The following is a 255,148-nucleotide window of genomic DNA, read 5'->3' as shown; positions in this document are numbered from 1 at the left end:
GTGCAGGATATACTTGATTGAGTATCTGGATGGATGCAGCCCTGTCAGCTGCTGTTTATCAATCGACACCCTCTCTGCCGCCATCATCACTTCTGAGGTCGAACTATCTCACAGACAATAGACATGCCCACAGACGATCCAGACATGCCCACAGACAACACACCTGTCGCACAGAGCCTTTCGGGCAGCCGGAGGCAGGTTGAGACCAAAGTTGATTGTCTTCCTGGATGGTGGTCAAGGGACGAGCGAGGAGAGTCAGGAGGATCACAGAGCCAGGAGGGAGGATCACAGAGCCAGGAGGGAGGATCGCAGAGTCAGGAGGGATCACAAACCAGGACAGAGCATGAACGATGGCACTGGATCGACAGTGCTGGTGGCGGATGTGTGGAGCAAGCAAGCAGCAGACGACTGATGCAGCGGGACTCGCCCTCGATCGCATCCAAGCAGCACTCACTTGCCAAGCATCCACACTGCAAGGGAATAGAACACCCAGTTGACCTCGGACTCGCAGAAGGTGCCGATGACCTCGTGGTCGGCGTCGTCCCAGCCGGCGAGGGCCCTGAGCCCCTGGGCGATCGAGTATGCTCTCCTCCACACCTGGCGATAGGAGTGTCGCTCGGAGGCACCGCTCTCGTATGTGTTGATCAGGAGGGCATCGGGCTCGTCGCGGGCGCCGTTGATGAGACACTCGATGGGATGGAGCCAGGGACCAAGGGAGTCGGCTGGTTTGGAGGATGCCGTGTCTGACGGCTCGGGCTGGGTTTGCTGGACAGGGGCTTTCGAGGTTGTGTCATCCACATCCATATCGACATCCGCATCCATCGACGACTTGGCCGGGAGACTGGAGCTCGAGGCCATTTGGTGGCGGATGCGACGGAGCAGGGGAGATCGGGGGAGGAAGAGGACGAGGAGAGGGAAAGGGGCAGGCAAGACGAGATGCGGCGGGATGGAGTGGGATGGGATGTGGGATGTGGGATGGGATGTGGGATGTGGGATGTGGGATGTGGGATGTGGGATGTGGGATGTGGGATGTGGGATGTGGGATGTGGGATGTGGGATGTGGGATGTGGGATGTGGGATGTGGGATGTGGGATGTGGGATGGCATGCAGATTCACCCCCTCGCCGATCGGAATGGCCATGACTGGTTCGGGGTTCGCGTCTGTGGAACCTGGGGCGAGTGACCCACCTGCCACTCTGGCATTGGCTGTCGCTGCTCGGCTGTCGCTGGTGGCATCTGTGGGTGTCTGTCTCTGCTCCGATAATGCAGGAGCACCACGGGATAATGCAGTGGATGGGAGCAAAGTGGAAAGCGCCACCGCACCCCTCGATTGCCTCTCTGCCTTTGCTCCATCTCTCCCGCCATCGGAGTATCCCCCAAACAGGATGCGATATCTTGTTGGATCAACGAAAGATGCAATGCCTGCAACATTAGCCAGATCAAGTGGGGCGCACGATTGCTTTCGGGGTGGCTGCTCACTTCCCTGTTGGTTGCAATCGCACCCACCTTCACCGGTCTGTCCCACGGCCATCCGTCACATCCAGTGATCGATCGATCAACTCCAGAACGGCAGCGACGGTGCCGGGACCTATGGATGACAAGCTCGAAGGAATCAATGTTTATTCAGGGATTCGCACACATTTGCTGATATTGGAGCGATTTGGCCTCACAGATCGAGCTAGTTGCGGCAGGTGAAGCTGGCCGGATCGCAGGACAGTCCCGAGGCACAGGTGCCGAGCACGATCCAGGTGTCCACACAGATGAGGATGTCGTTGGCCGAGCCGCAGCTGAATTGACCACCAACAGAGCAGGGCTGGCCGGCGGTGGGGAGGCCAGTGGGGATGGCGGAGGGAGTCGTGGTCTGCTTGGTAGAAGTCTGCTTGGTGGTGGTCTGCTTGGTGGTGGTCTTCTTGGTGGTGGTAATGACAACGGGGGTGGTCGTGGAAGCAGCAGTGGTGGAAGCAGCAGCGGTGGTAGAGGCAGAGGTGGTGGTGGAGACAGCGGCACTGGTGGAGACAACGGCACTGGTGGAAGACCCTCCCGACGAACAAGTGCCCAGGACGTTGTTCAGCCACATGGCAAGGCGATATCCGGCCTTGGCCAGCTGGAGGTCGACAATGCTCTTGACGTTCTGTGAATCGACAGCAGCATCAGTACCATCCACACTCCACGGCTTCCTTTGATCAGGTCAGGGCGTGCTTACATTGAAATAGTCGCCGCCAAGATCATCGCCCGAGGTGGCCTCGGCGTTGAAGACAGTCGAGCAGTCAAACGAGTTCGAGTCAGCGGCCCAGGCCGAGGGGCAGGCGTTGCTCGAGAGATCGGTGCAGGCCACCCACGAGGCCGTCTGGGAGGCATAGTCGTTCTGGATCTTGGAGATCAGAGCGTTGGCAAAGGTGGTGTAGCTGTTGCCATAGTCCTCGGCCATGATTTTCTCCTGCCAGCAGATGCACATGTGTCAGTGGGGCTCGAAGCGGCATTGATGGTGCTCCAGGATTGTGGCTGCTGCAAACCGCCCACAAGTGTCAAGCCTCAGCGGATGGACTCACAGGGATTTCGGTGTCCCAGATGTGATGCAGGTTTGTCTTGACGCCGTCAAACACAACGGGGATGTTGTTTCCGCCCAGATCGCGGCCACACTGGGTGAGAGAGTGGTTGCGTCAGCGGTTGCGTCGGTGTCTGGCAGCAACAAGAGCATCAGTCGATGTGCGATGCCAGTACTCACGGCGTGCAGGGGCTGGGTGATGTCACCGAGGAAGTCTGCATGCATCCAACGATGTGAGGAGTGTTAGTTCCCAATGCCAGCGGTCCCGTCTCGGCGCAGTGCTGGTGGAGGCAAGCATCTCACGATCGCTGTCATGAGCATCAGTCCAGTGAGATCCTCGACTCCAGCGCGACAGTATGGTGCTTGCATCTCCCCTGTCCGACCGGTGTCTTGGCGGAACTGGAGTTACTCACGGGTCAAGAACTCTGGAAGAGCAGGAACAACAGAAACAAGAGCAAGAACCCGCGGTGGGCCGGCGAAGCAGTCAGCTGGATACAAGCACCTGGTCGGGCAATCGGATCATGCGTTCATGGAATCGCACGCGGGTCTGCGGTACTTACGGAGGGCTTCGACCTGGGCAGACTGGCCGTAGTTGTTGTTGCAGTTGAGTCTGCTGGTGTAGTTGGCGATGGCGCCAACAACGCAGTTGCCTCCGGGGCAATCCCGCGCGTAGTTGAAGCTGTAGATTCCAACAGGCGGCCAGTCGGTTGTGGCCAGATGGTCAGCGGGACGAGCGAGGCAGTATCCGACAGGGCTCGAGGGCGGGGTGGGAGACAGCGGGACACTTACGAGCACGAAACCGGTGGGTTGTCGACAGTGTCGACAAAGTCTGTGGAGAGTGTCGGAGGTCAGCGGCTGGCTTGGAAAATCGAGGTCACCAACGATCCAGGTGACAGTCGACTGGAACTCACGCAGCGGGGCGGACCAGGTGTAGCCAGCAGTGTACTTGACTTGATCGGCCCAATTGCACACGGACGAAGCGGGGACGCTGGCTTCGAGAGTGTTGCCATAGCTGGCAAGCAGCTGGAGCTGGTTGATGACATTGATGGAGTTCTGGAAACAAGCAGCCAGGATAGGTTGGCGAGCCGAGCCGGAGTAAGTCGACGAGCCGGAGTAAGTCGACGAGCCAAAGTCGGTCTCGTCCAGGCGCCGAGTGGTCTGGACATTGCCGACACAGGCAACGGCACCGCACCTGCGACAGGAAGCTCTGGGCCACATTGCCGACGAGCATATGGCCAGTGGCGCCCCAGGCGGCGACACCGTCAGCGGCCAAGACCAGAGCGACAGCGGCGGTGCAGACAGAGGTGAGCTTGAACATGGCGGCGACTGGTGAGATTATAGAAGAGGGACTACTCCGATGAGGTGTTGGCAAAGGCAAGGCAAGGCAAGGCAAGGCGATGGCGATGGCTGGGAATGCACCGGACCCGAGGGCCCTTTTATCACCAAGCATCCCCGCCTCAGTCCCGGCGACGAGATCGTCCTTCGGCAGGTGCCGGCGACACGCTGGTGGACGAGCTCGTGCGCTTGGTGGTGGTGGAAGCACGCTGCTCCAGCCCGCAAGACAAGCGACGGGAGGGGATCGCGAAAAAGAAAGGCGATCTGCACGTCGATCCTGCTCCGGCTGCAGGCGCAGCGCTCTCTGTGCAGCCGGAACTGCTTCACGAGGTGCCTTGCGCCTTGTGCAGCGGCTCTTGCGGCTTGTTCATTCCCAGAGCCGTCACCCAGGACCACCCGCTCATGTATGCATGATCGTGCTGAGCAGCGATCTCCGGCATCGCACGATCGGGGTGGCGACGAGGCGTCTGGGCTCGTGCGGTCGCTGCTGTCCACCGTGCTGCCGAAGGTGCTGTCATGGGGGAGAGGATTTGGTCCCTCATGGAGTGCTCTCCTGTCCACATTGCTTTGATGCTGATCCGGCCGTTTCCCACAGCCACAGCCACAGCGCTCCACCGCTCTGCGATACCAGCCGGGTCGACAGTGCACAGCATCGCCCACCTCCTCGGCGCTCCGTGGTCATCTCCATCAGTGGAGACTGGTCCAGACCACAGTGGCACTCCGGTGTCCTCTGGGCGGCACCAGGATGGAGGCTCGTGCTTTCGTATGGTCGGCCATGAGGATCGTGGGGGCCGTGGATCGTGTCGCACCAACATTTCAGCCGCCGGAAGAGGCGCGCGTGCTCATCAAATGCTGGTGGGAATGTTGGCTGCAAGGGCACATCAGAGACGAGGTCATGTTCGGGGTGGCGCTGCCAGCGATATGCCGGGATAAGCAAGCGTGGCAACAGAGTGGGGCTGCGGAGACCACACAAATCAAGAACTGCCTCGGCTCTTTGAGCGAGTGATCCGGCGAGACTCGTGTTGAGCCTTGACGACAGCGCTGAGATCCTCTTGGTGCCTGGACGGTCTGCTTCGGCGGGCACCATTTGGCTCGCTGTCCAAATCGCTCTTGAATCTCTTTGTCGGGGTGGTCTTCGACTCAGTCTCGGTCTCTCGGCTGCTGGCTGTCGCCTGCATCTTGGGCAGCTTCCGCGGAGACTCTCGGTCTTCAGGCTGTTCGGCCTCAGAAACGGCGCTCGCTTTGGTTCGTTCTTCGCTGACGGTGAGCGTATCCCCACCACTATCAGCCAGAACCTGTCGCTTCTTTGTCGACACTGTGCTCGTGCCAGCCTGTGTGTGAACGAAAAGTCCTGGTCGGCTCGTATGGGTGCTTGATGGTCATAAGCCACGGGCACCATGACGGCCACGGCCTGCAGATGCCTCGTCGGCTGGTCCAGATTCAGATCCCTGACATACCCTGAGCTTTTGGACGGCCTTGACGATGGCTGAAGTTCGCCCACCCACTGTCTCGAAAGTAATCCAACGACCATCGGGCATTTTGGGCTGCGTCTTCTTGCCTTTGCTCCATCTGCGCGCCATTCAGACCAAGCATCCGGATTAACCTCGTGTCGACGGTCTGTCGTGTCCTTCGGCATGCCGAGTAGATCTCGGGGGTCGTTACGGAGACATACAGACGAAACTGACCTGTAGTGGAACATCCAGTCTGCCGGAAATCGATCCGAATCTGCATTGACCGCAAGGGCAGTGTCGATGACGTACTTGATCTTGCTGTGTAGGATCTGTATCTCGTTGTCTGTGAGGGTCCTGCATCCCTGCGACGGGTGGATATGAGCCTGGAAGAGGACCTGTGAACGAGAGACAGGTTCAAGATCGTCGTGCGGGCATGATGTTTCCGGTGCTGTCCTGTTGTCAAAGCCATGGTGCTTGTCTTCATGCAGGTGGCATGTGCTCACCTCATCCGCAATCCAGTTGCCGATCCCGGCGCAGAAGCTCTGGTCGAGGAGGACTCCCTTGACGGCTCCAGACCTGGCTCGCAGGATATGGGCAAAGTCCTCGAGGTCGGGAAAGCTATGCACGGGATCGAATCCCAGCTCTGAGATCGGCGGCTCCCGCAGCGGATCCATCAGCACCCGCACCCTGGCCAGCCGTCTTGGATCCGTAAAGGCAAGCTCGAGGTGATTGCTTGTCTTGAGAACTAGCTTGACGAACCGCGGGGGCCAGTTGGTCGCATCGGTCTTGAAGTCCATGAACGTCGGGGGAGCCAACCCCCTGATCTGGATCGAGCCCGTCATGCCAAAGTGGAAGACCGGGTGCGGGGGCTGGTCCAGCTCGATGAAAAAGAGCTTCCCACGGCGATGGGTGGCCACGATCCGTTTGTTCTTGAGACTCGAGACAAACCCGCTTGGGGTCGTTGGATGAACAAAAACCAGATCATCGGGATACTGGGAGTGGCGTCCCGCACAGAGGCATCAGTCGGCAGGCGGTGTTGAGAAGCCAGTCGTTTTGATAGCAGATCAATACACAGCTCATGCGATACATGTCAGCCGGCTTACCGCCTCAGCGTCGACGATGGTGGTTCCCAAAAGATTGTCGTCGACCAGCCGACGGGCCCGCTCAACTGAGATCACAGGGCGGCATGCCCAAGAGACGGACAGAGTTAGCCTGCATTCGACTCGGATGGTATGCGCCGATGCCAGAACCTCGAGACAAAGCCCTCGAGTGTACGCCCTCAGCCGTATCTCTGCATCCACATATGATCGCTCGGGTATCTTGATGCATCAGCGGCACAAGGAGCGGCAGCGGATTTGCGATCGGAGAGCGACAGAGACACACCTTCGGGAAGCTCAGGCATACTTGCTTGCTCTGCTTGCTGCAGATCAGGAACAACTCCAGCTAGCAACAGTGGTCGGCGGGGAGCAGAGGCATTTCCAAAATCCAAGGGCTGGATGGCGATGGGGGTGAATCGGGCGTGCGGAGAATTGACTCGCGCGGCCCGTCGCGAATCTCTCGGTTCTGGTCGTTCGTCGCTTGGGGAGCGTCATGTTGGCATCTGACGAAGCAGGCCTCCAAAATACCCGGCCCCAGAGTCGGCGTGCATTGTTGACATCAACAGCCAAGCCTACGACCCTGCGAGCCAGCTTTCGATCCTGCGCGAACCGGGCCTCGCAAATGTTGTCAGCGACTGCGGACTTATAAGCATCTCCGATGCCCGTGACCAGACCAAACACAACAGAAGCCTCAAGTGTTTCAGGTGTGGATGCAGCAATCACGTTGCATCCAAATGCTTAGCCAAATAGCACCTAAACGGCGGTTGTTCTTCTCATATGACTTCAGAGAAGAATTGGTTCAATGTTGGCGACTTTAAAACCGAAACCAACCACCACGTTGAAGGCGTGGGTAATACTCAACTTGATGTGCACGATCGAGGGCCATGTCATATTCTATTTAACCAAAGTGCCCTCCTATCGATCAAAAATCTCCTCCATTATCAAAGCAGATCACCTTCTCCAACGTATCCACATCGACTGGTGGGGCGATTACTCCGTTCCTTCCATCAGAGGAGCCATGGGACTCTTCCACCTCCTTGATGAGCATAGTCGATACGGCGTTGCATTCATAGAGGGTTCAAAAGATCGTCGCAAGCTTCAACCGACGACAAAGGTTTGCATCCTGCTTGGATGTGAGCCCTCGTGTTACTTCATCATCCACTTACTTCTTTCCTAAGTGGATTATCCTCTTTCTTATGCACAAATTGTAGCTACTGCCTGCCAATATAACTTGTAGACAACGACCACCTCTTCTTCTAAATCAAACCAATTACTGATCATACGTGGATCCTACCTCTTCTTACACGCCGAATCACATCGCCAACAGCTGGGAACATGCACCGCACCTGTGGCTTTTGTGATGTATGGCTCTGGATGCAAGCGACTTGCGTCTATATTCAGTGTCCGGCATCGGCAATGTTGAAGTCAATCCAGAAAGAAACGGGGCAGTTACTTTCTGGCATCAGCGACATTGGACTCCTGATCCATCGGCTCCAGTGGACAAGCCATGCGATTGTTCTCGTCCTGGTTGGCAATCTCCTAATGTGGTGCATTCACTCGACCCTCTGGACAGCTCTATGATTTCTCGATATCAAGATACTCGGCCTTCTCGAGTCGCTTGGCTTCTCAGCACTGTGAGCACACCTGGAGATCGAGTCGCTTGAATCACCATTGCCAGGCCAGGCTGAAGTATAGCTGTTTGTCCAGCATGTCTCCATCGAACACATGGCGAATGTATCGCAAGAAGCAACGGTCATGGCCAGCACGATGTTTGGGGCAACAAAGTATTTGTTCAATGACCAAAATCCGGGGTGTCCCATATATTATTGCACTAGCTTGAAATTGCTGCCAATGTGACCACAAGCGTCTCTGACCACGGCGATGTCGAGTTGTCGCTGATACCACGCACCCGGTACTCAATTGCCGAGACATTCTGGCTCGCTTCGATGTTATCCCAGAACAAGACGGAACCGGAGCCTTGGTTGTCGTATATCTTGTCGCCCAGCTCCACAAAGTCTGCGGTGCTATTGCCACCATGGGTGCTGGTATTGTTAGTGCGTCGTGCGAGTCTGTAGAACTGGGCACCAGCAGTTCCTTTCCAGATCAGCCCGACGGAGAGCATTGCCTGAGTGTTGAAGTTGACGCTGCGACTTATCCGTGGCGAGAGAAGCGCGGGCGCAGACAGATTCATCGTGGCCAACTGGTATCCTGGGGTCACCCTGGGAATGTGCGAGCGAACGAGGTTCATGGTGGCTTGTTCATCAAGGGGAAACCCAGCATCGGGGTTTGCTGGAAGCCCAGGATAGTGGTAAGCCCAATACACGTCCTGTTCGTGATGGGTATCTGGGTAATAGCCGGAGGACGCCCGTCGCGGATGCAGATTCAGAGTAGAGCGCATGCCGTCGAACATGTTAGCAACGGGTATCGGTCACGGTTCTGTCCATCCGATGGCAGATCGATCGGGTCAGAGACAATCCAGATATTCGAGAACCACAGACACACTTACAGAATCCTCCGTCCTTGCTGTGGAAACGCAAGCTCCAGAAAAGAAGACCCGAGATCCAATAGGTATCTGATGAAAGAGCATCCAGAGCAGACTGAAACTCCTCTTGTGTTGACAGACCCACCTCGCCGACGATGAACGATTTGTTTGCGGCATAGGCAGCAGTCGCATCGCGAAGAATGCGAGAGCCAAATGTAGACGGAGCTTGGCTGAGAAAAGCCAAATACACCAGACCAGCAAACAGTCCGGCGGCGACAGTGCCGGAGATAGCCAGCGTGGTGATCCGGGCGGTGGTGCTGATGCTTGGGTGAGCAAGGTCGGCCTGAGAGGCAGGGAGTTGGATCCAAGACACCGAGTCTGTCTTGAGCCATGCCATGCATAGGATCAAGAGCGCAATCAGAAACAGCACTCCCAAGATGCATTGGAGTAGGACCGGAGACGACGGCGGCCCCTCGTCGTAGTAGTGATTTGTGACGATGTCGATGCTGTCGCAGCTCAGGATCTTGCGGTCAAAACCGCGAGTGCGGACGTAGCTGCCATCGCAAATGAGATGGTTGCCATCAAGCGACCGGATGTGTTGCGCAATCTGGATGGTCCAGTCCGCGGGAGTTTGTGAACCATCGGAGAGCTCAAGCTCGTTGCCAGACTCCCAGCAGAGGACGGTTGGATCATCCTTGTATGCAATGCCTAGAGGGCGAGCCGAACGACATGGAAGTGAGACGACAGCAGAGTCAGCCATCAGGCTGAACATGGCACAAAGCAGTGCCAAGAGTGGACGAGGTGTCCAGCCATGGGCCAGAAGCAGTGAATCTGGGCGCCTGCACGAATCTGCTCGGCGGTCGGATATGCCGGCGATTTGGCGGCCTCATGTCGACCGACCAATATCCCTCGATTCCGGATCGGGAAAGAACGCACCAGTGAGGGTGTTCACCCGGTTGAGCACGAGCGACAGCAGGGACTTGAAGCCAGAGATGACTTGCGGGTCGGTAAAGAACGAGTCGAAGGGCTTGGCGTAGAAAGCCGTAAACTCCTGGATCCCGCCCCACCAGCTCCAACGGTCGATGAAGGGAATGATAAGCTTGATGCCCTTGCTCTGGGCGAGCTGCAGCGCAGAGTCGAGCGATCTGAACAGAGTTTCGTTGAGGACGATGGCGCCGGTCGCGGGGTCGAACGAGACATGCCGCTGGGTGGCCGTACTGTTGGGTTCGGCGCCGAGCGGCTGGATCGACAGACAGTAGATGCGGGCCACCTGTCCTCCGAGCAGCCGGACGGACTCTAATGCATCGAGCTGCTCCCAGGGATCGGGCAGATGCCAGACGGGGTCCTCGATGACATGCAGGTTCGGGATGTTGAAGCTGGCGAAGCGCAGCCGGCCATGCAGTGGGTCGGATCCGGAGTAGAGGAACGGGCCGGAGCGGCGGACGAAGCCGGCCATGCGAACGGGATGGAGTGCAGTCGGCGTGGACGAGGAGCCAAACAACCAGGCCAAGAGGACCAAGCCAGACCAAGAAGACCAAGTGCAACATCGCCATGACCGTGTCCCCGAGCACGCGCATTGGCCGCACTCCGCCGACACCGCCACGCACGTGGCCCCAGCGCTAATGAAAAGTCCATATGCCCCGATGCGGCCGGGCAGCGAGGGCGTGGCGAGAAGCGAGACCGCAGCGACGGCGCTCTCGGTGGCGCCGCCGCGGTTCGAGCCGGCCAGGGAGCGGCTTTGGTTTTCTCTCGCGGCGACATCTTTGTCGGCCTGTCTTTGTATGCCGCCGCAATCGCCCTCCGGAGGACTGCTGCAGCCAGAGCCCTCTCCCGCCACCCGATCGCCATCGCAACAGGAAATCCGGTGCGTCTCTGTCGCCAATGCTGCCGCGGGCGGTGTTGCTTGATGCTGGTGCAGGCGATGGTTTGCTCGCCGCCTGCCCGTGTGTGGTGGTGTTCCCGGAATGTATCACCTTGGGTGTTGCAACTCCCTGCATCCCGGTGTATGACCTTGGGTATTGCAAAGGCCAGAGAGCCTGCATCCCCACCGCCGGGCCCTGCCGGGGTCTCATGGAGCATGCTGGCGGCCTGCCATGGGGCCACTCACGACGGCTGGGCCATGCCGAGGCTACGCCCGGACCACCGCTACTCTCTCGCTGCTGCTGCTGCTGGCGACTGCTGCTGGCGACTGCTCTGGCGACTGCCCTGGCTGCTGGTGCGTCACCGCGGCGATCCATCCAGAGCAACGCAGTGCAGCGCAGAGCCGCCGCGGACAGGTCCCCCAGCGGGTCGGCCGGACGATGGCTGGGGCAAGCGTCGTCAAGACTGGCCGGAGGGGGGGGGCGGGAAGCAGCGAGAGGCAGCGCAAGTGCGAGCGATCGCTCGGGGCCATCGGCGAGGGTCAAGCTGCGTTTCTCCTGCGTCATCCACATTGCAGTTCTTCTGTACCCCGGACTGGGTTTCTGCTGCGTTGGTGCCGGTCGCTGCACCAGCTGCATTTGCCGATACTTGGGTGCCGAAAACAGGTCCCGTCATTCGCTCACTCGCTAACCTTCCTTCCTCTGCTTGGACCAGACCCCCTCGCACATCCTCGGCCATGTATCCCGCCTCTTTCCCGAACCAGGGCTCGCCCGAGCATCCCCAGGCCACCAACGGCAGTCCCCAGAGTGCGCCTCCCCATGAGCAGGAGCAACCACCTGCACAGGCGCCCCCTCCGGCCTATGCCTATCTGCCCGCCCCGATGTACGATCCGGCTCGGGGCAACGCCGCCTAGTACGTACGCTTCCCCTGTCGCGCATGCCCGTCTCTGCCGTTTGATCATCTGCCCCCAGCCTGTTGCTCTGTGCCTTTCAACGGGAGCGAGCCTCTGGGTCTGTACTGATCCTCGTCCCGATCCTCGTCTGCTCTGCGCTGCCTCGTCGCGGCCACATCTGCCCATCCAGCCACCCATATGCAGCTCCCTTCTACGCGACTCCGGTCATGGGCGGTGTTGGTGTCTACTCGGCCATGCAGCCCAACACAGTGTCTCCTCTTGGCGGCTCCCGTCGAAGCCGCAACATATCCGAGGTCGGCCCCGTGTTCAAGCCCACTAAGCAAGCCTTTGCCCTCTGGGATAGCGATCACCAGCGCCCCTACGTCGCCGTCCTCTACCCAAAGATCGACCGCGGCTTCTTCCTGGCCGAGGGCGACTGGACGTGCTACCGCCGCAATTACTTTCAGGTCAGCTGCTCCTTTGCCGCCTATGACTCGCAGAAGCAACGTCTCGAGTTGCCGTGCCTGATCGACATGGACGATGCCGTCCGCACCGTCACGGGCTTCTACATCGGCCTGTCTTCCAAGACCGCCAACGGCCAGCGCGACATTGAGCTGGTCCAGCACACCGCCAAGCGAGACAAGGGCCCCCAGACGACCCCTGGACTGCGTCAATGCCTGCCATCGGATCCCGCCCTGGCTCGCCCGGAAGATGCGGCCCAGCAGATCACCTTTGAGCGCATCCAGTTCAAATCTGCGACTGCCAACAACGGCAAGCGCCGCGCCGCCCAGCAGTACCATGTGCTGGTGCTTGAGCTTTGGGCCAGGATGGAGGACAACAGCAACGTCCGCATTGCCACGGCCGAGTCGGTCAACCTCGTGGTCCGCGGCCGTGCCCCTGGCCACTATGCCACCATGTCCAACCGCAACGGCGGCAACAGCGAGGCTGATCCTGGATACGGCGAGTTCGGTTCGCCCGCCAGCCCGTCCACTGCTCCTCCATACGCCCAACCTCCCATGATGGGTATGGGGCAACCGCCAATGATGGGCCATCCGCACTATCCGTATGCCACCCACGATGGCGCTGCCTATTACGTCCCCCCTCAGCACCCCGGCGTCCATGCTCCGCAGCACTACTATCCCAGCTACCAAGTCTGGGCGGCTCACGCCCATCTCCAGCCGCCTATCGCACCCATGCCTGGGGAAGCGCCCGGCGCCCCTCGACACGGTGGCGATCCTGAGCACAACCCGAATGGCCCAACACAGGGAAGCGAGGTCAATCCGAACGACGACGACGAAGACGACGACGACGAAGAAGAGGGAGACGAGGAGGGCGACGGCGATGATCGAACAGAAGGCGATGACGATAACACCGACGACCGTCCTGTGAAGACCCAAGACTCGGACGATCCCGCTGGTCGCCATCCTCCCCCTTCCGCTCGTGATTCTCGCCGGAGTAAGCACTAGAGCTGCGTCTGTGCCGCTGGCGGTGCCGCCAGTCCGGCAACCGCTCAGATCTGGCACATGAGCGGCCGTGCCGATTCTTTCCGGTCCCTCTACTTCCATTCCATTCCGGTCGAGTTGCCTTCCCTACTGTTCATCTTGCTTTCTTTAGTGCTTGCGTATCGACCCTTGCCCTCTTGCGTGCTTATCCGCCTTTCGCTCCCACACTTGGTGTGCCTTGTCTGGCAGTGTCCTTGCCCCGAGGTCATGCCGATGCCTATTTGTCCCTCGCCTGCACCCGCGAACTTTGTTTCATCTTGCGTTTTCCATGCCCATGCCTGTCTCCTCGATGGTATCGGCTCATTGGCGCCAATTCGCTTCATGCCTTTCTTTCGCAGGCCGTGCCGACCAGTCGCACTGGTTGCTGGCTCTGGATATTTGCTCTTGTTTCATATTCGTCTCGCACATTCTAGCTTTCTTGCTTGCCCGTGTAGCATGGACTCGGCTGCCTCTAGTCTAGCCTCTCTCGTGGGGTCGCTTTGGTTGACTTTTCATCCTTTGCAGCATGTCAAGTTGCTCCAGCTCTGCTTTCGGTTCTTCCTTTACTCTCCCACCTCGTTTTCTCGCCTCTTCGTTCCCTTGTTCCCTCCTTTCCTCCGTCTCTTGCTCCTTCCTTGTGTACGCTTGCCTCCTGCACCACTTGCTCTGCAGCTTCCCTTCCTCGTGCGTGCCTGAATGTCGTGTTCAAGGCGCTGCTATTGACGCACCCTCAGTTGCTCCAGATCCTATTCTGCTTTCCGAGCGACCAACTAGATTGCTCCCGCTGCCGCCGCTCATGAATCAGCTGCGGCAATGCCCACTGTAACATTCTGCTCCTTTGCTGTCGCCCTGGCGGACTGACACATAGCTCTGCAGCCATGCGGCGCCTCGCCATAGATAGCAGTAACAATCAGCAGCTCCGCAATAAAGTTTTACTTCAAGCACTTGCTCGTTTTTGAGCCTCGATAGGCTGGGCTACAATAGTGGCTGCCGTGCCACCCGATAAAACCGCTCCTGTTGATCGAGCCACGCAGATAGGGTGGGGCCGTGAGAGTAAGTTCGTCAAAGGGCTCCCACCGTCGCTGGCCCACCTACCAGCGCATGTCTTGGCATCCACAACCCAATATTTTCTACCAGATCATCAAAATTCATCGACAAGAGCTGCTGTGGCGTGTACAGGAGGAGGGCCAGCTGGGCGTTGAAGCAGTTGAACATTCCTAGCGAGCACAGGAACCGCTCTTGCTGTCATCGTCGTATCGTGTGGCGCAGCAGGAGCAGCCATCCACGAGTGATCCGCGGCAGTTGGATGTCGGTGAATGTTTCATCCGGAAGAGATGAGAAAATGCACGTATGATTGCTCGTCTCGACCAAAGCATGCACGGAACCGTCAATGTATCAAGATGGACGGATGGTGTCTGATGCAGCGGCCACCGTTGTCGTGGCGATAATCGTGGAGGCTCGCGGATCCGACTCACCGGGGTCTCGTTTCTGCGGATCCACGGGCGGGCGCTCCAAGTCTCAGCGCAGGACCATGCAGACCGTCTGACATCAGCGCCCTGTTCGCAATCGTGAGCGCACTGGTCTCCTATGAGGCTACTCCTCCATTTGTTAGAGCTCGGCATCGATGGGCTCGGCGATGGGCTCGGCGATGGACCAGGCTCTCGGCCAGATAGTGCGGGTGCCGCTCGCTTGAGTGTCCCAGTGAACAACATGAAAATTCACACAAAATAGTCTTTGAAAACGTACCGGACCCACTGTGCTGTCTCTCGATGCGAGTGTGAGTACTTGAACTCGATGCGCACTCCGAGGGGATGCATGAGCGATGCCAGTAGCGATATCCTCGAGATGCCTTGAGCGATAGGAGCAGCCACAAACGGTCCACGTCCTCGCGACCGATCAAAGCCACTGCACCAGAGAATGGGAGTAAGCCGCTGTGTAGGACTCATGGCCTGATTTCATTGCCTGCTGTGCTGAATGGAGCCGCCAACGGCTATCGCCGAACATGACCCAGACTTGCCTGTTTGAAGGACCAGCTCCTATGGCCATCTCGGGCATGCCGCTGTGGCCCTGCGACTCCAGGAGAATGAATATACTCTCAAATCTGAATAAAATCCCAGCCAGATACCGTCCAACATGCCACTTGGACAGAAGCTGCGCCAGGTCAGCGCCCGATATATCCTCGGAGCACTGTGATACCATGGAGAGGGGATAAAGTCTGAAGCCATGCATGTTGGTCATTCATTGGGTTTCACCGCCTCCCGGTGACGCCGACGAAAACTTGAGCAGCTCACAATATGCATGTCCGCTCGTCCAGCACAAAGCCGGTATGTGACATGTTCGTCCACGTGGTGTTTGGACACAGTCCGCTCTGAAAGAAGGAGCGTTAGCTTGTTTTTGGCCTCGAGGGCAGCCACCCTACACAGCGACACCTGGACTGACCTGTGCTGCGTCGGCATAGTCAAAGTCGCGAGCCACAACCTCGATGTTCATCTCCTCATCCAGACATCGGGTAAGCTCCGGGCGCAGTAGAACACTGGAGCTTGCAAAGAAAACGTGCCGGACATCCAGTGGGCGGTGATCGAAGAGGGGCAAAGATGAGCTCGAAACAACTGCGAGCAACTTGGGATCCACAGCATCTGTAGCCAAACGCTCACGGATTAGACTCGGGAGGCAACTGACTCGTCGTTGCGACCACATAAAGTACCAAGCGCACCGAGAGCTTCAGCCGATACTTTGTCGTGAGCATCGCCTGTCTGGATCTCCGTATCTGCAGTACGGGCATTAGCGAGGTCCTTGGCCCTGGTGCAGCATGGACATAGGATGGATGCTGCGCCTCTCTGTTACCTGGATCAATGGGTTCGCCGCGGAGAAAGAAGAAATCAGCCAGTTGCCCTCTTGCAGAGAACTGAATCGGATCTGAAAGTAGGTTTGATGGGTTTCTGCATGATGGTAGTTTGGAAGGCATGTGCTCCTCCGGCCGGGCAGCATGTCCAAGCACCACATCAGCCTTCTCGTCGTCGTATTTCCGCTTCTTTGGACGTGTGGACTTGCTCCTTGGAGAGCTCCGATCTGAATAGTCAAAGATACGTGCCTGTACTTTGACGTCTCCGAGTAGCATTGCATGTAGAACCGGCTTTTGAAGAATCGCTGGCAAGGACCCGATGTCGGTGCCTCGAGCGTCGGCAAGACACTTTCTTGCTTCGTGGCTCGCACTGAACCCAAGATAATACTGGCCAAGGACACCCTCGTCTTGGATGTCTTTGGACCGCGGGGCTTGCCCCGGATTCTTGTCGCTACCATTCAGTCTTTCCAGAATCCACAGCAGACTGGGTCGAGCTTGGACGCAAGCATGGATGTTGAGAGCCGGGGATAGCCGCATTATGGATTGCATAATCTCTAGAAAGTCCCTGGACGAGACTCGGCGTGCTGCTGAATCGCGGAGGCTGAATCCGCCCGGCCTCGGCAGGACGAATGCTGGGCGATATGGTGCACGCACAGAGCCCTTGAGTATCTCATAGACGTGATCTCGGTCGCAGGGCTATGCATCCACAATCACATCACAAAGCAAGGGAGAACCCACTTTTGATCTGTCTCGACAGAATCCAGTCTAATTGGATGGCGTCCATTTTTCGAAGCAATAGCACCAACTGCTGGGACTCCTGAAGCAGCGAGAGCAACTCGGCAATGCTGGCCTCTGGGCACAAAGCACCATCGGCCCCAAGCTTGGCCGGTCGCTTCAGTCTGTCAACATAGCTGGCCAAGAGGTGTGAATGCGTGTGCCAAACATCCTGACATATCGGCCGGCTGCCATATCACGAAGCTTGAGAACATGCATCTACCCACCTTGATACTGAATCTACTTTCTGCCGCCGCGGGACTACCAAATCCCTTCCACCCATGGCTGCCAACGGACGGTTAGCGGAGAAAGGGTAGCGAAATCCTTGGCCGAGGGTCGGGCTCACCATGGGACTCTCGTTGCAATATGGATTGTGGGAACATTTCCTTGGTTCTCTCCACATAGTTGTACCAAACTGTGGCACGCTGCATCAGATCCAAGTCAATTCCATTCCCTGAGCGCAACTACTGCGGTACTTACCATTATCCAAATCACGGCATGGGTTCCAAGCGTCTGTCGGCCAGCACTCGTTCTCAGGTGCGCACAGCGGGCTGATTCGATTCCAACTCATATTTGATCCGAGCGTACTCAGCGCAGCCTGCCGACGATGCACCATTTGCACAGCATCATGGCGAGAGCACAGCCAACCACATTGGGCTCTGCACGACCGGATCGGATCGGCAGGGGCTGCCGTGCAGCTTGCATGAATCACCGCGCGAGTCTCCGCCAAGGACTGGAAGGCTTCATGCTGTCTGTCCGGCCAAGGTTGCGATCTAGCATTCAGTATTGCTTAGTCCTCGGCTAAGAAATGCCGACACACGACTGCTTCCTCTCAAGTCTGCGATCTTGCGTATACAAGACAGATCATACTCTGACTCATTAGAACAAGGCCAGCTCACAAGATTTCTCATTTCAGTCGACTGTTTCGACGTCGGCAACGAGGAGTAGATACGCCCAAGGCTGTAAAGCTTCTGGAGCCGTTGCAAGCGCATACGACTTGATACAGAGGCCATGCGGATCATGCTTGATTTTGATGCCGTCGGCATTGGCCCGGCGCGACGATCTGGGAAGCTCCAGTCATTGGCTGATACATTCAGCAGGTCCTGAAGCTCGGTGACTCCGGTAGGCAGAGCACTGCGTATGTCGGGAGTGCTCTGAGCCCATAAAACATGCGCCAAACGACGCAGATCCCCTTCGATCGTGTTAATGGTCGATGACTTGGGCATGAAATGAGCTGGAGCCATAGAGCAGTGGCCAAGACCATCTGCAGCGAGGGAAGTTGCAGTGAGCCGGCGAAGTCATGGACAGCATTGCGATGGATGCTTTGCCGCATGAGCTTCTAATCGCAGTCATGGAAGCGAGGGAAGCGATGCAAGTGATGCGACTCGAGGGTCGTGTACAGCGGCGTCGACAGAGATTCCGTTCGGATTCCAACGGCTGCGTGTACCTTGAAACCAAGTACGATGCTGGACATGAGCTCGGAGGGAGTCCAGCAGAGCACCAGGCGCCGGGTGGTCAATGACCAAGACCATTTGATTGGACATGGGAAATCGATGTTGACAATGCAGCTTCCTGTGTCAATGTGGGTGATGGAGTCTGCGAGCACCGCGGGCCAGGACTGATTCACATCGAGATCCAGCATCATTTGTCAGCAGCCAACACTGCGGGCTTTTCCAGCGAGGGAATACTCATCCTGGACGTCAGCCGAATTCTTCTGGTCGGCGCTACACCCATCGCGATTGCTGCGTGCGCGGCCGACACGGCGCCGGTCCATCATGCGAGTCCTACAGGTCTTTCTCATCTTCGCCGTATGCAGTCTCGTGCGTGCTTGGAATGTCAGCCGTCCCTCGATCCGTCTTGGGTCGTACTTTGGCTTCTCTGGCGGCAATGCTGCCTCTGATATCGACGCGTATCACGGGCTGGTGCTGTGGGTCAACTACACCAATGCTCGTGGTGGCATCATGGTCGGCAATCGGAGCTATACGGTAGGCCACACTGCATTCGCAACGCATCACAGGCAAGAGTCCCGGGTATCGACACCACCACTTTGAAGCGCATCAGTAACAATCGCATGCCGCGTCAGGTCGAGCTCATCAACTACGATTCCATGAGCAACCTGACCCTGGCTCTCGAGTCTGTTCAGCGACTGATCACCGTCGACCAAGTGGACGTCATTATTGGAGGTTGGTGCGATGGTGCCCAGCACCCAGCTGGGATGCAAGGCCGGATACCTCTTTGATATTATCGGGCATGTTGGGTGGCTGTGCTCGTGCTTGCCATATCCTCGACCCAAATGGCTTCAGTTCCCGCGATGAAAATGACACAGCCAAACACGAGTGAGACAAGCGAGGACCAAATGATTGTGATTCCGCTGCCGCTAGTCGATATGATTCGGATATGCACAAGCCAGCGGTGTTCACAGCAATGCTTCTCGTATTGGATCTCAGGCTCAACGACTTTCACGACCGCAGTCGCTCCATACTGCGAGAGCATGCAGATGATCAACGTGCAATGCTGTACCGGACCACGAGCTATCTATTCGCAAGGGCTGCGGTACATTTGGGGAGTGCACGTTCCCAGCGACTACTATCCTATCCTGTTCATGAAGAGCTTCAGCCTCAAAGGCATCACCCGCATTGGCCTCATCAGTTCGGATGCCTCCGTCTTCACTGTCACAACCACCGCGGCAGTATACTACTATGCCTCACAATTTGGCATGAACATTGTATGGACAGACGCTGTGGCCAGTTGGGGAGGGTGAATCATCGCTGTTCATCTCACGCATTCTCATGCAAAGGCTGACCCATTTTGCGTGTGGACATTCCAGGTGTCGAACGCCACTTGGAGCAATGCACTTTACCAGACAAACAGGACTCATTCGTTGGCGATCATTACCGCGGAGCTGCAGGCCATATACCACGCCAAAGTTGATTTGCTGATGGTCATTGCCGCGGGTAGTGCCGACGGGAATGTAAGTAGCTACTGAAAGCGAGTGTTTGCTGGAACTTGGATGAGACATATCAGCGTGGCAAACTTGTCGATGGGGAGGGGCAAAGCACTCACTGTTTGATGAAACCATGCTTAAACTGCCAGGATATCACCCTTTTGATTGAAAATATGGCCCTCGAGTTTGTCGGCGTTTTCATCACAGTGGCCCCAAGCGCGACCACATACATCCAAAATGTCGGTGCGCTTGCTGCGGACTACATCACGTCACCTGTTCAGGTATATCGGTGGGCGGGGATATCCGGTTTCGGACCGCTTGCTGTTTCAATGGCAGTGATTCTCGTCGATCTCACGTGCAATGTGTTATTTGCGCTCCTCCAGTGGCACAGCTCGCTGAGCTTCCTGGATCCCAAGTTCAATTCGTCTCAGGCCTTTGTCCGTCTCTACAACGCAACTTACAACACACTTCCCTCGTATCTCTCAGCTAGCGGAGCCGCTGCGGGTCTCATTCTCCAGCTCGCCATTGAGTCCGCAGGGGTCTTGCAGAACAGCGAGATCTCGCGGTGAGGGGTCTGGCTGATATGTGATCGCATTCAGCACGCATATGAATGGCATGATGGGACTTTACTTCCACGCAGCATTTGACCAGTCTTGCGGATATTTGCCAAATATGCGCGTACCGATCGTGCAGAGGCTTTCTCACGCTGCACCAAGAAACCTTCTTCGGGAACATCCTGATGGACAACACACAGAGAAACGTTGGCGGCCAGGCCGTGCTGATCCAGGTATTGAGAACCACACGCGTGTTCCTCATTCGAGCGGATCGTAACATGTATTCTGTGGTTTCAGATCATCAACGGAACCAGTGTCAGTGTTGCACCGGAGCTTTATGCATCGAATTCTCTTGAAATTAACCCCTCATGGAATGTCAAGATGGGTTGTCCCTTGGGCGGGCACCCGTATGCGCCAAGTGGCTTGCTTCAGGAATACTGTCAGTTGAACATACATGCATCGTCGGACCTCACCGTCACAAACCGAATCTAACGTCACAACTACCCTCCACCACAGGTCTTGGTAGGCAAGTGGCTCTGGTTGGCGTTGGTCAATCGCAGATCGGCTAACATACGCCTCTGTGCTTGCTTAGTCACTTGCCAAGACCGTGTCGATAGGAGCTATGGCATCTACGAGAATTTCCATCTGGCCGCATCGATAGCTCCATGGGGCGTCTACGTTTCGATTGTCGCTGCCATTGTGGTGTTCTCTGAAATAGCCGCTTTTGGGGCATACTTTTTGTACAAATACTACAAGTATAATTCCAAGACAATAGCCCGGATACAGATGTGAGTATCGAGATCAGTCGCCCGCACCACTGAGAGCAAAGCGGCACCGTACCAGCGTTCCCACCATACATGCCGGAGATTACCCGTTCGAGCTGACTGGCTGGGCTGTACTTTGCTCCAGTCGACCAACCATCAACAATTACATGGTGCTGCTGTCGACAGTGATGCGGATCATACAGTTTTCGGTCCCAGTGATGATCGACGAAACATGGCCATCCTGGTTCACGACATTTCTATCGTACTGCGCATTCCTCACGAACGGATCAACCAACATCTGGTACCTGTCTGCTGTGCTGGTGATATCGACAATGTGGGTCGTGTGCATCGTGATCTTTCGGTCTGCTTTGGTCAAGAACCTGCCGCAGTACATGCAATGGATTCTGGGACCGGCTTCGATTCTGCTGTCGTTTGTTGGTAAGATGCATATCACCCATCTGTAGTTGGACGATATGGTATTCGGATGTCCCTCACCTTCATATCACGTCGTCACCGCAGGCGACCTGGCGCTTGTTCCGTTCATGTCAACGATGATGTCGACGTGGACCTGTCTCTATGACAGCATGCTTCAGCCGTACGCGTTTTTGGAGAGCGACTGCACATTCGAGTGCTGGACACCTTTGCACTGGGGTGTGGCGCTCTATTCGCTGTTCCTCATCGTCCTGATGATACCCTGTGGATTCTCAACGGCGTACATGTGGCAGCACCTGTCCCCGCGTCAGGTGAGAGCTAGACTCGTTGTAGAGCCTCGCATTGCGCCGACGGAGCTCAGCCTTGATTCTCATCATCTACGCATGGATTTTCCAGGATATTCTGTTCTCTAAATGGTTCACTGTGGTCCTTGTGCTGTCGCATTTGCTGGCCGCAGTAAGCTCCAGATTTCAAGATCACAGCCGATGGTCGCACGGGATAATCATGATCCTGAACAACGCGACAATGATGTTTCTGTCTTGGTACTTTATGCCAGTCAACGTCAAGTGGATGCCTGGCTTGCTCACCGGAAGCTTTGCCATGGCGTTGTGGGGCACGCTCGTTTCAGTCGTGGGGGGCGCCTTGAACTGGACAACCCTATACTTCATGCCCTTTGTTATCTTTGGCGGCTGGCTGCTTGTGATTCTCATCCTGCTGTACGTCCAGCAAGTGTAAGTATTCGACGATAACCATGTGCTTTCAGAGGAATCGGTGTTTGGGCGAGAGGGGTGCGGGTATGGAGGGTGCGAGGTAGCGGAGTGCCTGGCTGATCAACCTTGCTCGGTCTGCTCGCCACTCTCAAATGACTTTATCAGAGAATACTTTGATGGGCTCTTCCTGACCAACAAAGGCGAGTTGAAGAAGTTGATGAAGCTCTTTGAAGACCAGGGTCGACTGTCTCAGTAAGCCGCGCACTCCTTGTTCCCTTCGATCCGAAACAAGCATTGTGTCGACAGGCCTCTGTCAATTGCTTCGGAGTCTTGGCTAAGCAAGCTTTCGCTTCGTACTTTGACGATGCTCAGACTCCGGAGCGGATCTGCATCCGTCGGAAACCGACATTTCAGCAACGACGAGATTTCGGCCGAAAAGCCCGAACTGCGCACCTCTCGCGACATAGAGGCTGCAGTACCTCGCAAGGTTTGTCTGGGTGGCTCGTGGGGCTGCTGCATGGCGACTCTCGGCTGATGTCCGTGACTCTCTGCGGTTCGAGCAACTCAACTTGCCCTTCAGCTCCGAGTATAGCTCCGAGTATAGTCGTGGGTCACTTTTATCGCTCAAAATGAATGGTCAGGTGATAGGCAATCACAAACCCGAGTATTCCCCTTTCCTCGACAGAAACACAAAATATCGTTTGCGAGCCGAGCAAACGGTTCATCCATCATTTCATCATCCGAGGACATCTGCGCCGACATCGAGCGATTGTCCGACCACATTTCATTGGATGCCAAGCTTCATAAAATCGAGGAGGTGAGAGCTGTTCGCCATATCGGTCGCGTGAGCAATGCTTCGTTGGCTGCAGACGGTTGTCGGGGCAATGCTGACAAAATCACGGGCTGCTTCAGTATGCTCGCCAATACCGAGAGTCCTTGGGCGACACCACGGGAATCCCATCAGACATCAACCTGGAGCATTGCTTTGAGAACATTGAAGGCTCATTCCGGAGGAAAGATCGCCTCTTGGTTCAAATGTACGAACGGCTCGGTGGGACCTACGCGGCGAACGACCAAGCAGACCCGCCCGCAGCCGATGACCGCGCCAATATGGAAGTCGTCAAGCTGATAATATCGAGTCCGTTTGCGTATGCTTTGCTTGTTGGAAATGTCCAGAATGCGACAGGCACCGCACATTCGTAGCTCGCGAGCAGCAGCCAAAGCATGCGCATTTGGCGCAGGAACAGTACGCCATCGCCGCAAGATGCCCGCCGCTCGGTTCCGGCGGCAATTCCCCAACGAACGATTCTCCTAGAATGTGGGCTATTTTGACGATCATTCTCGAGCTACGCTCCCACTGGAACCATGATGCAGATGCAGCTCGCACTGTGTGAAGCCAAGATGCCAAGGCATTCATTCAGGCGCCGGTGGCTTTCTTTCGCTTTCATTTCTTTCTGGTATTGGCTAATTTCACACTGATCCGGCATCATTGTCAATTTGCTCTCGCACCAAGCTCTACATCGTCTATGTATACATTGATTGCATCCTCTGTCCAAATCCTCCCTCCCCCCTCCAAAAAAGGCTTGATGACGTTCTCGTCGTATGTCGTATTTCGATCGATATTGGCTTTCTTGATCCAGAGATACGGGAGCTTGGTCGGCATTGTGTTTATCTATGGTACAATTGAACTGCAGTTGAGTTACTGGCAGCTCCGTCTAATAGTCTACGTTTTTCGGAATCGGAACAAAGCGCCGAACGATGCTCTGCCAGTCGAAAAAGGTGAAACATGGATCTTCAACAAGTCGCGGGACGGTCTCGCGCTTCAGCCCAATGTCCAGGACGCCATCGTGCGCGCGGGCTGTCTCGGCTTCTTCCTTCAGCTCGGTTGACCACACTCGGATCTCGCCATCGACGATTTTCCAAAAGACCGACCGCTCGTTCGGATTTGTGGGGGTAGTCGGGGCGCTCGAGCTTGAGCTCACTGATGACGTCGACATGTGGCTCTTGGGCCGGAACTTTGTGAGGCTGAAAATGGACGACCGCTTAGCAGGTTCGGGTGAGGGCGACGACTTGGAGCCATCAAGGCTGAACTCGGGGATCGAGGGCGTCTTGCGCAGGATCGATAGTCGGTTAAGCAGAGGGGAGCCGTAGTCGTCACGCTTCTGTCCGGGATCGAGCGATGCCCCCGCAACCGAGTCGACTTCCCACATCTGTTCAACATAGCCTCGTCTTGCGAACGACACCAGCTCCATGAAGGCTGGAAACTGCTGCTTGACCCACTCGACCCGCTCGGGTGGGAGGGGGCCGCGCACGCTGAGCTCCTTCTTCAAGTCTTCATTCACATCGAACCAGCCTCCCTCTCGTAGTCCTCCGATTCCCGGTGCGGACTGCCAATACGAGCGTCCGGTCTGTGGATGCCATCGCGCGAGCATCTTGAAGGTCGAGCTGTTTGTGTCCAGTGACGGGACGCCCTAGAGGCAACGACAACGAGCCAAAGGCGTCAGGGAGATGGCCGGGCACCTCATCGATTCACTGCGGTGGCCTGCACACGCGCCCTGTCGGGCCACAGTCCATTGCTGGTTTAACATGCATTCGAGAGCCACTTACATCCTTGCGGATTCGATAAAGGGACCGCACGTGCCCACCCAACGAGTACGAAAGCTCGCCAAACATGCCCTGGTTGTCGGCATCAGCGACATGCTCGCGGTCCTGGATGCGGAGGATAGACATCATTTCTGAGTCTAGCAGGTAGCCGATCTGCAGCTGCTTCTTGAGGCTTGGTGAGACGCTCTGTTCGATCCACCTTGACTCAAACTCCGAGAGCTGGATCGAGGCACAGATCTTGCGGATAAAGACGTTGGACTCGTCCTCCGAGTCGACAAAGATGCCTCTAAAGCTGCAGTATCGGGCGGCACGAAGCCCCAGCGACAGCTTGAGGTCTTTGCCGTGCCTCATGGCATCGCGCACTTTCTTGGCTTGGTACTCCGAGATACAGTGGTATGCAATGTCACAGACCCTCAGGCTCTGCAGAGCCGGAATATAGATCCGGAAGAGCGCATTGTTGACGGTCGAGCCGATCGTTCGCAGCACTTGCAGAGGCAGCGGATAGACTTGACTCTGCGACTTCAAGAACGGAAGGAATTCAAGTCCACTGACTCGTGTGCAGTACGACAGCGACAGGTACAACAACGTCCGGCAGTGAAGCGTCAGGATCTTGGTCAGCAGCAACTCGGATATCGCCGAGGTGTCGAGTGCTAGATACTCGAGCATCGACTCGCGCTCGAGGTTGCCCTCGGTGTCGACAAGGGCCTCAAAGCCGAGATCGGTGAACTGGCTACAGTACGACAGATCGAGCTTCTTAAGCCGGGGCAAGCCGTGGCCAAGCATGATCAAGCTGGCGTCTGTCAGCGATCCGCACCCGATCAGCGAGACACCGACGAGGCCGCTGCAGCCGTTGACCAGCGCACCGATTCCCGAGTCGGTCATGGATCTCCCGCCATTGAGTTCGATGTTGAGGAGACCAGGACACGACCGAGATATCGCCACGAGAACATCGTCGTTGGTGCAGTAGGAAGTCAGTTTGATCGACTTGAGAGCATGGAGCTGCGAGACTGCCTCGGACAAGCAATGGGGAGTGATCCGCGAGCTCGACCGAGACAGGATCGTCAGATCCTGTAAACGACGGTGGAACGAGGCAATATGCTGGAGACTCTGGTCGGTGCAGATTGCGTGCGGAACGGAGAGCGTCTTGAGGCGAGAGCTTCGATCGGTGAGCTGCGTTGTGAGAGAGGGCAGAAGAAAGTGCCTCGGATTACTTGGTGCTCTGCAGATGTGCATACTGGGCTGTATGCTCCTGGATTTATGGCGATGGATGACAACGCTGTGCCGATGTCGCCGGGCCCAGTGCTCCTGCGAAGGCTCTCCCTATCGCTCGCGCACGTATCTACAGCTGCGCCGAAGCACAAACCTGGGTGAAGACCTTGTCCGATATGACAAAATCGGCCGGGATTTTCAGACCAACCAGGTAGCGGCAGCAGTCGCAGTCCAGATGAAGCTCCGAGTTGACGGCCGAGAGCGGGACGCCGGCCCGTGGCCCCGAGAAGAACGATTGTGAGGTCCCAGCGGACCCGACGTGGAAGAGGGCGAAGCAAGTCACCAGCGAACGGATGAGCGGACATGCATCTGACCACGAAGGATAGACCCCTGGCGGTAGAGTCGGTGCAAGATCCTGGCCTGGGGACGGGACGGCGCCGGTGCCAGTGCCGGCCGACGACAAGAGCGAGGACGAAGGTGGAGCCTCGAAGATGCACTCGAGCCAGCCGCCATCCGAGTCCAGGAGAGCCTCGGGGTCCTTGTAGACGAACTCGAGCCGGCGGATATGGCCAAACTCGGGGATGTTTGGAAGCCGCATGGTGCCGAGCGGGCAATGGACAACAAATCGGAGATAGCTGAGATTGGGCAGCTCCGTGACGATGCTTGAAACGACGTCCGAGTGGTGCTCGGAGTGTCCGCAGTGGACCGTCAGCACGGCACTGGTGACGAAATGCGCACACGATACCGGGGGGAACCGAGGGCCCTTCCGGCACGAGAGCTCCCGCAGATGTACCGAGCTCCAAAGACACGAGCGGGCAGCATCGGCGATGGCACGGTTCTGGCAGTCGACGAGGTTCCAGAGGACATGCCGCTGGAGCAGCCTGCATATGTCGACCAGGATATGGCTTGGGAGATCCGAGAGGCTCGGGGGGCCGGCCATCGTCATGACAGCGGCGGCAGACCAAGCAGCAGCAGCGGCGGCAGTTCGGCGATGGAGGAGACGCAGAGGACGGACGGAGACGGAACACCGAGGCGGCTGGTCTTGTGTCCCCCCGCCAGCCACGTGGCCGGCCATCACACGTGACACCGATGCGCCTCGGTTGCCGGATTTGGCCGGCGCGCGGCACGTGTGGTCGTGCCAGGATCACGGGACCGCCATTGCCAGATTAGCTGTTCCAGATCGGCGTCGCCGTTCCAGACCGGCATCGCCATCGCATTGCTCCGGCTTCATGGATGCGCACGACACCCTCCCCATAGCCCAGTTCCGCCAGGCCCTCCTCGATGCCGTCCAGGAATATCCGTGCCTCATCGTCGTCGGCGACACCGGCAGCGGCAAGACCACCCAGCTTCCGCAGTATATCCTTGGACTATCAGAAGCCGTCGCCGAGCAACCCCCGGTCGGTGTCTCGCACTCACCTGCTCGTCCCAAGCGCCTGCCTCGAGTCGCCGTCACCCAACCCCGGAGAATTGCGGCCGTCTCGGCGGCCAAACGGGTGGCCGAGGAGCAGCATGTGCCGCTGGGAAGCAAGGTTGGATACCACATCCGCTTCGAGAAGCTCGCTGATGACTCGGCACGGCTCATGTTCATGACCGACGGCATTCTCTTGCGCGAGGCATGTGAGGATCCCTCGTTGTCGTCGTGGGACTATGTCCTCCTGGACGAAGCTCACGAGCGTTCGCTCGAAACAGACATTCTCTTTGGTAAGCGACAAACAAGCGGCACTCAGCGCCCATCAGCACGGCTGACGATGCATGGTCTATCCGCTCAACAGGGCTTCTGCGCCGTGCATTGCGGCTCCGGACAGATCTAAAAGTCGTGATCATGAGTGCAACACTGGTGAGCCAATCGTTTTGCCTCGAGCAATGTCTGCCCTGCTCCGCGATGCACGGTCCATGGTCTCTGAAGTGCTCTCATTGTTTGTCTCGTCGGCCTGTCTACCAACCGGGCCCACGACTACCGGCTCCTGGGACTTTCGTTCAGGATATGGACAAGTTCAGCGACTTCTTTGGCGACTGTCCGATCTTCAGCATTCCCGGACGAATGTTTGTCGTGGATATCTTGTGGCAGAAGACAATGAAGCTGGCGACTCTCAAATCCACATTTGTCCAGCGATCTGTCGAGACAGTCCTTCACATCCACAAGGAGGAGGAGCCAGGCGACATGTAAATAGCCGATGGTTTGCCAGCATCAATGCTGCATTGTCTCGGACATGGCCCAACGCCGCAGCACCCACCTGGCGACCGGCGACCGGCTTCTAAATCACCGTCTCTTCCACCCGGCTGCAAAGTCTGGTTTTCCTGACGGGAAGGCAAGACATCGAGTCGGCCATCTCCAGGCTCTATGCAGCCACAGAGGACCTCGCCCGCAGCGACATCCGCCACTCGGATCAAGTCTGGAACGTTGTCGCCTATCCCATCTACTCGTCGCTCGAGTCGGTGGACCAACGAGCCATTTTTGATCCACCCAAACGCGGATATCGAAAAGTCATCTTTGCAACCAACATTGCCCAAACCTCCATCACAATCCCGGGCATCAGGTAGCGGCATATTCGAGGCGCGGCCAGAGCCCTCGGACCATCCCGGATGCACTCCGCCGACGATTTACTGGGTGCCTCTGCGTCCGTCCATCTGGCCATCAGACGCCGACTCTTTCACTGGCTCACTGCCTATTCATTCGACTCTTCTTAGATATGTTGTCGACAGCGGCTTTGTCAAGCAGACAATGTACGACCCAAAAACATCCATGGACGCTTTGGTCGTGGTCCCCATCAGCCAAGCAACTGCAACACAGCGTGCCGGTCGTGCTGGAAGGTAGCGTCTGTCGCACGATCACAGTTTGATCATGGCGGTCCTGTGGATGGGTCGACGGAGAACGTGAGAAAATGCTCGATCAACCAAGGACAGCCAGTGGTCCTTCTCCCAAGTCGGCTACAATGACAGCTGTTTGAGTGATTGAATCTTGCGTCTGCTGTCTGTTATCCCTCCCATCGTTACAGAACCGCCGCTGGGAAAGTATATCGCCTGTATTCGCGGCAAATCTTTGATGCCATGGATATCGACACGGCTCCCGAGATCCAGCGAAGCTCTCTTATTGGCACCGTACTTGCGCTCAAGCGCATGGGCATCGACGATGTTCTCAACTTTGAGTTTATCGATCCGCCAGAGCCCGAGCTTGTGATTTGTGCTCTGAGAGATCTGTTCCTGCTCGGTATGTGTGCTCGAGGTGCTCGACGCCTTGCATACTTTGATTGTTATGAAGCTTCCCCCTGACCACCGCTGATACGGCAATACCCTTTCATCTGAACTCTCTCGATTTGCCCACTTGTCTCTGCCGCTCGGCTCACTCTAGGTGCTCTCGATGAATGCGGCGGTTTGACGCCGCTCGGCCGTCAAATGTCATCATTTTCAATATCTCCACACCTCGCTCGAGCCTTGATTGGATCTTCTTTGGATCATGGCTGTGCCGAAGAAATGCTGACGATTGTTGCTCTACTTTCGGTTGAAGACATCTACATCACCCCGCGCTCCCCAAAACAACAAGATGCTGCCGCACAGGCCCACAAGCAATTTGCGCATCCACTTGGCGACCACATGACCCTTCTTCAAATCTATGAGCAGTGGAAGAGAGCCGGCTTTGATCGCCAGTGGGCCCGCACGTGGTACTTCCACCACCGTGCTCTTCTAACAGCCAAGAGCGTTCGCTCCCAGCTCGAAGAGACCATGAAGCGAAACAAACTCGTCATTCGGTCATGTGCTCTGCCTGATCAACCTCGGCGACCGTTCAAGAAAGCGCGCCATGGTGCCCAGGACGATGACCCCGAGAGTGCCTTGGCCGACATCCGATTCAACCACGTCCCCATTCTCAAGGCTCTTTGCGCGGCCTTCTTCATGAACACGGCGAAGCGCCATCCCACGCGAGCGCTTTTCTACAAGTACCAAGATAGCTCGGCATCGGCCTCTGCCAACACAAACCAGGAGAGCAAGCAGTCTAACCATCTGCTTGGCCTCACGCTTCATCCGCAGTCATCTCTGTCTTCTGCCGCACTGACTTCCAAAATCGAATGGGTCATCTATCACGACATTCAATTCGTGAATCGTGCTGTGATGCGCTGCGCTAGCCAGATCGATTTTTCCATGGTCGAGGCATTACTCCGGCGCTCGGACAATCTGGACATCAGCAAACTCGCTGCTGGCGTCCCAAGCGATACTGCTGCTGATCGACCCGGAACGACCAGCCGTCGTGCAAGCTGGATCGATCAAGTCTCGTCAAATGGCGAGACATATGCAGATGGCAGCGGATGCCACCCTGAAGACGGCTTGGATGCGAGTGACGGTGATGCGAAAGCAAGCTCGATATCGGCAGCGGTGACAGCCAGCGAATTCGAATCCGTATTAGAAATCATTGACGAAGGGCACCACAGCGAGCGACCAGCAACAGGAGCCACACAACTTTCCCAGGCCAGCGGGGCAGCTCTGTCAATACGAATGCACAGCCGCGACCTGCAATCGTGCTCGCATGCTCCTTCCTGTGAGAGCGTAGTTTCGCAGCGCCCTGAGTCGCTGACCACCTCAAGTGAATCGAAGAACCAACGAGACCAAGACATCCAGTCCGCACGAGAACGCTATCTTGCCCGGAAGCGCAAAAAATAGCGTTCTCGACAACACAAAGGTCGACACCGCTCCCGGCAGCGTCGCGGCTCACAGAAGCTGCTGGGTGTTGGGTCCTCAGACACACTGTTTGGCCATGGGAGTATTCAGGACCAGAAAACAAAGTCGCCCCGATCCCATTGCAGCCACCACGACCTCGAGCCCAATGATCTACAGGCCACATGGTCTCGACCACGGATTGATGGCCGACTCGGTTGGCAATCAAAGTGTTGTTGTTGCTTTGTGAATGCGATCTTGAATACATCCGCTCGACCTCCTGCAAACGATCGACTGACACACCGAGATCATGTTCCGCGAGGCATTGGCATCTTGACGAGAGTGTGGAGCATTCGCTCGACTTGTTGGACAGACTCACATGGTGGCGACCGCTCAACATCTACATCGATACCGACATCGACACTGATATGGCCAGGGCAGGCGAGTCAGTTGCGTGGATGGTCGCTGTACTGCTAAGATACCGGAGTGCGATAGAGTATCATTGCCAGTGATACATTTGTACGTATTGGGTGACCGCTCGCAAGCCAGGACAAGAAAACACATCTGGCATGAGACGAAGACGCGGGCGGGAGGTAATGGTCGCTCAACATCATTCAGCGCACAAAGGCTACAAGTTATCGGTGCATGGGAGTGTCCGATTTCAAAGTGAGCCGGATGCAAGCAGCTCGCCCTCCCCCGACGACATCCCCAATCACGCCTGGACAATGCCCGCCACAGCGCCATTTCTCGAATCGACCTTGATAGACGCCATATAATGCTCCGACTTGTGTTGCGCTCTGTGGTGTGCGCCGAAAGCAAACTGAGCAGAGAGGATCGCAGCAGCAACTACAGAGAGCCGCAGCAGCCGAGCATCCTCGAATCTTTGCTGAACGGCCGCGGCCGTCTCTATCGTTTGCCTTTTTACTGACAGAAATCCCCTCCTCGCGTTGCTCTTGCCGAGTTCCTGCCATCAAAGCACAGCCGTTTGTAGCCAGAGTGAACAACCCGGCTTTGAGTCTCGCAAGCTACTTCCGCTAATCACTTGCAGCTGGAGCGACAGACACACGCGATCCCCCGCCCACCATCACAAATCGCCACACAGGTTTGTCGTCTCGCATATCGTGCATCCTTTCTCTCTCCGTCCGGACGAAGAACCGGGTTTCGTCGCCTTGAATTGACCGGTGGGAGGAAGGGAGAGGCAGAGGATTGCCACTGCCGCTGAATGCTGCTCGGCGGACAGCCAGACTGGTGTATCGATCCCAGGCGACTCACTTCTGCTTCAGTCCGCCAGCACAGCCCCGGAGTGCCACTTGCTCCTCGCAACCGACAGCTCACCTTTGTCGAATTCATTTTGTCGCATACCCATCCAACCGCGTTGCCTCCAGACGAATATAACCCATGTCTGAGCCCGAGCTTGACGAAGCCGCAAGCCGAAACGCCGGCGGGAGAAACAAGGTCTCGTCAATAGGATACTATGATCTTGAGAAAAGCGTGGGAGAAGGCAACTTTGCCAAAGTCAAGTTGGCCACACACACCCTCACGGGCGAAAAGGTATAGTTGCCGCGAGGATATCTCCAGCAAATAGACAAATAGACAAATCGAAGCCGTGCCTACGGAGACCCACACCTGAGAGCTGCTCTTGACGCCGTGCGTTTGCTGGTTCCAACGCGCTGCCGTTGTCGCAGGTTGCCGTTAAGATCATCGACAAAGGCAAGCTCGACAAGATTACGGCCAAAAAGCTGTTCCGAGAAGTTCGCATCATGAAGCTTCTGAACCACCCGCACATCGTACGGCTGTATGAGGTCATCGACACCCCAAAAGAACTCTACTTGATCATGGAATACGCGGCCGGCGGCGAAATCTTTGACTATCTCGTTGCCCACGGGAGGATGAAGGAGAAGGAGGCACGGCGTCACTTCCGCCAGATCATTTCTGCAATTGAATACTGCCACAATCTGCATGTCATCCACCGCGACCTCAAGGCCGAGAACCTCCTGTTGGACGAAAACATGAATGTCAAGATCGCCGACTTTGGCTTCTCGAACCAGTTCTCCCCTGGTCAGCGATTGAATACCTGGTGCGGCTCGCCGCCATATGCTGCTCCGGAACTCTTTCAGGGAAAGGAATACTCTGGCCCGGAGGTCGATATCTGGTCGCTTGGAGTTGTCTTGTATGTGCTTGTCTGCGGATCTCTTCCATTCGACGGCTCGACCCTGGCCAAGCTCCGAGCCAGAGTGCTCGCCGGCAAGTACAAAGTGCCGTTCTACATGTCGACAGGTATGAGCAGTCGTCTTGCCGGTCTGCTTGGCGACATCCACTTCCTCCAAGTCCAGCGCATTCTGCAATGTCTGCGATGCAAGATAACTTTCGCTGGCATCCGAGACGCTCGGACGGGGCTGCTTGCATGTGAGCAGAGCACTCCCCTCGCCCGTTAACGTTTGTCTCTGGTGGAACCGCACAGACTGCGAGCGGCTGATCAAGAGAATGCTGGTCTTGGAGCCAGCCAAGCGCATCACCCTCGAGGAAATCATGACCGACAAGTGGTTCACGGAAGGGTACGAGAGCGAACCACTGAACTCGGCTATAACCACATCGCCAATCAATGTCACGGCCGACCAGCACGAGAGAATCCTGAAGGAGATGGAGGACATTGGCCTCAATACCGAGGAAGTCAAAAAGAGTCTCAACGAGGGCATATACGACCATCTGACGGCCACGTACTACTTGCTCTGCGACAAGAACTTCCGCCGAAAGGCCATTGCCGCCCGCGAAGGAGACCGCCTCATCAACGGCGTTTTGTCCGACGGGGCTGCAGCTCAGGGCCGTCCTGGACAAGTACTCTTGAGCTTGCCACAGCAGCAACCCGCCAAACACACCGCCAAGGGAGTCGAGCCCCCGAGTATGAATGCCATCAGCGAGGAGCAGAGCGGCGAGTCCACACGAGTCTCCCGCGTGGCCGGTCCCGGAGAGCGACCCAGGCTGACGCCGATCGAGCGAACTGCCACCGACGACGGCCGTGCCGGTCGATCCCAAAGTGAGACAGAAGGATCCGGGTATGAATCCAAGAAGAAGGACGATCTGCCGTCAACCCCAAAGACACCGGTGACTGCCAGGGTGGCCGTCCCTGTGGGCGCCCCGACCAGCGCCAGTCGACGAAGGGCCGCCACGGTGTCGAACCCGGTGGGGGCAATGAGCCTCAAGAAGGAGATCAATGCCTTGGTGGCGACTACTCCGGCGACTGGTGCAGCCCCAGCAACCGGTACAGCCCCGGCTGCGGCCGTTCCTGGAGTCCCATCGGTTACCGTGCCTGCAGCCACAACGACCTTGATGCCGTCACCCCTGTCGCCTGTGCTCCTGCCTCAGCGCAGCATCTCAGTTACTCCTGAGCCTCCTTCTCCGCATGCGACTCTGTCGACGGTCGCAACTCCTGCAGGCGAGGAGGAATCGAGCGTCCCTGTGCGGCTCCGGCCGCGCCCTGCTCGAACAGAGAGACCACTCTCGTTTGCAGGAGTTCCCACGGCGCAGATTCGGCTGCCCGACCGACCCGAGGAAATGCACAGCTCCATTGCGCCTCCCAGCAACTTGATCACTGTCGCGGCGTCAGCCCAGATCGCCAGCCCTATGCCTCTGCTGATGAGCCCGAGCGTGGACCTCGGCGCCTCATCCAAGACTGCAACCACCATCGCCAGCCACGATGCCCTGCGCGACAGCGTCATGAATAGCCAAGAGCAGTCGCCAGCGGCGTCGAACGACTCCCAGATCTCGCTCACAGAGAGAATCAAGAGCAAGTTCCGCAAGGAGCGCGGCGAGAAAGGAGACCCCCGCGCTCTACGCTTCACCTTCTCGGTTTCAACGACATCCTCCAAGAGCGCCGACGCCATCATGGCCGAGATCGAGCGAGTCCTGACCGAGTGCTCCGTAACCCATGAGGTGGCGGGCTATGCTGCCAGCTGCAAATTCCAGGACATTGAGTTTGAAATCGAAGTTTGCAAGCTGCCGCGCCTGTCGCTGAACGGCCTACGTTTCAAGCGCATGTCGGGCGACTCGTGGGCCTACAAGAACCTGCTCACCGAGCTCATCGGCAAGATGGCTCTGTAAGAGCCACTGCCAGGAAACCCGCGGGCTTCTGCCGCACCTGAGCCGGTCGAAATAGGCACCGGCCAGGCGGGCCCCACTCTCGTTGATGGGGAAGAATATGACTTGCGCTCGGCGGCGTTAGGTATTCGGCTCCGTTTCTTTGTTCTGCCAGCCATCCAAGACTGAGCAGGGCTTGTCGATAAACAGGTGTATTCGCTGCTTTCCACTCATCAAGACACCCCAGTAAACTTTGACTCAACCACTCGCTACCGATGTGCGCGATAGGAAGCAGGTCTTGCCGCTCAATGGAGAATGGGTTCACCGGCCGAGGCAGAGTCGCTCTCGCCCCCATCATCCGTAAATGAGGTACTGAACGATGCCGAGGCCCGACCGGCATTGATGCTTCCCAGCATATTCTTGGGCTGCACGTTGAAGAGCGGCGTCGAGGCTCCAGTCAGAGGGATATAGTCGTCATCGGCCGCGTCGGCCGGTTCACTTATCACAACCGGCACCGACTTTGGTAGTGACTGAGGCGACGAGACATTGGCTCCTCGTCGCATCATGGGCTCGACGAATCGCTCGTAGAGCATCAAGGCCCCACCGCTCGAGAGCCAGTAAAAGATCAACGATCTGTGGATATTGTAGATGAGCGAGCGTTTTTTGTCGCGACCGATCCACTCATCCAGAATCGTGAGGACTCCAAAGATCGGCCCTGGCACGATGCAAGGACGGGTTAGCGCAATTCAGAGGCCTCTCATTCGACAGACCCGCTACAACCACATGTACCTCCGGGCAGAGCATCACTACAGTGTACGGAGCAAATATCAAGCGCTGCTCCAGCCACAAGACTGCAGCGGCATCTGTCTCGGCCGCATCAGCGAAGCGTACACTACGTTGCGAGAAGGTCGAATGACCGCTGGGTAGTGGGCTGACTCACAGTAGCAGAGCCACCTCGTGCTCTCTGGCCGGCCTCCATCTCCGGCCCTCTGGATGGACCAAAAAGTGGCGAGTGATGGATAGGCGACTCCGGCAATATTGGCACCGATGGCACTGTTCCTCTGAATAGTGTCTTTGAACGGCCCGAGGATGGCCGACAGCAAAAGCCCGACCGCGACCAACGGCGGAATCCTGAGGCGATTGTGGAGCCAGCCAAGGACCGGAATGCGATTCATCAGCGCCGACTCCAGCGATGCGATGCCTGGAACCACCGACTGGTCGAGGCGGCTTGAAATCGAGCCAAAGCGAGGCAATATGCGTCCAAGGAGTCGAAGAACCGCCAGGACCCCGTCCGCTGTTGGTGACGATGCGTGGGAAATCGAGTGGGCTGGGGCTGGATCGACCTCTGCGGGTGAAACGACGGCCATGTTGGTTGGATCAAGAGATGGGTGCGATCGTTGGGGCAAGAGCGATTTCTCCCTATTTCCGAACCCGACGATATGTAGACGAACCACAGCTGGGGCTGAGTGTTGACATGTGATTGGCACTCACACCCACAGCGAAAGTGCCAGCCACCGACAACAATTCCAAGAAGCGCGAGACTTGGGCTGCGAGGACGGAGCCTGCATTCGTTGGACAGGGCCAATATACACTTTATTCAGAAAAAAAAAAACGGGACAATATAGCCGTTTCCATGAACATGTAGTATGTGCTGTGCTTGCGTCAAGCAAAGCCACAAGAAATAAAACAGATCACTTTGGCAGCCTCCGAGTGAAGACCGCCGGTCGCTCTCCGATCTCCACAATCGACCTGCATACTGCGATCATGTTGCGCGCCGCATTGACGTCGCGATTCCACACTGTCCGGCGAATGGTCATGGCCAGCGCGCGATAACATTGGGTAACAAAATATTCGATGAATGGTCAAAAACCCGGGTGTCCCGTTTTTTATTGGATTGCCTGTAATAGCCCCCGCTGCTGGCTGAAGATGATTCCAGCCTGTTCGGAACAAAACGGGAGAGAATCCAGCGCATTCTTTCGCAGTTCAGCTGCCGTCTGCTGCTGACTCGGGAACCTTGTCTTGAGACACAATACACTTTGGACCATCTGTGCATCTCTGTGGTTCCTCGAGGTCAGTGTCGTCGGATCGAACTCGTTGACTTTTGTGCATTATGGACCTCGGACATCGCTGGTATGTATTCAGGATCCAGGATCAAGCCGGGCAGGGCTCGGCCGGCTTCTTTGTCAGGACGGATGGTCCGAAGCACTGGCCGAGCATCCGCCCTGGCTTGGATCTGGCCAGTGACGTGCCGTGGCGCAGCCCTCGCGCACTCAATCTGCACCAAAACGGGTGGCCTGGGGCGGCGGGATATTCTTGGGCTCTCTCCGCCTTCCTGACCTCCCGTCGCCAGCGCATATCGATCAGGTGGGTGGGCCATGCTGGGCCATGCTGGGCAGCGCCGGGCGGCATCTGGCGCCTGTATATCGAGCCGTTTTCCGGCTGCTGGATCACTGGCTAGAGAAGGCGTACTGCGCTGCATCCAGATCTGTCGCTCCGCCGGCCATGCCGCATGACAACCTTGCTGATCGCTGATCGCTTCACAATCACCAGACTCACGCGATACCCAGCGTATCTACTTGAGGCTCCGGGATTAGCATTCGCCCAAGACTGGCAGAGCAGCGCCTCTGAACAGCCTATTCACAAACTGGAGCGTCGATTCAAGCAGCCGTTGGTCTGCCTCCCACTATGCCCGTCAATCGCGCGGCCGACGCCCCTCGGCATCGGTTTATTGCCGCTGTGAGCTTCGGCTCTCTTGTCGCAGCCGAGATCGCCCACTTTGCTAGCTACTGCATTGGCAGCGGAAGCCTGCCCGGGCTGGTCCCGCTCGGACTGTGGTTCACGGTGTGGCTAGTGTATGCCACCGTGATCTACCAAGCTCGTATCCCGCTACTGCACTTCAACCTGACCACCATCAGCTTGATGTACATTGGCATGGCGATCCTGACAATGAGCATTGCCGGCGTCACGGTAAGTCCCGCTCTCTACGGCGCTGCGCCGATTCCATCCCCACCCAGGATCTGATTGCGATCCAGTTGTCCCAACGACCGGATCATCCACGATCACGGCAGCCGCAAGCTCGACACATCGCCGGCGTTGCTTGCGTTAATCAGTGTTGATGTTGTGCCACAGAAATCCCGCTTCTGCTGGAGAGGCGAGGTCGAATTCGATGAGATGGTATCTCCGGCATGTAAGCAGCCCGATCGCCCCGTACTCGTGCGCATCTGCACGATTTCGATCGCATGGGATGTCCAACACTGCAATGGGATTCATAACAAGAGCCCTGACAAATCGCTCCCTCTGCTCGTGTGGCATATGTTCAGCTCCGTTCTCGATCCTTGGAACTGAGCACATCAAGGGACACCATCGAGTCAACCTGCTCAAGCCAACGCAGGCCAAGATGAACAAGGATAAGCACACCTTTTGTTTGACCAACGAGACAGGATACAACACCGCACGCATTCCCATCTTTGTCCGCGGCCAGGGCGATCCCTGGAGGGTAGATTACGAGGTCTATGGCCCCGACGGCTCGTTTGCGCTCCGCCAGGACGCCAAGCTCATCACAATCGACGAGCCCGCCATCAGCTCAGATAAAAAGACAAAAAAGGGCACGTATTACATCGAGGTCGATCGAGTCGGTGTCTACCGACTTCTCGAGATCCGTGAGGCCAGCGGGAATAAGGGCAAAGTCTACTTGTCCTTCGCGACTGTCGTCGAGTGTCCGTCGGCGGTGTGGTTCAACGTGGACCGCATCGATCCGCACCAATGCTACGGCAATGTCCTGGATTACAACGTCAAGGTGATCGGTGTCCCGCCGCTCACCGTGAGCTACGCCAGCCTCATCGGCCCCGAACACAAGATCCTGACCGTCGAGGGGCTGGACGTGCCTCCGGAACAGCAGCCCGGGGAGAACCAGACGGTCCCCGAAACCATCGAGGCCAAGATCCAACATGCCGTGGCCCTGTCCAAGCCCAAGGAGATCGTCATACCCATCGACATGAAGCTCAACAAAGAGCTTCCGCACTCCTTCAACATTCTCAACGTCACTGACGGATTTGGAAACACATATGTCTACAGCGACATTGACGGCGAAGTTGATGCCGCCAATGCTGCTGACATGCCCCTCGGGCGCCCGAATCGCACCTGCGTTGCCGGTCGGCGCATCCGGGATGCTTTTGACGTCGATGTGCATGGCGCCCCCAAGGCCCAGTTCATGGACTGTGCTTCCAACCTGCGGATCATCCCCGGAGTCCGCGACCAGGTCAATCTCAAAATCAAGCTCGAGGGCTCGGGCCCATGGACCTTGTCGTATGCTTCGACAGACTCGTACGACGCCATTTCCAAGATCCCCCCGGAGGACGAAATTGTCATAACTTCAACCTCGGATGTCGTCGTTGTCCCAGTGGCGCGCTCGGGTGTCTATGCACTGCGATCTATCCGTGACAAGTACTGTCCGGGCGACTTTGGCCGCGCCTCGGTCTGTATGATCGAGCAGACGGTGCCACCTGCAGCCGAAATCAGATCCGAAGCTATACTACACTCATGTATCGGCGAGGTCGGAGCGCTGGTCAATATCTCGCTGACGGGCCTGCCCCCGTTCTGGATCACCTATGAGCAAGTGTTCAACGGGATGCCCGAAGTCAAGCGCATCAGTATTCCAAACTCCCGCCACCAGATTGAGCTCAAGCCCTCGGTCCCTGGATCATACGAGTACCGGTTCCTTAAGGTAGCCCTGTCTGCTTGGCCGGTGCCAATCGCAATACTGTCGCTCTGGAACCGTCGAGCGTTGTTGACTCGAGGCTATGCAGCACTTACTGGCTGAGACCAGGATTCGCGGGCCGGCCTGGTACTGACAATCGAGTTTCTGAGGGGTGCGCTCGCTTTACCACATCATTGCCATTACATGTTGACCCGGTCTCTGTGCCTTCCAGGTTGGCGACCAAAATTACGAAGCCGGCGTGCCCATTGAGGATGCTGCTCCCATCACCCAGACCATCCATCCCCAATCCACAGTGGAGTTTGCTCCCGCCCAGCCTCAAAAGGTGAAAAAGTGCACTGGCGATATGGTCAAGGAAGAAATCGAGCTCACCCTGGGCGGCGAGGGCCCATGGAATATCGTATACGAAGTCATGTACGAGAACCAAAAGCAGCGCCACGAGCTCAAGGGTGTTCGCGATCGCCAAGCGTTCATCGGCCTCGGCAAGCTCGACAGCGCCGGCACCTACGTGATCGAGTTAGTCGAAATGGTCGACAAGAACAACTGCCCAGGTATCCTCAAGCCAAAGTACACGGTCTCGGTGGAGGTCTTGGGCCAGCGCCCAACGAGCTTCTTCAACTGCATGAAGCCCCTTCCTCTGCTTGAAGGCTCCACTGTCAAGATCCCCATTCAGAGCAACGGCGGCAGGTGCGCTTTTCGGCTGTCCTTCATTTGCTCATTTCGTGGAGCCTTTGTGTGTTGGGTGGTGGTGGTTTCTCACAGTCGACAAGCCACAGAGCTCGCTATTCCAGAGTCGCAGTCCTCGCTCTGCTTTAGGCATGCTGCTAACATTTTGCGTCCCTAATGGCATGTATGGATCCACAGAGGCTCTCCTTACACGGTTCGATATGCCCGACGAGATGCGCAGGACAAGATCTTCGAGGCCAAAGTGAAGCCGAGCTCGTTTATCGAGGTAATGGCTACCGTCGAGTATGCGCCCACTCGAGGGATTAGAGGCTGTAGCGGCAAACTCCCGTACGGAGCGTTTGTGGGCGAGGGCTAGTCCAGTGGTCCGGATGCGTGATGCCAGCGGAAGCGCCCCCCCCCCAGAGCACAGCACTCGACCCTCTATTCGCAGTCGTACTAACCCCATCTGTTTGTTCAGGTCGACACCCCCGGCGTTTGGGAGCTGCTCAGCGTCAAGGATGAGTACTGCAGTGGCGTTGTAATCAATCCTAAGGAGTGCTCCGGTACGTATAAGTTGACCCAGAACTGGTTGTGCTTGCCTTGGGGCACTTGATCTGCATGGTAGCCCGGCACCGGACGCTTTCCTGATTGCATTTGGCCCATCGTTGAATGCAGTTCAAACGGTCGAGAAGCCAAAGCTCCTGATTCCGGCCGACCAGTACAAGGCGGACGGCGCTGCACCCTATGTCCTCGATGCGGTTTGCCAGGGCGACAGCGATGCCATCGAGGTGACTTTATCCGGCAACCCACGCTTTGCTGTCCACTACAGCCATCAAAGTCCAGACCATTCCGACTGGGACCAGCTCTCGGCCGAGTTCATTACGCGCAACGGCCGCATCCGTCTTTCGACGGAAGCGTCGGGTCTTCACACCTACCAATTCACTGGCATCACCGACGACAACTACAAGCAAAAGATCCCAACCCTGCGCACCGATGGCGGCGAGCTTGTGCTCCAGCAACTCGTTCTTGACCGACCGCGGGTGACCTTCCCGGATGGCAAGGAAAAGGTGTTCCCGTTGATTGGAGGCGACAAGAACGCCGAGTTTGTAGAAATCGAGTTCTTTGGCCAGCCGCCGTTCAGCGCCGCATTTGAAATCCAGGAAGGTCGCAAGGTTCCATTTACGGACCGCATCGACGGCATTGAGACGCACAAATACCACTACCGGCCTCGCATCTTCGACAGTGCGGGCAAATACAAGATCCGGGCACTGGAGGTCGGAGACTCGACAAAGTGCGACAGCAAGCAGGAAGACTCGAGCTCGATCGAAGTCATCGTCTACAATATGGCCAAGATCCGACCATTCTCGTTGGAAGGTATCTGCCTGACCGAGTCCATTGTCTATTCGCTCGAAGGAACACCGCCATTCTGGATCCACTACAGCATCAACGATGGACCTGAATCGATCGTGGTCGCTCGCGACGATGTGCTGAAGCTCACCCCGACCGAGGCCGGCCGCCTGAAGATCATCAAGCTTTGCATACACGACGACAAAAGCTGCACCTTCCCGAACGACATTGTCCACGACATTTATCAAATCCCGACCGTTGTTATGACCGAGGGCGACACAGATCTCCGTGAAGGTGGGTTCGAATCCACGGCATTGTGGACATCCGCAGTGAATCTTTTGTGGGTCTCGCAAGAGAGCCTTGCTCAGCCTGTCGCCTCATGCTTGTCGCTTCTGCGCTTGTGGTCTCCCGTCCCCGCCCACTCTCGCTTCTGTTTGGGGCCTTCTACTGACGCTCACTCAAATGAATCCAGGCGACGAGGCGGAAATCCGCGTCAGCCTCACTGGCGTCCCACCGTATTCGTTCACATATACGGTCGACTCTTCCCAGGACTCGGTCACGATCGAGAGCGTCACGAACAGCTATGTAAGTTACGCTGTGGCGCACTTGCGAGCGCTTGCGAGCCCGGGCCGGAGCGGGCAGAGGTGCTGAACGACAAGACTGAGGCTTGCTGCACCAAGTGCCCAATCCGACTTCCGATGCGATTAGCTGGCTAACGCCCATTTCCATCATCCCTGTTGCGGCGCTCTCTAGTACGATATCATCACCACTCAGGGCGGCCTGTTCACTGTTGTCGATGTCAAGGACAAGTACTGCGGCGTTCGCAGGACAGCCCGAGGCGAGGAGACGATCTACTCCAACCGGCGATCGTACAGTGCTGCTGCTGGCAACGACACTTGACACATCAGCAAACGGGACACCTTCCATGTCAGCGTAATATGAGATGGCCCGCGTCTAGCAAAGCCATATGCAATGAAATCCCCAATCGACTTGCATGCAGTGACCATGCTCCAAACCCTCGTCCATTCCCATAACCAAAAACAATCTCACACACCACCCCACGGCCCAGTCCGGTGCGTCAGGGTGTGTCGGGCTGCGGCGGGCTGCGGCCGATGATGAAACTCACGGAGCTGGGTCCATTGGCCCCAAGGCACTTTTGGGCTAACCGAAGATCGCATACATTCAACGCCGCAGCCAGCCCAGGATGCGCCCTCGCCATCCAGACCGCAGGAGTGGGGGAGGGGCTGCTCTGCCTCTGCTCTGCCTCTGCTCTGCCTCTGCTCTGCCGCTGCTCAGCCACTTTGCTGCAGCCACTTATAGAGCCGGGCTCTCTGTCCCAGTCCCCGTTGCCATCATACCGCTGCCCTCATCCGTCATCTCGCCAATCATGTCTTTTGTTGTTCCTGACCTTGCCCAAACGGCCTCGCCCGCGATTGTTCGTCGAAAGGGAACATGGGCGCTTTGTCTACCCGGCGACTTCTTTGACCCCAGCCTCATTGAATCGGTTGTCCCGCCAGCGGCCATCGAGAACCGCATCCGCAGAGATGGATCAAGCGAGCATCACATCACGCTCATCGACCCCTCTGAACCCGAGCCCGCCGAGACTTTGCTTCTGCAATCCGCTCACGTTGCGCCTGGCGAGCTCATCGATCTCGGCATCGGCAAGGTGGTTCGTGGAGGTGAGCCCTGAGCGGACAGACAGACAGACGCCCGAACGGATAAGCTGCTGTGTCTGATGCTCACACATTGCCCTGACGCTGCTCGACGTGCGACTCTTTCGTCTACAGCATCGACGACGTGGTTCAAAATCATTTGCTGGCCACAGGGACAGCTCATCCGGTCGCAGCTTGGCTATACCCAGTGGAAGCACTTCCACGCTACCCTTGGCTTCCTGTCGTCCGATGTCCACGATGGCCCAGCAAAAGATTCCACCGCCCTTGCTCGAACGTCGATCCGGGATGCAGATGCTTATGCCAAAGCCGCCGTGCACGCCGTCCAGATGTCGTGGAAGGCGCTCTCCAAGGTCGGCTCGGTCCGGGCGAGCCTCGTTGACTTCTCGCTGGGGGTTCTGGAGTCTGCCTACGAAATCGGCCTTGCGGAGGAAACGAGCTATGATGTTCTGGCATGCCGGGCTTTCATTCATACACAGTCATCGAACCTCAGCCACGCCATCTCAGATGCACTGTGGCTCGTCGAAACTTGCCCCGCAAAGGCCCTCGGCTGGATTCGGGCAGGCGACTGCTTCTTCAAGCAGAAGCTGCCTCAGATCGCCAATCGGTTCTTCTGGAAGGTAGACCAAGCGAGGGGTGCTCTGGACATCAATGCCTGGCTCGGCATGGTGCACATTTGCCTGTGTAGCGCTCCTAGCTCTGCCGGTACTGCAATCGTCCAAGCTAACCCGCTCGATTCGATGCCTTCCTCCAGGCGGCACTTCTCTCCTCCAAAGACTCGGCTCACCACGAACATGCCGTGACTCGGCTCAAGGATTGCGCCCTTCGGGGCTGGATCTCGCTTGCCATCGTTGACCCACAGGCAATACCATATCTTGGACACACACGACTGTCCCAGATGACCAGTGCCGAGCAGAACAGCTATGCTGCGCTTCTCCCTGCTATCGTTCTGGATCTGCAAGGCCAAGAGTTCGACCTCGATGCTCAAGCGTCGCGCGAGCGCACCCTCGTCGACCTCGCCGGCAGCCGCGAGCCATACCACCTGCCTCGGTTCTTCAGCTGGATCGTGCCCCAGTTTCTCGCCGGGATGTCGACGCCAAAGAGTCGGGACGACATTGTCGCTCTCGAGGCCATTGGCATCCGCTATATCATAACCTTGACTGAAGAGACGCCGCTCCCAGTGTCGTGGTTCGAGGGCACAGCCGTCGTCAACTACTTTTGGCCGACGACAAACTACCACCCGCCGCACCTGGCTCAGGCCGAAGAGTTCATCCACACCGTTATCACCCATATCCACGGACCCCATCGAGGAGGAGTGCTTGTTCACTGTGGTGGCGGTAAGGGGCGGGCGGGCTCGCTGCTGGCCCTCTATCTCGCTCGCTATGGTACTCAGCTTCCTCCATCGCCGTGCTCGCTCTGCTCAGCATCGGGTGCCGTTGTTTGTGAAGATCCGGCATGTTGCTACGGCTCCGCACCAATTATGTCGGCCGAAATGGCGATCGCTCGTCTGCGGTACCTTCGCCCCGGAAGTATCGAAACCGACCGACAGGAGAGCTTTGTCCACGAGTATGTATCGCAGCTCTGGAAGCATGTCGGCCGCGGACTCCGCATCGAGCGGAGGGGTCTCAGCGACGCAGATCTGACTGTCCAGATCCAAGTACATGGATCTTCCGCGATCCCGGAACTAGTGGTGCTCGTCGGGCTCCCTGGGTGCGGCAAATCTTGGTTTGCGAAGAAGCTTCTCGAGTCATCGCCCCACTGGCACCACATCTCTCAAGACGAAAGCGGCAGCCGATCGGCCTGTGAGCGCGAAGTATCGAATCATGCCAAGCGCCTCGGCGCCCAGTGCCGGTTGATCATCGATCGATGCAACTCAACCCCCGAAGACCGCCGGGCGTGGCTTGACCTCACCTTCAACCCAAGACGCAGTGCTGTGGTCTACTTTGACGTCTCCAGTGCGGTCTGTATCGACCGAATTCATCACCGCTGGAACCACGCCACAGTCAAGCCACATCAAGCGCAAACTGTAGTCGGCCATTTCCAGAGCACCCTCGTCGCACCCTCCCTCAGTGAGGGGTTTTCCACAATGGCAGTTGTCAAGTCGTTTGCCGATGTCGAAGATCTGGTGCAACGCTGGTCCCAGTCTGCCTCGCTGCCGGGTAGCGCTGGATTGGCGGGCCAGGACTCGACAGAGGACACTAATACCCCTGTGTCCAGCATCAACGGATCGCATCGGCTGGAGAATTTTGTCAAATTCCCCCGAACCGAGCATCTGGTGAACCTTGGTGCCGGCTCAGTGGCTTGCGACGACATTGTCATGGATCCAAGGAGTATGGCACAGTTTCTCACGCTGTCACATTCCGAGGTTCTCACGATCGAAGAAAAGGTCGACGGCGCAAATCTCGGATTCCGGATCAGCCCGACCACGGGAGAAATCGAGTGCCAGAACCGGTCCCACTACGTCAACTCCAAGTCACATCCACAGTTCAAGGAGCTCCGGAACTGGATGTTCCAGCACGAGCACTCGCTGCGCAAGATCCTGTCCAGCGCCAATCTGATCCTCTTTGGCGAATGGATGTATGCCAAGCATTCGATCCACTATCTCAATCTGCCAGACTACTTCATCGCCTTTGACATTTACGACGTGGATGCCGGCACGTTCTATTCAAGAGACATGTTTCATCGGGCTTTGAGCAACACCACACTGCAGACAGCGCCTGTACTCGACTCGTTCAGCCACTCCACGCTCTCTCCGCAGGAGCTCTCTCGGGATTTGCTGACATACCTTAACCGCCAGTCAGGCTTTGCCCTCAATACCCGCATCGAAGGCATTGTTGTCCGCATCGATTGTGGCGACTGGCTGGTGAAACGAGCAAAGATCGTCCGACCAGACTTTATTTGCGGCAATGCACACTGGTCGTCCAGACAGATTCAAAAGAATGAACTGGGCCCGAGCAACTGAGATCGGTCGCGGAGCAACATGTTAAAGAACGCAGTTGCGATGTCGGTGCTGGAACGGCCGGGGCTGCCTTGGGACGGGACTGCGAGCATTACCCTTGCAGAAGATCGATATGCGTGATCCCATCCGTAACGAAACCGAACACTCTGGCTCCATTTAGAGTATGGAATAAAGCTGTTTCTCGATCTCAAGCGAAGTGCTTAGGGACTCGGTCTGCGTCATGAGAAGGCCCTGATCCCTTCCGATGTCGAACGTGACCGTGATTGGGGTGATACTCGTCACGGAGAATTGCCGGACCTGCTCGGTCGCCTCACCTGCCACAGCAGCACTTGCTACAGCAGCACTTGCCCAAAGGAGATGACGCATGCCACCGATGCTCCCTCAAGAGCAGCCGGCCGGACGAAGCCACTTTATCCCAAACGCTCGAGGCTCCCGAGCCAGGCTCCCACGCCCAGCAATCCGTGGACTTACGCATCACTGCCTACCGCTTGGATACCATGGCCTTCACCAACGACCAGCTCGCTGTGTTCCAAGGCGTCGCCGTTGTGTCCGGAAGCCTCTCGGTCATCGCGTGCTCATGCACGCTGGTATTCATCGCTATGCGGTGGAAGACGATCATGAACCGCTCGCTTCATCGCTTTGGGTTTTTCGTCATCGCATGCGATCTGGTGTGCTGCCTCAATATGGCAGTCGGAAAGTACGTCGGCGCTCGGTCTCGTGCTTGGCCTGAGGGCGGGAGGAGGTATCCCGACGATGACGAGTGACGGCGGGGACAAAGCATTTGGGGCATCGATGCGTCTCGGCACAGCCGATTAAGCTTATCACTATCTTTCCGATTTCATAGCATCCCAATAGGCATGCTCACATCCACAGCGATTCCTTGTCATATTCAAGCATCGCTGATTCAATTTTCCTCTTCGGCGGGGACATATCTGCTGCTGTGCCTGGGAATCCAGTCCTACCGGGTGATATTCTTGAACACGCCCATCGAGGCGCTCCGACGGAGCGAAAATTATTGTACGATTCATCGCACATCCCGACAGTCGGGCTCGGTTTGCTTGCACATTTGCATAACATCGCTTACCAAACATGCATTTCCGCTTAGATCATCTTGCGTCCTGGATGGCGCCTTTGGCGACGTCTCTTGGACTTTTGTTGGCTGGATCACCGCGCGGCACGCCGATATATGGGGCAAGTATCGGCGCAAGCTCCTTGCCAACAGCAGATGGCATGCAACATTTCGGCCCGAACCGCAATATCACACAGCGCCAGGACTGCTAACCCAATACCCCCTCCCGATCCGCCGCTCGCGCTTGCTGCTTTGTCTTCAACTAGTCGGCAACGCTGTGGTGCTGGATTAGCTCCGCATATACGGATTACAGAATCATATTCCTCTACGGCGGCCTGTGGCTGATCATCATCATCAACCTCCATATCTACATTGTCGTCGGACTGATGCTCTATTCAGGGCGACACGATACCTCGTCGGATCCTGTCCCGGCGGCCACACCGTCGTCTATCGGGCATGGCTATAACGATGTCTACGAGGCATATATTGGCAACGATGGCGAACACATGAGCTCTGGGATGAAGCACTACTCTATATGCTCCTCTCTGTACATGGTGGCCTTTCTCATCGCGTGGATCCCTCCAACTATCAATCGATTCCAGAATCTAGCCGATCCGGAGAATCCTGTTTTCCTGCTTGTGGTACTGCAGGCGGTAAGAAGGCGGGGAGTTGTGCCTGTGGGCGAGACGCACAATTTGAATGCCTTGGGTTTGCTCGATAGAAGGCCAGGTGCTAATCGCATCTCGTCCCCTCCGTGCACCCAGGCTTTCAATCCGTCGTGTGGATGGATCAAATGCTGCGTGCTCTTCTTTTATGAGTATTCGTGGAACCGGCGGCGGGCCGCCAAGTTTGAGATTACCAACTCGCAGCTCTATGTCGACCAGACATACCCTATAGACAAGTCCAACATGTGCTAGCATCCAGGCTCGTCCCAAACCTGTCAAGATGGCACGGAATGAACGGTGTCCGAGCCTCAGGCGGCAATTTGGTAGAAGAATGCTCATCTATGGTTAAGCTCATCGATAGCTCATACTCGTCAATCGGCGAATTTATGGGACCGCTGCAGAAACAGAGCGGAACAGAGCCGGTTGCGAGCCAGTCCAAATCCCATCGCAGCCACCACGACCTCGAGCCCAATGATCTACAGGCCGCATGGTCTCGACCACGGATTGATGGCCGACTCGGTTGGTAATCAAAGTGCTGTTGTTGCTTTGAGAATGCGATCTTGAATACATCCGCTCGACCCCCTGCAAACGATCGACTGACGCACCGAGATCACGTTCCGCGAGGCATTGGCATCTTGACGAGAGTGTGGAGCATTCGCTCGACTTGCTGGACAGACTCACATGGTGTGGGGAACCGAGGGTATGTGGCGGTGATGTGGCTGGTCACGCCAGTGACATCCGTCATATTCGTCTCTCCCTGCTCGTCTCTCCCCGCTCGTCCATCCATCCATCCATCCTCCCGTCCATCCTCCCATCCAGCCTCAATGCTTCTTGATATAACCGCAGTTGTTGCCAGCACGACCAGTCTCATCCGGTGCAGCACCGACGGTCCGCTCGGCGAACTGCTGCAAACTGCCCTCGGCCTTTTCGTCGTTGTCGAGTCCATCCCCGAGGGAAGACGAACCTGGACGTTCTTTGCCAACTCGGCCCTGGCGGTCGTCCAAGCCCTTGCTTTGTCGCCGCTGGATTCCCCGGCTGCAGCCGACCATCTCGATCGCATCCGCCTCTTTTTCACCACGGCCTCCGAGTTCGCCACCGAGGTCGACGCCCAGCCCCGGACGCTCGGGATCTTCAAGGGACAGAGGCTCCGGAAGCGCATCGTGCGGCTCTGCGGCGATCTGGATGCTCTCTGGACCAGTGCCTCTGGCGCTCTTTCTGTCGACTGCCCGCACAAGCCAACACAGGATGCCCTTCAGCAGGCCGTTCTTGCCGACGAAACCCGCGAACGGGAGGACCTCGACCGTATTGCCCAGCTCCTCAAACAGCACGACGCCACCGCCCTCGACCATGTCGGCATTCGGCTGGATCTGCCCGAGTGGCATGTCCGTGAGTGCACCGCCTCGCTCTTCCAGCTCGTCGACGATCCCTCGCTGCCCAGGCAGCTGGTCGACGGCACCGTCGCTCCGCTCCTCGAGCTGCTGCAGAGCCAGTCAGCCGTCGCCCGTTCGATGAAGAGAGAGGCATGGCGCATCCCCCGGAGTGCAATCGGCAAGTTCCCGCTGCATCCGTTCGCCAGCGGCGGTTTTGGCCAAGTCTACAAGACATCGTACTATGGCTCTGATGTGGCCGTCAAGCAGATCCTGGTCCACTGTGGCGAGAAGGAAATCGGCGACTTTCGCCGAGAAATCGGGATCTGGCACCGCCTCGGCCACCCGCATGTCCTGCCGCTCAGCGGAGCATGCGATACGGCCGAGAAGCCCTTCATGGTCTCTCCGTTCATGCCGAACGGAACGCTCCGCCACTACGTCTCGGGCCGCACCACCCGCTCGCTGGAAGACAAGCTCAGGCTGGTGTACCAAGTGGCCTCGGGCATGAGTTACCTCCACGGCAGCGGCGTCGTCCACGGCGACCTCAAGCCACTGAACATCCTCATCGACACCAGCTTCAATGCCGTCATCACCGACTTTGGAATGTCTCGCACCAAGCACACATCCGCCTCGAGCCGGGCCGCCTGCACGGACTCTGTCCAGGGTGGCACCCTCGACTACATGGCGCCAGAGATGCTCGACGACGAGCACGCCGTGGGATCATCCTACGCGACGGACATCTATGCCTTTGCCATCGTGCTCTACGAGGTCCTCAATGATGGCAGGAGCGTATGGCTCGCACGGGATGGCCAGGAACTGCGGCCTGCGGCAGTCGAGCGCCAAGTATGCCGCGGATCTCGCCCGCAGCGGCTCGACGGAATCCCAGACAGCCTGTGGTCTCTGATCGAGCGCTGCTGGCACCAGGATCCGGCACAGCGACCCAAGTTCAGCGAGATCCTGGCATCGCTCGAGCCATTCAAATCCACTCGGCCATCCATAGCCGCAATCTCGCAAGCCGGAATCTGTCCAGCGGGACTCGGCTATCGCTCAGAGCTATCTCTGAGCCAACTGGACGATGCCGTAGCTGACATTGTCGCTGGCTCCGCGTTCCAGGATCTCTGCTCCGTCTATCGCATTCCACGGCCGATTGTTGTCAAGGTGATCAAGAACGACGCCGACGCTTGCCTCCGGGCTGCCCAGCGCATCACGGATAGCAAGGCGGTCACGGATCCGTGCTGGGTTTTGGCTGCCCAGCTTTACAGGCAAAGTGCCGACGCCGGCAGCATCGAAGCCAGCTTCCAAATGGGATGGTTGCGCCTGGTCGGCCTCGGACTCGATCAGAGCGACGTTGACGCCTATGTGCATTGGGAAGATGTATACACCCGCAGCAACGACCCTGTGCTGAAGCCGATCGCCACTCTGATGCTTGGGTGGCTCCGGTTCCTGGGACGCGGAGTGGAGAAAGATAGGCACAAGGGTCTCCAGCTCATGCATGAAAGCACGACCAGCGAGTTTTCGATTGGCAAAGAGAGCCTGCAGGGATGGCAGGTTCCGGCCTCGATGACAGCGGCTGCAACAACGTTCTACAAGCTCTGCCTCCTCGGCTCGCCCCTCGATCCTCTATGCAAGTACCTCACCGACGTCTGCTCGTACCGAGGATTCGGAGCTGCCTCGGACGCCACCTGCATCGACGACATCATCCAGGCGGTGGTCGATTTCGAGTCCTCTGACGACAACAGCAGAGCCTCGACCTGGTACGGCTGGGGCATCGAGGAGAACAGCGCCGATGTCTGTGTCCGAGTCGGCAAGCTCCTGACCGAGGGCAAGCCCCTGACGGATCCGAGCTGGATCAAGGCTGCCAAGCTCTTCCAACGAGGGGCCGACGAGGGACACAGCGACGGCGGCTACCAAATGGGCTGGCTGCGCCATCTGGGCATTGCCGTCGACCAACGAGACGAAGAAGCGTTCGAGTACTGGCACGACACCTACCTGCTCTCGGCGGGTGCCGCCATCGGGGCTTTCGCCGGGCTTTTGGTGCAGCTGTGCTATATCACCGGCCGTGGAACGGAGCGAGACTGGTTCAAGGCGCTCCAGATCGAGCAGTCCCTCGACAGTGTCGCCGGCAACTCTGCACAGCACATCGAGTTCCATCGGTGGTGCGAACAGGGCTCTGCGACGGATCCCTTTTGCAAGCTTCTGCTGGGGCTGTGCTTCTACCACGGAATCGGGGTCGCTGAAGACCTGAGACAAGCCGCGGCGCTGTTCGAAGAGCAGGCGGGCCAAGGAGATGCTACGGCGCAAGCCTGGACGGCCGAATGCTACTTTTATGGCGACGGAGTTCGCTGCGACTACCAAAAGGCAGTGTCGTGGTATCTCCGGTCGGCGGAGAACGGGAGTCCGTGGGGCCAGTTCGAACTTGGGCTCTGCTACCACGTCGGCGCCGGCGTCCACCAGGACTCGGCTGAAGCCATCCAGTGGTATCGAAAGTCGGCCAAGCAGGGATATGACTTGGCAGCCTCGATTCTCGAGAACCTCGGTGACGATCCCTCTTCCTCGGCCACGGCATCGGCCTCACTCTCGACGGCACATGTCCAGTCTATCCCAAGACACGATACCATCGTTTCGATTCCAAGGGTCGGCTTGCCGTCGAACCAGCGCATGAAGATGCTTGGCGCAAAAGCAGGAGACGACACCGGCCGGAGCTCTGGCGGTGCTGAGGGCTCGGATCACGGGTGGGTGTACGTTCTCAATCTCGGCGGCAACGCATGATGCGGTCCATGCGCACTTTCCAGCAAATCCAATGGCACGCCGGAAATGTGGCCAGACAGCCACCAAACTGATCACTTCCCACGGAGAGACGAACGAGAGCGTGTGAGCCAGGTTTTGAGGAGCAGCTGGAGGCCGTGGAGTCTTTGCACAGGCGAGTGGCGCTGTGTGCATTGCTGTCGCCCACGATATGGGACACCTCGGTGTGAATATACCTCTGCCAGCACAATGAAACAAAGCGACACTCGCCCCTCCTGCTGAGCACTTGCAACTGAAGACCCTGAGTCGAATGCGCGGCACCCTGGCTGACCAGGAGGAGAAGCATCTCATTCAGGATCAAGGGAGTGTCCGGCTGCCAAACTCTCGCTGGTAGTGCGTATCCCCAGTAGCACGGGCTTCCTTTCTCGGTGTTTGTCCGAGGGACATCAATCCTGGCACGACCTTCCCAGTCACTTCATTCTTGCATCCTGCGATCTGGAACCCCCTGATCTGGAACCCCTGATCTGGTTCTGTGGGTCGTGGTTGGAATGCGGCTCCGTTGCCAGGGGCAGCCAAGCCACACGCCAGCCCACCGCTCAAAACCCGAGTCCGCTTCCCGTTGCAGCGAGATCTCGCTTTCCTGGGCCTCCGCCTGCTTGTGCAAGTGGTAAGTTTGCCTGCCACATTGACTCTCTCTCTAGTTTCAACCGAGCCGCTCGGCAGCCAGCTGATGACCAAATAATCTGCAATACCGAGGTCATTTTGGCTGTGGCAAGCAGGTCGAGACGGTTGGATATTTGGTTCGCCGCCCTCCCTGCAAAACTGCCCAGTCGCTATGAAGACTCACCAATACATTACACTTGATCTGATGGCTGACCAGTGTGCAGCGTCTTTTTACTTCCTGGTGTCCCCTGCTAACAGTCACATCCGTCTCACTCGCTGCTCTAGGTCCTTGGTATGCAACGATGGAGTGCGCAGAGGTTGGATCGAGCTGGACCAAGCTGGATCGAGCTGGATCGGGCTGACGGTGGTGGTCCTCGAGCGATGCATCGGACTGCATGGGTGCCAGAGAGGAGAGAATCGAGAGGAGATGGTGATGGTGATGGTGATGGTGATGGTGATGGTGATGGTGATGGCGATGGCGATGGCGATGGCGATGGCGATGGCGATGTTTCGCTCTCACCAAGCAGCCAAAGCTTGAACTCACGGGGTGGATGGTGTTGCTGTGGATGTCAATACAAACCTATATTCAAGCGAGTGCTGTCGTGGTGGCCATGCCAATTGCAGTTGGGTTTGTGGGCGAGCAGCGCTGTCAAACAGGACAGCCACACCAACACCAGCAACACCATTCCGCCGAATAACAACAACACCTATAACAACAACTGTAACATCACACCGGTCCGGGAGTGTTGTATTGGTGCACTCGCCACTGCACTCGCCACTGCAAGTCCATCCACTGCCGCTCCCATTGGCTGTGCTGATACCCTCTTGGCGCCGCCCGGGGCTCCTTATTTCGCCCTCACTTCTCGCCCTCGCTCGCTCCTCCCGTGTCTGCCCACAATCGCCCGTTTCTCCCTCTCGCTTGCCCTGACCTAACCCTCGTCCGCACTTCCCCGGCCACTTCGGCTTCCTGGCCTTGCCTGATCTTCCCCGCAGAGGAACATGTCTTCGCTTGTGGGAACTCCGGCCCACCGCCCAAACAGCAGGAAAAAAGACCGTTTCAACCTGAAGCTCAAAAAGGTGGGTGTGGCTCCCAGACCAGACCAGACCAGACCAGACCAGACCAGACCAGACCAGACCAGACCAGACCGCCATCGCCATGTCTCGTTCCCAACATGACGGGCGTCCCTCGTCCTGTCTGAGCCCTCGGGCAGCTCTTGACGCTCCGTGTGCTGCTTGCACTCTCCCTCTCACTGTAGCGGCTTCAAGACCGCTTCCAGGATCCCTACGACGAGTTCCTCGAGTGGCTCTTGGACGTCTATGCCGATTCCGTGGGCCACCAGACCCCCAAGCTGGCCCTGGATGCTGTTTTCGCTGCCCCTGCAGTCCCCGCTGCCCTGCTTGCCGCTCCTGTGGAGGACCATGCTGCCGCTGCCGCTGCCAATGTCACCTGCGCCGACCATTTCGGTGATGTCTTCAATGCCGTTCCAGTCGCCGCCCTCGCCGCCCTCGCCGCCGCCGCTCCCTCGCCAGACTCTCCAAAGGGCAAGCCCAAATCCGACGTCTGGACCATCTGGATCTCGGACAAGCTCAAGGACAAGTTCCACGAGCTCAAGGCCCTCGGCTATGACAAAAGGACCCACGCCGATTTCGTTGAAATGCTTCTGGACAAGTTTGCGCATTTGGTGCCTGCCTCTCTCGCCGCAAAGTCCTCGCTCAAGAGCCATACGGAGGACAGCGTCCAGCATCCTGCATGCGTTGCCAAGCTTCCTGTGACCATCGCCCCCAGCCCTGCTTCGAGTGTTGCCTCTCCGTCTAGCTGCCAGCCCATTACCACGACAGGCTATCGACCCATCGCCCCGGCTTCCCAAGAACACCTCCCGACTTGCTTCCAGCCCTCTGTCGAGCCTCCCCACTCGAACGGTCAGGAGGCCACTCCGGGCCCAATGCTGACAACACTGTTTGACTCGAAGGAGATGTACTCCAAGGAATACGCGACCTTTTGCCCTCAGCTCGCCGATTATGGCTTTGCTCCAAATATGCTCGACTTCCAGCCAGCATCGCTCATCCAAACGGCCCCAGACAGCCAAATCGTCCATGACTTCTCGACGGGTGTCCCGGCCGATGCGATCATCGCAGCGTCGCCTGTGTCTGCAGTGATGCCCCCGTTTTCGATCCCGGACATCAACACCATTTGGGCCGAGCCAACCAGACCCCAGTTCCAGCCTCAATTCCAGCCCATGGTGTCTGCCCCCTCCTCCGTCAACGCCAACACGGTGGACAAGGATCAATACGAGCGCATCCACCAGCTGATGCAGAATGCCAATGCCAACCAAACCCCGCCCGAAGAAGAGTCTCTTGCATATGTCCCGCCCAACAACATCGTGTCTGGATGTGGCCTGTTCGACTCGGCCTCGTCCGGATATCTCCCGACTGCCCTTGCGAGCATGCCCATCGCCAACATGAGCTTGAATGCGCCCCTGGTTCAGGCGGTCCAGCCCATCAATGCGCCCGGCTTTGCCAACTCTGCTCTGCCCATCAATAGCCAGTACTCCTTCAACAGTTTTTCCGTCGCCGATCCTGCCATGTTCCGTCAAACCGCAGAAATGTCCAATCCCACGTTGACTACCGTTGCTCAGCTTCCTTCGAGCAGTATCCTTGGCTCGACCGCTAGTCCGTTCCTCCCGGCTTCGACCTTTGTGTCGCCCCTCTCGACCTACGAAGGATTTTATGACGAGATCATACACCATCCTGCCAAGCGCTGCAAAACCTCTCCTTCGTTTTACTGTTCTCCGCCTTCCTCGACTCTTTCTTTGCTGCCTTGCACCGGCATGACCCAGGCCAATGTCCCCAATCCTGCGGCCTCGGCGATTCTAGCCGATTCTTTTGTGTCCTCCACGTCCTCCACGCCCTCTGCCGCCCCCCTGCTCTACGTTGACCCCCAGAACCAGCTGGCCGACCCTGCACTCTTTGATGGCTACTATCCATTTACTTTCACAGAGTCTAGTTATCTAGGCGATGCAACTTTTGCTGTCCAGTCTTTGCCCACAGAGCTTGATGGTTCCTTTGCCAACGGCCATGGCTTCGACCCCAGCTTCCTTCCGTTTCCCTCGCGACTCTGAGACGTACCCACATTCTTTGTTTGTGCTTATTAGTTTATCCACAAGAGCTTTGGAGGGATCGTTGTCCCGGCAGATAGTCAGAATACCCGATGACGGCGCATCATGCTGTCTCGGACTCTTGACCACAGTGTCCGCAAAATGGAAATGGAATGCCCTGTTTTTACAGTTGATACTTGCTTTCTTTGAGTGCATATGTGCACATGTCCATGGTCCAGCATGATCATTTCCTTGGCCATCCAGCTGCAAGAACACCAGCCGACCTGGCCGCATGGCGTGGATCTGCGATAACAGCGCAACATCATCTTCGTGCACACGCTGGCAATGGTGCCCGAGTTGAGGTCTCCCTGATGAGACCGGTGTATTGACCATGGCCAGTTGAACATGGACTCTCCAAGCACTTGATACCAAAGCGGAAACATGAGTGTCGCAAGCGATACACACAGCCACTGCAGAAACAGAACGGAACAGAGCCGGTTGAGAGCCAGTCCCGATCCCATCGCAGCCACTACTACCTCGAGCTCAATGGAGGCAGTGTACAATGTACGCCGTCATCATGCCGAGTAGGAGGGTGGTGCTATCGATGTAGCAATGCCATTTGCGGGCAGATACATGAATGGTTGCTGTCCGACATTGATCTGAAGCCGGCACGGGCCATCGGCACCAACGGCGGCGTGATAGGGATGAGGCTGCCCTCTGACCACTTCGCCTAGCAAAGTGCCGTTGAGGGTATAGAACACTGAACGAGAAACGAGGAGGATGAGAGGTGTGCGAGAGGTATGCGGAGCCGCCGCAAACATATTGGCTATGGCTATGGCTATGGCTATGGCTATGGCTATGGCTATGGCCAGGCCACTGACCGCACTCAAAGCACCACCAGACACAGCGCCGTCCGAGCCAGAGGTGATTAGCGTACCTGCTCCAGTCTTTGGGTTGTATCCGCACCCGACGGTGTGGCCCTTGGTGTAAGGCGAAGCAAAGAGACGGCCGCCAAAAGCGTCATTGTTGAATAGCCGTCCGTCGTCGCTGGTTGTAATCGGATCGATGTTAGCGAAGGCAAGTCTGACGAGGAAGAATGCACATATGGCGGATACAGACAGAGAAAGATCTGTCACTGTCGCCATCGGGCTTGGCCATACCTGTGGTAGCCAACGGACCAGGCGTTCCATCCAATCAGTCGGAAGGAAGGATAAGGCTTGGTGGCGACACCGACCGAGATGACCGTGGTGTGAGGGCTGTACTGCACGTCGGAAACGTAGACCTCAAAATAGCTGTATTCCAAGCCGTTGCTGGGCAGGAGCGGATGGTTGCTCAGGCAGCATTGGTCCGCAACTTGGGTGAATGTGACCGAATAATCCGTGCTCGTGACAATGCCGCTGGCAGATGGATCGGGGATGAACCTCCACGCATCCAAGCCGAGCCTAAGGACGACCTGGATGCGGTCCGCCGGCGGCGTGGTGTTGGACGGAGGAGGATAGCGTTGCTGAAAGGCGATGGCCTTATTGAACTGGTCCTCAGTTGCGTTGTTGAACGAGCTTTCGAACGACCCGGCGGGTTTGAACATGGCTGGAGAAGTGGTGTGGCAGAAGCAAGGGCTGGGCGAGTTTCGATGAGACGAGACGGATGGGATGGATGAGATGGATGGGATGGATGGGGTGGATGGGCCATTTATACCGTAGCCACGGTGGCGGCGTCTGTCCAGGCCGGTATCTTCCACAAGGCTGGCTGGCTGCGTGGGAACGAGATACCGTTCGCACGGATGCCTCGTCGCTGATACCTGACGCCCGATCGCCCTGGCGACGTCGCAGCGTGCGCGGGCGGCTTCTGTGCTGACCCCGACGCAGGCGCTCTTGCAGGACCGAGGAATCAAGATTCAACGGCAGCCCCGGCCTCCGAGGCAGCAAACGCAGCGCGCGCCGAATGTTCCGTGGTCAGATCGATCGGAGCGGACGACATCCCATCGCTCGCCCGTGGCGACAGCCCGATGCTGTCTTATCCGAGTCTCTCCAAGTGCGCTCGATTCCCGCGGCCTGACGGTGTTCCACCTTGTGCAAGCCGCTGCTCCTGCTTCATCCCGACTCAAGCACTACCGAATTGCTGCGAACCCCCTGCCGCCACCAATGCGCCGAGTAACCAGATCCGCGAACCGGAGCAGAGGCAACCGAGGAGCCCAAAGCTCGCCCAGAAATCTGCTCAGCCAACCCGCTACGCTCTGCGGCCTCGCAGGAGTGCTTCTTGTGGCCGTCTGCCTCTGTGCATCCGGGCCCGGTCAGGACAGTGCGGTGGTCCGGACTGTGCGCATGCCTCAAGGTTTGTGGATATGTCATGAGCAAGGCGCTGCTGAAGGGATTTGGGATTTGGGATTTGGGATTTGGGATTTGGGATTTGGGATTTGGGATTTGGGATTTGGGATTTGGGATTTGGGATTTGGGATTTGGGATTTGGGATTTGGGATTTGGGATCCCACCCGGAGATCGCTGCAAGCACCGGCCTGGCACTCCGCAGAGCCGACGGGCGTTCACATTCTTGGTAGTGGCGCTTGCTAGCAAATCCCTATGCGGTACTAACTCGCGGACATGTCTCAAGCCTCGGGCGTTATACCCTCGGCGTCTCCGAGTGCAACGCTGGCCCCTGTTGCCCCCGCCTCGAGTGCCTCTCCCTCGCCCCCAGCCCCTGCACCTCCACCACCGACAACTTCGTCCTCGAGCCAGCAGCTGGTGGTGGTGTCGACCAGCAGTGTGGTCCAACCAAGTGCCGTAGCTCCATCCCAGGCTGGAGGAACGTCAAGTCCAGCAATATCAGCTTCAGCAAGCCCCAAAGCCGCGCCCGCCTCCGCAGCTGCAACGAGCGGCAGCAGCCCCAGCAGCAACAACAACCTGGTATTAGAGTCTCAGAGCTCAGGCCAGGGACTTTCGACGACCTCGTGGGCCATCATTGGCTCGCTGCTGGGTGTCGTTGTGCTGGCCGTGGGTGTCATCGGCTTGATTTCCCGCCACAACATCATGAAGAAAAAGAAGGCCAGGGCCGAGCGGGATGCCGTGCGAATGAGCTACAGGGGTCTCGACACCTGAGGCTCCCTCCCCTCTCTCTTCAGGAGTCTCCAGGAACAGGGCAATCAATTCAAAGGGAAATCAGCCCCGGCTGCACACACCAAAAAACAACTGCCCCTCCCGCTTCGCTTTTGAGCATGTGCATGTGCATGCGTTGCCCAACTCTGCTCTCTTTGTCGCAACCAGTGATAATATAGAACAGGCGTTCGTGAACACAGCGCATTTCTTGGGGCTCGTCTCTGTGGATCAGCGTGAGATCATCGCCGCGCACCACTCAGTAGTGGCAGTCATAGCTAGCCCATCAAATGCGGGCTGGTCAAGCCAACTCGCTCTCGGAAGTGCGGTAGAACATTGAGCGTGCGCCGATCACCTCAGAGCTCCTTGTGCTCGGGTGCCTTGGTCTTGGGCATCTTTTGCTTGATGCTGTAGTGGACATAGTACGGCTCCTCTTCGTCGTCGTCGTCGTCGATGTTGTCGGCCTCGTCGTGGCCATCTTGGAGGGCGGCGAAGCTGGGGTTCACCTCGTCCTGCGCAACTGCCTCGACATTCGTGCCCTTCCACGAGACCAGGGTTCCCTTGCTAGTGGCGGCCGCCAACTGCCATACCACAAACCCATTGCTGTCGATTTGAATGTCGATATATCCCTGGAAAGTCATCCGGATGTTGGTCAGGCAGGCAGCTTCCTATCAGCGTCACTGCTGCCGCCAGAGTGCAGAAAGCAATGGCGACATGCCATCGATCAAAGTACTTACGCTGATGATCGAGCCGTGTTCCTTGGTATTGTGCTCAAACTGGTGCGCCTCGAGAAGGGCACCGGTGTCAAGATCAATGAAGGAGAGCGCAGTCTCGGTGGGCGAAATCTCCTCAACTCTGGCATAGGCATAAAAGTCCTCGAGATACCCCTGTGTCAGGATCACGCTGGCACTCTTGGTCTGAATCCAAAAGAGAAGGAACAGTGTCCGAGGGCATCGAGGCTCGTTGTCAGTACAACCAGAAAGCCCATGTGCATGGACAGATCGAGGACAACGGCACCGTCGTTGCCGTACTCACCTGAGGAGTTGTCAGTACTGTGAAGCCCTCCTGGGAGCTGAGACGGACAACGACTTCCGAATGATCGACAAATTGCACGATAAAGTCCTGCATCAGCGTCGACTCGGTGCCAAGCTGTACCAGCCCGCTGATCAGGCGGCGCGTTGGATTAAAGTCTGACTGCTTAGTCTGGCCGTCGCAACGAATGATGGATGAAAGCGGTCAGATCAGCTTCTCTCTGAGGGACATGTGCTCTAACTGTGGGGGAGGGATCAGACTACTTTGGCACCGCAGTCTTCCCCTTCCCTCTCGGCCTCGAATATTCTCCACGTACCGCCAGATCGGTAAGGGTTTCGGTTCTGAGATCCAGAATCTGAACCCGGTTGTTCTCGGTCAGGATAACCACGTAGCGCTCCATCTTCTCTCCGACGACAATAATCTGTCCCGGGACGGCCGCGGAGCCCAGCTTGAGGAATCCGGTCGTGAAGCGGTCGCCGTCGACGAGGTGGAATCCCAGGACGGCAAGCTCGCTGCCAGTGGTGCCGACAGCGACCAGCTTGTTGCCCGAGGTCGTCAAACGATGCAGTACCAGAGCGCTGGTGGCGATATGGCGAGACGGACGATTGCCCCCAGCTGGTGTCAGAATCTGGCTCCTCGGCCAATGCTTGACCCATGTTTGACCCATGTTTGACCCATGTTTGGCCCATGCTTGGGGTCCCGCACATTGCCCAGCCAGGACTGCTCCGCTTACCCCAGATCATTGTTCCAGCTCCAGAGCACCTTGCCGTTTTCAACATAGGCGACGTGTGAGCCATCAATGAGCGCGGCCACACTGAGTCGCTGTTGTTCTTCGTCCTCAACAAAGATCAGATCGGTGTTGGGCTGCTTGGTGTTGTAGGTCTGTTGGGTCAGGGCGGGCAGTGTCTTGTCGAGGTTGGTGGTCCACAGGGGCAGGCCGTTGTCGGCTCGGAACAAATCGACCTTGATGGGGTTAACGCCCGAGAGAATCGACATGTCTGTCGATGCACATTGGTATCAGGGTATTGTGCTGGGCGGAACAGGAGAGCCAGTATCGTCTCTAATGGTGCTCCAAACCACCAGCCTTCGCCGACGAGCAGGGCAGGGCAAGGAGCAGACACTCACTCTCGTCGCGCAAGATGACCTTCTGGATGATGCTCGATGTACTGATTCCGAGAGTTCGAGCTGGCAGTCAAAGGGCAGGGATAGGCGCCGTCGCAGCTGCTGTTAGGAGGATCGATACAGGCGATGCAGTGTGCGGCGGTGTCCAAACGCTCGACGATCGATTCGCAAGCCCGCTGCCCTGCGCCCTTGCGCAGATCAGGAGCCGCTGCGGCCTGACCGCATTTCCGTTCACTGCATTACCATAGAGCCCGGTCTCGTACGTCAGCCAGAAGATCTCGCGCGGAAAAGATGCCAGCATCGTGGGTGCATATGTGCCCTTATTGACGACGGCGTCTTCGGCGTTGAGCACTCCGTGGATGTCGACCGGGAGGCCCTTGGAGAGCGTGCGGAAGCCCTTCCAGGCGTTTGTCGGGAGGCCAAGGGCGAGCTGGATGGCCAAGCAGAGGAGTGCTGCCAGGAACGGCAGCATCTTGGGCGAGCAGTTCATGGCGGACGGCCGTGCGTTCGGGAGAGTCGAAGACAGAGTCACCAAGACGGGACGAGGGTGCGGGCAGAACAGCACAGGCGAGAGCCCGCCTCGCGCTTGCTCCTGCGCCAATCCCACGAGGATGGGACATAGAAAGGAAGCGTCATGGACGGAGGGAGTGCTCCAGGGCCGGGAGCTGTCTATCGGATGCGGGCCCATGCACATCCAGCACAGATGGCAGTCAGCGGATCGTTCTCAATGTGCGGTATATTCAAGCCATGTCCCCTCCCACGGCCACAGGCGCTTCCTGGATGGACACATGCGAGCTTCTGCCGCTGCTCATCGAGGATATTTAGAGGGTCTTGAATTGCTCGGCCGCCTCGACGAGCTTGGCAGTGATGCTCTTCTCGGTGGCGGAGTGGCCGGCATCGGGAATCTGTTTCGTGAGCCGGTTCAAAGTCACCACGGTCGTTAGGAGCCACATACCCCGAGGCCAAAACCTCCCAGCTGTCGCTTGTCTCCACTTACAATGTGCAACTCGGACTGGGGCCAGTTTTTGTGCAGATCCCAGGCGCTGCGGGCGGGACAGACGACGTCGTAGCGGCCCTGGACAATAATGCCTGGGGAATAGTGATATGTCGGCCTCCTGTTCATAACCATGCCTCGCTCATGTCCGGCAATCCAATCCAATCCAATCCAATGTTTGAATACATTCCATGCCCAACAGCCCAACAGCCCAACGCCCGGCAAGTCAAGGCAGGGTACCCACATGGAATGTGCTTGATCTTGTGCACGTCTTCAATCAGTTGTCCGTCGGATCGGAACCAACCCTTATTGACAAAGAAGCTTTATCCATACCACATGTCAGGTCCGTCCGTCCGTCCTCCATGGCCACCAGCAGCCTCGCCAGATACGACCGCACTCGACCTGTCTGACGGCGAGGTATGTACTCACTGGCACTCGATGCGAGCAAAAGCCACGGCCCATTTGTCGGCCTCGGCCTTGGCAACCATGGCGGGATCTGCGGGAAGAAAGTTTGATGCCGGCGTCAGTGTATCGTCGCCGGCAAGATCTCGGCATCAAAGGGCACTGCCAACGTACCAACAATCAGCTTGGAGGTGGAGCATTCCCACTTGCTCCAAGCTTTGGCGCAGCGCAGCTTCTCTTCCTCATTGTCGCCGGTCAAACGCTTGTAGTAAGCGGCCCTGCATCCAGTGTCGATTGTGCAGTAGCCGAGAGACACAGTCAGCATGGAGGGCGATGTAGTAATGCTGCCTCGGCGGTTCGCAGAGTGAAGGAACGGATGGGCGGATGGACTGGTACTGACATAAGATCACCACGCTCAGCTTCGGGGATGACCTCGAGGTAGGAGTCCCAGACATCAGGGAAGATATTGCTCGCGCCTTCTTGGTAGAACCAGTCGAGTTCACTGATGGCGGTGGTAGGGAGAGCAAGCAAAGCCGATTCAGTGTCGCTGGATATGAGCAGCGCTTGCGAGACTGCGTTGGCAACAGAAGGAAGCTGGAAGCAACGACATCAACGAGATGACAGCAAGAGCCTCGTGGATCCAGCTGCACAGATGAGTGTTGCCACTGCGTCCAGCCGATCATCCGAGTAACTCCTCGACGGCCTTGTCCACGCGATCGATCTCACCTCTTGCGCAAGGTAAAGATGCCGCGAAGAATGAGGGCCTTGACTCGTTCGGGATGGGTCTGGGCATACGACAGAGCAAGGGTGGATCCCCAGGAGCCGCCAAAGACAACCCATTTGTCGACATTGAGGTGCTTTCTGTTGATGGAGCCGTCAAGGGGCGAGTGTCAGCGCGGAGGAATGCACGAATCGGCGTGTGCACCGTGCATTGATCCATGCGATGCGGGGGGAGATGGAGCCAGACGAGTGGCATACCTCAGCGTCTCGATGTCCTCGACGAGATGCCAGGTGGTGTTATCTTCCAGACAGGCGCTCCTGTGGGAGAAAGCCGCCGTGAGTTTCGATGTTCTTGCGAGCCGGCAGCACGGAAGGACAGCGATCGGACTGGACCGGATACTGGCACCGCACAGCGACATGCAAGCGATCCCAGTACCCCCGGGCACACCAACGTACGGAGTGGATTTGCCCGCACCGCGCTGGTCAAAGACAATGATTCGATAGGCCTGAGGATCAAAGTAGCGTCTGCCAGCGGGACGGAATGAGATCCGTTGCACGGAAGTGCCCAAGTCACGGTTGGATTAGCACGAGCAAGATCAGGCCGGGCGATGCAGCAGCACGCAACAGAGGATCGGGACAAGCATCGGTCCGGGGGAGGGTGATGGCTGAGATGGCAAAGCGACTTGCGCTTGCTTGAGTGCTTGCTTGCTTGCTCACCGATCGTTGGGCGAAGTGCCGCCACCAGGGCCGCCGTGGAGATAGACGACTGGTATACGTATCAAGACACAAGAACGTCGTCAGTCCACGAGAGCGAGTGTCGGATTCTCGCTCAGGCGACAGGTTCGGAAGCGAGAGGTTCGGCCGCGACGACGCACCTGGCTTGCCCGCAGGGTTGCCGGATTCTTCATAGTACAGGGTGTGAAGGCTCGAGACCTTGAGGAAGCCCGTCGAGTAGGGCTCGACCGAAGGGTAGAGTTCTGCACGGACAGAGAGTTCGCTGACCTTGGCGGTGACGGCGTCGATGCTCATCTTGGGCAGGTGGCTGGAGAAGGATCTGGACGAAGGACGCAGAGAACGGCTGGGCGGGAGGTGCGGGATGTTGCTCGGGGGACCAGGGCGTTGGGGCTCCGAGCGACCGGAAGGCGGACAAAGGGCCAAGGCCCACCCTGAGCGGCGAGGGACAAAACGACAGATGGCCCGAGCAGCCATTGCTGGATGGGCGACGACGGCGATTAGATCGACAGCCGGCGACGGCGATCAGGTCGACAAGCGAGACGACGGGCAGACCAGACACTGGCCGGTGCCGGTCTCAGTCGCCTCGGTGTTGTCCCAGTCTTGCCCGGCGGCATGGATGATGCTTGTCTGCTGTCTGTCGAGACAATCGCGGCGGGCCACGAAACAGTCTCGACATGTTACTGCAAAGAGACATGCTCATGCCGAGCAGATGTCTGCCTAGCGGGTGCAGAAGAGCTGCATCAACATCATACATGCTTTGGGCATTTTGCCCTCGTGCTCGCCGCAACAACAGCCGCAGCAAAACAAACAATACACCTGATTCGCAGCATTCGCAGACATTGCAGTCATCAACAGGCGCTCCAGCGTCCCACCGACCAGCTCTCTGTTCTGTTTTTGCCATCGGGCTCTGCTGCCGCTCAATCCCAGGCACCCCTACGCTCTGCACTCCCGACCGCTCCCTTCTATGAGCTGCGACCACTTCATGATGTCGTTCAGTTGGATGATGCTCGCAACGGCATTTCTGATGACCATTGCCATGGTGATAGGTCCAATGGCAGGTCGCAAGTTCGACCACCAAACCATCACCGATGTCAAGATACTCAAGCGCTCCGGATACGGACTGGCCCCAGTCACCGCTGGGCCAAACCACCGCCCCGAATTGAATAATGTTTGGTCGGGACATAAGGCGGTCCTCGCCTCGGAGTAGCCCGGCGGCCTCGCTGCATTTTGCATTTTGCACCCTGTACCTTGCCCAGCAAGACACACCGTTCCCACGCATCCCCCCAACCGTATATACCCCCCCCCAATCTGGAACATCTGCATGGCTCTGTTCAGTATTGTGCAGTGTGACCATTTTGATCCGAAGCCAGGAGCACTGCAGCCGCCGCGACTGTCGACAATGTGAGTCACCATTATACCCGATTCCCAGAGCTTGAATACATGTGCTCGACCTGGGTGTCCAGGAAAGTCGCTATCCGCACAATGTCCCTGGACTGTCGTGATGGTCTGAAGAGTGGGAATCGGTGGCTGTTGTATTGTCCCAATAGCGCACCTGCTCGGAGGTGTTGCCACAGTCGGCAAGTATTCTGGGCCACCATCAGTGCCACGGTCCTCCCCGAACGGCCCTCGGCACATTATCGGACTTCGATCGACAGAATACGAACGTCTTCGTAAGGCTTGTCGAACTTGTCCACCTTGAGACCCTCGATCTTTTGGACGACATCCATGCCGCCAGTAGCTCGCCCGAACACGGTGTGCTTGTTGTCGAGCCACGGCTATGATCGTGAGCAACCAAGCGGACTGAGCGTCAGGATTCCGAGTCGCCACATTTGCCAAACGCCAACGTCCCTCTTGTAGGTGCGAGAGCAAGTGCACGATTGCTTACCGTTGGGACAGTCGTGATGAAGAACTGGCTTCCGTTGGTTCCGGGTCCGCTGTTGGCCATACTGAGGGTATAGGGCCGGTCGTGCTTGGCGGCCTTATGAAACTCATCTTCAAACTCGTGTCCCCACAGCGACTCGGAGCCCGTGCCGTCGCCAAAGGGACAGCCGGTCTGGATCATGAAGCCCTTGATCACACGGTGGAAGATAAGGTTGCTGTAGAATCCCTTCTTGGCCAGTCCAACGAAGTTCTCGACCGCCTTTGGAGCATACTGCGGGAAGAGCTGCAGATGAATGTCGCCAAAAGAAGTGTGGATGATGGCGGCAGAGCCAATGGCAGCCTTGAGATTGGTGCTGGACATGGCTGCGACGGTCTGTTCCTCGCGAGACGGCTTTTCGTTGAAGATGTCGCGGCCAGTCGCCGAGCCGGTCTCCTCGCTAAGCAGGGTGATATAGTCATGACGCAATGCAAGAAAGGAGAGAACGAGCAGTCTCAGCAGCAATGCCATGGCAACCTCACATCCATTGGCGGCAAACGGGTGCAGTGGCCGTGTCGCGACGTTGGCACATTGCTCCCCAAACCACATGTTGCCGGGAGTGCGGATACATAGCTACGTACTGCTCACGCCGTGTCAGCAAGTAGAATCGGTTCCGCTTGTAGGCTGTGCAAAAGAGCGTGGGGTCGTTGGCCAGACTGTCTTTCAGGAGCTGGTTGTCGGAGGCAGCCATGGCCTGCGGGTTCAAAGGAGATGTGTTGGGGGTGCCAGGCTGTTAGTGAGGGAATGGCGGACCAGCAGACAAAGGCGCTGCAGTGTCGTTGGGTGCGTCATGTTCACAACCCTCTTGGACTTTGCTAGCTCTGCCATAGGTGCTGCTTGGCGAGATACGTTGCCGGGACACGTTATCGAGCTGGATATCTGCGGCGGCAGCATGCGCAATCCAGCGCTCCAGACACACAATCACGGAGCTGAGTGATACCCACCGAGGTCATCAGGTTTTTCTTCTTCGGAGCACCTTGGTAGAGCGCGATGTTGAGGAAGCGCTGGTTGTCCATTTTGCTGATGAGCCGCACGACCTTGTTGGTGACAATGTTGACGATTTTGATGCCCAGCAGCGTCGGATACAGAATAAAGTTGCCCGACTCGTCAAAGATGACGTTGGCCGTCGACACCTGGCCGGATTTGCCCTGGCCAAACTCGCGCTCGATGGCCAGGCGTCTGCCAAACTCCATATCATCCAGCTGGTCACCGAGAGTGCCGGCCTGCTTCATCTCGGTGATGACGCTGAGGCTCTCATCATATTTCCGAATCAGCTTGCCCGTCTTGAAATTGAAGATGCGGATGGCCCTGTCACCGAACCCAAAGGTCACAAACATGGAGAAATCCGGCGAGAACCTCAGCGAGCTCGGCACCACCTTGGCCTGGACAAAGCAAACGGACAAGGAGACGGGTGAGGAAAGCGATACACGCAGGGAGAGCCTGCGCAAATTGCGAGTTCAGCAGGCCGTTGCGTTGGTCAGGGGCTCACCTTCTTGAACTCGTACAGGTCAGTTTCGGCCTTGTATTCCCAGCTGACATACGGTGCTTCGGGTGGGGGCGGGAGTGGCTCGGTCGTGCTGACGACCCAGTATTCAATCATGCCACCCTCGTCAACGCTGACGATGGTATTGGCGTCCGGATGATACTGCATGATATGCACAGGCTGCTGATGGATCTTGGAAACGGTACAGATGGTTTGATCGCCGCCGCGTCCATCATAGACATGGATGGCGGGCGATTCTTTGTCCGAGCTATTGACGAGAGGACCCGAGAGGACCCGAGAGGCGGTTAGCGGGTTTCGGCAGCGTGGACATGTGCGTTAGTGATGGAAACTAGGCTGATTCTTGGACACGAAGCGCTGCTGAAGCGCTGCTGACCGTGTGATCAGAGCAGATTGAAGCCAGAGAACGAGGGGAACAGCCCTTGGGCGACAGAACTGCTGATTCCTGACAATCGACGGTATTGCGGGACAGCGAGATGGGCGAGTCCTTTGCGGGTTCTTTGGCTGGGCGACAAAGGTTCTGCAGCCAAGCGCGCTGAGGGCTACTGGTAGGTTCGCTCACCATAATAGCAGAGCCTGGATCTGGCCCTTTTGGCATGCCCACGAGAGGCTGTTGGGCAGATAGTCCAACTTGATCAAGTTGATCATGTCTAGTCGGGATAAAGTTTGAGAGCGTCAGAAAAGAACAGGGTGGGGCGGGCCAAGAGGGCATTTGACAAGAGGTCATCTGCCAAGAGGCCATTTGCTAAGAGAGCCATCCGACGAGCCATTCTTACCAAAGTTGACAACATCAAAGATCTTGAGAGCCTTGTCGGCGCCAGCCGTGGCAAACAGCAGACCATCGTGGCTCAGGGCAACAGCGACAATGGCGCTGAGGTGGGCACGATAGTGCTTGACAAACTCGATACCCTTTTCGGTCTTCTTCCAGAACTTGACGTGTCCGTCGATTGAGGTGGTGATGATAAAGTCGGTTCTGAGTGAAGGTTTCAGAGGAGGAAAGGGAAGCGTCAGATCCGTCGTCAAAGATGACTCGCACGCCAGTCTGACAGGGCTGAGGCCAAGGCGTGATCCAACGGCACTGCACAAGGGAGGCATGTACTTACTGAGACGAGACCTCAACAAAATTGACAATGTCGCGATGCATTAGACTCTTTTCGTACATGTCCTTGCAGGGCAGATTCTCGAGGAAGAGCTGCTCGTGCTCCAGGACTGGCGGCACGACGACACAAGAGCGATGCAGGGTGAGTGCCAGTAGAAGAGGCAGTTGTATATCCGAGCGGCTTGCCACATAGGGATGCATTGTGTCTCGAGCGGAGCGAACCTTTGTGCCTCTTCTTTGGCTCTGAGGATGAGACCGGCATCGGCCCGACATCGTCATTGTCATTGTCATCGTCATCGTCCTGTCGGTTCGCGCCATCGTGAAGATCAGCCGATCCGAGATCAGAGTTGGCGGAATCACCGCGGCGGGCTGTGAAATATGGGCAGTGTTGTTGTCACGATCACCGACAGCAAACATCGACGGATTGGAGTTGGATCGTTGGTTGGAATGATGGATTTGGGTTGCATAGTGCCGCAGTTGGAGGGATCCGGCCCAACCAGGGTGTGTGAATTGAGGCGCGATTGCAGATCCGCGCAGGAATCGAGAGCAACACAGTTAGCCGACTGAGCCCGCGTGGCATGAGCAACAGCGACAGAGGAGCCAGCCCAGCAGGAGCAGCAGAGGCCCTTCTGGATCGCAGAGAGCGTGTGCGTACATTTCAGCCGCTTCTGCTGCGGATCGCGGTCGTCGTCGCTGTCGTTGGCGGGTCGTCGCTTGGGGTCGGCCGCTTGGGGGGACATGGTGCAGAGATCAGGTCGAGGCGAGCCAGATCGGAGACGACACCAGAGCCTTGAAGCACCCATGCGCCTTGCCTTTCGCCTTGCCTTTCGCCTTGCCATGCGCCTTGCCTTTCGCCTTCCCCCTCGCCCTCGCCCTCGCCCCGCCGAGACCACGGGCGAGAGAGGCGCGGAGGGGCGTCTGTGCGACAACTGCTGCGCACGAGCGGCCTGTGCGCGGCGAGGGGCGAGAGGCGAGAGCACGGCGAGAGCACGGCGAGAGCGCCTCGCCCCACCCCCGCGTCGCCCCAGGGCTTTGAAATGCCTCGTCCGGCCGCCCCTCTCTCGTCGCCAACTTCCCCCCAGACCTGCGCAGGTCTCTGTCCTGCACCATCACCATCACCATCACCATCACCTCCCCCAGATCCGCTCCATCCTCCAGCGTCCTCTGCTGCCGTCTCGACCTGCTTCTGCTTCTGCTTCATCTTCTGCTCCCTCCCCCCGCCTTGGCCTCTAAGTAATACCATAATACCTCAGCCCCGCGACCCCCAGCTCGGTCCAGCCATCGCTTTTTGCTCCCTGTCGATCGCTTTGAAATAGCCCTCCTTCCCCTTTGTCGCCATGAAGCTCGCTTCCTCGCTCAACCCCAAGGCCGTTCCGTTTCTGCCTGCCTCCTGTCCCCGTCTGTCCTGCGACTCCGAGTCCGAGACCTCCCGGTGCTCCGAGGACACTGTGTGTGGAGCCGCCCCGCACGACCGGCTCTGCGAGAGCCAGCTGCCTGTATCGCCCCTGACCCCAGAGCAAGCCTTTGCTCCCAAGCGAGTCTCTTTTGTCAGCACAGTCGCTGTTGGCGTCACGTTTTCGAAGCTGGACTATGGTAAGCTCGCAGGCTGACTTGCTGGTTGTCTTGCTGGTTGACTTGCTGGTTGTCTTGCTCGTTGATGCCGTCCACGGCCTTGTGTGCGGCGCCCCCGGTGTTTCCTGCCCACATCGATCTGGGCACTATTCCTGCTCGCATCGATCTGGTGGGAACGGTGTGGGTCTGTCTGCCGAGATCATCTCCGAGATGCTGTCTGCTTGCTGACACGCCTGTGGCTCCGCGCTCCGTTCATGGCTGCAGATCGCAAACCGATCGATGTCGATCCAATCACCAAAGAGGACATCCAAGAGATGTTCCGGTACCGTGCCGAGATGGCCTTCAACTACCCGCCCCTGGCCCTCCAGCCCAACTCCCGCGCGGCCCAGTGCGCCTTCCCTGTCGAGTCGCTGCCCTTCCGCCCTGTTCCTCGCCGCGATCTGATGACCGCCAATGCCGCCGCCTCCGTGCAGCCGCCTTCCTTCGGCCCCTATGTATATAAGCCCATCTCGCTCAGTAATGCCTACGACCCTGTTACGCCGCCTCCGTCGCCGATCCCTATGGCCTATACCTCCTTCCACTACACAGCCAAGTCTTCTGTCTCAACGCTGCGACCCTTCCATCCATCGCCGAGCCCGTCTGCTGCGTGTGCCAAGCTCCCCCAGCAGTTCGATCAGGTGCCGACCGGCAACAACTTTGCTGCCATTGGCCCTCCCTCTTGGAGCATGTACCACCTCTGTCAGCCCCAGCCCCAGCCCCAGCTGCAATCTCAGTCGCAGCTCCAGTCGCAGCTCCAGTCTCAGCTCCAGCTCCAATCTCAGCCTCAGCCTCAACTTTCGTCTCGACTCCAGCCCCAGCACCACGCACAGCACACACAGCACCCACTTCACCCATCCCACAACCGCCATCAGCATCACCATCACCATCAATATCGTCAAAATATCCAGCAATATCATCTTCCGCATCACTACTCCAAGCAGCCGCCCTTGACATCAAGTTTTGTTCCTGTCGCCACGATGAAAACCACCATATAGATCTAATTCGGCTGTCGGTGCTCGCCTGGCCCCAAGCATGCGCTCCGCGCTGCATGTGTGTTCTTGTATGCTTATTCTCTGCTCGAGCGAATGTACTCTGCGTTTCTAATCCTTCTGTATGTAAATACCGCCGTCGATCACTGGCCGTCTGTCCTGTGATGTCGGTCCTCGCCGTCTGTTTGCCGCCGCCGCACTATCCGCACACTCTTTTTTGTTTGTTTCGTTTTTGTCGTCGTTGGATCACTTCATTAGATTATTGCTCTCTGGTTTGTTCTCCTTTGGCATATTGCAGCTTCTTCATTACAGTCAATGCAGAACAAAAAAAAGAAAAAAGAAAAAAAAAATGGGATGCCCTATTTTTTTTTTCATCAACGATCAAATATTTTGCTGCCTTCTATCTGGTTTCTGAATACATCCATGCTCATTCATTCATTCATTCATCTGCTGACTTGGTCCTGATCTCATTCGGCGGGCTGGACATTTCTGTGGGACTGTGCCTGCCAATGTGTGGCTGACTGCGTTTCCGGACACTGCTGCTGCTGCCACAGAGCGAGAACAACCCATCTCTCTCTCTCTCTCTCTCTCTCTCTCTCTCTCTCTCTCTCTCTCTCTTCCTTCGTTTTTGCTTCTGCGCCCTTCTGCGCCTTTCCGCCCTCATCTCACCCGCCATCCATCCTCCTGGCATTTTGTCGGCGATCCATCCGCACTGTCTGCACCACCAGCACCGCTTCCGCCCACCCGTCCTCCGTCATCTGTCCGCCATGAGTGATTTCGAAGAACTCCAGTCCTACAAGTACCAGCTCTCCCAGGTCGACGAGGCCCTGGAGAAAGACCCCGAAAACGCCGAGCTCCTGAAGCTCAAGTCTGATCTCGGCGAGCTGATCACTCTGTATACTTCGCTGACCCAGTCTGCCTCTCCGCCGCGCGCTGCTGCCCAGACACCCGCTGCGGCTTCCTCCCGGGACAACCCAAAGCCCTCCTCGGCTTCCAAAAAGTCTCTTGCCAAGGGCCAGCAAGTCCAAGCCAAGTGGAGCGGCGACGGCAAGTTCTACGAGGCCACCATCGTCGATGTTCCCCCGAACGGTGAGGAGGTGGCGGTCGTGTTCAGCGGATACAACACCCGCGAGTCGGTAAAGCTGACGGATATCCGTGACGCCTCGGCCGCCCCTGCTGCCCGAGTCAACATCGTTCCGTCTCCTCCGTCCGATCCGTCCTCCGACGAACGCAAGCGCGAGCTCGAGCGCGAGGCCCGCGAGAAGGAGAAGCGCAAGCAAAAGAAGCTCAAGCTGATGGATTTCATCGAGAAAAAGTCGGCCGAGCAGAGCGAGAAGCAGAACAACTGGCTCAGCTTTGCCACCAAGGGTGGCGACTCTGCCAGCAAGAAGAAGAAGCCTGTGCAGGTGACCTCCGTCATGCGAAAGAAGGGCTCCATGTTTGCGACCTCGGACGATCCCTATGCCAAGGTTGGCGTCATTGGATCCGGCAAGCCCATGACGCACTTCCAGCAGCGCGGAAAGCACATCTTCGACGCCAATGCCTAAGCCCCTGGCTCGTGGTATCCCGTATCCCGTATCTCGTATCCCGTATCCCGTCACCGCTCTGTGAGCCTTGAGCTTCTCCTCGCTTTGTCCACCGCTTAACCCACTCTCTTTCGCCACTCGGCCCCTCTCATTCTTCCCGCCTGCATTCATGATCCCCCGCTGTGAGCCCACCAGCCCGCGGCCCGCCATTCGTCAGCCTTCGCATTTCATTTGCACCTTTTACCGCTTCATCCCACATGCCATGCCATGCCGCGCCATGGCTCCAGCCGCATCGCTTGATCGCACTGGGGCGTCGTTAAAGACGCATGGAGATCACTGCCTGTTATCGTCGCGTGCTCCTAATTCTGCACATCTCCCTCGCCGGCCTCGCGCCACCTCGCCTTGCCGGGTCCTCACTCCCCCGTCGGCTCTGCCCTCGTATCTGATCATGCACAGTCCTCGAGAACCAGCTCCATCAAAAGGCTGAGTACCCATCTGCTCTCTCTCTCTCTGGAAACAGAGAAACCCGCATCCGCATATCCGATTCCGGCGCTTTCGTATCTGCCAGCCCCCTTCCCGGCCTGTGTTCTGCGTCGCTGCTGTGCTTTGTGCGTGCACATGAACGTATCATCGCCTCAACTCCGGCTTCGTCTCCTCCCGTACCTCCACCTTTCAGCCTCGGTCTTTGCCTCGGTCGCCAGGATGCACACAACAACCTGGATCCAATGTGGCCTGTGCGCCGCCCCTCCTGCTTGGTTGCCCACGTCGGTCGCAAAAGTATGCCGCATCACGTCCACGCACCTTGCTCGTTGTGTCTCGACAAGTAATCTGGGCTCAAACTGAACGCATCTGCTCCACTCTCCTCCCTTTTTCTTCTTCTTCTTCCTCCGTTCTGCGGTCGGATGACTGACGGCTGATGGCTGGCAACAAATGGGGCTATTGCTGTTGCTGTCGCCGCCGCTGCTGCTGCCTTGTTCATATATGCACATTTGTGCTGCCCTCGGCTCGCAGAGACTGGCTTTGTCCGACCACCGTTCTGCCCAGCGCCTCTGCTGGAAAGCGAGGCAGACTCGGTCCCTCATCGGCACTGCAGGTTTGACAGCGCTGTCGAGGAATTTTCTTTTTTTTGGCTGCTCGTACACTTTACTCAGGGGGGAATGGAACACCACCCATATATCGGCGTAGTCTGTGATAGCATGCGTCCATCTATGCCATAGGAAATACAAACAGATCACTTTGGCAGCCTCCGAGCGAACACCACTGGTCGCTCTCCGGTCTCCACAATCGACCTGCATACTGGTCTCGGAGTGCCAGCGGTGAATGGTCATGGCCAGCGCGCGATGGTCAAAATCAAGGGTGTCCCGTTTTTTACTGGATCGCCTGTATATCGATTCCGCATGCGTACGGGGATGTTTGTGGTAGACTGCGTTCGTGGAGTCGTGTCAGTCGTGCCAGCGTCCAAATGCTCGCTTGGAATCCTCATCGGACGAGATGCATCGGCATGCCGGAAGCGATATCATGCTCAGAACAAGTTGTATTCCGTCTGGGTCAACAGGGATCGAGCATACACCACAAAGGCCGCGCCTTTCAACAATCACGTCGATGGTCATAATATCTTGTGATGGAGCCCACGCGGATGTTTACTTGGTCTTCTTCGGCTCCTTGGATTCCTTGGGCTCCTTGGATTCCTTGGACTCGGAGCTGTCCTTGGCCTTGGCCTTGACCTTGTCCTTCGAAGAGGCGTCTTCTCCTTCGTTGTCAGAGTCCAAAAAGTCACTGTCGTTTCCGCCATCAGCGTCGCCAACTTGGCCCTGCAGAGAGGTAGAGAGGACGGATCCCAAAGGCTCGGGTCAACGCAGGAATATCTCCCGCACAGCCACAGCACGACTATGATCGAATGATGAAAGCCCGAGAGCCGCTTCAAATGCAGCCAGAACACAACCAAGAGCACCAGCACTCACAAACTCGTTGCGCCGGCGCTTGTCTTCGGGGTAAACCCATCGCTGGTAGAGGTAGATCAAGAAGACAACATCATCACGCAGACAGGCAAGACGGTGGAGCCACGGCATCTTGATGACGAACGCAAAGAGATCATCTGGCGAGGCAAGCAGGAATTGGCGTCAGCATGGACGGACATGATGCGTTCGACGTGTTTCGAGGACTGTTGGTTGAGCAGACTGGTGCAGCGAGGGCACAAGGTCGCGCCGTCTCTTCTCTTGCACAGAACCAGCTCCAAGTACAGCTCGATGCATCGTCCCGTTCATACCAATGAAGGTGTTGAGGGCTGGAAGAAGGGCGAGGAACGAACGCAGGTTGCGCCGGATACGGAGAATATGTTAGCGAGGGTTTGAGCCGGAAAGGCGGCTCTTTAGCAAAGAAACAGATTCAAAAGCGTCTCGGAGCCAGGCGTCTACCTTTGTACATGAAAGTCTTCCAGGGCATGTGGGCAACAGACTTGAGCTTATAGTTGATGAAGAGCTGGGGGGTCATGGTAATGAAACCTTGGTGCCATGAACAAAGAGCCAAGGATTGATTAGCGTACTGACGCCTGAAAGGGACTTGGAACAGTCGGGCTTGGTTTGGTCCATCCAAAAGCACAGCTCCAAAGCCAGAGCCATGGCGTTGCAAATCACGGATGCCGCAAGACTTTCCACATCGGTAACGAGTACGGCTGCTGTGGAGCATTCGCACTGGCGCCCAAGCAGGTTGGCACTCACCAAACATGTAGACAAAGCCGACAAGAGTTCCAATGATGAACGAGTACCAGCTCTTGTGGGACTCGTACATCATGGAATAGATCGTGTATCCGATCAGGAGCGGCACGAGCGCATAGGAGAGGTACTTGAAAGCAATCTGGAGACAAGAATGATTGAAGATCAGGTTCCGGCGATTGCGGGGTGAGGGCCCGGCGAATCAAGATTTGGTCCCGGCAATAGATGACGACGGCGTCTAAACATTGGCTTTGTCGATCGAGAGGGTGCGCTGCACCATCGCAACGAGCGTCGACTTACCGCATCGTATTTCTTGGTCTTGGAGGTGAGGCGCGAAGGCTTGACGCGATCGATGAACTCGATGTACGGGAACTCGGGCTTGGACTGGGTGCCGAGCGTGGCCAGGAGTGGCACAATAGTTAAAACAAGGGATGAAACAGAAGCGGACCCGGTCGGGCACGCTCTGTCTCTCGATGGACAGCCCATGCAGCAATCTCCAGTCCTCATCTGTGCTCTGGTTTGGTCGTGGCAGCTTCAGTGCTGCATATGCAAGGACAGAGGGCAACACACCTTCACGATGACGGTCTTGTGGATCTTCCACGTTTCAATCAGCAGCCCCGCGCCGGAGGAGAGAAGGATCATCCATGAGGTTTCATTGTCGAGCAGGTACAGGAAAATGATGAACTGCTGCACCACATTCAGAACGATGGTGCGGAACGACAGGCCCTCCATGTCCTTGCGGTTGCGCCAGAAATCGATATCTGCAGATCGAAAGCGGAGACAAGTCAGCTCGTCACTGCGGCACATCGCCCCTGCCACTGTTCCCTCAACGAACGAACACAACGAGTGCGACTCCCTGTCAGGACGGACTTACCGTTCTTGAACGCCAAAAAGTCAAAGAGACTGTGGAGCAGGGAGACGACAAAGGTGACTCCGAGGAGGATGGGGTTCGTGTCCGTGAACATGCGCTAAAGCCAGAAAGACGGTATATGCATGAGCTTGCCGCTCCTGCTTGGACTGCAGCGCTGGGGGCAGGCTGAATTACGCTCATGCAAGGGTTAGCGGCGACCGTTCTCACCTTGAGCTCGTCAGTCTCGCTCTGGCTCTGGCCAAAGGTTTGCGTCTGGACGCGGAACGATTCCTCGAACTGCAGATACATCTGCATCTGCCACAGGGAAATCGCCGAGTAGCGGAGAGTCAAGTTTGCTGACCTGACGCCCGACAGAGGAGCATGTAAGCCACAGGCAAGCGCGGACGAAGCTACAGTGCTAACAGAGTCGTATTCGTGCCCACTCGATGCAGTTGGACTAGATTCGACCAGAGGCAGCGCACGAATTGGTGCTCGTGCACTGGACTCACTTGACGGTGTCGTTGATCGGGATGAGCTGGTCCTGAAGCATCCAAAAGTCGTTGATCCACACGACAGGCATGTAGTGCTGGCCGCTGGAGTGGATTTGGACCTCTGGAGACGGAAAGGCGCACGATCCGGGCACCGCGCGGATGTAGATTAGTATCAAGCCAACACGAAACCAACGTGTGCCCGATGGAAGATTGGTGCGGAACCAATCGGAGACTGGTGCGGAACCAATATGGTACGGGAGCGGATCCGTCGGGATATGTACCTTTGAGGAAGGTTGGAGGAAGGTTGGATGCAATCGTGGAGTAGTCACCGAGACCATGGATCGTCAGGTTGCTCCACCAGTACGAGACAATCGGCGTGTTCTTGGCCTCCTCGACAGCCTTGGCCAGCTCTTCTTCGTTGGTCAGCTGATCCTTCTCAAAGAGGTTCTTCTTTGCAACAACCTTCTTCTTCTTCATGTATCGGGTGAGCACTGCAGCGGAGAGGGAGGGTGTGCATGGTCAAGATTCTGAGGTGGGATGGAGACGACGTGGTTGTGGACAAATGAATGTCCTCGAATCCCATATCAACAGCGCCTGGGTTTCGGGCTTGCCCGACGACGCTGAATGGATCGCCCGAGCCTCATGTCCGTCAGAAGCCCAGAACACGGCGGCCAAGCCAGATCGATGCGCCATCGGTATGTATACAAAGGCCTTGGCAGCGCAGTGGAGCGGTGGTGCCTACATTTCCGGCGGTAAATGCCTTTGTCGGGGTGGAAACTCTTGGCCCGGGGGTTGGGAGAGGCATCGTCGAGAGTGAGGTAGATGTGTGCATACAGCGATCCGTTGTTTTGGACATTCTGTCGGGAGGCAACCAAGGGCATCAGCACCGCTCGAATTGAGTCGAATCGCAAGGCCACACACTCCCATCCAACAACGTATCCACAGCCGTCCCGCGTTTCCCTGAGCAACGGGATCGGAGATCTACCTCTGAGAAGGGAACGACAATGTTCTTGATGCGCTGGTCGGTGTAGTCTTTGTAAAACTTGATGTTGGTTTCGGTCCAAACCAGCTTCGACTCGTCGGTAAAGTCGGCAAAGTACTCGTCCTCGGAGATGTAGACCCACAGGTTCTGGCCAACCAGGAGACGAAGAAGCAGTCAGCCAATAGTCAACTCTTCAACAGCCATAGCGACGGATATGACTGTGGACACCGCCATGAGATTCGTCGCAGCATTGGAACGTCGGGATCTCTACCGTTTTGGCCGTTTCAGGCCAGCCAGGATGCCAGTTGACGACTTGATTGGAACCCTGCGGAGGTGCAGCCGGGGTGGCCTGCGCGACGTTCTCTCCATCGAGGCCGACGACGGGCTGGTTGGTGGCGGGCGCCTTCTTGTTGAATCCACCGGTGAAATACTGCACGGCAAAGTAGATGAGCGCCATGCGACCGACCATTCCGATCAGACCCATCAGGCCATTCTCCTCCTTTGGTGCCTGTTGGCTCTGGTTGCCAGCGGCGCCGGTGGTGCTGGTGGTGCCGTCGTCCTTCTTCTGGACGGAGGTCCCGCCGGACTGCTCCGCCTTTGCCGTGTCGGCTGCTTCAGACTTGGTCATGCCGGATAGGATCTGCGAGGAGATGCAGTGTGATCGGGGGGGCAAAGGTCAAGGGGAGCAGGTCGTTTGGGGGGAATGTGAAGTGCTGGCGGGCGGGCTCGATTTGGGCTGGCTGGCCATATTTGGAAGCACCGACAAGGGCAGTGATGTGGAGGCGGCCCTCGCCCGCTCTCGTCGGCCCTCGCCCGCTCTCGTCGGCTCTCGCCCGCTCTCGCGAGATGGCATTTGGACACGTGTTGCTGCTGCGCACCCCTGATCCAGCAGACGCGGTCACGGGCGGTTCAGGGACCAACTTCCGCCGCTGTTGCCAGGAGCCAGGATGAGGCCGACGCTGCCCATCCCATGGCTGGAGTGCTCTCTCTGTTCGCAAGGCGTCGTCTACGCATACGGCTGGAGGATTGACCGGCGATAGTCCTGACTCAAAGCAGAGTGCCGCCTTTACAGTCTATCCAGAAAAAAAAACGGGACAGTTCCTTCCTGGCTTCAGATATCTGAACCCCGCTGATTGACTGTAGGCCCCAGCGGGAAGGCCATGGCATTACACTCCTGTCTTCGTTGGCGATCTCTTTGTTGGTTTGGGAAGCACAGTCTTGAATACACTCGGCCGATCTCCTGTGGTGATGATCGACTGGCATACCGAGATCATGTTCCGTGAGGCATTGATGTCTCGATGCGTGAGTGTGGTGCATTCACTCGACTCTCCGGACAAAGTGTGGTTTCTCGATATCAATATGGTGCTGTGCTTGGCCATGAATGCGATGAGTGGGTGGGTGTATTCAGGTTCCAGAAAAACACACTGTCATGGCTCAAAAACAGGAGTGTCCCATTTCATTTTGGAAGCGCCGTAAAAATAGCCCGGCGATAGTACTTGAGCTCCTCGATGCTCTCGATGATATCGTCGAGGGCGCTACAAAGATTCATGTGGAGATTTGATGCACGGCGTCAGATGTCGCCCACCAAGTGGTGCTCTGGCCCCTCGAGCCGTCCAGAGTCCGCCGCTGTTTCGGGCGCTATGGATCTCATCCGGCAGACGATCCTTACCGATGACCCGCACGCTTGGGAGGGGCAGCAGCAAAGGCCTCCGGGTACCAGCGGCGACAGAGCTCCTTGACGGTCGAGACATCTACGATGCGGTAGTGCAGGTGCTCGGCCAGCTGAGGCATCTCCTTTTGGATGAACTGTTTGTCGGCATGGACCGAGTTGCCAGCGAGCGGCAGCACCCGGGGTTTTGAGCAGTGCGACTTGACAAAGGCGAGGACCTCGCTCTGGGCTTCTTCAATTGTCGTCGTGGACTCGAGCACGGCCTGGGTAAGGCCCGAGGCTCCATGGTGCTGGATGCACCTGGAACAGCGTCGACGGCCCGATGGGTGGAGTTGCAGCCGGGATCGGCGGATATTGACACATATTTGGAGTTGTCCTCAGCAGTCATGCCATGGATCACCCACAGCACAGTCATGCCATGGATCACCCACAACACAGTCATGCCATGGATCACCCACAACACAGGCATACCCAGATCTATTGGTCTGTCAACAGCCTGTCCACTCGCTGCCATTCCGTCGCTGTGAGGCCCACGAAGGTGTGAGGACCGCAATACCCACCATTCGTTCATTGCATCCATGACTTGCTTGGGCTGGTGAATCACCAGATGCGGGCCCTGGGCAACGATGTTCAGCTGAGCATCGGTGATGATGCACGCAACTTCGATAATGTGGTCCTTCTCGAGATCGAGGCCGGTCATCTGGTCGGAAACAGGTCAGCGTCAGTGCTTTGCGAGATCGGAAGCTGCTTGATCTAGCCGGCAACAGCGACTCGGTGGAGTCCATTCGATCGTCTGCGTTCGGCTGATGCCGTTGAAGCGGCTGAGCCCATAGTAGATCGGCAAGAGACCTCCAGATCAACCCAAAACAGATGGTCGCTCATGGTTGCCAAACAAGTGAATGGGGCGGGCAAGGGTCAAGCCAACAGCGGGCGATGCAGAGATGAGACGCGCCGGTTTGAGCAGTGATCAAGCGACCTTTCGCCCCAAATCACTCTGTATTTGAGACCGCAGAGCGCCGCACGGCATATCGTGGGCGCCAAATCATGTCACACACTCGCCTGCCACTTGGGCTACTCCCGCACCCTCACGTTGATCAGCGGGCCCCAGAATCGGTTGTTATCGCCCTGCAGCTCCTCACAGTGGTAGATGATTCTGTATCCGCCAGTGGCGATAAAGATCATCGGCACCCGGATATGCTGACGCTCCCTGGCCTTGAGACTGCCCAGCGAGAGCTGGTTCGTGCCGTGGATGAGCACCTTGCCCGAAATGTCGTCCTCGGTGCCAGCTCCAAGCGAGTCCTGCACCGGCTGGAAGCGGAAGAGCATGTCCATATCCGTATCTACTCCGAGAAGCGTTCGGTGATGACAATGTGGTTCAGTGAGTGGCTACATCCAGAGTCGCAAGCGTCGCGATCGTTGATCTGATATGATCAGCACGAGCGCTAGATCGAGCAAAGGCTCGGGTTTGTGAATCTCCTTGGCTCTCTGATTCCAAAGCGAGTCATTGACATGACCTCAAGGAAGCTGCCCCATTCTAGCACTTGGTAATCACTATGCCCACTTGCCCACTTGCACACTTGCACACTTGCACACTTGCACACTTGCACACTTGCACACTTGCACACTTGCACACCTATCGCATCACGACTTACCGCTGCAGTTCTGGATCGACCACTCAAATTCCAGCACTTCGTTGAGCTGCACCTCAAAGTGAGCCGTGTCCATGCCCGGGGCCATCTCAAGTACCCTGCCGTCACTGGTGAGCGACGTTATCTTGATCGAGAAGGAGAGTCGTTGCTGCTTGATCACTTCAAACATGGTCGGGGTGATTTTGAGGGACCGGAGCGAAAAGAGTCCGCTCCTGTTCTTGGACTGGAATACCAAATCGGGGCCTAAGCATCAGAGCATGCATCGACCTAACAGATGCCTCTAGCTGGCGCTCTATGTCAATACCGAACACACTCCCGTTAATGCGCACAGGCACAGAGCTTCTCGACCATGGTGCCTGCATTCCCACGAGTCGCCCATTGAAAGGGAAGCATCTTGTGTCCCGTTTGGTGTCCCCGACAGCGCTCGGATTTGGCACTCACGCAGGTCCATCTTGCAACCACAATGCCCCGCTTGGCGAGCCCGCCGACGAGGGCCTCCTTGTACCAGAAAATGGCCTTTCGATCTGCATTTTCTCTGTCGGAGACCTTCACGATCTTGCCAAGGACAAATTGCTTCCATTGGGGTGCTGGAATCGCTTGTGCAACATCGCTCTCGGGCAAGGTGAAGCGCCGAATAGGGATGACGATTCTGTAAGACCAGAGATACGCAACACGTATGCGGACCAAGGAGAGAATAATGAGGCTCAGCGTAGATGTAGGAGCAAGCCAAGAGCACGCCACGGATGTTCGGCACAAGACCCGAGCGGCCATAATCTTGCTGTCAGGCACTCTGCTCACCGCTTCGTAACTCCGGCATGGATGGTGGCTGAGCACGAATCGACGCTGATGTCGGACTGGGCATCTGGATACCGCATTCAGGTTAGAGTCGGTTGCGAGGGGCAATGCCAGCAGCGTGCATTCACGCGCACAGCATAATAACGGCGCAGATCCAACACGCTCAGGCTCATCGATCAGTGGTGCACATTGCCGCTGCGCTGTGGGCTATGGAGGAAGGATTAGGGCCGAGCACACACCATCAAAGATCTCAAAGGTTAGGTCAAAGGACCTGTTCATGGAGTTCCTGACATCCATGGTGAGCAAAAAGTAGTCGTTCATTGTGCTGATGTTGCTCGAAGGAAGCGTATTTTCGATAGACCGGAGCACCACCATCATGTCGTCGATCGAGGATAGCCGCGTCAGATCCCCGGGCTTGCTCTGGGGCTGGCTGATGGACGTGAAGTAGTCGATGCTGGACGACGGAATAAAGTCAACGTTGATGGGCTGCAGCGCCTTTTCGACCGTCAGAAGGATAGGGAGGACAAGACGGCGCGTGTAGCCATCGTTCTCGGCGTCATGCGTCAATGACGACTCGTGTTCGGCGATGTATCCGTACTGCAGGCTGATGCTTCCACCGGTGCTGCCAGCGAAGATGGGATTGGAAAGGGGACATGTCAGACGAATGGCAGCTCTGTGATGGAAATGGAGGGTGCCAGTCGCAGATACCAACGGCGGCCCTCTCCCAGTCGCAAATGCGCAACAACTCCATCAAAGATTGCACTCAGACTCACCATCCAGCTTTGCCGTACATCCCGATCCTAATCGTCTTTGATTCGCCCGGATTTAGGAAGAGGTCGATTGCCTTGCTAAGCGAGTCGCGAACCTTGGATCTATTTTGGTGGACAACCATACTCTTCCGCAGCGTTTCTTCCGTATCGGCAATCCAGAAGACGCAGATGCTGCGGTCGTGAACATCGCGCTCATAGATATCTTCGGCGTACTCGGCCGCAGGTTCGTTCGAAAGGGGCTCGTATGTTTCCGAGAACGACACGACTAAGTTGTTGATGGGGGTCGATCCGATGTTCTGCACCTGGATGGAAAAGGTTGACCTGGGTTTGATTGTGGCATGGAGACCGGTCAGCCATCGTCTTGCGCGAGGCATGACCCAGAATGGGATGCCCGTGATGGAGCCAGTAGCAAAGAAACAGCGCCTGGAGAAGGTAGTGATGACCACCGGCAGCTGGATATCAAGCGACTGCCGTCACTTGGGCATGAGGAAGGCAGACGACGGCAGCAAGAGACGATGTCGACAGGGTCCACGCACCTTTCGCCTTCAAACAGCAGGAGAGCCTCAAGTCCGCGCAGGCTAGCTTCGTCCACCTGCAACATGGGCTGCTCCGGAATCACTTTGAATGGAATGGGCCATTTACTGCTGTTCCTGAATCGAGAAGAGGGCAAGGAGCAGGCATCAGCACGGAGGCATGGGAGAGGTCTTGGGCTCGGCGAGCTTGATGTTTCCCCCCCCCTGGCTCTCCTCTGGTTCTCGCAAGGACCAAGTCTTGGCGCAACTGTGGCTTACATCGTTTCGACTGATTTCTGTCTGGTTACAATCAGCGCACCGGCTTTGGAGCCCAGGCGCTCGCGATCGTCTTGCTTCCGGCGAGTGCCGTCCTTGTTTCTCTTGGAGAGATCGTTGAGGACCTTGGACACGGGCGTGATGTCTTCCTCAACGCATCCGCCGAGCATTCTGACAGTGCATCCGTGCACATGCAGCATGCCGTTGGTCGTGGGCACGCCTGAGAGACGAATTGTGTGGAGCCTGGACATGGGCTGGAGGGTCGTCGCAACCGAGTTTGGCACAAAGTTCACGCCCGAGGTCCTGTAGCCGCCATGAATCATGATGAAGGAAATAGTGCGTCAGCAGCGTAGCCGTGTGTCGGAATCGATACGAGCAATGTGCTGTACGTGACCGATATGACCAATGCGCCTTTCAGCGCAATGTCTGGGATGATCGGCACAATGCCTGGGATGTTCGGCACAATGCTGCCGAGATAGCGAGAGAACGACGAGGAGCACGTGCAGCGTACTTGAGCGTGATACTCTGAATGTCCAATTCAAAAGAAAACGGGTTCGCCAGCACGACGTCAAAGTATGCCGCTTCGCCGGCGACGAGCACAACCTAGTTGTGAGCAAATGTCAACGATGAGGGAGGGTGAGCGGGCAGTCAGAACCATGCTGAAATGTCACTGATTCCACCTGTCTCTGGGACAATGCTGGCTGAGTAAACACGACACCACCGCCCGTCAGCACCAGACGGCTCACCACAACAGCGCTCTTCTTCTTTGCGTTATCCTTCTCGGCTCCAGGGTTGTATATGAACGGGTTGGCTCGGTCCTGTTGAGCGTCTTTCTTGGGTTTATGTGGGTAGGGAATCCGTCGTGGCGTTTGTCTGTATGGAAGGGTAAAGATGGCAGCGTCCATTCACATCCACCGGCAACGGTCAGAAGATATCTCAGAGCGATGTGGTGACAGCGCAGGACCCTGCCCCGACACCCGCTCTGCTGCACAGGCCAAACATCGTCCTCGGTTGTATGGCTGACACTTACAACACAGCCGAGAGCTTTCGCAGGACTGGCACCCCAGTGACGCTGCCCATGATACCCTTGACCAAGACCGGAGCTACCGACGGCGCGACTGCCGATGGAACCATGGTGCCCTTGGAAATACTGCGTGCCCGCGTCCTCAGCACGACCGACTGTAGCGTAGCCGAGAGCTTCTTCTGCTCGTCCATGCTCAGATACGAGTGCAGCCGTCTGAGAAGTCGCGTGGTGTAGAGGATGGTGCTGGAGCAGTCTGCGAGATGCCGAGCGGAAAGTAGTGACATGGTGAGAAACAGCCTGGCCACGATTCTGCTTGGGGTGGCAGCAGCACGATACCAGCGACAACGATCCCTATGCTGAGTAGTCAGTCGTGACCGAGGCTGAAGTTTGGCTTGCCAGCTCAGTTGTGTCGATGTCAGAACGGTTGATCGATGCGGGAGTCACCATCGCTTTCCAAGAGGCAAGATGGCATATCAATCACCTCAGGCCCTCGCCATGAAGGTCTGGTGAGCTCACCATCGACAGTCTCCGAGATGCTGATGCATTCCTTCAGCACGTCAATCTGCAAGTGCGGCCATCCGAACCGAAGTCGGGGCACTGATATTTTCTTCTTGAACTCAATGGCGGTGTTGCCCAACGTGCTCTCGACGTCGACGTCCTGATCGTATTCGTCAAACCAGTCGTCCTCATCCTCGTCGGGACAAGCGCCGGGCTCTTTGGCGTGTCGCGACCGGAGCGACTCGATGGTTTTTGCACCGACGCCAAACACATGGCAGACCTTCTTCATGCATTCGATGGCGCTGTTGCTCTGTGCCGGAACGTTGGCAGCGGCAGCAGCAGTGTCGGGCCGTCCTGTCGTAAGGTTGTTGCTGCTGGCGCTGAGGTTGAAGCTGCTGGCCTCGGCCGCCTCCAGATTATCGACGAGCAAGATGTTGGACGAGCTGTAGGGCTCCACGATCTTGCGTGCAGCCGCGAGCGACGTCTGGCTGTCAGACTTGAAGGTGCTCGAGATTAGGAGCGCCGTTTGGCGGAGGAAAAATGCATGTTTGCGCTTGTAGCCGAGGAGCGAGTAGACGGCTGCCATCGTAGCGACCGAGTGGATCTGGTCGGCGACGGTCAGATACTCAAGACCAAGGTCCCAGGCGCGCATGAGCCAAGTCGAAACATCGACCCGAGAGGCACCGACACCGCCGTTGAGGACGATCCGATCCGAGGGATTCGCTGCCCCGGGCATCATCATGGCATTTTGCAGACCCACACGGCTGCCTCCAGCTTCAGCCACGCCCTTGCCTTCGTACGTCAGGGAGACACCCGCGCCGTTTGGAACAGTCCCTTGAAACTGGTTCCGGCACATGGCCGTGAGGAAATACGCGACCTTGAGACAGGCGGAGATCTGGAGCAGCGGGTAGTACCCGGGGGCACCTGGCTGAGAGGCCTTCTCGTACAGATTGACAATCTCGCGGTAGCGGTCCGGGATCTCTGCCAGCAACTGGCGGACATGTTGGTGGTTGGCTGCTGTCTCGAACAATGAGTCGGTTGTCATAGCAGCCTTGAGTGTGAGGGGAGGGCGAAGGGTGCCGTTGGGGCCGAGGTGCGGGGTGGCCAGGGGGCTACCGGCAGCAGAGGATCGGTTGGAGCCCTCCTGGAGACGATGATGGCAAATGTGCGAGAATGGATTAGCGAGGGCCGCCGCTCCGTCACGACAGACAGGCACACAAGGGCATAGGCATACCTCAGAGACGATCTTTCGCATGAACATCACCAGGGTGGCACATAAGTATCCCTCGATGGCTGCGGCCTGCCATGTGTAGTCAGCCGTGTTCTTGGCAATGTCGATGGCGGAGGTGTAGCTGATGAAGTTTGTTCGACAGAGCAGAGTGTTGTCATGATGTCGACAACAGCACAGTGGGATGGCGTCAGCGCGGAATGGTGGTTGCGAAAGCATCAGTCAGTTAGCTCACTGAAAGCCAGTATGCCACTTCGGACTGGATGCAAACCCGTCCGACCGAACCACCGGCTGCAAGCTGTCGAGCGGATGGGTAGCCGAAGCCCACTGGCACTATCCTGGCTCACGCTCGGGTCGGCATTACCTTTGCATCGCTAGCTCATGCCGGCCTGCAAGCAGAAACAAGTCCGACATCAGCTTGGCAACGCGGCCATTGGTCTTCTTCCGACCCCGGTCCATGGACTGAAACAGACCGCCCAGGTTCGAGAAACCAGAGCCACCTGTTTCCGAATCGCTGATAGAGACCGCTGGCGAGCCTGCTGGCTGCAGCGTTGGAGTTTGCGGGGCCAAGAGTGTGCTGCCACCGCTGCCACCACTAATGCCGCCGCCGCCGCCGCTGCTGCCGCCGCCGCCGGTGGGTTGGGGAAGTGGAATTGTAGCCTGTGCCGGCGAGAATGCTGGGCCAGGAATGAGGCTGCGCTTCTCGAGACGGTCGGCCAGGCCGCCCAGGGAAACAAGCAGCTCGCTGGAGAAATCATTGATCATGGTTGTCAAGTAGAACGAGAGTTGTCCGACGTTGGGAATCATGATGAGGCCGCGAGTGTCGTCGTCCTGATTCTCGGCCGGTTCGAAGGCAAAGCATCTGCTGACAAGGTGAGTTGGATACTGAATGTCGGAGAGGGGGTGTCGGTTGGAATGGGAGCCAGTTGTGCGAAAGGGAGGGGAGGGAGCCGTAAGGGATGGGAGTCGGTTGGACGATAACCAGTCGTGAGCCGATGTAGCCTTTTCTCGTTCTCCCACGTTTCTGCCGATAGAGAATCAAGACGGATGGCTCGGAGTAGCCCCTCACAACAGTCCGCCGAAGACGACGATGCAGCAGCACATTCTCGCCATTCAAGGGCGGTCGAGTCGCGAGGCAATCGTACCCGAGCGAGCATGCGCTGGAAGGCCTGGTAGCTCTGTTTGATGTCGACAGTTTCCTGGCAGTGCATGATTCCGATGACCTATCAAACGAAGCGATGCAGGCAACACGGCGAGCAATTAGCATGGCACCGATGGCTCTATCCTGATGGTGCACATGCCCTGAGCGAGAGCAGGACCGGGGGCAGGACCAGGAGCAGGACCAGACAGCGAGCGGACAGGAGCAGTCATGGCACTGGCTCGCTCCGGCTCGTGGAATCCAAGTCCCTCTGAAGAAACAACAGATAACGGCGAGGAGAAGAAAAGTGTGGACAGGGCGGATATGGAACGGCTCCTACCCCCATGATTTGGCGATGAAGTTGGAAATCTTCCAGTGCGGCATGGTCCTTCTCGTAGGAAGTCACAAAGTTGAAGTAGATCTGGGCACGAGGGTCGATGTTGTCAAAGAATCGGTCTGCAAGAGGAGGGAGGACAGCGGCATCGGGAAGCAAGCAGGATCCCGACCGAGTCGACATGGCGTTCCGGGATTCAAAGAGGAGAATAAATCGCGAATGGTCAGTCCCGAGTTTCCACAGCAGAGCAACAGACGATGGCAAGGTCGAATGGATATCGTCCGTGAGCCAGGGGCGGCGCCAGCTGCTCGTGAGCGAGCAAGATTCAAGAGCCGGTGCAGGCTCCCCGAGCGCAACGGCAGCTGCAGCTACAGCCGATACCGACTGGTGTGGTTCGGAGGATGGGCCGGAGGCGACAGGTCGGACACCGAGACGACGGCAAACTTTGAGACCAGATCGACATATTGGAAGAATGTGTCTCGCTTCAGGCGGCCGACAGGCACCAGCAGAATACGGATGCGGGCGAGTTCACAGATCCCAAGAGACTCCATCCGTGAAGAGGGGCGTCGATCGCAGCGGCAAGAGGAGGAAAGGACGGCCTTGGCAGGAGCGATGCGGGGCCGGTTGAGATACGCGGCGGGCGGGAGGAGAAGGAGGATGCGATGGAGGCGAACGGCACGATTGGATCTTGCAAGGAGACGAGCAGGGCCATCGGGGCACGGCGCGCGAGGAGCTGGGGGGGTGGACCTGCAACAGTCGCAGAATGCCCAGACCAGAGAGGACAGATGGAGCCACCGATGCCAGAACAGACGATGTCGATCGCGGAGAGAGGGATGGCTCTGCGTCCGAAAGCTGTATTGGTGATTCAAAGGGCAGTATCGCCAGCATCATCAAGAACATCGGCTCAGACATGTCTCTTGCAGATGCATTCACTTCCAGCGGCCTGTGGCTGCCAAAGATGGATCGTCTGGGCGGCTAACAAAGGGATCGTGCCGAAGCCATCGATGCTAGTGGTCCAGGTACTTTTTCTTTGCGGGCTCGGGTGTGCCTGTCTGGACGGCGGTGCCGGAGGCTTCCATCAGGTTGTTGATGTAATCCAGCAGCAGCTCGTTTTCCTTTGAGATCTTGATATACTCGGATTTTGTTGTGTCGACCCGCTGAATGTACGCTGCAAGGCGAGGAGGGTGCCGATCAGCCAAAGCCTCGGTGACTATCCAGATATGCTGGCGTGGGCAAGAAGTTGCTGTGATGTCGTTGGTTTGGCCATTCTTGCCGCCATCGCCTGGTCGTCGTGCTTACCGAGGAGTGATTCTTGTAGCTCAGTCACCTGGCTGGATGCAAGTGAGTGAAGTTTGCAGATCGAGAAGGTGAATCAGTCCATTGCGGCGGGCAGATATCGCATTTCCGGCAGGCTCCCACGCTCGGCGTCAAGTAATCACAATATCCGCCCAGTCGGGAGAGGTGGAGATCATATCCTGTCGCCAGTAAATCCACTCCGAAATGCTCTTGGTCACCTCTACGGCGACAATACCCGACACCCGACACCCGACTCTTATCCGTCAATTCACCAAACTCACTTGATCGTGTGGCTCTTGCTTTCATCGTCCGGGCTGCTGGCTGGTGCCGCAGGCTGATTTGGAAGCGGAGGCAGGTCGAGATTCTTCAGTCGAGTCGGGGAAGTTGGCACCGCTTGCTCCATGGGAACGGAGTTGAAATCGGGGCGGGGTGGGCGAGGACCGGTGATGCCGAGAGATCGACAAGCAGCTATGCTAGCCAAGATGCATGTTCGGGTCGAGAGCCGGGGTTTGTAGGGCAAGGGCGATATGCACATCAATTGCAGCCCACCCAAACCGAAACGAGACACACTATATGTGGAATGACGTCGATCGATCGCTTGGCTGAACGGTGTCCATCAGCGCTCACACAACTGTGACGGAGTCGGCGGATGACGTATCGTGAGATGAATGCAAACATGCATCAATGCAAACAGGCATCAATGCAAACAGGCATCAATGCAAACAGGCATCAATGCAAACAGGCATCAATGGGAACCACCGACATCGAGAGTTTGCACAGATCCACTGCTGGGAGATTGGCTCAGGACAATGGCTCTCGCAAAGCGGGCAGGCGAATCCAGTGCCGACAAAGGTGATTCAGCGCATGGGGTGCTGTTGTGACAGCTGGCAAGAGTTTGGTGGATGGCCATGGGCATGTGTATTCAACAACCAGAATGGCCGTGACCAGAGCGACGTCAAAATCCAGAGTGTACCGTGTCACTGGGAACAGGCTGTGTGGGACTGGATGTCAAAGCATCCGAAGCAGCAGAAGGCAAAATGTCTATATGAATCTATCATGCTGTCGGGCCTCAGGAGGTCCGAAGAACAGCAAACGTAAAACAACCTCGCATGGAAACACCGCCCGTTGGTCAGTGTTCGAGCAGGAGGCACACCGATACCGAACAAAAAAAGGAAATAGCACAAAGAAGGAAAGAACAGAGGAACGAATAATGAAGCATACAAAAGCACACGATGGAGCATGTCCTAACAGCCGGGTTTGGGTTGGGTTGGGTTTGGGTCGTGAGGTACAACGACAGGCGCAAGAGGCAGGCGGGTCAAATCGAGCGAAAACAGTAAGAGGCGCAGTGAATTGCTTTTGGTCGGCCAGGATCAGCAAACACGAGAGACCATGGGATCTGGCGTGAACGAAGATCGGTGGCCAAGTGCGAGGGCGGCCACCAAAACGGAAGCCGCAGCCAGTCCGCCCGTCAACCTTGTGGCAGGCGTACAGTGGAGAGTCGGGGGCCGAGGCTCGAGGGTTGAGGTTCAGGAACGGCGGCTTACAGCTCACATCTCGCATCCGGTCGAGGGCAGGAGCATGGGGGGAGTCAGGGTCACGCGGATCGTGTCCTGGTTCTTGAGGACAGAGTCAAAGGCCTCTTCCTGCCTCCGCTTCTGCTCCAGCATCTCGAGGTAGGCTTGGTACTCGGGTCCGTCGGGAGAGGGCATGCCGGGCAAGGGGTCAGAGGGCGCAAGCGACTTTCTCCGGAAGATTTTTGTTACGACATTGGCGGCCTCGTGCGGCGCACCAATGGTCTGGGTGCGCTTCATCGAGAAGGACCTCCGCAGACCCAGCTCGGGCGGCGGGGCAGAGGCAGTTCTTCCGAGGCCGGCGGCAGCAGGCATGCTTGGCGAGTGGACGGGATGGTCATGGCCGATCGAGCCGAGGGACATGGCGGGCGAGGGCTGAGTCTTGAGCGATTTTGCACTGGGCGACCGGCGCACCGACTTTTCCGAAGGAGGACGAGGACTAGCGTGGGAAGGGAGCTTGGGGACAGGAGGGACATCGGCATCAGACAGATGATGCTCGTGCAAGCCGCCAGCAGCTGAAGCATCCATGGACTTTGACCGGTGAAAGTGCTGCTTGACCGCAGTGAACTTTGAGCGGAGGGCAGAGTCGATGTTGGCGATGGACTTTTTGCGCAGCAGAGTGCCAACCCAGCCAGGCTTCTGTTGCTGCTGCTGATGTTCTGAGAGCCGCAGATTCTCAGGTTCGTCCGAGAACATGACGGGAGGAGTGCCAGGAGTCATGTTCGGGGTTGGAGAGCACATCGAGGGACGGCCGTGGTCGACAGCCGGCGACATATCCCAATGGCCGATGGCGACCTCGTGCTGGATCCGCAAGCGGCGCGAGAGGGAATGGAAGAGATCAAATCAGCGAGGGGTACTTCAGGGCTGCGGAGATAGCCGACCGACAGCGAGAGAAAAGCAGCGAGGCAACTCGAGTCCGAGCGGGGGGAGGCGCATGCTGCCACCTGAGACCGTACAACCGGCACACAAGAGGGCAGGGCGACAGCGAAGGAGCTGCCAAAACGATCACAGAGCAGCAGCTCTGTTCGATCAGAGCAACCGGGGCGATGGAGGGTATACCAAGACAGGAGTGCCATGGAGACCAGCCCAGAGTGGTGTACGCAGATGGCTGTGGTGCGGATTGCGGGGGCCCAAGTCGGCCACCAAGATCCGAGAGGACAGCAAGTGCATGACAGCCGCACGGCAAACACACCTGATCGAGATTCGAGCGGATTGTAGACGGCTGGGGTGAGGGCTGCAGCACCGAGAACGGCAGATTCGGGGACTGATACGACATTGGGGGAGTGCAGACGGAAGGCTGATTGCGAGAGTTTGAGGCTGAGGCTGAGACTGCGGAGGATTGCAGGGCTGGCGATGGGAGGCAGATGATCGCAGAGACGGGATACGATCGAGAAAGCAGCGGGATGGACCTTGGGCAGGTGGCGACAGAGGCAGCGATGCCTGGATGAGGCGAATAAATATGGCAATGGAGATGAGGAAACAGAGCAGAAGAGCGAGGAGGAGAGCAAGCCAGGATTGTCAATGGGAGCGAGCGGGTGGAGCGAGAGCAGCGGGAGCGAGAGTGGAGCGAGAGCAGCCAAAAGCCACAGCGAGGACGCAGCGAGAACACTGCGAGAGCGCGGCGGGCCCGGCACATGGAAGAAAAACCCAGGGCGGCGACGCGCGATTGGACAAGCGGCGCCCTTGCAGGCCGCAGATCCATGCCGCCTGTGTTTGCATGGGCGCGGTCCCATGCGCGCACGGGGTGCGCGACTCGCGGGGGCACCGGGCGGGCCGACGGTGTTTGTGTGCGGCAGCGGGTCCCACGTGGCTGTTTGTTGGCGACGCTGTCGCTGTGGCGGGGGGACGCGAGCGCAGCCGCCAAGACAGCAACAGTGTGTTCCTGTGCTTGTTCCCAGGCAGTCGCGCGAGGCGGCAGCAGTGTGCATGAGGCCATGGCGTGATCTGGTGAGACCGCAGCGCGAGTTGCATGGCGCACAGTGCAAGCTCATGGAGTGCTGTGCAGTGATGTGCTGTGCTCTGATGTGGTGCAACGGGAGCGGCGCTGTGAGGCAATGCGGCCTGGCACCAGCCTGGCACCGGCTTGGCTGGTTGGCCGTGAAGCAGATCGGCGGCGTGCTGTCGATGGCGAGGCCGTGGGTGGCTGGATGGTGGCGGATGTGAGCGGCCATGACCTGCCAGAGCAACACGGGGTGATGAGCAGTCGCCGACGACCACGGCTCTCGCTGATTGGAATCGGATGCTGCCCGCAGTGACGTCGGCCAACCCGTCGCTGCAATGTCTGCGGCACCATCCCCCCCCCCAGAGCTTCGTCGCTGCCAAAGCAATCCTCCCGGTCGTCCTCTGTCCATCCACAACACCACCCCACACGGATACCGCCGGCATCCCTGCTGTTCTCTTTGACCAACAACCCCTGACCCTCCCTCCCGCCTGACTCGCACATCTGCCCCGCTATGGTTTGGAATCGCGCTAACGGAGTCGGCCAGACTCTAATGGAGAACTGTCGGTGTCGTCGTGCCAGAGTATCCGGGCTGGCTCTTGTCGCGTGCTGGCCGCAAAGGGCCAAGCCTCGGTGGCCGCTAACCCGCCGTCTGGTCCTCTGCCGTCAAAAGGGGTCGAGGAACGTGCTGTCGGCGAAAAGATCGTCGAGGAGCGCGAGAACATGGCACGCGTCAGCAAGATGGGCCACTCGGTATGCCTCTTGGCCGCCACGGTGTCCCTGCATCCCCCGCACCTCCCGGGTCTCCACCCGCCAGTCGTCGTCCGCGCTGCAACCGGCCGACAGGCTCTTGGCCTGCTTCTTCACCCAGTGCTGCTGGCTCATGTGCTTGCATTGCCATCGCTTCTTTGCAGGGCATTCTCACGCACGGCTCGACAGCCTTTCCAAAGGCAACGTCCTACACCGATACCTTCACAGCCTCGCATCGTGATGCCAGCAAGCACTCGGTTGGCAAACGGCGACAGATGCTCGAAGCCGAGTTGATGAAGCAGGCGCTGTATGGATATGGTTTCACACATCCACCCTGTCTGGGCATGCAGATGCAAAAGCACAGAGAGTGTGTGGGCACCACGAGCAATAGGCCGATCCGCCAGTGGTCTTACTCCGCCCCTTCTCTGCCTACCCCAGGGACGAGATGAAGGAGCCACCAATCGATCGTTCGGCCAAAGACTGGCTTTCTACCAACCACTCGGACTACTCCCACATGGACTACTACGAGCCCGTGCGCGATCTCGGTATGCGAGCCCCATGCATGCGCGACATCCAGCAGTGGATTTACATGCAGTCTACTAATGCGCTTGACACCTCATGGACCCTCCAGGATCTGTCCGCCCATCACAGGTGAGTCCCACATCGACCCGAATGAGTCGTGCTGATCCACGGGCTATGTCGACAGTCGCCATGAATCGCTCGCCTGACCCGGCCCACTACTGCAGGAGGAGCTGCAAAAACACGACATGCCGGTCACCTTCTGGTCCGACCATGCGGTGCGAGGCCACGGCACTGTGATCTGCAGCACCACATCCAAGCAACTCACCAACCTGGGCATTCCCGTTGGCGATGAGCATCTGTGCGCCATCAAACGCTTTGGCCGCCATACGGCCTTTACAACTCCGATCGAGGAATTCAAAGGCGGCCCGACCAAAATGCTCTAGCCCGCTGTGCTGTCATGTCATGCCGTGCCTTGCTGTGCTATGTCATGCCATGCTCTGGCTCGCTGACTTTCACCACCCGTGTGCTCACTGGTCGCATATCGGACTCGCTCTGTCAATCCGGCAGAGCAGCAGCGAGCGCCACGCAAATGCAATAGATTGGTTCATCACATTACAGCGTACCTATCTTGAAACGGGACATGCTCCCGCAATCAACCAGAACTGGAAACAATCGCGCAGCTTGCTTACCGGGGCCTACGAAAGTTCAGCAGGCCTCAGACCTCTGACGCCAGAGGACAGGGATACTGTCCCGTTGTTTCTGGATTGACTGTCCCATTGTTTCTGGATCGACTGTCCCGATGGACTGTTTTTCGATGCACCAAACCCGTTCACACCAACACTGCCGACACCGCCTGCTGCGCCCAGTGCTGTGGCGCGGCAGCGATACGCTTACCTAAGCCGTCCCGATTCGGCGTCCGCCTCCGCCCGCCTCGCCCCCCACGCACATCTTGCCATCTCGGGTTCTCTTGGGAAGCCAGCCAGGCCAGCAGCCGAAATCTCTGCCCAAGCCCCGAGATTCCCGTTCTCCTCCGGCGTCTGTCGTCTGCACACATCCGCCCGACCCACCCCTCCTCTCGCCTCTACCCGTACTCCTCTCTCATCAAACATGAAGGCTCTCATTCTCGTTGGAGGTACTCGACTCGACTCGCTGGTCCATTTCGCGACCCACACAGCCACCCGGCGATGGGCTTGATTCGCGGGCACGCCACTATGGCTCTGCTTCTGTTCGCATGGCATCGTCCTGCCCATGCGGTCGTGCACTCTGCATATCCAACCCGCCGCTGAGCTCGCAGCCATCGTATCCGGATACAAGGCTGATCACCTCTCGCTCCGCTCTGCGCTGTCCACAGGCTTTGGAACCCGTCTGCGGCCCTTGACCTTGACCCTGCCCAAGCCCCTGGTTGAGTTTGCCAACCGTCCGATTGTCCTCCACCAGATCGAGGCTCTCGTCAAGGTAGGCGTCGCATTCCCACCCCATATACACTCCTATCGGCCTTGGGGGGCGATCGGGCTCAACTGACGCTGACGACATGAACCGCGATCGCATCGCAGGCCGGCGTCACCGACATTGTTCTGGCGGTCAACTATCGTCCCGAGATCATGGTCAACTTCATGAAGAAATACGAGGAGATCTACAACATCAAGATCACCTTCTCTGTCGAAGATGAGCCTCTGGGAACGGGTGAGTCCGCGACACATCCGGCAGTTTGGGCAGCTTGCGGGGCAGCCCGGTCTCGGCCGCCTGGCCCGATCGCAGCTTCAGTGCCCGCTCGTCGACACAGATCCGATCATCCGTGGACCCACGCACTGTCGACTCAGTAAATGTGGATGTGCTCGGATCGATGCGACCTCTCCCCCGTGCCGACCATCGTATCGCGCGCCGTCGCTGACTCATCCGGCTGTATCTTGCAGCTGGCCCTCTCGCCCTGGCCCGTGAGGTTCTCGCCAAGAACGACGAGCCCTTTTTTGTCTTGAACTCGGACGTCATCTGCGACTTCCCCTTCACCGATCTCGCGGCCTTCCACAAGCAGCATGGTGGCGAGGGAACCATTCTTGTCACCAAGGTCGAGGAGCCCTCAAAGTACGGTGTCGTCGTCAACCACCCCAATTCGTCGGCCATCGAACGTTTTGTCGAGAAGCCGCAGGAGTTTGTCTCCAACAAGATCAATGCCGGCATCTACATCTTTAACCCTGCCATCCTGGACCGCATCGAGGTAGGCGGCGATATCCGCGTGAGCAAGTGTCTACGGGCTGAAGCCAGCGACGCCATCACACGCGACGGATGACGGTTACTGCTTGAGGACCCTGTCGGCACGGTCGCTTTGGCCAACTTTGCTGTCCTCCGCTCTTGATCTGACACTGCTCCGATGGCTCCAGCCCCGCCCCACCTCCATCGAGAAGGAGATTTTCCCCGTCGTTGCCAAGGAGAAGAAGCTGCACTCGATGGAGCTCCCCGGCTTCTGGATGGATGTTGGCCAGCCCAAGGACTACCTTGTCGGCACTGGTCTCTACCTGACCTCTGTCTCCAAGAAGTCGCCCCAGTCCCTCTCGACAGGGCCTTCGTTCATCGGTCACGTCCTCGTTGATCCCTCAGCAAAGATCGGCCAGAACTGCCGCATCGGCCCTAACGTCGTCATCGGCCCCAATGCTGTCATTGGCGATGGCGTGCGCATGTCCCGAACTGTCGTTCTTGATGGCGCTCAGGTCAAGGACCACTCGTGGCTGCAGTCCACCATTGTTGGCTGGCACTCGACCGTTGGACGCTGGAGCCGTCTGGAGGGCGTGTCCGTTCTCGGTGACGACGTCCACATTGCCGACGAGGTGAGATATCTTGCGCCGAGACAAATGAGCATTGGGCACGTCGATGGGCGCTGAATGTCACTTCCAAGACCGTCCACTCACGCTCTCCCCACTCCCCATCCTTGCACAGATCTTCATCAACGGAGGCTGCATCCTCCCTCACAAGAGCGTCAGCACAAGCATCCCCGAGCCCTCGATCATCATGTAAACCAGTCCGTGACCTGCGAACAATGCCTCCGCCAGTGAGCAGGACGGCGATATCCCCTTGCCCATGCGGTCGCATCGCTGCCCTCTATCTCTTCCTCCTTGCTGCGAAACGCCGTATAGATTATCTTTTTTCTTTTTTTGTAATTGCCGCGAATAGTGCTTCCAGAGTGGAAAAAAAAAAATGCGATCCCCATCCCTTCCCCGAGAGCCCATTCACACCCATTTCCTCGGGCCATCTCGTCGCTGTGCACGACAGCTTTATACTGCAAATACGAGCGCATCAGCTGCAAGGGTGCTCTCCGTTGTGGGCATCCACAAATGCTCTATCGTGCAGTTTTTTATTGCTCATGCAGCAAAAGTGAAGTCGGGGCGAGTCGTAAAGTGCCCCCGTGTCAAGCAGCCGCGCGCTCGTTACTTCTTTCTTTTGATGCCGGCTGTCTTTTTGCCGTCCGCTGGGGTCTTGCCGATGGCCTTGAGTGACGCAGACACGCTGGATCCAGCATCGGCATCAGACTTTTCTGCGCCGCTGAGGAAGGGCTTGATCGGCTTCTTGTTGAGGGCCTTGACGTTGATGCCCTTCTTCTTTAGCCGCTTCTCTTCGGCGCCTGTCATAGTGAGCATGGTGGGTGTGCGGTCGTGTGAGTGCTGGCGTAACCAGATGCATCGCTCGACACCACCAGCCGATATCCGAAGCTGACCAGGCTCACGGATGCAACACGAGAACCAAGCACAAAGCATCTGCTTACTCTTCATAAAGGCTGCATCCTCCGCATCGTCAAAGGTGATGGATTCAGCAGCAGCCTTAGTGGCCTTGGTTGTCTTGGCAGTTTTGGTCGCCTTTGTCTTGTCGCTTTGGGCCTCCTCCTCGTTGTCGTCCTGCTCGTCATCGTCGCCATCGACATCATCGCCGTCAACGTCGTCGTCCTCGGCATCATCGCTGTCGCTGTTCTCGCCCTGGTCCTCGTCTCCATCAGCGGTGCTCTGTTTGTCCTTGGGTTTCGGAATGTGGTTCGACACCTTTTTGAACTTGGCGACGTAGAAGCCGTCCATGTTATGGGTGTGGGGGTAGTACCGGCGAGTCAGGTTGAGGGTGGGGAGGAAGGACTTGCCACGGAAGCTGCAGCCATCGCCGAGTAAAACGAGGCCACCGCGGTCACAGGGCGGAGGGAAGGTGAAGGAGTTGGGAGCGGGTAGATGAATGACGGAGCCGCATGCCACGGGAGTGCATCGGTGGTGGAAATCCACAAGTTGCATCGTTAGCGACTATGTTTAGGATCCGTTCTTGCGCTGAAGATGCCATGAGCACACTTTGCCAGCACATTATGGATAGCAAACTGCCTTTGGAACACGATTCGGGGCCCCAAAAAGGAAGGCAGTGCTTCATGGACCCGCTGGGCCATCGCATTTACTGCATGGCCAACATCAGTAGCAGCTGGGACGAACCTTGTGAAGCCCTCCTTGCCGAATTCCAGGCCCGTGTCCACCAGCTTGACTCCGGGGCGCTTGCGCAGAGCATAGTCGACGACCGCCTCGTTCTCCTCCACCGTTACCGAGCAGGTAGAGTACACGATGTAGCCGCCGGTCTTGGAGTTGGCATCGACAGAGTCGATCGCTGCCAGAATGAGTTCCTTTTGAAGGTGCGTGATGATCCGGAAGTCCTCCTCGGACTAGCACCAGCCACGGAAGCCAAAGCGGAATATCATGACAGATCCAATAAGCATCGTGCATGGAAACGGCATGGCTGCTTTGTTGAGCCACCGGAGCGCACACTCAAGAATGGTTCAAGCCCATACCTTGTTGACCTTGACGCTCTGATCCTTGCTGATGACACCTGTGCCCGAGCACGGGGCATCGAGGAGGATGCGGTCAAACCCGCCGATCACACCGGGGAACTCTCGGCCATCATAGTTGCAAACCACGGCGTTTCGCACACCCAGACGGTGGATGTTGGCCACCAGCGACTTGCAGCGAGCCTTGTTGGCATCGTTGGCAAAGATGCATCCTGTGTTCTTTTGCAGAGCGGCTGCACGAGCAAATCGACACAGAATAGGAGTGTGGCGTCAGTGTGAGCAAGCGCTGATGTATCAAGAGTGCACCGCTCTTTCGCCAAAAGTGGCGGCCGAGGGACTCGCAGCTCAGTCTACTCACCGATGTATGTGGTCTTGCCTCCCGGAGCGGCAGCCATGTCCAACACACGTTCGTTCTCCTGAGGCGCGAGCGCCATCACAGGCAAGAACGAGCTGGCAGACTGGAGCATGTAGTGCCCAGCCAGATACTCGGGGGTCGCTCCGATTGGAACGGCCGAGTCAAAGATCTGGATGCCGACCTTGCTCCATTTGCCGATGGGCTCGAGGTTGACGCCGCGGTTGATCAGCGCTTGAGCCAGGTCGCGGCGGCGGGTCTTGAGAGTGTTTGTGCGGATGACTATTGGACGGGCGACTTCGTTGGCCTCGAAGAATTCGATCGCCTGTGCGCCAAGCGGGATCAGTTCAAGCTCGCGCCAGTGGCTGCTGTGTACGGAGGAGCATGCAGGCAATGCCACAAACCTCGGACACTGGGAACAGCTCGAACAGCTTCTGCATCAGATAGTCGTTGTAGCCGTAGTACTGAGCGAGATCCTTCAGAAGCTGACTAACGTACTCGGATCTCGATCTGGAGCATAGCGGATGATCGGCAGATAAGCGGTGTGAGCAGTTACCAAATGAAAAAGGCATCAATCCCACAAATGGCCTTGATAGGACCGAGGGTTTTTGCAGCTCATGCGGTCAACCGGACTTACCTCCCGGGCTCACGCAAATCCTTGAAGTTGTTGAGGACTCGCAGGATCTCCTGGATTCTTGTCTGAATGACTCCCAGATCGTCTGTCGACTCGCCCTCCTTCTCGATCTCCTGGCCCGAGGGCAGCACAAACTTCTCCCGCTGCTCAATGTTGGTTTGCAGCTCAGCCTCGGCAAGCTCGGCATCTTCTTGCGCCTGGCGATCCAGCTCGCGCGCCTCTCGCTCGACAGGCAGCTCGTCGTCCTCGTCTTCTTCGTCGTCCTCGTCGCCAAAGTCCATCTGGATCTTTTTGGAGCCGCTGGCAATGGCTTGATCGTCCTCTTCGTCATCCTCATCCTCATCTCCATCCTCATCTTCATCGTCGTCAAACTCATCGTTCTGGGATGCGCGAATGGAAATCAGTGGCCATTCGCTTGGCAACTTACATGGCCCATCGTACCCGAGCGAGCACTCTTGCTACGATCAGGGCAAACTGACCATGACGCCTTCGTCATCATCGTCGTCCTCTTCGCCCTCGTCGTCGTCCTCTTCGATTTCGTCCTCCTCGGGCTCGTATTTGGCCCGCTTTTTGAGCATCTTCTTGCTCATGCCAAATGCGTTCTCGATATCACGAATAACGGACTCCTTTGTCTCCTTCTTCTTGGCGACTTTGGCCTTCTTGGTCGGGGGCAAGGCCTCGTCATCGGACTCGTCATCGAAGCGAGCCAGTTCGTCCGCATTCTCGTCCTCGTCCTCGTCTTCCCAATCCTCTTCGCCGTTCAGGATGCCGGCGTCGTCGTCGTCTTCGACTTCAGCATCGTCCCACAGAGCGGGTTCCGATTTCTTCTGTTTCTTTGCGTTCACTTGAGGGATCGAGCAGCCACGAGAATCCATAGATTGTAGAAGCAGTATCCGTGATGGAGCAGCGGGTGAGGAGAGAGTGAACGATCAACACACAGCTGAAACAAAGCCAGCTTAAGAGCTCGTGCAGGAACAAGGATGCGACAAAGTCGACAGCAGTCCATCGTATTGCGCTGTGGTTGGTCTGCCGTGGAGGTGGTGTGCGTGGCAGCATCCGATGGACCTCCAGGACGAGCACGGTCGGCGATTCGACTAGTCGAGATCATGTGCAAGCCACAAAATATGGAGGACGGCATCTGCCAGATCCGGAGAGTAAGGCGTGCCCTCCCTCCCCTCTCCCGAAATGCAGGCCGCGAGTCTGCTCACTGCAGCAACGGGGAGGAGCGAGGACCCACCTGGCTTTTGGATCTGCGCCTGCTGCTTCTGCGACGCCTTGGCCGGCAGTGCTGGCTTCGACTTGGCTTCGGTCTTGGCCTTGGCGATGGCCTGAGCCTTCTTCTCCTTCTTGAGCTGGCGGACGGTCTTGGGGGCCTCGGGGAGCTCCTCGGGCGGCAAGCCCTTCTGGACACGCAGCTTTGCAACGGCCGCGTCCGAAATGGGCTTGGGATCTCTCTGCTTCTTTGACGCTTGGTGTCCTCGGGCACCCATGCTGGCTCTGCTGTGCTGTGCTGTGGGGGGTTGGGATGCAGATCGGGTGGGCAAGTGCGTTGGCCGAGCCTGGGGCGTGAATGTGGGATCGCCCAGGACGGCCGAGCGAGACGAGCAGAGGAACCAGCAACAAAAAAAAATCAGGTTCGATCCGGTAATGAATGCGCAGCGCGTCGGGCTCTCACCAAGAACGCCCTCGCCTGCATCATGGCCCTGCTGCTGGACGCCCTGGACAGCCAGCACTGCGGGGCCGGTTAGAGAGGGGACATGTGCACATTCGCATGGCATGGCATGGCATGGCATGGCATCGCATCGCATCGCATCGGCGCTGGTGGTGTGTGTGTGGCCCTCGCCCAGTCCGTGGGGGTGGCCAAAAGCCGATCCCGCCTTCCGCCTCGCCGATGGTCCCATTTCGGCTTTGATCAGATCAGTCGATCGAGGCGCATCCAACGCATATCCAGCGCATCCAACGCATATCCAACGCATCTGATCTATACAAGACACAATCCCGACCCGTTTTTTTCTGCTATTCGAGATGGATCTAGGATCGCATTGCTCGCATCCGGCGTGCGCCCGCCTGGGTGAGCGTCAAGCGGGTCGCGGAAATCATCGCCGCTCGACCAGCTTCCATGTCGAGATCCATTGCTTATGCTGATCCTCTGCCGTCTCGATACCAGACTTTCTGCCATTTGCATGCTCGGCTTGCCATGCGATATACTGGTGAGACTGTTGGTCGAAACACTCCCATCCGAGCAAGATTGCCTCCTGTCCGTGGCCTGTACCTTGACCTCCCCCCTATCGCACAGTCTTGACCACCGACATCCTCAGACCCACGGCTGCGAAAAGTGGGAGGCGACAGATGCAAGTATCCGAGTGCTACCAACGGAGGCACAATATACGATGCCGCATCCAGAGAGGCGAGCTGACCCATCTCGACTGACACTCGATACCGGATCCAAACATGCGCTTTCCTAATCCCCGGCATCGTGATGGGCTCGTTTGCTCAGAGGGCACTGCCAGTGTGCCCGCTTTGCAAAAACATCCTCAAAGTCGATGAAGACCAAGACCCAGCAACCTATGTAATGTCGCCCTTTCCCTAGAGCTTCCCGTTCAGCACCGAGCAAGCATCCAGTTGACTCACCCGGCTGCTATCCCATGTATTCAGGTCGAGCTTCATCAAAAGTCTGGATGCATCGATCACGTTCTTCCGGCCCGACCGTCCGCCAAGATTCCCTGCAGCTTTGCAGGATGCACTGTCGCCGAGCTGTGGGCGTCCAAGTGCCGCCGATGCGGATCGCCGTTTTGTCTCAAGTACGCAATCTGGCATCAGCGCTTCGAAGGTCGTGCATGTATTGACTTCAGACCTTTTTGATACTGCCTGGTGCAGCCATCGACATCCACCAGACCACTCCTGCCCTAATATCGAGCTCGATGCCAAGGCTGCACAGGACAAAAAGACAGCTATTCAACAACTCATATCCGACAAGATCCAGCCTGGAGCCCCGACGGCCAAGCTCTCCCCGCCGGTCAAGAAAGCAAAACGGTCGTCACCCGCGGTGGAGCTCATGCGACTCAAGATGCACGCAAAGGTATGCACATTCGATGTAGAGCTACAGTCAAAGCCAGGGCCAGCGTGCTGCAGAAGGATCGTGGCGCTCAAATACTACAATCGCCCCGATAGGGCGACTCCAGCGTTCCCGCCGACAATAGAGTGTACTTCCGGGCTTTCTTTCCCCTCGAGAGGCCTCAGCCCAGCCTTCCGTTGTACTTTCACCGAGTAAGTGCCACGCATTCCTTTGCATAGGATAAATCCGATCCCATTGACCGCTCGCCGCGCAGGCAAATTGCTGAAGCCAGTGTCCATTTGAGTGGTCTTCGAATGTGCCTGACATTGGTTGCGACTCTCATCTATGCAGGACTGGAACATCGGAAAAGTGCTCGACAAGATCGCGGACGCCGGAAGGGTGTCCAACTTCAATAACTCGCAGCCCGACAAGGTGCGTTTGGTATCCCAGGCAAAGCTCCAGCCCAACCCTGGTTATGCATAGGTAGTCGTCCAACATCACCGCTGACGTCCTCTGCATCCATCCAGAAACTATCGCTGTTCAACGTCGAGGGGCAGGCACTTCCAACGTCATCGAGCTTAAAGGCGCTGATTGCCAGCAAGTCCATACAGAATGGCTCGATCCTGATCCTCGAGAGAACCATCGAGGCCATGATAAGTCCCGATGCATACCAGGACTGAAGCATCCCAGGCTCAGCAGACAGTGCGATTCAGAGCTTCTGCTTCGGTGTGCTGCACTCAGCTGTACTATCTAATCGACCATGCTTCGTATGACACGCCCCTATTTCGTCCAGAGAAGAGTAAGTTGGTCGCTGTGCTTGCTTCAGAAAGCAGCGCACCTATCGATGGGATCAGCTCAATGAGAACCCGTTGCCTCTCGGTTTCCTCTCAGCTCCCTCTCAGTCTCCTCTCTCAGCGACCCTGGACGCCCATCGTTGTAATGGATAATTGTGTGTCACAGTCCCCACAATAGTAACGAGAACCCATCAGTCCTAAGCATTGTGATCGTCCCGGTTGCCTGTGGGAATCGCTGGCTGGACAGTGTGGCGCAGGCCGCGGTTGTCACATGACCACGGGCTCAAGCGCCAGCGACTTTTTCAGTTGTGTTCTTGGCTTCATCGCTTTCATCACCGACATTTGCCAGGCCCACCAAAGCATCGCCATGAGTGCCCCGTCACAGCTGTCCGCCGGGCTTGATCCCGTCCACCAGAAGGAGCTCGAGGAGTTTGTCCAGGTTGTCGAGAAGCGATCCGAGTTCCAGGCCGCTGTCCACAACTACACCGACATCTGCTGGTAAGCCGAGAGGACATTGCGAATCCGCATCCGGCTCGCCTGCAGCCCTCCACGGCCTTGGGCTCGATCAGCCACAGGCGACGCCATGGTGGTTACATGTGGCTTTCTGTATGTTTGTCATGAATTCACTTCGAGAACTTGCTGCTCATCGCGGATAATTTGCACCAAAAGGGACAAGTGCATCACGAAGATCAAGTCCCAGACCGACAAGTCTGACGAAGGTACGCTGCCCGATATGCTGTATCGCCAACGGCATTACAGATGCGGTCAACATAGGGTCTTTCAAAGGCAGACACCACTCGAAACTAACGCGGCCGCCATCTCGTCGGCTTCTTGATCTCCGTTCATCTGCCCCGCCGATCAACCAGTCTGTCTGACCAACTGCGTCGAGCGCTTCCTGGACACCAGCGTGCTCGTTATCCAGCGCTTCAACGAGGGTCTGCAGCAAGCTCAGAAATCGCTGCAGTGATGGACATTTTCCTTGGCTCAATACAACCACAGTCATCCGCAGCCCGCCCACCATGCAGCTCGGCCAGCATCACGGGCAACTGTGCATCGGCCATGGCCTGCTGTACTTATCCCCTCCTCCCTCCACCGTCCCTCCCGATCGATGCAGCAGCGGGAACACTGTTCATACTGCGTTAACCGAAGATTTCCCGTCTTGTCGTTGCTGGGCATCTGCTGTTATCGCTCGGCCGGTTCGGCTCCGCTTGGGACTCACACTGTCTATATTTCACCGCCTCTACCACTCGTCATCCTCGTCGTCGTCTTCCTCCTCCCGCGGCTCGATTACGAGACTCTGCTCATAGAGCTCGTCCTCGTTCATGAGCGAGTGTCCGCTCCGCCCGCTCCATGGCGTCCGATCGTCGTAGTGCGACCCGAGCCCCATGATCAGTTCCATGATCGCTGGCACCTTGGCAAATGTGTACGCCACCTTCTGATACCCCAGGATTTCCTTGACGATCTCGTATACCTTACGGCGCTTCTCAAAGTTGATGTAGTTGGAGTTGGGTAAGAACGAGGGATTGCCCAGGTCCACAAATGTCAGATCCGTAAGATATACGCCTACGGCCCCATTTGGTTTGGCGGGAGCCGTGGCCGATTTGGTGATGGGAGCCGGTTTGATTTGTGGTTGGGGGCGAATCCAATCGTCAGCGAGAGCCAGTCCGAGTTACCATTGGAGTGATGCGATGCGCTTTCATTGACGAGCCAGAGCGACCCCAGGGAAGCGCCACACCAGGTTCCACTCCAAATCCCGGTCTCTGCCAATGATGAGGCTGTGGCCGTACCAAGAAATGGAATCAGCGGCGGCCTCATGGACTTGAGCGCCTTTCGGTAGTTGCTGTATTGGCCCTTGGGGCTCACGAGGTCGGCCAGGTCCTCGTATTGATCATGAACCTTGGGGAACTTTTCTTGGAATCCCTAGAGAAGACGCATGGGATCAGCAAGGTTGCGGATTGGTCTTCTGAGGCGAGCCCAAGGCACCTCAGCGAGAGATTCACCGCCTCCACTTCAACCTGCCTGCCATGTTTTCTTCAGACGCTTGATCGGCGCCATGGATAGCCCCGCGACGATACCGGTGACTCCGTTGAAGTTGTTGAGCTCTTTGCAGTACTGAACGAAGCATATCGGCATGAAAGTAGCTGGAGTGAGTCCGCCGCCCGAGCGGTCCTTGCGACAGCGGCTGCTCTTGGTTGTATACCTACCAGTGCGAATTGGGCAAAGTACCGAAGCACGCCGATCCTCGGCTTGAGGGGCTCGCATGTGATGATGCAGTTTGCCACCCACATTGTAAGCTGGGAAAGGAGGGGTCAGCGCACGGGCAAGGATCGGGGGGCATTTCTGGGACATGGCGGACGGCATGGAGTCTGCTGCAAGCAACGGGCAGGACGGAAGCACCATTCAACAGTGTTCAAGCGCAGTACGTTACATTGTTGGTGTGCTTGATCATCCTGGATATGCCGGCGCTCGATTTGATGCTGGCGAGGTTGCCACGAGATTGCAGCGCCGAGATGGCCGCAAGCTCCTTCTTTCGCTTGTCGCCCCAGATCTGATCGGTGCATTCCCACGCCTGCACATGACGGAAGTGATCAAATTCAATCAGAGTCATCTGGCGTGCCATTTCCATGGGATCGATTTCCAGGAAGGCGCTGTGGTCAGCTTGGAGCAGCGAATGCAGGTCGGGATGACGAGGGAGAATCGGCTTAGGGACGAGTGCGTTTGGATTCGACTGTGGCTCTGACAAAGCATAGGGGACCTCGATCTGGAAGTGACGGTGACAACGAGTGATGCGACTGAGTGAGTGTGATCCGATCGAGCAGCTACCATGGTTACAATGATTATTGCAGCAAGCTAAGAATGGCTAATGTATCACATAACTTGTGAGCAATACAGCAGCCACATTAACCACATTAACCACATTAACCACATTAACCACATCAACCACATTAACCACATCAACCACATTAACCACATCAACCACATCAACCACATCAACCACATCAACCACATCAACCACAGCCGCCGTATACTCACTCATGGCGTCGATTGCAGCACTCTGGCGATCGCCTACCTTTTCTTCGAGCAGCTGAAGCATCGCTGTTGCAACCTTTGGGAAGTCCACCGCAATCTTGGTGTGGATAAAGTCGCGGACCTTGAGAAGTAACAGCTCGTTTTCACCAAAGTCCTCGAGAAAGTGTCGTTCAATCCACAGCTTGATGACGTTGCAGATCCTGAAAGTCGCATTTGATCAAAATGGGTCCATTTGCGATACTAGCGATGCGCATTGCCCCGAGGCATAGCACGAACTTCACACCTGCACGAATTGGCCGTGGACAACCCGGCACGAGTTGACAAATACCGCAAGCGACTCACCTCAGGCGCATTGGAACAAGCTTCTGGCTGATGTACTCGTCAAAAAGCTGCTGGGTCAATCCGTACGGTGGAGTTGTTTCGTAGCGCTTGCCAAGATGATTCAGGACCTCGATCGATGTCGTGAACGAGTGGTGGGTGAGGAAAAACGCAGATGTATACTCGCCTGAGAGGAGAAAGAGAGATAGGTGTGAGTTTGCAACACATGCTTGCCGTACGTGATCACAGCGCAAGTGGCTCAGCAATGCGACACTGAGGTATAACGACAACGACAACGACAACGACAACGACAACGACAACGACAACGACAACGACAACGACAACGACAACGACAACGACAACGACGGCCATGCTGCGTCCCGCATCTCACGCACTTGTTATCTCGAGCTGCGCCAGCTGATCGATCAGCTTGCTCAGCTTGCCTCCGCGGATAATCGGATCGTTCAGAATCGGCGATATTTCAATCTCCAAGCCATCCGTAACATCGTTCTCGGAGATCAGACGGCTGAGACTTGGCGCCTTCTCGAGCATTTCCGTTTCTTCGCCTTCTGCTGTGCCCATCTGTGTTGCCCAGACCTGGAACATCTGCTTGACTCGCTCGTTCTTGAGACACTCGAGACGCCACATTTCCATTTTCTTGCGATCCTCTCCAAGAACGATTTGCACCTTGGAGATCAGCACCCGCGTCAGGAGAATCAGTCGCTTCATCGAGATCAAGCATGGGATTGTGCTCTGCAGCATGTCCCAGCTGGCGTATGGCGGTGGCCAGATACCGGCCGCAAACTTGCCCTTCATGATCAAGGTCTTGGACGAAGCCTGCACTTCGTCGATGGCGTGTTTCCAAACGGGCTGGATCAGACAGGGATAGGCGCTGATCTCGAGTGAAATGCCCTGTGACTCGATGGCCTCGGCTTCCTCGGCACTGATGCTAAGATCAGGAGGGATCTCGGCGAGAATGTCGCTGTTCTTGATTTCTTCGATCAGCAAATCTGCGCGCTGGTTGGCCGAGGCCGTTACGGTCACAAACTCTTCCTTCATGTGCTGGTCATACACCCGCTTGATGTCAGCCACGGCGTTGACAAACTCGAGAAGGAGTTGATCAAGCGTCGACAAAAATGCAGACTCGTAGTCGATCTCGGGGGCCGTGGAGAGCTCGTGCGTCTCGGGCGTCTCGCACGACTTGGACATGTGCTCGATGTATCTCAGATCGTTGATCCTCTTGTAATCGTCATAGTTTTGGATGCTCGACGAGTTGGGCACGCTGGAGTCCTTGCTATCGGACACCGTATCCTCGCCCATTTTGCTTGGCTGTTGTGGAATAGCAGATGCAAGCACAGTGCCGAGGCATCAGCGCGCATGTCGCTTGCAACTTCGTCAGTGCGTGCCTCACCTTGTCATTGCGGATGAGACACTAGCCACAACTAACACCGACTTGGGCCGCAACATGCCAAGTCTATTCGCTCTTCCTAGTTCTGGTGCACTTACATCCAAGATGATCGGCTTGTCGATGATTATAAACCGCCCAGTGAGGTTGGCAAGTTCAGCAAGCTGCTTGCAAGCTTTCCCGAGCGTGGTTGCAGCCTTGATCTAGTGGATGGCATGCCCGATTCAGAATGATATTTGCCAAGTTTACCGCGAGCCACCCACTGCACACCGCAGTCTTGGCCAGCGAGCTACTCTGGCTGATGCACCTAGCTATCGTACCATGTCAAGCGCAGCATGGGTTGGCGGCCAGACGCCAATCGCGATTCGGGTTGCGTACATGAGGTTCTTGGAGTCCTCGACGTTGATTCGTTTGCTTATGGACTTGATGCTGTCGATAAGCGGAGTGGCTGTGAAGAACGAAAGCTCTCCTTCGCCGCGTCCGGGTGTCTGCTTGCTCAGGACGTCAACGTGTCGGATCAACTCACTAGAGTGATGGATCGCCAAGGCCGAAATTGAAATGTACTGGTGCTTGATGTTCTTGTTAACTGCGATTACCAACTGAATGACACACTGAAACACGGCCACCCACAGACTGTCGAGCTCGGTTCCACGTTCTGGGATGTGTGTCGTCAGGTCGTAGAGAATCTCGGGATTGTGTCCGGCGAGTTTCTGGGCAAGCACATCGGTGATTAGCACACAAAGACGCATCGTTGGCTAGCACGCATAAGCGCATTGTTGGCTAGCACCCATAATGCATTGCTGGCTAGCACCCATAAACGCTCGGCCTCCAGTATTTAAGCAAGGCGTCATGTGCTGGCCCGACGCTGGGCCAAGGATTTGCACCAAACCCTCTCAAGATCGATCGCCCAGTCTCAGTCCAGGGTGACATCCACTCGTTGCCCTCCAGACATGAACGATACTCGTTCCCAGCTTTCTACAAAAGCGTACCTCCAAGTTCATGCCCAGGCGGTAGTTGCTCTTGCGTCGGGGATTTCGTCGCCGCACACTCAACTCGGGTTCATCAGGCGCAGGACCAGGCGCTGCCGGACTGGTGACGCTGGTCGCAGTCGAAGACTGTGGCGAGGTCGCATCGCTGACTTGAATCGAGATTTGTGACTCGGGCATCGCCGGCACAGGCTGCTTGAGAATCTCGGTCAGCGACACGACCTCGTCGTTATCTTCGGCCGAAAAGAAGAGCAAGCGGTCCTTCAGACTCTCTCGGCGATTCCCAGATGTGATCAGGCCGCTCTTGAGGTTTCCCGAAGAGTCGTACTTTTTGGCAATGTTTTCGCAGCTATCGAGCCAGGCATCCTCGTTTTTGCGAATCTTGTTCAGAAGGACAATGCCTTTCTTGAGCCAGTCGTCCGGATTGGGATCGACGACTGCGCCTCTCCGCACCAGGAGCTCGACGACATGCTTGTGCTTCATCCAGGCGGCGATCATCAAGGGCGAGCGGCCACGTCTCGGGCCTACTCGCTGGTTGATGTCTGCGCCGGCGTCCAACAATGCTTGCACTATCTCGACGTGGCCACCATAGCATGCGGACATGAGTGGCGTGGACGAGAACAGCCCGGCTTTGCTCTCGGCGCGCTCGCCATTTGGGTTGGATCCCGCGCGGAGTAAAATCCTGACAACCTCAAGTTTGCCCGAAGAGCATGCCCAGGTGAGCGCCGTATTGCCCTCCTTGTCGACTTGGTCGATTTTGGATCCGGTTTTGAGCAGCTCAGAGATTGTTGTCGAGTAGCCCTGATACGCGGCCTTCATGAGAGCAGTGCATCCGTCGTTGTCGGCGGAGTTGATGTTGACCATGCTGCCATATTCAACCAGGATTTGAGTCAGGCCCATGTAGCCCAGATTGCAATAATCCAGGGCACTGGACGGCAGAGTCTTCTCGAGGCGATCATATATTGCCTGATACTGCTGGTGCTTTTTACTCCTGCCGGAGAACGGTTCCGATGCGTCTCGAAGCTGCTGTTGTTGCTGTTGCTGCTGCTGTTGTTGCTGTTGCTGCTGCTGCTGTTGTTGCTCGGCTGTGGCGCTCGCGGAATCTGGCTCCTCATCGTCGAGACTTGCCAGCGGAGCACTCTTGGTTCGCTTGCGCGCCTGCTTGATGGGAGCGGTTTCGTCGCGAACATCCTCCCGCTGCTGGATTGGCCCATGGCTCTTGCTCCTCGAAAGCGCCTTGGATTTCGGGTGGTCGCTGAGGGGGAGGATTCCGCCAAACTTTTCCATCAGCTGGAAGACCTTGCGGAACTCCATGCGTTTGGCCACGAGTGTCGGTGTTGCGCCGGCTCGGTTCTTTGCATTGGGATTGGCGCCTTTGATAAGCAGGAGACAAACGAGCGGATAGTCGTCGTGCTGGGCGGCCAGATGCAGCTTTGTGTTGCCGTATTGGTCAATGGGCGAGTTGATGGTCTGGCAAAGGAAGCGGCGGTGGCGGTTGCAAAACTTTTGCAAGGTCTCGATATCGCTGTCCTGTGGGCAGAGCAAGTCAGTGGACGAGCACACGATGGATAGTATCTAGCGGCAGATACTACACAACACAAGCGCGATCAAGCCCCAAAGGTGATGGAGGAGCGCCCGCGACAAACCTGGCAGAGATCAATGAGGCGCTTTGGCTGCGGCTCGTCTTGGCTGGTGACGATGGACGCTTTTCTCACGATGTTACGGGGAGTCGTGCTCATAGAGACGGCGGCATACTGGACGCCATTTTTGGGCCCCCTGCGACAGAACAAGGCACAGATGCATGAGAAGGTCAGGCGAGAAGCGCGTTGCCAGGGGATACGGATGGCGTTGGGGCAGAGCGGGGGAGCGGCATGGACGGAGGTATGGGCTGTCTGGAAGGCTGAGTGCCGCAGATGAGGGGCAGCAATGTGGATGTGCTTGCGACGGGCGATGATGGCGGCATCCCGCAGTCCAGATGATGAAGTCCATATGCTACGGGGCTGCTCAGTCGCTGGCGTTCGGGCATAGCGAGAGAGTACCTGTCGCCCAGGCGCTCGTTTCGGGACTTGAAGAGTTGCTTGGCGACCGGAAACATTGCTCAATGGTATCTGCCTCGCAGGCGTTGTTGAGTGCCGGGACAAGGGGCAAGGGTGAGCCGACGAACTCCAGCCGCAGGAGATTGGGTGCGGGAACTCTGGCAGTACAAGCGACCGGGCGAGTGGCGGATGCAATCGATCTCAATCAACGCACGCCGATGTGTGGGGTGGACGTTGCTGCTGCCGATGCCGACGGTGTCTTCATGTCAAAGTTGCCGCCGACGTCGATACCACAGTCGATAAGTGCCGCCGACGTCGATACCGCAAATGCCACCACCTGTCGGCGCTGACGCCACCCTGGCCCCGTCTCCGTCTGCATCCCCGGCCCCGTCTGCTTATCGCCAGCCGCTGGGGTCACCCTGGCTTGTTGGCCGATCGCGTTACGTGATAGGGTCGGCGCAAGAGCGCCTTCGGGAAGCCGGCGCACAGATTTGCAATCCTCCCCTCTCCTCCAAGTATAAAACGGACCGCCCGCCTCCGCTCCGTCCTTTGTCGCTCGCCCCAAAGATCTCTGCCGTCTGCGTCTTCGCCTCTTCCCGCCCCCCAAAAAAAGCATCCCCCCCCCGCTCACTGCCATGGTCGCCGCCTCGAACCTCGCCGCCTGGAAGGCCCTCCAGCACCACTACGACTCGGGTGCGAAGGATCTGTCCATCCTGTCGCTCTTCCAGCAAGATCCCGCCCGCTTCGACAAGTTCAGTGCCTCCTTTACCGCTCCCGGCGAGTCGCAGCCCTCGATCCTCCTCGACTACTCCAAGAACGGCATCACCGAGGAGACCTTTGCCCTCCTCACCGATCTCCTGCGTGAGGCCCGTGTCGAGGAGTGGCGTGACAAGACCTTCAACGGTGCCCTGATCAACACCACCGAGAACCGCGCCGTCCTCCACATTGCCCTTCGCAACCGCTCCAACCGCCCCATCCTCGTCGATGGCAAGGACGTCGTCCCCGAGGTCAACCGGGTCCTCGCCCAGATGAAGTCTACCGCCGACCGCATCCGATCGGGTGAGTGGAAGGGCTATACCGGCAAGAGCATCACCGACGTCGTCAACATCGGCATCGGCGGCTCCGATCTGGGACCCGTCATGGTCACCGAGGCCCTGAAGCCCTATGCCCAAGACGATCTTCGCGTCCACTTTGTCTCCAACATCGACGGCACCCACCTGGCCGAGGTCCTGAAGAAGCTCAACCCCGAAACCACACTCTTCATTGTTGCCTCCAAGACCTTCACCACCATCGAGACCATCACCAACGCCACCTCGGCCAAGAACTGGTTCCTGCAGAAGGCCGGCGACGTAAGTGGTGCATTTATCGCGAGATATCGAGCGGCTGGCGTGTTGTGGCTTGTCGCCAACTGGCCGGCGATCTGAGGCTCGGCTGTCAGGGACACTTATCGCTGCGCACAAGATCGGTCAGTCGGACGCCATCATTGCCATCATTGCCACCATTGCCATCATTGCCATTGAGAGACACTATGGCTGTCCCGTAATGCCCTGGCTGCGAGTTTGTCGGTTGCTGCTGCTACGGTTGCTCACGCTGTCTGTGCTCCTTGCTCTCTTGCTGTCGGCTGGTCTGGCGTCGCTGCCAATTCAGATTGCCCATGTCGCCAAGCACTTTGTGGCTCTGTCGACCAACGCCAAGGCGGTTACAGCCTTTGGCATCTCGGTCGAGAACATGTTTGAGTTCTGGGACTGGGTTGGCGGCCGCTACTCGCTCTGGTCCGCGATCGGCCTGTCGATCGCCATCTACATTGGCTTCGACAACTTTGCCGAGCTCCTGCTTGGTGCCCACCTCATGGACAACCACTTCCAGACTGCCCCGCTCGAGAAGAACCTGCCCGCCATCTTGGCCATCGTCGGTATCTGGTACAACAACTTCCACGGAACCGAGACCCAGGCCATCCTGCCGTACGACCAGTATCTCCATCGCTTCCCCGCCTACTTCCAGCAGGTACAGCCAGCTCCCATTGTGCAACAGTCGACGGATGCGGCGACACCAGTGTGGTTGACTCCGTGGGCCGTGCTATGGCAGCAATCCGGACACTATAGCTGCAATTTCCATCGCACTGCTATGAATGTACTGCCAAGCTTGCAGCCGCTTGTTGCGTCGAATCCCGGTCGAGCTCTCTCACTCACGTATCCCTTGATATCTGCAGGGCGACATGGAGTCCAACGGCAAATACGTTACCCGCGACAACGTGCCCATCACCGACTACTCTACCGGCCCTATCATCTGGGGCGAGCCCGGCACCAATGGCCAGCATGCCTTCTACCAGCTCATTCATCAAGGCACCAAGGTCATCCCTGCCGACTTCTTGGCCCCCGTCCAGTCCCAGAACCCCATCGCGGACAACCTCCATCACGAGATCCTGCTCTCCAACTTTTTCGCCCAGACCGAGGCTCTGATGAAGGGCAAGACCGAGGAGCAGGTCCGCGCGGAGCTCGTCAAGGAGGGCATCCACGGCCAGGCTCTCGAGAACCTGGTCCCCCACAAGGTCTTCCGCGGCAACCGCCCCACCAACTCGATCTTCTACCAGAAGCTGACTCCCCGCAACTTGGGTTCGCTCATTGCCCTCTATGAGCACAAGATCTTTGTCCAAGGCATCGTCTGGAACATCAACAGCTTTGACCAGGTGCGAGTCTGCTCTGTATTGCATGGTCGCGCCGCGCCGGGCGATTGCATCCTGCCTGATTGCTGGACGGTGCCCCAGGCGCTTTGTCGATTGCGCCTCCGTTTGTATCCTCGTAGTTGCGGCAGCCAGTGCTAATCCAACTGTCATTCCGCCGGCGTTTCCTTATAGTGGGGTGTTGAGCTCGGCAAGCAGCTTGCCAAGGCCATCCTCCCCGAGCTCTCGGGCGATGCTCCCGTCCACACTCACGACTCGAGCACCAACGGACTCATCAACTTTTACAAGCAGGCCCGCAAGCTTTAATTCGCCCCTGCTGTTGCGTTTCCTTCACTTGATCCACTGTTCTTGTCAGAACGAGGCAACCAATACCGGCGCGGATGGTTCATCGACCTGCCGCTGCTCCTCGATCTACCGCTGCTCTTCGAGCTGCTGGCTTCTCGTACACAATCTCGCCAGCAGTGCATTGCAAATAAAGCTCTGTGGTAAAATCGAGATCCTTGGTCTTGCTCCAAGAAGACCATCCGCATCGGGGTGCCTTTCTACCATCTGGCTGCCTCGGTCGATCTGTCTGCCGAATGTCGTCGGCCGGATAGCTTGGCTGCAAAAGGAGTCCCGGTGGCGGTACCGCGCTGCCTCGAAGATGCCTTCCCTTGTGGTCGAGTCGGTTGCGGGACTATTTTGGATATCGCTGAGCCTTGGGTTCATCGACGCGCTTGTGGAGGCGGGCGTGTCAAACCAAGTTCTCGAAGTAGTTGTCGAGAACTTGGCGTCGGTGGGTGGGCTTTCACGCATGCCCAGAACCAGGCGATTGCTTTGTGGCGACATGAATCAATCAGTGTGCAATGAGTTAGTGACTCGACTCCGAGCAGCTTCGCAGTGCATGTATGTAGTCCGAAACAGCCACCATGTACCGATGGTCAGTCGTGAAAGGGACTGTGATTCGGAAGCTGGTCAAACTGGATGTGTATTTTCAAAAACGTGACGTATTCGCGAGGATCGGTGCGGATGTTGCGATTCGCTTGTTGATTGTGTGTCTTTGGAAGAGTAAATGAATCACGGCCACCTGCCGATAGACTTGAGTCTGTTGATGGCCCGTCGCTGATCATGCTCAGCAGCCTTGCGGTACCAAAATACGGCGACGTCGATATCCTCGGTCACACCCTCGCCATTCTCGAAGCAGATGCCGAGGGCATACTGCCCATCTCGATTGTTCTGTTCGGCAGACTTGCGGAACCACTTGACAGCCTCGGCGAAATCCCTGGGGACCCCACTTTCGTCGTAGTAGCTCCAACCAACCCCGAGTTGGCCGTATGAGTTGCCTTGGTTTGCTGATTTGCTGTACCACTCGAAGGCCTTCGATTCGTCTTCCGGCACCCCGAGACCATTGCCGTAGCAACCACCAAACCAGGCCTGACTTTCGCTGTGCTCATCGTGGGCGAGCTGCTCAAAGATGTCCGCCGCCTTGGTCTTATCCTGAGCGGTTCCGAATCCATGGACCAGACAAACTGCTGTCAGGTGCTTGCACAGCCAGTTGTGGTCCAATCCCAATTGGCACAGCTTGAAGAACTCGCGAGATGCGGGTGAGTTGGACGGTGCCAGTGGCCACCCATAGAGGCACTCAGCCTCTCCAAATTTGAATGCGCTTGACTTACTATCGCGGATCATCTTGATGCCCTTCTGCTGGTCTTGCTGCGTACCCCGGCCGAGATAGTGCATCCAGCCGACCATGTGTGTGGCGATCGACTTGATGACTGGATCGGTGGACTGGGTGCTGACTTGCTGCCAGTGAGCGAGGGCATCTTCGTCGCTCTGCTCGACACCATGACCAGTGAACGAGAACCACCCACGGAGGAACACGATGCGGAGGCGTCCGTTGTCGCAGCCTTGATCGGCAGCCTTGGTATACTGCTCGATGGCTGTGTTGTAATCTTGATCGACACCTTCGCCTGACTCATAGCATCGACCGAGGGCGATTTGTGCCTGTGGCATTCCACAATCTGCAAGACTGCGGTACATCTCGACAGCCCTGATCTGGTCTTGGTCGACTCCAATTCTGTTGAGATAGCACTCGGCCAGGTGGAACTGTGCCATTGGATGGCTTGCGCTGGAGGCCGTCTCCAGATGGTGGAAGATTTCTTGCAACTTGGCGTTCCACTCGATCCACCTCATTCCACCTCGGTCGACATCGATCTGGAGGACGCGGGCCAGGAAATACGAGGCAGGGGCGCTTCCCTGCTCTGCCTGAACGACGAGCCAGGATCGGTCGTTTGGGTCTTTCTCCTTGCAATGCAGTGAGAGGGCGATCTGGTCGCTGGGCGTGAGGCCGATCCGCATCTGTCCGTCTGGATGACACAGTCCTTCCTTCTGGCACCAGCGATGGAAGCGAGCCAGCTTGGAGCTCAGCAGAGACCTTGCCCGTCTGGACACTCGAAGCAGGGTTTTGATGGTGCTGTGGTCGAGGGCGAGCTGGAAGCTGTCATTGAAACAGACGATTGTGAAGATGTCTGGATACAGGAGGGCTGGCTGTGAAGCATCGAGAGACGAGGAGAGGTCGTTGGTGCTGGCGGCCATGGTGAGTGATGTGGGAGGATGAGAGGGGCAGCGAAGGGAGCGAAGGGAGCGATATGGGCAAAGAAAGGCGGTTACAACGAAGCTTTGGGCGAACTAAAGTGAGGAGACGGGTGAGCAGAAGAGAGGCGGCGGATGGGCAAAAGTGAAACGAGCGATTTGTTGATGGAAGGCAAAGTCATCCAAGGAGTCACAAGCCCCATTCGAGACCTGAGCGACGACTGCCCGGCTGCATTCAGTTTCGCCGCCAAGAACCAGCACACCCCGGCACCAGGTGCACCCTGGACAAAATCGCTTGCCGCAGATCAAGACGGATGAGTGCTGGATCGGAGGTCGCCGCCAAAGCCAGCGAATCGACAGCCGCATCGAGGCCGGCTGCAGACTGGCCAGCTACAAAATGGCTGCCGCCTGCGCACCTGATTTGCCTTTGATCCATCAAAGCCAGCAGCATCGCTGCTCCTCTTCCTTCATCAGCGACTCCCCAAACACCCCTTCGGTCGCTTCCCACCTTCCCGCCGGGACAAATCGCCATGGCCAGTCTCAGCCCCGAGTGCATGGAGCTCAAGGAAAAATACGACACCTGCTTCAACAAATGGTACTCGGACAAATTCCTGAAGGGTCTCGAGGCCGAGAGCTGCGACGACGTCTTCAAGCTCTACAAGGCGTGCATCTGGGTGGGTGGATGGCCGAGGAGCCTTTTGCTCTCATTCACGAATCGAATCTGGATCGGAGCCCGGGCTGACATGCGACCGACATTGGAGGAGATGAATGGATCGACTCGGGCGGTCGACGCAGAGGATGCAAGGACGGATCGTCGCTTTGACGACCGTCCCAGGCGGCTGTGCATGTGTGCGGTTTGCTTTGACCCTCATCCGCGGTGCCGTCGCCGGTGCTGATCACCATTCTCTATCGACCAACGAGCAGAGGGCCATCCGGGAAAAGAACATTGACAAGCTCATCTCCGATGCCCGCAAGGATTCCCCGTTCAAGGAAGGCTCACAGTCGTGACGACGGCAGTCGCGGAGGGCACTGTCTGTTGCCAGCTCGACATTCGAGCTTGCTGGGAACCATACGCTAACAGCTTGCCGATGATGGCTGCGTCACTGTGATTCGGAGGACAGATGTGACCATGGCGACCCATTTCGGTGACCACCACGAGCGAATCGAAAGCTGGGATCTCGCTTTCATTCCAATCGGCCCTGTCGTGCCTGTCCTGCCTTCCCTTCGTTTGATGGTGGGATGGCCCGGCTTCGTATTGGACTCATCCGTCGAGCACAATATACTGCCATTTCAGAAGCAAGGTCGAAAGTTGATGAGTGCATCAGGAGGCCACTGTCTCGCTTGGACATGGCAGGAGGCAAAGCGATCGTCGGATCGCTCGATTGTCTGGGCCGCAATATCGTTGCTGCTCAAGCCGATATCACCATGGCATTGCTCTCACAAAGCCGCAGGCACAGCATCGGCATCACTGCAGATAACCCGATATCATTTCATCTCGGTCCGAATCTGAGGCCACTCCAACCCTGGACCGCAGTGCTGGCGTGGGAGTGCGGGCGAGCGTGTTTCGGGCCATGCGGCTCGCGTGGGAATGCATTTCTAAGAGACAAAAGGGGGGGGGTGGTTTATGCAGCAATATGAGCAAGGAACCGAGTAAACTCAAATGTGAGACCTTGGCTGCAGAAAAGATAGAGGAAAGCAATCGCAGAGCAACAACGAACGAGGGGGGGAGGGTCGTGGCTACGGGCAGTCAATCAACAGCAGCCCAAGCACCAAGAGCTCGGAGAAGAAAGCAGCATCAAGGACAGAGACGGGGACGAGGGACGGGAGATCAAACACAGAGCAGGAGCAGGAGCAGGAGACAACCAAGACATGGAGGAGAGGGCTGGGCAGATACCCATGAGCGGTCTTTTGAATGCCTTATCCAGGGATGGTTTACCGCACCAGCTCGGCGCGGCTGCTGCTCCGCGAAGCAGTACGACTCGGTCCTCGGTTGGCTTGAGTGTGGGTGTTGGAGTGCAGAATCGAGTCCTCCCGGGAGGGGATCGGGAAGTTGGACCGGATCCAGCGCTCATCCGAGATGAGGCAGTTCATGGGAATGTATCCAACCTGTCCCGAGGTGATGTTGGTGGCCAGGGCCCAGCGGTCGTTGAAGTGCTTGTGCAGGACAACGACCTGGTCGGGCTGGATGGCAATCTCGTCAAAGCGGGATGCGGGTGGCTCGTACGGTGTAATGACCGAGTAGATCATGTTGGTGGTTGCGGGGAGATACTTGTCGATGAGGTAGACCTTGTCGACGGCCGGAGTTCTCTTGGGGCGGACGCCGGCTTCGAGGCGGGGCAGGGTATGTAGCTTTTGCTGCTGCGAGCGATGGCGGATCAGATAGACGACGCCAAACAAAAACAGCACTGCGGCAACGGAGCCGCCGACAATCAGCCAGGTCGGCACGACGGTCTTGCTCGAGTCGGATCCGGGCAAGACATTGATGGTTGTCACAGGGCGGGGTGCTGCCGATGTCGACGACGGTGCTGAGGGGATGGAAATGTTGACGACGTTGGTGAAGACCTGGTAGCCGCTGAAGCGGGTGAAGATGGTGTTGCCGCACTGGGCCTGGTCATCGCACAGCGTTGAGCATTCCGCATCGTTGACGGCCGAGAACGAGGTCAGGTCAGTGGCGTCGACGCAGAAGCACACCGGCTTGGAGATCAGCAGGACAGCCTTGCCCTGGACGATGCATGTGTTGGAGCAGGTGGACAAGGTGATGGAGGTCGAGTTGCTGGCGGGAGCGGGGAGGTGATAGGATGTGTTGGTCAGGGCCAGGCACGAGCCGGGGCTAGTCAGGGTCTTGATCTCGGCAGCGGCCGGAACAATCGAGAGGGCAAAGACCAGGAGCGAGGAGGCCCGGGAAAGCGAGCGGAAGGAGGACGGATGCGATGGCGACATGGTCGGCAGCCGGTGCGGTTGCGAGAGTGAGGGGCGCAGAGTCGACGGCGGTGGCGAATATCGACGAGACTGGAGGAGGCAGAGCCAGCGGGGGGCCGGGCTGGCGGTCAAAGCCGGTGGTGGTGCTGGAGGAGCAGGACGATGAAGGCCCAAGCGGGAGACAGCGGCGGGCGGGGAGTTTGGGTTGGAGGCGACGGCGAGAGCGGCCAAGACAGGAGCGGCCGGGTCGAAGGCGAGCTGGAGACGGGATTGATCAAGTCCAAGATGATCCAAGGCGGGTTGAAGATGAGCCCAAGGCGGGTTGAAGATGAGTCCAAGGAAGGTTGAAGATGAGTCCAAGGAGGGTTGAAGACAAGTCCGAGACAAGCCCAAGATGACTCCGAGATGACTCTGAGACGAAGCGAAAGGAGACGAAGCCAAACGAAACGAAGCGAAACCAAACGAAACCAACCGGCCAAGAGGAGCGATGCGTCAAAGGAGACGAGCGGCGGCGCTGTGTGCGGCCACAGTCTGTGTCGACTGCCACTGTGGCGCGTCTGCTGTGGCTGCTGCGATGGCGTTGGCCGTGCTGTGCTCTGTACTGCCTGTCCACAAACAAGGCCCCGCACAGTCCGACCCACCGCACAGCTTGCCTCCCGCCCCATGCACACACACACCACTGTCCGGCACGCCAAACAGCTGCGGCGCGTCGGCCCGTGGCCCACAACAAACAGCCAGTCCGCCTTGGCGTCGTGCGCAGCCCCTGTCAGGCGCGTCGTGTGGCGCGCCACTGGCGCAACACAGCCAAGTGCCGACGCGGCGCACATCCCTTCCGTGCCACACACACACTCCACCGCCACAGCCATGTCGCGATCGACCGGCAAATCACAGGGCTCGCAGTCGAAACGAACTCGACCAAAACCGAAGCAGAGAAGCCTTCAACGCATGAAAATACATCGTTTCCAAATGAAATGGGACACACCGTTTTTAACCAGGACAGTGTGTTTTTCTGGAACTTGAATACACCCACCACTCATCGCATTCATGGCCAAGCACAGCACCATCTTGATATCGAGAAACCATGAAGCTGTGCAGAGGGTCGAATGCATCCACCACACTCCCACATCGAGACATCAATGCCTCACGGAACATGATCTCGGTATGCCAGTCGATCATCGCCACAGGAGATCGGCCGAGTGTATTCAAGACTGTGCTCCCGAAACCAACCAAAACCACTCGATTGCCAACCAGGACGGGAAACGATCTCACGGCTTGCCCGCTGGGCCTACAGTCAGTCAGCGGGCTCCAGATATCTGAAGCCCGAAATGGGATCTGTCCCGTTTCTTTCTGGACCGACTGTATGACGCGACATCATGTTCATGGAACGCATCGCCGCGCCCTCAACCAGACGCATGCCGTGGCTTCAGGAATTCTTGACATACGCCGTCGTCAACTCGCACTCCCAGCAGGTTCGGACGCCCCAATCGACCTCCTGGTACGCCAGCCACGCACCGAGGCAGCTGCCTCCCGAAACATCAAAGTTCTTCTCGCTCTTGGGGCAGTGGCAGATGTACTCGAGGTCGCCCTCGTCGATGCATCGGCCAAAGCTCTCGTGCTTGTAGCCAATGTCGTTGAAAAAGTGTACGTTTTCCTTGCGCAGTGTCAGGCCCACATAAATGCTGTGGACGGGTGCATCTCCCCATCTGGATTGAACGCAGTGGTCAAGCACACATGAAACGGGAGGGCATCAGCGAGCTGCACTTTGACACTTGGCACGGCCTCCATCGGTGACCGCGGACACTCGAACATCCAAGCCAATAACCCACCGGCCAAACTCAAATGCATCCCATGGACGACACCAAATCGCCGTCGTGCTCGCCAACTTTCGTCGTCTGGCTCGACCCAGCTTGGCTCGACGCAGCTTGGCTCGACGCAGCTTGGCTCGCTTGTGTGCGACGCAACCTACCTCTCGTAGTAGAAGCCGCCCCACTTGTCGAGAAAGTCAAAGAACTCGAGATAGAGAGGATCGCGCCACAGGTCCATCCGGGCAATCTCAAAGTTGCTCCAAAAGTGGCATCCGTTGTACTCGCCCTTCTCATTGACAAAGAACTTGAGCAGCGGGCTCGTATCGATCCCCTTCTTGAGTGCAAACAGCTGGACCATCGGCCACAGCGACGGGATGGTCTCACGGATCTCGAGCAGATTGATAACAAAGCCATAGTGCTTGTTGTTATCGGCCATGTACACGAACGGGTCGTAGTTGATGTCGCAGTAAAAGTGCACCCCCGGCTCGATTCGCCAATACCAGTCGTACTTGGCCAGAGCGGGGTGCCGGAAGAACCATCCCGAGTACCTGTGAGCATCACGGTGCTCGTTAGGTAGGCTCGGCAATCGTTGTCCGTTATTGTACAAGCTCTGGAGTGCGGGAACGATACATTCACCACCACCAACATTCCCACGCACTCACACTTCGCACGCTCTGCTTACCATCGGCACATGTGACGGTAGTTCAGGTTGCCTCCGTAGATGATGCCGTCTTTCTCCATCTTGGCGCGCGCCATATCTGCGGCCGTCTGGTTGATCCATCCAGGCACTTCCCAGGTGCCCTCGTCAATCAGATAAAACTCGGTCTGCGCCATCGTCGAGCGGGAGACAAAGTCCATGAACTTGGAGGTGAAGGGCTGGTCGTTGATAAAGACGTACGGATAGAGGTACCGGCGGTTGAACCGGTCCTCAAACTCGCGAATCGTCCGGCGAATGTCGTCGAGATCCTTGTTGCGGCAAAGAACCACAATCACAGCCTTTTCCCTCCGCTTGGATGGGGTGCCTGCCGGCAGCCTGTTGTCGCGGCCCAGCAGCGATAGGTCCGTCGCTGGAACCCGCCGCTGGAGCAGCAGCGTCGGCTCGACCAGGGGCGAGTCGATTTCCTTGGCAATCTCATCGGCTTGGTCGAACATCTCGATAAACTTGCTGCTGGTGGCGTCGACGAGGTGCTCGCTGCCGATGTCCGGGAAGATTTCCGAGTACGAGGCTTGGAGAACTGCCAGTCGTTGCCGTTCCAAAGGAAGTACGGAGCCCGGGTCAGATGAATCGGTCCTGCCGTTCCAGCCCGGCACAATGACGGCAAGCAGAGATTCCGACATCCCCATCAAGTCGAATCACACCTCGCCGGCTCAACGCAATTCAAACACATGGTAGATAGCACAGTAGATTGCACAGTAGATCGCCTGCTCACCCTTAGCCTGCTTGTCCTTGGCGATCCCTACAAATCGCTTGAGGTACGAGAGGTCCCCCTTGCCCGCCGATTTGCCATCGTAGATGATATCTCGCTTGGGAATGAACACCTCGGCGTACTTGGTCTCGGGCTCGGCGCTCGGGACTGGCTTGCGATGCGAAGAGGCTCGTTCCGGGGGCGGCTCCTCTTTGCCTCCGAGCGCTTGCTGGCGATGCTCGGCTGCCTGCTCTTGCTGCCCATCGACCTTTTGAGGCCCCATGCCGGGTACCGGTTGGTTCAGGACCTGGCGGCTATCGGCCGCCTTCTCGGCCCCGGCCGGCGGGCTCTTGTCCTTGGTGTCGTGGTGGTCGTGACGGCTGTGGGTCGAGCCGACCGACGATTTGGGGTGTTCATGCGGGGTCCTCGACGAGCCCTTGGATGGATCGAGGCCGTTGCCCTCGAGCGCCTTTTGGCGGGAAGCGCTCAGCTCGGTTTTGGCTGAGCGGCGAGTCTCGCTGGTGGCCGACAGCGTCGTCGACTGCATCACCAACGAAACCGTGTAGACCAACAGGCCCAGCAGCACGGCGTAGACAATATAGCGGGCGCGAAAGCGGGTATACCGCCGAGCCTGCTTCTCGACTTGGCCAAAGGATACCATCCGTGCGGCAGCCGGACACGGCAGTCAACGATGGGATCGGAATCAGGATCAGAGCCGAGTCGGAATCGGAGCAGGAGAGGCGGGCCAGAGACCGGCGTGGGCTGATGTGTGGATGCTCGCCAGAAAGGCAGCAGCGACGCCGGAATTCGAGAAGCCGAGAGTGTGCGGCTGGAATGGGCAGCAGGAGCCTCAAGCACGACAGCCAGTGGAGAGAGGGGAGGGGCGGTCGCTGGAGGGGTTTCTGTGCGGGCAGCAAAGAGATCGGCCTCCTGAACAGAAACCGCCATGCTCAAGCATCTGGAACTCGGCGCCTCGCGCCTATATATCGACTCCATCCCTGCTCGGCCCGACGATGGATGGATTGCTCGCCCTCCGATCAAGCCGCCCCCTGGTCGATGGACGAGCTTCCCGCCTTTTGCCGCTGATTCGATGAGGATTTGGCGCCGGCGACAGGCCCTGTGGTGTAGATCCCCCCTCTGGCGGGACTTGCATCGGCCAGGAGATGTCTTGGAGTGGCCGCTGAATCGGCCGGGCGGGAGCCTCTGCAACCGGGAGAACAGAACCACCAAGGGCCGTCGTGCTCTGCCCAGCCTCCCTGATCGTTCGACCCCGAAGCGGCAGAGGGTCTGAATGGCGCTCACGACAGCACGAATGCGACCGACGAATGTGCATCCTGGATACTTGATCGACCGATCCGGATAATCTCGTAGCGGTATGGGTACGGAGGATACGACCGCACCAAGCCATACGCTGTGTCTGCAATATCACTTCGCTTTCGGCTCGGTCTGTATTTCCCGCCACAGCCAGGGTCGACACCATACCCACAGCAGTATGCAGTATGCGCGGGCCGGGCAGAATCCAAAAAGAAGAACAGAAAGTGGGATGGAGTAAAAGGAAAGCGAGGGAGGGGCTCGGGCTGAACCCCGGTGTCGGGGTTTAGCATCGTTGTGCTCGCCTGCAGCTCAGTCGTCATCTTCATCGGGGATCCGATGGGCATCCTTGGCAGTGGCCGAGTTCCACACGGACTGCGGGCAGTAGTGCGGCGTTGAAGACGATGGGCCGATCAGTCCGAGCTCCTCGGGTCGGTTGTATCTCAGGATCCATGGGTGCCGAATCACATCCTTGAGAGGCAGCCGTTTGTCCGAGTCCTTTTGCAGCAGCTGGATCGCCGATCCGACCAAGATGCGCATGTCGTTAGCAGCTGCAGGCACGGACAGAAATACGTCCGCCAATCGCATCCACTATCGATCCATCATCCATTATCCATCGCCTGCTGTTTCAGAAAAGGGGCTTGCTAGAGCAGGTCGGCGGGATGCAGGCGACCGATTCGCACATACCCTCATGATCAGATCCTTGGCTTCGTCGGAGACGTGCGGCGGGAAAGAAATGTCGACTTTGACAATCTTCCGATAGGTGGCCTTGTAGCTGCCCGTGGGCTCTTCAAAAGGCGCCGACCCAGTGATGAACTCGTAGCAGAGCACACCAAGGGCCCACAGATCCACTCCAGCATCATGGTCGCGAGCCTCGATCATCTCGGGGGGCAAGTAGTCGAGTGTGCCGCACAGCGTGGTACGGCTGTTATTGCAATCGACCAATGCACCAGTCGAGAGAGCGACATTGTCGGGAATGATAGGCCGGGGATGTTCAGTCCGATTGCGTGAAGGAAGGAGAGCGGATGCATGCCAAAGAATTGGGAATGGGTCAGCTTGGAAGCCAAGAAAACCGCGAAAACGATCGGATCATCGATCTGCATCCATAGCGCCTGCCGCATCGCATCACAGCGAACACAAGTACACTCGGGAAGATTCAAATGTACATACCGCGAGTTGGGCGCGTGGATCGACCAGCCAAAGTCGGCAATCTTGATTTCTCCATTCATGCCAAGCAGCATGTTTTCTTTATCGCCGTGAAAGAATTCGAATGTCAGTCGCCATGCAAGTCCGTCGGCGGGCAAACCACCCCTGAGCTGGCTTGTCTCCTTCTGCGACAGTCCGTAGGCCTCTGCCCTATGCGCTGGAATAGCTCCCAGAAGCAGCATCGGCAGCACAGATACACACCCGGCTTGATGTCTCGATGGATGACGCTTTTGGAGTGCAGGTATCCCAGCGCGTTCGTCATTTGGGCAATATACTGATTCAATTGAGAGGATGCGGCAGCAGTGTCAGTTGGAAGAGCCGCTGACACCACAGGCTTGTTGATCGGCTTGGATAGAGCACTCACCTTTGCGGCCTTCTCTTCATTGAACCGGCCCTGTTTCCGCAGCTCGTTGTACAGCTCTCCTCCGGCGGCATATTCTAAGATGAGATAGACACGCTTGGCGTCATAAAAGTAGCCGTATAGACGCAGAATGTTGTAATGTCTGTGGGTGTCGAGAGCAGGTGGGCGATGTTCATGGTCAGCACCGCCGCCGGTTCCGCCGCTTTGCAGGAGCGCTAGAGCTCGGGACGACGTCATGACGAGCTCCAAGACCACGAATGTATGCGGGCACAGTGGCTTCGGCCATACCGTAAATGGGACTGGATCTCGATCTCGCGACGCAGCTGCTTCTCGACCTTGTTTTCCAGAATCTCGGTCTTGAACAGGATCTTGAGGGCAACCACGTATCCGCTCTTCTTCTCGCGAGCCAAATACACCCGCCCAAACTTGCCCTTTCCAAGAGGTCTGCCCACATCAAAGTCGTCGATAGACCAGCACGTCGAGCCGTTCTGCTCAGGCTGGGGTAGTGGCTGAGGGAGGGGCTGGACGGGAGGCTGGAGCTGCGGTTGCGACTGGGGTTGCATAAAGGCCATGGATCCGCTCGAGGAGCTGCTGCCAGAGAGACTGCCGTTTCCTAGGCTTGGCTCAGGGGTAGCAGCGAAGGATCCTGTCGAATATCCTGGAGCCGCCTTTCGTGACTGCTGGAGGAGGGTTTGGTGCTGAGGTGCGAGGCTTGGAGGGGGGAGCATGCGCATCGAGGCCGAGGATTCCGGCTGGGGTTCGTCAAGGATGATGACATCCGGCTGAGTCTGCACCCGCGAAGCTGGCCTCGAGCCACCAGTGCGCTCGGACGCAGACGACGATGGGCCGGGGGCGTGCTTGGAGAGATTTGACTTTTTGGGCACACCCAGCGGGCCTTTGGATGAGGCCGAGCCGTAGGCCTGCGAATTGGCCGTCGCTGTAGATCGCGTAAATGGAGGCCGGGTGGACGACGCCGATGCTGCTGGCTGCTTGACCTGGCGTGTGCGCGTAGATTGCTGCTGCAATCCATGCGTGTGGGACGATTAGCGTTAGCGAAGCAGTCAGCATTGGGTGGAATCGTCGGTGCTGGGTAAGAAGGATGCAGGCGTCGCCGGCTTGAACACCCGATCGGATTCTCTGGAATGCCTCGCTCAGCAACACTGTTGTGTCCTCGGGTTTGTCCAGACACCGATGCTGTGGGAATATACGTCCGGCGCCTTCGAAGCATTGGACAATACTAGCTCGAGACTCCATCCAAAAGAGCTCCCACTACGATAATACCCGAGCAGCACAGGCACTGCCGACTGCCGTGGCTGCAGAATGGCTGCCAGCGGGACTACGATTCGTACGGGAGAATGCGTACCTTGTTTGTTGCCGAGCCCGCTCCATTTTCCTTGAGGTGAACCCCCTGCAGCTGCGACTCGATTGTTCGGAGCGAATGCACGCCGGTCATGGTTGTTGTAAAAATGCCTTCACGGGTGCGGTGATGTTGTTGCCAGCGGTGTCTGTGGTGTCTGTCGCGCGTATTGTGCCGGCGGTGATGTTGGTTGGTGCTGATGCTGGTTGGCGCTGGCAGTGGCGATGGCGACGATAATGCCGATTTTGAGTTCGCTTCGAAGCCAGACGACCGTGCGGGGCGAGGGCGGTGATGACGATGGCGAAATGGCGGTCGGGCGGTCGGGCGGTCTCAGGGCGGAAGAGCCAGCTGTCCACCCGGCGGTTGCTGCTTGCGATAGCCCCCTCTTGCCTTTTTCGGCAGTAATTGGTCATCGACACGTGGACACCGGACACATCACGTGCGATCCGTCCTGGCTGGGGCTCGGCGAGGAGCGAGAGGGCACAGAGAGAGGCGGGATGATGAGCAACTGCGCATTGCAAAGCAGCAGCGCCCGCACCCTGGCTCTGGGTTGCTCCCAGCTCCGGCTCGCAGAATCAATCTCGATCCTGCCCGTGCTTTCTGGACCGATCTCCAAAACGCTGCTGCCACTGGGACGATTTTGATCCCGATTCTGTCCCAGCCCAATCCCATCACTCCCGCCTGTAGCGCCGATCGACAGCGCCATGACCAAACGCAACCTGAAGCGAAAGACGGATCCCAGTGCGTCATCCGACGCGCCGGCCAAGAAGCCCAAAGGCAAGACAGCCAAGAGCGAGCCCGCGGCTGAGAGCCCGTCCGTCGATCCTCCGGCCACAGCCGACGCTCCTGCAGCCACACCAGCGCCCAGCGATGCCAAGTGTGCGCCCAACCCGAACAACACAGCCATGCCCGAGGCCTACGACATTCCCGAGACGCCCGATGGCAAGCGCAAGATCGTGTCGTACAACATGGCGAGCTATGGCTCCTGCGTCAAGAAGGGCTTTGAGGCGTATCTGAAGGCCGAGAACGCCGATGTGTTTTGCGTGCAGGAAACCAAGCTTAACGAAGATCCAGCCAAGTCTGTGTTCGATAGTCTGTATCCGTATCGGTAAGAGTCGACCACGGGCAAAGCGAGGATACGGCATCATAATCCGGCCCGGATGTGATCGGACCATGGCTTCAGACCGAGTCATCGACAGGGATTACTGAGCCGCTGCTCGAGCCTCGATCGTGGCCAAAGTCGCCGAAAGCAGATTGAAACATTTCACGGGATTGGCTCCCGATACCCGGATCTTGTGCAGCAGTCAACCGATAGATTGTCGGCTTCAGGAACTAACTCAATGTGCTTCACAGTTACTGGAGCCACTGCACGACCAAGAAGGGCTATTCTGGTGTCGGGATCTTTTCCAAGGAAGAGCCCATCGAAGTTACGTACGGGATAGGCGTCAAAGAGTTTGACCTGGAGGGGCGTGTCATTACCGCCGAGTTCAAAGGTGAGCCATCCCGTGCAAACAGGCGTTCATGAAACAGCCGCTCTGATCAGACATAGCCAAGTCCAGAGGAGCAAGCTAGTCGGGATAGTATCTGCCGTCACCTCATCAGCTGGCCGGCAGTCCGATTGACGAGTTTCTTGGCCCACCCAGAGTACTTTCTCATCAACTCGTACATCCCAAATGCCGGATCAAAGCTGGAGAGACTGGACTTCAAAACGCGATACAGTGCCGCCATGGAAAAGTACTTGCGTGAGCTGGAGGCCAAGAAGCCAGTGATCTGGACTGGAGGTACGTTTCGGGAGAGTTCGGTGCTCGGCGGCAGCTGGCCGGCAAAGAGCTGATTCCAGGACCTGTTGTTCGCTATCGGCACAATGGCATATCGCTCGGTATCGGTGCAATGACATATCGCTTGCCACCGGTATTTTGCGGACGATCAGATCTCAACGTTGCCCACAAGGAGGTTGACCTGGCTCGTCCCGCCACAAACCACAAGTATGTTGAGATGAGCGCGGAACCTGTTGGTTTGCGTTCAGCGCCGCTGGGCTGCATCGAGCTGTGGCGGATGCTGTGACGAACGCTGTGACGAACGCTGTGACGAACGCTGTGACGAATACCGCCAAACTGCAATGAGCTGTCCGCGAGGTCGCTTGATACTCACGAAATGGTTTGTTCATTCGGCTATCCAGAACGGCTGGGTTCACGCCAACGGAGAGATCGGACTTTACCCGCATTTTGTCGACCAAGCCCGAGCTGATTGACACCTACCGACACTTCCACCCTGACGAGACGGGCCGCTACAGCTACTACTCGTTCCGGTTTGACTGTCGCAAGAAGCTTTTGGGATGGAGGTGGGTTTTGCTTGAGGCGAGTTTTGCTGGACGGAGCTGCTTTTGCTTGACGACATCCCAGCCAAAACACACCACACCACCGACACGAGGACCTATCACTGACCAACACAACTGGCTGCAGATTGGACTATTTTGTCACAAGCGAGAGCCTGCTTCCGTCGATCGTGGACTCGAACATCCGGAGCGAGGCCTATGGCGCCAGCGACCACGTGCCGATCTACATCATTCTCTGATGCAAAGCGCTGATGCAGAGGGCAGGGGCCGGGCAGCGAGTGCTTCTCGGTCCGCGGATGCGTGGGAAACAGCGCGACCTCGCCGACACCATCGCATCTGGCTGCATAGCCCGATCGAACCCACGCCAGGCATCGACGCTGTTGTTCCCGCTGCTCGCGAGAGAATGGATTTGTTCTTTCTTTTGCTTCTCCTTGCCCGGCAGCACACAGCAACCACGACCAGGCAGGACCAGGCAGACATGTGCCCTGGGCAGTCCTGGGCTCTGCCGTTGAGCGGTGGCATCGCTGCCGAAGCTGTGCGTGTTTGTGGGCGCCACCGAAGCGACGCTGCAGCACAGCGGCAGACTGTCCTGTCGACTCAGAGTGTGCTGCCACAGCTTCAGCGCGCCGTGGCCACAGGGCTGTGCGACGGAAGGGCAGGCGCCGGCAGCCACCCGGGTGACGAGCGCAACCCAGGGTGCGGTGTTTTTGCGATTGAGCCCCCAAGGCGCACGCGCGGGCCGGCACAGCCACGGCACCACTCGCACACACGCGCACGGCCCACGCGGTCAGCAGCCGCAGTGGGCCACAGAGGCTGTGGTGTTGACTCATCCAGGGTCGCACATGTCGCGTGCCAGCTGGGCAGGTGTCGCACAGGCCGTGGCTCTGCACCAAACAGGGCGTTGGCCAGCAAGGGCCTGGCGCGCCCTGTGCGCCGGGGCTGTCCCGTGGGCGTTGCCTCGCGCGCACCAGCACAAGCCGCCGCGGCCCCACTGTCTCTGTGGTCCCCCTTCGCCTGCCTCGACGCCGCCTCTTGAAGCCGCCTTGGATCACACCCGGCGCTCAACATCGCTGCGACTCTTCTTCATCGCTCGACGGGACGCTGGCCATCATCTCCTCCAAACCCACCACCGCAACCACAGCAACCGTCACCGATATCGAAATGGTCAAGCTGCTTCTGGCCGGCGCTGCCGTGATTCTGGCGCTCGCCACATCCTCTGTCAGCGCCCAGTGCGTCGTGCGCAAGGAGTGGAACGAGCTCTCGCCCAGCGAGATTTCCAGCTTCTTCGCTGCCGTGAACAAGCTGAAGGCCCGCCCGATGAGCGGCTCCACCAACCCCAGTGTCATGGGCTACGACGATTTCGTCACCGTTCACTACAACGCTGCCATCCCCGCTCACGGCCAGGTACGACCGACGACCCAACCTGCTTGACCGCTTGCTGCTGTGCTCTGTCCGCATACCCCCGCACAGCCCCCGCGCAACGACCGCCAGGTTGCCGGTCTGCCATCGTAGGGCCATTTGGCTCGGGGTCGCTGTGCGCTGGAACGACAACCTGGGCCGTCCGGCTGTCTGCCCTGTGATGCCGGGTGCCTGGTTTCCTCGAGCCGCTTTGCTGAGAGCTCCTGGGGAGTAATTTCATCGCTCTGGGGAGCAGTTTCATCGCTCTGGGGGAGTAATTTCGTCGCTCACTCGTACCCCACACCGCCTGTCTTTCTGGAACAGCCGCAATTCTTCCCATGGCACCGCAAGCTCCTCCTCGACTACGAGGCTGCTCTGCTGTCGGTTGATCCCACAATCGTCCTCCCTTACTGGGACTGGTATGTCTCCCTTGGTGTCTGTTGATTCGGTGGGCTCGTTTGTTTTGGAGCGCATCGACCCGCATCTCTGTTTGAGGCCTCGATCCTGTCATGCCCATTCACCAGCATCGCCGTTCCTCGGGGCAATACCCGGAGCGATTCTCGGGCCAATCCTGCCGGCTAACATCGACGAACCGCTTCCCAGGACCCGCGACTCCCAGAGCCCCATTTCCTCCGTTCTCTTCGCTGCCAACGCCTTTGGCGGTGACGGCTCCGGAGACAGTTACTGCGTCACTACCGGCGCCTTCTCCAGCTGGTCCTCCAACCCCAACGGCATCTGGGTCCCCGACAGACTCTCGCTCCGTGGCAAGATGAGCAAGCCCCTCTGCCTCTCGCGCAACTTTATCCAAGGTGCTGCTTTCTGGAGTGCCGATTCTATCGGTGCGCTGATCAACCAGAAGACGGATTACGACAGCTTCCACCAGGCCATCGAAGGCAGTCCCCACGGATCTGTCCACACCATCATCGGCGGAACCTACGGCGATATGACCCCCATGTCCTCGACCAACGACCCTATCTTCTTCATGGTAGGTCATGCGGCGCCAGGCCAAAGTCAGCCTGCTGCGATCTTCCCGGCTCTACTCTTGTAGTCGCTGTCGGCCTTGACTTTCCTTGCTCAAGTTTTGCTTGCAGCCGCAGTCACTTCGTCCTCGCCTAACGCTGTATGTCACGTCTCGCTTTCAACCGCTGCCAGCATCACGCCATGGTTGACAAGATTTGGTCCAGATGGCAGGAGGCTTGCCCCCAGTACCTGCATCAGTACAACGGCCAGATCACCCTGAACACCCCCGCTGTCGCGGCCACCGTCAACGACGTCATGGGCCCCTGGACCAACGTTGTCAACGATGTCATTGACACCCGAAACATCCTCAACAACGCCGGCAGATGCTACACCTACAGCAACTCGGGCACCTTGGACCAGTGGCTCGCTGCCAACAAGTTCACCTGCCCCGGTGGCAACCCCTCGGCCTCCCCCATTCTCTCTGTTTCGGGCTCGGTCACCATCACCATCAGCCCTACCGCCACCTCCAACACCACCAACCCGAACTCCACCGCCACCAGCTCCACCCTTCCCAGCGCCGTTGCTGCCTCGCAGCAGTGGTTCCAGAATGCCCTCTTGCAGCTCATCCCCCCTCCCAATGGCAGCAAGTTCCTCGTCAAGAGAGCCGATTACTGCGAGCCTGGCAGCTACGGTTGCTTCAACACCACCTCCTCGACCGTCGCTTCGTCGTACTCCAGCGCCTCGGCCACCGCCGCTCCCTCCTACGTGGTGTCGTCGACTGCTGCTCCTTCCTATATGGCTTCGTCGACTGCTGCTCCCTCGACAGCCTCGAGCACCACCGGATACTCCAACGCCACGGCCACCAGCGTTGTCAATGCCACCGTCACTGGCTACTCCAATGCCACGGCCACCAGCGCTATCAATGCTACCGTCACTGGTTACGTTAACGGTACTGCTACCCACTCTGTCAACGCTACCATCACTGGCTATTCCAACGCCACGGCCACCAGCGCTGTCAACGCTACCGTCACGGGCTACTCCAACGCTACTGCCACCATCAGCCACTCGGTCAACGCCACTTCCACCGCCTGTTTGAACGCCACCTCTACCATCAGCTACGCCAGCCCCACCGTCAAGCCCTCTCCTCCCGTCTACTCGCCCCTCCCCAACATCACCGTCTATGCCCCTGCCGGCAACGACACCACCGACTTGGTGCACATCCGCCACCCCTACGACCTCCCCGACAGCTACATCAAGATGATGCATCTCGATCCCTATACTGTGCGTCAGACTGAGGTCAACAACAAGCACTATGTTGACACCATCAACAACAAGCCCGACTACGTCTCGCCTTCTGCCCTTCAGTACCACTCGGCCTACGCCGACAAGAAGAAGAAGTGCAACAAGCAGGGCAAGAACCACACGGTCAAGAAGCACTAAGTGCTTAGAGTGCAAACCCTGCCACCCTCGATTGCTGCCTTTCCCTTGCTTTCAGTTTGACCCGTTCTTTTATTATTCTGCCGTGACCTGCCCACCTTTTTCTCTCCACCGCCTGATGGCTAAACAGAATATATGATAGACTCTGTCCCTACCGCCCCCCCCCTTATACGGTGAACCAGTCAATCGATTGTCTTTGAATTACCTCCTCCCCCCCCTTTCGCCTGTTTGGCTCTGTGGTGTTTCTGTCCGTGTGAATGTTATATATGCTGGCTTTCAGATACGGGCTGTCTGCCCCTGGAATCCCTTCGTTTCGCCCTCGTACTGTGTACCTTATCTCCCCCCCTCCTTTTCTTCTGGCTTCCGGTCCAAGTTTGTCGCAAGTCTCTGTAATTGTCGTCGGCTTGTCCGGTGCCTCAGAAGCCAGAGAATATACTTGGCTCCGGATCCGCTCTGGCCTCAATAGTAAACGCCCCCAGCCTCAAAAGCAATCGCCGTTCCCACAGTCGTCCAGAAACCAACCGTGACAGCGAGCCAAGTTATCTTAGCCATCGAGGGGATCCACAATCGATGTAGCAGGCCAGATCATCGTGAGAAATGGAGCATCGTGTTGTTGATCTGCCAGAGGGCCACTCTGCATCGCCAGTCAACCAGATCGATACACACTCCGTGGTCAATGCGATGCAGCCCATTGTCGCAGAGCGTAGCTGAAAAGTCGGAGGCGGAAGGAGCGGTGCGTTTGCAAGTTGTGTCAGCGAGTCGCCGCAGAGACTAATCGCAATCGATAAAGCATCGACGCCAAAGTGCCTGCTCTGGTTCCACATTGCCATGGAGCGGCAACAGACCCAGCCGAAATCGATGCATCAACGCAGCAGGCTGCTGTGTTTCCGCGCTCTGTGCCCGAGTCGACAGGATGTTCAGGCTTACCGAGCATATAGCAGTCTAGAGCTCGGCCTCCTGCTTGGTCGGCATCAGACGGAAGCCCTTCAGATCTAGTCCATCGACAACCGGATATCGGTTCCGCAAGAGCTTCAGCTTTCTGTGGTCCACGAACATGGGCCACATCAGCACTTGGTCCTGGTCCTGCTCCACGTCCGCATCGCTGACGACGTGCTGGTACTCGTCGCGCTCCCAGTGCAGCTCAAGCGACCGGGGGAACTCTTGTGCGCTCTCGTCCGTCTCGGTCAAGGCATCGCTCAAGTTTTCCTGGGACTGGAATTCCTCCGAGTTCAGCAACTTGCACAGCTCGATGGTTCGCTGGCGGACGGCCTCTGGGATCGTCCAGGGCTGGTACTGTTCCGATCCCCGGAGCGGCAGAGTCGGTTTCGACAACGGATTCTTGAAGAGACTATCGGCGACGATACGATCCGCCAGGAACTCGGCGGACGTGTGCGCTCGCAGGCCTGTCAGTACCGCAAACGGGACCCAGTGATCGGCCCGGATCTTTGCCGATGGGCGGTGCTCGCCGATTTGTCGGAGGAGCGTCGGCTGTTCGTCGCAGTAGTCAAGGTATCAGAGTTCGAATCATGAGTCGCCCGACAGACAGACGGGGTTAGTAACATTTGCGAGTGCCTCGACGTGCCAAACCGGTGCATCCCAACATCGCCGCTCGGCTGCCACTCGTTTTCATCCACAATGACGAGTCGATTTCATATATGCCGAGTGGTAAAATATGTCATCCGGATGGCGGGTCGCTCAGCGTCGAGGGGCTCGGGGTGATGGAGAAGGTCCCATTGCCGGCTGCTGGTGCTGGGCGATTCCCCGATCGGAATCACGCAATTCAAGCCGGAACGAGCTGAATCCACTCTCTCATCGGCATATATACCCTCCTCTCTCCCTTCCTCTCTACGAGCGACTTATGATTCAAATGCGCCAGATCGGCTTGATACCTACTTCCAACTGGAACTTTGGGCTCACCAGCACTTTGGAGGTGATCATGTTGCGGAACATGTACAGGTTCGGGACGGGCTTTCGGCTGGCCATGGCGGTGCGGCGCTGTGCTTGGTGGAGAGTCGAGTTGGCTGCAGGTGATGCAAACGCAGATCCGGATGCAGATGCAGATGTGGCGAGAGAGAGTGCGGTGTCGGCACAGGCTCGGTCGCTGGCGACGGCAGTCGATCGAGGCGAGAAAGGAAGCACGGGCTCGATCCGGATCTGGAAAGGGAGGAAAAAGAAAAAGCGAAACAGGCGCGTCACGTGGGCAGCTCATACCGGCCCATCCGTCCTGGGTTGGCTGGCGGGAGCGGGCTGCGCCGATGCAAGACCGAGACTCTTTGCAGATGCACTCGCATCCGATGCATTCATGCCCGTGAGATCGTTCGCTGCCAGGTCAGGCGCGAGCGAGCTGATAGGACGTGCTGCCGACAACTGGCGGCGAGGCAGCGGGGATGGATTGTCCATTTTTGATGACACACGATATTGACACCCCGCCCAGCAGCAAGCCAGGAGCCTCGAGCACAGCCTTTCTTTGCTCGGGTGAGCTGTGGTGCTCTGTGAATGTCTCGATTTACTGCGTTCAATGTTCCAAATACAAATATCGCCTGTTCTTCCTTCCATAGTTTGTAGACCTCGTATGTGTTTCGTCGCCGCCATGACACCAGATTCCCTGACCGTGCCTCGTTCTTCCGGCTCCTGAGAGGCACCAGCACGACATCTTCCCACCTGTTCATGCAAAGCATCAAGTTCATTTCCATGAGAGAGAGAGAGAGAGGATTTTCACCCAGCGGTACGCGCTGCAAGATCGGCGAGGTTGGGCACTACTCCGTCTTGAGTTTCACACCAGGCATCAACCGCGGTGCGTCGGTTTCTTTAGATTCGTTTGGTGTCGTCAAGGCAAATCCATCGCCGTTGTCAAAGCCGAGCACAATCATCTCATCATCGCCTTGGTCCGAGAGCTCGGTCAGACGGGGGATAATGTCCAGGGGTTCATAGGACGACGGCAGTGCGAGGAAATCGTATCGACAGTCGTCGCGGTGGAGGTACGCCAGCTCGGCAGAGGCATCGAGCCCCATGTCGTAGTCATCCTGATCGACGTCGAGCAGGATCGGATCCAGGATTTCGTAGGTATCGTCGGACGGCAGCTCTGCCTCAGGCAGCTGGACGCTGTCGAGCCACTCAGCCTTGCTCTGGGGCATGCACAGATACTCCAGTGCCGAGCTGTAGCCGCACTCGAACTTTTGCTGAAGTTGGCTTGAGTGGATCACCTGGTAGTTCATGGCCTGGCCGAGGCAGTCGTCGAGCGTATAGCACAGCGACGCCACCGGTGCCGGCAGGAATTCAACCACATAGAACTCGTCCAGTGGCAGCAGTACAATCAAGCAACTGCGGTCCCAGAGCCGCCAAGCTTGGTCGGTTGCCAGAAGCGGATGACGCAGGCCCGAGTAAAAGCCCTCGATGGCCATGATGATCTATCCACGGGCCGCCATGTCAACGCGAAACAGAAGCCAGAAGCCAGAAGTCAGAGGTCAGAATCAGTCAGAGTCGCCACGGAGACGGCGAAAACGGAGGGAGATGAGCAGGACGACGCTGTCGCGGGCACGTCATGGAAGCCAGAAAGCGGATTCAGCTGCGTACCAGGTTCGTGTCGAGGTCGACAGAGTATTGCCAGAACTCCAGCCTGCCTTCGGCAACGACACTCTGGTCGTAGGGGCGCTGCTGGCATGACGAGTACACCGAGTCCTGGATAGGAAGCAGCGGCGAGCCCGTCAGGAAGGGGTCCCGCACCAGCGAGTGGGAAAGCGGCGAGCCATACGAGCAGGTCATGGCCGGGACCGACGCCGCCATGGACATGACGGGGTTCGAGAAGAGCGTGCATCGGACACGCGGCAGCGTGAGGACGGGTGTCTGGTGGGTCTTGGACATGCAAATCTTGGAAAGCGCAGGGAGGTTGAGCATCTTGGGCGAGCTTGAGATTGGCGACCGGACGAACGGGCTGCCCTGGAACGAGCTTTCGCTGCGGGTGTAGAGTGGGGGCGAGCCGTCCATTGCAAGTTTTCCAAGCCTGGGGAGTCTGGTGCCTTGGTGCTCTGGTGCTCTGATGCTGAAACCTGGTGCTTGTCGCAGAAAGCGTGCAGGGATGCGGTGCGCTCGGCGTCGTCCGGTGGAAACGAAACGTGGGCTCTGGATGAGAGGGCTGGTTGGGATGCCCGGCGTCGGAAAAGTGGTCGGGGCTGCCTATGAGGCCGTGGCAAATGGAAGCTGCAAGCCGGACGTCTTCAGGTCAGCGAAAAACAAACCACAATAGCTGTAACTTGCGCGAGGGCGACACCTGCGAGCAGGCAACTGGCAGCGGGAGTTGCAGAGGCTGGCGGTGGGGTTGACGAAGGTTAACCTCCCGAGCGATTGAGGCCAGGATGCTGCCATTCTCCTGAGGGCCATGGCCTTCGGCGCCGGTGCGAGGCGAGCAATGCGGTCAGACGACCCAAGTGCGAGCCAATCTCGGTCAGCATCCGTCCCCCCATGCGGCTCCCGGTTCTTTCCATCACCACAGCGTCCGCTCGACCCGGACGGGCCGAGAACGACCGCGCTGATTGCATCCAGAAAGCAGATGCGATGCATTTTTGGTCACTCGTATCGACCATGATGCAGGCGCCACCGAAGCCGTGCGCTCTATCGCCTTTCTCGTCAGGAAAGCCAACCGCCATCAGATGCCAAGAAGCAGACAATCTCGGTATCCTTTGCCATAAGGCTGCACTCCGAGAGGCTTGGAATATACATGCAGGCACACAGTGTATTTACTCTCCAGTTGTGGCAGCACCAGGGCGCCGAGCCAGACGGGCCTGCAACAATCGCTCTGTGGGGCAACCCAGAAGGTGGGGCACAGAGAGCGGGTGTGCTTTCTACCGACGACATGCTGTGGGAATCTCACTTTCTCAGCGGCTGGGTCGGGCGATTGCTGGGGAGAGCGCCGCCGAGCCGGGAGGGTGCAATAAGTGAGCCTGTGGCCTGCAAGCTTCCTGCCAGATGCTCCTGAGTCGCTTGGTAGGTGAATCCCTGGAACTGCTGCTGGACCGACTGGGACAGTGCCGAGCCCTCGCTGACAGAATCCATGGGAATTTCTGAGGTGAATTCGGTATCAAAGTTGGAGGTGTCGGTGGCCGAGGCCTGAGCGGATGGACGTGAATGTGCAATCAGGAATTGAACTACTCTCTTGAAGCCCGCCTTTGCGCTCGAGAGCAGATCGATAGGCTCGGCCGGGACAATGTGATTGACCCAAGGCGCCGGCCTGGCATCGTCGAGTCCAACAACATCGCCAGACTTCCGAGCCGCCAGAAAAGTCTACCAATTCCTCGGCGGCAGCCGCTTCTGTCATTCTTCCTCCCCACATCTCCCATCCCCCTCGTCCCCTCCTCCAGACAACCACATACCACATTGGGTCGGAACGGCGGAGTGTACTTGCGCAGATATAGCTTCTGCCAGTTGATGTTGGCAAAGAAGGGATGTTGCTTGATTTCTTCAGGTCCGTTGCGGCCCAGACGCTCTGCCGGATCCCGATTCAGAAGCTGAGAGATTCATCAATAGCCAAGAGTCAATGACTGCAACGAACCCTGACGACCGGTCGAGCTGCTTGCTCGCTGTGCGCCAACCCGAGTCTGTTTGATGCGGCCGACTTGCCTGTCGCAGTATGTCCTTGGCCTGCGAGCTCATATCGTCCGGAAACTTGAGCTCGTCTGACAGGATCTTGCGATACATTTCGTTGACATTTTCGTCGTAAAAGGGCGGCAGGCCCACCAGCATCTCGTACAGCAGGATTCCCAGGGTCCACCAGTCGACGACCTTGGTGTAGCCCTTGTTGATGAGCAGCTCGGGGGCCAGATACTCGGGCGTACCGCAGAAGGTGTTGGTCTTGTTGCCGTCTTTCATATTGAGTTTGCACAGACCAAAGTCGCAGAGGGCGATGTGGCCGGTGTAGTCGAGCAGGATGTTCTCGGGCTTGAGGTCACTGGGAGTACCCGCAACAAACACAGGGAATCAACCAGTCAGGCAATCGAGTGGCGAGCCAGCTGGCTGTGTACCCTTCGACGTCCACTCTCAGCACACGGCGCTCTCGGTGTCGTATACCGAGACACATGATGCGATTGTGTCCATCGCTCTGATTGTCACTGCACAGTGCAGCTTCGGCAGCATCTTGTGGCAGGATTTGGTCGCTTTCGGATCACTGCCGGCACGACCTCGACAAAAATGCCTGGCGAATGTCGCCAAAACACCCCCACGCTTCAGCTTCCGGAGGTGCTCACCGATAAATGATATCGTAGTTGTGCAGACACTCGAGAGCGGTCAGGAGCTCGGCCGTGTAGAACTTGGCCCGCTCCTCGGCAAACCGACCCTCGTTCTGGAGATGATGAAAGAGCTCTCCACCGTTCACAAAGGCCAGCACCAGGTACAGTTTCTCTGGGCTCTGGAAGCTGAACTTGAGGGGAACGACAAATGGGTGGTTGATCCGGGCTAGGACCATGCGTTCGGCCAGGGTGTGGGAGACCTCCGATCGCTCCACAATGTGGCTCTTCTTGATGATCTTCATGGCATAGATGCGGTTTGTGTCTTTCTTGCGAACCTGCATGACCTATTCATCGATGTCGCATATATGCATGGCAAGAGTTGCCGCAAGTGCTGTTATCGAACCGAGCGCGAATATGCTAACAGCTGAGACGCCGTTTTCTCATCCGCAGCAAACCGATGGCTGCACCTCCACTGACCTTGCCAAAGCTTCCCTTGCCAATGACTTTGAGAAGATCAAAATCCTCGATCGACATTGGCTTTTTCTGTAATTATCCAGACGAGAGAAACCGTTGCTGGCAGTGAGCTGTACTAGAAGAAGGGACCCGGCATCACACAACCGGCTGGGTGTGCCCCTTTGTGATGAGGGCAGAACAAGCACTTGGTTCCTCTGTTTATGATACATGGGTGCTCGAACAGAAACTGTAGCCACAGTCCGGATCTGTAGCCCCAAAATACTCGGGCCTAAGCCGCGCAATATGCAACCTGCACCCACATCGATATCAGCCAGACAGCCTAACATACCGCCGCGCGTTTGAAAACAAGTTGAAGGTGGAGCTCGCCAGCAGGCTTGCCATCGTCTTGCGAGGTCAGAGCATACCACCCATCGTTCAGGTTCTAGACAAAGTCATTTGAATGTTGGTCGGCGTTCGATTCAATATGCCAGACGACCGGGGATTATGGGTGCGAGCAGAGTCACGACACCAGGGATAATTTAGACAAATGTCACTCAATTGCTCGTGGCGCCGAGAGACCAAGGACTGTCCATTCCTTGGGGGGGGGGAGACTGCCTACCTGGTCTGTGAAGTTGTGGTTCACGACGACGCTGCCAAGCATCTTGTCTCCAGCGGCAGTCTTGTGGTAGACCGAAAGAGTTATATCGCATTGGCGACTGACATCGCTGTAAGGAAATAAGATGAATATCGAATGAGGTAAGATCGACCCGATGGCACTATTTTGATATAATCAAAGCCCGGCCGTGGATGTGCGTCGGCTCGACAAATCGATGCCCAACAGGAGGCTCTAGGTCACAAGCGCTTGCCGAAAGAGATATCAACGCTTCTAGCGGACATCCCCCATGCCCTGGTACTCAAGGTAACAAACAGCAGCAGCAACATACAAGTGTGAGCGGTACTGCCAGGTGACAATGCCGTTGAGGGCTTCCTTGGCGGGCACGACGAGGTCGTTCTTGTCGACTTCGATGACACAATATGGAAGCTTGGCGGGATCTTTATCCGAGAACGAGCAGCCAGGCAGATTCTTTGCTTCGACGATGCGAATGAGGAGCATGCCTTGCCCAGGGCCGTTGGCCTCGGCTGAACCCGGCGTCCCGGGACGATTGGCGATGTTGGATGGGGCAGGGGGCTCAGAGGCCTTGGAGAGGGTGGCTGACTGCTGTTAGTCCCGAGGGCGTAGAGAGCGACGCAGGTTTGTGGACCACGACCGGACCGATGGATGGAAGGGCATGCGGCCAGCGAAAGTGAGGAGCAAAGTTAGCAAGGGACAGCGAATGGGAATCCACGCAGTCCAAGAAACGGGGTGGTGGGCGTGGGCAAAACGCAATGCTTGGGAACGGCGATGGTGGATTGCGACAATGTCGAGTCCAAGGGATGCAGAAATCCGGTTTGCAAGTGGCCTGTGGATGCCTGTGCATCGGGCATCGACAACGAGGGGGGGGGGCCTACCTTGTCCATGACTTTCTTGGTCGGTAGGATCGACAGCGCTGGTTCGCAACGAAGTGCTAAAGGTCGGGCAGACAGGAGCACGAGCCGTGGGAAAGGCAGGGCTGGTGGAAGAGTGGGGGACGATGGCCGATACACAAGGGGAAGGAGCAAGAACTGGGGAGTGCAAGGGTCGAGCGTCGGAGCCGAGGACGGGTTGGAAAGGGATGGGGGGATGGAAGAGCAGGAGCGGTGGTGTATCGGATAGACACAGGCGAGAGGCAGGTGCGTCGATCAAAGGCGGGGTTTGGAGCAGAGATGTGCGAGGAGCGAGTGAGTGGAGCGAGTGAGTGGAGCGAGTGAGTGGCGGAAAGGAAATGCAGCTGGGGAGAGCGAGAGGAAATGTACCTGGTGTGAGGACAGTGGGGATTGAATCCGAAGATCAATGGAATGTACCAGAGAAGCACCCTGCACCTGACAGTGCCCAAATGACAAAAGAGTATCAGAGATACAAGGCAACCGAGCAAAGAAGCAGACAGGCCGTTGTCGTCGTCGCCGTCTGGCCAGCAGCAATCGACAACAGAACGCCTTTCAGGCGGGCTGGCAGGGCCACAATCGCAATTCCTTTTGTTGCACGGCAAGAGACGGTCAGTCCGAGCAACTTGGATTGGCCAACCTCAGGCTGATTCGCGCGGCCGACATCAGCTCGACCAAGCAATCGATCAAAGCTCGTAAGCTAGGAGGCTACCTGAGCACAGAGAATATGGTCTGTTGATGCTACTGGGTGCTGCGGGAGTGCCAGGCACGAACCGCACCGGATTGAGCCGCGGGCGGCAGGAAAAAACACAATGGGTTGTCGTTCAAAATCTGCTTGGGCATGGCAAACAGCAATATGTACAAAACGAGACGGGATCCTCTGTTTTTGAGTACTTTCTCCGGATCGCCGAATACCCATCCCATCCATCGCCCATCATGACCAAACCGTGTCCAGGGAGAGGCTGCATTGGATGTAGATACCACATATATTCGTATATTTTCCAAGGATACAACCGCGAGAATGGGCCTGTGCCGCAGCGTAAGGGATCGTGGGCGCAAAACAAACGACATTGTCGGGGATGGTCATTGCAACGGGTGTGTATTCAAAGACCAGAGGAAAGGAAAAAAAAAAAAAGTAGCCGCCGAAGCCTCAATGGGAGGCTGGGTGATCTCTAGGAATCGAGAGCAAGCGCTGTGCCAGACACAATCTTTGGCCTCTTCTCTTCCCCGCTGATAGGCCAGAGGGCAGATGAAGAGGGAGGGGGAGGGAGGGGGAAGCGGAATGGTGAATGCGGAGAGGAATCGAAGAGGAGAGGAGGCGAAGGCGTGTTGGACAATAGAATAGGATTTGGTATTAGGCAAGGGAGGGGAAATAAATATCCAAGATCAAGGCCCCGTCGTGCAAAACTGAGTTTGTATAAGAAAAGAAACCAAGGGAGGGGGAGGGGCCTAGGAAGGTGGAGTGGGGGGAAGGGAGCGGGAGATCCTTTCTGGTCGATGATACTGCCCAGAAGAAGCACCGAGGTATCCAACAGACCAGGAACTTTGGAAGAAGAAAAAGAACAGCAAGTGAGAGTGTGAATGCGGATGGCAAACGGCAGGGGCGAGCGCAAACAGCGTCCTTGGCCTTGCGGATCCGATTCAATAAAATACAAAGGCGAGAGAGGAGGGGAGCGTGAAACTTGGATGTCCCTGAGTTGTCAATAAATAGTGCAAAGTGTCAAAAGCAAAAGGAAAACAAGACAGAGGTTTGTATGGAGTTGTATGTGGAAACCAAACAAGGAAAGAAGGGAGGGAGACGGACAGCCCAACAGCCGGAGCCACCCACGGAGGCGCTTTCATTTGCGATGGAAGAGGGTCGCGTGGTTCTGCGCATATGCCGCCGGTAGGTTGGGGAGCGGAGGAGGGGGGCCCTGTGCCAGCTGGGCGAATGGTGACGAGGCCCAGTCGTCGGGGTGGTAGCCGCTGAAGGGAGCAGTAGGCGTCAGTGACGTGGGGCTCAGGAACGAATAGGTGGGAGGAGACAGAGGATGGGTCGGATTGGGAAAGGCCTTCATGAGGGGCTGCTTCAGCTGGCCGCCGTCCGAGCGCGTGCGCTCGCGAGAGAATGGAGGAAGGATCGGGGTCGAAGGCGCCGAGCTGGTCGACTGTGGTGGCTGCGGTGGCGGGACTGGCTGGACGGAATGGATGGTGTGGGCTCTCATCAGGGTCTGAGGAGGCTGATGGTTGACGGAGCGAGATCGGCGGAGACCACCTGGGTTAGCCGAGTTCGGGGGCTGCGTATAGTCGGGGACCGAGTACGACGACATATCCAAGTCGGCCGGGAACGCCAGCGAGCCAAAGCCAGAGGAGTCCTTGCCGAACGCGGGGAGATAGCCGTCGGTTTCGGTCAGGCGGAAGCCAGTGAGATGATGGCTGAGTTCGGTCGCCTCATCTTCCAGCACCGGAACGAGAGCCAGGGGTGATGCCTGCTGGGAAGACGGGTAGATAGTGTCGACGCGGGGGCGAGACTGCGTCACCAGGGACGGCACTCCGTAAAAGTCGTCTGTCGTTGACGCAGGCAGAGAAGGAGCCGGATAAAAGCCGGCCTGATCCTGCTGCAGTTGGTGCGCGCGGGCCACCGAGTCCAGAATGCGGCTTTCAGTCGAGGCACTGAGCGAGTATTTGCGGAAGGGCTCACGTCCGGCGCGGAAGGACGAGATGTGGTCGTCTTCGTGGAGGCTCTTTGTGCTTTCGCGGCGAGCGTGCAGGTTGGGTGCGCGTTGGGAGGCGATCTGCTGTGGAGGAACCATTGGGCGACCAACGGGCCTCTGGTCGGGGGAGCGGATGACATAGGAGACGTCGCCATCGGGCAGTTTCTCCGGCAACTCCTGTGTGTGAATGAAGCAGCATCGTCGGCCGTAGGGACAGGTGCCTTTCTCCCAGAAGGTCTTGCACATCTCGGTCTTGTACTTGGGATGACGCTCGACGCGGCGGAGCTCCTTCTCGGTGTGAGCAAACTTGCACTTTGCGCCGTAGCGACAGTGGCCATTTTCTTCCCACGAACGGCAGAGCTCGGTCTTGTAGAGCGTCTTGCGCTTGGCAGACTCGTCGTCAGTGTCGCAGCTGGAGGTGGAGTCGTGCGGATTAGCGGAGGGGCGGGCAGGAAGGAGCTTGGCATGGGCAGCAGCGAGCGTCTGGAGCCGCTGGGCCATGTCGCCGCTGCTGGAGATATCCGGGCTCGACTGGGTTCGTTTGCGGAAGGACTGAGAGCTGCTCTTCCGGGATTGGCCGAGCGGCGCACGGCGAGGCACAGTGGCCGACGCGAAGCCGGCTGCGTTGGGCACACGAGACATGGAGGAGCCGCTGCTGCCGCTGATCGAGGCCTGACGGGCAGACGCCCTGGGGAGAGTGTTGGCGGGGCTGAGAGGAGGGGTGTGGGTCAAAAAGTCCGAGGATGTGTCTGGGGAGCGGTGCGATCGATCGGTATCATAGGACAGAAGGCTTTGTTCCGGGGTGCGCGGTGAGAGGGTGGTTGGTGTCGAGGCGGAGCAGTCGCTGGCGGTGGGAAGGCGAGTCAGGGGTTCCGGGCGACTTGGGATGGTTATCGACTTCAGGTGTTCATAGTTATCGGTAACAGTGGGCGGCGTGGAAGACGTAAGCGTGGAGTTTGATTTCGAATCCAACGCAGGGGGCATGAAACGAATGGCCAAAAAGAGTAAATAGGGGAGAGAATGGGCGGGGGGCAGGCGAAGGTTCAGTCACAGAGGGGAGACAACACGACGACAGGGAATGGCAAATGCCGAAGGGAAAGACAGGCCGAGCGGGAGGATGATCTGGGTGAGATGGTGGAGCGGGACAGCTTCAATCCAGGGAATGGAGCAGCACTGTAAACCAAGAGAGGACGACGATGGGTTAGCGACTGGATAATATCGTTTGCCCAGAGAAGCTATCAAGAGACCACGTCAAGAGACCACGCCAAGAAACCACGTCAAGGTCGGCGAAATGCATCGCCTGTTTGAACCGACGCCGTGTGAACGAATACCGTATGGCCGACATGACCCGGACGCAACACAGTCAAGATCTGACAGTGACAGACTCTGTCGAGAGCGGCCACGGATATGAAACACAGGATATCTCTCGTCACACCACCCTCGTGGAAATCAAATACCTACATTGACAGATCAACGGAAGCCGGCGACCAAGGTCATAAGCAATGAGGTGAGAACCAAGCTTGGCGACGTGGTGGTGCGAGCTTTGCTGTGACGGTGCTTGTAGACAGAGTGGCGGATGGCGCTGGGCTGGCGAACTTGACAGCGACGGAAGCAGCAGATGGAGGGAGAGCGGAGGGGGAAGCAAGCAATGACGACCAGAGGCGAGCAGGACGAATCAAGGCGATGCCACCGGGAGAGCACTCGGTGACAAGGACAGAGGGTGTTGGTGAGGGGAGTGGAGGCGACGCCTAGGAAGAGACAGGGAGAAAGAGACTTGGGCAGCGGCTAACAACGAGCTGGCGAGCTGGGGGGGAGGAGACTGGCAGACGAAGGCAGGACAAGTGAGATCAGCGCAGCGTCTTCCGCGCAGCAGGCACTCGGGAGAGTCTCGGTCTTGGGTTCAAGTGCTTTGTATCTCTCTCTTCCAAGACGGTTCCCAGAAGCAGGGCCGGGGGGAAGGCGAGATGGGCGACGGAGGGATCGTGAAGCGTGTAATTTTTGCTCTGTGATTTCGATGCGAGCGGGCCAAAGTCGCTTTTATGGATGCTGGAGATCCAAGGCCGAGGGCCGGCGAGGCGACACGAGCGAGGGCAGCGCGCCGGCGAGAGCACAGACGCAGTGCGGCAACAAGCTGCGCGAGAACGCCAGTGGTCTCGCCGCGGATCGAGAGCGCAACGCGGCACAGACAGCCGAGACGGGCTGTGTGTGCGACCAGCCGATGCTGCGCGCCGCTGCTACAGTGGGTTGCTGCTGGCGGCCGGGTGCCGCTGTTGTTGGCGCAGCTGCACCACTGTTGCTGTGGGTCCCTGTGCAGTAGCCGCGGCGGAGCGTGAGCTGGCCTGCAGTCACGAACGCGCAGCAGCGGGTGTCGGCGCGCTGCTCTGTGCTGCCGCGCGACGCGTCGTGTCGCCTGTGCACCACCAATGCGTTTCCTTTTCCGGCGGGACACACGGAACCGCCACCATCTTGGCTGTCCGTTTTGGGAGGGCCTGTGCTCCCGCGGTGTCTCGACGGGCCAATCGCCGCGCGACAAAACCAGCTCCATACAATGCAGGCCTGGGTGCTCTCGCCGAGCGAGAATGTTCTCGCTGTGTATGTGTGCTCTCGCTGTGTGTGTGTGTGTGCAGTCGCTGTTTCATGTTCGCCCAAGTCCAGATCACTGTTGTTCCGCATCCAGACGGCTGTCGTTTCATGTTCCGGCTGTTGCTGTTTCGTGCCCAGCCCTTGCCTCACCACGGACATGCTAGCGCCAATCCCAGGCTACCCGCTGGCAGCAGCCGCATCCAAGCACCGGCCCGAGTCCGCCTTGCTCCCGCATCCTGGAAACCAACACATGTCCAGCCATGCCATGTCCAGCTGCCCCAATGCAAACCCAGCACACGGCGGCTGTGACGACATCGCCCGTCCCACGCCCTCCTTCGCTGTCTTCACCTGGCGGCGTCACCTGCGTACTGTGCGAGTTCAATGAAGGGCATTATGACCCCCAGGCCCGATCGACGGCCATGATGCTGCTGGCGGGGCGCTGCGTTGCTCGTTTGGTCAACAACACACGGGCATGCTGTCTGGATATTGCCAAGGGTAGATCCTGGGTCCTGCTGCTTCTGCTTGTGCTGCTTCTGCCTCTGCTGCTTCTGCCTCTGCTGCTCCTCGGCACCCAGAGCGACCAGAGGCCACATCGGCCGCCTGGCTGTCCGTCGCTGGCCCGGCCTCCTCAGTCAGCCGCACGAGTTGTGAGCCCTGGCCACACGTCGGCAACAAAGCCCGTCGCCGGCACCCGGCTGCTCACCACTCCAAAGGGTTGCCGTTATCGTCCGGTTGGGTGGCCGGCGCGGAGTGGTGCCGGCGCCGTGTGGGCTGCCGCCACAGCTGCTGAGCCAGCAACAACCAACAACCATCAACGGGCATGGTGTCGCCATCTGCCCCGGCGTCCTGCCTCGCATCCCCCCGGCAGCTGATCTCTGGGCACTGTCGGGGCTCTCTCAGACCGCCAGCTTTTGGACTTGCGATGCTGTTGCGTGGGCCCGATGTGCGCCCAACAGCGTCAATCATCCAAGCATCAACCACCAACCGCCGACACAGAACGGTCCCCTCCACAGCCGACCCGCCCATTGGTCCAGCCGATCCCCGCCTCCGCTGCTGTCGCCGCCGCCCAACAAGGCCAATGCCCGGCCAGACACGGCTCGGCCTCGTCCGGAAGCGGCCCCCACAGCCACCAGCGCTATCGGGCCGTCGACTCAGATCAAGTCACTGTGCCAATCACTCGTCCCTCGCAGTACCTTCCAGACTCCTCCGGCGGGTGTATATATGGCCGCCTGGGTCCGTCCCAGACGCCTCCATTTCCATCTCGGCAAGCGACAATCCTCGGCAAGCGACAATCCTCGGCAAGCGACAATCCTCGGCATCGTATCCCATCTGCTCCCATCTCGCAGCGGATATCGTCATCACCTCCAGTCGCGTCACAATCCCACACCATCCCTCACAGCCACTCCATCTATCCGCCTCGCACTCGTTGTCACCAATGCTCTCGGAAGGAAAGCAGCAGCAGCATCAGCCGCCTGCCGCCATCTTTGAGATCCCCGCCTCGTTGCCCGTCCAATTCAGGTGGAGCCTCGGTGGCGAGCGGGTTTTCCTCACCGGCACCTTCGACAACTGGCAGCAAACCATCGAGATGAAGCACGACCCCGAGTGCCCCGAAGAATTCATCGTCAGCGTTCCTCTCGACACTACTCAGGATCATCTCTTCAAATTCGTTGTCGACGGCTCGTGGCGCTGCAGTGCCAGGTACGCCTTTTGCACCTTGCGCTTGTTTCAGTAATCGCTGCTCCGAGTGATTCATCCCGAATATGATCGAGCCAGATGCCTCCCATCCTGCATCGCAGCCGTCTCTCGATGTGCCAATGATGATCTCGCAGTGCCAATGAGGACCGATCCATGCCCTCCCTCCAATTTCATCCCTTCTCTGACACTCGTCCCTGGCGGCGCTCTGTCCCTGCAGCTTCCCGACCATCGTCGACAGCAAAGGCAACGTTAACAACATCTTGCGCAAGATCCCCCGTCGCCGTCTCTCCATCCCCGCCTCCATCCGATCTCCGTCCGCCACCGTCCGCTCCGAGTCCTCAACCTCGTCCTCCAACGAGCTGTCCATCACCAACAAGGCTTTTTACGAAGAGCCCGACGACGACACCGATCTGGGCCTGGCCAACAAGTCCCAACGCCGACGCAGCTTGCCTCCTGGAGGCTCCCACCGTCGCATCTCCCTGCATGCCATTCTCGAGCAGCAACCCATCAATGTCGCCCACTGAACCTCTCACCGCCGGCTCCACATGGTAGCCCTTGCATTCATTCTGCTCCGGCTGTGACGCAGTTGTGATCCAAGCAAGACTTTCACATCAGCTCTATGGCCGGAACCTCATTCCCCGTCTGCTTCCCGTCTCGCCGCCGATTCCCACAAGTTGCGATATGCATGGCCGCTAAGATGTGGCCCATGTTCTCCCGCCCGAATCTTCCTCACTGTTTACATTCTGCACACCATGTACGGGTTGCCCTGACTGATCCACTTTTGGATGGCAATACACACACATCATCCATAATGGCCGCCATCCCCAGAGAGAGAGGGTGGTCATGCATGGGTCCACCAGGATGCTCGGACTGCAGTAAGTGGAGCTGGTGGGCGACAATCCAGTTACTTGATGGCACCCATCGTCCGCCACCGCGGCATGGTTACGGCGTCCCATCGTCGTCGGTGATGCCAGTCGTTGTTGTCGGGGTCGTCTTGGTTGAAATGCCCACTCCTCTGGTGGTGGTAGAACGACACAAACGGGGGCTTCAAGCGGCGAGAACATTTTTCTTGCCCTCCCACAAGCGGATGCCATCGATCCTGTGCAGAGGTTCCCATCGTGGCAGACCAGGGCCTCGTTCCCGCCCACAAACCGCCCCGGCACTGGCAGCAGCACAGATGGCTTCTCGGTCGCCTTGGGCATGTCGATTCGCACGCGGCCAGGAAAGGGCCGTCCTTGGGCGGCGTCCTGGTTCTGCTCCTCCCTCATCTGTCCTGCCCATTCAGCTGCACCCTGGTCTGCTCCCCGCCTTCGACACAGTCGCCAAGCACTCTCCAAACACACACCAATCCAGGCCATAGAGACCACGTTTGACCATGGCCGCGGCGACGTCTCTGCCCGAGGGCGAGAGACCAGGATCGCTTCTTGCAAATGAAGGTCGGTCTCGCTTCCTGTTGGAGGCACCTCCCCCTTTCGTCCCTGGCGGCCGGCTGCAGATGCATTTGTGCTCGTTGACGATGGCTGGCTGCATTGCCTCCGTGGGTTGCTCTGCTAAATCCCCGCTGCCCGGCATGCCTCCTACTCCATCTACACAACCCTCATTCCGATCCGTCAATGGAATCCATGGACAGAGTATCTTGACTTTACTCGCGAGCCCTTCGATGCGATGGAATACGCCAACTTCATCGCGGATGCGCCTGAGGGAAGCCTCTACCATGGCATGGACTTGCCGACGGCGTTGACCAAGCTCAGTTTCAATCTCGATCATCTCAACAAACAGATCTTTGAGCAAGTGACGCATCACTACGAGGATCTGATCCACCAAGTCACCGAGCTCGACCAGCTCGATTCAGTGATGGTGCGGGTGCAGGCCGGCATGGCTTCGCTCAACAAGTCGTTCGACAGGTAATGTGTGATCGCTGCGATCGAAGCTGCAGCCAACGGCTGACCGACAAGAACAGGAGGGCTATGATTTGCTCCCCCCCCTCCCACGCAAACCAGCGTCTCTCTCGATGGTCCGGCGAGTCCTGGCGATGTCATCGGCACGCCTTTCTGGAGAGTCCAAGCTTTGCCATAGCACACACCCCCAGTGGCATGGCCCTGTGCCTCTGGAACTTAGACGCTTAGTTTCCCGGCCGTTTCTCCAACGCGGCCCGTCCTTTCGCCATTAGATTGCGAGTCAGCGTCCAGCAGCCCTACGAGCAGATCCGGATCCGAACCCTTCAGGTCGAGCGGCTTCAGGCGACTTCAGAATTGCTCCGATCGACATCGAGGTTCCTGCATCTTGTGCGTCGCATGAACGCTCACATGTTTGGGGGCGATAAAGAATATTCGAGCGCTGCCTCCTCGGTCTGCGAACTGGGTCAGTTATCTCCGCACCGGGTTGTATGTTCGTGGTGGACCAATGGACAGCCGAAGGACCCAGGTTGATGATGCTGCGGTGCTCTGGTTGGGCCAAACCGTCACTGATCCTTCTGGATTTCAAACGCCCGTGCATTGGGTCGACAAATGCAGAGAGCCTCCTGGCAGACTGTGACATTCGGGGAATCGATGCTATCGATGCGGAAATCGCCGGCATTGATGCTGTCAAGAAGCAGCTCCTCTCGGAGGGCAACCGTCTGATTGAAAACGGCATGACCAGCCAGGTAGGCCCTCTCTGCTCAGCGATTGGTGGTGCCTCAGTTTCAGATCGGCAGATCGGCAGAGCTCAGAGATCGATGCCTAGACCACCCAGCGGCCCTGTTGTCACGACGAGGATCGGGCTGGCCTCCTTTCGCGCTCCCACATGTGTATGTGCTTACTACAACGTAACCCAATCCATGCTGTTGGAATGAAGAACCAAAGCGAAATCAGCGCGGGCTTGCAGATTTTCCACAACCTTGGCTCACTGGGATCAAAGCTGGTTGAGGTTGTTGATCATCTCATTAGCGATCTATCGGCTGCTATACAAGAGTGCTTGGACGTCCAGCTCATCAATCAAGGTTGGTACTGCTCTGATCATGCGTTTGTGCTGTTATCGATCTGTGCGTCGGCTTCCCTCGCGAGCCAGGACTTGCGTCGTTCTCGGATTCATTGGTACCTGCTGCCTCGCTGCATGCGTCGCAGTGTCAAGCCGGATCAGTCCCCATTGGCACCGACTCTATTTGTTCATGGAACTCTGTTGATCTCGTTTGCGCCGGCGCTGGCGCTGGCTTTACGATCTAGATTCGACCGTAGCTTCTGCACCATCCACTGGGGTGCGCAGAGTCACCGAACCTGGAACAGTCAATCCTTCTGCGTGGAGCAGTGCGCTGTGGTCACGACTCGAGAGCCTATTTGACAAAATTTACATCAGCTCTGTCAAGGTGGGTGTGTTCCTGTCAATCAAGCAGCCCATCTCATTCAATAGTCACTCGCCACTGGCAAATCGTCTCCGCCCCCTCCCTTCACTCGCCCCGTCATGATCAAGACTCATTTGGCTGCGTTGCTAAATCCGTGGGCTGGCAGATTTATCTCCTTGAGCGTGTTCTGTCTCGTAAACGGGATGCCATCACGCAGATTTCCTTTTTGAAGACTGTGAGCGAGGTAAGCTGGCGAGACAATGGGTGATGGATAGCATACGCTGAGCTGCTGTTGGGGATGGAGTCGTTCTATTCTTGTTGCGGCTTAAACTGGTCGCACCCCAGCAAGTACCAATGTCAAATCGGCAGCCCAAGGCAATGGGCTGTTTGCATGGTATCCGACAAGCAGCTCTTCCAGCTGCCAGTCCGGCCACTGCCTCATTTTCTCCGTCTGCATTGCGCTTCTTCTGCGAACTTTTGCAACTCCCCACCACAGAGATTCGATGGCGACATTTTTCACTATTACTGGCGCAGTCTGGCTGCGTCGATGGAGCGCGAATTCCGACTTTCGACCAAAAGTAAGTACTCTCTGGCGCCCTAGACACGATGGCACAAGCGCCAGGAGAGAGATGTTCATATCTTTGATTGATTAACGACCCTCGCACATCCATCCTCGCCCCCTAACGCCATATCGATGCTCCCCGTCGATTGCTGGGCATCTCAGGCTCACAGAACCTCCAGAATGCGCTGCAAAATGGATATCCGAAGCTGCTCCGTCTTCTCCATGATTTGCTCCTGAGAATCGATGTTGCCAACGGAGGTATCAAGGGCCAGGGCTATATTGACAGGTACCACCGCTGCGCTTGGTCGTGTCGTTGCCGATATCGCGCTCACGGCGTGCATTTGGACCGCATACAGCTCAACACGAGTGCATCATCGTGTCGGTGGATTTCTCTTGCCCATCGCTGACCAACACTCTGCACCGATCGTGGTTCTGGATAAAGCCCCGAGTTTGCGCTGCTGAGCCAGACTCTCCATTCCTTTGAAGCCTCGTATCTGTCTCGCTCTCTCACTCGTCTGCTCGAGCCCATCCAGCAAGCATTCCCAGAGAGACTCGGATCGACACCCCTCGTCGGCGTCGCCGTCACCGGAGGCAGCTCGAAGCAAGTGCCGAGCCGAGACGACATCGAGCGGCTGATGCGCGTCGTATCCAGCGAGCTAGAGGCGACCAAGTTTGACACCAGGCTTCTCAAGCTGGTTGGAAAAAACGTCTCCAAGGCGCTCAATCTGTACATCAAAAAGTCGGAGTTGTGGGTGAGTGTCGAGGCCCCAGGGTCGCCGCGACTACCGCTGCGCATCTATATGCCGCGCACGTCGAAAACAGTGGCTCATCGGGGATGCAGATGCCTCCATGGCTACGTCTCAGCCCCACAGCACAACGGATGTGCACCGCGCTGTTCAATAACGACACACGGAGCTGATGTACCTGTCAATCCCGTATCCTTGTCAGTCGGTCAAGGACTCGAACGCCTTTAGCATCACCGGTCTCATTACCGCCACCCAAGCCCAGATCCTGAACGCGGAAATCGCCAACTGCCTGTATGCCTTGAAGGAGGGGCTTTGGGCCGTGGTGATGAGCGAGTACACAGAGCCAGGTCTGCTCGACATCGTAGGAGAGACGGTCGAGGTAAAGCTCTCGCTCGCATTGTGGAGCGCACGGCCTGCGTATCTCGTGACGCATGGTTCCGATACATCCACATTGACTGACTTGGAATGTACAGGAAACGCATGCACTGTTCCAAGGCATTGTGGGGCCCCTCTTGATCGCCGTCATGAGGGACATTGAAGGAATCATCATGAAGATCCACAAGGAGGACTTTTCCAAGTGAGTTGCAGTGGCGGCTCAGGTCGGCGGCGGCATGGACAAAGATAGGGGATGAGCAGATGCCTGTGATGCGCGAGGAGCACACATCTGTGGATTGCAGCCCGACTCGAGCGAAGCCACTCACTACTCCATCTCAAACTCTTTGTCTCCGAAATGATCGTTCCTACCAGGATCGTCGCCTCCTCGGGTCTGGGTCGCTCCGAGTCTTCGGTCGGGACATACATCATCGAGCTTAGCAACAAGATCCGATGGATTCAGCGCGAGCTGTTCGCGCGCTATCAATGCGGCGAAGAGCGCCAAGACTGGATGAGACTGGTTGGCAAGCGCACCGTCGAGTTTTTCCTGCGACATGCCAGCATCGTTCCCATCGCTAGCGAGCCCGGCAAGCTGCGTCTGGCCGGCGACCTCACTCAGCTCGAGTTTGCCTTGAACCAATGGTTCTCGGGCACGGGCATGCGGCTCGAGACCGACATTGGCGACTGTTATCGTGCCTTGAAGGCGTTCAAGTGAGTCGTGGGAGAAAGTGTGGGGAGAGTTGCTGATGATGTGCGCTGGTTGCATCACGGCGCCTCCAAGTCTGTTTCTTGCGCTGGTGCGCCTTTCTATCGGCACAGAAGCGGAGCTGTATGCGTCAGCGGATGCAATCCACTCAGCAACGCTGATTGTGTAACTAATGCCGGGAGCGGGCTGTTCTGTCGGCCAGGCCGCTGCTGTTCCTGGATCTGGGCCAGATATCGACCTCCAAACCCATCTCGGCCATCCCTCCGATCCTTCTCGTCCATCATCTGTTCACACGAGCCCACCCGCTGATCCCCCTGCCAACGGTCTTCTGCCACTGGTCGGAGCAGCAGTACAGCGAATGGCTCGATGCACAGGAGCCCAAACAAGCCATACTGCTGCTTGAAAAGTGCCTTGGACAGTACGTTGACGAAGCAAACCGCAAGGGCGAGAAGGAGTACTGCGTGGTCTATCCGGCCATCCGTATGGTCATCAACAGCGCGCTTGAAGCGTAGGACCCTGTCGAGGGAGCACAACGCCTTCGATACCAGAATCCATACCAACGGATCGAGCTATGTGTCTCAACCGACGAAGCCTTGGCACCGTTTGGATATCTGGTGCCTTTGTTCGGAGTGCGACCATCGAAATAGTCTTGTGGCTCGTTCGCTGCCTAGGCTCTGAATACAACACACGCTCCCCCAATGTGTGCACATACAGATAGATGCAATCTGGTCCGAAACGACCCGAATGGCTCTCGCTCCCACTCACACACACACACTCTCTCTCTCGAGCCATGAAACCGCTCTGCACACACAGCTTGAGGAGGCGCTGCCCAATATTGAGCTTTCGCGTATGCGCCAAGTATATTTGAGCAGAGCAGGCCAAGAGTCGATCAAACAATTGCAACCATGCGGTGTGCGACTAGAGATGTGAAAGGCGATGCAGGCCCGAGAGCCAATTTAGCAATCAAGGGGTTTCACAGCTTGTGGTGTGGTTTCTGCAGGGTCGTGATCGAGTCGTAGCAGAGAGTCTGTGGGCAGGGCGAAACGAGACAAGAGAGTCGATCAGAGTCGCTTCCAGGATCTGTCGCGCAGCAACGGGAACCAAGCTCAAGAAGCATCGCTACGCGGGGACGAGTGGTGGCCGTGAGGATTCATCGTCGTCAGGTTTGCTTACCGTCAAAAAGTCGACATACTCTTGCCCCTGGATGGTCTTGGCGAGGTAGTCGCGAGCACCTTCGATCGACAGGCGCACTGCCGGATCAGAGGCACTGGACAGCAACGCGCGGACCTCATCCTCCAGTTTCTGGTTCATCCAGTCGCGGGTGATGACTTGGCCGTCGGTAGTTTTGGCTTGGTGTCGGACCCACTGCCATAGCTGCGATCGGCTGATCTCGGCCGTGGCGGCATCCTCCATGAGATTGTGGATGGGCACACATCCAGAGCCACGCAGCCATGCAGCCATGTACTGCAGGGCAACGTTAATATTGCCCCGGACACCCTTCTCGGTGATGCCGCCGCCGATTCCGGCGATGGACAGGAGATCCTTGCCTGTGACTTGGACCTCGTCGCGTCGAACAAACAGCTGGTTGGGCTGAGGCATGTGCTCGTTGAAGATGGCCAAGGCGATCTTGACGAGATCGGGATGGGCCACCCAGGTGCCGTCGTGGCCGGCGCTGACTTCACGCAGCTTGTCGGCGCGGACCTTGTTCAAGGCAGCCTCGTTGGCCTGGGGGTTGTTCTTGATGGGGATCTGGGCAGCCATGCCACCCATGGCGTGAACGCCTCGCTTGTGACATGTCTTGATCAGGAGCTTGACGTACGCATCCATGAACGGGGTGGTCATCTGGACATCGGCACGGTCGGGCAGAACAAACTCTTTGTGGTTGCGGAGCTTCTTGATGAACGAGAAGATATAATCCCAGCGGCCGCAGTTGAGACCGGAGGAGTGCTCGCGCAGCTCAAAGATGATCTCGTCCATCTCGAAGGCGGCCATGATGGTCTCGATCAGGACCGTGGCGCGAATGGTGCCGCGGGGGACGCCAGTCAGGTCCTGGGCCATGTTGAAGACATTGTTCCAGAGACTGGTGGGGCCGAGCGATGCGGCACAACACGGCGTCAGTACGTCGATGGCAAGCACAAATAATCAAAGGAGCCGGGGTGGGGCAAGGACTGGAGGCAGCAGAGCATGGCTCAACAATGGATACGTGCGACAGCGCAGTACAACTCACCGAGCTTCCAGATGACTCTCGAGCTTGGGGAGATAAAAGTAGGGTCCAGCGCCGATCTTCAGCGACGCGTGGACGTTGTGGAAGTAGTAGAGACCAAAGTCGAAGAGCGAGGCCGAGATGGGCTCACCATCGACGCAAAAGTGCTTTTCGACCATGTGCCAGCCACGGGGTCTACAACGTGAGAGCAAGCGAGCAGAGACGATTTAGCAAGCACCGATGATAGTCGGGGCAGCAGCTGCGATGGTTGTGAGGCTCAGGCCATGCGGCAGTGATGTGTCTCTCGGAGAGCTGCATCCTACCTGACGATCAGGGTGGCGATCTTGCCAGAGTTGAGCTTGTAGAACTTGCCGTTGGGGGCCGTGTAGGTGATGTTGCGGGCAATGGCGTCGTGGAGGTTGGCCTGGCCACTCAGGTTATTTTCCCAGGTGGGAGCGTTTGAGTCTGTAGAGTCAAGCGACAGAGGTGAGTTTTGGCTTTGACAGATGGGCAGCGAGGGATAGTGATAGACTGATGCGTGGGATTGTGCGGCAACGGGAGGGATGGCCAGGGCTCGCACCTTCGAAATCGGCCATGAAGGTGCTGGCACCAGAGTTCAGAGCGTTGATGACCATCTTGCGGTCGACCGGGCCCGTGATTTCGACACGGCGATCGATGAGGCCCGGCGCAGGAGGGGCAGCCTGGTGTGCGGCATGAGAGGGGGATGAGGACGCGTTCATCAGCAGCAGCGAGGGCTTGACGGCCGGTGATCTACGAGTGGCCGTGAGAACAGGAGGCTACGCAGACTCTTGTGGCCAAACTATTGCCATACCTTCCAAGTGGGGTCGTCACGGATCCACTTGGTTTCAGGGAGGAAGTCGGGGAAAACACCTGGTGCCCGAAGCGGAGCAATGTGTAAGCCGGATGTGTGGCTGTCGCAGGAGTGGTTGCCCCGACAGCGTAGCAAATGCGGGTAAGGAGACCCAGCCAAGACGAACCTGCATTTATCTTTTCCTGGCGCAGATTTCTCTTGAGGAGAAGGTCCTTGCGAGTGGACTCGAAGCATCTGCAACGCATTAAGAAAGAGGCAAACGTGAGCATCGGAACGCGACATTTATGGGGCGGGGACTGAGGTCGCAAGGCGAGTGCCAGAGGGGCATGTGGCTGGAGACGGCGGTATACCTGTGCAGATGCACGAGGAACTGCTGTGCAGGTGGCGACAGAATGTGGGCGAACTGGGGAGGCACCTGGCCGAGGATGGCGACGCCGGCGACGGTCTTGACGGAGTGCATGGCGTGGGACGGGTGGGATGCGACGGTGAGAGATGCGATGGAGCAGATGGAGGGCGGTCCGCGAGAGAACGGGCTGCGAGATGGGTTGCCGGTAGAGGACAGAGCAGCGTCGGGCGGGGAGAGAGAGCAGCGGCATCATTTATACCTCCGATTGCGGCGCGGCGGAGACCGGAGCGGCCGGCAGCGCGGCATGTGAAGGCAGCATGAACATGAGCGCCGACACATGAAAAGCCCAGGGCGAGGGCGCACAGCCCTAACCCGCGCGGTCACGGGGGGCGCACCGGAAGGCGCCGGCGCTGTCACGTCACTTGACCAGGGGCGGCCGGGTTGGACGAGACGGGGCGGGGCTGTGGCTGCGGGGTCGGTTGCGTGTGGCTCGCCCGATGCGATGCATCCAGCGGCCCAAACACATCGCACAACGATGTGCATATCGGCCCACACACCGATGCACGGCTTATGCATGGCTCGTGCATGGCTTATGCGCATCACACCCGCAGGCGTCCAGCAGCGCATGCACTTCGGATCTGCAGTGGCCCACATGTCGCACACACACACACACCGCACACACACACACATCCTGGTTCGAGTGCATCTCCAGCCGGTGTGAGTGTGCGCAGCCGCGCGCCCATATCTGCCGACTTTTTTTTTTGGCCTTCCGCCGTTCTTCTTCGGTGTCCTTCCCGCATCGCCGTCTGTGCCTGCACTGCCTGGCCCCGCCCGATCTCGCCCTCGCCGAACGCCCTTCGTCCCTGCCTCCAGTCCATCCGTTCTCCAAGATGCTTCTGTTGCCCGGCTCCTCGGCCCTCTCCGACTTCCGCAAGGATCGTCTGCTCAAGTCTCTCAAATCGGCCCTGCCCGCTGCCGCCGATGTTCGCGCCTTCTTTGTCCATCTGGTCCTTCCCTCGGCCCAATTCCCTTCTGAGGGCACCCCCGAGCGTGTCCAGATCCTTGACCATCTCAAGCTGCTGCTCAGATACGGCTCCATCTCCGAAAACACTCTGTCGCCACAGGAGCAGCAGTGGCTCGCTGCCATCGCCTCCACGGGCAAGCTGACCGACGATCACTGGCAGCTCTTCCTTGTCCTTCCTCGCCCCGGAACCATCTCGCCGTGGTCGTCCAAGGCCACCGACATTGCCCGCACCTGCGGTCTCCAGAATGAGGTCAAGCGCATCGAGCGCGGCATCGCCTTCTTTGTTCACGTCGAGGATGGCCAGCACATCTCCGACGCCGACGTCGCCAAGTTCTCTGACTTGATTCACGACCGGATGACTCAGGTACTGGCCTCTGTCAAAGTCGGGCTGCCTTTGGCTGCTCGGTCTTCTTGGGTGAATCCCACACCCACCCTGCTTGCGATCGAGCATCGGACCGGATGCCCTTCGCTGCTCATGCGCCGCCTCTGACGCTTTCCTCTTCTCGTGTCTGCTCTGTCGCGTGGCTTGCTCACCTGTCGGTGGCTCACGCCGGATATCGATCATCAATGCACTTCATATCCGCAATCGATGCACTGCGCATCGCTCGTTGATATGCCCAACCTTGTGTCGATTGCATCGGCGCTCGTTTGTTGGGCTCGTTCTCGCGGATCCCTCTCGGCGGCGGTTTCGATGCCCTTGCCTGGGTGACTACCACAATCGATACATCGTCTCCATCCCCGCTTTCCTCCTCTGCTCTTGGCTCTTGGCTCTTGGCTCTTGGCTCTTGGCTCTTGGCTCTTGGCTCTTGGCTCTTGGCTCTTGGCTCTTGGCTCTTGGCTCTTGGCTCTTGGTTGTTCACACCAGGTTGTTCTGCGACACGTTCCCGACGAAACCCTCATCTTCAGCAGCGGCCAGCCCAAGCTTTTGAACTCGGTCAACCTTCTGGCTGCTGTGGAGCAGAAGCAATCCCCCCGAGACGTCCTGGTCAAGGCCAACAAGGACTGGGGCCTGGCTCTCGCCGAAGACGAAATCGACTATCTCGTTGACGCCTTCATCAACCCCAAGGAGCCCGGCGAGAAGCCCCGCAACCCCACCGACATTGAGCTCATGATGTTTGCCCAGGTCAACTCGGAGCACTGTCGCCACAAGATCTTTGGCGCCTCCTGGACCATCGACGGTACCGACCGCCCCAACTCGCTCTTCGGTATGATCAGAAACACCTACAAGCAGCACCCCGAGCACATTCTCTCGGCTTACAGCGATAACGCCGCTGTGCTCTCGGGCCCCACCGCCTCCCGCTTCGCCGCCGACCCCGAAAACAGCAACGTCTACTTCACCACCACCGAGCACATCCACACCCTTGCCAAGGTCGAGACCCACAACCACCCGACCGCCGTCTCGCCCTTCCCTGGCGCCTCCACCGGCTCCGGTGGCGAGATCCGTGACGAAGGAGCCGTTGGACAGGGCTCCAAACCCAAGGCGGGTCTCACGGGCTTTACCGTCTCCAACCTGAACATCCCCGACTTTACACAGCCTTGGGAAACCAGCGTCAACCCCGGCAAGCCCGCCCATGTGGCCTCGTCCCTCGATATCATGATCCAGGGCCCCCTCGGCGGCGCTGCCTTCAACAACGAGTTCGGCCGCCCCAATCTCACTGGCTACTTCCGAACCTACCTCGAGCGCATTCCGACCCAGGAGGGTTCGGAGCTCCGTGGCTACCACAAGCCCATCATGATTGCCGGCGGCATGGGCACCATTCGTCCCATGCACATCTTCAAGAAGCCCATCCAACCAGGATGCCATGTGATTGTCCTCGGCGGCCCCTCAATGCTTATCGGTCTTGGTGGCGGCGCGGCCTCGTCCATGGCCCAGGGCCAGAGTTCGGCCGAGCTTGATTTTGCCTCGGTCCAGCGCGACAACCCGGAGATGCAGCGCCGCTGCCAGCAAGTCATCGACACCTGCAACTCGCTCGGAGACAAGACCCCGATCATTGCCATCCACGACGTTGGTGCCGGCGGTCTGTCCAACGGCCTGCCCGAGCTGGTCCATGACTCGGACCTTGGTGCCATCTTCCAGCTTCGCGATGTGCCGTGCGACGACCCGCGAATGAGCCCCATGGAGATCTGGTGCAACGAGTCCCAGGAGCGATACGTCCTGGCTGTCTCCCCGGCCGACCTCGAGCGGTTCTCCAGTATTTGCAAGCGCGAGCGCTGCCCATTTGCCGTCGTCGGTGTTGCTACCGCCGAGAAGCGCCTGATTGTTCAGGACTCACTCTTCAAGAACACCCCAATCGATCTGCCCATGTCGACGCTCTTCGGCAAGCCCCCCAAGATGCATCGCGTTGCCACGACCCTGCCCAAGGCTCTCCCGTCCTTTGCTCTGCCTGCCCAAGCCACCATCGAGGAGGCGACGGCGCGTCTGCTCCATCTTCCGACCGTCGCCTCAAAGTCGTTCCTCATCACCATCGGCGACCGCACGGTGACTGGCCTGGTTGCCCGCGATCAAATGGTTGGCCCCTGGCAGGTCCCCGTTGCCGACGTCTCGATCATTGCCTCTGGCTACGAGGGATACACCGGCCAAGCCATGGCCATGGGCGAGCGCACTCCCTCTGCCCTTGTCAACGCTGCCGCCGCCGCCCGCATGTCGATTGCCGAATCTCTGACCAACCTTGTTGCAGCCAATGTCGAGGATCTCGCAACCATCCGCCTCAGTGCCAACTGGATGTCGGCCGCCTCCCACCCGGGCGAAGGTTCGGCCCTTTACGAGGCCGTCGAGGCGGTTGGCCTCGATCTCTGCCCCAAGCTCGGCATCACCGTCCCTGTGGGAAAGGACTCCATGTCCATGAAGACCCAGTGGAGCGACCGCGGCGAGAAAAAATCCGTCACGGCCCCGCTCAGTCTGATCATCACCGCCTACGGCCCCGTCCATGATGCCCGCCGTACGCTCACTCCCGAATTGCGCACCAACGTGGGCCCCACCAGCCTCCTGTTCATCGATCTGGCCAACGGCAAGCAGCGCATGGGCGGCAGCTGCCTCGCCCAGGTTTACAACCAGATCGGTGCCGACACCCCCGATGTCGAGTCGGCCGAGAGCCTCAAGGCTTTCTGGGATGCGCTGCAGAAAGCCCGCTCCACCGGCGACAACAACGGACAGGGCCTGATCCTGGCCTACCACGACCGCTCCGACGGAGGTCTCCTGACCACCCTCCTGGAGATGGCCTTTGCTGCCCATGTCGGCTTCAGCGCCGATATCTCGGCGATCCAGTCCGGTGATGCGGTCTCGGCCCTCTTCAACGAAGAGCTTGGCGCCGTGGTGCAGGTGCGCTCGAGCGATGTGGCCAAGGTCAAGGCCGTCTTCCATGGATGCGGTTTCGACATCAGCCACATCCATGACCTCGGTGAGGTCAACGCCTTTGGCAACGACGCCATCCAGATCCGATCCAAGGGCGAAACCGTCCTGTCGGGCCACCGGGTGACGTATCAGCGCATGTGGAGTGCCACATCCTACAAGATGCAGGCCCTCCGGGATCATCCCGCCTGTGCCAAGGCCGAGTACGACGCCATCCTGGACAATCGCGATCCTGGCATCAACCCCGTTACCACCTTTTCTCCCAGCGACGACATTGCCGCCCACATCATCGAAAAGACCCCTGTGGACAAGAAGCCTCGCGTCTGTGTTCTGCGCGAGCAGGGCGTCAACAGCTTTGGCGAGATGGCCTGGGCCTTCCACAAGGCTGGCTTTGAAGTCGTGGATGTCCACATGACCGAGATCTTGAACGGCTCTGTTGCGCTCGATTCGTTTGTCGGCCTGGCCTGCCCCGGTGGCTTCAGTTATGGCGACGTTCTTGGAGCCGGCGCTGGCTGGGCCAAGAGCATCCTCCTCAACAAGCACGCTCGGGCCGAGTTTGTCAAGTTCTTCAACCGCAAAGATACCTTCACCCTGGGCATCTGCAACGGCTGTCAGATGCTCAGCAATCTCAAGGAGATCATCCCCGGTGCCCAGAACTGGCCATCGTTCCTGCGCAACCGAAGCGAGCAGTTCGAGGCCCGCCAGTGCACCGTCGAGATCGTCAACGGCAAGAGCGTGTTCTTTGCAGGTATGGAGGGCACCCGCATCCCCATCGCCGTTGCCCACGGCGAAGGCCGCGCCGAGTTTGTGTCGGATGAGAGTCTCGAGACTTCGGTCCAGGACGGCAACATTGCCTGCCGATTCGTCGACAACTACGGTGCCCCGGCCGGCGTCGATCGCTACCCCTTCAACCCCAACGGCAGTCCCTTTGGTATCACCGGCCTGACGAATGACGATGGCCGAGTGACCATCATGATGCCTCACCCCGAGCGCGTGGTCCGAAGCATCTCCAACACCTGGGGCGCCCAGCGCTTCGGCTGGGGCGAGGACGGTGCCTGGCTGAGGATGTTCCGGAACGCCCGCGTCTGGGTCGAGCGCACCTCGCAGCAGTAGATCCGGCGTTGTCAAGGTTGCCAAAGTGCGGCCACGCTGCAAATCCTTGTACTGGCCACACCAATTGCTCTCCCCCCACGTTCTCCCGGCGGAGCGTTGCCGTCCGTGGATGCTCTGCGGTGTGCTGCCACCCGAGCGCTGATGCAGAAGCGAGTCTCCTAGGAAGGAGGGCTGTTCCTTCACCTTTCGAATTGCGCTGTTGACAACAGTACACTTTATTCAGAAAAAAAAACGGGACAATATAGCCGTTTCCATGAACATGTAGTATGTGCTGTGCTTGCGTCAAGCAAAGCCACAAGAAATAAAACAGATCACTTTGGCAGCCTCCGAGTGAAGACCTCACGTCGCTCTCCGGTCTCCACAATCGACCTGCACACTGTGATCATGTTGCGCGCCGCATTGACGTCGCGATTCCACACTGTCCGGCAGCTGGGATTCTTGCAGCTCCTGACAAAGTGGGAATTCGCAACACTGGGCGCATCGAGTCCTTCCAACCGAACTGGCTCCAGGCACTTGGAGCACACTTGCGAGGTGTTGAACTCGTTCGTCGAGGCCACCTTGACGCTTCCGTGAGGGTGAGTGGGACGGCGTCGGTGGTGCTCGAATTGCTCAAAGTACTGAGCAAACCGCTGCCTCCGAGGGCTGGATGCATAGCCCTTGCCCTGTCGCCATGACGCATTGCCAAAGGCGATCACCACATCGGTCCGTATCGGGGCGTGCTTCAGGACGGCCTTGCACATCCTGTCGATGGCCTTGCACATCCTGTCGACGGCCACTTGGCGCCTCTTGTGGCCCGTGAAGCGATGGTGGCGGGCCTTCTTGCCAAGGTGGAAGTCGAGCTGCACTCGCAGCTCCGGTCGCAGGACATGGGTGAGATGGACCTTGAAAGCCTCCGAGGACGACACCTTGGGCGAGGGGGTGGTCGACATCCAGGTCTCGATGCTGAGTCGATACTTCATGATATTGTGCCACTTGGTGTTGGACGTATGGCCACACATGTGCTGATAGTGACCATTGGAGAACGAGACCACCTCGTCTTGGTGGCCCGGTGCTTGGATGACCGCCGTGAAGATGGAGCCGACTCCAGGATCGATGCCAATCCAAGTGGTGCGGTTGGGGTCTGGGTCGCCGATGTGCTCCTGGATGCGCTGCTCGGCGGTCGGAGGAGGCTCGGAGGTCTCGGTGCGATCGGTTCGACGCAAAAACTTGACGAGGCCGATGGTGCATCCAATGCCATCGGTGCTGATCTCGTAGTTGAACAGCTTCTTGTCCCTGACTCGCTCTTGGAAGAGGGAACTACGCAGCTTGAAGCAGCTGCGCCAGAGACGATCCTGGTTGTTGACACCGTCCTCACCTTCTTCCTTGAGCATGTCCCAGGTGAGGTCAAGACGATGATCGGTGTCAAGGAGTTGCCAGAGAGTGACCGTGTCAATCTTGACATACTTGGCCCTTGCAGTGCATAGAGGAACTATCGTGCACACGGCCGGAGGAGTGTCGACGGCGAGCTGCTTGAGTGCCCAGTTGATCCTGGATGCCAGCTTGTTGATCTTGGCCTTGGTGGTGCCGAGCTCAGACTTGGCCGTGGTGAACCTCTTGTCGTCGGAGGGAATGCCTTGGGTAGTGAGCTCGTCCAGCTTGGCCTGGCGCTGCAGCTCGGTGACTTGGAGGGCGGGTATGTCACAGTCGATCCACTTGTGGACATTGTCGACCATCTTGTCTCGGGCGAGGAGACCCACATGGTGTGAGAGGCGGTGGAGGGCCCGGAAGCGGTCCTGGTCGCTGCTGTACCGAAACTCGTCCAGGACGTGGCCAAAGTCTGGATAGAGGAACTCGAGATCGGCCTTGGGTGGAGTCTGCCCTGGTTTCTCGAAGAGCTCGAGACAGGCCTCGATGGCTTCGTGCTTGTGCTTGTTGGCAGGGAAGACGGCAGCGCAGAAGCGGCGAAGGAGTCGCCAGTATGCCAGGTTGAGGTGGGTGGTGCAGTTGGTGGCATAGGCGTTGACAGCCAGGGTGAGAAGCTGACTGTGAGCACCATCAGGCAGACGAGGGGCCGGAGGCAGGTCTGCGTGCCGAGTGGTCTGGTAGTCGCGAAAGGAAGCGACCAGATGCTCGTTGTATTTCTCATTGTCCCCGGTCGGCGAGAGGGCATCGGCCTCGACAATCTTGAAGCATTGGCGGATGAAAGCAGGGGTGGACTTGGAGATGACGGGGACGGGAAGATCCTGCTCGATGCACCGGAGGATGTGCAGGTTGAGCAGCCTGGATGCCTCGAACTGGATCTGGGTCATGGCCTCGACGGTGGCCTGGATCTTGTCGCGGAGAGCGGGATTGAGACAACAGCCATCCATCGTCTGCTTGAAGCAGCTGAACTGAGGGGCGGATGACCTTCCATCCACGAGTGGGACGACAGAACTCTTGAGGGGGTGATATTCGGGACACCTGTTGGTGTTGCTTCGCTCGTGATCGGTGCCATCGCACTGGCGACATCGCTTGCCGGTACTCGAGGAAGTAGATGGACCAGGCTCGGTGGGATCGACATCCATTGGATCTGCAGAAGCAGTGGTGGTGAGCGACGGAGCAACAGACGAACAAGCATGCGTGGGGTCAGAATACGAACCAGAGACAGGCTCCGACTGTGACTTGGCTTTCTTGGGCCTGGGTGGCCGAGGCTGGCCATCACCGGTACCCTTGCGCTTCGGAGGCATGGGGACAGAGGATGCTGGATGCCTGCCAGTGGTACTGGTCAGAGCAGAGACTTTTTTTTATCGTACAATAGCGCGATGATCAGATCAAGGCGAGATGAGGGAAGAAAGCAGCAGGACGAAGGTGTGGCATTTATACCCGAGAGCAGGAACCCGTCTGCGCGGGCTGGTTGGGGAAGTGACCCTGTTCAAAAATCGCCGAGAGGTTCAAGCCAGGGATGTGAACGTGAGAACGGCGGCTTGATTGGAGGGAACTCAACCCCAGAAGCGCATCGCACGTTCAATCAGCCGTGGGAAGACGTCCGGAAGCACTCTCCGCACGGCAGACTCAAACAGGGTCACCATCCCGACTCTGAACCCCTCAGACGCATTCAGCGCTGCTGCCTTCCTGTACTGATGCTTCACAATCCCAAAGAAGTTCTCGATGGGATTGAAGTCGGGCGAGGCAGGTGGGGTGAAGATCACTGACCATCCTCGGCGCTCGATGCAGTCCAGGACAGCCCTTGTCTTGTGCATGCTGACATTGTCCATCACAATCACAGAGTCGTCTGGGAAGCTCGCTCGCTCAAAGAACTCGACCATCGAGTGTGTCTTGAATGATGTGGGGATGTACATGCGATGCAGCACACCAGAGTGGTTGATGGCAAATGCAGCCGAGACAGACTTGTGTTTCATGTGATTGCGCTGGCGAAGCGGAGCACCCTTCGGCGAGTATCCGTAGAGAGGGAAAATGGATTTCCTGATCCCCGTCTCATCGACAAAAACGAATCGTCGTGGGTCGATGGAGCGGACCTGGTCCCTGAACTGTGCCACTCGCTCATCCAGTCGCTTGGACTTGTAGAGGTGTGTTGCCCTCTTGTGTGAGAGACCTGCTCGGTGGATGGCAGTGTGGCAGAGTGAGAGTGAAACTTTCCTCTGGAGGATGGACTCGAGCTTGCATCGCAACACAGGACCAGTCTGGAACGGGTCCTGTTCAATCAGGGTGCGAATGACTGGACATGCCTGCTCGAAGAAAGTGGATCTGCGAGCTGGGACCCGGGATGGGTCATCCAGCTTGCATCCTGTGCCATCGATGGATGGTGCTCTTGGATACACTGAATATGGAGGCGACCTTACGCAGGCTATGGATGAGGGCGTAGCATCGCAATGCGGCGGTGCGAAAGTCGGATGTGTGGCGAATGGTCATGGCCAGCGCGCGATAACATTGGGTAACAAAATATTCGATGAATGGTCAAAAACCCGGGTGTCCCGTTTTTTTATTGGATTGCCAGTAATACAGCTTGTTCTAGAAAAACGACAATGTGCCGTTTCCCTGGTATCAGCGACTCAAGCCTGCTGATCACATCTGTTGATGCCGATGGGCAGGCGCATCGTCTTGAATACATCTGGCCGATCTCCTGTAGCGGCGGTCGATTGACGCTGATGTCGCGATGTGGTGCATGCCTTCGTGCTTGACAACTATCTCGTTTCGTTTTGGCTATGCTTCCAGTTACCCCCCCCCTCGCTTCCGCTTGCGGGCGGCCTCATGGGCGGCAGATCCGATCTCGACCTGCGCGGGCTTTGGCACCCTGCCCCCCTCCTTATCCCAGCAAGTGAGCCATCATCCCAGCGGCGATCCCAGCACTCGACGCTGCCGCTCAGGACCGATCGCGCCGATCCGCCCCCACACTCACTGCGGCATCAGTTCGATTGTGCACTGATGAGCGACGCTGCAAACGAGTCTCCCGACCAGGTCAATCCCGAGGGGGAGTTCGACTGGGACAAGACTGAAGAATACGAATCCATCCAACGGCAGGAAAAGGCCGCCAGAACCATCTTTGGCCGCTGCTGTGCATGTTGCCACCGCATTCCAGCTGCCGTCCGTGATGTCGCCTACATCGTCATCGGCGACGCCGTGATCATGATCCCTGGGATCATATCGTATTTGTTTTTTGTAGGCAAGTGTGTGTGAGCTGGGGCGTGGGAAGATGTGACGACGAGGAGACGGGAACAATCGCCTGTCGGAGACTCCATGCCCATGCTTGAAATGCGTCCTCTGCATCTGAACCAGGATCTGCTTGCGAGCAGCATGGCTTGGATCCACACGACCCGCGCCATCGTTATCACCATCTCCATCATCGTCGTGCGATTGTCGATGCCGTGTGAATCGCCCGTGCCATGATCGCCAGGATGCCACTGACTCGTCGCTGGCCGTTCATTCCCTTGCCATCCTCCTTTCTGCCCACCCTGCACTCGCCCAACTCCACGGGTCCCCAGCGGACACCAGCGTGACCTGGAACAAACAGGTCGCCACCAACGGGTTCTCCATCGGCCAATACCCGGTCTTTGTATTCAGCGTCTACGGTGTCATTATGTGGACAGGTTAGTGTCATGCATGTTAGGAGCACGACCCTCGCATCTGCTTGCTGACTCCCTGTGCCATTTCATTCAAAAGCGTGGTTTGGCTTGAGATGGCTGCTCCGGATCGTGCCCGAGATCATCATCTATGTTGCCGATGTGCTGCTGGATGCATCGGAGCTGAACGTCTACGCCAATAAAGTCGAGGAGATCATCAACTACGTGACTCATCTGCGGCCCTATCTGATGTGGCTGATGGTGAGTTCGCATGGACTTGGCAGGATCGCCCTGAATACAACCACACAGCGCCGTACTGACACCACAGATCTATCCTGACATCTAGTGGAGCATCATAGGCTCGATCACCTGGGGAACGATCTTTACGGAGCACATCGACCCAAACAACGACTGGCAAAAGATCATACAGCTGATCTGGGCCTCGATCCTGGCTGCCTCGATCGTATGGTGCATCGAAAAGTTCCTGCTGCAAGTTTTTGCAATTTCGTTCCACAAGGTAAAGGGCAAGTGGTGCGATTGCAAAGGCAGGGGCGATGGAAATGCACGGCACTCTATCGCAGATGCGAGCACACAATGGAGACGACGATACCCGGACCGGCGCAAGACTAATCAACCTCTGCATTTCATGATCTCCCTCGCTCCCCGCCGACACTGACACCGACCACCAGCGAGCTTACCGAGACCGAATCCGGACCAACAAAGATGCCTTCCTTGTCCTTGCACACCTCAACAAGTCGCGCAAGGTCCGAAGAGATGTCACCATCCCAGCCAGCGTCGAAAAGTCTCACGAGAGCATCGACATCCATGCTTCCCCTCAGACATCCAAGGCCAACCTCTTCAAAAACGTGATGACGGGTCTCTCGCACGCCATTGGTGCTATGGTCGGACTGCAGCTCGGCATGCCGGCGGGCATCGTTCTGCGCAACGTCCACGATGCCAAGGTCCTTGCCAAGACGCTGTTCCTCTCGCTCCGCCACGACGGCGCCTCGCTTCTGGTGCCTTCGGACTTTGAGCCGTACTTTGACTCTCCGGAGGAGGCCCAGGCGGCCTTTCGGTTCTTCGACAAGGATGGTAACGGCGACATAAGCAAGTCCGAGATGAAGGAGATTATTGTGCATGTGTTCAAGGAGCGGGCTTCGATCCAAAAGTCGCTCAGGGACTCGTCGCAGGCCATTTCGACCCTGGACAACATCATGAAGCTCTTTGTCTGGATCATCACCGTCTTTCTGTGGCTGGGCATCTGGAGCATCGATACCTCGCAGTTCCTGACCGTGGCCATCTCGGTGTGGGCCGGCGTCCTGTTTGCGAGTGAGTATCCCCGCGCACTCCTCTATCTCGCTTCGAGCATTTGTCGGCTTTCAGTCGGATCGAGCCCGCTGGTGCTGTTTACTCATGCGCTCGTCTGGTTCGCCATCAATCCCACCCAGTCGGCGCAACGATTAAGCGCCTGGTCGAGAACATCATCTTTCTGTTTGTCTCGCATCCATACGACATTGGCGATCGCATCGAGCTTGACGGAGACGCCTATTTCGTCAAAGAGTTTGGCCTCAACACCACCGTGCTCCGCAAGGTCGATGGCAAGGAAACATACGTCCCAAATTCCACCCTTATCGACAAGTACATCTTCAACATCCGGCGGTCTGGCCATCAGCTCGAAGAGATCAAGCTCGCCGTGGTTGCAACGACCCCGAAGGAGAAGCTGCTCGCGCTGCAAGAGCGCATCCTGCAGTTCCTGGGCCAAGAAAGCCGCGATTTTCGCGAAGCCTGTGAAATCACCATCTCCGAGCTTGTGGATCGCAAGTCGCTGTGGGTGACGATGGTGCTGGAGCACAAGAGTAACTGGCAGGACGGCGGAAAGAAGGCTGCTCGCCGGACGAGGTTCATGTGGGCCCTCAAGGAGGCAGTCGAGGATCTGGGTATTGAAGTGACCCATGGAGACACGACTGTGACGATCAAGCTGGCCGAGCCGTCTGCCGACCAGCCAGCCTGGATGCATGTCTGAGCGAGCGAGCGGGGCTGATGCAAGGACAGAGAGCACAAGCATCCCTGGCTGTCGCCTTGGTTGATGCAGGATCGTTGGCTCGAATGCGGCTCTGGAACACGCTGCTCGGATTTGCAACCGTCCGTCGCCGTCGCTCTTCACATCCATCGCATCCATCGCTCTCTCGCATCCATCGCATCCATCGCCCCCTCGCATCCAGCATAGTCAAAGATAATTGCTCCGTCACACCCACTAAAGCCCATCCAGCCTCATCTGCCGCTGCCGCACTGGCCGCTATCCCGGGACAGCCCTCTTCTTTTCATCACAATGTCGGATATTGGCCACCGAGATTTGGCCTCGGCATCAACCGAATCACCTCGGAACGGGCGCTCCTTACAGACGCAGAGTGCCGCACGAACAGCCACGGCCGTTGTGTCGGGTTCGCAAACGCTGGTCGAGCCTGCGTTGACATCTGCTCCCGTCCAGGACGAAATCGTCGGCACAATTATGCTGACCGGAGGCGTGCTGGAAAACCGACGGGTCCAGTGGGATGCCTCCGTGCAGGACAACGAGGGAATGGGGAAAAAGAGCAGCAAAAGTAGGTCTTGTTTCGGTCTCGCCAATGCGGGGAGAGCCTACAGGCGAAAAGAGTCCTTGCCCCCTCCGCCTGCCAAGTGATCGCAAGCAAGTGTCCCTCCCGGTGCTAACCAAAGACACCCTCGCTCGCTCGCTCGCTCGTTCTCACTCTCTCTTCCCTTTGACGAAACGGGTCAGTCTGCTGTATCTTCAGAAAGAACCGCGCCTTTGATGAGTCTTCTTCAGAAGAGTCTGACTCGGACTCGGACGACGATCCCCGCAGGCCCAACGCATACGAGCGAAATCCAAACCGGAAAAAGAATGTCCGCAGACCGAATCCGCACTCGCACTCGCACGGCGATGGCCCATGCTCGAGCCATGATCATCAACACTAGGCAGGCTCTGGCTCGCCCCCCTCCACCGTCGACTGGCATGGGCTGGCTCTGCATACGTGGGACACAGCGCCGGCAAGTTCATCATGGAACCTTTGATGACCTCTCGCCATTTCAAGGGGGGGGGTTGCCGTGCACACTGTTCTGTCAACGAGCCCACTGTCCTGCCAACGAGCACTTCCTTGTGCTGCTGTTCGACCATCCCCGATTTTGTCGCCCACTTGGCGAAAGCTTTCGACTTTCGGCGCAGGGATAGAGCGGCTTGATGTTGTCCCGTCGATATTGACCGACAGACCGGGATTGTCACAATAAACTAGATATCCAGATCTGCGTCGGGATCCTGTGGAGGCGAGAGGTGCCCGGTGGAGGCGAGGAATGAGTGTCCCAGCCATCCCACCAACCAGGAATCATCGGCATGGAATCAGGGCTCGCATCGTTGGGCCGTGGTCGACAACGTTGCGGAGTGCTGAGTTGACAGAAGCACCATGGCCGGCTCGACCAATGCGCTCATGGCAGCCCTGGCCTTTGTCGTCGCGGTAGTGGCTTACCTCTTCGTCAAAGTCATCGTCTTCGTCCGGGTCGTAGTGGATCGTGCCTCCAGTCGACTCGCTTTCATGCTGGGCCTCCAGATATGGCAATACGACCTGGTCTTTGGCCTGGCGCTGCTCATCCGTCAGCGTCAGATTGAAGGACAGGTTGGCCGTCGGGTCACTCTGTGGTTGGTTGGTTGGTTAGTAGGATGGATCAATTCAGTCTCGAGGCGACTGTCATGGAGTAGGGGCCGCTGTTGACCATGAACGGCCCTCCTGCCCTCGCGGCCGCATTTGCTCTTCTTTGGGTTGGCTGGACTGTCGCCGGCCCTTACCTTTGTCGACTGGTTGGGCTGGACCGCATCTGGTGTCGGAGCAGGCTTCAGGTGGTCCGCAGATGAGATTGTGATGCTGCTGGCCTCGCCGCACCTGACAAGCGACAACTGAATGCCGCGAGAATCGATGAATATCGGTCAGCCTTCGTTCAGATCGGCGAGCAGGATTCGCCCGTGCGGAGATCCGATGGCAGGGACGGGCATGTGCATCCAGGGACGTCTCTTACCTCGTTGATGGCCTTGCCCGATCGTTTGCGCCACTCAAGGTCGACAATGAACTCCAGGGCATTGGCATCGACCGATTGGAACTCCAGCTGGCTTCGCTTGATGCTCTTGTCGAACGGATCGCTGATGGCTTTCAGGTGGGTTTTGAGATGGAGAATCTTGATGTGGGTGCTCATGTGCTGATGGAGGATCGACTCGATGGAGAGCAGCGTTTTGGTCTCCGGAAGCGAGTCGGTGTGTATCGGCAGGACAACCCGACATGAATCTGACATGGCCAACGAAGCGCACATGTATTAGCGATGCGTTGGAGATGCAGATTGGCAGTCTGGCTTGGTTGGGTGTTGGAGTGAGCTGGGTCAAGCGGCGGGCTTCCATCGAGTTGGTGTCGGCCGTGACTACGATGAGGGTGATCAGCACCCTGGGATAACAGGTGTCGGCCCGTCGATGCCCTTACCGTTCGTACAGAACGCCAGATTCTTCACCGTGGCGGCGATGAGAGAAAGCGGCATCCAGTCGAGCAGAGGATTGAAACTGTCGAACAGGACAGTGGTTTTGGGCGACTCTGGGAGAGATGGCAGGATCCGAGAAGCGGCAGCATCAGAGCCACCGTCGATCTGGCGGATTGCAAGACTGGAATCTGGACGGATATTTGCGTTTGGAGCATTGACATTACCGAGTTGCTTCAGCTCCAATGCGAGCACGTCCCCTAGTTCCGATGGCAGTGCAGGCCGAATCTTGACGCTGCCGAACTGTGGGCCAGGCTTGGTGGAAGCCGCATAAGACGGGAGCTGAGAACATAGGTCGATGCATACTGCATTTGCATAGCTGCCCAGCAGCGGCAGCAGCCGAGCAGGCGGGTCCTGCAAGCAGACCAGGACGAGACCGTGCTTCCGGGAGATTGAGCTCGACAGGAAGGCGTGCAAGATCGGCAGATGGGACTGCTTGGTGGTATCTTGGAGCACGACGAGGTGGGCGGCTTCCTGGCCGGAGATGAGCTTCTCGAGGATCTGCTTGGATGCCATGGCGCCGTTGGTGTAGCCGGTTAGTTGGCAGGCAAGCTGAGAAGCCGGGGGAGGGAGGGAGCAGCTCAAAAGCCAAGCGGCCAGACCCGATCAAAGCGCGGGATGCACAAAATGGCAGGCACAAGCCCGCAACCCCCGAGATTTCGCTTTTTCCCCTCCCCTTCCAACGCAGCGACATCCAGCGATAGCGCAGACACACGCCATGTCGACGGTGCTGGCTCCTGTAAACCTGGTGAGCCTCTACCGATGCCTCTGATGAGTCGAGAACCTATCGCCGCGGGATCTGGCCTGTTGCGGCAGCTGCATGGCGTTGATCGAACGAGCTGCTCCGAGTCAACCCTGAAGCTGCTGTGCTGGACGAAAGCTGGTCACCCGTGCTCGCCACTCGGACGATCGAGATGGCCCCAACGACGTGGCTCCAAAGACTCCAGTGCATGTGGATGGGCCAGCGCTCCATGACTCCCGTTGAACGATAGTAGGCGGCAAGCGACTCGCTGGACTTGACTCCCCAGGACGGCAGCAACGAGATGCCGTTGTCTCTGCCAATGGGGCTGGTCCAACACCCGATGCCGTGGGGCCACCCAGACCATAGCCACCTCGAAACGGCGGCCGACGACCCGCCGAATCTACTCACATCGGCTCCTGGATCGTTTGTTGCATCGATGGTTTCTAGATTTCCTGGTCCAATGCCGACCTGAAGGCATTCGCTCCCCCGGTGCCTGCGTCGCTCTTTGTTCCGCTCTCGGGTTCTCTGCTTTTGCTGGGATTCATCCTCGCCTCGTCGTTCTTTATGTAAGTGCCTCTGTATTCGCGAAAGGACAGGGAGTCAGTGGTGCCGTCCTCTTGACTGGGACAGCCAGCGTGGGTGTTCTGCACTCAGGATCGCCCATGTCGGGCAGACAAACGGAAACGGCTACGGTCTTGCTCGTCTGGCACTGGCCAGCCGCACTGGGATCGTGGAAGGCAGTGGACTCGTAGAAGGCGGTGGACATGGCTGTGACTGCGATGCTCATGCACCGTGCTTCTCTCCTATCCCAGCTCCCAGATCGGCGCCAAGTCGTCCAAAAACCTTGTCAAGGAGTTGTCGCTGGCCCTTCCCTCGTCGCTTTTGCTCGGTAAGCTGGATGAGCGAGTGCAGCCGCAGACTAGTCCTGTCTGCCCCAGACATGTTATCCTGGCCGCTAATCCAACTCCTGCATCTCAGGCTTTGGGACCCTGTTCTTGTTCTTGTCCTGTGACATCTTTGTTTAGCGGCCGCATCCGATCTACCTGCCATGCCGGGAACAAGAGCAGATCGATCAATACAGCATATGCGATGAGCTCCCCTCTGGCACTTTACAATCACGCAATGTTGTGCGCACGGCTCGGTCCGGGGTGATGGGCGAATGCTGCCGCCCGGCCGGTCCATGGCACGGCTCGGCAAGCAGCGTTATATTGGCCGCCAGAATCACCCCCGATCAGCGCTGATGCCCGGCGAAGAGGCCTCTCGACCGCGAACATGGATCGAGCTTGGATCGAGCTTGGATTGGACATGGGTCCGACAGCCGGCTCTGCTCTGTTGCTCGCGCAATCAACACAGCGGACGCCTCGAGCCTTTCCTTTTGCGATGGCGTGTGCGACATGCCCGCGATATGCAGCGAGAGCATCCACGGAGCCTCCTCGGCTTCGTCCTGGCCAGCGCCCGCTGTGATCGTGGCCATGGTGCGGGCTGCATTTGCGCTGCGGCTCTGCGGGCCAGCGATGCATCTCTGGCGCCGAGTGTGGTGCTGCTTTTGCGACTGCAGCGGCCGCAGGCAGACCGCCTGGCCTTTGCTTCGTGACTCTGACGGCCCCCTTCTCGGTGCCTGGCACAGGCCGCCCAATCGCCTCGGTGCACAGAGCGTGCACAGAACGAGATGTTCTCGGCCGTCTCTGATAGTCAGTCCGTGCTAACGACGTTACTTTCAGACAGAGCGATCCCAAGCATGAGCCGATCGCATCGGCTGATCGCATCGGCCGATCGCAGCACCGCTCGCAGCCCCGCTCGCCCATGGGCCTGTCCGTCTGTCTGCCTGCCTGTGTCCTCTCTGCTTGTCGGCTGTCCCGGTTGCGTTCTGCGGGCCGTCGCAGTGCCTGGATTGGCGGCAACAAAGAGTGTCCCTCTCGCCTCTGGCTGTCGCCGACCGGTCTTCCTGTCTCGGGCCTCGCCTCCTTTGGCTCCAGCCTTTTTTTTCCCCCTCGTCCTTCGTCCGTGGACATCTTGCCGCTCGCCTCCCTGGTCTCGACAATCAATCAGCTGCCTTCCCGCTCGCTCCCCACCCGAGTCAACCCAGGATTTCCAGGCTGGCCGCCGAGTTGAGCCTTGCCAGCGCTGCCTTCTGATCCCTCCCTCCTCCCTCCCTTCCCTCCTGTCAATCCCCCTCCGTCGCCTTCGCCGTTGCCATTGCCTTCTTCCTTCAATAAATGACTCCATAACTTGCTTGGATCGTCTCCCCCCATTTTCTTTTTAATCTGTACATAACTGTATACATACCTATATATATATTTATATCATATATTCTCTTTCGACAGAACGGGTCCCGGCTGCTGCTCCCGCTCTCTTTCGTGCCCTTTTGCGTCTGTACTTGTCGTCCATCGCTGCCTTCCGTCCCTCTCCTGCTGTCGACCCCGTCCTGTGTGCTTCCCTGGGCCCGTCCATTCCCCGTTGCCTGCCTGTTCATACTTTCCGAACAAGATCCTCTCCCCCCCCCTCTTCCTCGTTTTTGTGATCTCTTTCCTTCTTTGACATCTGGATCTTGGAATCGGACGACCTGCTGCTGTCGAGCTGTGCTGCCTTAAAAAGTAAGGTGCAACTTCACGCTGTTCGCCCTGCCTGAACACCCTTCCCTTGCCTGCTTCCTCTGGCCTCGCACACCGGGCTGCCCGCATCGCAGAGCTGCCGACCCTGTTTCTGCGACCGGCGCCGTCTCCTCTCTCTCGCTCTCACTCCCAGCTGCATCTCCCCTCCTTGCTGCATCTCCCCTCCCCTCCCCGACCCTGACCTCCTTACCGGTGTCGACATCTCTATCGCCTCCACTCCTGCACCGTCTCTGTCCCTCTGCTTGCTTCCGTGCTTGCTTCCGTACTTGCTCTTCTATTGCCGAGTTGTCCCTATTGCCCGCTCGATGTCCTAACGATCATCCGCCTAATCTCGATCTACCACTGTCTGGTAAATACAAGGACCCCAGTTCCCCCCTCCTCCTCTCCCTCCACTACGTCCTCCATCGTTGGTCGTCGCTCTCTTCTGCTCGAGCCCTGTGAATTCCTTTCTCTCATTGAGCCCTTATCCCTCTTCAAGTATATACTGCCCTGATACCGCCCAAAATGGATGAGAATGTCTTTCAACCCAAAGCCAAGAACCATCCCCATGGCCAGGTGAGAGATGCGTCTGCGCTCTTTCTTGTCGCAGTTGCTACCCGCTTTCAGATGCCGTTCTCCATGCTTGTGGATGCTGCTCTCCATGCTGCTCTCCATGCCTGCGATGGCCTTGGTGGGTCCTTGCGGCTGGTGTTGGTTCGCACCTTCTGGCTGCTGTCCAGCCAAAGCCCTTCTCGATCCGGTGTCGACCGCCAATCATTGTCCGCTCGCTCGCTCGCTCGCCATCGTCTGACCAGTCCGTCTGATCATCTCCCGGTCCATCTTCTTCCTCGGCCTCTGTGCTGTACCGTCCGTTGCCCTTTGGCTCGCTGGTTGTTCCCACCCGTCTCCTCGGCCTTGTCACCTTCATCTCCCCGACCCACGGCGCCCTCACTCCCCCTCCACATACCACCCGCTCCGGCCACCACCGCCTCCACCTCGCCCTGCTGCCTCTCGCTCTTTGCATGCTGGCTGCACTCTTGCGAACTGACTCCTTTTTGTCGTCGCGACGGACCCGGCAACTCGGTTCGGCTCGGCTGCCTCGCCCCACCTTACTCCCCACCGAACCCCGGTCCCTCATTTATTTCGTCGTCATCGTCGGTGGTCTGTTTCTCTCCAACCCTTGGCTTGGATACACTCGTCTTTGCCCGCTTCGTGGCTGTCTCCAGCTCGCTGTGCTGATGAGAGGCCGTCTGGACTGGGACTCTGATTTTTCCCGCACGATGGACCCTGGTCGCTCGAGCAGTGCGCCACCCTCACAGCTCGACGGCTTCAAGTTCGCCGAGCCAGACTCCTCGAGCCTGGATCCTCGCCTCAACCTTGACTACGGATACTATGCTCCGCAGCCCAGGCTGGATCCCTCGATGGCCCTTCCCTCGGCCCCGCTCACTCCCTCGGCTCCTGGGCCCAGCTATTCGCCCAGCCCCTTCAACTCGTGGCAGATTTGGCCGCAAGAGTCTGTTCCGAGCGCCGGTCTGCCCAAAAAGTACCCTGAGCTCCCTGGCTCACAGTTTGACCGGAAGTTGATGGATCCGCCGCCATCCGCATTCTACGGCTCCCCCGGTGACGACTTGTCCGACCAGCGCCACTACCCCACCGACGAGGTAATATCGATAGCGCAGTCGCTTGCATTTTCAGCCGTCCGGCTGGCTGGCCCGCATCTCCTGCTCCGCTCATCCTTCTCGGCGGCGCTATGCGTGATTCCAGAGTGGCTTTCCCCCCGGGACTGACTCTGTTTGCTTTTCCTTGCTCCTGTCGCTGCAGCCCCTGGCTTCCGATTTCCACTCAGGCATCAAAGACATGGATGCCTATGGCGCCCCTGCTCCTCGCCCCCGATACGCACCGGCGCCCTCCATTCCCTGGGGCACCGTCGAGTACATCCCACGATCCCAGACCCAGTCCCCGTCCAAGCGCCGCCCCCTGGCCGACCTTCCTGACGAGTACATCCGCCCTGCCTCGGCCCTTCAATATCGCATGCCCGATCCCGAGTTCGATGACGAACCTCTCCCCCGCGACACAATCTACCACGACTACGACGACCGACACCATGAAGAGGAGATCCGTATGGCCTCTTTGCTCGGCGCCCTCGACCATCGGGATGATCCTGCCTCGCTGATTTCTCCGCCTATGCGCTCGGCATCGACACCTCCTTCCAGCTTCCACAGCATCCGAAGCCACCCTGGGCCAGGATCGGGCTTTGGCGACTTCATGTCACCCTTGGACATGTCGGCACAGTTCCGCGATCTGAGCCTGAGCGATGTACGTGTACGTTGTATCCATGAGATCAGTCGACTCTGCGCGAGTGGCGCCGATCCGAGTGGCTGGAAATGTGACTGTTTGGCTCGATGACACTGTGGTGCTGTCGTACACACGCCCCCTCCAGCTCCAGCTTCAGCTCCAACCCAGCTCCAGCGCGGCCACAATGAACACAGCGTCGCCGTACGATGTTTGTGGATCTGTGTCCTGTAGATAACACTTGTTCCCTTTCCTCTTCCCAGGCTGACAACATGGAGATGCGGTCCTCCCACAAGCCCATGAAAATCAACACAGCCTTTGATCGCATGTACCCCGACCGCAACATCCGCAGTGCCGGCCCCAACCGCGATGCCTTCCTTACCGCCAAAGGTAGATATCACGGCTCTTGCGACTGCTCGTCCAGCGTCTCTCCCCTATAGATGACCAGAAGTGTTTGCTATGGTGCTGAATGTAACCCCCATGCTTTGCTCCCCCCCCCTCGCCCTCCAGAGCGCCATCTATACCAGCTCCGTCAGGCCGGCCAAACCAAGACACGCGGATTCTATCCAGAGGAAGGCTCAGGTGAGACATACTGCTTATCTTGGTGGCACAATGGTGTGCCTAAGGCGCAGCTCGGACCCCATGGGGCTATGACTTACTCGTATGTCGCCCATGTCCCGCCTGTCTTGTGTGCAGATCTTGGCGTACCAAAGCAAAACTCTGGCGCTTACTACATGGGCGGATACACGGCCCCGAGCATCCCGACGGTGACCAGAACCAACAGCCTGATGGAGAAGCGGATACGATTCCTGGCTACCCAGCAGATGTACCGCGAGACCCCAGATCAGCTGATGCGAAAGGAGTTCATGGGCCTCAATGGTTCCCTGGCCTCGCCGAGCTCGCCGTACGTCGGAGTCAACCCGTTGAGTCCAAGCAGACGAACACCGATCCCTCCTCAGGAGCCCAGCATTCCCTCGGATCCAGGACATGGAATCCGAAGCGCGCTGCTGGAGGAGTTCCGAAACAACAAGAACAAGAAATACGAGCTCCGGGTATGTGCCGCACCGCACCATGTATCCTGCATTCCTGTCTGTGGCTGTGTGGCCTCCAGCCCCCGACTCGTTATGCGGCCAGGCAGCTGCCTAACTCTCCTGCCGTTGCAACAACTACAGGACATTGTCGGCAATATCGTCGAGTTCAGCGGCGACCAGCATGGCTCGCGCTTCATCCAGCAGAAGCTCGAAACGGCCAGTAGCGAGGAGAAGCAGCTTGTTTTTGAGGAAATCCTGTCAAACGCACTGCAGCTGATGACGGACGTCTTTGGCAACTATGTCATCCAAAAGTTCTTTGAGCATGGTACGTACTCGCAAACTTGCGGTGGAGTCGGCCACAGCTGCCGGCTGCCGGCTGCCCGGCTGCTTCTCGGCCGTACGAGGTGGGAGAATATTCGCCCGGTCGTTGATCTGACAGCCAATGCGCCATCGTGGCGACAGGCAACCAAATCCAGAAGCAGATCCTTGCAAAGCAAATGGAGGGTCATGTGCTTTCGCTCTCGCTGCAGATGTACGGCTGTCGAGTTGTACAGAAGGCGCTCGAGCACGTCCTCGTTGACCAGCAGGCCGTGCTCGTCAGAGAACTCGACGGTAACGTCCTCAAGTGCGTCAAGGACCAGAACGGCAACCATGTCATCCAGAAGGCAATCGAGCGCGTCCCCGCCGAGCACATCCAGTTCATTGTCGATGCGTTCCACGGACAGGTCTATTCGCTGGCCACGCATCCGTATGGCTGCCGCGTCATCCAGCGCATCTTTGAGCACTCGACTGACGAGCGCAACCAGATCATTGGCGGAGACAATCCGGCCATCCCCAATGTATGTATATTGGCCCTCGACGCCTGCGTCTTGCCGGGCCCTTTGACGGCGATTCTTTCGTATGTCTGTGCACCCCTCCAATTGCCATGTCGAGGCAGTTGCTTTCATCCCTCGGTGTCGCGCAGTCGCTCACACATGCCTTGGCCGTCGCCTTCGTTTCACAGCCGCTCCTTGAGGAATTGCACCGCTATACTATAAATCTGATCCAGGATCAGTATGGCAACTATGTGATCCAGCACGTCCTCGAGCGCGGCAAGCCGTCGGACAAGGCCATCATCGTCAACAAAGTGCGGGGCCAGGTCCTGATGATGAGCAAGCACAAGTTTGCCAGCAACGTGGTCGAAAAGTGCGTTGCACACGGCAGCAAGAAAGACCGCCAGCTGCTCATCGAAGAAGTTGTCCAGACCAAGCCGGATGGGTATGTTGGCTCTGGTCGTCTGCGCTACCGTTCCTGACCTTCCCCCCCCCGTCGCCTGCACCCCCAACTGTCTCGCGCTCTTTCATCGACGCTGACCCGCTCTCGCCTGATGTCGTCTGATGTCGCCTGATGTCGCCTGATGTCGCCTGATGTCGTCTGTAGCTCGTCTCCGCTTGTTGCCATGATGAAGGATCAGTACGCCAACTATGTGGTGCAGAAGATGCTGGATGTTGTGGACGGCGACCAGAAGGAGCTCCTGATCCAAAAGATCAAGCCTCACCTGGCCTCGCTCAAGAAGTACACCTATGGCAAGCACCTGATTGCGAGTGAGTGATTTTCCCACCGCCTCGGTCCCCCCCTGCATGCTTTCCCTCTATCTTGTCGACATGGCGACGGGCACCGCTCTGTGTGAATATCGGGCTGCGTGAATACCTGCAAACCGCTCCTTTGAGACAATCCCACGGGTTGCTTGAGTCCGATGGCCTCTGACTAACAGTACCTGCTATCGAAACGCTTTGCAGAGGTTGAGAAGATGCTCCAACAGCAGCAGCAAGCACAGCCTCAGCAACAGGGTGTCTCGCCCACTATTACCAACCTGACGGAAGGTCCCATGTAAAAAAAATCAAATCAAACCAAATCAAACCAAACCAACAAAGCAGAGTTATCTAGCGCTTTGGAGACATGAGTGCACTTGCTCTCGCGTGCTCTGCACACCGCCTTTATATATATGAGTTTCCTCTTTCCCATCCGTTCCCCTTTCCTCTGTGCTGTCGTTTTCTTTTCATCACTCGTTCTCTCTCTCTCACGGTCTCTCTCTCGATCTTGCTCTCGCAATCTTCCTTTGCAGCCACCGACAAACCTGATGTTCCGAGTACACGCCCTCGTTGGTGCACGCTGATACTCCTGTCTTGATGTTCTCTTTATTGTCCTTTCTTTTCTTCTTTCCTTCTTTCCTTCCTTCCTTCCTTCCTTCCTTCTTCCCCACCGTTTCGCTCTCTGTTTGGTTGTTTTGTATTTTGCTGTCGATGTTTATTCTTTCATTACAGCCGATCCAATAAAAAAGGACACCCCGGATTTTGGCCGTTGAACAAGTATTTTGTTGCCTCAAACCATCGCGCGCTGGCCATGACCATTCGCCACACATCCGATTTTCGCACCGCCGCATTGCGATGCTACGACCTCATCCATAGCCTGCGTAAGGTCGCCTCCATATTCAGTGTATCCAAGAGCACCATCCATCGATGGCACCGAGGATGCAAGCTGGATGACCCATCCCGGGTCCCAGCTCGCAGATCCACTTTCTTTGAGCAGGCATGTCCAGTCATTCGCACCCTGATTGAACAGGACCCGTTCCAGACTGGTCCTGTGTTGCGATGCAAGCCCGAGTCCATCCTCCAGAGGAAAGTTTCACTCTCACTCTGCCACACTGCCATCCACCGAGCAGGTCTCTCACACAAGAGGGCAACACACCTCTACAAGTCCAAGCGACTGGATGAGCGAGTGGCACAGTTCAGGGACCAGGTCCGCTCCATCGACCCACGACGGCTCGTTTTTGTCGATGAGACGGGGATCAGGAAATCCATTTTCCCTCTTTACGGATACTCACCGAAGGGTGCTTCGCTTCGCTAGCGCAATCACATGAAACACAAGTCTGTCTCGGCTGCATTTGCAATCAACCACTCTGGTGTGCTGCATCGCATGTACTAAGGGCTATGCATCCAGCCCGAGGAGGCAGCGGTTTGCTCGGTACTTTGAGCAATTCGAGCACCACCGACGCCGTCCCAATCACCATCATGGAAGCGTCAAGGTAGTCTCGACGAACGAGTTCAACACCTCGCAAGTGTGCTCCAAGTGCCTGGAGCCAGTTCGGTTGGAAGGACTCGATGCGCCCAGTGTTGCGAATTCCCACTTTGTCAGGAGCTGCAAGAATCCCAGCTGCCGGACAGTGTGGAATCGCGACGTCAATGCGGCGCGCAACATGATCACAGTATGCAGGTCGATTGTGGAGACCGGAGAGCGACGTGAGGTCTTCACTCGGAGGCTGCCAAAGTGATCTGTTTTATTTCTTGTGGCTTTGCTTGACGCAAGCACAGCACATACTACATGTTCATGGAAACGGCTATATTGTCCCGTTTTTTTCTGAATAAAGTGTATGGATCTGTGAATCAAGGACGCTTTCTCGCCGGATGGCTCCCAAGAGAAAGACACCCCCCGACCCCACCCAGGATCACCCAGTGACTCTCCTGTGGCCAAGAAGCCCGCCATCAAATCATGCCCCTCCTGTGGATTGACCAACCATGTTAGACCCTTCACCAAGAAGTGCACAGCCAGAGTCGACAGCAGCCCTGCCTCTGGCTCTGCCTCGGTCGCTGAAATGGTCAGCCAAGCACCCCCTCCAGACGATCCCGATGACGACGCTGCCTTCCCAGCCCTCGTGGTCGAGATTCCTGCATTGTGCAAGCTGCCATACGCTGTGGGATTGAGACATCAATGCAGCCAGGAATATGATCTCGGTATGCCAGTCGATCATCGTCCATGGAGATCGATCGGGTGTATTCAAGACCATGCTTCCCAAACCAACCAAAACCACTCGATTGCCAACGAAGACAGGAGTGCAATGCCATGGCCTACCCGCTGGGCCTACAGTCAGTCAGCGGGTTTCAGACATCTGAAGCCAGGAAGGAACTGTCCCGTTTCTTTCTGGACCTACTGTAGTGTCCACAACATGCAATAGCTCCAAATTAAAGCCAGATGCCCCGATTTGCTTTGAGTGGGCTGTATCTCGGACCCTGTTCAGATCGCCAGCGAGCCCATCACGGCCGCACCTGGTTGCCGACGGGGCTTGCAATCAGATGGAGCCCGTGGTACCACATGCCAACCGCAAAACCCGGAAAATAGACCAGGAGATCACCAAGGGCAAAGACCCAGCTGGACCCATGGAGAATGGCCGCACCCGAACGCCCGCCCATCAGGGAGATGGATACCTGTGCTGCGGTGGGGCCGGTGATCTCCTGGAACACGGCGATGGTGATCCAGGCGGCGACCCCGAGGGTCAGCAGCACCCCGACGGCTAGACACAGGATCGAAACGGCCCGGATCGACTGCTCCGACTTGGAGGCGAGCGCTCGCAGCACCCGCCAGCGAGCCCGCAGAAGCTCGAGCTTGGTGTTGAGGGTCTTGATCTCCTTGTGCAGCAGCGTCAGCTCCTCATAGTCCGGACTGGCTTTGGACACCTCAGCAGATCGGTCCGACCGGAGAGCCGGCGTCGGAGCGAGGATGCTCTGCTGCGCCAGTGCTTTCCATGAGGCCTCGGTCTTGGCGATGGCTTCGGCGGTTTCGAAAATGTCGCTCTCGATCGTGGTCAGGCCGTCGTTCAAGATGCACACCAGCCGCGAGGCCATGATGTAGAACAGGCTTCCGAGGGTGCCGACATAGATCGTCGTCACAATGAAGCACAGGGCCATGACCATCAGTTGGTAGACCATCATGGATTCATAGTGGAGATAGGCGGCCAGAGAGTGCAGGCCAAGGAAAAGCACGCTCGAGCCAAGCCAGAACCAGAACATGATCCGTCCGATGGTGTGGGCGAGCACGGTCCACTGATAGAGCGACGTGGCTCGCAGCGACGACGAGAATGACTGGATAACGTCGCCGATGTGGAGACTGCAGTCGATCGTGGAGCCATGTGAGCGAGTAATCAGCCGATGCGGTTGTTGCAGTCGATGTGGTTGATGTGGTTGATGAGAAGGATGGTTGGCCCAGGTCACGGTTGGTCCGGTGATGGTGGAAGCAGTTGGTCGAGGTGGTAGTTGAAGCAGTTGGTACGTTTGTTGAAATGGTTGAGTTTTGTTAAGCCAATGCGACCACACCATGTCGACACTTGTATCCTGCTCTCTCGCCTCGAGACCCTGGGAAGCTCACCTGGAGTAAATGTTGAGACACAGAAATGCATTGACTCCTTCCAGTGTGATTCCGCGCAAGAGCGGGGTTATCCATGAGGCTTTGCCGGACATGATGACTATCCACGATATCGCCAGCCCTGGGATGCACGAGCCAGCAGCCGTGGACAGAGGATGAGAGCGTGGACGGGTAAATGGTTGGCATGGTTAGCAAAGGACAGACATCAAAGTCAATATGGCAGTGGCAGCGGATGAGGCGGTGGTCGTACATAGACATGTTACTGCCGAGATCAGCAGGATGCGGAACGGCGTGGTTTTTGAAAAGCCGTCTTGGAACCACATGCGATAGGCGGCCGTGGCGAAGCCCACGGTCGAGAGGAGCGCAAAGAGCATGCAGTTGATCAAGTAGAGAACAAAGCGACCTGTGGAATTGAGGCGTCGCATAGATTAATGTCGCATGTGGATGGCCAGCAGCGTGTCCAAGAGATCGATTGCCATCCCAACCTTCCGAGTCGATGCAGTTGTTGGTGAGGATAAAGTCGTTCTCTAGGCTCTGGGTGTCGAGACGCTGGGGATTAAACTCGTCGCAAGCTGCCATGTCGCTTTGGGCACACTCGAGGAGTGGTTCAGAGCGGTGAGCCGAGTGAACCTGCTGATGGAGACTTGCGGTGGCGAGGGTCGAGCTGGGGGCTGATAAAGAGTGTTGCGGCAGAGGAAACGCCCCCTGAGTGAAAAGAGATGATGCTCGGGGCTCAAGAGCAGGTAGAGGCTGGCCGAAGCGCCAAGTTGAGGTGGTGGAGAGTGCTATGCAATGGCCTGCTCTTTCCAGTAGAGTCAGCGCGGTATGAATGGGGGCGCACGTCGGATGGCGCAGATCCATAGAATCCAGAACAGAAGTGCAGAGTGCGTCGAAGAACCGGAGAGGATGGGCGACCCACTTTGATGAGGCGGAGGCAAGGATGACCAAGCAAGACATGCATACTGTCGCAGAACAGACTTGGACGAGGACCCATGGCAAGGTTTGAGCGGTGACAGAAGTTTCCAGAGATCGATTGACGAGCTCCGCGCAACTCTGGAGCCTGGGAAGTGCGTGTGTGACTCGAGGAAGACAGCGGGGCTGCTGGTGATTGGGGGTGGCTCTGGACAGAAGGCGGGCCGGACTCACAGAAGGCCAGGCACGGGCAAGGCGGCTCGCTCTGGCTCGGGGCTGAGGGCCTTCTAGATACGGAGACCTTCTGGGAAGTCGATGTGGTTCCTGGGGATCCAGGGCAAGTGGGGCGTGGGAACGACGCGGACGACGGCGGATGCATCCGGCTCGAGTGCAGCGCCAGGCCAGCCGCACACTGGCTGCATGTCCGATCACGCTGTGCCTGGGGTAGCACAGACGGAGTGCGGTGGGCGCGATTGTGCAATCCGGGCGAGGGCGAGGAGCGGTGTGACCGGCGCACCCGCGTTGTTGCAGTGCAGCACTGTGTGCGTGTGGCGCTGACGGCGTTCTCGCCGGGCATCTCGCTGCAAGTCTCGCCGGGCTCTCGCTGGGTTTCGGACGCTCTCTCCCGCCATGCGACAGGGCGTTCTCGGGGTGTTCTCTCCTGTGTCTCCCCCCTCCTCGCCCCTTCTCGCCCCTTCTCGCCTCCGACTCTCCCCTTCGGCCTTTGCCCTTCCCCCCGTCCGTCGGTCATCGACTCGGCCATCGACTCGGCCATCGGCTCGACCTTCGTCCCGTTCTCCTGTCCTTCTGCTCCTGCAATCGTTCGTTCCCGCCCAGTACTGTATCCTCTCTCGCAAGTCTTTCTTGGCGCCTTCCTCGTCCTGGCTGTCGTCGTCGTCGTCGCCGCCATCACCGCTGCTGCTGCTGCTGTCCATCCCTGCGGCGCTCGCTGTCTGCTGTACTCCGCGCTCCCGTCCGCCCTGGGCCAAGGCCTCCGTGCTTTCCTTGCCTCAGCGCCAGCTTCCGTATCAACGCTCCGGCCCTGGCTCGCTTGCATCAGGCCCGCCTTCTCCCGTCGATCCACCTGCTCGAGCCGCCACCGCCTCGCGACCGTCCAGCCAGATTCATTACTTCCTGGCACCTTATCCTCCATCCCGGCTCCGCTTCTCGCCATCCCGTTGCTCTTCTTCTGCCTCGGTCGCTCGCTGCGTCTGTCGCTCCTGGAATTCGCTCCGAGCTGTGATCCCGCTGCCCTTACGATTCGATCCACTTTGCTCTCAAACACCCGCACGTTCCGATGGATCGCAAACACGGTAATGATGGATGCACCAGGCAACCCGGCCTGCTGCCTTCCCGTGTTGTCGTCTCTGCTCTCCCGAGACCTGCCATGCGATTCCGTTCCCTTTTCCCCTTTGGTGGCTTCGCTTGAGGCCCCTCGGTCGTGGCTCTGTTGGCGCTGCTGTATCCTGCAGACCATGGGCCGGTTGATCAGCCCCGCGTGTCACGCATGGTCCTGATGGATCAGGACTCATGCCATGATACTCATTTCCACCGTGCCGGTTGGTCATGTCTCTTGTTCCCATGCTCGATTCCCGCAATGCTGCTGCCTCAACCCTTGTTACTGCTGCATGCTGCACTTGGACCTCTATGGACACGCTCCAGACTTTTTTCTGCCTTCGTCGCGGGTGCTGCACCATCGATCAAGCAACGGATACGGCCTCTCGCTCGACGAAGCGTCCGGCTTGAAGGGCATGAATCTCCTGGCCTTTGAAGACAGCCTGGCATCTCCCCTTCGAAAGCGAGATACGACGGTATGTGGTGTACCATGTCTCTGTCGCCGCTGTCTGTCGCCGCTGCCTGCTTGGCTCTCGCTGCTGGCAACTGCCGGCTGACCTCCGTCCCTGTGGCCTTGGGGATCTGCTCTTCCGTGTTATGGGATGCTTGAGGGCCCGATGCCACCTCCGCGCTCTCGCCGCTTCGCCTCTGCTCCGCCTCCTTTTGCATCCCCATACCCCCCCGACGGCGGCCTTTTGCGATCCCGCTTTTCGCTGGATGGACGTGGCGCCATTGTTGTGTGGACTTTTGTCTGCCCTGGCGCCAACCAGCTTCGTGTTTAGACAGCCGCCCGGACACGCATTCTGCTGGCTATTGCTGGAGGGCTGGTCCCCGAATGCTGGTCCCACAGCGCTGGTCCCCGAATGCCGATCCCACAGCGCCGACCTCTCATCCTGTGATTCCTAACTCGTTCCGCTGGTTTTTCCGCCCAGGATTACCCCGAATATTCCAGGGCAGCCGTCTCCTCCCTTCCGAATCCCGACACAAATCTGCACGCCTATCTCCCAAGCTTCCTGGCGGGCCCGCTCACCCAGTCGAATTCCATCATATCGGCTCAAGACGAGGACGATCCCCTTCAGCTCCTCCCGACTCGCACCCCGAGGTCGCTTTTTCTGAGTCCTCAGGCCACAACGGCCCATCCGAGTCTGCGTGCAAGGCCCTCCGCCGAAGAACCTGCCTTTCAGCTGTTTCCAGAGCCCAGTTCCTATCCACACACGATCGTACCCCGAGAGTCGTTCCCGTACTATCGCACAAACCTCCCTCATGGCATGGTCCGCCTCGAGCATGCCCCCACAAGGCCCCATCTCTCCGACGGCCCCATCCTTCGCTATTCTATGGAGTTTATGATGTCGTTTTCTGTGTGCTCCAAACGACCGGCCGACATGGCCTTCATCCCTGGTATCACCGGCACCGTCAAGACCGTCCGCATCAAGGAACCAAAAACCCTGGCCACCCACCGACACTCTGCGCCGCACTCGCTGCACCAAACCCGCTCTGTCGACGGCATGACGGCCTCACTCAACCTCATGGGTGGCGGCCCTGCGTCGCTCCACAGTGGCCTGCTCTCGTTTTCTAGGTCGCCTCTATCGCCGCTGGGGGCGCCCTTCTTCCTCAACCCCGCGTCGCCGACAACGTCGGTTGCCCTGTCGTCTATGTACGCCGATGCCGATCATATGCATGCGTCCGTCCCTCTGCGCCGATCGCTCGTCATCCAAAAGCCCGCAACCACAATCCCTGAATCGCTGATGGCCGACGATTCCGACCTGCAGTTTGACCTCGACATCGACGACGACCCCGCCGGGTACCTGGAGGGCTCCGTCCCCAGACTTTCGCTGAGTCGCATGACCTCCCTTGAGCGCACATCCAACATCAGTCGCTCTGCGCCCATCGCCATCTCCTCGCCGTCCCAGTCCGCTCTGGGTCTTTCAGCTCCGCGAGTCGAACTCAATCGCCGCAGCCTGCAGCTGCCGACCGAGTCTTGGAATTCGGCTGCCTCGTCGTTTGGTCTCCGTCCTGCGATCCACAACTCCCTTCCCGCTGCCGACCCGTCCTCTCTCTCCTCAGACGATGATCTGCCCAGCGAAGGATTCGACGCCTGCGGATACGAGCGGAGCAGCGGCGGCACCATCCTTGCCCACCTCGCCAAGGACGAAGCCGAAGACGGATGTCCAGTGCGGTGGATGCGAAAGAGCGTGTACTGGCCCCAGCGCGAGGGTGAGTACTGTTCTGCTGCAAGTGGATGGGCACTGACTTTGCCCCCCTGGTTCGAGCAAGACATCGGTCCCAGCTCCAGCTCCTGCTCCTACTCCCGCAGTACAGCCCCTAACGCCATGAATCCGTTGGTATCAGGCTATCTGGTGGTGCCTCATCGCAAGTGGAAGAATGGAGGGTTCGAGACGGTCGACAGCCGTGAGTACTAGATGCACCCGATGGCCATGTGATGACTCTTTTGTATCTCTAGCAGTTCCAGCCGTAGCTCCTGTGTGGCTCCAGTCGTAACTCCTGTGTGGCTCGCAAAAGCACCATCGGTTGCGTCTGGCTGTGACGCATCGCCTCTTGGCTCGCATATTGATATCGCTTCGTCCTTTGTGCCTCTTGACGGTCTTTGTCCATAATACCCCGCCTTCCCTCAAATGCAGGTCACTTCATGGTCATGTCGTACAATGTCCTGGCCCCGATGTACTGCAATGAGACCAAGCTCCACCAGACGGACCCCAAATGGCTACAGTGGGAGCACCGTCGTCAGAAGCTGCTGGAAGAGATGGCGTTCTATTCGCCAGACTTTATCTGCTTGCAAGAGCTTCCCCCGCGCGATTTTAAGGACTTTTTCCTTCCCGAGCTTCAGGCTCTTGGCTACGAGGGTCATTTCCAGCACAAGAAGCGCGAACACTCTGCCGAGGGCTGCGCGATATTTTACAACGAGTCTAGGTAACTGTGCCTGCTGTGTGCCGTGGCCTCATGACCGACAATCTGTCTTGGGGTTGGATGTTTGCCAGCGAATGATCGATGCGTCTGGCCCGGCTGGTGGCTCTGCGCGAATCTCGCCCGATCCGATATCGCCATTTGAGTCACTGCTGACCACTATTTGAGCCACTGCCGACCACTATTTGAGCCACTGCTGACCACTGTTTGCTATCTGCCCGCCGTTCCTAGGTTCCAGCTACTGGCTGTTCAAGCGTTCGCCTACAACGACCAGATTCCGCTCGACGCCAGCCCCGCCCTCAAGTCACGGCTGGCCCCGTTCCCCAACATTGCCATCATCTGTGTCTTCCAGAACCGCCATGCGCGGGCACTTCGACTCCGGGTTGTCAACACCCATTTGCATTGGGACCCAAAGTTTACGGATACCAAGTTGCTCCAAGCCGCGTTGCTCATGGAGTGGCTCGAGCGGGTCAACCCCGAGATTCCAACCGTCATCGCCGGTGACCTCAACTCCCGCTTTGGCGAGCCCGTCGTCGATTTCCTGGTCAGGGGCAAGGTCGTGCCATCGGCTGTGTTTGGAGAGCAAGACTTTGGCCGATTTTCGGTTGGTACTCCAGCCGGCGGTCCTCTCATCGCCGGCGGCATTGCGACCGTGACAGGCGTGGGTGCGTCCTCTGGGCCTCCATCCCACCCGGGCGGCCTGTCGTCCTCGCTTCCGAACAACATCAGCGCCGCGGCCGCAGGCTCCTCGAACGGCCAGGGCTACCACGCGACTGGCCAGAACCCGCATCCGCCGCAGCTCCTCCGACACGGCACGAAGCTTGCCTCGGCGTACGACCGCAAGGATCTACCCTACACCAACAAAACCCCCGATTTCGAAGGCGTGATCGACCACATCCTATACACCTCCGGCACACTCTCGATCCGAGATGTGCTGACAGAGCTCGAAGGCACCCCGCCCCCGCCGCCAAAGGATCCGTCGCTCAAGCACCAGAGAAGCCAGCTGCAGAGTACTCAAGCAGATAGACTGGAACGCAATCCGGACGGCACCGAGGTCCGAGACAGAGACGAAAGTCAGTCTGTTGGTGGCGATGTCTCAGTCAGCGAGGCCAGTGCGCAACCCATCGAGCAACAGCAGCAACAGCAGCAACAGCAGCAGTCTGAGGCCGGAAAGCCCTCGGACATCATTTTTGCACCAGTCGATTCCGCCGCCACCGATGCTGCGAAGGGCTTCGCAGATGCTGCGGACAGTGCTGCGACCGCAGTTCCGGCCGAGGAGCCCCCGAAGGACACCGCTCCGGTCGCCGATACCCGCCCACCCCCTCCAATCCAGCCTTCGTACCTCCGCAGCCTGCCCTCGCTTCCGGCCGAGCACTTCCCTTCAGACCATCTTTGCCTCTGCGCCTGGCTCAAGTGGAAAACGGTCCCTGTTGGCGTGTCCCCCTCCGGTGGCTCACGAATGGGCTCGTCGCTGAATGGGGGTGGCAGTCGCCGAGGCCACCATGCCAACAGCCTCAAGCGCAGCAGCATGGGTTTGAACAGCGGGTATGCGTTGTCGGGGTCGTCGATCATGAACGGCTCGCCCGAGAATAGCAGCCTTCAGGTGCGCTCGATGGCATCAATGTCCGCCATATCGCAGCCGCTCTCTCCGTCAAACCATCATCAATACTACCTGCATCAGCAACAACAACAACAACAGCATCAGCATCAGCACCACCAGCAGCAGCAGCACCAGACGCCTCAGTCGCAGCTGGCGCCTCAACTTCAAGGACAGCAACAGCAGCATCAACAGCATCCACAGCACCCGCAACATCCACAACAGTCACTCCATGCCAATCTGTATCAGTCAAGCTCGCTCACAAACTACGGACCATCGGATCCCCGCCTGGCCGTCTCCATGCCCACCTACCATCCCCACGGTAGTTCAATCAATTTTGGCGCCATGAGCATGGGAGTGAATGTGGCCAATTCGATGGGTCATCAGTCCCTCTACGCGTCTCCGCACCAACATTCGGGCTCACAGGGTGCCATGGCTTTGTCGCCTGGGCCTGTTGGTCGAGACTCTCAGCAGCAACTGCTGATGGCCGAGATGTTTCCGCCGTTGTCGGCCTCAGCAAGCCCCGGAAGGAGTGCCAATCTTGCTGGATCTCTGAGCCACAAGTCCAAGAGCTCACTGTCACTCGGGCCCAAGAAGCCAACGATGGGCAAGTGATAACACGCACACAACCGAATATTGTACATATGCTCGATCCTCGCTCGTTTCTTTGGCTGTCTCCCCCCCCTCTTTTCTTTATCTCTTTCTTCATTTGTCTTCCTTCGACAGTCTCCTTCTGTCTTTTGTTTCCCCTCCTTCGACATGGGGCAGAGCTCTCGCAAGAATACCAGGACAGCCCTGTATCTCCTTTGCGAGCATTGGATGCTCTCTTTTTCTGGTTTGTGAATACACAATCAATTTTTTCCGGTCCCTCACGGCTGGTGACTGTCGGCTCGATGTGGGCCAGATGAATATCGGCGGGGGAGGGGTGCAGACGCTCGCCATCCACAACACTTGATTCGGCCCCAGTCGCTCAAGCATCGCAGGCAGAGGATTGATCAGCACGGGCCATCAAACATATCCACGATCGAACTGCGAACGGGCGGGCGGGGGATCAGGAGCAAAATGGCTCGCCCGCCAAAAGCTGGAATCGCCCGGGCTCATGGGTGATGGATTGCTCCAGACGTTGCAGCGTATCGAAGAAAAAATGGGACACATCGTCTCGTTCTGACAAACACGGCGCAGTCGGATCATATCACACCCGGCCAACAACGACCAAGTGGGTCAAATTATTTCCTTGGGTCTGCGCTAGAGAGTCTTGATAACGCAAAGTGGCGGGGCGCTGCCATGAGGATCTTGATCGGGCTCATCACAGATCACCCGCATTCTCACCCCCCCCCGCTTCGTCTGCACGATCTACATCCTCCACTCCATCTACATCCTCTATCACTCCACGTCAAGCCAGCCACCAACTCGTTGAAATGGACGCATCCTTCTGCAGGGCCACCCACAGCCTCTTTGAGCAAGATCTCTATAGTTCGGTCTGGGAACACAGCCTTCAGGGCGATGGCAATGGCGATGGCGACGAGGGTCCGTCGCTTGCAATCGAGGACCTTGACTATGAGCCTCCACTTGCCGATTCCCCTCTCGCTCTCGCTCCTGCTGCCGTCCTCGGCTTTCATGGATCTGGCGCAGAACACCTCGTGGACTCGCCTCAACAACCCCAGCACCCAGGCCCGCCTGCTCGTATCGCGGACGTTCCCTTCAATGCCGATCCACCAGGACCCCGCAATCCCTGCAGCTCCCTCCCTCCGTCTCGATCGCAAACGGCTCTCGAGTCGCCCCTGTCTACCAGCCCGCTTGCACCATCCCACGGTCATGCGCCCGCATCCACGCAGCCACCGAACTTGACCCGAGGCCCCAAGCCAGTCAACCGCAGCTGCAGCAAGGAGTGGCTGGTATCGATGGCATCGCCCAGGTCGACCGTCCATGCCTTTGGCGACTTCGGTCCAGCGGCAGCAAGTCACCGCGAGGAGCGCGCTCCGGCGGTTCCCACGGACGACATGGCCGATCCGAAACCACACCCTCCAAAGGACAGGGCTGGCTTTACCTCGGAAGACATGGACCGTTTATGCAAGTACATTGCAGACGCATCGATCGAGGATGCTCGAAGGCCTCAGCGAGCGTTTGAAGCTTGGCGCCGATCCAAGCGGGTCCAGGCCGGCGCAGCGACATCGCTCGGATGCTCTGTGGCTCAGTGCCAAACCGATCCCTTGGCAGCATCGGTCCAGCGCTTAGCTTGCCGGTCGTCAGCAAGATCCCACACCAGCTCGACTGGGCTTCGCGAGCAACCCAACCAAGGTGAGCGGCCCGTGGATAAGATCATGAGTCCTTCCTCTGCATCTTGCAGCGCTCCACGGCCCAGGCTGCCATCGAGTCAGGACCCGATTCCCGCCGCGGTCAGCGGGATGGCACCCGAATACTGTGCTCGAGACCCGGCTGGTTTGCTGAAGCAGCTTGAAAACCTCCCGTCCTCGGCTGTTGCCGGGATCCTGGAAAAGAAACAAAAGTCTTTGCACGCCTATGATGCTTGGAAGCAGCGGAAGCGGGAGGAATCGGTCCGTACACAGCACCGGCTCGAACAGCAGCGCAGATATCAGCAAAAGGTTGCGCTCGAAAGCTCAAAAAAGGCCGAGCAGAGCCGTGAAAGAGCTAAAGAGCAGTTCAAGCTGTGGATCAGACACAAGAACGGACTGCGGGACAGCCAGGAACAGCAGCGCCTGTTGCAGCTACAGAAGGAGCATGAGTGTCGCACGCGGAAACAGCAGGCGGCCACAGAATCGTATCGTCAGTGGAAGACCGGACTCAAACAGCGGCCACCGGCGGTGTCCTCGGATTATTATCCTCATCCAAAGCCCTGGGTTGACATTGCTCCCGAATCGGATCCTCATGGCGAATGCGGGGACACTGAGGTCCGTGAGATGGCCGGACCGAGCAGTGCTCACTTCAGCGATCCTTGCCGAAGCCGTCCGCCCGTCCATAATGTGTCTCACACAAGGTCAAGGGCTTTTCTCTAGCATCCGGGGGCCTATGCTTACCACTGGAGGTTGTCCTTGGACAGCTGTTCGTACCAGTAATCAATGAGCGCTCAGACTCACGAGGTCGATGTTTCCTGCACTCCAGTCGGCAATGATAGTTGCTGTTTGAATCTTCAACAGACAGGTTCATGTTTCGGGACACGATGTCATATTCCTTCCCCTGCACCGACTCTGCTTGTTTCATGTGTACTTTGTGTGGCAGGTGATGCGTTTGCCGACCTCCACTGTCCCGATGCTGGGTATACACGTCATTGGTTATGCAAAAGCCCAGGCGATCGTATATTGCGTGAGATTACAAAACAGCGCAAGCGAATGGGTTACACACGTATCGAGCATTGTGGTCGAGGGCTGCTCCGTGCCAGAGGCTTCGTTGCGGTGATCGTAGGGCAATACGCTGCATCATCCACTGCATCATCCGCTGCATCATCCGCTGCATCATCCGCTGCACCAAACCAAGCGCGGCAGTGGCGACCCCAGCAGACAATGTTTTGGAGAGTGCGCAGGGTTGTGTCGTAGAGAGGAGGGAGCAATGATTGATTACAGGTTCCGCTTCTTTGGTGGACGACTTCCACCGTGACGGACCGGGGTCACATCCGTGATTTGGGAGATTCTCCAGCCAACACTCTGCAAAGCGCGGAAGGCCTGTTCTCGGCCCGGGCCAAACATCTTCAGCTTGAGGTGGTACGAGGCCCGCTTCAGCTCGTCCTCGCCAAGCTTCTTGGCCGCCAACTCGGTCATTTTCAAAACCGCCAGATAGCCGGCGTCCGATGTTCCTCGGGCAGCTTTTCGCAGCCCGCAAAGTCCCGCCGTACCGATGCAGATGACTTTTCCGTCGTCGCGCTTGGCCAAGGTGGCGATGGTGTTGTTGCGGTTGGCAAGAATGTGGACGACGTAGCGGCTGTTCCAGGCATCGGCCGAGGTCGGGTCTTGCGCAAGGGCGGATCCAGGGGTGTCTGGGATGGTGGGGGCTGGGCTCTCCGGCCGACGGATGGATTGCTCCGAGGCGGCTGTGGAGTAGCTTGCCCATCGAGATGCCGATTCGCGGATCTGAGGAGCCAGCCGGTTCTGGAGCAGCGACAGGCTGTTCTGGAGTAGGGCGAAGCGCATGGCCGAGAGCGGGCTTGTCGGGGTGTTCGAGGCCGGTCGATGCTGGCCGACGCTGGTCGAGATCGATCTGGGTCGCTGATCTGACAGAACGCAGAGCCCAGAAAATTTTTTCGCAGAGGCATGCGTGTGTGTGTGTGGGCTCCAGACGGCTCGAGCCAAGAAGCAGCCAGCGCGGCCCCTGGCTCGAGCCGCCGATGCTGACATCAGCCCGTGGGAAAGTTCGCTGTCTGGCACTGCCTCGCACCCCGCACCCCGCACCCCGCAGCGAGAGCAAAATCCGGCGCTTTCCTCATCAATCTGCTCCGTCTATTGTTCAGCTACGCCGAGCAGTGCCCTGGCAAGGTCGCACACTCCCCGAGGCTCCAGGACCGGGTATGATGCGCTTCCACTCTGGCGACCCTGCTGGACATGGCTCGATTGCAGCCGCCGTGGGCGTCCTCCCGGCACTTGCTCGATCGCAGCCTCAGCAAGCCCTGGGGCAACTCACCCTGTCATTCACTGTGGCCGTATAGAATCGCATTGCATTACGATTGAAGTCCTTGATCTCCTCCCACCGTCCCGGCCTGCATCGTCGCTGTATGGCCGCCTAGATGGATACGACTCAAGCATACTCGTCACAAACCGATATCGACGCACCCGATTCATCCCCGAAGGCTTCCGTCGAGTATATACCAAACGAGTTGGGGTCCGGCGATTTTGCGCCCTCAGATCCTCCGCTAGAAGAATCTGCACCAACCGAGGTCGGCACCATCGACGGCCCTGGGAACGCCGAGGCCTCCGCGCTCCTGGGGGAGCCCCACACAGCGCCTCACTGGAAGTCTGCAGATGAGGTTCGCTCCACTGCATCCCAGCCTGACATCGCTCCATTGCAGGCGCTATCGACCACCGCATTAGCCCAGTCAGCTCAGCCAGCACAGAAGGGATATTTAGGAGAGTCTTCAGTCGAGGGCTCAGAAGAAATATCATTCGTGAGCATTAGCCAAGTCGTTGACGACCAAGTCGAGCCTGTCGCAGAGGACCTGGAGGTAGTCGATCCCGAGCACTCGGGGGAAGTTGTCGATGGTGAGCTCGAAGGAGCTGCCAAGGTTACTTTGACCGCAGTTGATAGCCCGATAAGTGGAAACCCTCATCTGAGCTCAGAACTAAAACCAGTAGAGGTTCTCGCTGCCGAGCCTCTGGGTTCCGGCAACCAAGTCGCCTCGGTCAATGAAGGCAGCGGTATCCCAGCTACAGATGCGCCGCAGCGATATGGATGGAATGATATTCAAGTTGCAGATAGCGGAAATGACGATCCACCCACCGCAGCGTTGGCCGACACTTCAGCAGACACAACTGGACAACCTGCCGAGCTCGATACCCCTGTACCGTCGATGAACGCTGATCTCCCCAGCGACTCGCAGCCCGGGGATTATGATAGGCGGAGCTCATCCCTGTTTCAGACTCCTCAGCCGGAGGAGGACATTTCACTGCGGCCATCATTCCGGGATCCAAGCGTATGCTCGATTCCGATCCCCATTTCGTCCATGGTACCGCTTCGGAAGCTAAACAATGGCGGCTCTCAGGCCGGGCAGTCTGCACCAACGAGCAGGCCGAGTTGGCTGCCGATACCGGTCACTCGCCTCAAGAGGGATCCATCAACTCCGGGGGACAAAAGTGCCACCGGGATCCTTGATGGAGGCGGGGACCAGACATCCCACTCTCATCTACTTCCGTCTGCGTCTCCTACGGGCGGAGGCAAGGCCGCATCGGCGTCATCAGTGTCCTTTACCAAGCCCGCGGTGTGCCCTTCCAACGCCCTCCATCTCATGGAATATGATGCCCGAAAATCGCGGGCAGGCCATCGACTCACAGTCCTTCGACAAACAGGCTTTGCTTTGGAAGGTGGGTTGCGATCTGGTCTTGACCACGCTCGGCTGATTCCGGGTTAGCTTGAGCTACCCCCCCCCTCCACCATCGTCGGGCTTGTTGCTGATGCGATAGTGCGATTCTCTGTCGATACCGACCTTAATTCCGGTTGTAACGGCATTCTTGTCGTCTGACGCTCTCCAGTCGGCACACCAACGCTTGAGTCTGGGGATGAAATGGACGCTGTCCTGTGCACCAAGACCAATATTGCCCAGCATCCGCTAGCCAAGCTGCCTCTGCATCCCGGCCCACTGTTGCCTGGCCTGGAATCAAGACCCTTGACCATCTGGCTTCGTAACAAGTACTCGATGGCAGCGTTCGCCCATCGCGCGCCTGACGACAACTTTTCTCCGTACTCCCACCCGCTTCCGATCACTCGAGAGTCCATTCCTATCCAAAAAACGCCTGCACGCCGGCACCACCTCGTTCGAGAGCTTCGAAATCAGCGAGAGCTTGCTCTGGAGGCCATCTACCTTGGCCCCACCGCCATTCCAGCAAAGTCGTTTTTCAAACAGCACACGACTCACACACAGACCGCCAAACTCTCCTCCAACGCTGAGTCGCAGCCGCTGGCTCCTTCGTTCAGCGGCACCCGTCCTAGCCACGAGACTTATCGGTATCTTGGAAGCGTCCACTGGCAAGAATACAGCCGCCGTCAGCCCAGCGCTCAGCCTAAAAGCAGCTCGGGCTACCCACCAGTCCCCTCCAGCAATAATACCCGCCCATCCAGTACCAATCGCTCCGTCGCCTCCGCGGGCCATGCCACGGGTGAGCTCGCTATCGTCACCAAGAGGTCTTCGACACTGACCCCATCGAAGCCCCGCCACTCGCTCCTGCCGGTTTCGCACCAGCTGCCCCTGAACCTTCACGAATACCCCCCGAATCGTGCCCATGCCGCGCTGCCAGATCGCCCATTCGTGGTCCCCGGAGTGAAGGGCGGCGACGTTTCGTATCGGATTCCCGGGCTTCCTTTCGCTAAGCGCAACTACAGTACCCTCCCTCACCAGCAGCGCCGTGTACAGCGGTCTGTCAAGTCCATACCTAAGAAGCCCACGGAGCTGCACGTTTTGGACTACCAATCCGCACCGATGGAAAAGTCTTCAGAAAGTCAGAAGATCAGTGTATAGCATCTCAAGGGGCGCTAACGAATGTGCGCACCACATCGGCCTCTGGGGGGGGGGAGGAGAATACTGTGTGTAGGTCGCATGGTACCGGTAAATGTGTGATACGCTGAGCCTCAACCAACTCTCAAAGCACGGGCACTCCTCTATCCCAGAATTATCGCCCCGATTTGCATTTACTGCTCCGCGGTTCTTGAATACATGTCCGTCTCAACAGTAAACGCAGGCCACCCGTAGACGCGCCGTCTCATTGCCGCTGTCGATGTGGGCATCGCCCTGACACCCTCCGTTGTTGATTGCCCATGAAGACCAAAATCGATATCGATACCGATACCGATACTCCCACAGTTTGCTCACTCCAGTAGAAGCGTGTTGTGATGTGTGCTGGGGCTGTAACAAATCCCATGGCCAGTTTGCAAGCAAAGTTTGGCAACGTTTGTTTCATTCGCAGAGACTGTTCGTAAGATTGGCAGCTTGAACTTGCTGCGCCGGGCGTGTATACTCGACGATCGGCCCGAAGCGACCAATCTGTTCAAGCCTACTTTCTCTTTCCTTTGGCTTGCTTTTTGTTGTCCGCTGCACCCGTCGACATCACCTTGACTTTGCCCAGTATCTGTGCCATCAACTCCGTCTCAGGGATGGCCTTGATCCATTCCTTTTCACGGCTGAGGGCAGCAGTGACGGCATCGTCGCGCCCCTTTGCCTCCTCATTTGCTGCGGCGATAAAGCAGGTGATGGCTGCCTTGGCTGCCTTGCCTTTCTTGAGCGATCCCGGTAGGAGCTTGACCTTGTACTTGAACTTTTGCAGTGCGGCCCATGGAGCGCACATCGGGATGGCGTAGAGAAGATTGTCGTCCGGATGGGGCTGGCCGGTGAGCGAGTCAAGGAACGTCATATTGGAAGCCTGGTCGTCATCCAACAGCGCCACGTTCTCTTCTTCCAAAAGGCGGCGGACTTCGTCGATATCGTCGCGGTCAGCGGTGGTGCCATCTGCGTTGGTGCCATCGGCGCTGTTGCGCTCTTCGTCGGTTTCGTTATCCTTTTCATTTTCGATTTCGATTTCGATTTCATTTCCGTTTTCGTCTTCAGCGTCGGCATCGCCATCTGGGGAAGCGGTCGAAGCTTTGTTTAGGGAGGATGCTGCAGATTGCTCGGTTTGATCGTGTTCCTGCTTGCGCGCGCCTTCCTTGGACGCTGTCTGGGCTTTGGCGATTTGGCTGCCCTTGGCTTCTACCGTTCCCGCCTTGCCCTTGGATCCAAGCAGCTTCATCATCAGTTCGCGCTCGTCGTCGCTCTGGTCCCTGTATTTGTCCTTGATCTTTTTCGCCTTCCCCTTCTTGCCGCGAACCGGGGTCTTGGACGCCGGTGATGTTCCTTTGGATTCGAACGGAGTCGCACGAGCTTCCTGGCGAGCCTTACTCTGGACTCTCGCACTGGTTGCATCCGCTACGTCTTCTGGATCGGTGGCGTCGATCCCTTGGGCTTGCTTCTTTTTGGCGTTGCGACGCTCTTTGGCCGACAGGTATCGCTTGGACTGCGTTGCGCTCTGCTGTGTAGATGCGTCATCTGAGGCACTCTCGCCGAGAGCTGCAAGATTATACTTGTCCAAGCCGACCGGGAATGTCCCGGTGGCTGAGCTCGCTTCATCATCCGCATCAGGTGCGGTATGCTGGCCTTGCCCGAGGGTATCGTTCGCTTGAGCGGCCTCGAGCTCGGTTGTTTCGTCTTGGGGATCCTCTGTTTCGTCGGCAAGGTCTCCGGCGTCGTCATTGGGGGCATCTTGGTCTACGGCGTGCCCTCCACCAATCATCACCGATTGCTCGTCAACATCCTCATCTCGATCCTCCTCTTGGCCAAGCGAGACATCGGTCGCTGACGGCAGCTCTCCGCCATCCAAGGACTTGGCAGATGGGGCGTTCCCGGGGTCTTGGCCACGTCCCCATGGCCGCCGTTCCCAGTAGTGTCGACCAACACTGCTCTCATCGACCTTGAAGAGAATGCCAAAGCCATAGACGAGCTGGATTGGCGGGAGCCAGTTTTTCTTTCCACGGATCATGAAGCTGCCCGTGGTTAGGTATTCGCCTGTGGGCGCGGTTTTCGAGACTTGGTGGTCATATACCCACCAGGCGCTGGTGACGATCTTGGCGTCCCATGCCTTGGATTGGCAGACGGACATGGTGCCGGCCTGCAAAAGCGTCGTGGGCGGGATCGGACAGTCATCATTTCCGGCAGCGTTGGTGGCATCTGGCCCAGCGCCAGTGTTCTTCACAATCACAGAGGCGGCTCCATGAAGATCGGCGTGGATGTAGACATCTCCTTTCCGGAGATATCGCTTCACAAGCATCTCGTTCTGGGTTGCGTCGCGGCCGCCGACAACCAAGTAGTTTTCACTGCTGACGAACCACAGGAACTTTTCGAACCAAAGGGGCTTGCGAATTTTACTGATCGAGGGTACAATCTGCTGGGTGCTCTTGAGGTCCATGGCAATTTTGCGCTCGGCCGACTTGAACGCCTTCTCAGCGACCTGGAGCGTCTTGGTGTGCTTGACGATGGCGAGCTTTTTGGCTTCGTAGTAGCGCGAGGCGTTGGCATAGGCCGAGGCGTAAATGTCCACGTCCAACTTGATCAGCGATTCGTCACGCCGCTTCTTAACCAGGGCTAGCTTCTGCTCGTAAGCTTTTTTCTTGGCGGCGAGTTGGAGCTCGTAGTCGTCATCGTCCGAATCCAGATCGTCGCTAGAGCTTCCACTTTCGTCCGACGACGTATCGGCCAGATCTGGGTTTGGAAGGCCGATGGTGACCATGCCAACATCCAACTTGAGCTGCAGTACCATCAGCGCCAGCTCATTTTGTCGCTTCTGCTCCTCCTTGATGAGCTCGGCAAGATCGACCCAATCCATTCCACTGGCCAGGAAGCCGCGAAGGGTGTTGACGAGCGCATCGACCTTTTCCAGGTTGAGCTCGACTGCCAGCGCCGTCTTTTCGTTGTTTTGCCGCGCAGCTTCGAACCCGCGCACCTGGTTCTCGTGGCTCGCCTTCACGGAAGCCAGTTTTTTGGCCGCCGCCTGCTCGGCCTGTCGGGCGCGCAGCTCGAGTTTCTGTGCTTCGAGTTTTGAGAAGAACTCGTCCACCGCGTGATCGAAGCCCTGGAACTCTTTGTGCGGCGAATTTTTGAACTGAGAGAAGAGCACCGGATGGAACTGCATGCCGTTGATGAGGAGGGACAGACATTCCATCGTCAATACCGCTGGGGGTCAAGAGCTTGTCCGTATACACAGCCATGCTGCTGCGGATGGAGCGAGAAAAGTACTCAGCACATACCTCCTCATAGGTCACGAACTCCCCGGCATCATCTCTGCTCTCGTCTTTTGCATGGGATTTGGAAATGATCCATCCTTTCTGCGGACTGTTCTTGCATGAGCGCACAACATCGTCTGCCTTGACAAGGGCAGCGAGCAAGGAGTCGAGCTGGACGGACCCGCTCGCGGTGTCCAGGTCTTTCAAGACCGCGAGATTGGGATCCAGGCCCGACTCTGCCAGGGCGTGCTCCACAAGCGCTGGGCCATAGATTTGCAAGAAATGCTCGCGAAGGAACCGCTTGAGGGTGAGTATCTGAGGTCTTTTCTTTGTCTGATGCTTGGCACTGGTTTGCTGCGGCGGCTGCTTGCCTCCCTTCTTTTTGCCCTTCTCCTGCTTATCCTGCTTCTCGACGGACTGCGACGGGGCGTCCTCGGGCTGGTCGAGCTGGGCGGCCGCGTTTTCGTTGGCCTCGGCCGTTTCGAGCGCCAAACGCAGTTTAAGTTCAGTCATGGGCTCGAATGGACGGGAGACGTTCGGGTAGACTTCGCCGACGGCAAAGCGGGCGTCGTCGGCCCTGTTTCCGGGTATAGCTGTGCCATCGAGCTCGACGACACGCAGCAGGGTCATGATGCGATACTCATGGTCCGTCAGAAGAATGTTACCAGATGCATACAGTTCGACTATAAGGTGGTAGGCTGTTGGCCGGAGACAGCCGGTTTGGAGAGAGACGGGAGTGTGGGATTCGATTCGGCATCAGTATCGGTTGTGTTGATGACGTCCGCAGCACCACTGCCACCATCGGTGCCATCGGCGTCCGTGATACCACCGCTTAAACGATGCCATTATCCAGCCTCAGCGTCACAGGACATCATCTCCTGAACCATGGATGCGGGAGCCTACCGAATTCACCATCGCCAAACTGCATGTCTACGATTCGGTCAAATCCGAGCTGCGACACGTCGGACAGGCGACGGGTGCGCAGATGCTTCCTGAGCTTCATGACAAAGCTCGACGGAGCAGACGACTTTTCCCTCGAGAACTGGGTCGTGTGGATGCGGATGCCCGATTCGATCAGCAGCAGTTCTTTGTGATCGGGCTTGGCAAATTTGAAAAGATAGAGCTTCTGGTTGACATCATAGACTGCCATGCCAAGAATAGGGGTCAGCGCCATGGGTATCTGGGGGCCAAATGGCGAGCTAATGGTGTCGGCAGCAGCAAATGCGTGTTTGAGGCATTCGCCCGAGGGACCATACCGTTCTGGAGCCGGAAGCCAATCAGCTTGAGCTTGAGATCAGCCACGGAGGCGGCGACGTCCAGGGCGGAGAAGACTTGCTTCATGAGAGACAGAGGCGCAGACAGAGACGGATGTGGAGGATGTGGATAGAAGGTGGACGGTGTTGGGGCAGCGGCAACGGGCTTGGAAGACTTGCTGAGCGGGCGGCGCTGGAGGAGATCGGCGGCAGCCTGGCGAGCAGATGCGGATCAGAGAGCCGAGGGCCGAGATGTGTCCGCGGCGGCAAAAAAAGTCTGTCTTGCTGTCCCACTGGGCGCTTCCCCGCCTGGCCCCCCGGTTGCATTCGGTGCTTGTCTGCTGGCAAACAGGCCAGCCTCTTCTTGGCCCATCCATCGTCTCCCCCCCCCGTCTCGACCTGAATCGTCTCGGCAGGCACCGGCACCTGCTTCTGCATCCTACCTTGCTGTGCCATGGAGGCAGTCCAACCACCAAGCGGGCCTCTCGCCCAGACGCTGTCCAAGAGCCTTGTCGACGTTCTGGTCCCATCGCTCCTCGAGCTGGATATGCGTGTCTTTCAGCTGCGAAGGTCGCAGAGCGAGCTTGTTCAGGATATTGAGCGACTGACGGCAGGTAGGCATGGCCTGTTCAGTGTGGCACTACATCTCGGATGGTCGATATGTTTGCAAGGTGTCGTGCATGCCATATTCACATCGGCTCGTTTCGCTTCTCGCAGAACTCCAGCTTTTTCTCTCTGATGCAAATCCGCCTGCGCTAGAACCGGCCGTGGCTCGGCTGAGTCTCGCCCGTAAGCGCCTGTTCGTCGTCAACGGGACCCTGAAACTCGTCCAGACTCGTCTTGAGCGCATCCAGGCGCTGGCAATGGGTCTCTCGCCATCTGACACCCCGGCTTGAGCCCCATCGTCGACTGCCACCTGCGATGGACGACAACGTCAGCGGCCATGGCCATCCACCGCGCACTAGGCTTTTGCATCGCTGCCTTGCGATTGTGGAGACCAGAGAGCGGCCCACGGTCGTCACTCGGAAGGTATCAAGGCGATCGGCTCAGGGCCGTCACCATTTCGGATCCTGAATACACCTTCGGTCACCGGAGACGACCACGCCCGGAACACATGGCGAGCAACTCGCTTGACCACACCATCTCGACATGGCGCTGCCCTGAGGGTCGAATGCATGCACTACACTGCGAAGTGCAACATCAATGTCTCGCGAAACATGATGTCGGTTTGCCGGTCGATCGTCGCCACAGGAGATCGGCCGGGGTGTATTCAATATTATGCTTCCCAATGTGATCGCGCGCTGGCCATGACCATTCGCCACACATCCGACTTTCGCACCGCCGCATTGCGATGCTACGCCCTCATCCATAGCCTGCGTAAGGTCGCCTCCATATTCAGTGTATCCAAGAGCACCATCCATCGATGGCACCGAGGATGCAAGCTGGATGACCCATCCCGGGTCCCAGCTCGCAGATCCACTTTCTTCGAGCAGGCATGTCCAGTCATCCGCACCCTGATTGAACAGGACCCGTTCCAGACTGGTCCTGTGTTGCGATGCAAGCTCGAGTCCATCCTCCAGAGGAAAGTATCACTCTCACTCTGCCACACTGCCATCCACCGAGCAGGTCTCTCACACAAGAGGGCAACACACCTCTACAAGTCCAAGCGACTGGATGAGCGAGTGGCACAGTTCAGGGACCAGGTCCGCTCCATCGACCCACGACGGCTCGTTTTTGTCGACGAGACAGGGATCAGGAGATCCATTTTCCCTCTCTACGGATACTCACCGAAGGGTGCTCCGCTTCGCCAGCGCAATCACATGAAGCACAAGTCTGTCTCGGTGGCATTTGCCATCAACCACTCTGGTGTGCTGCATCGCATGTACTAAGGGCTATGCATCCAGCCCTCGGAGGCAGCGGTTTGCTCAGTACTTTGAGCAATTCGAGCACCACCGACGCCGTCCCAATCACCATCATGGAAGCGTCAAGGTAGTCTCGACGAACGAGTTCAACACCTCGCAAGTGTGCTCCAAGTGCCTGGAGCCAGTTCGGTTGGAAGGACTCGATGCGCCCAGTGTTGCGAATTCCCACTTTGTCAGGAGCTGCAAGAATCCCAGCTGCCGGACAGTGTGGAATCGCGACGTCAATGCGGCGCGCAACATGATCACAGTATGCAGGTCGATTGTGGAGACCGGAGAGCGACCGGCGGTCTTCACTCGGAGGCTGCCAAAGTGATCTGTTTTATTTCTTGTGGCTTTGCTTGACGCAAGCACAGCACATACTACATGTTCATGGAAACGGCTATATTGTCCCGTTTTTTTCTGAATAAAGTGTATGCTTCCCAAACCATCAGCAACGCGATTAACAACCAGGACGGGAAACAATCTCACGGCTTGCTCACTGGGGCCTACACATCACCGAGCTCATGGCAGTGGCTGATGTGAGGGAGCACGGATGGGCGCTATGCCGTTTCGTCCTGAATATGCTATAGCATGACGATCCTCCTCGTCCAACAGACGCGATGACATCCGCGATGAGATTTGGCTCAGGACGCTCAGCTCGCCCAGGGAACTGTACGAGCCCGGCTCGGTCACCGAGTTTTGGAGGAGCGCGGCATAGTCCTCGGGAGGGAGTGTGCAGATGAGAGGGAAGACGCCTTGCTTGCCGGTGTTGGGGATGAGGCCCATGGCCCAGCCATCATCGTAGGAGCGGATCACGATTACATCCTGATCGACACTCAGAGCCAGCTCGTCGCTGATGCTGGGGACATATGGGTGAACCACCTTCACCACAGTCGGCTCGGGATGCTGTGGCGAATTCGCGACCTGGCCGATCCGGACCGGAGGTGGAGCTGTGTAAGGTTTAGCAGCAGGCGGGGGAAGCTCTCGTGCGACCGCTGCTGGACGGGCCCGGGCAGCTTGATGATGGGGCGGCGGCTCGGTCGATACCGCTGTTGGGGCAGCTGAGTTGGAGACCGGGGTCCCTTGGGGCGGCGGGCTGGTGATCCGGAATCCGTAGCTTGCGGGGCTGGGGACCTCATCTTTGGGGGGAGCGGCGGGGGGTGGAGGAGTAGGCGTGTACTCTCGGGTGGGTCGAACATACGGGGACTGCTTTCCAGAAGCAGGAGAGGAATTATGCATAGAGGCAGTTGGAAGGGGAGATCGAAGCGAGTCATTGAGGCCATTGGTGGCCATTTCGATTTCGGAATAGTCGACTCTTGGAGAGGAATACGTGCCGCTGGCTTCCATGTCTTGCTTGTGTCGTTGATCTTGCAAGTACTGGCTGTATGTTAGGCTCTCGGTGGGATGTTGCACATACATCGGGTCTCGGGAGGCTCGGCGACGTTTCTGGACCAAGAACCCGACAATGACTCCGAGCAATACGAGGGCGCCGACAATGACCCCGCAGATTAAACCAATGTTGCTTGGGGTTCCGTTGGGGACTGAGGGCGATGGTGTGGTTGGTGCCGATGTGGTGACGCCGGTGCCGTTTGTCGGATGGCCTGAAACTCGGGAAGCACAGCAGGGGTCATTCGGTAGCGAGCTACATCCGTTGGCCATGTCCGTGGCATCGAGGAAGCCTGGAGAAACAACCGAGGTGGTCAGTTTGGCAAACTGGTCAAGACCACTGCCATCGTGCCTGGCCGTGCTCGGCCGTGCTCGCGCCGGAGGTGGTGGGATCACCAAGCGAGCGCACTCCAGCTCAATATGCAGATATGCATCGACGCACATGGACATGTGCATGGACACACAGCGGACATGTCCGCTGGCATTGCCCGCACACACCTGCATCCTTGACGATCGAGCTGCTTGTGCAGCCAACTCACCACAGAACTGGACGTCTTGGTCCACGCCTGCATAGCACGGCCCGCCATTCGGCGTCGCCAGGTCCGCCGGGGCCGTCGTCGAGCAGTACGTCTGGAAGGTGCCCAGGGTCGTGGTCCGGCCCTGCGACTGCGTCGTGTTGGAGGTGGCAGGACAAGTGGTCGGGTCGTTGAGGAGCGACTGGACGCTCGCAGTGGCAATCTGGCACTGGGCCGTGCACAGGGCCGGGCCGTGGACGGGGCTGCCGGCCGGAGGCGGGCACGAGCAGCTGCTCTGCATGATGTTGTCGCGGATGATGACGCTGCACCAGAACGAGAGCTGGTAGCGGAAGTTTTGGGAGATGAAGGACGAGGCCGAGGCCGAGCAGCCCTTGTTGGAGATGAAGTTGTCGGCGACGACGCTGATGGTTTCGTAGCGCTGGATCATGACCTGGTTGAAGGTGTCGGTGTTGACGCCCGTGGCCGGGAACTCGTCAAAGTAGAGACTGTTGATGCCATAGCCGACAAAGCTAGAGCCGCAGATGTTGTTGGCGGCGAGCGGGAAGCAGGCGCCCGGGGTCTGGCAGAAGGCATCGGCGGCAACGGCGAAGAGCGCGGCTGCAATTGCATATCTAAGGAAGTAGTGAGCGACAGCCATTGAGCCGATTGGTGCTGGGAAGGGAAGGGAGGAACAAAAATGGGAAAGGATGGATGGAATCTCGGAGTCGAGCCCGGAGCGCAGATGTTCGGAGCAGACCAGCTCTGGGTCTTTTGGCGCGGAACAGTGGTGAGGGGCCCGAGTGAGAGCGCCGAGCCAGTGGGCACCGACGCAGACGAAGCAGGGGCGACAGAGGCAGCGATGGAGAGGGCCAAGGCTCGTCAAGCCCGAGGAAGCAGCGCCGACCAAGAGCAAGAGAGTTGGGTTCGTGCAAGAAAGGGGCAAGGCCGGCTGGGTTGCAGGCGCGTCCTGGGGTCAGCCGGCCTCGGCGACACAGTCAAAAGCACTGTGCGACAAGGACCCGTGCATGGCCACAAGCCGGGAGAGGGCGGCACGCGCCTTCACGCGCTCGGGGATGCACAGCCACAGCGGGCTGGGAGAGAATGTTGCAGCGGGTCGGGCGGGGCACTGGGGAGAACTGCAGTCCAGGGCATGCAATGCGATGATGCGATGCGATGCGATGTGGTGCGATGCGATATGATTCGAGAGGATGAGAAACAGCGCAGACCAGCCCGCACGACAGTGACGGTGCTGGCAGGGGCTCGGGCTGCTTGGCGAGGCTTCGGCAGCCTTTCCGCTTTTCCTTGCTCTGTCGAGCGGTGTAACCACACGTCCAAGTCGGGACAGAAGCACCGAGCATCCCTGGTGATACGATCTGGCTGCGGGGAGGGGCGTGCAGGGCCGCGACTGCATCGGCTGGTTCATCTCGGGACACACTGTTCCAGGAGCGTGGATCGCATCCTGGGGTTGGCCAAATGGTTGTGGTAAGGATGCACCGGCTCTGGGCAACGAAACAAAATCGGTCAATGCTCAAAAAACCGGGGTGCCCCCGTTGTTTATTGGAGCCGCACTAAAACGGTGACAAGCCAAAGACAGACATACAAGCATACAGGGATAGAGGACACGACCAGAGTAGTTGGGGGGGGGAATGAGTGAATATTGACAACAGATGTCAGACCACAGATAGGGACACGTTACGGGACGAGGATGGAAGAAGAAAGAAGGTCGGCGACTCAGTTACGGCCATCCAAGTTTTGCGCGCGGGGCCGACGACAAAAGGCCGGGTTAGACTCAGAGTCCCGTATGTCGTGGGTGTCAGCCTTCCGACACCACCGAACAGGCAGACGGGTGTTTGCTGCACCCCATCGCTGCACAGGCCGAGTGGCACAAGTTAAAGCCTGAGGGTCTACTCATCAAACGGCGTTGCGAATGGGCTCTGGGCTTTACCTTCGCCGTTGGCATTGATCATCGTCGAGCGCTGCTGGACAACCATCTTGGCGACTGCCTCAATGTCCTCGGCCGAGATGATCTGAGACGACATACGCTTGTTGAACTGGATGTCGCTCGAGGTGGCGGTCGAGAACCGCTGGCCACCGTTGGCGAGCTCAAAGGCGACCACATCTTCAGGCCGGGCCACGCAGACGAGGGGGAAAGCGCCCTGCTTGCCAGTGGTGGGCACCAGTCCGAGAGCCCAGCCATCATCAAAGGATCGAATCACAATCACATCATGGCCGACTTCGAGCTCGAGCTCGTCGGCGAGAGTGGGAGCATAGGGGTGCACGACTCGCATGACATTCTGGGCAGCAGTGGCCCCAGGAATCGCTTGAGAGAGCTCGATGGAGGCAGCGGCAGCCCCGGGTGCAGCTTTAGAGGCCGGAGGAGCCTGGGCAACAGCAGCAGCGCCCACGGATGTGAGTACAGAGAGGCTGTCTGGTTGCTGGGAACGAGAAGAGAGAGCCGACTTGAGGGGTGCACTCTGGGAATGCTGCTGGGTGGCAGGCGGAGCTTGCTGGCTGGGGGTCTTGGCAGCCATGGCGCTGGGCACTGGGTATGCCTTCTGGCGCTCAGGAGGGGTGGAGACGAATTGGTTTTCATTGGGGGCATAGCTCAGATGGTTGACGGCCTTGTTGGCTTGGGCGGGAGGTTGCTGCTCCATATGAGGCTGTGCTTGGGGAGGCGGGACATCTCGGCGCTGGGCGTACATTGGAATGTTGTTGTTCGAGTTGCCAGTGGAGGCATAGGTCTGATGCTGAGTGTAGTCGGTCTGGTAGTTGTAGGCCTTTTGCAGACGCCGGCGGCGGACGATCCAGACGGCCACCACGATGCCGACAAGGGCAAGGACGCCGAGGATGGAGCCGACGATGATGCCGATGGGGCTGCCTCCGGAAGTGTTGCCGTTGTTTGTGTTGTTGTTGCCGTTGAGGGCCATACAGCAGGGATCGTTGGGGATGAGCTGGCAGCCAGCAATTCGGCTGGATTGATCTCTGAAGCCACAATCGCTGTTGCTGACCTCGAGAGGGGCGCCGGCATAGCACTGCACGGAAGGGTTGGATGTCTGGAGGGTGAGGGCGTTGTTGCAGTACTCGATGACGTTGTTGATGCTCTGGTTGCGGGACTGCATCGCCGAGCTGCTGGTGGTGGCTGGGCAGACACTGACATCGTTGTAGACGGTGGTCAGAGTGGTGTAGGCAAACTTGCACTGGTCCGGACAGAGGAATGGCGGGGGGGATTTCGTCTGGGGACAGGCGTTCGAGCCGTTGTAAGAAAGATAGGCAACTCGGCCACAGAAGGACGAGAGCTGGTATCTCAGCTGGTTCGAGATGGACTGGGAGACGGCAGGCAGACACGCTCTCGTGCCGACGAAGCTGGTGGTGACGTTCTGGACGCTGACAACGAGGGCCGAGACGTAGGTGTTGAAGTCGGCGCTGTTGGCGTACTGATCGGTGCTGTAGAACTGGTACCCGTTGAAGTCGGGGCCACAGATGGAGTTGGAGTCCAAGACGAAGCACATCTTGGGCAGGACGCAGCGACTTGGGAGACGGGAGTAAAGACCGCGAGGGGGCGAGAATACACCAGGCCCGTCGGAATGGGGAGGCAAGTGAGCCCGGAAGGATGGGAGCCGCGGGAGAGAAAGCAGGAGAGTGGCCGTTGGCTGCCGGTGCGGGGTAATGAGGCAGCAGGAGGCTGGGGACTGAAAGGGCAAGGGGAGGAGGCTTGTGTGTGGGAAGAAGGGCTGGGTGGGTTGGGGGCCAAGGCAACAAGGCGCTGTTTGGGGCCACGCAGCGAGGCGCGTGCTGTGTTGTATTGTCGAGTGCTGTGTGGTGTGGAGTATTGTGCTGTGCGCGCTGCATGTTGTATTGCGCTCCGCTGTGTGGTGTGTTGTCAAGCGCTGCTTCGGGCTGCCCGCGCTGTTTGAGGTCCAGCGCGTCCTCGCGTTTTCTGCAGCCTTGTCCCACAGGGCACGCGCGCTTGGCGCACAGGGACAGCCGCGCCGCGCGTCGATCAAATGAACGGAGATGCAGCAGACCCTGTGGGCCGCGCGATGCCCTGTGCGACCTCCGTACCGGATATGGAAAGTGATGCTGCGACCGGCTGTTTGCAATGCCTGGCTGCATCCAGCATCCAGCATCCAGCACGCAGGATTCAGCATCCAGGATTCAGCATCCAGGATTCAGCAGCACCCAGGCATGCCGCACGGTCGAACATGGTCTTTTCCTCCAGCCCCACACAGCATCGCCCTCTCGTTTCCTGGCCACTCTCCTGAAGCTTTCCTTTCGCTGCCCTTGTGGCGTTGCCTTCGTGGTCTTTCCATGCTTGTGCGGGCCACGGCTGGCGGTCACGATGGCACCGTGCTTCCAGCCGCCCGCTCTCCGACATGATCGCGCTTGGGCGGCTGGCATTCCATCCTGGGCAATGTGCGAGCAGACCGATCGACAGCAGATCCGGCGCTGCGGTTTCCGTTGGGCCCATCGACCACCAACGGGCGCGCGGGTCGTGGGTGTTGGAGAAAGGACCCGAGCAGCGAGTCGGCTTGCAGCTCGGATGGAGGATTGCATTTTGAGTGTCCGATTGGAGATCACGAATCGGGAGACCCCCGACACACCATCCACATCCACATCCACATCCACATCCACATCCACATCCCATCCACATCCACATCCACATCCACATCCACATCCACATCCACATCCACATCCACATCCACATCCACATCCACATCCACATCCACATCCACATCCACATCCACATCCACACCCTCACTGCAGCAGTCGGGATACGTTGTCCGTCCCCCCCCCTCATGGTGTGCGTCGTTCCCCCACCAGACCCCCTGTGCGTCGTCCACCTATCCATCGGCCACCACCACCCCTCCTCGCCGGCTCCTCCACACCACCCGCTTACGGCAGCAAATGTGCTTCTCGAGTCTCATCCTTGAAGGTGGCTCCTTTCGCCGCTCATCCCCCGCCCACCACCAGACACTGCTGGCCGTTCCACAGTGTCCCTCCCAAATTTGCTCTCTTTGCGTTTTTGCCCGTCCTCTCCGCCCCCCTCAACCGACACCTGGCCTCCCCATCTGGCCCTTCTCCTGCTGCTTGCTCGGCACGTTGGGTCTCGCCTCCCGCTTCCCCTCGCCCTTCGTCTTGACTTCCAACCCTCCCTCGCTCACCGTCTTTGCCACTTTGACCCGACTCTTCTACCAACGTAGAGCGCCTTCGCTGTTGTCGCTGCCATGTCTGTCCAGCCTGGCCCCCTGGGCCTGCCTCAAACCACTTCGCTCTACAAACAATCTGTTGCCACCATCGAGCAACTCTACGCCTTTGCCCCTTTACAGCCACTCCTGTTCCCTGCGGGCCTGGCACAGACCTTTGGGGACGGCACCTTGAACATTGTCAATCCCATCCACATCCTCTGGCCGTTCCTGCGCTTCGGCAGTCCGCTGTGCATCCTCGCCAACTATTTTCCCGAAGTCCAGCCCAAGATAGTCGTTCCTCCCCTCGCCGAGCTCGGAAGCCAGAATGCATGCAAGAAAATGGTCTACGCTTTTCTGGTCGCATGCATCACCCTTGGCTTGAGCGATGGTGATCTCTTCGCCGTCTCGGATATATTCAAGGACGACACCAATGTTCTTGTTAAGGTTCGTCATCATAGTTGGGTAGATTGCCAGCCGCTGATCTGGGCAGCCGTGGTTTGCTGCCAGCAAATCCTCTGATCAGCAGCCTTTGCAAGCTGTTATTCTGCTCCCCGTCCGCTCCCCCAACCGCAAGCTTCGACTCTCCTGATCCGGGCAACTCCATGCCTATTGCTTGCTCGCCATGTGAACTCGCCGCCATTGCACACCGGTCGCATCAGTGTTGATACCTTACATTCATTCCATCCGATTCAGATTCTCCGGACAGTCGATATCCTATTGTCTATGCTCAAGAATCGAGGCTTGCTGCCTCCACCCTGTCCGCTGCCGTTTCAATCCTTGGATGCCGATTTATCTGACAACCGCTCTAAAATCATCTACGAGATTCTGCAGACCGAGCGGGTCTATATCGCGCAGCTCGAGACCCTGGTCGGCTACCGCGAGAGCCTATTGTCAAAGAACGTCATCTCCAAAGACACGGCTCACATCCTCTTTGGCAACCTGATTGATCTCTTGGATTTCCAGCGGCGCATCCTAATGTGGATGGAGACAACGATCGCGCTCGGTGACGAGCATCGTATCGGTCTTGTGTTCATCCAAAATGCGGGACACTTTTCTCAATTCTATGGCACCTACTGCTCAAACTTTGACTTTGCCTCAAATACCCTCATGGAGGAAATACCAGCGCTCTCCAAGCTGCCCCACGAAACATTTACGTCCCTTCAAGATATCCAGTCCTACTTGATCAAGCCTATCCAGCGCATATGCCGCTATCCGCTCCTGCTCAAGGAGCTGTACAAGCTCTCCGAGAGCAGCTCCTATTTGTATCTCTCTGAGTTGAATGAGGGCTATGAATCCGTCACAAAGGTTGCCGAGGAAGTGAACGAGATCAAGCGTCAACAAGAGCTTCAGCACATCAAGACAGAGTTGGTTGAGCTCGTCGACGACTGGAAGGTAGGCACGATTGTCTTGACAGCGCGCCCTTTCTTGCCATGTTTTGACAGCGCATCCTTTCTTGTCATCCGAGCACCTCTAAAAAGCACCCTTCTCATGAGAGCGCATTCAAATTTGATTATCGCTTTCAGGGATTGCAACTCAGCGACTTGGGCGAGCTTCTGCTCCATAATCGAATCTTTATCGAGGGAGTCGATGAAACAGCCAGTCTGTATCTCTTCCACAATGCCCTTCTGGGATTCCGTGATAACCCTGGGCGCAAAATTCGAGTCGGTCAGCGCGAGGAAGCGGCCTTGGTTTTGGTCGGCCTCGTGTACATCAGCTGTATCCAAGTGGTCCAGGATGTTTCTCGGAGTGATGCAAGCAGGATCAAAGTGTTTTGGAGAGACGAGCGGGACAGCGAAATGTTTGTTCTCAAGCTTCGCTCCCAGGAGCAGTACCGCCAGTGGAAGGAGCAGTTGGAGCAGCTGCTCGAGCGCTTCCGCAATGGTAGTGCACGGGATTCTGGCTACTCGGCATCAACAACACCAACTGCCCGCCCGAGCAGTTCCTCAAGCGGCGATCGACTTCGCCCTTCGAGCGGTGATCCCCTGGCACCTTCAAACACGAGCTGGGATCGACAGACAAACGGCACGACACAGCCCGAAGCCTCATATTTATCGCCAGTGCTTGGTCGTGCCAGCTCAATGCGGGCTCAAGGGACCCCACGGCCATCGGCGGCAGTTCCGATTGCGATACAGGCACCTTCCTCTCCGACCGTCTCGTCTTCAACTTCCTTCGAGGGCATCAATTTAGCGCGACAAGGCTCTCGTTCGGCAAGACCGATATCCCGACGGCCTTCGACAAAGGGGGGCGGTGATTATTTCTCTGGCTTGATCGGCTCACCGCCCGGTGCCGATTTTTCAGCGCTCGGTATCAGTTCATCCCCTCCCGTGCGACGCCAGAGCATCAAAGCCCCTGCCCGACAAGTCCTTGTTTCGACATCGATCTTGAACACGGTTGATGAAAATCCCGCCAGTCGGCGAATGAGGAGCCCGCAAATACCCAATGGCCTAACCAACCTAACGAACTCGCTTAATGGCGGGGTAGCGCACGGTGGGGAAGCTATCCGCCAAATGCTTGCTCAGAATCCTGTAGTTGGTGAGGCGATGGAAACCGCTTCAAGAGCCTCAAAGCATCAGTCGATATCTAAACTCCAGCAGCAGCAACTTCAGCTCGAGCTACTCCAATCGGAGCTTGCTATTGAAACTGCAAGCGGGCCTTAATATCCCCAGACGATAGTAACAATACGGCTCGTAATTGAAGACAACGGATTTCGTGAGTCGATATGAACAGCCAAGCCGCCGCGTCGTGTTGACAGCGCCAAGGAAATATGGATCAAATGTCCATCGAGAGTAATCAATAAAGCCGAGACCATCAGATACCAGGTGTCCACTCTATCCAGAAAAAAGGAAACCACAGCCGCTTCCGTGAACATGTACTATGTGATGAGGTTCCGTCAAGCTTAGTCATATGAAGGGCGACGTGGGTGGCGACGGTGGGGTTTGAATTGCTCAAAGTACCGAGCAAAGCGCTGCCTCCGAGGGCTGGATGCATAGCCCTTGCCCTGTCGCCATGACGCATTGCCAAAGGCGATCACCACATCGGTCCGTATCGGGGAGTGCTTCAGGACGGCCTTGCACATCCTGTCAACCGCCACTTGGCGCCTCTTGTGGCCTGTGAATCGATGGTGGCGAGTCTTCTTGCCAAGGCGGAAGTCGATATGCACCCGAAGCTTCTTGAGCCAAGGCCTATGGTGCGCGACACCTTACAGCGTTTCCAAAACGAAATGGGACACCCCGTTTTGAGCCATCATAGTGGGGTTTTCTGGGACCTGAATACACCCACCCACTCATTGCGATCATGGCCAAACACAGCACCCTCGATTTCCGCATTGCTGCACTGCGATGCTACTCGCTGTTCCGCAGCTTGCGCAAGGTCGCCACCATCTTCAGTCTGTCCAAGAGCACCATGCACCGCTGGCAATCCGAGACCAGTGTGCAGGTCGACTGTGGAGACCGGAGAGCGACCGGTGGTCTTCACTCGGAGGCTGCCAAAGTAATCTATTACATTTCTTATGACATAGTTAGACGCATTCCATCGCATACAACGCTGACGAATGGGTTGTGGGCAGGTGTCCCATTTCCCCTGAGTAAAGTGTAACATTGACAATTTGTGCCCTTGGCCCATCTCCAATAATTTCTTCAATTTTTCTCATGCGAACCTCAAACTCCGTGAATCTGTCGGAAATTGGTCTCGCTATTTGCTCACGGAGTTTGGTTGGGTTAAATTCATTTTTGTTTGAGTTATATCAACTCAAAACGGCCAAGGCAACCCAGAGGAGGGCTGAGCTTGCGAATCTTGCTCGCCTCGCACGTGTTGCCAGCAGCCCGGACTGCCCTGGGACAACTGCCAACCCCGGCCCAGACGATAGGGTTGCTGACGACCCAGATTCTCTCCACCCCGACTCGACCGATGTGGCCGGCGTATTGAGCACCCAGGCGACTCACTCGCTGCCCGAGGGTCAGCATCTGGCTATATCCCAACAGCCATTCCCATGTGCTTCTCACCCACAAGCCCTTTGCGAACCTCCTCAGACAGTAGCACCCGTCGCTCAGGTCCCATTCGACCCAGTTCTCCCCTCCTCGATGAGCCTTACTCCTCCAAAAATCAAGAAGCGAGCTTACATCGGTGATTCCGAGCGCAACAAGCGACGCAAGCGTGCTGAGAGTCGCGAGGCAATGGCGTCGCATGCCTCACCTGGAATCAAGAGCTACTTCCCAGTCATCCCCAAGACCAACTCGACTGCGAGCTCCGCTGCCCAACACGCTGTCGATATCCCGGCTGGCCATGTATCTGATGTTGATCTTTTCGCAAGAAACAGCATGGAGCGAGCTGTATTGAGGCTCTGAGGAATTCTTCGTGAGTCACGCACTGACAGAGTCCAAAGAGAAACCCTGACAAGGTTCAATGCCCGCCGTTACGAGGCTGTTCTCCTCTATCTCCAGAAAAAGTTGAATGGTGAATCCTTGAGCGACTCAAAGTTTTGCCAACAACTTGCCAAAACCGTGCTTATGAAACGCAGCTTGAGACACTTCAGTGTCTTGATCCGAAAATGGGCAAGGCACTTCCTCCTTCATGGGAGCCTTCCCTTGACAAACACTGGCAAGCATCGAAAGACACTCTCGATTCTGCGTGACGAAGATGTCATGGAAGAGTGTGTCCGTTTTCTTCGCCGAAATCCAAATCGAACACCACGATCCTTCAAGAAATTTATCGACGACCACTTGATTCCCAAGCTTCGGTCCGATAACGAGTCATCTCGTCGCCAGACTCCAAAATCCATTACCATATCTACAACACGACGAGCGTTGCGTCTCTTTGGCTTCAAATTCAGGCGCTATCAAAAGGGTCAATACGTAGATGGGCATGAGCGAGAGGATGTTGTCAAGGATCGCACCCAGTATCTTGCTCAGATGAAAGTCTACGAAGAGCGAATGAAGTTCTTTGAAGGATCAAGCATGGAGATCGGGATAGAGCCCAGAAACCAAGATGAGAAAAGAATTGTTCTGGTTTCGCACGATGAAAGTATTTTTTACGCAAATGACGATATTGGTTGGGGATGGTTCGAAGAGTGCGACTATGGCCAGCCAAAACCCAAAGGGGCAGGCCGAACTGTCATGGTCAGTGCGTTTTTATGTGAATGTCACGGGGTCCTCAAGAATGAGTCGTCCGACGCCACTACGATCATTGATCCAGATTATCAAACTTCCTGGAAGAGCGATGACATGCTCGAGCAAGTGCAGCGGGCGATTCCAGTATTTGAGTCCCTTCATCCCGATTGTGTTGCTCTGTTCCAATTCGACAACTCCGCCAATCATCGAGCATGGGCAATTGACGCCCTTCGAGCCGAGAAGATGAATATGACGCCTGGTGGGAAGCAGCCCCTGCTACGATCGACTGTGTTTGGTCCGGACAATGCCTTCCAAAGCATGCAGTTCACCCAGGAGGTGTGACGATGAGGGAGACGGTCACCGACGGACTCACCCCTCCACACGTGCACAATTGTTGTGGTATCAGCGGGTCCCGTATTTTTACCAATCCCTCCCAAAAGGACAAGCGTGGAACCGCCTTTTATACCTGGCTGTCCGGCTGTTAGAGTCCGAAGGGGACTCAACGGCAAAAGAAGAAATGAGCTCGAAGTGAGCTCAGGGAAGGCAAGGGTAAAGTCCGAAGTGGACTCGGAAAGGGAGCGAGGGAAGCAAAGATCCGTTCAAGATAAGACTTGTCTCGAAATGAGACGTGAGGAACACTCAGAGAATAAAGTAGAAGGCACTTTATTTAGTCCTATTTTGAACGCTGAGGTTCGACTACACATCGCGGGGGTCAGGCTATTTATAGACAAGTCCGGACTTGGCAGCGAAGGGCGGCCAAGGGAGGGAAAAGTGGGCGATCGAGCAGGGCGAAGGGGGCGATGCACGAGCGAGGGCCGAGAAGGACCACCGAGACAGGCAGAGAACCAAAGCGAGGGAGGCGCAAGCAAAAGCGAAGCACCTGGCAGGAGAAACGTGCAAAGGTGAAGCAATGTGACTCAACTTCCAAGAAGCGGATTGGTCAAGTATAAGGTTGGGGCAAATGCATGCGAGATGAACAAGAGATCGGGGCGGTCAGGCAGGTCATGAGTCAGCGGTGGGGGGACACATGACCGGCAGCCGAATTGCAACCAATCGTAGCGAAGCGCGTGCACAAACAAACCGGCGCGTGCGAAGAAGACAAAGGAAGCGGAGCAGCGCGGGGAAACGGAAGTGCGGAAGGAGCGGAAAAGACAGGCAAAAGGCGGAAAATCGGAGGGGAACTGCAAAGCTACACACAAACAAACAGAAAGGCAAAAGAACAGCCAAGTGTGCAGTCAAAGTGGAGAATAAGCAGGAGCTATCCCTAACAATGCGCTTGCACAATCCAGTTGTTAATTGGAAGTCCCTCTCCCTTTCGTTCTCCGATCCCTCTTGCCTTGCTGATGGACACATCCTCGCGGATGTCTCTGCTTCTTCCTTGGACACTTCGTCCACTTCTGGCTCTTCGCCTCCCTGTGAGGGAGCGATGGGGAGTGTGTGTGTGCAAGGGAGAACACCTGACCAGGTGCTTGGTAGAAGAGGTTGTTAAGGAAGACTGTTTATTGTTCTGACTGGAGTGTGATACATACTGGCGGACGCAGGCCTATTTATAGACCGGGGGCACCTCCGGGGGACGAGGTGGGCGGAAGCGGTCTCCGGCGGGCGACGGGGGCGGTGTAGCACCGAGGACCGAGAAGGGGGGTGCGAGGACAGGCGAGGTGCAAGCGAGAGAGGCTTGCCACAGCCCAGCGGCATGTGTTACCCGGTGGCGCCGTTGGGAGCCACTCAGAGGGCGAGGCAAAAGCACGCGGTCAGCCACGAGCATAAACAAAAGACGTGCAAGGAAACTACTGGTGCGCAGGAGGACGGAGGGATCGGAACGGTTCCGGCTTGGCGCCGGGTGAACGGAAGGGCGGCTAAACTACGGGTAAACACCGGATAAACTCCGGGAACGGATGGGACGGGGTGTGGGAAACCGGGAGGAGCAGGGAGGAGCGAGAGGGAGCGAGAGGAAGCGAGAAGGGACCTCGGAGTGCAAGAAAGGTCCTCGAGGGACCGGGGAGCGACCAAAATGGATGGGGATGGTGCGGAAAGTGAAGTTTGTGGTGCGGATGTCATGAACACCCTCTGCCTTTGCCCACTTCCTTCCTTTGCCTTTGCCCTTTCCTTTCTGTTTGCCTGCCTTAGTGCTTTCCCTTCCTTCTGTTTGTTTGTTTCCCGCGCTGTGCTGCCTCGTTGTCTTACCGCCAGCACGCGCGCTGTCGGTGTTCCGTTCCCGCTTCCTTGCTGTTGGTCATGGGTTACGCCCACGACGCCGCCTCGACGCCGCCTGACGCCTTGGCGCCGCCATGCCGCCGCCACTGACGCCCGCTGACTCACGGATCCCGAGTCACGGCCGCCACCTGCTTCGCTCGCTGCTTCGCCCTCCCCGCCGCTGCTTCGCTCCTGCCCCCTCGCTCTGCAGCGTCGATCCTTGGCGCTCGCATAAATAGCCCTCCGACCAGCCTCTGTCTTTTGCCTTCGTCTTGCCACTTTGTATTTTTAGTATCCTAAGCCTTGGATCTAGAATAAAACTTTGGCTTCACACTTGACACTCTGTGTCCCAGTCCAGTCCCCGCTCCTCTCCCTACGTTCGAGTCTTGCATTAGGACTCTTGCGCACTTCCCTGCTTGCCCCGTTGTCCAGTCTTGACACTTGGCAAGACCTTCAACAACCCCCCACTTGTGTAGGAGATGGTATCTCCGACGCTGTGCTGCGCGTACTGCGCGTACTGCGCGGCGCAGTGGGTCGTGACCTGTGCTGCGCTTTGCGTTTTCACGCACCGCAGGCAGGCCACCGCAGGGTATACCTGCGGGTTGCCCCCGTTCCCCCCGTTTGTCTGGAGTTCGGTTTTATCGTGAATAAACGTAAGTGCTCCCCGAGCTCACCCGTCCGCTAGAGTAGCCTAGCACCGCCCTGTTCTGCCCCGTCCTGTCTTGTCTTGTACCCCCTCCCTCCCCGTCTTGCCCCAACGTCCCAGTAGTGGACGTTACATGGTAGCATCGGAAATCCTCGTCTTGTTTTCGTCCTGTTTGTCCTCTTTCTAGATCCTCAAGCTGGATCCCGCCTCTCTTGCCGACCGACTCTCCTCTCTGTCCCTGGAGCCTGCCCCTGCCATGAGCAACCCCCGCCCACTTCCGGAAGCCTTCCTCAAGACCTTCCGTGCCCCAGTGTTTACTGGGAAGAGCCGCTCCTCCTCGGTGGAGGACTGGCTGCAGCAACTCGAGGACTACCTCGATGCTGCCCAAGTCGCCCCCACCCACCACATCGTCGCCGCCAAGCTCTGCTTAAAGGACCAGGCGTACCGTTGGTACCGCCGCCAAGGGTTCGACGAGCAGAGCGAAGGTGTGTTTGACGACTTCAAGGACCGCCTCCGTCGCCGCTTCGGCAGCCCCAATGCTGAACTCATTGCCCGTGACAAGCTATACTCTCTCGTGCAGCGTGGTTCTGTGACCCGCTACATCGAGGAGTTTGAAGACCTCTCCTCCCAGATTGAGGAGCTGGGCTCTGCTGATGCGATGTACCTCTTCCAGAAGGGCCTCAAGCCCAAGATCAGAGAGTACATCGCCAGCAACCCTGATGCCCGCAAGTCCCTGGACGTGATGATGGACGTTGCCGAGAACCTCGACAACGTCCAGTACCATGGCCGCCAGTTCTACCCGCAGCTGGCAGGCGGCCATCGGTCTCATCACGTCCCAGCCCGTCCGCCTCGCCCGGCCCCGCCCGCAAGACCCATGCCTGAGCCCATGGACGTTGACGTCAACGCCATGGAGGCTCGTGGCCCTCCCCGCTCCCGGTTCCAGCAAGCTGCCACTGTCTCCCCCAAGGACAGACAGAAGCAGGAGGACCTCCGCCATGGTTCCTGCTTCTTCTGTCACCGACCGGGACACCAGGCCAAGGAGTGCCCCATGAAGTCGGGAAACGGCCGACCCTACTAGGTGGCTCTGGAGCCCTAGTAGGAGACCAACGCCGTGGATTGCTCAATGCAGTCCACGCGTCTCCAGAGGAAGTTCACCTCGCCCCCTCCCCCGAAGGAGAAACAAACCAAGTGTTGTGCGTCGTGCGAGAGGTGCATGGTGGCGCAAGCCGCCTGCCTCTCCACGAACGTGAAGAGAAAACCAAAATTGAAAACCAAAACAAAAAAGAAAATCAAGAACCCTTGAGGGACAGGACCGCCTGTGCCCTCACCCCTGTCAAGTCGTGTGTGTCGGATGCTTCCGACATGTGTCCGCAAGCCGTGGACGTCGTGTGCAATGGCGTGCTGACGCCGCAGGCCCCCGCAATGGCCGAACCCTATCCAAAATGTCCGAGTGGCCGTGATGAAGCCAACCAAGACCAAGTGTCGCCCGTTCCCCCAAGTCAAGTCATGGTGCAGGAGGCTGTGCAGGAGGACCATGAAGAGTCCCTGCTGTACCTCCCTGCCACCGTCCAAGGTCACACCGTCCGAATGATGGTGGACTCTGGAGCAAGCTGCAACTTTGTCAGCAGACGCTTGCTCCAGGAGCTCAACATACATGCAACCAAGAAGAAGTCGCCGATGAGTGTGGCGCTTGCAGACGATCGTGTGCAGCAGTGCACACACCAAGTGGTCCTGCGAGTGGCCCTCCATCCCAAGTACCATCCTGTCCTGTTGTTCCAAGTGATCGACACCAAGTTCGATGCCATCCTCGGCATGAGCTGGCTTGCTCGTGCCGAGCCGACTCCAGTCGTCGACTGGAAAGGCCGCACTGTCCGTGTTGGCCCTGACATTGTCCTGCAGGGCATGGCCTCACCCAACATGCCACCTCTCCTCTCAGCCATGCAATTCAAGAGGCTGATCAAGAAGGACACGTCGTTCCTCTGTGTCGTGCGTGAGGTCGACGACACCGACCAAGCCGGTCCCGGTCCCCCGCCTGTGGTGACCAAGCTGCTCGACGAGTACAAGGACGTATTCCCCGACCAGTTGCCACAATGCCTGCCACCCCAACGCACCGTCGATCATCGCATCGACATCGAACCAGGCTCGTCGCCTCCGTCAAGACCGACGTACCAACTGTCGCTGACGGAGATGGACGAACTCAAGCGCCAGTTGGATGACCTCCTCGCCCATGGGTTCATCCGCCCGAGCCAGTCACCGTATGGTGCACCAGTGCTCTTTGTCAAGAAGAAAGAAGGTGATCTCAGGATGTGCGTCGACTATCGCGCACTAAACAAACAGACCATCAAGAACACCTACCCGTTGCCCAGGATCGACGAGTTGATGGATCGTCTGAGTGGAGCAAAGGTCTTTAGCAAGATAGACCTCCGCTCAGGCTACCATCAGATCCGCATCCACGAGGATGATGTCCACAAGACCGCCTTCAGGACTCGCTACGGACTGTACGAGTTCCTAGTGCTGCCGTTCGGATTGACGAACGCACCTGCCACGTTCATGCAGCTGATGAACGATGTGTTCCGCCAAGAGCTCGACAACTCTGTCATCGTGTACCTGGATGATATCCTTGTGTACAGCAAGGATGAAGCGACCCATGAAGGTCATGTCGCCCGCGTGCTGGCCAAGCTACGCGAGCACAAGTTGTATGCCAAACTGTCCAAGTGTGAGTTCTTCAAGAATCAAGTCCCGTTCCTGGGACACGTTGTCTCAGGAAGAGGAATCGAAGTCGACCCCGCCAAGGTCAAGTCTGTGGTCGAGTGGCCGCCGCTCGCATGCGTCTCTGACGTGCAGTCGTTTCTCGGTCTCGTCAACTACTACCGCCGATTCATCCCCGATCTGGCGCGCACTGCCGGTCCACTCACAGACCTACTCCGCAAAGAGTGCCCCTTCGTGTGGGACCACCCACAACGCCAAGCGTTCGAGACCCTCAAGCACGCCTTGACGAACGCTCCTGTCCTCGCTGTGTTCGACCCGAACACGGATGTCTCCGTGCACACCGACGCCTCCGACTTTGCGGTGGGAGCTGTTTTGATGCAGGAGGGAAGGCCCGTTGCCTTCGAGTCGCGCAAACTGTCCCAACACGAGATCAACTATCCCGTGCACGAGAAGGAGCAGCTTGCGATCATCTACGCGCTGCAGAAGTTCCGAGTGTACCTCCACGGTACCGCCAAGCCCTTCAAGATTGTGACGGACCACCAGTCACTGCGTTACCTCGACACCAAGAAGAACCTGAGCCGACGCCAAGCGCGATGGATGGAGTTCCTCGCCGAGTACAACTACGAGGTTGTATACCAGAAAGGCAAACTCAATGTGGTGCCTGACGCACTGTCCCGACGCCCCGACTACCAATTGGCGTCACTGTACGAGTCGACTGTCAGTGTCGACAACACGATGCTGGATGTTGTCCGAGACAACATCGCCAACGACAAACAGTTCGGAGAACTGTTCCGAAAGGTGTCTAAGCTCCCCAAGGACGACGAATCATCCGAGTACACAGTGCGTGATGGCCTGCTCCTCCTGAAGAAGGACAGCCGTGTCTGTGTGCCGGACATTCCGTCGTTGAAGACCAAGTTGCTCCAAGAGGTCCACGACTCGCCCCTCGCTGGACACTTTGGAGTCGAGAAGACATACGACCGACTGGCCAAAGTCGCATACTGGCCTGGAATGAAGCGCACCGTCGAGAAGTACATCGAGTCCTGCCATACCTGCAAGATGGTCAAGTCACGCACGACCCGAGAGCAAGGATTGCTGCAACCCCTGCCTGTTCCCGACCGCCCCTGGACCAGCATGTCCATGGATCTCATCACGCATCTACCGACGACCAAGTTGGACCACGATGCAATCGCTGTCTTTGTCGACAGGTTCAGCAAGATGGCACACTTTGTGCCGTGCCAGACGACATGCTCCGCGCCTGACCTTGCACTGCTGTTCTTCAAGCATGTGTTCAAGCACCACGGCCTCCCAAAGTCCATCGTCAGTGATCGAGACCCCCGATTCACCTCCTTGTTTTGGACAAGTCTGTTCGACCATCTCGGCACCAAGCTGAACATGTCAACCTCGCACCACCAACAAACGGATGGACAGTCCGAGCGGACGATCCGCACCCTCGAGCAATACCTGAGGACATACGCCTCGACCAGCCAAGACGACTGGGACATACAGCTGAGTCATGCAGAGTTTGCATACAACACCGCCAAGTCGAGCACAACTGGCTTGAGCCCCTTTGAGGCGCTCTACGGATTCCAGCCTGATGTTCCCACCTCCTTGACACTGACCGAGTCCACGGCTGGATTGCCTCCCAAACCAAGTGCCTTTGTCAAAGATCATCAAGTCCGACACAAGATGATCGCCGACGCGCTCACGGATGCGCAACAAGTGATGGCGAAGTACTACGACCGCCGACACCAGGATGTCTCCTTTGAAGTTGGAGACCTTGTCTACCTGGACGCCGACAACATCAAGGTCCCCGAAGCCCAGTCAAAGAAGTTGTTGCCCAAGTACCGAGGACCGTTCAAGATAGCGGCCCGACCCAGTCCCCTCAACTACCTGTTGGACTTGCCACCTGGAAGCAAGCTCCATCCTGTCTTCCATGTGTCCAAGCTGCGTCGCCACACGACCCGCAGTCCAGCACAGTTCCCCGACGCCGACGAAGGTGTCCCGGACGACGCACCACTGGAAGACGACCTCGGACAATACTATACTCAAGAATATGAAGTCGAAAGGATCGTGAGGCACAAGAAAGTGGCTGATGGGTCACTTCGGTTTTATGTCAAGTGGGTTGGTTACCCACACTCGGGCAACACATGGCAAACACTGGAGGACTTGTCCCATGCACCCGAGGAGCTGAGTAAATACGGTAAACACCTCGAGGAGCCCCAAATAAAGAGCACACGCAGGGCTCCTCGCAGGAAGCCTTCTTAAGTGTGGGAGTGTAGGAGATGGTATCTCCGACGCTGTGCTGCGCGTACTGCGCGTACTGCGCGGCGCAGTGGGTCGTGACCTGTGCTGCGCTTTGCGTTTTCACGCACCGCAGGCAGGCCACCGCAGGGTATACCTGCGGGTTGCCCCCGTTCCCCCCGTTTGTCTGGAGTTCGGTTTTATCGTGAATAAACGTAAGTGCTCCCCGAGCTCACCCGTCCGCTAGAGTAGCCTAGCACCGCCCTGTTCTGCCCCGTCCTGTCTTGTCTTGTACCCCCTCCCTCCCCGTCTTGCCCCAACGTCCCAGTAGTGGACGTTACACTTGCCCTGCCTTTGCCCCGTCCTCTTCGCTATATCTTTTACCAATGGCTTCCCCTTCGGGCCTTTCCGAGCCCGAGCTCCAGGCCATCCGTGCGGTCATTATCCAGTCCGCCGAGAACGCCCGTTCTCTCCAGGACTTTTCCAAGTTCCTCCACGATCAGGATGATGCGCTCAACCGCATCACCGATCGTATGGACCAGGTCCTGGCTCGCCGTGAAGAGGATGTCCGCCAAGTTGTCGCCGCCAGTGTCCAGGAGGCCCTCCGCAGCTACCAGGCCCAGCTACCTCCTCCTGCTCCCGCTCCCGCCCCGATCCGTCGCGCAGGTCGCCCCTACCTCGGCGTTCCTGACGACGTCGATGATCCTGCCCAAGACCCCGAGGACCACTCTGCTGGCCGCAACTCTGCCACCAGGCAGATAGGTCCTCCCGACCGCTTCTCTGGTAAGGACCCGAGCCGCTGCAATGCCTTCCTTTCGCATTGCAGACTGGCCTTCGTGTCCAACCCTCCCCTCTTCCAGACTGAAAGGGATAAGGTGTTCTACGCCTTATCCTATCTCGATGGTACTGCTGCAGACTACATGCAGCCGTACATCGATCAGTTGGAGAGAGACCCCGAGTGCTCTCCCCCTGCCATCCGTGACTTTGCCGGTTTCTCCGAGTGGCTCCGTGCTGCCTTTGGCCAGGTCCAGCCCACCATCGCCGCTGCTCGCGAGATGGTCAGGCTTTACCAAGTCACCTCCGCCGCCGCCTATGCCGCCGAGTACCGCCGCCAAGCCGTCCACCTCGTCACTTGGTCCCAAGACCCTCTCATGTTCCACTTCGAGAGTGGACTCAAGCCCTCGGTTCAAGACGAACTCTCCCGCCGCTCCTTCGACAACCTCGAAGATCTCATGCAAGCGGCGATCGCCATCGACAACCGCCAGGAGGACCAACGTTCCCGCCGTCCCAACCACCGCTCCGCTCCTGCTCCTGCTCCTGCTCGTCCGGCTCCTCTCCCTTTCCGCCCGGCTCCTCGTCCCTTCGCTCCTGCTCCTCCTCCTCGCCCCGCTCAAGCCTTCAACGTTCCACAGCCCATGGACCTCAGCCAGGCCTCCGCTCGCAGGCTGACCGCCGAGGACAAGGCCGCCCTCCGTGCTGCCAACCGCTGCTTTTATTGCAAGCAGGAAGGGCACATTGCCCTTCGCTGCCCCAATAAGACCTCCTCCCGCTTGGCTGTCATCGATGCTTCTTTGGCTGCTGTTGAGGTGAATAAACTTGACGACCAGGAAAACTTCTCTGCCTAGAAAAGGTCGGAGGAGCTTTCCTAGGCGTCAATCATGTCATAAATCTTCCTCCTGTAAATGTCTCCACGGTAAATCACTCTTCTGCCTTTTGCCATCTTGCCCCCGTCACCATTGCCACCGTTTCCACCGCTCTTGCTTCTTCGTCTTCGCCTCCCGAGCCTGACATCCAACGTCAGCCCTCCCTCGCTGTGACTCTGCTGTGCGGTCCAGAGTCCATACGGGCAACCGCCATGATCGATACCGGCGCGGTTACTTCGTTTATGGACACTGGATTCGCCGCAACCCACGCTCTCCCCACCTTTGAAACTTCTTTCGTCATCACTCTTGCCGATGGTTCTTCGATGGAGTCTAGTCTTGGAGTTTGTGTTTCTATGATCACAGGCATCAGCCACTATGAACAAATCTCGTTCGCGCTGATTCCCTTGGCTTCATACCCGATCATCTTGGGTATGGATTGGATCAAGAAACATAAACCCTACTTTGACTGGCACCATGACTCTATTTTCTTGCCTTGCACCTCTATCCACAGTTTGGCCTCCCCGTTCTCTCCCGAGCCACAGTCCTCTAGGTCCAGCCCTGCCGAGCCGCCTGCCGAGTCCCCTGCTGAGGTCCCCGCCGAGCCTGCCGTGTCCCTGCCCGAGTCCAAGATTGTTCCTGCCGAGTCCCCAGCCGAGCCCGAGATCCTCCCTGCCTTGCCTCCTGCCGTGCCCAAGCCCAGTCCTGCCTTGCCTCCTGCCGTCCCAAAGACCAAGACCAAGACCCAGTCCCTGCCCAGCGTCAGCCTGATCGGCAGCATCCCCTTCCAGCACGCCGTCCAGAAGGAAGGCCTGGAAGTGTTCCTCTTGGATGCTGCCCGAGTCCTGTCCCTCTGCTCCGTCGACGCTGGAGCCAAGCCCAAGGCCGAGCCCTCTGTCCCCTCCAAGTACTCGTCCTTTGCCAAGGTGTTTTCCAAGTCCGAGGCCGACAAGCTCCCCCAGCACCGCCCTTACGACCACACGATCCCGTTGGTCGAAGGTGCGTCTCCGTCGTTTGGGCCCGTCTACAACCTCTCCAAGCCGGAGATGGACGCCCTCCACACCTACATCCAAGAGAACTTGTCCAAGGGTTTCATCCGCCGTTCCGAGTCCCCTGCCGGTGCCCCAGTCCTGTTCGTCAAGAAGAAGGATGGCTCCCTCCGTCTCTGCGTCGACTACCGGGCCCTGAACAAGATCACCGTGCCGAACCGTTGTCCCCTGCCCCTGATTGCCGAGACGTTCGACAACCTCGGCAAGGCCAAGATCTTCACCAAGCTCGACATGCGAGGCGCATACAACCTCTTGCGCATCGCTAAAGGTGAAGAGTGGAAGACGGCCTTCCGCTGCCGTTACGGCCACTTCGAGTACAACGTCATGCCGTTCGGCTTGACCAACGCTCCTGCCTCGTTCCAAGCCTTCGTCAACGATGTCCTCCGTGAATACCTTGACCAGTTCGTGGTCGTCTACCTGGACGACATCCTCATCTACTCCTCCGATCCTACCGAGCACGACGCTCATGTCAAGAAAGTCCTGACCAAGCTCCAAGACGCCGGACTCTCACTTAAGCTTGAAAAGTGTGAGTTCGACCAGTCCTCCGTCGCCTTCCTCGGGTTCATCATCTCGCCCGATGGAATCTCCATGGATCCCGACAAGGTCAAGGCCATCCAGGAGTGGGAGATCCCCCGATCTGCCCACGACATTCAAGTCTTCCTCGGCCTGGCGAACTTCTACCGTCGGTTCGTCAAGGACTACTCCAAGATCGCCACCCCGCTGACGGACCTCCTGAAGAAGGACATCAAGTTCTCCTGGTCTCCCTCGGCTCAAACGTCATTCCTGAAGCTTAAGGAATGCCTGTTAGAGTCCGAAGGGGACTCAACGGCAAAAGAAGAAGTGAGCTCGAAGTGAGCTCAGGGAAGGCAAGGGTAAAGTCCGAAGTGGACTCGGAGAGGGAGCGAGGGAAGCAAAGATCCGTTCAAGATAAGACTAGTCTCGAAATGAGACGTGAGGAACACTCAGAGAATAAAGTAGAAGGCACTTTATTTAGTCCTATTTTGAACGCTGAGGTTCGACTACACATCGCGGGGGTCAGGCTATTTATAGACAAGTCCGGACTTGGCAGCGAAGGGCGGCCAAGGGAGGGAAAAGTGGGCGATCGAGCAGGGCGAAGGGGGCGATGCACGAACGAGGGCCGAGAAGGACCACCGAGACAGGCAGAGAACCAAAGCGAGGGAGGCGCAAGCAAAAGCGAAGCACCTGGCAGGAGAAACGTGCAAAGGCGAAGCAATGTGACTCAACGTCCAAGAAGCGGATTGGTCAAGTATAAGGTTGGGGCAAATGCATGCGAGATGAACAAGAGATCGGGGCGGTCAGGCAGGTCATGAGTCACCGGTGGTGGGACACATGACCGGCAGCCGAATTGCAACCAATCGCAGCAAGGCGCGTGCACAAACAAACCGGCGCGTGCGAAGAAGACAAAGGAAGCGGAGCAGCGCGGGGAAACGGAAGTGCGGAAGGAGCGGAAATGGCAGGCAAAAGGCGGAAAATTGGAGGGGAACTGCAAAGCTACACACAAACAAACAGAAAGGCAAAAGAACAGCCAAGTGTGCAGTCAAAGTGGAGAACAAGCAGAAGCTATCCCTAACATCATCCCCTTCCTTAGCGACGAACTCCGGGCGTCGCCTTCGGCTTTGAGGGATAGCGAAGGTGGAAGTCAGCAACAAGATCAGTGGCGTGGGAAACATTGGCAGCGGGCTCCCAAGACCGGTCAGTCTCGGAATAGCCCTTCCACTGAACCAAGTACTGTAAGCGACCACGGAAGAGCCGAGAATCGAGAACAGTCTCGACCTCAAACTCTTCCTGGGAGTCAACAAGAATGGGTGGAGGTTCGGGTTGGGTGAACTCGGGAACAATGTCCTTCGTTCGGGGTTCAAGGAGGGATACATGAAAGACGGGGTGGACTTTGAGTGTGGAAGGGAGTTTAAGTTCAAAGGCAACGGGGTTGATGCGGCGAAGAACTTTAAAGGGGCCAAGCTTTTTCTGATCAAGCTTGTTGGAGGGACGAAGGGTGCGGATGTGGCGACGATCAAGAAAAACGAGGTCGCCAACGGAGATGTCGGGAGTGGGGAGACGGGATTTGTTGGCCTGCAAAGTGTAGGACTCTTGGGCAACCCGGAGGTTGGCCTTGAGATCCTCGAGAACGGTCTGAAGTCGGTCGACACGTTCTTCGGCAGAGGGCACAACAGAAGGATCACGGATGATGGAGGGATCAAAAATGGGGTGATGGCCATGGACTGCAAAGAAGGGAGTCATGCCAGTGGAGGTGTTTTCCGAGTTGTTGTAAGTGAACTCGGCAAGGGGAAGGTGAAGGGTCCAGTCGTCTTGCAGGTAATTGCAATGGATACGCAAATACTGCTCGATGACCTGGTTGAGAACCTCGGTCGAACCGTCGGTCTCGGGGTGGAAGGCAGAAGAAAGGGAAATCTTCGTCTTCAGAAGCTCATTGAAGCGCCTCCAGAAGGCCGAAGTAAACTGAGTTCCTCGGTCCGAAACAATAGACCGGGGACAACCATGCAAGCGGAAGATGTGGGAGAGGAAGAGTTCGGCGGTTTGCTCGCCTGTAACCGTCTTCGTGGTGGGCACAAAGTGTGCTTGTTTGGACAGGCGGTCCTTAACCACGAAGATGGAGTCAAAGCCGTTCGAAGGTGGGAGATCCGTGATGAAGTCCATCGACAGGTCCCACCAACGTTCGGAAGGAACGGGGAGAGGGTGAAGTAAACCATAAGGGGAGTGACGGGACGGCTTGGCTCGCTGGCACGCTTCACAATTAGCAATGAAGCGACGCACAGACTTACGAAGCCGGGGCCAGTGAAAGTCCCGGGAGATGAGCTCAACGGTCTTGGCAAGACCAAAGTGACCAGCGGCAGCGGAGCAGTGACGTTGCTCAAACACTTTGAGCTGGAGCTCGGGGGAAGGGACAACGATCAGGTCTTTAAAGTAAAGGAGACCGTCACGGAAGGAGTAATCGCCATCAAGACGTTTGGCGTTGAAGTCAGAAAGAAGGGAACAAGAAAGGGTGGCAGCTCGAATCTCGGAAAGAAAATCGGGGTTCGAGCCGATAACGGTGATGCTGTCGAGAGAAATAGACTCGAACAGCTGAAGGAAGTTGGTGGAGTGGAGGGAGTCACCAGGCTTTATCTCAAAGTCAGAACGGCGACTGAGAGCATCGGCTTTGGTGTTGAGGCGACCAGGGCGGTGGTAAATGCGAAAAGCAAAATCAGAAAGGAATTGGGCCCACCGGAACTGGCGGCGAGAAAGTTGGGAAGCGGAAGTGAACCGGGTGAGGTTCTGGTGATCAGAGAAAACAAGAGTGGGATGATCGGGGTCGGCAGCCATCAAGTAATGACGCCAGGCAGTAAAGGAATCGACAATAGCAAGGAGCTCTTTGTCGTGGGTGTCATAATTCACCTCGGCGGGACGGAATTGCCGAGAGTGAAAAGCAACGGGGTGAAGAGCGCCGTCAGGGTCAAACTGGGAAAGGACGGCACCCAGAGCAAAGTCAGAAGCATCGGGCTCGATGACAGCGGGTTTGGAGAAATCAAAGTAACGAAGAATAGGTGCGGAAGTGAATGAACGTTTAAGAGAATCAAAAGCCTCTTGGGCCTCGGGAGACCAAGAGAAGGTGGAGGATTTGGTGGTGAGTGAAGTCAAAGGACGAGCAAGTGCGGAAAAGTCCTTGACGAAGCGGCGGTAAAAGTTTGCGAAACCAATAAAAACTTGGATGTCGCGAGCAGAAGAGGGAACAGGCCAAAGGGAAACGGCCTCGACCTTGGCAGGGTCCATTTTAATGCCATCGGCAGAAATGATCATGCCGAGAAAGTCAACTTCAGAAAGGTCAAAAGAACACTTGGCCGGATTGACCTTAAGAGAGTGTTCACGAAGGCGAGAAAGAACAAGCTTAACATGCTCCTCATGCTCCAGGGGATCTTTTGAGAAGATCAGGATGTCGTCAAGATAAATGACAACACAGACACCAAGGAGGTCCGAGAAGATGTCGTTCATAAAAAACTGAAAAGCAGCGGGGGCATTCGAAAGACCAAAGGGGATAACATTGTACTCGTAAGAGCCAGATTTGCAAACAAAAGCAGTCTTCCACTCATCGCCCTTCTTGACACGAACCAAGTGGTAAGCATCAGGAAGGTCAAGGTGTGAGAAGACGCGGGCAGAAGAAAGTTTATCCAGAAGATCCTGGAAGAGGGGAAGAGGGTAGCGGTTCTTCTTCGTGATGGCATTGAGGCCCCGGTAGTCGACGCAAAGGCGAAGACCACCATTGGGCTTCTTCACGAAGAAGCAGGGAGCACCAACGGGAGAAGAGGATTTGGAGATCCAACCACGTGCGAGGGCGTTGGTCAGATACTCCGAAAGAGCAGATTCCTCGGCCGGGGACAAAGGATAGACTTTCCCCGGCTTTGGCAAACGAGGTTCCTTTCCATCCTCGGTCCGTACAAACTCAATAGACAAGTCATACGGACGGTGAGGAGGCAAGGAAGAAGGAGGGTCAGACTTGAGGCTGAAAACGTCGCCAAACTCATTGTATTTGAGCGGGACACCTCGAGAGTCAACAGGGGTGCCAGACTCGGCATACACCTTCGTCGTGAGCACGGACCTTATCGACACCGTAGGATACGTCTCCGGCGAAGGAGGACGGATATCCATTTGGGCAGCGAAAATGTCGAGCTTGTCTTCCCGTGCAAGACGGAGAAGACTCGCCGCATTAACGAGCTCAATGTCGGGCGAAGATAAAGCCGTTGGCTCTTCAGAAAGCGAAGCAGAGTCAAGGCGGGAAGAAAGGGAAGGCGAAGTGCCAAAGGAGGGAACCGGTGTAAGGGAAGGACCGGAGGGAGGAGTCAAAGGCGAAGTGCCCGAAGGGGGAGGCGAATAGCCGGAAGGGGACGAAGTGTCCAAGGAGGAAGCAGAGACATCCGCGAGGATGTGTCCATCAGCAAGGCAAGAGGGATCGGAGAACGAAAGGGAGAGGGACTTCCAATTGACAACTGGATTATGCAAGCGCATCCAGGGAAGACCAAGAGTGATGGGAGTGGTGGAGAGTCGAGTCACAAGAAAAGAAATCGACTCGGTGTGGGAACCAATGGTCAACGTCACAGGAACGGTTTGGAAACGAATGAAACCGGCCGAAGAACCATCAGCAAGGGAAACGGAGTAGGGAGTAGAAAGAGGGATAAGAGAGAGTTTATGGAGATCCGCAAAGGCAGGATCAATGAGGGCAAGAGCGGTGCATCCATCATCAATAAAGACAGAAAGGGAGATGGAGACCGGGCCAGAAAGACTCATGACGACAAGGGTGGCCGGAAGAAGAAGCTTATCGTCCGATAATGACGAGTCAGAGGGGGAAGATGTTCGTATCGCCGAACAGACCACCTCGCTTACTTGCGAGGTGCTGCTCGGCTGTGGGCATTTCCCGAGTTCCGTTTGACCAGAACCGGGCACTGCTGAACATCGCGACTGCCGGGACAAGACTTTTCCCCGCAGTACAGGCAGAGACCCTGCTCACGACGTCGCTTTTTCTCGACGTCGGAGAGCTTAGCAGGGCGGACCGAGACAGAGTCAAGGTCCATGGGAGTGGGTGCAGAAGAGGAGGAAGAAGAAACATGCGCGGGAGAATGGTGGTGATGGGGAGCAGAGCGAGAAGAAGGAGGAGGAGGTTGGGAACGGGAGGAGATCTTGAGACGATGGAGGGCATCGTCGTACTCGACCGCTGCCTTGATCAACTCAGGCAGGGAAGCGGGAGCGGGGCGGAGACCGATGAGGTGGAACTTGACCTCAGACTTCAAACCCTCCTTGAAGAAGTGCATCTTGGTGGGTTCATCAGTCTGGACGCGGGCGGCGAGCTGGACGAAGCGGGTGGCGAAGGCTTGGCAGGACTTGAGCTGGACCAAGCGCTTGAGGTCGTTCAAGGCCTTATCTTGCGAGGAGGCCGTGTCCTCACCGAAGGTCGACTTGAGGGCAACTTCAAAATCCGCGAAGGAAGCCGGGAAGCGGTTGGCCATGTAGAAGGCGGCCTCGTACCACTTGAAGGCTTCACCGCGGAGGAAGGAGGTGGCGTACAGGACCTTCTGGCGCTCGGGCGCGAAGAAGGCAGGATCGGCGAGGAAAACCAGGTGGCACTGGGCGAGGAAGGCCGTCGTTTCATCGCGGGAACCTAGGAACTCCTTGGGCTTGTTGACCTGGTAGACCTGGCGGGGAGCGGCGGCGGGAGCTTGCAGATCTTGGATCTGACGATGGAGAGCAGCGTTCTGGGTCATGAGGGCGTTCATACGCTCCTCCATGCGCGCCAGATACGCGTTGAGGTCTGCAGGGGGTGCAGCAGGCTCAGCCATCGGATCGACGAGGGAAAGAGAGGCGAAAGAAGAAGAAAGGCCGGGAAGCCAAGAGGGAGCGTTCAAAATGATGTTAGAGTCCGAAGGGGACTCAACGGCAAAAGAAGAAGTGAGCTCGAAGTGAGCTCAGGGAAGGCAAGGGTAAAGTCCGAAGTGGACTCGGAGAGGGAGCGAGGGAAGCAAAGATCCGTTCAAGATAAGACTAGTCTCGAAATGAGACGTGAGGAACACTCAGAGAATAAAGTAGAAGGCACTTTATTTAGTCCTATTTTGAACGCTGAGGTTCGACTACACATCGCGGGGGTCAGGCTATTTATAGACAAGTCCGGACTTGGCAGCGAAGGGCGGCCAAGGGAGGGAAAAGTGGGCGATCGAGCAGGGCGAAGGGGGCGATGCACGAACGAGGGCCGAGAAGGACCACCGAGACAGGCAGAGAACCAAAGCGAGGGAGGCGCAAGCAAAAGCGAAGCACCTGGCAGGAGAAACGTGCAAAGGCGAAGCAATGTGACTCAACGTCCAAGAAGCGGATTGGTCAAGTATAAGGTTGGGGCAAATGCATGCGAGATGAACAAGAGATCGGGGCGGTCAGGCAGGTCATGAGTCACCGGTGGTGGGACACATGACCGGCAGCCGAATTGCAACCAATCGCAGCAAGGCGCGTGCACAAACAAACCGGCGCGTGCGAAGAAGACAAAGGAAGCGGAGCAGCGCGGGGAAACGGAAGTGCGGAAGGAGCGGAAATGGCAGGCAAAAGGCGGAAAATTGGAGGGGAACTGCAAAGCTACACACAAACAAACAGAAAGGCAAAAGAACAGCCAAGTGTGCAGTCAAAGTGGAGAACAAGCAGAAGCTATCCCTAACAATGCCTGAGCACCGGTCCTGTCCTTCGCCACTTCGACCCCGAGCGTCAGTGCGTCATCGAAGCCGACGCATCTGACTATGCTCTTGGCGCTGTTCTCAGTCAGCGCGACGACGAAGGCCTCCTGCACCCCGTCGCCTTCTACTCCCGGAAGCTGCTCGATGCGGAAATGAATTATCAAATCTATGATAAGGAACTTCTCGCCATCGTCGCAGCCTTCAAGCAATGGAGACACTACCTCGAGTTCTCCTCCCAAGCCACCGAGGTCGTCACCGACCACAAGAACCTCGAATACTTCCAGACCTCCCGCAACCTCAGCCGTCGCCAAGTCCGTTGGTCCGAGATCCTTGGCGACTACAACTTCGTCATCAGGTATCGACCCGGAACCCTCAACAATGCCGCCGACGCCCTCTCCCGCAAGGACAAGTTCCCTAAGGAGGGGGGTGACTCCCGTAGCTCCCCGAACACCCAGACCCTGCTGCCACCAAAACTCTTCGTTTCCGCCCTCCGAGCCGTTCCCGTTGCCCCCGAGTCCGAGGATATCGCCGCCCTCATCAAGTCAAACCTCAAGAAGGACTCTACCTTTGGTCCGATCCTGTCCCAAGTCCTCAAGAACCCTGCCTCCTGTCCCGGCTACTCCGTCGACAACGACCTCCTGCTCTTTGAAGGTCTCGTCTGCGTCCCCGATGTCCCCGAGCTCAAGCGCAAGATCCTCGTCGAGTGCCACGACTCGCCGACTGCCGGCCACTTCGGCGTCGCCAAGACCTTCGAGCTCGTCTCCCGGACCTTCCACTGGCCGACCATGCGTCGATACATCAAGGAGTATGTCTCCGGATGCGACACCTGCCAGCGGAACAAGCACTCCCGTCACAAGCCCTACGGACTCCTGGCTTCGCTCCCTGTTCCCGATCGCCCTTGGTCTTCTGTTTCGGTCGACTTCATCACCCAGCTCCCCGAATCCTCCGGACACACAGCCATCTGTGTGTTTGTCGACCGATTCACCAAGATGGCCCACTTCGTCCCGTCAAGCAACGAGGCCAACGCCGAAGACACTGCTCGGATGTTTGTCGAGCATGTCTTCACCAAGCACGGTCTTCCAGACGATATCGTCTCAGACCGAGGATCTACCTTTGCCTCCAAGTTCTTCCAAGCCGTCCTGACCCGCCTCAAGATTGTTATGAACGCGTACCATGATTGGCGTTGTGGCGCAGCGCATTGTCATGGCACTCATGAGCATCCGGGACTGGCGACGGTCTAGAACCTTCCTGCACCATGCATTAGATTAGTTCATTCATTTACTTTATTTGATCACAGAGTGGCTTATCCTGTGGCTGAGCTCGATGACATGATAGATTAGATGGTCGAGGTATAAATAGAGGAGCTCAGGGGCCAGAAGGAAATCACACCCAGTGAATTATCTTATCACCTTTCTGAATATAAGATCATCACTCTCTCGTACCTTGCCCTTGCTCCCTGCCCCTGCTCCTTGTTCTTGCCCTCGTTCCGATTCCCACGCCTTGTCTGCACCGTCAAGAACCCACTCGGTCTGCTGACACCTGTTTCCCACGCCTCGTTCCTGACATCATAATTCACTCCACCCCCCTTGCCTTGTCCTACTACCATGGCTGACCCCATCCAGGCCGTCCTTGAACAGCTGGCTGCTCTGACTACTCAGAACCAGCAGCAGCAAGAGACTATCCTTGAGCTTCAACGCCAACTGCAGCACCAGCATCACCAATTCCAGATGCTTCAACAAGTCCAAGTGCCTCAGCTTCCCCCGCCCCAGGAGCACAACGTGGTCTTCAGAGAGCCCAAGGTCCCCTGCCCGGACAAATTCTCTGGTGCCGCCAAGGACATCAAGAACTTTATCGCGAACGTCAACAACGTCATCGCGCTTCAACCCACGCGTTTCCCGGACGAGCGCGTCAAGATCCTCTACACGGGAACGCTCCTCTCGGACCAAGCTCTATCGTGGTTCCGGACCCTTGAAGACGTGCCGGTGACCCTCCAAGATTTCTGGCTTCAACTGAATAACACCTTCGGGGATCCCCACTCCGTCTGGAGTGCAAGGTCCAAGCTCAAGACCCTGAACCAAGGCAGGCAACCTTGTGTCGCGTACACGACGCGCTTCAAGCAGCTCGCCCTCGAGTCGGGCTACAACGAGGAAGCCCTCTACCAGCACTTCTACGATGGGCTCAGTGATCCCATCAAGGATGCACTGGCCCAGACCCTCGATGTTCCGCAGCAGTTGGATCGCTTCATGATCCTGTGTATCCAGCTTGATAATAGACAGTTCTCTCGGCGCATGGAGAAGGCGGCAGGTGGGCACGGACCCAGACCACACGGGCGGCCACCTGTCACCCTCCATGATACGCGCTATGAGCCCATGCAGGTGGATGCCGTTCACACCCTACCCAAGGGCCCACTCTCGCGTGAGGAGAAGGAGAGGAGATTAAGAGAGAACCTCTGCCTCTACTGTGGTGAACCGGGTCACCATGCCAAGACCTGCCCCAACAAGAGCCACCCAAACTTCAGCGTCCAGGCACAGTAAGGGGCCTAACCCTGGACGATACCTCTGCGGCCCCCACTCTCTTTAATGCAACTGTTACTTCTCGAAAGGCTCCAAGGAGCCTCATTGTCCCTGTTACACTTCACTTGCATGGTAGCACAATCTTGTGTAACGCCCTTATTGACTCGGGCTCTTCGTGTAACCTCCTCGATTCCAACCTTGTTCAGCATCGCCACATTCCTATTAGAAAGAAACCAAAGCCCCTTAGAGTCTACCTCGCAGACAATTCCTCTACCCAACTGATCACAGACGAGACGTACCCCTGTGATCTTGACGTCCATCCTCTCCCCCGTTCCCACGCTATGGTCTTTGATATTTTCCCTTGTAACTCCCCCCACTTTGCCATTATTTTGGGTTTCCCATGGCTTCAGGAGTGTAACCCTGCCGTGGATTGGCAGCTTGGTTCCATAGTTTCCCACGGGGTCAACTCGGTGCGCGACGCGTCAGTAGATGGAAACCCCATGGGATTGGGCACGCCTTCGATTCCCACGGGCACTACCCCGAGCGAGGAGATACCTGTGATGATCATGCACGTTGGGAACACGTGTGGACTGCTGCGCGTGATGCACCGTGAGTCATGTTTGTTTGTCTTGGCGTGTATTCCCTGATTGGCTGGCGCCGATGACTCTTACTTCGCCTCCGACTGCGCTGTGCTTCGCCCCTCTCGCTGGATGCTCCGCCTCCCTCGCACCCCCTTCTCGTCCCTCGTTTGTCGCTCCACCCTTCTCGCCCACTTTCGCCCTTCGGTTTCCCTCTTGGCTATAAAGCCCCTCCTTTCTTGCACCCATTTTGTATCTTCAGTTCGAACAACACTTGTTGTTATCTGATAAGTCGTAATATAGCTTATCGTTGTTCGCCAAGCACCTGGTCGTCCAGTGTCGTTGCTTGTCGTGGTCCTCACATATTGTTCGAACTCCCTCTCTCTGTCTGACCACCTGCTTGGCTGAGGCTTCGTTGCTGCCCTCATCCTTCTATTCTCTGTTGTCTTCTCTGCACTCTCCCCCCCGCCCCTTCATATCCCACATGGACCAACTCCAGGCCCAAATCGTTGCCCTCCAGGAGGAACTGGTTCCTCCTCCGGACCACACACTCTTCCGCCGCCCCGCAGCTCCCCCACATGCCGACCCCGGACAAGTTCGACGGCACCAGGTCAAAGTTCCGCCCCTTCGTCAACCAGTGCCGCCTGCTCATGATGCTTCAGGCATCCAGGTTCCCGTCCGAGCAAGTCAAGGTGGGTTACGTCTTGAGTTTGCTCACTGGTCCGGCCCTCCAGTGGGCGACTCCCTTGATCGAGTCGAACGATCAAATCCTGCACTCGTTCGACTCGTTCATGGAACGCTTTCGCCAAGCGTTTGACGATCCCGACCGCACCCATACTGCCGAGCTGCTCCTTTCCTCCATGGCACAGGGCAACCGATCGTGCATGGACTACGCTTCCGAGTTCCTCCGCGTTGCCGCCGACCTTCCCTGGAACGACGAAGCCAAGATATCCGCCTTCCGCCGTGGCCTGTCGAGGGAGATCAAGCAGCGTCCTCTCCTTCATCGACCCTCTCCCTCTCCGCTTGGTCCCGTTCGTCGAGCGTTGCCTCAAGATCGACTGCACGCATCATCGAGCTCAACAACGAGCTCCGAAACACCTGGCCCTGTTTCCTTCGGCACCCAGGCCTTCAACTCCCGCACCCCGTCCTTCCAGCCGCCCGCCCAGGAGCCTCCGGTTCCTCTACTCCGAGCCGATGCAGATCGACGCCGCCGTCGTCAGCCGCCTGACCCCCGAGGAGAAGAATCGCCGCTTCCAGGAGCGCCTCTGCTTCCGCTTGTGGCAAGCCCGGCCACGTCGCCAAGTCCTGCCCCCTCAAGTCCGGCTCCCGTGCTCCCGCCTCTGGTTCCCGCTTCCCCGGCTCCCGTCCTCAGGCTCCCGGCTCCCGTCCCCGTTCGAAGGTTGTCCGAACCATCGTCTACGATGATGGTGAGGAGGAACACTTCGAGTCGGGAAACGACCAGGCCCAGATCTAAGTGGAGGCTTAGATCTGGAGCCGTCCCCCCTTCCTCCAGAAGCAAGCGTCGATGGTAAGGAGCATGAGGTAAGTGTCGAACGCATGGCTATGTGTGGAATGATCAATGTAGTCGGTGGTGGATCGCACTCTGTCAATACCGCCTCTTCTAAGGGCACATCTGGCTCCCAGATGTCTTTGACAGAGCTCCCGATCTCCACACCACCTGCGAACTTGGTCATCTGCTCGAACCATGCTGCCGACACTGATCTCTGCTCCGAGCCTTCTTCGTGCGTTTCTTCGATTTCTTCGTCTTCTCCCGTTTTCTCCGCTTCTCTTGTTCTCCCTTCTGGTCGCTCCCTCTCTTGCCAACTTCTCGTCGATTCTGGTGCCTCCGGGCAACTTCATCGACGAGAGCTTTGTTGACCGCTTCTCGGTCCCCCTCGTTTCCAAATCCACTCCTCTCCCTGTCCAAGGTGTCGATGGCCAGCCACTTTCTTCCGGCCCCATCACTTTTGAGACGGAACCCCTCAAGATTGTTCTTGGGGACTACACTCAACACCTTTCCTTTGATGTCATTAAGTCTCCCCACCAACCCGTTATCCTTGGCTATCCCTGGCTGCAGTCCATCGAACCCAGGCTTCACTGGGCTCGTGGACTCCTTTGCCTTCCCCGTCCTGCAAGCCACATCCTCAAGGTTGTGGATGCCTCTTCCCTCCCTTCCGTTTCTTCCGTTTCTCCTTCTCCCCTTCCTCTTGTTGGCGACACACCCAATGTTTTCCCTCGTGCCTCTACCGACACCACTGTGGTGCTCGCTTCTTCGCCTCGCACCGTTTGTACTCGCGAAGATGATCAGAATAAAGTGATCGCTCAACGTTATTCTGATTGTGTTCCGAGTGAGGTGCCCTGTTCCTGTGCTGCTCGTCCTGGTCCCTCCGGTCTCGTCTCCGTCCGTCCTGGTCTCCCCGGTCCCGTTGCTCCCAGCCCCGCTCCTGTCCGTGTCCAAGCGATCAGGTACAAGTCGTTGGAGCAGTCCGTCCTCGACACACAGTCTAGCCCCGACCCCCTGACTGTGTTCCAAGTCCTCGTCCTTCCTGCCACCGATCCGGATCCGACGCCCCTCTCGACGTCGATCCCCGAGGAGTACAAGTCGTTTGGCTCAGTCTTCTCGAAGCAGGAAGCCGACTCGTTGCCCCCGCACCGGACGTACGACTGCCCGATCGACCTGGAGCCCGGCAAGACCCCCAAGTTCGGACCACTCTACTCCCTGTCAGAGCCCGAACTCAAGGCCCTTCGTGAATACCTCGACGACAACCTCGTCAAAGGGTTCATCCGTCCTTCGTCCTCTCCCGCCGGTTCCCCGATCCTCTTCGTCAAGAAGAAGGACGGCTCTCTGCGTCTCTGCGTGGACTATCGCGCATTGAACACGATCACGGTCAAGAATCGTTATCCCTTACCGTTGATCAACGAGATGCTGGACCGAGTCCGGGACGCGAAGGTGTTCACGAAGCTGGACCTCCGCGGGGCCTACAACCTGCTGCGTATCCGCGCAGGCGACGAGTGGAAGACGGCCTTCCGCACTCGTTACGGCCAGTTCGAGTACTTGGTGATGCCCTTTGGACTCACCAATGCTCCGGCCACCTTCCAGCACTTCATCAACGATGTCCTTCGTGAGGAGCTGGACAACTTTGCGATTGCCTACCTTGACGACATCTTGATTTACAGCGCTGACCCCACTCAGCATGCAAATCACGTCAAGCAGGTCCTGGCCAAGCTCCAGGCTGCAAAGTTGTACTGCAAGCTGGAGAAGTGCGAGTTCTCCAAGGACAAGGTCTCGTTCCTCGGCTACGTCATCTCGCCCAAGGGTATCGAGATGGAACGAGCAAAGCTCTCCGCCATTGTCGACTGGCCCGTCCCCCGCAATGTCTCCGACCTTCGCTCCTTCATTGGGTTCTCGAACTTTTACCGTCGCTTCATTGACGGATATGCCAAGATCGCCGGTCCGCTCACGCTCCTGTTCAAGAAGTCCCAGGTCTTCCGCTGGTCCCCCGACGCCCACAAGGCTTTCCAGTCCCTCAAGGAAGCCTTCGTCTCCGAGCCCGTCCTTGCGCACCCCGACCCATCCAAGCCCTTTGTCGTGGAGTCTGATGCCTCAGACTTTGCGATCGGATGCGTCCTGTCCCAGCGCGGCTCCGATGGCCACCTGCACCCGTGCTCCTTTCACTCCCGCACGCTCATGGATGCTGAACGCAACTACAGCATCTATGAGAAGGAGCTCTTGGCCATCAAGGAGGCATTCGAGGTCTGGCGACACTACCTCGAAGGCGCCCAACACCCAGTCCAAGTCCTTACCGACCACAAGAACTTGGAATACCTGGCGTCGGCCCGCATCCTCAACCAGCGACACGCCCGGTGGTCGCAGTTCCTGTCTCGGTTCGACCTCCGGATTCAATACCTCCCCGGTCCAAAGAACGGCAAGGCCGACGCTCTCTCCCGCCGCCCGGACTACGTCCCTCCGTCCGCACCTGTGTCCAAGGAGCCTCCCCCGTTGCTGCCACCTTCGGCGTTCGCCTGTGCCGTCCGTCGCTCCTCGGATGCAAGTTCCACTCGCCCTGTGGACTTGCTCAAGCTCATTGCCGAGGAGCAACCAAAGGACCCGTCCCTGGACCAGCTCCGCAACGATCCCAAGTATGTCCTGAAGGATGATCTCCTCACCTTCATGGACAAGATCGTTGTGCCAGAGTCGTGTCGAGTCCCCGTCCTCAAGTCATGCCACGACCCTGTCGCTGTTGGACATCCTGGCATTCGGCGGACCCGAGCACTGATCTCGAGGCAGTTCTGGTGGCCCTCGATCCGCAAGGATGTCCAGGCTTATGTCTCGACGTGCGACACTTGTGCACGCTCGAAAGTCCCTCGACATAAGCCGTTTGGATACTTGCAGCCCCTCCCGACGGCATCGCGACCCTGGTCTCTGGTGACGATGGACTTTATCACCGACCTCCCCGAGTCCAACGGCAAGACTTGCATCTTTGTCGTCGTCGATAGCCTGACCAAGATGGCCCACTTCCTTCCCTGTCGGTCCCTCCCAAGTGCCGAGGAAACAGCGTCGCTGTTCCTCGACAACATCTTCCGCCTCCACGGTCTCCCGGACAACATCGTCTCGGACCGAGGAAGCCAGTTCACCTCGCGGTTCTGGCAGGCCCTGTGCTCGGAACTCGGCATCAAGACCAGTCTGTCCACGGCGTTCCATCCCCAAACCGATGGACAGACTGAGCGGGTCAACCAAGTCATCAACCAGCATCTCCGCTGCTACACCTCGTACCAGCAGGATGACTGGGCGATGCTGCTCCCGCTCGCCGAGTTCTCATACAACAACCTCGAGCACACCTCGACCAAGGCCTCCCCGTTCCTGGCGACTTACGGCTTCAACCCTCGATTCGAGTCTCCGGTCCTTCCTTCCAGCCTCGATGTCCCCTCCGCGACCGACCGAGTCGAACACCTTCAGCACAACTTGGCGTTGCTGAAGGAGAACCTCGAGAAGGCCAAGGCGGACTACAAGCGCTTTGCGGATGCCCACAAGTCCGACGCTCCCAAGTTCGCTCCTGGCGATCAAGTCTGGGTCCTAACACGCAACATCAAGACCACCCGTCCAAGCAAGAAGTTGGACTACCAGCGCATCGGACCCTACAAGATCGTCGAAGCCATCGGTTCCCTCGCCTTCCGCCTCGACCTTCCCAAGGATCTCAAGATCCATCCGGTGTTCCATGTCTCCCTCCTCGAGCCCCACAAGTCGAACACCCTCCCCGGCCGCATCCAAGACCCTCCTCCGCCAGTCCGCGTCGACGACCACTTGGAGTATGAAGTTCAGGAGATCCTCGACTCCAAGCTGGTCCGCGGTAAGTTGAGCTATTTCGTTGATTGGAAGGGCTACTCGACTGATCATCGCAGCTGGGAGCCCGCCAACTACGTTAACGCTCCCGACAAGATAGCCGACTTCCACCGCCGGTACCCCGACAAGCCTGGACTTATTGTTCGTAGGAGTGGCCGTAGTTTGGGGAGGGGATGATGTGATGATCATGCACGTTGGGAACACGTGTGGACTGCTGCGCGTGATGCACCGTGAGTCATGTTTGTTTGTCTTGGCGTGTATTCCCTGATTGGCTGGCGCCGATGACTCTTACTTCGCCTCCGACTGCGCTGTGCTTCGCCCCTCTCGCTGGATGCTCCGCCTCCCTCGCACCCCCTTCTCGTCCCTCGTTTGTCGCTCCACCCTTCTCGCCCACTTTCGCCCTTCGGTTTCCCTCTTGGCTATAAAGCCCCTCCTTTCTTGCACCCATTTTGTATCTTCAGTTCGAACAACTCTTGTTGTTATCTGATAAGTCGTAATATAGTGTAACGTCCACTACTGGGACGTTGGGGCAAGACGGGGAGGGAGGGGGTACAAGACAAGACAGGACGGGGCAGAACAGGGCGGTGCTAGGCTACTCTAGCGGACGGGTGAGCTCGGGGAGCACTTACGTTTATTCACGATAAAACCGAACTCCAGACAAACGGGGGGAACGGGGGCAACCCGCAGGTATACCCTGCGGTGGCCTGCCTGCGGTGCGTGAAAACGCAAAGCGCAGCACAGGTCACGACCCACTGCGCCGCGCAGTACGCGCAGTACGCGCAGCACAGCGTCGGAGATACCATCTCCTACACTCCCACACTTAAGAAGGCTTCCTGCGAGGAGCCCTGCGTGTGCTCTTTATTTGGGGCTCCTCGAGGTGTTTACCGTATTTACTCAGCTCCTCGGGTGCATGGGACAAGTCCTCCAGTGTTTGCCATGTGTTGCCCGAGTGTGGGTAACCAACCCACTTGACATAAAACCGAAGTGACCTGTAGGAGATGGTATCTCCGACGCTGTGCTGCGCGTACTGCGCGTACTGCGCGGCGCAGTGGGTCGTGACCTGTGCTGCGCTTTGCGTTTTCACGCACCGCAGGCAGGCCACCGCAGGGTATACCTGCGGGTTGCCCCCGTTCCCCCCGTTTGTCTGGAGTTCGGTTTTATCGTGAATAAACGTAAGTGCTCCCCGAGCTCACCCGTCCGCTAGAGTAGCCTAGCACCGCCCTGTTCTGCCCCGTCCTGTCTTGTCTTGTACCCCCTCCCTCCCCGTCTTGCCCCAACGTCCCAGTAGTGGACGTTACATGGTAGCATCGGAAATCCTCGTCTTGTTTTCGTCCTGTTTGTCCTCTTTCTAGATCCTCAAGCTGGATCCCGCCTCTCTTGCCGACCGACTCTCCTCTCTGTCCCTGGAGCCTGCCCCTGCCATGAGCAACCCCCGCCCACTTCCGGAAGCCTTCCTCAAGACCTTCCGTGCCCCAGTGTTTACTGGGAAGAGCCGCTCCTCCTCGGTGGAGGACTGGCTGCAGCAACTCGAGGACTACCTCGATGCTGCCCAAGTCGCCCCCACCCACCACATCGTCGCCGCCAAGCTCTGCTTAAAGGACCAGGCGTACCGTTGGTACCGCCGCCAAGGGTTCGACGAGCAGAGCGAAGGTGTGTTTGACGACTTCAAGGACCGCCTCCGTCGCCGCTTCGGCAGCCCCAATGCTGAACTCATTGCCCGTGACAAGCTATACTCTCTCGTGCAGCGTGGTTCTGTGACCCGCTACATCGAGGAGTTTGAAGACCTCTCCTCCCAGATTGAGGAGCTGGGCTCTGCTGATGCGATGTACCTCTTCCAGAAGGGCCTCAAGCCCAAGATCAGAGAGTACATCGCCAGCAACCCTGATGCCCGCAAGTCCCTGGACGTGATGATGGACGTTGCCGAGAACCTCGACAACGTCCAGTACCATGGCCGCCAGTTCTACCCGCAGCTGGCAGGCGGCCATCGGTCTCATCACGTCCCAGCCCGTCCGCCTCGCCCGGCCCCGCCCGCAAGACCCATGCCTGAGCCCATGGACGTTGACGTCAACGCCATGGAGGCTCGTGGCCCTCCCCGCTCCCGGTTCCAGCAAGCTGCCACTGTCTCCCCCAAGGACAGACAGAAGCAGGAGGACCTCCGCCATGGTTCCTGCTTCTTCTGTCACCGACCGGGACACCAGGCCAAGGAGTGCCCCATGAAGTCGGGAAACGGCCGACCCTACTAGGTGGCTCTGGAGCCCTAGTAGGAGACCAACGCCGTGGATTGCTCAATGCAGTCCACGCGTCTCCAGAGGAAGTTCACCTCGCCCCCTCCCCCGAAGGAGAAACAAACCAAGTGTTGTGCGTCGTGCGAGAGGTGCATGGTGGCGCAAGCCGCCTGCCTCTCCACGAACGTGAAGAGAAAACCAAAATTGAAAACCAAAACAAAAAAGAAAATCAAGAACCCTTGAGGGACAGGACCGCCTGTGCCCTCACCCCTGTCAAGTCGTGTGTGTCGGATGCTTCCGACATGTGTCCGCAAGCCGTGGACGTCGTGTGCAATGGCGTGCTGACGCCGCAGGCCCCCGCAATGGCCGAACCCTATCCAAAATGTCCGAGTGGCCGTGATGAAGCCAACCAAGACCAAGTGTCGCCCGTTCCCCCAAGTCAAGTCATGGTGCAGGAGGCTGTGCAGGAGGACCATGAAGAGTCCCTGCTGTACCTCCCTGCCACCGTCCAAGGTCACACCGTCCGAATGATGGTGGACTCTGGAGCAAGCTGCAACTTTGTCAGCAGACGCTTGCTCCAGGAGCTCAACATACATGCAACCAAGAAGAAGTCGCCGATGAGTGTGGCGCTTGCAGACGATCGTGTGCAGCAGTGCACACACCAAGTGGTCCTGCGAGTGGCCCTCCATCCCAAGTACCATCCTGTCCTGTTGTTCCAAGTGATCGACACCAAGTTCGATGCCATCCTCGGCATGAGCTGGCTTGCTCGTGCCGAGCCGACTCCAGTCGTCGACTGGAAAGGCCGCACTGTCCGTGTTGGCCCTGACATTGTCCTGCAGGGCATGGCCTCACCCAACATGCCACCTCTCCTCTCAGCCATGCAATTCAAGAGGCTGATCAAGAAGGACACGTCGTTCCTCTGTGTCGTGCGTGAGGTCGACGACACCGACCAAGCCGGTCCCGGTCCCCCGCCTGTGGTGACCAAGCTGCTCGACGAGTACAAGGACGTATTCCCCGACCAGTTGCCACAATGCCTGCCACCCCAACGCACCGTCGATCATCGCATCGACATCGAACCAGGCTCGTCGCCTCCGTCAAGACCGACGTACCAACTGTCGCTGACGGAGATGGACGAACTCAAGCGCCAGTTGGATGACCTCCTCGCCCATGGGTTCATCCGCCCGAGCCAGTCACCGTATGGTGCACCAGTGCTCTTTGTCAAGAAGAAAGAAGGTGATCTCAGGATGTGCGTCGACTATCGCGCACTAAACAAACAGACCATCAAGAACACCTACCCGTTGCCCAGGATCGACGAGTTGATGGATCGTCTGAGTGGAGCAAAGGTCTTTAGCAAGATAGACCTCCGCTCAGGCTACCATCAGATCCGCATCCACGAGGATGATGTCCACAAGACCGCCTTCAGGACTCGCTACGGACTGTACGAGTTCCTAGTGCTGCCGTTCGGATTGACGAACGCACCTGCCACGTTCATGCAGCTGATGAACGATGTGTTCCGCCAAGAGCTCGACAACTCTGTCATCGTGTACCTGGATGATATCCTTGTGTACAGCAAGGATGAAGCGACCCATGAAGGTCATGTCGCCCGCGTGCTGGCCAAGCTACGCGAGCACAAGTTGTATGCCAAACTGTCCAAGTGTGAGTTCTTCAAGAATCAAGTCCCGTTCCTGGGACACGTTGTCTCAGGAAGAGGAATCGAAGTCGACCCCGCCAAGGTCAAGTCTGTGGTCGAGTGGCCGCCGCTCGCATGCGTCTCTGACGTGCAGTCGTTTCTCGGTCTCGTCAACTACTACCGCCGATTCATCCCCGATCTGGCGCGCACTGCCGGTCCACTCACAGACCTACTCCGCAAAGAGTGCCCCTTCGTGTGGGACCACCCACAACGCCAAGCGTTCGAGACCCTCAAGCACGCCTTGACGAACGCTCCTGTCCTCGCTGTGTTCGACCCGAACACGGATGTCTCCGTGCACACCGACGCCTCCGACTTTGCGGTGGGAGCTGTTTTGATGCAGGAGGGAAGGCCCGTTGCCTTCGAGTCGCGCAAACTGTCCCAACACGAGATCAACTATCCCGTGCACGAGAAGGAGCAGCTTGCGATCATCTACGCGCTGCAGAAGTTCCGAGTGTACCTCCACGGTACCGCCAAGCCCTTCAAGATTGTGACGGACCACCAGTCACTGCGTTACCTCGACACCAAGAAGAACCTGAGCCGACGCCAAGCGCGATGGATGGAGTTCCTCGCCGAGTACAACTACGAGGTTGTATACCAGAAAGGCAAACTCAATGTGGTGCCTGACGCACTGTCCCGACGCCCCGACTACCAATTGGCGTCACTGTACGAGTCGACTGTCAGTGTCGACAACACGATGCTGGATGTTGTCCGAGACAACATCGCCAACGACAAACAGTTCGGAGAACTGTTCCGAAAGGTGTCTAAGCTCCCCAAGGACGACGAATCATCCGAGTACACAGTGCGTGATGGCCTGCTCCTCCTGAAGAAGGACAGCCGTGTCTGTGTGCCGGACATTCCGTCGTTGAAGACCAAGTTGCTCCAAGAGGTCCACGACTCGCCCCTCGCTGGACACTTTGGAGTCGAGAAGACATACGACCGACTGGCCAAAGTCGCATACTGGCCTGGAATGAAGCGCACCGTCGAGAAGTACATCGAGTCCTGCCATACCTGCAAGATGGTCAAGTCACGCACGACCCGAGAGCAAGGATTGCTGCAACCCCTGCCTGTTCCCGACCGCCCCTGGACCAGCATGTCCATGGATCTCATCACGCATCTACCGACGACCAAGTTGGACCACGATGCAATCGCTGTCTTTGTCGACAGGTTCAGCAAGATGGCACACTTTGTGCCGTGCCAGACGACATGCTCCGCGCCTGACCTTGCACTGCTGTTCTTCAAGCATGTGTTCAAGCACCACGGCCTCCCAAAGTCCATCGTCAGTGATCGAGACCCCCGATTCACCTCCTTGTTTTGGACAAGTCTGTTCGACCATCTCGGCACCAAGCTGAACATGTCAACCTCGCACCACCAACAAACGGATGGACAGTCCGAGCGGACGATCCGCACCCTCGAGCAATACCTGAGGACATACGCCTCGACCAGCCAAGACGACTGGGACATACAGCTGAGTCATGCAGAGTTTGCATACAACACCGCCAAGTCGAGCACAACTGGCTTGAGCCCCTTTGAGGCGCTCTACGGATTCCAGCCTGATGTTCCCACCTCCTTGACACTGACCGAGTCCACGGCTGGATTGCCTCCCAAACCAAGTGCCTTTGTCAAAGATCATCAAGTCCGACACAAGATGATCGCCGACGCGCTCACGGATGCGCAACAAGTGATGGCGAAGTACTACGACCGCCGACACCAGGATGTCTCCTTTGAAGTTGGAGACCTTGTCTACCTGGACGCCGACAACATCAAGGTCCCCGAAGCCCAGTCAAAGAAGTTGTTGCCCAAGTACCGAGGACCGTTCAAGATAGCGGCCCGACCCAGTCCCCTCAACTACCTGTTGGACTTGCCACCTGGAAGCAAGCTCCATCCTGTCTTCCATGTGTCCAAGCTGCGTCGCCACACGACCCGCAGTCCAGCACAGTTCCCCGACGCCGACGAAGGTGTCCCGGACGACGCACCACTGGAAGACGACCTCGGACAATACTATACTCAAGAATATGAAGTCGAAAGGATCGTGAGGCACAAGAAAGTGGCTGATGGGTCACTTCGGTTTTATGTCAAGTGGGTTGGTTACCCACACTCGGGCAACACATGGCAAACACTGGAGGACTTGTCCCATGCACCCGAGGAGCTGAGTAAATACGGTAAACACCTCGAGGAGCCCCAAATAAAGAGCACACGCAGGGCTCCTCGCAGGAAGCCTTCTTAAGTGTGGGAGTGTAGGAGATGGTATCTCCGACGCTGTGCTGCGCGTACTGCGCGTACTGCGCGGCGCAGTGGGTCGTGACCTGTGCTGCGCTTTGCGTTTTCACGCACCGCAGGCAGGCCACCGCAGGGTATACCTGCGGGTTGCCCCCGTTCCCCCCGTTTGTCTGGAGTTCGGTTTTATCGTGAATAAACGTAAGTGCTCCCCGAGCTCACCCGTCCGCTAGAGTAGCCTAGCACCGCCCTGTTCTGCCCCGTCCTGTCTTGTCTTGTACCCCCTCCCTCCCCGTCTTGCCCCAACGTCCCAGTAGTGGACGTTACAACACCAGGATACTACGGAAACTACCGAGGCTGTTGGGGCAGCTGATTAGTGCTGCTGATGTAGAACAGTATCATTCCTTTCTTCTCGACGGTTTGTTGTATATTCGAGACACTATTGAGGTTGTTTGTTTTCATGAGTCGAGGTTTCAAGTGTAGATCCAGTTGTCAGACTTGGGTTTCCGACTAACTCTGTAGCCGGGTCTGAGTCTCCAGTTGTTGATCCGTTCTTTGAGTCTGATATTCACTATTCAACTTATTCAGTACGTTTCTTCAGTACCCTCTTGTTTGACCATTCTACTCTTGCGATTATGGCTGGACTTTTCTTTCTGTTGTCGATGTATTGGTTCAATAAAAACACACTGTCGGGGAGGCTCCAAGCCTTGGCCGATGGTACAAAATCAATCATGTCCACCCCACTGCCACATCTTGGCAACAGTATCACAGCAGGCTTAGCATGAGTTGGTTAGGCTTAGAGGGTTTAGGCTCAGGGTGCAGCACTTGTCCACTCTCCCTCTACATGCTCTGCCTGTTGGCCTTTGGTTTGAGTGGGAGTGTGTCTTGACTACTCGCTGAGTACCCTCCGCTCTTCCATCACTGATATCACTACATAACTGCAATAACACCAATGCTGACCCTTGATTGATATGTGTGACTCTCTTGCCATCGCCACATACTGCCACCATCACTGTCCTTCCCTGCATGTGTTCAGTGAATGATGTCGCGATGCCTGGTACCATGTCCAAGTCCGAGTTCATAGTGCTCAACGGCGTCTGATGCCTTCCAGAGTCCGATGCATGACGCAATCGGCCTTCGAGATAATGCCACCTTACCCTGCCATCATTGGTTGGGGTAGTGGTATGCCAGAGGATGGACACAATGGCATATCATACTGACTCTATGACTAGTCAACGCAAGGTGCTCTGAGGAGTAGTCTCGACCTTGGGATCGTGGGAACTCCATGCTTTGGGGCAGACAGTGCATCCACGATGACGCATGCATGACTGGTGCATTGGCAATCGACTTGTCATGAACGGTGGATGAACCAATGGTCTTCGCCAGGGTTGAGACTCGGCGATGGATCATGGCATCTCCATGCACTTGTCTCATGGATGATGAGTCTGATGGGGCATCCCACATGCCATTCCGACCTCACACTCCGATCATCGGGTTCGTATCTCCCCCAAACCGACTCAGATTGGGGTATCCGAGGGCGTATCTGCCGTGGGAAAGCTGCGTCTGGGGTGTCATGGGATGTGAATTGCATCATCCATGCATCGTGGATGCGTAAGGTTTGGCCATGGATGGGGAGGGTATTGGTCATCGTCGATGCTGATTCGTGCGATATCGGTGCGCAGACTGTGACGTTGATCACGATGGTCGATCACGATGGCAGATAAGTCTGGTTGGGGCGATTCCCACGATCGTTGACGCTGGCGGCGATGCAGACTGGGAAACGATAAATACGGCAGCGAGGAAGACCAGCTTGACTGACATCGCCAATGCGAGTTTCGGATCGCCAACGCGGGATCGGATCGTGAAACACAGGTTCATCGCACATCGAGTTCTCTGCTCCTGCCGCACCTATCCTGCTCCTGCTGCACCTGTCCTGCTCTTGCTGCACCTGTCCTGCTCTTGCTGCACCTGTCCTGCTCTTGCTGCACCTGTCCTGCTCCTGCTGCACCTGTATTGCTCTTGCTGCACCGTGTGGCCTGCACCACACTGCTTTCACCTCTGTGTTTGTTCCAGCTCTGCCCCTCCAGTTCCCCGCCCTCGCTCCCACACTCCCTGTCCCCTTCCCCACTGCTGAGCGATGTCCAAGGACAGACCCCAGCAGTCCCTTCTCCCGGCCTCGACCATCGCTGTCGGCAGCTTGATCTTCAAGCGCAAGGAGCGACCCGTGGCCACCCCTTCCTCCCCCGCCAAGCGTCGCCTGTCCTTGCCCGACGCAATGACCATGCTCCCCAGGCCGGAGCATGACGAGCGTCTCCCCGAGTCCGAGTTCCCGTCCGTGTCCGTGCCCGAGTCCAGGCTCCCGGCCCCGCCCGAGTTCAGGTTCCCGGCCGAACCCGACTTTTCGTTCCCGCCCTTGGACCGCGCTGCCGCCCGTGCCGCCGTCGACATTGATGAACTGGAGGACATCAATGTCGAAGAAGACCTCAGCCCGGACCAAGAGCCTGACGCTGAGCCCTCGTCCTCCTGTGCCGACCAAGACCACCCTGCCGAGTCCCTGGCTCCCGTGTCCTCCTCCGCCGCTCCCCACCAAGACCACTGTGCCATGGACATTGTTGTCCAGCCCAGTGCCGACGTCGTCTCGGTTCCTTGGCGCGACGAGTTCTGGCGCAAGTGGCACGCCTCGTCCGACGTCGATGATCAGAAGGCTGCAACCCAGATCATCGACGTCACCAAGATGAACAACCAGCTGTGGATGGCCGTGACCGCCAAGCTGCAGTGCACTGTCCTGTGCCGCAAGTGCAAGCTCGCCTCGGCCGATCCCTGGATCGTCGTCAAGCACGGCAAGGACGAGCTCCAGCTCAAGTGTCCCCAGGCCCTCGAGGACGGACCCTGCCCCGGCCAGATGTCGGCCTTCCAGTTCTGGGCCCACATGAGCCGCACCACCAAGGAGTCCCGCAAGCTGTTTGTGGATGCGTTCTCGGACAAGTTCAAGGAGAACTTCCACACCAAGTGCGGCCTCAAGACCATGGACAAGCAGCGCGCCGTCCCCCGTGGTGCCTCTGAAGGCGCCCCTCGAGCAGCCCCTGCTTCCACTGCTGACCCCGTCGATCCAGCTCGTCGAGCTGTTGATGCTGTTGGCACTGCGTCCCCTGTCCCCAAGGCCAGGCCCGTCCTTCCGCCCCGACCCGTCGTCAAGGCCAAGACCCCTCCTCCGTCCCAGGCTCCCGTCCCTGCGATGAAACCCGAGGAGGCCCTCGCTATCCTCAAGCGAGAGGCTGACCGGGTGCAGTCCATCCTGTTCGAGGCACTCGTGGCCGACAACATGGATGCTGCCACCAAGGCCATGGTCCAGAAGATCGCCAAGTCCAATGTGGCAATCAGCCGTGCCACGGAGCAGCTCCGCAAGTCTGTTGCCAACAAGACTGCCACCCCCAAGACCCAGTCCCCCGGTTCCAAGACCCAGTCCTCCGGCTCCCTCCCTGGCTCTGCCCCTGTTTCCGCCCCGTCTCCCTCGTACAAGGCCGCTCTCTTGAAGAACGTTCGGGAGGCCGAGAGCCGTGTCGGCCGCATGTCCGAGGCCAGCCAGCTCGACGAATGGAAGAGGATGCTGACCACCGGCCGAATGCCAGGCTCCTCCAAGCCGATCCAGCCCAACCAGCACCGCCAGCCAGTCCTTGTCCCCGGGACGGTCGCCAACTCTGAGCTCCGGAACGACAAGTTCAGGGAGGCCGTCACCAACATGGACTGGCTGTACGTCGAGGGCATCCGCTGTGGCGACCTCGGCAGTGTCCGCCGCAACCTCAAGCGATGCGGCATCGACACCAGGGAGTTGGCCGAGATCAACTTCCCTGAGGCCACGGTCATGGAGGTCCTTGTCCGCGACAAATCCAACAAGGCCGACCTTGGTGCCCGTCTGGAGTCGCTGTCGTCCACACATGGCAGGGTCAGGGTCGTACCGGCCTACGACGTCATCCATGGTCTCAAGCACCATGGACTGGCCCTGTCCCGATCCGATGCCATCAAGAACTTTATGGCAAAGTCCCTCCGCCAGGCAGCCAAGGCCAAGACCGCCCCTGTCCGCCGCTGCATCCAGATGCGCATCCCCGAGGAGTACCGCGACGAGTACGACTCGCTCCTCAAGAAGGCCCTATCCGGCAAGGAGGTCAAGCGGGCGGACATCACCGCCGTCCCCAAGGTCCCTGGTTCTGCCGCTGCCGCTGCCTCGTCGTCTGCCTCTGCCGCTGCCGCTACCGCTGCCCCTGCCGTTGTCGTTGCTGTCGCTGCTGCTGCTGCCCCCGCCGCTGGTGCCTCGTCAAAGCCCAGCAAGCCTCACCCCGCCTACAGAGTCCCGCTGTCCGTCATGGACACTGACTCTGAAGGAGAGGGCCCCCGGGCCAGCAGCAGCGCTGCACGACTCCAATGAATCCACACCCCTCGCAGGGAGGCGGCAGGGCCCAGACATCCCTGACCGTCGCTTCCTTCAATGTCTGTGGCATCAACGTCAACGACGTTGAACTCAAGAACCTCATCGACACCAACGACATCGACTTTGTCGGTGTCCAAGAAACCCTCGCCGACCTCGAACCCCGCAGCCCTCTCTGTGGCTATGCCGTCAAGGTCCCTGGTCCCCGTTGCCGCGCCGGTAGAGGCATCGCCATCCTCTACAACCCGGCCAGGATCGACCCGCACGACTTCACCAACATTGAAGTCAGCGACAAGGGCGACGCCATGTGGGTGACATACAAACACGTCATCCACATCGGCAACTTCTACCTGTCCCCGAGCCTCAAGCTGGACGACTACCGCGAGGCCCTCCAGTCGATCCACACCAAGGCCGCCCTCCCCGACGCCCAGGTCATTGTGGTGGGTGACTTCAATGCCCACCTCAGTGCCCTGAGCGGACTGCCCACGCCGCTCCGTGGCAGGGAGAAGATCCTCGAGGACACTGTCTCCCGCGCCGGTCTCCGCGTTGTGCCTCCAGCTGTGATCCCGACCCACACCCGGCAGCGGGGTCCCAGCTGGACAACGATCGACTACATCTTTGTGTCGCATCGCCAGGCCAACAACGACCCGCTGCTGCAGGTCGACACTGCCGGTGCCTTCCGTGGCCAGTCCGACCACTTCCCCATCTGGGCGACTCTGCGGGTACAGCCAAAGTACTACCCAAAGGTCGACCAATGGCAGTGGAAGATCGCCCAGCTCGAGGATCCTGCCGTCCGCGCCCAGTACCTCTTGGCGCTGCTGGACGAGCGCGAACGCGGTCTGCAGCGCATCCAGGCTGCACTCCGGCCAATCTCAAGGGGATCGGTCATTCCGATCTCGGAGAGTGCGGCCCAGGACTGCATCGACCGCGCCTGGTCCATCATGATCGCCCTGATCACCACCGCTGCCGACTCCACCATCGGCAAGGCTTCCATCAAGACCGTCTGGAAGGACCCGGCCCTGATCCCCGAGATGCGGCAGCTTCGCGAGAGGCGCCGCGATCTCATCTACCAGCTCAAGTTGCCCGGGCTCTCCCTCCGCGTCGCCGAGGACAAGCGCGCCGAACTCCGCGCTGTCCGCAAACAAGAAAAGAACCTCATCGTCCAGTCCCGCCGAGCAGCCGAGACCCTGGCCATGAACAAGCTGCACTCCCTCAACGCTTCCGAGGTCGCCAAGTCCCTGGCCGCCATGAAGAAGCGCAAGGAGCTCGACGACGCCTTCCACTTTGACAACTCGGACGAGGCCCTCGAGCGACTTGTGGTCCACTACGGCAAGGTCTCCTCGCACTCCCAGGACACCCCCGGTGCCGCCTTTGACCGGACCGTCGGCCCAAGACCCCTGGACACTGTTCCGCGCCTGCTCCCCGAGGACCGCTCCATTCCCCGATTGTCGTCGGACGAGGTGGCCGATGCCATCGTCAAGTCCCCCAAGCGCAAGTCTTCCGGCCCGGACAAGATCAAGGCCGAGATGCTGCACCCTGTCGCTCCCGTGGTCGCTCCCTGGCTCCGGGCCATCCTGCTGGCCGCCCTCAAGGCCTCCGTCGTCCCGACCGAGTGGAACACTGTCCTGATCCACCCGGTCTACAAGAACAAGGGTTCGATCCTCGATCCGGCCATGTACCGGCCCATCGGGTTGACCCAGGTCCTCCGCAAGATCGCCGAGCGAGTCCTGCTGCCGTTCCTCACCCGCGAGATCGGCATCATGGACATTGCCCAGGGAGGCTTCCGCCCGGACCGAGGCACCCTCGACCAGGTGTACTCGCTCGACGCTCTTGTCCGCATGAACAAGATCCGCGACGACGAGTACAGCCTGGTCTTCCTCGACATCAAGGCCGCCTACGACACTGTCTGGCGGGAGCGCCTCTGGGACAAGATCGCCACCCGAGGTGCTGGTCCGGTCGCCGTCGGGGTCCTCAGGGCCATGTTCGACCGCACTCTTGTCCGCGTCGCCAGCAAGGGCCGCACGTCGCAGCCTGTGTGGCTGCAGAAGGGTCTCATCCAAGGCTCGGTCCTGAGTCCCCTTCTGTTCAGTGCCCACATTGACGACCTGCCTGGACTGCTCCGAGCCGAGGACGGACTTGTGCTTGCCTCGAGTCGCCACCACCGTCTCCGGTCAC

At 57.8% G+C, this 255,148-nt stretch overlaps 67 protein-coding genes across 67 annotated transcripts; 33 read left to right on the top strand and 34 right to left on the bottom strand.

Moving 5' to 3' along the window:
• Positions 1–163: 163 nt before the first annotated feature.
• BJ171DRAFT_603820 (uncharacterized protein) lies at positions 164–858 on the bottom strand (the record flags this gene model as incomplete). Its single annotated transcript, XM_053115184.1, has 2 exons — positions 164–223; positions 455–858. Coding segments are annotated over 2 exons (462 nt in total), but the record flags the coding sequence as incomplete, so codon positions are not given.
• Positions 859–1,623: 765 nt separating this feature from the next.
• BJ171DRAFT_637940 (S1/P1 nuclease-domain-containing protein) lies at positions 1,624–3,862 on the bottom strand (the record flags this gene model as incomplete). The annotated part of the gene is made up of 9 exons (XM_053115731.1): positions 1,624–2,130; positions 2,203–2,436; positions 2,549–2,638; positions 2,725–2,759; positions 2,958–2,969; positions 3,105–3,223; positions 3,334–3,373; positions 3,456–3,597; positions 3,737–3,862. 9 exons carry the CDS (start codon positions 3,860–3,862, stop codon positions 1,678–1,680), a joined length of 1,251 nt encoding a protein of 416 aa, XP_052962298.1. The 3' UTR covers positions 1,624–1,677.
• An 882-nt stretch (positions 3,863–4,744) lies between these two features.
• On the bottom strand, positions 4,745–6,849 carry BJ171DRAFT_528960 (DNA glycosylase/AP lyase). Its single transcript, XM_053112732.1, has 6 exons — positions 6,714–6,849; positions 6,434–6,498; positions 5,834–6,322; positions 5,565–5,725; positions 5,337–5,448; positions 4,745–5,210 (listed from the first exon to the last, which is right to left on the bottom strand). Exons 1-6 carry the CDS (start codon positions 6,730–6,732, stop codon positions 4,854–4,856), a joined length of 1,203 nt encoding a protein of 400 aa, XP_052962297.1. The 5' UTR covers positions 6,733–6,849; the 3' UTR covers positions 4,745–4,853.
• Positions 6,850–8,219: 1,370 nt separating this feature from the next.
• BJ171DRAFT_528958 (glycoside hydrolase superfamily) lies at positions 8,220–10,448 on the bottom strand. Its single transcript, XM_053112731.1, has 3 exons — positions 9,846–10,448; positions 8,934–9,617; positions 8,220–8,770 (listed from the first exon to the last, which is right to left on the bottom strand). Exons 1-3 carry the CDS (start codon positions 10,363–10,365, stop codon positions 8,259–8,261), a joined length of 1,716 nt encoding a protein of 571 aa, XP_052962296.1. The 5' UTR covers positions 10,366–10,448; the 3' UTR covers positions 8,220–8,258.
• Positions 10,449–11,505: 1,057 nt separating this feature from the next.
• BJ171DRAFT_587754 (uncharacterized protein) lies at positions 11,506–13,127 on the top strand (the record flags this gene model as incomplete). The annotated part of the gene is made up of 2 exons (XM_053114438.1): positions 11,506–11,681; positions 11,852–13,127. 2 exons carry the CDS (start codon positions 11,506–11,508, stop codon positions 13,125–13,127), a joined length of 1,452 nt encoding a protein of 483 aa, XP_052962295.1.
• A 990-nt stretch (positions 13,128–14,117) lies between these two features.
• On the bottom strand, positions 14,118–16,521 carry BJ171DRAFT_603815 (uncharacterized protein; the record flags this gene model as incomplete). Its single annotated transcript, XM_053115183.1, has 7 exons — positions 14,118–14,156; positions 14,277–14,384; positions 14,618–14,735; positions 14,889–15,047; positions 15,268–15,329; positions 15,582–15,778; positions 15,987–16,521. 7 exons carry the CDS (start codon positions 16,519–16,521, stop codon positions 14,118–14,120), a joined length of 1,218 nt encoding a protein of 405 aa, XP_052962294.1.
• Positions 16,522–18,533: 2,012 nt separating this feature from the next.
• BJ171DRAFT_637933 (periplasmic binding protein-like I) lies at positions 18,534–23,728 on the top strand (the record flags this gene model as incomplete). Its single annotated transcript, XM_053115730.1, has 17 exons — positions 18,534–18,743; positions 18,842–18,941; positions 19,206–19,483; positions 19,586–19,729; positions 19,852–19,983; positions 20,086–20,267; positions 20,396–20,489; positions 20,554–20,695; positions 20,773–20,778; positions 20,849–21,044; positions 21,166–21,458; positions 21,540–21,763; positions 21,849–22,183; positions 22,328–22,414; positions 22,535–22,649; positions 22,848–22,979; positions 23,075–23,728. The coding sequence occupies 17 exons, from the start codon at positions 18,534–18,536 to the stop codon at positions 23,363–23,365; spliced, it is 2,961 nt and encodes a 986-aa protein (XP_052962293.1). The 3' UTR covers positions 23,366–23,728.
• Positions 23,729–23,877: 149 nt separating this feature from the next.
• On the bottom strand, positions 23,878–26,921 carry BJ171DRAFT_587751 (uncharacterized protein; the record flags this gene model as incomplete). The annotated part of the gene is made up of 3 exons (XM_053114437.1): positions 23,878–24,633; positions 24,770–25,936; positions 26,130–26,921. The coding sequence occupies 3 exons, from the start codon at positions 26,919–26,921 to the stop codon at positions 23,878–23,880; spliced, it is 2,715 nt and encodes a 904-aa protein (XP_052962292.1).
• A 268-nt stretch (positions 26,922–27,189) lies between these two features.
• BJ171DRAFT_528953 (P-loop containing nucleoside triphosphate hydrolase protein) lies at positions 27,190–30,957 on the top strand. Its single transcript, XM_053112730.1, has 7 exons — positions 27,190–27,676; positions 27,748–27,812; positions 27,957–28,138; positions 28,264–28,512; positions 28,664–28,786; positions 28,972–29,183; positions 29,325–30,957. Exons 1-7 carry the CDS (start codon positions 27,205–27,207, stop codon positions 30,623–30,625), a joined length of 2,604 nt encoding a protein of 867 aa, XP_052962291.1. The 5' UTR covers positions 27,190–27,204; the 3' UTR covers positions 30,626–30,957.
• Positions 30,958–32,017: 1,060 nt separating this feature from the next.
• BJ171DRAFT_603812 (serine/threonine-protein kinase MARK1-like protein) lies at positions 32,018–34,962 on the top strand (the record flags this gene model as incomplete). The annotated part of the gene is made up of 3 exons (XM_053115182.1): positions 32,018–32,170; positions 32,305–32,896; positions 33,081–34,962. The coding sequence occupies 3 exons, from the start codon at positions 32,018–32,020 to the stop codon at positions 34,715–34,717; spliced, it is 2,382 nt and encodes a 793-aa protein (XP_052962290.1). The 3' UTR covers positions 34,718–34,962.
• A 36-nt stretch (positions 34,963–34,998) lies between these two features.
• On the bottom strand, positions 34,999–36,097 carry BJ171DRAFT_603811 (uncharacterized protein; the record flags this gene model as incomplete). Its single annotated transcript, XM_053115181.1, has 2 exons — positions 35,634–36,097; positions 34,999–35,408 (listed from the first exon to the last, which is right to left on the bottom strand). The coding sequence occupies exons 1-2, from the start codon at positions 36,058–36,060 to the stop codon at positions 34,999–35,001; spliced, it is 837 nt and encodes a 278-aa protein (XP_052962289.1). The 5' UTR covers positions 36,061–36,097.
• Positions 36,098–37,017: 920 nt separating this feature from the next.
• Positions 37,018–42,476, top strand: BJ171DRAFT_603810 (uncharacterized protein). The gene is made up of 10 exons (XM_053115180.1): positions 37,018–37,057; positions 37,244–37,660; positions 37,823–37,880; positions 38,014–39,416; positions 39,622–40,094; positions 40,272–40,359; positions 40,552–40,636; positions 40,749–41,714; positions 41,893–42,005; positions 42,174–42,476. The coding sequence occupies exons 2-10, from the start codon at positions 37,379–37,381 to the stop codon at positions 42,318–42,320; spliced, it is 3,615 nt and encodes a 1,204-aa protein (XP_052962288.1). The 5' UTR covers positions 37,018–37,057; positions 37,244–37,378; the 3' UTR covers positions 42,321–42,476.
• Positions 42,477–42,664: 188 nt separating this feature from the next.
• On the top strand, positions 42,665–46,317 carry BJ171DRAFT_528948 (uncharacterized protein). Its single transcript, XM_053112729.1, has 3 exons — positions 42,665–43,099; positions 43,208–43,710; positions 43,845–46,317. The coding sequence occupies exons 1-3, from the start codon at positions 42,808–42,810 to the stop codon at positions 46,050–46,052; spliced, it is 3,003 nt and encodes a 1,000-aa protein (XP_052962287.1). The 5' UTR covers positions 42,665–42,807; the 3' UTR covers positions 46,053–46,317.
• A 2-nt stretch (positions 46,318–46,319) lies between these two features.
• Positions 46,320–48,305, top strand: BJ171DRAFT_528946 (uncharacterized protein). Its single transcript, XM_053112728.1, has 5 exons — positions 46,320–46,746; positions 46,894–47,066; positions 47,155–47,240; positions 47,385–47,771; positions 47,883–48,305. The coding sequence occupies exons 1-5, from the start codon at positions 46,547–46,549 to the stop codon at positions 48,033–48,035; spliced, it is 999 nt and encodes a 332-aa protein (XP_052962286.1). The 5' UTR covers positions 46,320–46,546; the 3' UTR covers positions 48,036–48,305.
• A 195-nt stretch (positions 48,306–48,500) lies between these two features.
• Positions 48,501–52,189, top strand: BJ171DRAFT_528945 (uncharacterized protein). The gene has a single exon (XM_053112727.1). It carries the CDS (start codon positions 48,608–48,610, stop codon positions 51,917–51,919), a length of 3,312 nt encoding a protein of 1,103 aa, XP_052962285.1. The 5' UTR covers positions 48,501–48,607; the 3' UTR covers positions 51,920–52,189.
• A 1,368-nt stretch (positions 52,190–53,557) lies between these two features.
• Positions 53,558–55,677, top strand: BJ171DRAFT_479474 (uncharacterized protein; the record flags this gene model as incomplete). Its single annotated transcript, XM_053108923.1, has 2 exons — positions 53,558–53,635; positions 53,815–55,677. 2 exons carry the CDS (start codon positions 53,558–53,560, stop codon positions 55,675–55,677), a joined length of 1,941 nt encoding a protein of 646 aa, XP_052962284.1.
• A 551-nt stretch (positions 55,678–56,228) lies between these two features.
• On the bottom strand, positions 56,229–57,238 carry BJ171DRAFT_430309 (concanavalin A-like lectin/glucanase domain-containing protein; the record flags this gene model as incomplete). Its single annotated transcript, XM_053107890.1, has 3 exons — positions 56,229–56,413; positions 56,591–56,700; positions 56,814–57,238. 3 exons carry the CDS (start codon positions 57,236–57,238, stop codon positions 56,229–56,231), a joined length of 720 nt encoding a protein of 239 aa, XP_052962283.1.
• A 558-nt stretch (positions 57,239–57,796) lies between these two features.
• On the top strand, positions 57,797–59,008 carry BJ171DRAFT_637919 (uncharacterized protein; the record flags this gene model as incomplete). Its single annotated transcript, XM_053115729.1, has 2 exons — positions 57,797–57,984; positions 58,261–59,008. Coding segments are annotated over 2 exons (849 nt in total), but the record flags the coding sequence as incomplete, so codon positions are not given.
• On the bottom strand, positions 59,009–60,830 carry BJ171DRAFT_273019 (uncharacterized protein). Its single transcript, XM_053106826.1, has 5 exons — positions 60,505–60,830; positions 60,088–60,349; positions 59,775–59,942; positions 59,477–59,656; positions 59,009–59,368 (listed from the first exon to the last, which is right to left on the bottom strand). The coding sequence occupies exons 1-5, from the start codon at positions 60,765–60,767 to the stop codon at positions 59,096–59,098; spliced, it is 1,146 nt and encodes a 381-aa protein (XP_052962281.1). The 5' UTR covers positions 60,768–60,830; the 3' UTR covers positions 59,009–59,095.
• An 884-nt stretch (positions 60,831–61,714) lies between these two features.
• BJ171DRAFT_587739 (Alpha/Beta hydrolase protein) lies at positions 61,715–64,038 on the bottom strand (the record flags this gene model as incomplete). The annotated part of the gene is made up of 11 exons (XM_053114436.1): positions 61,715–61,798; positions 61,891–61,982; positions 62,132–62,208; positions 62,317–62,383; positions 62,464–62,567; positions 62,690–62,791; positions 63,016–63,150; positions 63,268–63,327; positions 63,466–63,534; positions 63,727–63,775; positions 63,885–64,038. 11 exons carry the CDS (start codon positions 64,036–64,038, stop codon positions 61,715–61,717), a joined length of 993 nt encoding a protein of 330 aa, XP_052962280.1.
• A 665-nt stretch (positions 64,039–64,703) lies between these two features.
• BJ171DRAFT_528939 (uncharacterized protein) lies at positions 64,704–65,023 on the top strand. Its single transcript, XM_053112726.1, has one exon. It carries the CDS (start codon positions 64,709–64,711, stop codon positions 64,949–64,951), a length of 243 nt encoding a protein of 80 aa, XP_052962279.1. The 5' UTR covers positions 64,704–64,708; the 3' UTR covers positions 64,952–65,023.
• Positions 65,024–65,059: 36 nt separating this feature from the next.
• BJ171DRAFT_528938 (uncharacterized protein) lies at positions 65,060–69,023 on the bottom strand. Its single transcript, XM_053112725.1, has 10 exons — positions 68,918–69,023; positions 68,485–68,631; positions 68,267–68,372; positions 67,940–68,136; positions 67,726–67,813; positions 67,152–67,413; positions 66,607–67,044; positions 66,244–66,356; positions 65,630–66,062; positions 65,060–65,519 (listed from the first exon to the last, which is right to left on the bottom strand). The coding sequence occupies exons 1-10, from the start codon at positions 69,000–69,002 to the stop codon at positions 65,379–65,381; spliced, it is 2,010 nt and encodes a 669-aa protein (XP_052962278.1). The 5' UTR covers positions 69,003–69,023; the 3' UTR covers positions 65,060–65,378.
• Positions 69,024–69,339: 316 nt separating this feature from the next.
• BJ171DRAFT_272962 (uncharacterized protein) lies at positions 69,340–71,023 on the top strand. Its single transcript, XM_053106825.1, has 2 exons — positions 69,340–69,855; positions 70,099–71,023. The coding sequence occupies exons 1-2, from the start codon at positions 69,600–69,602 to the stop codon at positions 70,866–70,868; spliced, it is 1,026 nt and encodes a 341-aa protein (XP_052962277.1). The 5' UTR covers positions 69,340–69,599; the 3' UTR covers positions 70,869–71,023.
• Positions 71,024–71,629: 606 nt separating this feature from the next.
• On the top strand, positions 71,630–72,409 carry BJ171DRAFT_430370 (uncharacterized protein; the record flags this gene model as incomplete). Its single annotated transcript, XM_053107894.1, has 1 exon — positions 71,630–72,409. The coding sequence occupies one exon, from the start codon at positions 71,630–71,632 to the stop codon at positions 72,407–72,409; it is 780 nt and encodes a 259-aa protein (XP_052962276.1).
• Positions 72,410–74,119: 1,710 nt separating this feature from the next.
• Positions 74,120–78,147, bottom strand: BJ171DRAFT_272914 (cleft lip and palate transmembrane protein 1-domain-containing protein). The gene is made up of 13 exons (XM_053106824.1): positions 77,694–78,147; positions 77,426–77,569; positions 77,183–77,297; positions 76,722–76,931; positions 76,459–76,561; positions 76,178–76,310; positions 75,974–76,067; positions 75,670–75,860; positions 75,400–75,483; positions 75,106–75,241; positions 74,803–74,889; positions 74,655–74,672; positions 74,120–74,483 (listed from the first exon to the last, which is right to left on the bottom strand). The coding sequence occupies exons 1-13, from the start codon at positions 78,048–78,050 to the stop codon at positions 74,239–74,241; spliced, it is 1,917 nt and encodes a 638-aa protein (XP_052962275.1). The 5' UTR covers positions 78,051–78,147; the 3' UTR covers positions 74,120–74,238.
• A 657-nt stretch (positions 78,148–78,804) lies between these two features.
• On the bottom strand, positions 78,805–80,048 carry BJ171DRAFT_528927 (ribonuclease H-like domain-containing protein). Its single transcript, XM_053112724.1, has 4 exons — positions 79,941–80,048; positions 79,652–79,791; positions 79,092–79,391; positions 78,805–78,957 (listed from the first exon to the last, which is right to left on the bottom strand). Exons 1-4 carry the CDS (start codon positions 79,971–79,973, stop codon positions 78,879–78,881), a joined length of 552 nt encoding a protein of 183 aa, XP_052962274.1. The 5' UTR covers positions 79,974–80,048; the 3' UTR covers positions 78,805–78,878.
• BJ171DRAFT_528922 (TRAPP II complex) lies at positions 80,044–87,984 on the bottom strand. Its single transcript, XM_053112723.1, has 17 exons — positions 87,701–87,984; positions 87,322–87,437; positions 86,989–87,066; positions 86,208–86,728; positions 85,850–85,967; positions 84,634–85,759; positions 84,124–84,370; positions 83,840–83,966; positions 83,605–83,696; positions 83,097–83,396; positions 82,842–82,955; positions 82,309–82,626; positions 81,775–82,157; positions 81,539–81,602; positions 81,182–81,389; positions 80,744–80,963; positions 80,044–80,431 (listed from the first exon to the last, which is right to left on the bottom strand). The coding sequence occupies exons 1-17, from the start codon at positions 87,864–87,866 to the stop codon at positions 80,163–80,165; spliced, it is 4,467 nt and encodes a 1,488-aa protein (XP_052962273.1). The 5' UTR covers positions 87,867–87,984; the 3' UTR covers positions 80,044–80,162.
• Positions 87,985–88,322: 338 nt separating this feature from the next.
• On the bottom strand, positions 88,323–89,014 carry BJ171DRAFT_587733 (uncharacterized protein; the record flags this gene model as incomplete). The annotated part of the gene is made up of 3 exons (XM_053114435.1): positions 88,323–88,483; positions 88,615–88,646; positions 88,893–89,014. 3 exons carry the CDS (start codon positions 89,012–89,014, stop codon positions 88,323–88,325), a joined length of 315 nt encoding a protein of 104 aa, XP_052962272.1.
• Positions 89,015–90,087: 1,073 nt separating this feature from the next.
• On the bottom strand, positions 90,088–91,655 carry BJ171DRAFT_272859 (uncharacterized protein). Its single transcript, XM_053106823.1, has 2 exons — positions 91,375–91,655; positions 90,088–90,983 (listed from the first exon to the last, which is right to left on the bottom strand). Exons 1-2 carry the CDS (start codon positions 91,456–91,458, stop codon positions 90,159–90,161), a joined length of 909 nt encoding a protein of 302 aa, XP_052962271.1. The 5' UTR covers positions 91,459–91,655; the 3' UTR covers positions 90,088–90,158.
• A 980-nt stretch (positions 91,656–92,635) lies between these two features.
• Positions 92,636–93,836, top strand: BJ171DRAFT_637905 (uncharacterized protein; the record flags this gene model as incomplete). Its single annotated transcript, XM_053115728.1, has 6 exons — positions 92,636–92,684; positions 92,795–92,874; positions 93,036–93,178; positions 93,310–93,416; positions 93,503–93,522; positions 93,618–93,836. 6 exons carry the CDS (start codon positions 92,636–92,638, stop codon positions 93,834–93,836), a joined length of 618 nt encoding a protein of 205 aa, XP_052962270.1.
• A 492-nt stretch (positions 93,837–94,328) lies between these two features.
• BJ171DRAFT_272837 (nucleotide-diphospho-sugar transferase) lies at positions 94,329–96,492 on the top strand. Its single transcript, XM_053106822.1, has 6 exons — positions 94,329–94,525; positions 94,745–94,848; positions 94,947–95,076; positions 95,307–95,608; positions 95,772–96,215; positions 96,325–96,492. Exons 1-6 carry the CDS (start codon positions 94,501–94,503, stop codon positions 96,400–96,402), a joined length of 1,083 nt encoding a protein of 360 aa, XP_052962269.1. The 5' UTR covers positions 94,329–94,500; the 3' UTR covers positions 96,403–96,492.
• Positions 96,493–96,812: 320 nt separating this feature from the next.
• Positions 96,813–99,557, bottom strand: BJ171DRAFT_430341 (NOL1/NOP2/sun family-domain-containing protein; the record flags this gene model as incomplete). Its single annotated transcript, XM_053107892.1, has 6 exons — positions 96,813–97,518; positions 97,845–98,068; positions 98,195–98,424; positions 98,550–98,868; positions 98,948–99,053; positions 99,181–99,557. Coding segments are annotated over 6 exons (1,962 nt in total), but the record flags the coding sequence as incomplete, so codon positions are not given.
• A 1,336-nt stretch (positions 99,558–100,893) lies between these two features.
• On the top strand, positions 100,894–103,228 carry BJ171DRAFT_528916 (uncharacterized protein). The gene is made up of 10 exons (XM_053112722.1): positions 100,894–101,248; positions 101,345–101,387; positions 101,474–101,528; positions 101,675–101,746; positions 101,833–101,978; positions 102,055–102,256; positions 102,349–102,444; positions 102,584–102,664; positions 102,760–103,031; positions 103,124–103,228. The coding sequence occupies exons 1-9, from the start codon at positions 101,203–101,205 to the stop codon at positions 102,910–102,912; spliced, it is 894 nt and encodes a 297-aa protein (XP_052962267.1). The 5' UTR covers positions 100,894–101,202; the 3' UTR covers positions 102,913–103,031; positions 103,124–103,228.
• A 120-nt stretch (positions 103,229–103,348) lies between these two features.
• On the top strand, positions 103,349–104,034 carry BJ171DRAFT_528915 (uncharacterized protein). The gene is made up of 3 exons (XM_053112721.1): positions 103,349–103,524; positions 103,696–103,745; positions 103,893–104,034. Exons 1-3 carry the CDS (start codon positions 103,394–103,396, stop codon positions 103,991–103,993), a joined length of 282 nt encoding a protein of 93 aa, XP_052962266.1. The 5' UTR covers positions 103,349–103,393; the 3' UTR covers positions 103,994–104,034.
• A 165-nt stretch (positions 104,035–104,199) lies between these two features.
• BJ171DRAFT_272799 (ras guanine nucleotide exchange factor domain-containing protein) lies at positions 104,200–110,158 on the bottom strand. Its single transcript, XM_053106821.1, has 11 exons — positions 108,769–110,158; positions 108,100–108,489; positions 107,881–107,982; positions 106,770–107,703; positions 106,399–106,561; positions 106,097–106,256; positions 105,455–105,787; positions 105,231–105,320; positions 105,046–105,138; positions 104,814–104,946; positions 104,200–104,589 (listed from the first exon to the last, which is right to left on the bottom strand). The coding sequence occupies exons 1-11, from the start codon at positions 110,077–110,079 to the stop codon at positions 104,267–104,269; spliced, it is 4,032 nt and encodes a 1,343-aa protein (XP_052962265.1). The 5' UTR covers positions 110,080–110,158; the 3' UTR covers positions 104,200–104,266.
• A 1,205-nt stretch (positions 110,159–111,363) lies between these two features.
• BJ171DRAFT_272774 (Phosphoglucose isomerase) lies at positions 111,364–113,840 on the top strand. Its single transcript, XM_053106820.1, has 4 exons — positions 111,364–112,150; positions 112,449–112,805; positions 113,011–113,487; positions 113,656–113,840. The coding sequence occupies exons 1-4, from the start codon at positions 111,437–111,439 to the stop codon at positions 113,785–113,787; spliced, it is 1,680 nt and encodes a 559-aa protein (XP_052962264.1). The 5' UTR covers positions 111,364–111,436; the 3' UTR covers positions 113,788–113,840.
• Positions 113,841–114,501: 661 nt separating this feature from the next.
• On the bottom strand, positions 114,502–116,438 carry BJ171DRAFT_272756 (uncharacterized protein). Its single transcript, XM_053106819.1, has one exon. It carries the CDS (start codon positions 116,053–116,055, stop codon positions 114,538–114,540), a length of 1,518 nt encoding a protein of 505 aa, XP_052962263.1. The 5' UTR covers positions 116,056–116,438; the 3' UTR covers positions 114,502–114,537.
• Positions 116,439–116,516: 78 nt separating this feature from the next.
• BJ171DRAFT_528905 (mitochondrial distribution/morphology family 35/apoptosis) lies at positions 116,517–117,352 on the top strand. Its single transcript, XM_053112720.1, has 2 exons — positions 116,517–116,726; positions 116,977–117,352. The coding sequence occupies exons 1-2, from the start codon at positions 116,583–116,585 to the stop codon at positions 117,058–117,060; spliced, it is 228 nt and encodes a 75-aa protein (XP_052962262.1). The 5' UTR covers positions 116,517–116,582; the 3' UTR covers positions 117,061–117,352.
• A 238-nt stretch (positions 117,353–117,590) lies between these two features.
• BJ171DRAFT_528904 (uncharacterized protein) lies at positions 117,591–119,354 on the bottom strand. The gene has a single exon (XM_053112719.1). The coding sequence runs from the start codon at positions 118,990–118,992 to the stop codon at positions 117,985–117,987; it is 1,008 nt and encodes a 335-aa protein (XP_052962261.1). The 5' UTR covers positions 118,993–119,354; the 3' UTR covers positions 117,591–117,984.
• A 1,040-nt stretch (positions 119,355–120,394) lies between these two features.
• Positions 120,395–121,928, bottom strand: BJ171DRAFT_430361 (nucleotide-diphospho-sugar transferase; the record flags this gene model as incomplete). Its single annotated transcript, XM_053107893.1, has 3 exons — positions 120,395–120,674; positions 120,938–121,324; positions 121,459–121,928. 3 exons carry the CDS (start codon positions 121,926–121,928, stop codon positions 120,395–120,397), a joined length of 1,137 nt encoding a protein of 378 aa, XP_052962260.1.
• Positions 121,929–123,805: 1,877 nt separating this feature from the next.
• Positions 123,806–125,623, bottom strand: BJ171DRAFT_430337 (AGC family protein kinase; the record flags this gene model as incomplete). Its single annotated transcript, XM_053107891.1, has 6 exons — positions 123,806–124,003; positions 124,181–124,418; positions 124,664–124,739; positions 124,901–124,973; positions 125,064–125,202; positions 125,349–125,623. 6 exons carry the CDS (start codon positions 125,621–125,623, stop codon positions 123,806–123,808), a joined length of 999 nt encoding a protein of 332 aa, XP_052962259.1.
• Positions 125,624–126,948: 1,325 nt separating this feature from the next.
• BJ171DRAFT_464850 (Endonuclease/exonuclease/phosphatase) lies at positions 126,949–129,180 on the top strand. The gene is made up of 6 exons (XM_053108549.1): positions 126,949–127,525; positions 127,771–127,910; positions 128,061–128,198; positions 128,348–128,402; positions 128,597–128,758; positions 128,880–129,180. Exons 1-6 carry the CDS (start codon positions 127,122–127,124, stop codon positions 128,989–128,991), a joined length of 1,011 nt encoding a protein of 336 aa, XP_052962258.1. The 5' UTR covers positions 126,949–127,121; the 3' UTR covers positions 128,992–129,180.
• A 650-nt stretch (positions 129,181–129,830) lies between these two features.
• Positions 129,831–132,677, top strand: BJ171DRAFT_272697 (uncharacterized protein). The gene is made up of 4 exons (XM_053106818.1): positions 129,831–130,156; positions 130,475–130,569; positions 130,754–131,135; positions 131,303–132,677. The coding sequence occupies exons 1-4, from the start codon at positions 129,914–129,916 to the stop codon at positions 132,548–132,550; spliced, it is 1,968 nt and encodes a 655-aa protein (XP_052962257.1). The 5' UTR covers positions 129,831–129,913; the 3' UTR covers positions 132,551–132,677.
• A 454-nt stretch (positions 132,678–133,131) lies between these two features.
• Positions 133,132–134,673, bottom strand: BJ171DRAFT_528891 (uncharacterized protein). The gene is made up of 3 exons (XM_053112718.1): positions 134,441–134,673; positions 133,475–134,035; positions 133,132–133,254 (listed from the first exon to the last, which is right to left on the bottom strand). The coding sequence occupies exons 1-2, from the start codon at positions 134,528–134,530 to the stop codon at positions 133,490–133,492; spliced, it is 636 nt and encodes a 211-aa protein (XP_052962256.1). The 5' UTR covers positions 134,531–134,673; the 3' UTR covers positions 133,132–133,254; positions 133,475–133,489.
• Positions 134,674–134,986: 313 nt separating this feature from the next.
• On the bottom strand, positions 134,987–136,600 carry BJ171DRAFT_603784 (uncharacterized protein). Its single transcript, XM_053115179.1, has 2 exons — positions 136,121–136,600; positions 134,987–135,954 (listed from the first exon to the last, which is right to left on the bottom strand). The coding sequence occupies exons 1-2, from the start codon at positions 136,529–136,531 to the stop codon at positions 135,304–135,306; spliced, it is 1,062 nt and encodes a 353-aa protein (XP_052962255.1). The 5' UTR covers positions 136,532–136,600; the 3' UTR covers positions 134,987–135,303.
• An 810-nt stretch (positions 136,601–137,410) lies between these two features.
• On the bottom strand, positions 137,411–140,736 carry BJ171DRAFT_587715 (kinase-like domain-containing protein; the record flags this gene model as incomplete). The annotated part of the gene is made up of 9 exons (XM_053114434.1): positions 137,411–137,650; positions 137,914–138,026; positions 138,157–138,488; positions 138,784–139,109; positions 139,243–139,308; positions 139,568–139,660; positions 139,838–139,943; positions 140,163–140,437; positions 140,728–140,736. 9 exons carry the CDS (start codon positions 140,734–140,736, stop codon positions 137,411–137,413), a joined length of 1,560 nt encoding a protein of 519 aa, XP_052962254.1.
• Positions 140,737–143,615: 2,879 nt separating this feature from the next.
• BJ171DRAFT_406843 (uncharacterized protein) lies at positions 143,616–143,804 on the bottom strand (the record flags this gene model as incomplete). The annotated part of the gene is made up of 1 exon (XM_053107247.1): positions 143,616–143,804. A coding segment is annotated over one exon (189 nt), but the record flags the coding sequence as incomplete, so codon positions are not given.
• A 3,472-nt stretch (positions 143,805–147,276) lies between these two features.
• Positions 147,277–148,520, top strand: BJ171DRAFT_603781 (immunoglobulin E-set). The gene is made up of 2 exons (XM_053115178.1): positions 147,277–147,713; positions 147,928–148,520. The coding sequence occupies exons 1-2, from the start codon at positions 147,451–147,453 to the stop codon at positions 148,232–148,234; spliced, it is 570 nt and encodes a 189-aa protein (XP_052962252.1). The 5' UTR covers positions 147,277–147,450; the 3' UTR covers positions 148,235–148,520.
• A 445-nt stretch (positions 148,521–148,965) lies between these two features.
• BJ171DRAFT_528885 (Golgi transport complex subunit 5-domain-containing protein) lies at positions 148,966–154,131 on the top strand. The gene is made up of 14 exons (XM_053112717.1): positions 148,966–149,146; positions 149,341–149,614; positions 149,881–150,071; positions 150,224–150,354; positions 150,546–150,690; positions 150,914–151,053; positions 151,196–151,273; positions 151,526–151,607; positions 151,754–151,877; positions 152,034–152,343; positions 152,540–152,716; positions 152,811–152,914; positions 153,085–153,420; positions 153,618–154,131. The coding sequence occupies exons 1-14, from the start codon at positions 149,086–149,088 to the stop codon at positions 153,925–153,927; spliced, it is 2,463 nt and encodes an 820-aa protein (XP_052962251.1). The 5' UTR covers positions 148,966–149,085; the 3' UTR covers positions 153,928–154,131.
• Positions 154,132–154,171: 40 nt separating this feature from the next.
• Positions 154,172–157,010, bottom strand: BJ171DRAFT_464843 (malate synthase). Its single transcript, XM_053108548.1, has 8 exons — positions 156,801–157,010; positions 156,617–156,684; positions 156,451–156,509; positions 156,199–156,319; positions 155,942–156,083; positions 155,643–155,813; positions 154,589–155,495; positions 154,172–154,442 (listed from the first exon to the last, which is right to left on the bottom strand). Exons 1-8 carry the CDS (start codon positions 156,908–156,910, stop codon positions 154,389–154,391), a joined length of 1,632 nt encoding a protein of 543 aa, XP_052962250.1. The 5' UTR covers positions 156,911–157,010; the 3' UTR covers positions 154,172–154,388.
• Positions 157,011–157,581: 571 nt separating this feature from the next.
• On the top strand, positions 157,582–162,438 carry BJ171DRAFT_272616 (CobB/CobQ-like glutamine amidotransferase domain-containing protein). Its single transcript, XM_053106817.1, has 2 exons — positions 157,582–158,184; positions 158,686–162,438. Exons 1-2 carry the CDS (start codon positions 157,687–157,689, stop codon positions 162,280–162,282), a joined length of 4,095 nt encoding a protein of 1,364 aa, XP_052962249.1. The 5' UTR covers positions 157,582–157,686; the 3' UTR covers positions 162,283–162,438.
• A 4,836-nt stretch (positions 162,439–167,274) lies between these two features.
• Positions 167,275–169,746, top strand: BJ171DRAFT_272583 (Mechanosensitive ion channel-domain-containing protein). The gene is made up of 5 exons (XM_053106816.1): positions 167,275–167,345; positions 167,419–167,579; positions 167,665–167,835; positions 168,008–168,647; positions 168,767–169,746. Exons 1-5 carry the CDS (start codon positions 167,336–167,338, stop codon positions 169,339–169,341), a joined length of 1,557 nt encoding a protein of 518 aa, XP_052962248.1. The 5' UTR covers positions 167,275–167,335; the 3' UTR covers positions 169,342–169,746.
• Positions 169,648–170,291, top strand: BJ171DRAFT_587707 (phosphatase inhibitor-domain-containing protein; the record flags this gene model as incomplete). The annotated part of the gene is made up of 2 exons (XM_053114433.1): positions 169,648–169,918; positions 170,095–170,291. 2 exons carry the CDS (start codon positions 169,648–169,650, stop codon positions 170,289–170,291), a joined length of 468 nt encoding a protein of 155 aa, XP_052962247.1.
• Positions 170,292–170,572: 281 nt separating this feature from the next.
• Positions 170,573–172,544, bottom strand: BJ171DRAFT_272524 (Elongator complex protein 5). Its single transcript, XM_053106815.1, has 6 exons — positions 172,052–172,544; positions 171,833–171,940; positions 171,381–171,643; positions 171,154–171,261; positions 170,837–171,001; positions 170,573–170,628 (listed from the first exon to the last, which is right to left on the bottom strand). Exons 1-6 carry the CDS (start codon positions 172,398–172,400, stop codon positions 170,602–170,604), a joined length of 1,020 nt encoding a protein of 339 aa, XP_052962246.1. The 5' UTR covers positions 172,401–172,544; the 3' UTR covers positions 170,573–170,601.
• Positions 172,531–173,734, top strand: BJ171DRAFT_528829 (uncharacterized protein). The gene is made up of 4 exons (XM_053112716.1): positions 172,531–172,632; positions 173,074–173,192; positions 173,439–173,515; positions 173,605–173,734. The coding sequence occupies exons 1-4, from the start codon at positions 172,603–172,605 to the stop codon at positions 173,649–173,651; spliced, it is 273 nt and encodes a 90-aa protein (XP_052962245.1). The 5' UTR covers positions 172,531–172,602; the 3' UTR covers positions 173,652–173,734.
• Positions 173,578–174,783, bottom strand: BJ171DRAFT_272521 (uncharacterized protein). Its single transcript, XM_053106814.1, has one exon. The coding sequence runs from the start codon at positions 174,636–174,638 to the stop codon at positions 173,742–173,744; it is 897 nt and encodes a 298-aa protein (XP_052962244.1). The 5' UTR covers positions 174,639–174,783; the 3' UTR covers positions 173,578–173,741.
• Positions 174,784–178,375: 3,592 nt separating this feature from the next.
• BJ171DRAFT_430377 (ARM repeat-containing protein) lies at positions 178,376–180,131 on the top strand (the record flags this gene model as incomplete). Its single annotated transcript, XM_053107895.1, has 5 exons — positions 178,376–178,561; positions 178,682–178,865; positions 179,003–179,379; positions 179,544–179,797; positions 179,960–180,131. The coding sequence occupies 5 exons, from the start codon at positions 178,376–178,378 to the stop codon at positions 180,129–180,131; spliced, it is 1,173 nt and encodes a 390-aa protein (XP_052962243.1).
• Positions 180,132–182,389: 2,258 nt separating this feature from the next.
• BJ171DRAFT_528815 (uncharacterized protein) lies at positions 182,390–184,364 on the bottom strand. The gene is made up of 4 exons (XM_053112715.1): positions 184,201–184,364; positions 183,966–184,118; positions 183,719–183,836; positions 182,390–183,460 (listed from the first exon to the last, which is right to left on the bottom strand). Exons 1-4 carry the CDS (start codon positions 184,292–184,294, stop codon positions 182,611–182,613), a joined length of 1,215 nt encoding a protein of 404 aa, XP_052962242.1. The 5' UTR covers positions 184,295–184,364; the 3' UTR covers positions 182,390–182,610.
• Positions 184,365–185,425: 1,061 nt separating this feature from the next.
• BJ171DRAFT_528814 (uncharacterized protein) lies at positions 185,426–191,348 on the top strand. Its single transcript, XM_053112714.1, has 6 exons — positions 185,426–185,940; positions 186,290–186,438; positions 186,895–188,176; positions 188,312–188,371; positions 188,602–188,890; positions 189,116–191,348. Exons 1-6 carry the CDS (start codon positions 185,925–185,927, stop codon positions 191,094–191,096), a joined length of 3,777 nt encoding a protein of 1,258 aa, XP_052962241.1. The 5' UTR covers positions 185,426–185,924; the 3' UTR covers positions 191,097–191,348.
• Positions 191,349–191,639: 291 nt separating this feature from the next.
• Positions 191,640–193,762, top strand: BJ171DRAFT_528812 (uncharacterized protein). Its single transcript, XM_053112713.1, has one exon. The coding sequence runs from the start codon at positions 191,900–191,902 to the stop codon at positions 193,493–193,495; it is 1,596 nt and encodes a 531-aa protein (XP_052962240.1). The 5' UTR covers positions 191,640–191,899; the 3' UTR covers positions 193,496–193,762.
• A 7-nt stretch (positions 193,763–193,769) lies between these two features.
• Positions 193,770–194,708, bottom strand: BJ171DRAFT_528811 (uncharacterized protein). The gene is given in 2 exon segments (XM_053112712.1): positions 193,770–193,922; positions 193,935–194,708. 1 exon segment carries the CDS (start codon positions 194,621–194,623, stop codon positions 194,054–194,056), a length of 570 nt encoding a protein of 189 aa, XP_052962239.1. The 5' UTR covers positions 194,624–194,708; the 3' UTR covers positions 193,770–193,922; positions 193,935–194,053.
• Positions 194,709–195,083: 375 nt separating this feature from the next.
• Positions 195,084–197,921, top strand: BJ171DRAFT_272440 (uncharacterized protein). The gene is made up of 2 exons (XM_053106813.1): positions 195,084–196,504; positions 196,673–197,921. The coding sequence occupies exons 1-2, from the start codon at positions 195,214–195,216 to the stop codon at positions 197,653–197,655; spliced, it is 2,274 nt and encodes a 757-aa protein (XP_052962238.1). The 5' UTR covers positions 195,084–195,213; the 3' UTR covers positions 197,656–197,921.
• Positions 197,922–202,503, bottom strand: BJ171DRAFT_272433 (uncharacterized protein). The gene is made up of 4 exons (XM_053106812.1): positions 202,202–202,503; positions 201,849–202,088; positions 200,970–201,643; positions 197,922–200,848 (listed from the first exon to the last, which is right to left on the bottom strand). The coding sequence occupies exons 1-4, from the start codon at positions 202,284–202,286 to the stop codon at positions 198,188–198,190; spliced, it is 3,660 nt and encodes a 1,219-aa protein (XP_052962237.1). The 5' UTR covers positions 202,287–202,503; the 3' UTR covers positions 197,922–198,187.
• A 149-nt stretch (positions 202,504–202,652) lies between these two features.
• On the top strand, positions 202,653–203,094 carry BJ171DRAFT_587698 (uncharacterized protein; the record flags this gene model as incomplete). The annotated part of the gene is made up of 2 exons (XM_053114432.1): positions 202,653–202,812; positions 202,958–203,094. 2 exons carry the CDS (start codon positions 202,653–202,655, stop codon positions 203,092–203,094), a joined length of 297 nt encoding a protein of 98 aa, XP_052962236.1.
• Positions 203,095–204,483: 1,389 nt separating this feature from the next.
• On the bottom strand, positions 204,484–206,895 carry BJ171DRAFT_528801 (uncharacterized protein). Its single transcript, XM_053112711.1, has 2 exons — positions 206,025–206,895; positions 204,484–205,778 (listed from the first exon to the last, which is right to left on the bottom strand). The coding sequence occupies exons 1-2, from the start codon at positions 206,656–206,658 to the stop codon at positions 204,622–204,624; spliced, it is 1,791 nt and encodes a 596-aa protein (XP_052962235.1). The 5' UTR covers positions 206,659–206,895; the 3' UTR covers positions 204,484–204,621.
• A 626-nt stretch (positions 206,896–207,521) lies between these two features.
• On the bottom strand, positions 207,522–209,618 carry BJ171DRAFT_464828 (uncharacterized protein). The gene is made up of 3 exons (XM_053108547.1): positions 208,701–209,618; positions 207,946–208,472; positions 207,522–207,568 (listed from the first exon to the last, which is right to left on the bottom strand). The coding sequence occupies exons 1-3, from the start codon at positions 209,507–209,509 to the stop codon at positions 207,555–207,557; spliced, it is 1,350 nt and encodes a 449-aa protein (XP_052962234.1). The 5' UTR covers positions 209,510–209,618; the 3' UTR covers positions 207,522–207,554.
• Positions 209,619–211,078: 1,460 nt separating this feature from the next.
• BJ171DRAFT_272412 (uncharacterized protein) lies at positions 211,079–214,032 on the top strand. The gene is made up of 3 exons (XM_053106811.1): positions 211,079–211,630; positions 211,880–212,578; positions 212,710–214,032. Exons 1-3 carry the CDS (start codon positions 211,226–211,228, stop codon positions 213,841–213,843), a joined length of 2,238 nt encoding a protein of 745 aa, XP_052962233.1. The 5' UTR covers positions 211,079–211,225; the 3' UTR covers positions 213,844–214,032.
• The last annotated feature ends 41,116 nt before the right edge of the window (positions 214,033–255,148 follow it).

This window comes from Polychytrium aggregatum (assembly GCF_025602895.1).
Source record: "Polychytrium aggregatum strain JEL109 chromosome Unknown BJ171scaffold_68, whole genome shotgun sequence".
NCBI classification, from domain to species: Eukaryota; Fungi; Chytridiomycota; class Chytridiomycetes; order Polychytriales; genus Polychytrium; species Polychytrium aggregatum.
This window is presented reverse-complemented; position numbering and strand designations above follow the sequence as displayed.

Bases quoted from the DNA above. Each gene is read 5' to 3' on its own strand.
- BJ171DRAFT_528946 (XM_053112728.1), top strand. From the start codon at position 46,547: ATGGCCTTCACCAACGACCAGCTCGCTGTGTTCCAAGGCGTCGCCGTT. The intron at 46,747-46,893 runs GTACGTCGGCGC...CCGATTTCATAG, and splicing joins CTCAATATGGCAGTCGGAAA to CATCCCAATAGGCATGCTCA. The intron at 47,241-47,384 runs GCAAGTATCGGC...GTCTTCAACTAG, and splicing joins GCGGCACGCCGATATATGGG to TCGGCAACGCTGTGGTGCTG.
- BJ171DRAFT_464843 (XM_053108548.1), bottom strand. From the start codon at position 156,910: ATGCACTCCGTCAAGACCGTCGCCGGCGTCGCCATCCTCGGCCAGGTG. The intron at 155,814-155,941 runs GTAGGATGCAGC...CTCACGTTGTAG, and splicing joins ATCGCCACCCTGATCGTCAG to ACCCCGTGGCTGGCACATGG. The intron at 155,496-155,642 runs GTGAGTTGTACT...CGGCCCCACCAG, and splicing joins GAGAGTCATCTGGAAGCTCG to TCTCTGGAACAATGTCTTCA.
- BJ171DRAFT_603781 (XM_053115178.1), top strand. From the start codon at position 147,451: ATGCTCTCGGAAGGAAAGCAGCAGCAGCATCAGCCGCCTGCCGCCATC. The intron at 147,714-147,927 runs GTACGCCTTTTG...CTGTCCCTGCAG, and splicing joins TCGTGGCGCTGCAGTGCCAG to CTTCCCGACCATCGTCGACA.
- BJ171DRAFT_528960 (XM_053112732.1), bottom strand. The intron at 5,726-5,833 runs GTGAGCACATGC...TCTCGTTCACAG, and splicing joins GCAACTGGATTGCGGATGAG to GTCCTCTTCCAGGCTCATAT. The intron at 5,449-5,564 runs GTCAGTTTCGTC...AATGGCGCGCAG, and splicing joins GACTGGATGTTCCACTACAG to ATGGAGCAAAGGCAAGAAGA.
- BJ171DRAFT_272914 (XM_053106824.1), bottom strand. From the start codon at position 78,050: ATGACCAAGTCTGAAGCAGCCGACACGGCAAAGGCGGAGCAGTCCGGC. The intron at 77,298-77,425 runs GTAGATCTCCGA...GCCTCCCGACAG, and splicing joins TTGTCGTTCCCTTCTCAGAG to AATGTCCAAAACAACGGATC. The intron at 76,068-76,177 runs GTGAGAACGGTC...TTCTGGCTTTAG, and splicing joins GCGAGACTGACGAGCTCAAG to CGCATGTTCACGGACACGAA.
- BJ171DRAFT_528953 (XM_053112730.1), top strand. From the start codon at position 27,205: ATGGATGCGCACGACACCCTCCCCATAGCCCAGTTCCGCCAGGCCCTC. The intron at 27,813-27,956 runs GTGAGCCAATCG...ACTTTCGTTCAG, and splicing joins TGATCATGAGTGCAACACTG to GATATGGACAAGTTCAGCGA. The intron at 28,513-28,663 runs GTAGCGGCATAT...GACTCTTCTTAG, and splicing joins ATCACAATCCCGGGCATCAG to ATATGTTGTCGACAGCGGCT.
- BJ171DRAFT_528811 (XM_053112712.1), bottom strand. From the start codon at position 194,623: ATGCGCTTCGCCCTACTCCAGAACAGCCTGTCGCTGCTCCAGAACCGG.
- BJ171DRAFT_272774 (XM_053106820.1), top strand. From the start codon at position 111,437: ATGGTCGCCGCCTCGAACCTCGCCGCCTGGAAGGCCCTCCAGCACCAC. The intron at 112,151-112,448 runs GTAAGTGGTGCA...CTGCCAATTCAG, and splicing joins TCCTGCAGAAGGCCGGCGAC to ATTGCCCATGTCGCCAAGCA. The intron at 112,806-113,010 runs GTACAGCCAGCT...TGATATCTGCAG, and splicing joins TCCCCGCCTACTTCCAGCAG to GGCGACATGGAGTCCAACGG.
- BJ171DRAFT_272799 (XM_053106821.1), bottom strand. From the start codon at position 110,079: ATGGAGTTCCGCAAGGTCTTCCAGCTGATGGAAAAGTTTGGCGGAATC. The intron at 108,490-108,768 runs GTACGCTTTTGT...GTGCTTGCCCAG, and splicing joins GCCTGGGCATGAACTTGGAG to AAACTCGCCGGACACAATCC. The intron at 105,321-105,454 runs GTAACGTACTGC...CTCCTTTCCCAG, and splicing joins TGATCAAGCACACCAACAAT to CTTACAATGTGGGTGGCAAA.
- BJ171DRAFT_272616 (XM_053106817.1), top strand. From the start codon at position 157,687: ATGCTTCTGTTGCCCGGCTCCTCGGCCCTCTCCGACTTCCGCAAGGAT. The intron at 158,185-158,685 runs GTACTGGCCTCT...TGTTCACACCAG, and splicing joins TTCACGACCGGATGACTCAG to GTTGTTCTGCGACACGTTCC.
- BJ171DRAFT_272697 (XM_053106818.1), top strand. From the start codon at position 129,914: ATGGTCAAGCTGCTTCTGGCCGGCGCTGCCGTGATTCTGGCGCTCGCC. The intron at 130,570-130,753 runs GTATGTCTCCCT...ACCGCTTCCCAG, and splicing joins GTCCTCCCTTACTGGGACTG to GACCCGCGACTCCCAGAGCC. The intron at 131,136-131,302 runs GTAGGTCATGCG...AACCGCTGCCAG, and splicing joins ACGACCCTATCTTCTTCATG to CATCACGCCATGGTTGACAA.
- BJ171DRAFT_272524 (XM_053106815.1), bottom strand. From the start codon at position 172,400: ATGGCATCCAAGCAGATCCTCGAGAAGCTCATCTCCGGCCAGGAAGCC. The intron at 171,002-171,153 runs GTAAGGGCCGGC...AACCAACCACAG, and splicing joins AGCCCAACCAGTCGACAAAG to AGTGACCCGACGGCCAACCT. The intron at 170,629-170,836 runs GTAAGCCACTAC...TCGCCTCCACAG, and splicing joins ACGATGACTTTGACGAAGAG to GATCCCGACGCAGATCTGGA.
- BJ171DRAFT_528945 (XM_053112727.1), top strand. From the start codon at position 48,608: ATGCTTCTTGATATAACCGCAGTTGTTGCCAGCACGACCAGTCTCATC.
- BJ171DRAFT_528891 (XM_053112718.1), bottom strand. From the start codon at position 134,530: ATGGCCAGCCGAAAGCCCGTCCCGAACCTGTACATGTTCCGCAACATG. The intron at 134,036-134,440 runs GTAGGTATCAAG...TGCGACGAACAG, and splicing joins GCCCAAAGTTCCAGTTGGAA to CCGACGCTCCTCCGACAAAT.
- BJ171DRAFT_528938 (XM_053112725.1), bottom strand. From the start codon at position 69,002: ATGTCCCCCCAAGCGGCCGACCCCAAGCGACGACCCGCCAACGACAGC. The intron at 68,632-68,917 runs GTACGCACACGC...CATATTTCACAG, and splicing joins GCAGCAGAAGCGGCTGAAAT to CCCGCCGCGGTGATTCCGCC. The intron at 67,045-67,151 runs GTGAGCCCCTGA...TGCTTTGTCCAG, and splicing joins ACCTGTACGAGTTCAAGAAG to GCCAAGGTGGTGCCGAGCTC.
- BJ171DRAFT_528815 (XM_053112715.1), bottom strand. From the start codon at position 184,294: ATGGCAGCTTGCGACGAGTTTAATCCCCAGCGTCTCGACACCCAGAGC. The intron at 184,119-184,200 runs GTTGGGATGGCA...TCAATTCCACAG, and splicing joins CAACTGCATCGACTCGGAAG to GTCGCTTTGTTCTCTACTTG. The intron at 183,837-183,965 runs GTACGACCACCG...CGTGCATCCCAG, and splicing joins CTCGGCAGTAACATGTCTAT to GGCTGGCGATATCGTGGATA.
- BJ171DRAFT_528812 (XM_053112713.1), top strand. From the start codon at position 191,900: ATGGACGCATCCTTCTGCAGGGCCACCCACAGCCTCTTTGAGCAAGAT.
- BJ171DRAFT_272412 (XM_053106811.1), top strand. From the start codon at position 211,226: ATGTCTGTCCAGCCTGGCCCCCTGGGCCTGCCTCAAACCACTTCGCTC. The intron at 211,631-211,879 runs GTTCGTCATCAT...CATCCGATTCAG, and splicing joins ACACCAATGTTCTTGTTAAG to ATTCTCCGGACAGTCGATAT. The intron at 212,579-212,709 runs GTAGGCACGATT...TATCGCTTTCAG, and splicing joins AGCTCGTCGACGACTGGAAG to GGATTGCAACTCAGCGACTT.
- BJ171DRAFT_272837 (XM_053106822.1), top strand. From the start codon at position 94,501: ATGAAGGCTCTCATTCTCGTTGGAG. The intron at 95,077-95,306 runs GTGAGTCCGCGA...TGTATCTTGCAG, and splicing joins AGATGAGCCTCTGGGAACGG to CTGGCCCTCTCGCCCTGGCC. The intron at 96,216-96,324 runs GTGAGATATCTT...ATCCTTGCACAG, and splicing joins ACGTCCACATTGCCGACGAG to ATCTTCATCAACGGAGGCTG.
- BJ171DRAFT_272440 (XM_053106813.1), top strand. From the start codon at position 195,214: ATGGATACGACTCAAGCATACTCGTCACAAACCGATATCGACGCACCC. The intron at 196,505-196,672 runs GTGGGTTGCGAT...GACGCTCTCCAG, and splicing joins AACAGGCTTTGCTTTGGAAG to TCGGCACACCAACGCTTGAG.
- BJ171DRAFT_528916 (XM_053112722.1), top strand. From the start codon at position 101,203: ATGGATCTAGGATCGCATTGCTCGCATCCGGCGTGCGCCCGCCTGG. The intron at 101,388-101,473 runs GTGAGACTGTTG...CCTATCGCACAG, and splicing joins GCTTGCCATGCGATATACTG to TCTTGACCACCGACATCCTC. The intron at 102,257-102,348 runs GTATGCACATTC...TCGCCCCGATAG, and splicing joins GACTCAAGATGCACGCAAAG to GGCGACTCCAGCGTTCCCGC.
- BJ171DRAFT_272859 (XM_053106823.1), bottom strand. From the start codon at position 91,458: ATGTCGTATCAGTCCCCGAATCTGCCGTTCTCGGTGCTGCAGCCCTCA. The intron at 90,984-91,374 runs GTGTGTTTGCCG...TTGCGGATCCAG, and splicing joins TCCGCTCGAATCTCGATCAG to CACGAGGTCGCCATCGGCCA.
- BJ171DRAFT_272433 (XM_053106812.1), bottom strand. From the start codon at position 202,286: ATGAAGCAAGTCTTCTCCGCCCTGGACGTCGCCGCCTCCGTGGCTGAT. The intron at 202,089-202,201 runs GTATGGTCCCTC...TTGGCATGGCAG, and splicing joins TGGCTTCCGGCTCCAGAACG to TCTATGATGTCAACCAGAAG. The intron at 200,849-200,969 runs GTATGTGCTGAG...AACGGCATGCAG, and splicing joins AGTTCGTGACCTATGAGGAG to TTCCATCCGGTGCTCTTCTC.
- BJ171DRAFT_272583 (XM_053106816.1), top strand. The intron at 167,580-167,664 runs GTGAGTTCGCAT...CCTGACATCTAG, and splicing joins CCTATCTGATGTGGCTGATG to TGGAGCATCATAGGCTCGAT. The intron at 167,836-168,007 runs GTAAAGGGCAAG...ACCGACCACCAG, and splicing joins TTGCAATTTCGTTCCACAAG to CGAGCTTACCGAGACCGAAT.
- BJ171DRAFT_464850 (XM_053108549.1), top strand. From the start codon at position 127,122: ATGACCAAACGCAACCTGAAGCGAAAGACGGATCCCAGTGCGTCATCC. The intron at 127,911-128,060 runs GTGAGCCATCCC...TGGCCCACCCAG, and splicing joins CATTACCGCCGAGTTCAAAG to AGTACTTTCTCATCAACTCG. The intron at 128,403-128,596 runs GTATGTTGAGAT...TCGGCTATCCAG, and splicing joins CGTCCCGCCACAAACCACAA to AACGGCTGGGTTCACGCCAA.
- BJ171DRAFT_528885 (XM_053112717.1), top strand. From the start codon at position 149,086: ATGGCCGCGGCGACGTCTCTGCCCGAGGGCGAGAGACCAGGATCGCTT. The intron at 150,355-150,545 runs GTAGGCCCTCTC...GTTGGAATGAAG, and splicing joins AAAACGGCATGACCAGCCAG to AACCAAAGCGAAATCAGCGC. The intron at 152,717-152,810 runs GTAAAGCTCTCG...TGGAATGTACAG, and splicing joins TCGTAGGAGAGACGGTCGAG to GAAACGCATGCACTGTTCCA.
- BJ171DRAFT_528958 (XM_053112731.1), bottom strand. From the start codon at position 10,365: ATGGCCGGCTTCGTCCGCCGCTCCGGCCCGTTCCTCTACTCCGGATCC. The intron at 9,618-9,845 runs GTGCGTTCTTTC...CTCGCCCTCTAG, and splicing joins CCGGGTGAACACCCTCACTG to GCATTGCATACAAGGATGAT. The intron at 8,771-8,933 runs GTAAGTGTGTCT...GCTATTACCCAG, and splicing joins CAGCAAGGACGGAGGATTCT to ATACCCATCACGAACAGGAC.
- BJ171DRAFT_272962 (XM_053106825.1), top strand. From the start codon at position 69,600: ATGAAGCTCGCTTCCTCGCTCAACCCCAAGGCCGTTCCGTTTCTGCCT. The intron at 69,856-70,098 runs GTAAGCTCGCAG...TCATGGCTGCAG, and splicing joins GTTTTCGAAGCTGGACTATG to ATCGCAAACCGATCGATGTC.
- BJ171DRAFT_528829 (XM_053112716.1), top strand. From the start codon at position 172,603: ATGTCGACGGTGCTGGCTCCTGTAAACCTG. The intron at 173,193-173,438 runs GTAAGTGCCTCT...CTCCTATCCCAG, and splicing joins CTCGCCTCGTCGTTCTTTAT to CTCCCAGATCGGCGCCAAGT. The intron at 173,516-173,604 runs GTAAGCTGGATG...CCTGCATCTCAG, and splicing joins TCCCTCGTCGCTTTTGCTCG to GCTTTGGGACCCTGTTCTTG.
- BJ171DRAFT_528905 (XM_053112720.1), top strand. From the start codon at position 116,583: ATGGCCAGTCTCAGCCCCGAGTGCATGGAGCTCAAGGAAAAATACGAC. The intron at 116,727-116,976 runs GTGGGTGGATGG...ACCAACGAGCAG, and splicing joins TCTACAAGGCGTGCATCTGG to AGGGCCATCCGGGAAAAGAA.
- BJ171DRAFT_464828 (XM_053108547.1), bottom strand. From the start codon at position 209,509: ATGTGCTTCGTCTTGGACTCCAACTCCATCTGTGGCCCCGACTTCAAC. The intron at 208,473-208,700 runs GTACGCCCAGCG...GCATTCCCAGAG, and splicing joins TCGAACAACAACATTCCAAT to TGCACCCCTCAAGTCGGCTC.
- BJ171DRAFT_603784 (XM_053115179.1), bottom strand. From the start codon at position 136,531: ATGGACGGCTCGCCCCCACTCTACACCCGCAGCGAAAGCTCGTTCCAG. The intron at 135,955-136,120 runs GTACGCAGCTGA...GCCCGTGGATAG, and splicing joins TCGACCTCGACACGAACCTG to ATCATCATGGCCATCGAGGG.
- BJ171DRAFT_528915 (XM_053112721.1), top strand. From the start codon at position 103,394: ATGAGTGCCCCGTCACAGCTGTCCGCCGGGCTTGATCCCGTCCACCAG. The intron at 103,525-103,695 runs GTAAGCCGAGAG...TTGCACCAAAAG, and splicing joins AACTACACCGACATCTGCTG to GGACAAGTGCATCACGAAGA. The intron at 103,746-103,892 runs GTACGCTGCCCG...CCGATCAACCAG, and splicing joins GACCGACAAGTCTGACGAAG to TCTGTCTGACCAACTGCGTC.
- BJ171DRAFT_528814 (XM_053112714.1), top strand. The intron at 186,439-186,894 runs GTATGTGGTGTA...TTTTCCGCCCAG, and splicing joins TTCGAAAGCGAGATACGACG to GATTACCCCGAATATTCCAG. The intron at 188,177-188,311 runs GTGAGTACTGTT...CGTTGGTATCAG, and splicing joins GTACTGGCCCCAGCGCGAGG to GCTATCTGGTGGTGCCTCAT.
- BJ171DRAFT_528927 (XM_053112724.1), bottom strand. From the start codon at position 79,973: ATGAGCGACCATCTGTTTTGGGTTGATCTGGAG. The intron at 79,792-79,940 runs GTCTCTTGCCGA...GTTTCCGACCAG, and splicing joins TGTTTTGGGTTGATCTGGAG to ATGACCGGCCTCGATCTCGA. The intron at 79,392-79,651 runs GTGGGTATTGCG...ACGCTGTTCCAG, and splicing joins ATGGATGCAATGAACGAATG to GTGCATCCAGCACCATGGAG.
- BJ171DRAFT_528801 (XM_053112711.1), bottom strand. From the start codon at position 206,658: ATGGCTGTCGCTCACTACTTCCTTAGATATGCAATTGCAGCCGCGCTC. The intron at 205,779-206,024 runs GTGAGTTGGCTG...TTGTTTCTCCAG, and splicing joins CCAAGACGTCCAGTTCTGTG to GCTTCCTCGATGCCACGGAC.
- BJ171DRAFT_528948 (XM_053112729.1), top strand. From the start codon at position 42,808: ATGTCTTTTGTTGTTCCTGACCTTGCCCAAACGGCCTCGCCCGCGATT. The intron at 43,100-43,207 runs GTGAGCCCTGAG...TTTCGTCTACAG, and splicing joins CGGCAAGGTGGTTCGTGGAG to CATCGACGACGTGGTTCAAA. The intron at 43,711-43,844 runs GTAGACCAAGCG...GCCTTCCTCCAG, and splicing joins CCAATCGGTTCTTCTGGAAG to GCGGCACTTCTCTCCTCCAA.
- BJ171DRAFT_272756 (XM_053106819.1), bottom strand. From the start codon at position 116,055: ATGGCCGCCAGCACCAACGACCTCTCCTCGTCTCTCGATGCTTCACAG.
- BJ171DRAFT_528922 (XM_053112723.1), bottom strand. From the start codon at position 87,866: ATGGAGTCTCTTGGGATCTGTGAACTCGCCCGCATCCGTATTCTGCTG. The intron at 87,067-87,321 runs GTAGGAGCCGTT...TTCGTTTGATAG, and splicing joins TTCATCGCCAAATCATGGGG to GTCATCGGAATCATGCACTG. The intron at 84,371-84,633 runs GTGAGCTCACCA...GGCATCTCGCAG, and splicing joins CATCTCGGAGACTGTCGATG to ACTGCTCCAGCACCATCCTC.
- BJ171DRAFT_528904 (XM_053112719.1), bottom strand. From the start codon at position 118,992: ATGTCGCCATCGCATCCGTCCTCCTTCCGCTCGCTTTCCCGGGCCTCC.
- BJ171DRAFT_273019 (XM_053106826.1), bottom strand. From the start codon at position 60,767: ATGTCGATTCTCTCGGGCGTTAACCCCATCAAGGTCGATTTGTTCCGA. The intron at 60,350-60,504 runs GTAAGCGGAGCA...TATCGCCACCAG, and splicing joins AGCTGGAACAATGATCTGGG to CGCTCTGGTACTGCATCGTT. The intron at 59,369-59,476 runs GTAAGTACTTTG...ATGACTTTCCAG, and splicing joins AACACGGCTCGATCATCAGC to GGATATATCGACATTCAAAT.
- BJ171DRAFT_603810 (XM_053115180.1), top strand. From the start codon at position 37,379: ATGCCCGTCAATCGCGCGGCCGACGCCCCTCGGCATCGGTTTATTGCC. The intron at 39,417-39,621 runs GTAGCCCTGTCT...TGTGCCTTCCAG, and splicing joins ACGAGTACCGGTTCCTTAAG to GTTGGCGACCAAAATTACGA. The intron at 40,360-40,551 runs GTAATGGCTACC...CTGTTTGTTCAG, and splicing joins AGCCGAGCTCGTTTATCGAG to GTCGACACCCCCGGCGTTTG.
- BJ171DRAFT_272521 (XM_053106814.1), bottom strand. From the start codon at position 174,638: ATGTCCACGGACGAAGGACGAGGGGGAAAAAAAAGGCTGGAGCCAAAG.
- BJ171DRAFT_528939 (XM_053112726.1), top strand. From the start codon at position 64,709: ATGAGCTGCGACCACTTCATGATGTCGTTCAGTTGGATGATGCTCGCA.